The 288,358-nt window shown below is 38.2% G+C and overlaps 1 protein-coding gene and 1 long non-coding RNA gene across 2 annotated transcripts; one reads left to right on the top strand and one right to left on the bottom strand.

Moving 5' to 3' along the window:
- Positions 1-51,188: 51,188 nt before the first annotated feature.
- On the bottom strand, positions 51,189-259,405 carry PRKCQ (protein kinase C theta). The gene is made up of 18 exons (XM_072653421.1): positions 259,216-259,405; positions 186,648-186,773; positions 180,375-180,574; positions 174,151-174,211; positions 162,944-163,106; positions 160,690-160,721; positions 160,510-160,595; positions 158,163-158,292; positions 152,352-152,461; positions 149,816-149,939; positions 140,739-140,899; positions 134,175-134,348; positions 113,360-113,451; positions 110,048-110,110; positions 86,839-86,977; positions 72,829-73,017; positions 60,410-60,538; positions 51,189-52,638 (listed from the first exon to the last, which is right to left on the bottom strand). Exons 2-18 carry the CDS (start codon positions 186,763-186,765, stop codon positions 52,483-52,485), a joined length of 2,127 nt encoding a protein of 708 aa, XP_072509522.1. The 5' UTR covers positions 186,766-186,773; positions 259,216-259,405; the 3' UTR covers positions 51,189-52,482.
- Positions 121,086-136,177, top strand: LOC140533553 (uncharacterized). The gene is made up of 4 exons (XR_011976978.1): positions 121,086-121,448; positions 131,145-131,581; positions 134,564-134,627; positions 135,985-136,177. It is a non-coding gene; the product is annotated as an uncharacterized lncRNA (long non-coding RNA).
- Positions 259,406-288,358: the final 28,953 nt, after the last annotated feature.

Raw genomic sequence — 288,358 nt, 5'->3', positions numbered from 1 at the left:
GTCATTCAGGGTAAGTCGCTAAACCTCTAAGTGTTCCAGGCAATTCTCAAGTCTATAAATTGCAGCTATGTGGTGCAGTGGACAGAGCTCTGGACCTGCCATCAGGAAGACCTGAGTTCAAATTTGGCCTCAGACACTTCCTAGCTGTGTGACCCTGGGCAAGTCACTTAACTCCTGTTTGCCTCAATTTCCTCATCTATAAAATAAGCTGGAGAAGGAAATGGCAAATCCCTCCAGTATCTCTGCCAAGAAAATCCCAAATGGGGTCATGAAGAGTTGGACACGACTGAAATGACTGAACAACAGCAGTAAATTGCAGAGAAGGTACAGATTTACATTAGGAGAGGAAGACCATTTCCTTCCTAAATCACTGAAATTACAGGACCAATTCATAAGTCACAGCCAGAACTCAGAGGGAAGAAGAATAATGGTAAATTGAGCTGTGACTCAGGAATGAAAGGGTACAACAGAAGGAGTGACTCGGCAGTTAGGAGACCTGGGTTCAAGTCCCACCCCTCAAACTATCTGTATAACTTTTGCGAAGTCCTTTTAACTCTCTGAGCCTCAGTCCTCTTTTGTAAAATGAAAGGGTCAGACTGGATGGCTTCCGGGGGTCCTTCCAGACTCTGGATCTGTGATCCTCAGTAAAGTTCATAGTCTCTTGACCAGTGGTTTGGAATAGGTAAATTCTCCTTTTGCATCTCATTTTCTCCTAGTGCTTAGTGCCTAGCACACAGTAGGTGCTTAATGAATGTTTATTGGCTTATAGAAGGAGGGTAGTTGCTACCATTACGTCTCTTGTGAAAAGGTAGCAAGGAAAGTATCAAATGCCTGACTTTTGGACATCTTGCATTGAATGTCTCTTGGGCATCTTAAATATAATATGTCCCAAATGGAATTCTTTATTTTCCATCTATTCTGAACATATATATCTATAGTCATTTGCAGGTCATCTCCCAAATCAGAACAAGAGCTCTTTGAGGTCATGGACTGTGTCTTTGCCCTTCTTTATATCTCCAGGCTTAGCTTAATGCTTGACACAAAGTAATCACATAATGAATATTTATTGGCCAACTGGCTAGTCAAATTAGTCCTCCCAGGGCATCTGTACTTGGATGGAGCACCAGTGCAGGAGTCAGGAGGACCTGAGTTCAAATCTCACCTCAGACACTTGACACACACTAACTGTGTGACCTTGGGCAAGTCACTTAACCCCAATTGCCTCATCCTGGGTCATCTCCAGTCATCCTGATGAATATCTGGTCACTGGATTCAGATGGCTCTGGAGGAGAAGTGAGACTGGTGACCTGCATAGCCCTCCATCTCTCAAAACAAAGTCAAGTGTGAGTCATGTCATTATTTCTGATGGCATGGTCTCCTTCAGCAAAGAAGGATGAACACATTCAACACTTGGATGGCATGGCCACTGGTACAAAATCTAGAGCTCATCTTGAACATTTAGGAGCTCAGTGTTATCAGTTGACCTAAGCCTCATTATACTCTAGGTTAGCTATTTTAAGAGTAGGAAAAAAAAAAGAATAGAAGCAAGGTGGTATAGAAGAAAATAAATAATTGGATCTGGTATCAGGGCAAACTCAATTTGAATCCAGCTCTATTCTTTGCTATGTAAAAAAATTTACTTAACCTCTCTGACCCTCAGCTTCCCCATATGTAAAAAGGGATTTGACACTTCATAAAGTTTTTTTTAATAGGATCATACATTCAAAATTGGAAAGGACCCCAAAGATTTTCTATTATAACAACATATTAAAGATGATTAATCGAGGTTTAAGAAGTTAAGTGACTTGTCCAAGATCACATGTAACAGATCCAGGATCAAATTATTGTAAGGGCTAAGTAAATAATATATGTGAAAAATGATTTGTAAGTTGTTATACTGACCACATGTTCTAGATTTTTGAGATTGTCCCAGTTTCAAAAAAAGTCAAGCATTCTTTTATCAAGGCTTCCCCAAAGAAACAACATTTGTCAGAATGTGTGTCCTGATTTTTGGTTTGGAAAATATGGTCACCATATGGTATACCTCTGGAGATACAAAGATGAAATAACTCACATCTATATTGCACTTTAAGATTACACAGTGTTTTCTAAATAGCAGTTCTGAGAGGGAAGTATTACTGGAGGTTATTAGCTCCATTTTACAAATGAAAAAACTGAGAGTCTGGGAAATGAAGGTACTTGCCTATGGTTATACTGTTGGAAAGTCAGAGCTGGAATTCAAGCCCAGGTTTCCTGAGTCCACGTGTCTGATGTGCAATGTCTCCTGATGGTGAGATTATCTCTCTTCATGGAATTTAAAGCCTAATCTTATGACTTTCAAATGAATAGTTAATTGTTTCCTAGGCATATTTTAATAAGAGTCAGAGAATAAGTCTCTTGCTTTATCCGCCAAACTTTTTCCTTCAATACCTTATCTGTAAATATAGTAAAATTAAAACTTTATTTTAAAAATAAAATATTTTACGTTTAGTCCACGTTTACATGTTTGGAAGATGTTTTGAGGCTTTAGAAACTTACTTTTCTGAGAGCTGGACAACCTTCTGTCTTAGAGAACAAAGACATAAAAGGTCTTGACTGTCTAACTCTAAGATACAGGGCAATTTTAGGACAAATTCTCTCACAGATCAGTAAACAATGGGCTGTTCAAACTTGGACTGAGTGCTCATAATACCTTGAGAAGTCCCATGTCAAAAAATCTTAGAGTTGTAGAATATCAGAATATCAAGGGGGTTTAGTAACCATTTAATTCAATTTTTTTAACAGCTGAAGAAATTGAGTCTTTATGGGGCAATTAGCCATTCCAACAACAAAAAAACCAAAATGCTTTTTAAGCATCTACTGTGTGCTAAGTGCTAGGTACAAAGAAAGGTAAAAGACATTGCCTTCTCTCTAAGAATTTACAGTTTAATTGGGGAAGACAATATGCAAACAGCAATGTATGAACAAGATATATGCAGTATAAATTGGAAATAATCAACAGAGGAAAGGCACCAGCATTAAGGGAAATCAGGAAAGACTTCTTGCAGAAGGCAGGATGTTGGCTGGGACTTGAAGGAAGTTGGGGAAGCTAGGAGACTGAGATGGGGAGGGAGACAGTTCCAGCAATGGGAGACAATCAATAAAAATGCTTGGAGTCAGGAGATGGAGACATGTTCAAGGAACAGCAGGAGGCCAGTGTTTAGGGGTAGGGAGAAGAATGTAAAGAATAGATAATGGGGAAGATAGGAAGGGGTCAGGTTATGGAGGATTTTCATCAAAACAGCTGTCTAGCTATGCAAGTGTCATATATGTATATATATATATATATGATATAACACATATGAATACATGTATTTTATATAACTATTATTTATTATTATATTTTAATATATATTTATCATATGTCATGTGTTTATATACAAATGCATTTGTATAAAAATGAAATATATTATATATTTATTTCATTATATCATATAAATATATGATACACAAACATACATATGTGCATGTGTATATATGTACATATATCTACATACATATATACATACACACTTATCTATATTTATGTATAAAAAATAAAATCTTGGAGGCAGTTGTACTCACTGGAGTACGACGGAGAATACTGACCAGATTCAGAGGACCTCCATTCGGCCTCTGCCTAATTCCTGGTGAGCCCCATGCTTCTTGGGTCTCAGTTCTTTTAATCTATTCAATGAGTGGGCTGGACCATATGGTTTTTGAGGTTCCCCTCTAGGCTGATGATCCTATGAAGCCCAGAATGGCAAGGTCACTTGGGTGAAAACTACAGATATCACTCAAATCTAAAAACTGTAAATATCAGAGCAATATGATTTAAAAACTGGGCGTTGACCTGACTCAGACTTGAAGATTTCCTTGTATAAACTTGCCAGTCTCTCAACTATCAACATTGTTCTTTTCATTATCATTCTGTTGAAATGAACAGAAAGCTTTTTTGAAAGAAAGAAGCTTATATTTTAACTCGAGTAGACATTTGGACTTTATTTGATATTTGAGGCAGGTTAAATAAATGTCTGGAGTCCTGCTAGCATCATGAGAACAGGAAAAGCAAGAATCTCATAGGAAAGAAAGGAGAGTGGGTCACACAGGGATCCCAGCCTTGAGTGGCTGAATCAACATTTTTGGGGATGGGGTGGAGATAAGGGCAGTAGTAGTTTTAGTGACTCCAAACTGGGGAAAGCCCCTTCACTCCCATCCACAAACCTTGATTCTTTTCACACTTTGTCATGTCCTTCTTACATAACTAAAGGCTCAAAATTTACTGGAGGCTTTGGGGTCAAGCTCTGGTTGTCAGTGGTCATGTGACAAGGAAAGTCTCTTTACCTCTGTATCTCTTCATCTGTAAAACAGCAATAATATGTAATTATCTCGTAAAGTTGTTGTGAGCATTATTACAGGGTGTCTCAAAAGTCTTAGTGCTGTTTTAAGATTTTTTTTAAGTTTAAAATGATACTAAGACTTCTGGAACTTCTTGTATAAATGTGATTTTTGGGATGCTCTGCTAGGTAGACAAGCAACTTCATGAGTCCTGACACGAATTACCAATTTAGTGTGGCTCATATGTCATCCGGGACCTAGCCCTTGACGAGGGTGGATGTCAGTGTAATTTGTTGGGACTCTCTCATGAAATCTTTCTGGTTCATGACCCAACCCAGAAAAACCTTGGGCAAAGAGAATAAGCATTTATACAGGGCATACTTTGTGCCAGGCACTGTTCTGAGAGTTTACAAATATTATCTTATTTGATCCTTACAACAACCCAGTAAAATAAGTGTTATTACTATCTTCATATTACAGTTGAGGAAACTGAGGCAAATAAAGCATGAACAACTCACCCAGGGTCATATAGCTAGTAAGTGCCTGGGGCAGGATTTGAACTTAGATCTTCTTGACTTTAGTCCTGGAACTCTATCCACTATACCACTTACATGCCTAAGGTCATCAATATACACTCAAGCCTTTTATCAAACAGACAAATGAAAACTGAGTCATGCCTCCACCCAGGGAAAACGTTAGAAACATTAGTATCTGGTTCATTTTTCTCACCCCAAATGTGACCTCAGTTTTCCTGAAAGCACTAAGGCATCAATTACGGAATAGGCTTTGTTTAACCTGATCCCCTCCCCCCACCAAAAAAACTCCAAACAAACAAGGAAAATAAAGTTCATCCCCTCTCTAGTGGGTGATAAGGAATCCTGCACTCTGTTGGATGATGTTTTCAGTTGGCATGACTTGCAATATCAATGAAAGGATAGGACATCTTTGCTTTTTTGGGGAATATACTGCACCAATCTCCACTATTAGAGAAGGGGAAAAATAAACATTTATATATTGTGTGTCAGGAACTATGCTCAGCACTTTTTACAAACAATATCTCATTAGATTCTTACAACAACCCTTTGAGGTAAGTGTTGTTATTATCCCAATTTTACAATGGAAGAAGCTGAGACAGACAGAGGTTAACCGATTTACCCAGGGTCACATAGCTAGAAAGTGTCTGAGGCTAGATTTGAATTCAGGTCTTCCTGACTTCAGGGCTAGACCTTTATCCACCACACCACCAGCTTCCTCTACTTCTATTACTATTACTACTACTAGTACTACTATCACCACCACTACCACTATTACCACTACTACTACTACCACCACTGCTACTATTACCACCACTACTGCTACTACTACTACTACCATTACCACTATTATAGTGACCACCACCATCACCACTACTACTACCACTACTATTACCACCACCACTATTATTACCGCTACTACTACTACTATTACTACCACTACCATTACCACTATTATTACCACCACCACTACTACTGATGGGGTGCTTGGGTGCATGTATTTAGGCCCCAATTCTAAAATCACATTTTTCTTTAAAAATCTCATTTCTCCCTAGCCTCAAAATACTATCTCAGGCAGTTTCTCCCCAGCCAAAGGCCACAGCCCACCCTAGCAACAACTGTTAGTTTGAACCAGCTGTATACTGGCTGAATGGGGTGTGCACTGGGTCATAACGACATTTTCTGCTTACTGATCAATCCTATGTATCTTAGACTTAGACATACCTATACTCCCTTACATTTATCTTGTCTAACAAGACATTGATGAGAGCGACCTGGTATTTCTGAGCCAGCGCTGACAGCTGGTTGACTTAGTGATGCTTCAGGCCTAAAACCACACCTCCAGGTAGCCCCCCTCTTGGGCTATTTCCTGATGAATTCTGGGTAGAATACCTGTGCAGTAGATACCAAAGGTGCATGCTCCTTTAAGAACTGACCACTCCTTAACCACTCCCTAATCCCACCCCAAAACACCTAGTTAGCATATTTGGCACAAGTAATACTATAGAATATTGTATATAAACTTTCCCTGTATCCTCTTAAGGTTGCAGGTTCCCTAAGAACATCTTGCCTGCTGAAAAGAGTAATAAATCTTTACCTTAACCTCAATAATGCTTGAGTCCATGAATTCTTCTCCAGATGACCTGCCCCTGGCAACCTGGTCTTTGGGGGGGTCTCACCACCCCCTTCCAGTTCTCATCACAACTACTACTACTACTACTACTACTACCACTACCACCACCACTATTATTACCACCACTACTACTACTACCATTACTGCATTTATATATAGCACTTTAAAGTTTGCGAAGCACTTTGTAGATGTCATCTCATTTAATTTTCTCCAGAACTGTTCAAGACAAGTTGTTGTTCTTAGTCATTTAGTTGTGTTTAACTCTTTGTGATTCCATTATGGAGTTTTCTTGGCAAAGATACTGGAGCAGATTGCCATTTCTTTCTCTAGTGGAGTAAGGTAAATAGAAGTTAAATAACTTGCCCAAGGTCATACAACTAGTGTCTAAGACCAGAGTGTAACTCAGATCTTCCTGACACCAGGCCTAGTGTTCTAATCACTGAGCTATCCAGCAGGTACTAGAGGTGATACTATCCCCATTTTATAGATAAGGAAATTGAGGCCACCAAAAATGAAGTGGTTTGTCTTTGGTCACACGGATGAATTTGAACCCGGGTCTCTGAGTGATTATGATTGAAAAGAAAAGCTTCCACGGCTTTATTTTTCATGATTCATTGGTCCCCCAGAGTGTCACTGATTAGGAGAAATGCCTTGGACTCCTATTTCCCTTTATATCTGGCTACGGTGTTGGTGCCACCAACTGTGAACTCTGATTGGGGTTTAAGGAAAATGGAGTAGCGAGATATGGGAATGGGCAGAGACTGGGAAGGAACTGTTCCCCTTCTAATCCTGTAGATGAGGAATTGTGGGTTCTGAGAAGTTATGGTCACACAGCTAATGAATATATCAGGAAAGATATAAGCCTGGATCTTAATTCTGTTAAACACAAATTTAACAAGCGTGCTCCAAAAGGAAACATAGCGTGGTGGATAAAGAGCTGGCCTCAGAATGAGTTCAAGCACCACCTTTGATACATATTGGCTGAGTGACCTTGGACAAATCACTTAACCTTTCAATATGCTAGGCAGCTCTATAAGACTACAGGTTTCAGAGAAAGTGCTGACTTGTATTGGTAAAGGGAACTCTCTCTGGAAAATCATAAGCCCAATCACTAGACTCTATTTCTTATTATGTGCAATTAATTTCTTCTGCTCTTTTAAGACATTAGGATGTAGTTCATTCAATTCTTATGACTTTAAGTCATTGATGGCAATTATGTACTGTTAACTCTCTCTTTTTTTTTTTTTTTTTTGTGAGGCAATTGAGGGTTAAGTGACTCACCCAGGGTCACACAGCTAGTAGGTGTCAAAAATCTGAGGCCAGATTTGAACTCAGGTCCTCCTGACTCCAGGGTTGGTGCCATCTAACTGCCTTTAACTATCTCTTCACTTATATTTAGTTTCAACTCCATTTAACCGCTTGGATTTTCTCCTTCCCAATCCAAAAACCACTTTTCTTGACAGAGAAAATGAAAATAAACTAATCATTAGACAGTTCTGCCTTCTCACTATTATCTCTTATCATCATGTTTCATAACATCTTGAATCATGGTTCCTAGCAACCTCAAACAGCAGTAAGAACCTTTCTTTGATCTTTCTCTTGACGCAAAACTGTGAAGATGTCCCTTTTGTAGTCGTTAGGACTCATTGATCTCTTAGCTTGCTGTGGGCTTTGAGCATTCTTGATTACATTATTACAGGCCCATTGTACTTTTGAGTGTTCATTCCCATTGTTTGTCTTTGCTTCCATCTTTTTTACATTTTGAAATCTGTGTTAATTAATGAACTCAAAACTCCCTTTCCTTCCCATTGGACTCCCTGAAATCCATGATTTTAAAAATCTTGGAAATAATATTTCCAGAAATTATAAATGAAAACTTTTTTAGATTTATTAGAGTCTGAGGGCAAAGTAAAAGTAGGAAGAATCCATCATTGGCTCTGAAAAGGAACCTAAGAGGAGAAGTCTCAGGAATGTCACAGCCGAAATCCAGAGCTTCTACATCCAAGAAAAAAATCTATTTCCAAAAGTGGTTCAAAAGCTGAGGAATTACAGTCAGCATCACAGAAGACTTGGCAGCATCTACTTTAAACAAGAAAAGATCTTGGAATACAAGAGGGTAAAAGAGAAAGATGTACAATGAAGGATAATCTACTCTACAAAACTGAGTATAATCCTACAGGGAGAAAACAGAGTCTTTAATGGAATAGGAGACTATAAAACATTTCTGATAAAAAGACCAAAGCTGAGTAGGAATTTTGGAATACAAACAAAAAGGTCCAGAGAAACTAGAAAGCTAAGCCTCTTTGAATAATTAGAAGGAGCTACAGGATGATACAGTGCTAATGCTTTAACAGGAGAAGTAACAAGGGTCCTTTCAGAACCTTTATGCTTTCAAAGGATATGGAAGGAATTACATGAGAAAACCAGAGGTCCCAGGAATGGATTGATTCTGTTCTAAGGATTCAAAGTAAAAAAGGGAAGGTAAAAGATATGCATTGGTATAAAAAGGATAAAGGAAGGGAGTATAACTTGCTATTTCTCTTATCTGTGCATGAGTGCATGAGGAGAAAAGCATATAAACATGGGGAGTGGGTGTCAGATGAATCTTATACCTTATCCAAAAAAGGTTGAACAAACATGCATACACAAGATTGGTGTAGAAACATGTCATACTCAACAAGCAAGGACAGGGAGGGGAAAATTAAGAGGGAAGTTAATGTCAAGAAAGGAAAAAGCAAGCAAAGGAACTTCCTTATTCTGAAGGGGATTAAAAGGAGAGGAAGAGGAGCAAAGAGTTAGAATCTGGTGGGGGGAGAGATCATTCCTCAGATTTCCTCTTACACAACTGGGGAATGACTGAACAATTGTCGTAATTTTGTGGTATATAAATGTCATTGATTGTTATCATTATGTCATAAGAAACACAATGAGACCATTTCAGAGTATCTTGGTTTAGGATGAGGTAATGCAGAGTGAAATAGGCAGAGTCAAGAGAAGAATTTATACAATGATGGTGATTTTAATCTATGCAATGACTAACCATATTTCCAGAGAATCTAAGAGGAAGCATGTTATTCAAGTCCTGAGGGAGAAATGATGAACAGAAGACCTAGAGACATTTTTGGATACAGTCATCATGTGAATTTATTTTGTTTGACTATACTTGTTTAGTTAGCGGAGGGTCAGAATGAGGAGTGTATAGTAATGTCAAAAAAGACCGTTGTGATATTAAAAAAATGCATAGAAGAGAACAGAAGGAAATCCAAAAGGAAGCACAGACAAGAAGGACAGTTTTGAAAATGACATCATGATTTTGTGTATATGTATATATGTATATATACATATACACACATATAATATTTATAACTACATACATACATATACATAGATATTGATCTTTTGGTATTCTGCCATGCATGTGGAAATATTCTTTTTTTTGGTGTTTTAATTCATAATTAAAAAAAAAAGAATTTAAAAGTTATAGTAATCCAGAGCTGCATTTCCTCTTATTTCCTCTTATATCACGTCTCAGTGATTTTTATAGTATCAACTTTGTCTTCATCTATTAAGACTTCTAGTTTTTTTGTTCTGTTATCCAAAGGACAAAAGGATACTACGGACTTTGTCGCTGGCACTGTCCTTGGATGGTATTTCCTATTATTTACCACTTGTCTATTCTAGCATTCTTCTTCCTAAGCTATTCCTGCTTTTCTCTGTCTTCTCTGATTTGGCAGGTATATGTAGATAGTTTTCTCTACCATTTTCAACTGAATGCCCTCTTGATCGGATTTGCAGTACTCCAGGGAAATGTATTCTTACTGGCTTTAAGTGTACTCTGTCATCATCCAAATAGCCCATCATGCTTACATTTTAAATCCAGTTTCTATTCTCATATTTAACATTAGTTGTTCAGTTATTTAGTTGTGTCTGACTCTACATTGCCCAGTGGACTTTGTTTATGGAGTTTTCTTTGCAAAGATACTGGAGTGGTTTGCCATTTCCTTCTCCAGTGTGTCCCCCATTGTACGGATGAAAAAACTGAGGCAAATGGAGGTTAAGTGACTTGCCCAGTATCACACATTCAGTGTCGGAGGCTTCCTTTGAACTCAGATGTTCCTGATTTCAGACCCAGTGCTCTGTCCACTGCACCAGCTACATTTGACATCCAGAAACCCAAATTCCATTGTCAGATAACATCTTCTTAGCTTCTTAGTTCATAACAAAGTTAGCCTTTTTTCTTCTGAATCTCCTGAATCTAATTGGCAGCAATGATGAAAATACCTTCTCTAAACCTAAAAATTCCAGTTTTTCCCTTGGGCTTTAATATTTAGCAATGTCTTCTAGGTTTCCCCTGGTAATATCATTTGACTCACCAGCAGTGCAGTTTCACTTGGGTTTAATAAGGCTTGAGAAGGTCTCTGATAGGTCCTAGATATAGCCTAGGAAGACAACAGAATTCTCTATTGCATGCTTGGATCTGCCTTCAGACTCCATAGATCTTTCTCTGGATGTGGATAGCAGAAAATAATTTTTCTTTTTCAAAAAAACTATAAACTTAATAGTTCATAACAAATACAGACATTCAGATATTCACTGAATAATAGTGGTTTCTAAAGACTGATAAAGAAACATACGTCTCACAGCTTGGTAGAGAGATCATAGGACCATGGAGTCATAGATTTAGATTTGGAAAGGGCCTTGGAGGTTATTGAGTCTAACCTCCTCATTTTACAGATAATGAAAATGAGACTTAAAGAGGTTAGGGGATATGCCTAAGGTGGTGACTAGAGAAGTAAAGATGCCTCCTTTCCTTTTCTTCCCTCCCACCTCCTAATAGAGGAGAAAACTCCCCATTCCTTCTCCACAGTCTTTTCTTTGTTTCTTCCTTAAAGACACATCTTCCACTCTTTTAAGGACTACTTTATTCTCTGATCATCTACAAATGTACAGTCTTTTTTCCGACCCTTTGATCCTCTCCTATAAGTCCTTCTCCTTGGAGGTCAAGGTAGATATATTTGGCTATTATTTCATACTGGAAGAAGCAGAAATATTTCATATTCTCTCCAAATTACCACAAAATTCTTCTTGCTCTCTCTCTATTTGCTTGAAATGATATTTCTCAGTACTTTGTCATTAGAGCTGTAACTGGGGGGAGGTAATTAGAAATTTGTGTCAAGGTGCCCCAGGCTACTAGAACACTGGAAGACATATCGTTTCCATACCTTTGGCAACATGGAAACAACAGAGCTTAGTCACTAGTTAGCAAGGGTAACTTGTGTGGTTTGTCCTTCGTTCTCAAAGAGGACCATGACATCAGGAAGATGATGTCATGACTTCCAAGTGAATTGGATTTAAGTGAGGCAGGGCTATGCAAAGTCACCAACCTCACTTTCTCCTCTGGAGCCATCTGGGTCCAGTGGCCAGATAGAGATCAGGTGCACAGTGGAGTGGGAGACCTTGGCTTTTTTAAGCTAAGGTGTTTCTGAGTTCTCACTTTGACTGAGATAACACCAATTGAGTGATTAGGGCTGTTTAAGAAGAGATCCAAAGGATGACCCCCTTTAGTAATAACAACAATAATATAAATCAGGGATAACTGATTAAAATAGGAGGCTACCAAGTGGCAGCCTGGGTTAAGCTTCTCCCTCATTTTTCCTGAATCTTCAATGTCTTCCTCTCCACTAACTCATTTCAGTTTTGATCACCAATGCTAATCCTCCCCTTTCTGCTCCCTCTGACCTTTCCACCCTGTTCAGTTATTGACCTATCTCAGCTTTATCCTTTACTGTAAGCTGGTGAAAATCAATTTGACTGGCATGCCCCAGCTCCGGAGATGTCTGCATGCTAAAGTTAATAAACCCAGAGACAAGTGATTATGCTTCCCACCCTTAACCCAACCCAGACTCTTGTTTGAGTGGCATAGGGTTACGTTCCCTGGGTCCCTGACCCTTATTCCTTATTACTTATTAGACCTTTTAGAAAATATTCTTATCTCCCTGGTCCTGATTTCCCCATTACCTTTGGTTGGGGGCAATCTTTCAATTAGTAGCACATCTGTTTTTTGGCTCAAAATTGATATAAATTTGAGCCATGCCTTCAACTGGAGTGTGAATAGCTTTGCATGGTTGTTCTTTGTAAGCCATTCCACTATGTGCTGCCCTTGGACTAGGGGCAATGGCGGTTACATACCAACATACCCGTTGGCATCTATTCTCCTCCCTTGTGAGTAGCAATAAAGTTTTGCTAACTGCTATCTATGTATGACACTACTGCTCTTTATCAGAACCTTTCCTTTCCTCTCTAAACTATACTTACTATGGATGCCACCTTGGGCAAGTCACCTAAATTCCCTGAGCCTCAGTTTCCTGTGTTGGTGGTAGTAGTGAGGTAATTGTGGGTGAGGTACTAAGCAGGAAAACAAGTGCTTAAGAATCGTGTCACACAGTTTATTTCTCATAGATGTGACAATTTTCAGCTCCCCAGACCTTCGGATCTATGTGTAAACACAAAGATATGGATTCCAGATAGCCCCAAATTCTGAGTCTCAGAACTGATGTCTGATTGTTGTTACCGGGTATATTCACAGGGACCAAGTGGGAGGAAGATCTTTGGGGCAGTCAATTGGTGGGTGGCCCAGAAGCTGATCATTATTGACCAGAAGGTCATTTGATTAGGAAAGTTTGCGAACATTGTATACCTGGATTAGACGGAGTTTGCTAAACTGATTATTATCAGGAGAGTCTTACATTCCTTGCCTAAATGAAGCTAACTAAATCAATTGTTGGTACATAGGAACTTCTCAGTACTTAGGAGGGTGAATCAGTGATTGAACAGGGAGCAGTTTCTACTAGGATCTATCCTAGCATGGATCCAAGATGTTGGACTTAGAGAATGAATAACTGTTGGAGCAAAGGCTTATACTTAGTGAATTACAGAGAGAACTCTCCTTTAGCCTAGAGACAAAGGACAAAGATGTTGAGCATGTGCAGTGTAAAGGACATATAACACATAGTGAGTCTGATTATACAAAATAATATGTAATCAAGTGGAATTGTGGAATTTCCATCTCTTTAGGTAGTCACAGAATTATAGAATATGTAAGTTGAAAGGGACTTGAGTAGCTGTCAAGTCCAACCCATACGTGAAGGAATGTCCGCCATAACATATCTGGCAAGTGGTTGTCTAGTCTTCTTGAAGACCTCTAAAGAGAGGGATCCCAGAAACTTGTGAAATAAGCCATTTCACTTTGGTCAGCTTTACTTGTGAGGAAGCTTTTCCTGACTTCAAGCCTAAAGTTACCTCTTTACAACTTCTATCCATCCCTCTGGGATCAAACAAAACACGTCTAATCTCTCCTGTACGTGACAGCCCTTTAAATATTAGAAGAGATCTATCATCTCCCTCCTGAATCTTTTTCTTTAGCCTAAAATACCAAATTCCTTTAAATGACCCTTATATATTATCATGAACTAAAAGCCCCTTATCATGTTCATTAACCCTGTCTGGATACTGTCAATTTTATCAATGTCCTTCAAACCACCCGGAACTGAACAGAATATTTCGGATATGGTTCAGAGCATAGGGAGATTATCATCTCTCCACTCCTGGAAGCTCAGTCCTTCCTAATGCAGTTGGAGGCCAGATTAGCATTTTTTTTTTCAGCTGTCCAATCATGCTGATCACTCAAATTTTTTGCAGCCCACTAAATCCCTGCCCCGCCCAAACGTTTTCAAAACACCCACTGTCTATCCATTTGTCTCCCATCTTATATTTGTGAAAGGTTTTTCTTTTTTTTTTTTGATGCCTACATTTAAGACTTTACATTTATCCCTACTGAATTTCATTTTATTAAATTCAGGTCCATATTTGGGCCTGTCAGGTCCTGACTGTTTCATTCAGCCTATCAGTTTTCCCTCCTAGTTGTGTCATCAGCAAATTTGAAAACCAAACCACCTATGCTTTTATCCAAGTCATTGATAAAAATGCTAAATAGAACTGGGCAAATGCAGATCCCTGTAGTACTCCACTAGAGACCTCCAGCTGTCAACGTTGACATTGAATTATTAACAACTATTCTGAATCAGGTTGTTCAGAGTAGTTGTTCTTGTCTGATCTGTGTCTTCATTTTCTCCACAAAAATAGTATGAAACAATCAGAAGTTTTGATAAAAATTTAAGTAAGCCTTATTCACAATATTCCCCTCTTCTACTTGTCTAGTATTCCTGTCAAAAAAGGAAATGGAAATTAGTCTGGCATAACCTATTCTTGATGAAACTGGACTGGCAATTTGTAATCACCGTTTGCTTTTCTAGACAGTCACCAACCATTTCTTTAATGATTCTTTTTAGAATTTTTCTTGTAATCATAGTCAAGCTCACTGACCTATAGCTTGCAGGCTCTGTTTCCTTCACATTTTGAAAATCAGGACATTTTCCTTCCTCTGGTATATCTACCATTTTCCAAATTTCTAATATCATTGAGAATGGTTCAGCAATTGCATTTATCTGTTATTATAATCCAAAGATGTGGTTCATCTAGGCCAGGTGACATGAGCAGGTTAGAGTGGATAGTTTAATCTTGGCCCCAACATCGTAGGCCCATTTCTGTCTTTTTTTATTAGTCTCAATATATTCACAGGATAAAATCATGTTAAATATTTTTCCTTCACAAACCCAATTTCTCAAGTGAGTCTTCATCAGCTCTCTGATAGGTAGAAATGAACTATTTTCAAATGATTGAGATAATCCTTTGAATCAATGAATTAAAACAATTTTTCTGATGTCCATGTTTGTTTTTATGATTCTACATGCCTTCCGGCCCAGACAAGTGTTGTCCATAGCACAAGAGCATCAACCTTACAACCTTTCCTGGGTTTTTAGGCTTGCTATCAGGACAAAACTTTGACCAAGTTTAATCTATTCTACAAGAGTGGAAAGGGCTACCTTGGGAGGTGGTGGGTCCCCTTTCACAGGAGTTCTTCAGAGAAAAACTGCATGACCAGCTGTCATATATGATAACAAGGGCATTCTTATTTAGTTTTAGTTTGGACTAGAATCAGAGGTGGATATATTCTGTGAAATTTGGATTCAATTAAAGGGCCACACATGGCCTTGAGGCTGCAGGTTCCCCACTCCTGGCCTAGATGGTCACGAAACTCCCTTCAGACTGAAATTGTTTTCCAATTCTGATTAGTGTTCTTTTGCCTCCCTCTAGTGGCTGAGGCTTAAAATCACAAATGTCTTTGTTGCAAGCAACCAAGCTCTAAGGGGCTAGTATGCCTTGAATTCACAGGACCGTGAAAATAGAGCTGGAAGCAATTGCTTCTGTCCAGGCTAACTCCCTCAGTTCCCAGTTGATGGGAGACTATTGGTTAGGAGAAAGACTTTAAGGAATTCTTTTGTCTTGCTGAACTAAGTGCTTTTAAAAATAGTAACCAGGAGTGAAATCTTATATTCTATACGTCTTGTAGTCAGTTGTATGATGGTAAAGTGGTGGTCCACAGGAGAATATCACCTGTGGAAAACTTGCATGTTCCCTACTAATACCCATTCTTGCAGTGAATGTGTAGATTATTTTACACAGTTGGGAAACTAGGCAAAGTTTGGAAGTTGTTGTTATTGTGGTGTTTCTTTTTTGGTCAGTTTTTAAAAAAAAATCAGGTCAGGTCTGATGAAAAATTTATAAGAAAAATCTTTGCAGATTTCTTCATCATCCTCCTTAAGTTTCCTCCTTAAATGCCCTCGGGATGACTTTGCATAGTTGGGTTTCTCACCAAGGTTTTTAAAAATTAGTCCTACCCTGTACTACATCTTTTTACTTTATGAGATCAGTTAAATTATTCATTTAATAGACTTTTGTGGATTGGCATGGGAATAAATCCACCACTTATAAAATTTTTTCTTGAGTGGATGATTCAGTGAGTATAGGACTCTTAAACTGATGGGAGCAGGGGAATTCCATATAGGGTACCTACATTTCAGTATCTCATTTGACAAAGTTTCTCATATGATATGGGTGGACATAAGGTAGAGAGATGGGAGCTGGATGATAAATTTGAATATAATTGATTGAGTAACAGGAATGATTCTGTGTTCCTAAGATTTGATTATATGGATTTTTAACCTGGAGAAAGTTCCCTATGGGAGAGTTACAGGACTCTCTCCTTTAAAGAACTTGTCCTATTAAATATTTTTATCAATGAATTTAATATATGCATAGATCCTATGAGGCATCTAGATGGTGCAGTGGATAGAGCCCTGGGCCTTAGGTCAGGAAGATATCACATCAAATTTAGTCTCAGATACTTATTAGCTGCGTGACCCTGGGTAAGTCACCTAACTTCTGTCTGCTTCACTCTGCTCAACTATCAAATGGGGATAATAAAGCCCCTACCTTGTAGGGTTGTTGTGATGATCAAATGAGATAATATTTGTAAAGCTCTCGGCACAGTGTCCGGCACATAGTAGGTGCTTAAAAATGCTCCCTTCCTTCCTTCCATCTTTATCAAATTTGTAGGAAATCAAAATTGTTTTTTCATAACTAATACCTTAGATGCAAGAACTGGAATTCTAAAAGATTTCAGTAATGGACTAAATTTCATAATATATATGTGTATGTATAATTTTTTGGGCAGTCAACAAAAGTTAATGCAATTTTAGACTGCATTAAAAGAAGCCTAATCAGTGGAATAAGTGGTTGTAGTCTGTTCTATTTTAACTCCACCCTGGTTGAAGCACATTTGGAACATTAGGTTCCATTTGGGGCATCTCATTTTAGGCAGGACAGGGACGAGCTGAAGCATATTGAGAGAAGTGTTATCAGGACAGTAAGTGAACTTGGCAGTTAAAAGAACTGGGGGTGTTCATTCTGGAGATGTCTTAGTGCCTCTCCCTTTTCCTAGAGAAGTCAGGCTTTCTCTTAGGTTGGGATTTGTAGGAAATAATTTAAGAGTCAGTCAATAAGCGTTTATTACGTCCCTACTATGTGCCAGGCACTGTGCTGAGTGCTGGACATAGAAAAGAAAGCAAACACAGTACCAGCCCTCAAGAAGCTTTTAAATTTAGGGTTATAATGTGTAAATAACTAGGTTGCTGTAAGATATAAACAGGATAGATAGAAGGCACTTTGAAAGGGGAAATCATTAGCATCTGGGCAGGGGGTGGAATACAATACAGAAAAAGGCTTGTTCTAGAAGGTGGCATTTGAGCTGAGTCTTGTAAGAAGTCAGGGAAGCCAGAAAGAGAAATAAGAATTGAGAACCTTCCAGGCATGGGCACAACCAATGAAAATGGGAAGTGGAATGGTATGTTTGAGGAATTTGGAGTAGGCCAGTGTGATCCGGTCATAGAGTGGGTGGAGGCAAGAAATGCATAAGCCTGGAATGAAAGGAAGGAACAAAGTGATGAAGAATTTTAAATGCCAAACAGAGATCCTAGAGGAAATAGGACCCCCTGGAAGTTCACTGAGCAATGGGGTGACATGGTCACAAATATGCTTTAGGAAAATCACCTTGATAGCTGAGTGAGGAACGGACTAGGGAGGGAAGAAATGATTCAGGGAAACCTATTAGATGACTATTGTAATCGAACAAATGAAGGTGATGGGGGCTTGAACTAGGTCTGCATCTATGTGAAGGGAGAGAAGGTAACATAAAGGAAAAACATAATGAAGATAGAAATTACCAAACTTGGCAATGGATTTGTTTTGTGAAATGAAAGAGAGGAGACAAGGATGCAGGTGAGGTTATAAGAAGTCATAGGAAGGATTGGCCAAATTCTCTTATATTCACATGACTTTTTGCATTTAGCAACATTTGCCCTCTCAACGAGTGATGTATGACAGACTAACCACCACATTCAAGGGAGGGAGAAATAGAGACAAGTGCATAAAACTTAGAAATCGAGGAAGTTTATTGAAGGATATTCACTCTAGCCAGTGGAGATCTCAGCTATTTGAAGGAGATACGATATTTCTCAGGTCTGTGTCTTTCTGGAGAGCTAGGTAGCACAATGGATAGATAAAGTGCTGGATCTGGAGTCAAGAAGACTCATCTCTCTGATTTCAAATCTGGCCTCAGACACTTCCTAGCTGTGTGACCCTGGGCAAGTCACTTAACCCTGCTTACCTCAGTTTCCTCATCTATAAAATGAGCTGGAGAAGGAAATGGCAAACCACTCCAGTATCTTTGCCAAGAAAACCTCAAAAAGGGTTCACAAGAATTGTACATGACTGAACTGAGTCTGCTGAGAATCTCAGTTGAACTGCTGTTCTCTGCTTCCATCTTCAGGTCTTCAGATTCACTGCATCTCTTTTTTTTTTTTTTTTTACTGTAATGGTAGGGAATTACAGCTCTTAAGTTTATATTCCCAGAGTTTTTCTTTAGCTGTTTTATGTTGCGGTCGCCACTCAACTTCACCCAGTTAGCTAACCAGAAAAGCCCTTAGGCTTAAACTTCACTCAAATTCAAGCTGGTTTGATCAAAGCCTTTGAAAACTACACCCATATCTGCTGACTAATTCTATCACTTGGGGATTACTTCCATCTCCCAACCAGGTAGTGAATGGGAGGAACCAAGGTGGCTCTTAACCAACATCCTTTTACCAATCAGGACTGTCTTAAACATTTGCAAGGGTAAGTCCAAATGATATACTGTCAGGTCAAATAGAAGGAATATACACCTAGATTTAAAAGATGGTTTAAAAACCCTGTCAACCCTCACTCAGTCTTTGGTCACTGAGAGGGGCCATTGACCCAATTTATTGGTTACTGCTAGCCTAACTAATAAATTGATCATGTTCAGACCATTGTCTCTCAGTTTATCTTCATTTTCAAATGTAACACCAGCAATTGCTTATTTTTGAACTCTTATCTACCAGCCTCTTTACCTGAGCTACCTCAAAGAAAGTAAATAGGTGTCATCTTCCTAAGTAGGTTGTAACCTTTTTTAAAGTGGGACCCAGGAAGCTGGTATGGTAGAACGCACCTTGAGTCCTTGTTGCTGGGGAGGCTGAGGTTGATAGATTGCTTGTCTCAGCTACAGTAGGAGCTCAATCCAGGAATTTGCTTGAACTAGAAAGAGAACTGATTGTTAAATGTCCAGTGTAAGCATTTACACTCGGAAATCAGCAAATGCTACAAATCAGGGTCTATTTATTGTTTTGTTGCTTATCTAGACTTAAGGAGGGGGTGGGGAAATGTTAAGAAAGCAAATTAAACTTAAAGTATATCATGAACACAATTCTCTCTTTTTTCCTCCAGAGACCTGGTTGTTAAACATTTACCAACACACGTCTGGCTTAAGCTGATGGGGTGTCCTCACTAAGTCTAGCACCAATACGGTGAGCTTCTTGGGATTGGGGCACCAGATTGGATCAGGTCAGACAAACAAAACACAATAAAGTTTCTGTACTGATCTGTATTGGGTTTAGATCGGTGAGTGGCTGGAAGACCCGGTCTTATGGGCAGGATACATGAATTAAATTTTTCTTAGTATCTCCCATAGAACTTGTATGTACATAGTAGAAATTGAATCGTATTTGTTGAGTTAATTTAAAAAAGAACCACATTCCTATACGTGGAACCATTATTTTTGCAGGTAATTACATGTGGTGTAAACACAGGTGGCATGTATATGAGAGGAAGTAAGCACCTCTGATAGGGCATTTGCCTATAATATTAACATATTTGTGCAGTCACATAGGTTAGAAAAAAATTTAGTCAAAGAGTTTGAATGAGCAGAGTACAATATCTGAGTTGATTGCTTCTCTCTCTGCCACTTGTCTATACTACAGGTTAACAGCCTGAACAAGTAGAGGGGCTTTCCCAGCATCTCTGACATTTTCACCTTGTTCCTGGATCTAGGAGATGAAATTGTCATTAAGTCTTTTTTGTCGTGTCCAACTTTTAGTGAATCCATTTGGGGTTTTCTTGGCAGAGATACTGGAGTGGTTCGCCATTTCCTTCTCCAGCTCATTTTACAGGAGAGGAAACTGAGGCAAACAGGATTAAGCTACTTGTCCAGGGTCACACAGCTGGTGTCTGAGGCCAGATTTGAATTCAGGAAGATGTCTTCCTGCCTCCAGGCTCAGTACTCTATCCACTGTGCTACCTAGCTAGTTGCCCCAGGAGATAAAACACGGATTGTTTAAAAAAAATGAAATTATATAAAAAATTTATATAGCAATGAAATTTACTGTTTTATGTATTTTATGAGTTTAGCTCATTGCCCTTCTGTGAAATATTTCACTCTGTCGGATGAATTCCCTTGGCATTTATAGATTTAGACTCTCAGTATGTATTCACATTGCTTCAATAAGAAAGAATTAAAATGAAAAAGAAAATATAAACTTTCCTTTGTTACTACCTCTTCTTCCAGATCTTAGGTGAAGGCTTGGAAAGTTCTTGAGCAAGCCTCCTTTTGCCTCATATGAGTAGTGGGGAGGGAGAGATTGGCAGCATTCCCCAAGGGCAAGGAGCAAAGATTCATGGTAAACCCAGTTGGAGCCTAGTTAAGGCTGAGCAGGCCTCCTCGCTGCTATCTATGGCATCTCCACAAATCCTGGCTGATGATTTATCTTGGCATTTTTTTTTCTCCTAAGTCTAGTCTAGGGAGGGATCTGAGGTCTCCCACATCCTGCGTGCCTCTTGTCCTTTTGGGCTGCCATCTCAAATCCCTCAGAGTCCCAGATCAGAAGATGTCAATAACTTCAACTAAAGCATTTTGTATTCTATTGTACAACTCCTGTTTTTGTTACAAAAGGATCATTGGGACCTTGGTCATGAAGGAGGTGTAATCCATTTCCTGTGTCAGAATCTCAGAATTTGTTCTACCATTTTTCTTCTGCAAATAACTTCCTCAGGCTCTGAAATTCTACAGGGACAAAAAGACAAGAGTCTCCCAGACTCCCCCTTCCTCCCATGTCCTCTCCTTCGCTTGTTTACTATTTGGATATTTTCCTCAATAAAATTTCTCAGGGCCTTATTTTATCTGGGTAGAAACGTAAACTGTTTACAAAAAGGAAATATAATTTTTATTTGTAATAGTATTATTTCAGACATACCAAGAGCCTTATTATCTGAATGTAGGTTCTATCATACATAGTATGTCCATTTAATAGATGAGTATTTCAGGCCATTGACAATTAGTGGCCAAATGAACAAGAAATACTCCATCTTCCCAATAAACAAACAAAAAATCAAAACTTAAACCAAAAAGAAAAAAACCCCCAACCCCAAACAAATAATGCTTATCAACAGAAACTTTTAATCCCAGATCACAGGTTTCATTGGTTAAACCAGGGGTGGGGAATCTGTGGCCACTTGTTTTCCCTACCCCTGGATTATAATGAGAATGTAGTCTAATTAAAATGTCTGGTGTGGTTAGATATTTAGTATATGTTTGATGATTAATCACAATTAATCACACAATTAACATGTGGGGGGAGAAACCAAGGCAATTAGAAATTCATACACTTCAAAAACAGGAAAAATTGATTTGAAGAGATAATGATCAGTTGAAATGAAGGAATACACTTCAGATATCTAAGCCCTAGCGCAGCACTTTCAATTCCTGGAGGGCAAGAGAAGAAGCCCTTTGGAATGATTAGTTAAGCTGAATTTAAAAAACCAGAGGCAAGGTTGCGTCTGTATTACTAACCAAAAGACAATTGTGAGTTTTAACAGATCGTTTTAAAGAAAACCTCAGATAACTCGCCTATTTGAAGATTCAGCTGTTAAAATGATTTGTAGTAGAATAATTGGCCGAATGAAATAGCTTTTGCCAAAGGTATTTTTGTAAAATCGAACATCTGCTAAGCTGTTGATGAATTGTAGAGTAAGAGCGATCTCTCCTTGAGGCTTGATGGTTTGGGAATTTAGTAAAAGGAGAAATTTAAATTTTCTTAGGGTTTAGAACTGATAGGCATGTTAGAAATTATCTAGTCTAAATGCTTTATTTTATAGAGTTGCTGTTCAGTCAATACAGTTGTGTCCAATGCTTTGAGACTCTATTTGGGGTTTTCTTGGCAAAGATTCTGGAACGGTTTGCCATTTCCTTCTCCAGTTCATTTTACAGATGAGGGACTGAGGCAAAACAGGGTTAAATGACTTGCCCAGGGTCACATACCTAGTAAATGTCTGAGGCTGGATTTGAACTCAGGTCTTTCTGACTCCAGGTCTGGCACTCTATCCACTACACTACACTACCTAACCACCCTATTTTAGCAGATAAAGGCTAAATAATTCAGAAATTTAGGACTAAAGATCGAGACAGTGATTGGCAGAGCAAGGTCTTTTGATTCTTTATATACTGCTCTTGCCCCATAATTGGCAGGCAGGTAGGGTAATAAATAGGGCAATGGACCTAGGGTCTGGAAGGACTGAATTCAAATATGATCTCAAGTGCTTAGTGCTTGTGTGAGCCTAGTTAAATAATTTAACATTCTTAGCCTCAGTTTCCTCAAGTGTCAAATGGGAATAGTAGCAGTATCTACCTCACAGATTGTTCTGAAGGTCAAATGCTTCACAGCGTTCACTATATCTATATAGATCTATAGATCACTATATGATCTCTAATTATTATTGTTATTAATTAAACTGTATGCTTGGCAGTGTCACTAGACCATATTCTGAATCTTTCTCCAGCCTTAGCTTATTCTGAACTTTTAAGCTCTAGACAGTGTTTTTATAGTACTAAGCCATACTCTTACATTTATCCTTCATTTTTTTTTTAGAATTTCTATTAAAATTTTATTTTATTCTTAGTTCCAGATTCTTCACCTACTGAGAAGTCAAGAAAAACCAAACCCCTTACAAATATGTATAATCAATAATGCAGCTAGATGGTGCAGTGGATAGAGTGCCAGGCCTGGAGTTAGGAAGACTTGAATTCAAATCCAGTCTCAGACATTTATTAGCTGTATGACTCTGGGCAAGTCACTTAACCCTGTTTGCCTCAGTTTCCTCATCTGTAAAGTGAGCTGGAGAAGAAAATGGCAAACAGCTCTAGGATCTTGGCCAAGAAAATCCTAAATAGCATCATAAAGAGTTCGTGACTGAAAAGACTGAATGACCATAAACTAGTCCATATTAATGCTTTGTTACTGGCCCTACTGGACATATCTTTTAAAAATCCAAGTTGATTGGTGAGTTCCCTGTACTTTTATATTAGTCTCTTAAGATAAATTCCATTTATATCTTCTCAGTCATTCAACAACTTCTTATTAGCATTTAACTGTTTCCTAGATGCTATGCTAAGCAAAGTGTTTATTGGGATAATTTCTTTTTCTGTCTTCATTATTTTATTCTTAAGTATTTCTCATCTTTTTTGGGCTAGCTTACCCTCAAGAATTTCAGGTTAATGAGATTCAAACTATCCTTCTTTTCAACTTTTTGAAATTTTTTCCTTCCATATCTAGGTTTCATGACAGATCCTTTTCATTTTTCTTCTCCTTTATCACAGACTCTTGTAAGATTGTTCATTTCCCTCAAGATTCCTATAATTTTTCACCCAAGGAAATAGTTCCTCTTTGTTAATGAGAATCAGACCTAGAAGAGAATTTCCCCATTTTGAATCCTTTTTTTAAAGGATGAATTTATCATCATCAGGTCAAGAGATGATTAGTTTCCATGTCTCCTGTGCCAGTCTCTCACGTTCAATTCATGCTATGTAGAGTATAGTAAACATGTGGATGTTACTTGGGTCTTTGTTGCAGTATATTACATATTGGGTCATCTTACATGTATGAAATTGACTGGTCTGCCATTTTCCCCTTTGACCTCACTAAAAAGTAATCAAGACCTTCTTAGATCATTAAATATTTCATAGGATCAGAAATTTAAAGCTGGAAGAGACCATAGCGGTAACCCTATCATTTTATAGATGAGGTTAAGCCTAGGGTCATGTAGGTAATAAATGCCTGAGGCAGGATTTGAATGCAAATCTTCCAGACTCTACACTCAGATTCTATGCACCACCTAACAGTGTCATTTCTTCAATTTACATATGCCATACACAAACCTCTAGACTTCCTGGCACACCTATTAAGAAATCTGGAATTTCCAGGGCTGTGTTCAAACACCAGTAATGGCATATGAGTATCTAACCTTTTGTATTTTGAGGGGCTACTGCCTCATGACTATTGACACATAGTACTAAAACCTCAAAACCCCAATACTATCATTATGATATTGACCTTGTAGATTACAGGAAGATTCAAGAGTAAAAAGGGAACTGAGAATGCAACAAATAAAGTGTCATTTTTAATAGTTAGGCAAAATTACAAATCTCTAAGCTAATAGGAACACTGAAGTATGAAATCTCCCATGAAGTATGCTAAAATGGTTGTGGAGACCAAAACAAATTTACCAAAATTACATGACCTTTTTAAAGATTATTTTACGTTATAAGAAAGTTGGTAGAACAGTAAAAGCAGTATTATTTGATAATGAACTATGAACGACAGCTCTTCTTAGCAATACAATGATCCAAGACAACAACAAAAGATTTACCCACTTCCAGAGAAAGAACTGATGGAGTCCAAATGGAAATGGAAGCATACTTTTTTACTTTCTTTATTTTTCTTGTTGTTTTTTTCTTTTTGGGTACATGTTCTCTTTTGCAACATATTAACACGGAAATATGTTTTATATGATTGTACACGTATAACCAAGTCAAAGTGCTTGCTTTCTCAAGGAGAGGGAAGGAGAGAGGAGGGAATTTGGAACTCAAAAATTATAAAAAACAAATGTTAAAGTTATTTTTACTCATAATTGAGAAAAAATGAAAACATTCTTAAAAAAAGTTGATAGAAACCAGAGTAAGTAGTTTAAGGAGAGGCTTTGGGGCAACAATCCAATCCATCTTTTAGGCATTCTCTGGAACCCACTGCCCTCAGTATATGTCCTCATTTACCTCTTTCCTAGTATTTAAGATAGTGAGGTATTTGACTTCAGGTTATTGCCTCACTGCTGAGTCTCACTCAGCAATTGCCAGACCTCCCCATAAAGGTTCCTTTTTTGATTCTGAGATGATTTGACAATGCATTGAATATGGAGGTATGAAAAACTGATAAAGTATAAATAACTAAAATGATCTGAGGGAGAGATTTACAATTTTCAAAAGAATAAAGCCTCAACTTAAAGGAATGATGATATAATAATGGTGCTGTGGTTTCATGGTGTGTTGTGGGGATCTTCTCAAAGAATCCAGAGTCAGACAACCTTTAATCCAAGTACAGGCATTTATTGAGTATTGACACACCTCAGAAGGAAGCTGGGTTTCAAGAGGAACCAGAAACTTAGTAAGACAAGACAGGCGATTTTACAGTGTAATGATGCTGATTACACAACAGAAATTATAAATATTAAAATGGCAGGATGGATTTGTTAAGGGATTAGGTAATGGGGAGGAGTCCCTTCTGTGATTAGATGGTCAAACATCCTGGTTTCTGATTGACTAGCTATTGGGTTTCTGTTTTGGGCTAAATGGATGACTTGATTGTGGTTGAGTATGTGGACATACCTGTCCAAATATGTGAATTGGATCTGGGTGGGGGCAGTCTAGGGGCCTGAGGTGTGGTTAAAACTTGATCGTGTGGTTAAATCAGGACCTGCTTGCTGTTCAGTGGGGCTCATAAAAAGTTAGAATATTGGGGTTGGGGGAAGCTTTATTAGGATTCCATCAATAAATATTGGAGATGAGAAAAGGGTTGGAAAATTGGGGTTAGGGAGGGAAGATTTTCCTTAATACCATCCAGCAAGACCATTTAAAAAAAATTTTGATCACTTTGTTGAAAAAGAGCTAAGGAAAGGTCAGCCATCTTAAGTCACTTGTTTTTTAGTTCTGGGATGGCAGAAGCCAAAGTGACAGGGAGATAGTATGTTATGATGGAAAAAATGCCAAACTTAGAAGTGAGACTTGACTTTTATTTCTGACTCACCCATGTTCAACAACTTTTTATTTACTAACTGGCTCTGGGGCTAACAGGATGGCTTTGAGTATTCCATTTTACTTACCTGAGTGTAAGTTGCCTTCCCTGAATGAAAAGGTAACAACGGCACTTGGATTAATGACTTTACAAGAATAATGTGTGACAAATGCTTTGTAACTACTAAGGTACTATAAAATAAGTTGGTATTGTTTGGTAGGATGTGACATTTTGATCTTTAGACTTGATTTAAGCTCTCCTTTAATAACAGGAAGTGGTCATGGAGCATGAAAAGGGTTTCTAGTCAAAGGTGCTAGCATCAAACTCTGACTCTGATACTTCCTGTGTGCCTTGAAGTTCTTAACCTTTCTGAGCCTTAGTTTCCTCATCTGTCCAATGAGGGTATTGGACTACAGGACATCTAATGACCATCCATCCTTTAACACTTGTCACTTATCTGTGAAATGATTTGTGCCCATATTTAACCAGATTTTGTTTTTTTCCACTGTTGGGTGTAGACCTTAGAAGTAGCTGGTATAACAATTATTAGAAAAGGCTTTACCATCATTAGACGTTTCTACACACAGTGGGACAGATGCCTTTGGTGCCAGACCACTGACAGAGATGAGAGAAAGGTTGCAGAATGGCAAGGAACCAGGGCCTTAGAGTATCCTGGATAATGAATTTCATCTGTCTCTGAATCTTGGCCAGGACTCTCTCTCTCTCTCTGAGACTCTTATTGGAGAATTGTTATGCATTACTTGAAGTAACATGTAAAACACTCTGCAAACCTTAAAGCAGTATATAAGGATAACTATTATTGTTACTATTGTTCATATTATAGCAAACAGGGGGCTATTTCTGGTGACAATATGATAAACACATCTTGTAGATGGGGGTAAAAATAAAGAGATTGTTCAGCCTGCACTGTGGATGAAACTGGGAAGGAAGCATATGGGTATGAAATAGCTATAGGACATCGTGGCCACAGTGAAGGAAGTCAATCAACCAATCAATAAACATTTATTATGTACCTACCATGTGCCAGACATCCATGCAAAGTACTGGGGATACAAAAAGAGGCAAAAAGTCTGTCCATGCCCTAAAAGAGCTTACAATCTAAAGAGAAAAAAGAAACCATGCAAACAAGTAAATACATACAAAGCAAGCTGCATACAGGATAAATAGAAAATAATTAACAGAAGAAAGGCACTGAAAGAGATACTGGGGAAAGTTTTCTATAGAAAAGATGAGATTTTAGTTGGAATTTAAAGGGATCCAGGGAGACGATAGTCTTCTGCTTAGACTATCTCTAGTACTGTGTTCTTTTCTGGATACCAAATTTTAGAAAGGACACAGACAAGGTGGAATGAATCCACAAGATGAAAATAGTGGTGAGATGATGGGGTGATATGTCATAGGAACATCAAAGGAATTGAAGGAACTAGGAATGCATAGTTTGAAAAAGAGAAGAATTAGGGTGGATGTAGTAGCTGTCCTCAAGTATTAAAGATCTGCCATATAGAAAAAAGAATTAGATGTGTTCAACTTGACTCATAATATAGCTGTCCCACAAGGACCAAGCCCACCTTGGTAGTAGAGCAATTTCTCTAGCTTACATGTCACAATATGAGGACATCATGAGAAGAGAAGAGTTTGGGTCCCTGTAGTCTAAGAGATATAAGTTGCCTTGGCCATATACATTCCCTACATGTATGCCTCTGCTAGTATATTCTTCCCACAGACTCTGATTATATTTGTGGGAGAGTATATCCCAGGTTTACTGGGGACATTGTTAATGCTATCTATATTATGCCAGTTCAATAAGTGTCTTTGTTATGAGTTAATTGTGTTAAAGGTTAAACACTAGTTGGGGCCTTGTGAACTATAGTTTTAGAAATGCATGCCCACAGAGTAAATGCAGCCTGTGTAGTCATCCCCTAGGGTAGACCCAAACCAGGAGGATGAGTTGAGTGTGTGGCCCAAAGAGAACACTATAGATATTTGCAGGGAGAAGGATCATTATGCAGTGAATATAGTCAGCCTCAGATTCAGAAAGACCTAGATTCAACTTCTATTTATATTATATACTTACTGTGCAACCCTGGATAAATTAGTTTATCTCTTGGTGGCCTAGGCAGTATTCTGAGATTACAAATTGCAGATTATTTGCCAATCTCTAATGATAGAAGGTATTTTCTCTCTGAGAATTCCCTATACTAATCAAATCACAGGTCTAAAAAACTACTTGAAGTAACTAATCTCATGAGATTGTTTTGAGAACATACTACCTAAATGCTGCCTAAAAGTAAATCAAAATCATCATTTTTACAGATTAAAAATGATCAATGGAAAATTAAACTACTTTTACCCATCCAATCTAGCAAATTTCCATTATAAAAATATTTTTGGGAATTGGTAGAAGTCCTGTATAATGTCCTTAATAAGAAGAGTTAGTAGGTAATAGAGATAGTTAAGAGCTAATATTATTGTTACACTCCGAAGTTTGCAAAGCACTTTATTTATGTTCTCTCATTTGATCTTTACAAACCCTCAGAGGTAGGTACTATCATTGTCCCTTCTGTAGATGAGGAAAATGAAGCATGAGAAGTTAAGTGATCTGCCTACAGTCACACAGCTAAATTGTCTAAGGCCATGTTTGAACTCACATCTTTCTGACTCCAGTCCAGTACTTTTTACACTGTACTACGCAGCTGTCTCCATTAGGAGAAGGTTGGAGCTCAGTGGCTAACTCATGTTGCCTCTGGAAAAGCTGGATTACTATGAACTCCTGGGCAAGCACCATCTGGAACAGTCCCTCTTTACCGATGAAATGGTGCAAGGTCAAGAGCACTAGATTAAACTTGGGTTTGAATCCTACGTTTGCACTTTACCCATGAGACATTTAGAAAAATCATTTTGCCTCTGTGCCTCAGTTTCTTCTTTTGTAAAACAAGGGACAAGTCTTGACTTCAGAGGATAGGTGGCAAAGCATGCCTTCCTCTCTCAGCAGAAAGATAGTAGACTTTAAGTGTGAATATGCTTTTTTCCTGTTGGAACTGAGAAGGTAGACTATGGGTTGGAATGAGTTTAATGACAGATGTCCAATATTACCTTGTCTTCCTTAACTATATTGGTTTATTATAAGGATGAGTTCTATTGGGGATGCAAGGAAGATGGAATTATTGTTAAGTGAAAGCAATGTGTTTTTTTTAAAGTATCAGTAAAACAATTCTTTAAAATGATTTAAGAATAAAATGAGAGAATTAGACTATATGTCCAGCCCCAAATTTTATAAACTTTGTCACAGAAAATGGTTTCCTGAACATTTAATAGCTAAGTAAACATGTGAAATTCTCATTTTGCTTCCACTTTGTTCTCCAAGAATTTTAGAACCCCAATAAATCTATTGGGCACTGTTAGCTCTTATATAAATTGAATGCATGCTGCTCTCCTCTGGAAAATTTTCGTCTGAACACTAGAGGGTGCTACAGCACCACATTAAAAAAGTCCCTCCAGCAGCATACATGGCAAAAAAAATTAGCCCAACACAGTAAAGTAATAGGCTACGGTTGTTTTGTACTTGGTGTAAGGAGGATTGGGGTGGAGATCAAGTTCAAAACGGGCCCTTCATAGTGTTTGCTGTGTGGGTGTCTTACTGTAAGATGTGCTAGACAGATTTTCCAGTAATTTTTTTCAGATTCGAGTCTTTTGTCTTTTTTTTAAGCTTTTAAAGATTAAAACCTCTAATTTGTGGGAAAATACACATACCACACACACGCACTCCAATAACAAAAATCACAACGTAATAATAGCAACAATAATCTTGGTACAGAAACCTACCTTTGCAGAATATTTCCTTTAAGGGGAAGGTGCTCATAGCTCTGAATTTTATCTTTTACTGCTAGAATAGAGGTTGTTAATTAAATTGAATGACTGGAGAACTAGTGTGTGAAGCTTGTCTTGATGCCCAGAGTCTTTGAATATATGCTTATGTTGATCCCCCACCCTACCCTGGAATTTCTTGTTTTGCTCAGGTATGACATGCACTAAGGTGATGCATGTTGGAGGAGGGAATACATAGAATTCTCATTATTATTACTATTAGCAATGTCCTTCCTGGCTCATCAGATATGTAGACAAATGGTAGCAACATTTTTGGCATCTGAGTCAAGAATTTTTGCGACTTTCTGCTCTGTAGTATATCTTTACCCAGGTGAGACCAGCTGAGCAACCTGCCCAGAAAAGATGATTTTGCAGAGACCGTGGGAACTGAAAGGATTTGGGGGCCATGTAGTAGCAGATCTACATGCTTGGACCATGTATGTGTATTCCCTATGGGTGGTTCTCTACTAATGAATTCTGTGTGAGACCACTTTTCTCACTGGTGCTATGTTTGTGGAACAATGTATTCCAGGGAAGAATTCTTTGTTAATATTATGCTGTTTCATTTCATCAAATGCCATTGTTTTAAACTAACCTTATACTCTTACTGTAAAAGGTAAACATTAGTGAAGGTTGTGAGGTAACGTTCAAGGAATATAGACTCACAGAAAGTGGGGCAGTCATTCCCTAAGGCACCTAAACTGTGAATACACATGTATTGTAGCAGACTTTAAATCATATGCTACAATGTTTTGTTTGGGGACATGATCTGCCCCATTTACGTTTGAATTTATGTAATGTTATAATGCCATAATGTCATCAGCTTCACCATCTGTAAAGGGAGGAATTGGGACAAAATCTTTTAATTTTCTTGAATTTCGCAAGCATAAATAAATACAATCATTTCAATATGTGAAAAGGAATAGAAAAATAGGATTGTACATGAAAGGGTAAATTTATGTACAGTTTTTAAAAGTTTATGTTAAATCCATCATGGCACTAACAACTGCTTATCTTGGGTATAGCTTGCTTTGTAGATTTGCATGTTGTGTTCCCCATTAGATTATAAGATCCTTGAGGGCAGGGGCTCTATTTTGTCTCTTTTTTGTATCTCTAGTGCTTAGCACAGTGTCTGGCACATAGTAGACGTTTAATAAATGTCGATTGATCAATTTCCCAGTTAACAGTTTTTCTTTTAATTTTATCTACTTTGATTTTCCTCACACAAAAGTGTTTTAATTTTATGTGATCAAAATGTCACATTTGCCTTTTGTGATAATTTCTGTCTCTTGTTCAGTCAAGAACACTTCTTCCATCTATAGTTGTGAATGGTATCACCTGCCCTGCTCCTCTCATTTGTTTATAATATGACTTTTTATAGTTAACTCATATATACCTTTGGACTCTATTACAGCATGTGTTGAGAGATTTTTTTCCTTCCTCTGTATCCCCAGTACATAGCACAGTACCTTGAACATGGTAAGTATTTAACGTATTCACTGATCGACTAACTGATGGCTTTCCATTGTCCTTAGAAGTTTTCATCCAATAATGAGTCCTTCATTAGTTGGTATCCCGTTTACTGACCATTATGCTACCATGTTCTGTTGCTTCTCAGTCTTGGCCTAATCTGTTGTATTGGTCATCCTTTCTATTTTTTAAACAGTGTCTACTACATAGTACACTTTGAGATTTGATACTACTAATTCCCCCTTTTTTCTTACTTTTTCTTTTTAATAGTTCCTTTGACTGTCTTGACTTTTTATTACTCTAGATGAATTTGGTTATTACTCTTTCTGGTTTTACAAAGTCAACCTTTGGTATTTTATAATTTACTAAGCCTGTAAATTAATTTAGGCAGGATTTTCATTATTATCATATTATCATGGCCCAACCATGAGAATCAAAATTGTTAGGTCTTTATTTCTTTAAAGAGTACTTTGTAGAGTTGTCTGTCTTTGTAGGTGGAATTGCAAATATTTTATATGTCCTACAGCTATTTTCAATGCAATTTCTTTTTTACCTTTCTGAGTTTTATTGGTCATATATAGAAAGGTTGATCTATAAGGGCTTATTTTTTATTGTGATTTCTGCTATTGACTAGCATTTCTAGCACCATATCAAATAACAGCGGGGATTGATCATAGGTATTTTTACTTTACTCCTGATCTTACTGGAAAGGCCTCTAGCATTTCTCCATTATAGATAATACTAGTCCTTGATTTTAAATACATTTTACTGTATTAAAGAAAAGTTCATTTCTTAGTATTTTCTTTCCAAAATAGAATTGGCATTATATTTGTGGAAAGCTTTCCCCCAGTCCATCTCTTGAGATAATTATGTAATGCCTTAAAATATTTTATAGTTTTTCAAATATAGGCCCAACCTTGCATTCCTGGTATAAATCCAAACTGGTTATAATATAAAATCTTTTCAGTATATAGCTATAGCCTTTTTGCTTGATTTCTATTGAATATATTTGCATTGACATTCATTGGAGAAATCCAGTGTGGTAGAGTAGATATTAAGTCAGGAAAATGAGTTTAAATCTCGAGTCACTCACTAGCTGTGTGAACTTGGGCAAATCACTCTCAGGTTCAATTTCCTCATTTGTAAAGTGTGGATAATAGTAGGACCATTCCTAAAAGATTGTTGACAGGATCAAATGCAATAATGTCTGTAAAGCACTTTGAAAACCTTAAAGTGTACATAAAGGTTAGCTTTCATTATTATCTTTTCTCTGTTTTGTCTCTCCCTGGTATATCTGTCAGGAAGGTATTTTTCTCGTAGAAGCAGTTTGCTAATATAATTTTTTCTATTTTTTGTAAGCAATTTATGTTTTGGAATTAATTGTCCTTTGAATGATAGAATTCACTTAAAAATCTGTCTGGATCTGTGTCTGTATGTTTCTGGTTCTTTTTCCCCTATGGAAGTTCGTAGATAGTTTGTTTAATTTATTTTTCTGAGACTGGGTCATTACATTGGTATTTATTGTTTTAACACTGATATTTTAAAAATGTATAGCCACTTCATTTAATTTATTGGTTTTATCAGCATATAACATGGCAAAATAATTTAAACACACACACACACACACACATATATATATATGTATGTATGTATGTATGTATATATGAAACCAGCCAATGTGCCTGTGAAGGGTGGTAATCCTGAGATCTCTTAATTTATTTAACTAAAGTTCTTTATCCTGAAAGCTACTACAGTATACTCATGAAATTTCCAAAGGAATTATCACTTTCCTAAATTAATACTCATGTATATTTTCTCATGTACTCTATAGTACAGTAGAATATACCTGCATTTGGTTGAATTGTGGAAGGTCCTTAAAACAAGGTCTAAGATGACCTAAACCAGGAATTTATTTTTCCCTGGACATCTCCTCAGATGTGTTTTTTCTTATAATTTAATCTCACTAATAAAGAAAGAGCAGCTAGGTGGCACAGTGGATAAAGTGCCAAGCCTAGAATAAGACTCATCTTCCTTAGTTCAAATCTGGCCTCAGAAGCTTATTACCTGTGTGACCCTAGGCAAGTCACTTAACCCCTTTTGCCTCACTTTCCTCATTTGCAAGATAAGCTGGAGAAGTGGCCAAGAAAACTCCAGTTGGGGTCATGAAGAGTTGGACATGACCAGAAGGACTCAACAACAAATAAAGAAAAACAACTAAGTGAAACTTAATGAGTGTCTTTCATATTTCTATTTTTCCCAGAAAAAAACACTCTAAAAACCAAAGAAAAGAATGATAAGACTCAATGTTGGAAAAGGTCTGAGAAGACAGGCACACTGATGGATTGGAATTGTGAAATAGTCCAACTATTCTGGAATTGTTTGAAATTATGGAAGAAAAGTAGCTTTTACCCAACAACCCCATTACTGAACATATACCTTAAAAAAAAATAAGGCACGCAGAGTTCCAATATATAACCAAAATTTCATCTTAGCACTATTTGTGTCAGGCAATAACTGGAAACAAAATGTGTGCCCATCTATTTTTAAAATTTTTATTAATTTTTAAAAATCTAATACTCATAGATTATTCACACTTTGTGAGAAGTCTCTTTTAACAAATTAAAGTCAAAATAATAATACAATGACTTCATCTGAGAGTGCATGCAGCATTTCACATCTGTAGCATTATTCCCCCCCCCATTTCTCTCTTAAATCTCCCTCCCCGACTGTAAAAGACCAAACAAACCATAAGTCCATTTTCTTTCTCTCCCACCTCCCCACTTCATTGGGAAAAAAAAGAATAGAAAAACAAATTTCTTGTAACAAATATGCATAGTCAAATAAAACAAGTCCCTCAGTGACCACATACAAAAATACATATAAATCATTCTGCACCCTAAATCTGTCGGGGAATGGATGAAGAATGATGGTTTGTGACTGCAATAGAATACTATTGTGTAGTAAGAAATGATGGATATGAGGAATTTAGAGAAACATGTAGAGATAAACAGAGTGAAAAGACAGAACCAGGGAAATAATATACTAAATGAAAAGATCCCTGAAAGGAATTTGAGCTCTGAGTAATGGAAAAAACAACCAAGCTCCAAGAGAAGAAGGAGAACAACAAAACACATCCCCTCCTTCACTGCAGAGAAGTGAGAGAGGACAAAGATCAAATATCATGTATGTTGTTAGACAACATTGACGCATCAGATGTTTTTCTTAATTCAAAAGGGAGTATGGAGGGATGGGCATAAAGTGACTGGGATGAAAAGCAAAAAACCTTAGTAAAATATATTAAAAATAGAAAGTGCTGGATTTTTTGTGTTTATTCAAGTGGTTCAGTGCCCTTAATTCTTATAATTGATTGCATCTGTAGCAGATGTGCTAATGTTTTGGTTAAAGCGTCTTTTTCTGTAGACCCACTTAGCAAAAAAACACTGATGGCTGCAACATTCAGAAATGGGAGAATCCTCAATTCAAGCAGTTTTTAAGAATTTCCCATGTACTAGATACTTTATTGGGCACCGGTGTTATAAAGACAACAATGAATTTTCTTATTCCTTCAGGTAGTTTACCTTTTAATTAGAAGAATAGAATATAATTATACAAATTAATGAACACAGTACTTTTTGAAGAGGAAACACTAACAAGGAAAGGGGTTTGATTTTCAAAAGATTTTGCATAGGAAGTGGCATCTAAACTGAGCCTTGAATGGAACTAGGAGTTCTAAGAGGTGTAGGTGAGAAGGGAGTGTATCTTAGGAATGGAGGACAACTCTATGGAAAGTCATGGAGGTAGGTGATTGAATGTTGAGTTTAGGGGATAGTCAGTCCATTTGGCTAGAACATGTGGAGTGTGTGAATGAAAGTAATGTGAAATAAGGTAGGCTGATATCAGACCATGAAAAGATTTTGAATTCCCAATGAAGGAATTTTCACTTGTTCCAATAGGTAATAAGGATCCATTGAAACTTTTTAAGAAGGGAAATGATACAGTGAAAGTGTGCTTTAATGGAACTCCTTTTAGTCAACAGTAATCTGTAATGTCACCCATTCTCCCACCTGACTCCTGCTTTCATTCCCATGATATTGTATAGAAAAAGCACTGGATATGCAACCTGAAGCTCTACCTTCAAGTTTGGGGTCTGCCTCATTTAATTCTGTGACTAGGGGCAAGTCACTTAACTTTTCTGAGCCTTGATTTTTTTCATCTGTGAATTGGGAATACTGATGTACTATTTGCCTCAAAGGATTGTTGTGGAACTTTATTAATTGTACAATGCCACAAAAAGTGTTGGTTTTTTTTTTTTTTACCCATCTTTACTTTTTTACTCTTTCCCTTTCCAGTTTTTCTGTCTCTTTTCCCTCTCCCTTATTCAATCAACAAAAACTTTTTAAGAGGCTACTATGAACATACTGAACTTTAGGCTCCCTGTAGAATATTTGTAAAAGTGTATTATAAAGTCCCCACCCTTCAAGGAGTTAACATTTGATGGCTTACAAGTCACACAAAAAATAAAAGTTAAACCACAATATAAGATTGTATGTAAGTAAATGTCTAGTGAATGGGGCATGTGGTAGACTACATTTCCCACAATGCTTTGAGCTGGGAGAACTTGAAGTTCTGGTGGTAGTGGGGAGATTGTTTGTGGGCTACCTCTTCCAGAAGGTAGTGTATGAGTAACAAGGTTGGAAACCAGATTGTGAAGGGTTGAGAAATGAGTGAGAAAAGTGGAAGTGGAGTTTTTTTCTAAGAGTTTGGCTTTGAAAAGGATAAGAGTAAGAGCTTGAAGGGATGCTAGGGTCATGTGAGAGTTTTTTAAGGACTAGGCAGACTAGGGCATGTTTGTTGGTAGTAGGGAAGGTACAGAAGAAATGGATTTAACGAGTTACTGTTTGCTATTGCAACCCCCCTCTTCTCCTCCCCTCCCACCCCCGACCCTTCTTCACATGGTAGCTAAGAAGGAAGGGTTGCTAGTTGGATTTGTCTTCTCAAGAAAGTGATGTCTCCTCTGGGCTCAGCCCATATTGTTTGCAAAGAAGACTGAAGCATTTGTTGAAGAGGGGGAGCATAAAGTTAGTGTTTGAGATAATAGGATAGCTAAGAGAGAGAAAGAGAGAAAAATAGTTCATTGATAACAGAGTTGGAGAGAAGAGCCACCTAGCACAGCCACATAGCTTGCTGATACTCCCCAGGTTCTGTTTGTCCTTCATTCTTGATGAGGACCATGACTTCAGGGAATGACGACATGACTTGCACTGGACTTTGTTTTGAGTGAGGCAGCACTGTGCAAGGTCACCAGTCTCACTTTCTCCTCCTGAGCCATCTGGGTCCAGTGGCCAGATATCCTTCAAGATTACTGGAGATGGCCCAGCTGCTCCCAGGTAAAGTACTGGAGATAATGACCCTCCTGGTGTCACATCAGCCATGTCACTCATAATCATATGCTCAGGCACCTGGGAGAGCCATATGTTCCCTACAGTACACAGATGGAGAAATGGCAAGAAGAGGCAGAATTTCAAATGTCAAAGGTGGAGGTCTCCTGACCCACAGACTAATGGGAAAACATTGTTCTGTCCTCCAATATCATCGACTCTAAGTTCTATATATTTGGTTTGGCTGACTTGAGGCTGTAGGGCAGGTTGCACAATCTGTGGACAGCAGACTGTAAGTGTCCTGCAGAAACACCAAAGTATTTTAGGCATTTTTTGTGGGCCACCTGAGATCCTTTGGAAGTGGCCAGCAAGCAGTTTGGCTGTAGGTTCTGCAGGCCTGGTGTAGGGAAAGGATAATAAACTATTTGTTGAATTTCCCCAAAGTGGACTAAACTACAGGTGCATGAAATTAGAGGGAACAGGCATTGAATCTGGCAAATCTCTAGCCATAAAAACTTAAAAGGTCATAGAATCATAGGTTTAGAATTGAAGGGACCTCAGAGCCTATCATATCTGATATGATTTTACAGATGAGAAAACTGAGGCACAGGGTGGTTGAGTGACTTGCCCAATGTTGTACAACTGGATACATATCCAAAGGCAGGATTTGAACAAAATTTCCCTGACTCCTGGTGGAGTGCTCTATTCATGTGACCATGCTGCCTTTCATGGATTTGTTGATTCCATCTATCTATAACTCATCCCCTTTCTCCAATAGCACCTCCTTTCATCATTCACCAAGAATCTTCAATCCCTCCCTTGCCTCTGGCTCCTCATCTCTAATCATCTTTAATATTTTTCTACCCACTTGATCTACCAGATCCTCATGTTTAAAACCAAGCTCAATATCTTTCCCCTTAAACTTGCTCTTTCTGAATACTGTATTTAAATCTCACCCAGTATTCATAATCTTGGGGGGGTCATCTTCTATACTTTCCACTTCCTCTCCTCTCACATTGAATCAATCATAGATCCTGTTGATCCGATATCTCTAACAGCTCTCTATTTTGTCCCTTTCCCTCTATTCCTACTGCCACCAAAATTGTATAAGCCCCTATCTCCCCCTTTGTGGACCAGTGCAATAACTTAGATCTTGTCTTTAATCTCTCTCCTGTTTGAATTTATCCTTCACGTATTACTTGCAGAATAATCTTTCTTATACAACACATAGATTTAGACATATCACTTGTCTGTTCAAAGGTCTTCAGTGGGTCCCTATTGCCCATCAAATAAAGTTCATCCTTCTTTGCTTGGCATTTAAAGCTGTCCACCACCTGGAATGATCCTATCAATCCAGCCTTATCTCAGATTATTCCCTTCAATATATCATATACTCCATCCAAGATGGACAGCTCTTTCTCACTTAAAAATCTACTACTTTCTCCATTACTTGCTCAGATTCCTGCCCTAGGCCCCCAATTTCCCTTACCTGTTGAATTCCTATAGCTCCTTTAAAACCTAACACTGACAGCTCTTTTCCCACAATTCCCTCCCCACCTTGGTAACTGTTCTTTCCATCAGACTTTATTGCATGCAGTTTTCCACCTATTTATTATATTCACAATCTAGTATTACGCATTATAGTTATTGGTGAAGTTGTCTTATCTACCTCCTAAAGCCCAAGCTCCCAGAGGGTAAGGAACATGTCTTATTTAAACTTCTTTGTCACCTAGCATAGGTGACACTGCACACAGGTGTTAATTTTGTAAATCAGATGCAACAGTTGGATATTTAGTAAAGTGGGACATCATAGTTTAAAAGTTATCACAGTTTTTTAGGTCTGCATCTAATCACACTCAGGTCAGTGTCTATGGACTGGAAGGGACTTCAGAGACCAATTAGTTCAAACCTCCTCCACCTCCACCTCCACCCCGATCCATGAACTGTCTGTGGAATCAAGAAAAAACAAGGTGAAAATTTTGCTTTAGGTCCATACTAGCTGTGTGAAGACAGACAGGTCATTTTACTTCTTGGACTTCAGTTTTTCTCCTTGGTAAAATGTAGGATGCAGACTTGTTGACCTCTAAAGTCCCTTCCAGCTTGAAATCCGTTATCCTAGGATCTGTCATTTTTTACATGAGGAAACAGAAGTCCAGATATTTCCTTTGTTCTTCCCCCACATATACACACACAGACCTAGAAGCCATAGATAGTAGGATAGTTGTAGAGAAGTCTAATAATTCAAAAGGAATAAACTCTAGGGAATGAGCCTGATATAAAACTCATTGCCTTACATTTCTTTACACAATTTTCATGAAATATGCGTAATAAAGAGTGAAGTGGGAATCCTAAGTCTAGTGGGTAAATTTGATCTCAGAGGCATTATGGAATTTGTGATTGGCGTATATCTCTGAAAGGGTATACTTTATTGAAAATGAGTAAAAGAGATAAGAAAGTCTATATATATATATATATATATATATATATATGTATATATATCATCAGCTAGATCGCAATATATTATTCCATCACCTTCTTATCTCTTTTACCCATTGTGTGTGTATGTGTGTGTGTGTGTGTGTATTATCATTAGCTAGATTGTAATATATTATTCCATCACCTTCTTATCTCTTTTACTCATTGTGTGTATGTATGTATGTATGCACATACATACATACATACACTCACTCACATGAGAAAATCCAAAAACCAGAGGGAGGACATATGGCAGAGAGTACATAGATGATCAAAACATGATACAGAGTATACTATAGACCACTTGCATAGAAGAAAAAGAGATTGGGAATTCTGGAAACAGGTTGTATGACTGTCACAGAGTTATATAGTAGGTTATGGGATACTTTCACTTATCTGGACATCTACTGGAGATCTCCCTCTCCATTTCTCAAAAGTAGACCAATTAATAAATTTCTGCACTGTTTTAATGAGAATTTCATTCCTCAATAGGTAGAGAAAACTGCCTATTCTGAAGAACTCTTCTGGATCAAGTTCTGACAATTAAAGAAGTAAGAAAGAGAAGGGAACAAGCATTTATTAAGAGTCCACTGTGTGCCAGGCACTATGTGGAGTGTCTTACAAGTTTTAGCTTATTTTATCTTCTTAGCCTTGGGAAGTAGGTGCTATTATTATCCTCATTTTACAGTCTAGGAAAGTGAGGCAGACAGAGATTAAGGGGTTTGCCTAAGCAACTACTAAGTATCTGAGGCAGAATTTGAATCTTCCTGATTCCAAGACATGCACCCTAGATTTGGAAAGGATCTTTTTCAAAGATGGAAAAGTAGAAACCTCATCACTGGAAGTCTTTAAGCAGAGGCTGAGTGACAACTCGTTGGGTGCAACAAAGGGGATTACTGAACAGGAATGTACTGGCCTAAATGGTTGCTGAGGTAGTCTAGGTCTGAGATTCTGGGATTCTGTAATGTCTGAATTCATTTCAGCCTAACTGTTGGGTTATATATTTCTGCTTTAATTATCATTAGCACCTCCTTGAGATTATCATGCACCTTGACAATCAGCTTTGGCAAAGTAACATCATAAATGGGTGATGGACCAGAAAATATGAAATAGCCTGGATTAGTGGCAAATCTATCTAGGGAAAATATTTCTAGCTCCTTCCTCAAAGATGAGATTAAGCCCCATCTTAGTTCCTTTCCTGTATACCGCCTTTATTCAAGGACTATTGTCTAATGTCTACTATTGTCTACTAATGTCTACTATTATCTATACAAATGAACATTTGGAATAACTTATACATGAACTGAAAATATAAGTGTTTATAATTTTGTGTTCTGTCAGTAGTTTGACTACAGAGTGAACATTTTTGAATGGATGGCTTTCTTCCCTTTCATTATTTTTTTTCTACCAACAAATCCTAATTAAACCCATCTTCCCACAAAACTATGGCAACTCTAACTGAAAAGAAAGTTTAGATATCTACTAGAGGTCTAAAGGATCTGGTCAGCATATATATTCCTCAAATGTACAGCATTAATCTCTATCTTTCTAGTGTTTTTGATAAAGTACTAAGAAATATTTGCATCTGTATTGACTGGGTTGGGCCTCCCACTAAATTAAGATGTTGAGGAAAATTTGGGGATGGTATAGGACTTTCCCAGCCCTCTGAAACCACAAGGTGTTTCAACTACCATGCACTTATCTGAGTATCACAATCTCTTTGGAACTCAAGAAGGTATTAATGATATGAACTTGACTCAGATTAAGGATGCAGCTTTCCTTTGTCAATAGGTAAACAGAACTCCCTTTCATCCTCCTCTTTTCCTCTTTTCTTCCTTCTGTATTTTTTCTTTTGTATTAAAGGGACCATCCCCTGACTACTTTTTAAAGAGGTCTATTCTCTGAATGGGCATTACCTCACTTTAAGTGAGTACTGAAAAGGCCTTAGCCTAAAAGGCCAAGGCCTCCCATTGCATCCTGGGCCATCTCCAGCCATCCTGATGAATATCTGGTCACTGGATCCAGATGACTGTGGAGGAGAGAAGTGAGGCTGATGACCTGCACAGCCTTCCCTCACTCGAAACAAAGTCAAGTGTAAGTCATGTCATCATTTCTCTGATGTCATGGTCCTCTTCAGAAAAAATGAAGGGCTAACACACAACCCTTTTTCACCAAAGATGTCAACAAAATAGAGTAAAAGAGAAAGTGTTTCAAATGACATCAGGAGGGCAAGTTCTATGGATAGGCACACAGGAGGTATTGGGCTTCCTATGTGGTAGAATTTGAAGGGTGTAAGAAGCTCCCCTCCCCAATCTCTTTGATTATCTTGCTATAGGTGTGATAAAACTGTCACTAGCAGTTATTCACATCCCATGTTGTAGGTCATTTTGTCACACATCCCTCTCAATCTCCCCTCTGTCATGGATACTCTCTATTCTAATGTGGAGACTTACAGGGAGCTTAGAAACCTGTCATTCAGATATGTTGCTATTAAGGTATTGACCCTTTCCCCCATCCCATTCATAAGTCTAGACAGTGAGCAAAACAATAAGTCAAGCTCTGATTTATAGCATTCACCAATTGCTGAGGTATAAATACTCCCACTGAAAATTGACAGTTGGCTTTCATATCACTTCCAGTACAACTTTGGATTTATGGATCTCTAAGCCAGTGGTATCAAATTCAAATAGAAACAGATCCTTACAGGTGGCAAATTGATTTAGAAAATCAGAAATTAACATTATCTGTCTTGCATTGTATTTTTTAAATTTTATTCAAAATTTTTCATTTACATTTTAATTCTGATCAGAAGTTTGATACCTCTGGTCTAAGATGCTTTCAGAGTTGCCAAATTGTTAAGCAACCCACAGATGACAAGGAAACCCATCTTGGAAATGTTGAAGAAAATAAATAAAAATACAATACGATACAGATATGCTAATTTATGATTTTTTAAGTCAATATGTTGCCTCAGCAGGGATCAGTTTCTATTTGAGTTTGCCACTTCTGCTTTGGATCATGGTTTAAATTACGTATCTCTGCTCTTCCTGTTCCCATCATTAATAGATTAATGATAGATCAATCATTATATTAATAAACCAATAACAGATTATTGATTATTATTGGCTATTTCAGGAAGAAAAGGTACTAAGCAGATCAACACTGTCTCCTGGTTAGCCTTGTTCTTGATCCCATAGAACTATCTCCATAGAATGTTAGGATTAAAAAAGACCTTGGAAATAATTTAGTCCGACCCTCCTCATTTTACAGATGAGCAAACTGGGTCCAGGAAAATGAAATATATTTCCTGATATCTCACAGGATAGTTTAGCCAAAAATAAATAGCATATTGATTTAAGGTTTACAAATAACAACCCTGTGGGGTAGGTTCTATTATAACAATATAATGTATATGACAATAAACTTATGTAAGTGTTATTTCTATTTTAAGATGGAGAAACTAAAGTTCAGAATTGATGACATGATGAGAAAGAGTACGGAAAATGTCAGGAAAGCTAATTTGCCAGCTTAGTGAAAGGCATTACCGACTTGTATCATCCAAGGCCTTTGTATATGTGACGTTAGTCAGTTAGTTGATCAGCCCCTATTGTGTGCCAGGAACTGGGGATATAAAGAAAGGTAAAAAGTAGTCCCTGTCCTCCAGAAGCTCATAGTCTAAGGGGGAGGAGAGACATCTTACAAACAATTACGCAGAAACAAGATAAATACAGGCTAAATTGGGAATAATCTCAGAGGGAAGGCACTAGAATTCTGGGAACAGTTAAAACAGCCAGGCAATAGACTCCAATAATGGATAGCATACAACTTAATTTTCTCCATGACACGTTAATGGGAGGCAATATCTTTTCGAATAATGCAATGTTGTCTATTGATTATCTCGCATGACTGAACAGTGATGGCATTCTCTTCTAATCGAGGGTACTCGTGAAGAGCTCAGTTTGTATGTATAATCTCAACGCTTCCTCAGTCTCTACTTAGTCTCATAGAAATTAGCATTATTTTGTTGTTTGTCCCATGGACAACCTGACAAGCTTATTAAAATATACAAGAGAACTGGAGGTGCAGACAATCCCAAGCACTCACTGTCTGCCTTTGCTTTTTCCACTGCAGGGAGTGAAGGAAGAGTGGGTTCTTAAGAGACATGATTATTTTATTGCTCTAAATATAGTAAATATAAGCCTCAAATCTGGTATTTATAAAATCAGACTGTGGAATACAATTGTTATAACATTTACGTTTGTAACAGGTCTCTGGTACCTGTTCTGTGTGGGCCAGGCTGGTTCCCCTTTAAGGAGGTGGATAGAATGGTGCTGGCATCATGATTGGTTTTGTTTCCTTGTATCTTAAAGCACAAAAGGCCTAGCCTGTAGGGGAGTTGGTCCTTCAAGCATTTTTGGAATTCAGCCTGTCCTGTGAGAATGCCTTTTTGACATAGCATGCCAGCTGTCATGGTAAATTCAGAGGTAGAGGGGAGTAGCCACTTCAGGGGGGTTACTAATTTTTAAACCTTAGAAATTGTATCCTTTTTATCCTTTGTTGTTAATATGGTCATTTTTTTTATTGCATTTAATGGTCCATGAGTTACCTCATTGAATTCTAACTTTAAAGCCCTAGTAAGTTAGGTCCGGTCCAGAATATTTGTCAAAGTAGGCAGGCATTATTTGCAATGACTTCTTGGTTGAATTCACTGTTGAAGTAAGGAAAGGGTGGTATGGCACCTTTGGGTGATTGGATGATTAGGGGACCCTGGCAACCTATGGCTCAAGCATTGTTAGGGGTATTTGGGTAGCCTCCTCAGTGGGACAAGGATTGGAAAACTCCTGTTCACCTATTATGGTTAGAACCATGGATATTTAAGGAATTTGGCAAGAGAAAGTAAAATATAGTAAAATTCAGTCTACTTTGGCTTTTTTTCAAGGTTTTGTGAAAACTGGATTGCCAAGTAAGGAAAATGAAGGTAAATTGTCCTTGTGATTTAGCAATTAGAAGCAGAGATGAATGAACTTTTGAGCTTTAAGGACCATACTTTGAAGATAGAACAGCTTATGAATCTAGTAACAGCACAGATGAAAAAGGTAAGAATAATGAGAGTGGGAACTGATAGGTTACACATGTGTACCATAATCTCTGACCCAGAAGTTTCATTGGAAGATCTAGTAAACTCTGCAGAGATAAGAGTTCGAAAGCATGAGAATGGGAGCCAACATAAAATGAGAATTTAGAAATGTTGTAATAAGAAGACTTCAGCCTTATTCCATTTCTACCTCCTAAGGAATGAATGACTTCCTTTAAAGGGGAACTGGGGAGAGGGATGGACTTTCACCACCAAGGAACTTGGGCCATGGCAGGAGACATTTAAATAGCTCATCAATGAATCAGTAGAATAATGGTTAATGATGCTAACGTCTAATGAGGGGGCAATTCAGTTTTTGTCAGTTATAAAGCATTTGTTCTTGTGAAGTCCACTGAACCAATTAGACACCCCAGAGAATGATTGCCCTTTGCCTTTGTGTGCGTGCGTGCATGTGTGCGTGTGTGTGTGTGTGTGTATGTGTGGTTAAAATGGAGAATTCTGCAAACTTAGCCCTACAAAGTTGAATTCCCCTATGCAGCTGGTATATCAGTCGGGCACAACAAAGGAAGAGGTATAATTTTTAAGAGACAGTGTTGGTGAACTGACTTTTATGCTTTCTTTTTATAACTCCTCCCCCACTCCCAATGATCAGCCTATTTCAGGTGCAACTAAGTTTCTGTCTTTGGGCAGAGCCTCACATGGATTATATGTGCTTTTAGTCATGAAACTTTCCTGCTAGACAAAGCTCTGAGTAGATCAACTGGTGAAATTTAAATAGGGGATTAGGGAAGCAATCCTAGCAGTTGTCCAAGCAAACACAGCTAACCACACAAATAGGTGCCCTGGGGTTGATAGGCGGAGGCAAAATGCCCACTGCTGTGTTAAGAAGACATAGGATAATGTATTTTTTTTTTTAAACCATAAGGCATAGAGCTCTGAGGAACAGGGAAGTGGTAATCCCACGCTACTCTACCCTCCTCCCAAATCACCTGGGATATTGTATTAAATTCTAGACACTGTGGTTTAAGAAGGATGTTGATAAATTGAAGAGTGTACTGAGAAGGAAAAGCAGAATGGCCAAAGGTCTTGAGTCAACATCATATGAGGATTGGTTGAAGGAAATAGGTGTGTTTAGCCTGGAGAAGACAAGATTTGGGAAGGACATAATAATTTTCTTTAAGTATTTGAAGGACTGCCATGAGGAGAAGACAGTAGATCTCTTGTTTGGTCCAATGGAGCAGAAGCAGGACAGAACCAGAAATAATAGGCAGGAGCTATAAAGAAGACAGCTTTGACTTGATGTCAGTTTAGATTTTCCTTACAATTAGAAGTAGAAAAAAGTGTACTGTCCTTCTTCAAGGGATGATGGATTCTGTCTCCTTGGAGGCATTCAGATAGATGCTGGATGATCACTCATCACATATGTTATTGTGGGAATTCCTTTCACATATGGGTTATTTTAGCTGGCCAACAAAGTCTCTTCCAACTCTCAAATTCCATAATTAGGTGATTTTGTTTACTCTCTTATTTATATGCCCCCAACCTTTAAGACCCAATTCAAGCTCAATGTTCTCTGTGAAGCTTTCTCAATCCAATCCACAGAAATATTAAAGGACTTAGTAGTATTTAATATAATTTGTCTGTCAATAGCACATTAAAATTACGACTTATCCAAAGAGCACTGGGAAGACACATGATAGCTATATGGGCAGTCACATGGTACCAATGATGAATAATGGATTAAATACATCACAAAAGATATTACCAAGGGAATAATGAATGGAAATAAGAATCGAAAAGGACTTGGATCAGTTCTATGTGGGGGCATCTAGGTGCTACAGTGGATGGAGTCCTGGGCCTGTAATCAGGAAGACCTGAGTTTAAATCTGACCTCAGATACTTACCAACTGTGTTACTCTGGGTGAGTCACTTAACCTCTGTTGGCCTCAGTTTCTTCATTTGTAAAATATGGATTATTGGGTAACTAAAAGGTGTAGTAGATAGAGTGCCAGTCCTGGAGTCAGGGAGCCTCATCTTTCTAAGTTCAAATCTGGGCTCAGATACTAGCTGTATGACCCTGGGCAAGTCACTTAACCTAGTTGACTCACCTTCCTCATTTGTAAAATGAGCTGAAGAAGGAAATGACAAACCACTCCAGTTTGTTTGCCAAGAAAACTCAAATGAGGTCATGAAGAGTTGACACGACTGACAAATTACTCAACAAGAATAACAGAATGAGGATCATAATAGCCCCTACCTCACAGAATTACTGTGAGTATTGAATGAGATAGTATTTGTAAAGTGCTTAGCACAATTCCTGGCACACGGCAGCATTTATATGAAATGTTAGCGATGATGACAATGATGAATCATGAAAAATCGCCAACCCAAGACATATAATGATACCTTTACGTTATTAAAAAATCAAGAATAAAACCTCCAGAATGTTATAATTTTGATTTGCATATAGTATGACTTTCTAGATAAAATCTGTTATTATGCTTTTTGTACCCATTGTTGCTTCTCCATTATTGGTCATATAGAGAAAGTAAGATGGAGAACATAGGTACTCCCCTGGTATGCATAGAATGTTAAAGGGTCAAGAGGAATGCCTCTAGCACATTGGGTAGAAGATTTATGAGACTGTAAATGAGAACTGCACAGCAGGAGAAGGTACACATGCAATCCACTTTGTTCCATTGAACCACATTGTTCCTAGCACAATATGACAATCTTGTGAGTTTTAATGAATATTTTCTGGATATTTTTTTTTTTTGACAATGGTAAATGTGGACCAAAGGTACTGAACAGTTAAACAATTGGGCTGATGTTGGTGATCTTAGAAAATGACAGAAGAGATTCCTCAAAACTGTTAAGATCAGCACCTGTCCCCAATTTTCAAAAAGAAAAGAGGGTGAATTCTTTAAACTATGGGTCAATGTATTTAACTTTGATTTCTGGCAAAATTTCAGAACCTATTATGAAAGTGATGATTTGTGAGTATTTAGAAAGGGAAGTAAAAATAATTATGAGTCAGAATAACTTCATTAAAAATAGGTCATTCTAGACTAACCTCATTTCATTTTCTCACAATGCTGTATGGGGTAATACGTAGGGGCAGGTCAAAGGCATTGTCAAACACCTTGTGGGCGGTTAGTTATGCTAAGTTTATGATGATAATCTTGTGTCTAGTTGGAGAAATGTGGTCTAGACTGTAGTACAGCTAAACTGATTCAAACCTGGTTAAATAAGCATCATTGTAAACCTAGATGGATGTTTCTAGTGAAATGTCACAGGAATTTGTCCCTGGCCTTAATACTGTTCAACCTTTTTTATCAGTGTCTTTATTAAAGACATGGTTTTGATGGCTATTAAATTTGTATAGAAAACAAAGTTTGAAGGGCAGCCTAACACAGGCAGTTAACAAAGTCAAGATCTCAAAAATTCTTGACAGTTTAGAACGATTTGCCAGTCTAATAGGATTCAATTTAAATGGCATATTTTTAAAGTACTATATTTCAATTTAACAAAGGAACTGCCCCAATACAGATTGGCTGATTCTTCCCAGGACCTCCATTTAAAGGGAAGTTCCTTGGTCAGTCACGTGCACTTCTTGATTCATCTCTGGGCTCCTTTTCCACAATGAGCTTACAGCCTTTTTACCCTAGAAGGTCACTTTACCAGTTGGCTGCTTCCTCTGACTAGTCAGTTTCTCCTGGAACCTTCATTTTTAAGTGTCCAAACCCAGTCATGTTGACCTTTTTATTTCTCTCTGGGCTCCTCTCTTGACTCTGTGGACTTTTTTTCTTCACTATAATCCCACTACCATACCTATTCCTCCATTAGAATGTAAATCCCTTCGGGAGAGTGACTTTCTTTTTCCTTTCATTGGCAATCTCAATTTTAGCATGGAGGGAATTGTTCAAATAAGCCCTAAATGCGTGATTGTAGATTTATTGATGATTCACTTGACATATTTCTGTGAGAAAAGTAATGGAAGTATCAATTAATGATTAATTATTACTAATTATTAATTAATATTTTACTAATTTATTAATTAATGGATGCAGGAACTGAGGCTCAGAAAGGTGAAGACTTGCTCAAGGTCATGTAGCTCATAAATAGTGAAACAGAAAGTTGAATCCAGGTCTTCTAACACCTAATCCAAAATTCTTTCCTAATAGAAACCTAGTGTTTGTGTCAAGGTCTATGATAGTTGTACCACACTCTGTTATGACTTGTCCTCTTCTGGGGTGTTATCCTGAATCCAGCTCCATGTGCTTTAAATGTGATATTGATAAATTAGAATGTTTCCCCTAAAAAAACACTATTGTAAGAAATTTGGAAATTGTATCATATGAGTAAGAGTTGAAACAACTAGGGATGCTTAGCCTAGAGAACAGGACACTGAGGAAATATACTAGCTGTCTTCAAGCATGGAAGATGGAGTACATTTGTTCTGTATTTTTCCAATGGCAGAATTAGAATTACCATGTGGAAGTAAACAGATAGATTTCAGCTACATTTTCTTTTGCATTGGACCTGTAATTGCATCCTGGGTCATCTCCAGTCATCTTGAGGAATATCAGGTCACTGGATTCAGATGGCTCTGGAAGAGAAGTGAGGCTGGTGACCTGACAGCCCTCCCTCACTCAAAACAAAGTCAAGTGCAAGTCGTGTCATCATTTCTCTGATGGCATGGTCTTCTTCAGCAATGAAGGATCAACACAATCACTGGTATAAGGACCTTCCATTGGGGATGCTTTGCTTGCTACTGCAGACTAGCACCTGGGCTGCTTCTTATAGTCTTAGGGTTACCCAGGATACTGAGAAGTTAAATGACTTACCTAGGATCACACAGCCTATAGAGGTCAGGAGGTGTGACTTGAACCCAGCTGTCTATGCCAGGTTACCTCTTCAGCTAAGTATTCAACAAATAAATATTTAATAAACCATATGCAGTGCTGTAAAGAGGAAAGCCCTGCCCTCAAGGAGCTTACCAGGTTACCAGGTTACCATTAAGAGTTATCTAAACATCGAATGGGTTCTCCTTTACTAGAATTATTCAAGTAGTGACTAGAATGACTACTGAAGGGGCTTCAGTAGGAATAAGGTTGGGAAAACAAGGCTTGTTCTCTTTTCTATTATTCAAAGACCCCTTTGTATGAAGGTAGATCTAACTATTGTAGGTCACTGACACAATCGAGGCCCAAGAATTGGTTACACTTTCCTTCTCCCTACCCAATTTTTATCAAAACTCAACCAATGCAGCTAGTACAGCCTAATGCAGTAGAAGTGACCTTAGGTCAGAGTGGTTCCATCACCAGGTTGGCTCCTAGGAAGCTGGGAGGAAGTAGGCTGTGGGACAATGAATATATTGGCAGAAGCATTTCCCTAAGACTATTTTAGAGGGCTTGTCTACATTGGTGTGAAGAGTACCCGAACTGAAAAAAAAGCACAGATCCTTGAAATATTAAGAAATATAGGTATCTCACCTAAAGGAAGAAACAGCTGCTGATTCATAAAATATAAAAGCAGGAGAGAATTTAGGCAAGCAAAATGCAAACTCAGCAGCTATAGAAAAGAGATTGGATAAGAGGAAAGTAACACAGGAGAAAAGCAAGGAGAGAAAAAGACAGGGGAGAGAGGGAGAAGAGAGAGAGATTCAGAAAGGGAGAGAAATAGAAATAGAGAGAGATAGATAGAGAGACAGACACAGAGAGAGAGAGACAGAAACAGATACAGATACAGAGAGACACACACAAAGAAGGGCGGAACAATTAAGCTGTAGAGTTAAATGAAAGGAATTTCCACATAATTAATAGAAGGCTAAATTACCAGCTAATGGTAGGTCATAGGGCTCAGATAGGGAAGCTTATGATTCTCTTTGGAATACCAAACATTTGGAGATGGGCGGTGACATTCAAGTATCACTTGAGACTATCTCAAGAAAGCTCTTTCAAAGATGGATCATAGATTTGTAGTACATATGGTTATGGAAAGAGCTCTGGATTTGACTGGAAACCTGGGTTTATGTCACCTGCCAGCCTCATAATCTGCCACTTTTCTTACTGGCAATGTGGGCAATGTGGGCCTGTGGAAAGAGCTTGGGCTCTGGAATCTGAGGTCCTGGTTTCAAATTCTGCCTCTGATACTTACCATCAGTGGGATTTACTTTTCTGAGTTTCAGTTTCTTCATTTGTAAAATGAGGGCATTGGACTAGATTATCTCTGGCATCATTTCCAGTTGCAACTCTTGTGACTCCTCTTGGGATCGCAGGTTCTTTCTTGGTAAAATAAGGACATATGTACTATCTCTTCTTTTTGTGAGGAAAATGCTTTGTAAATGGCAAAATGTTTAATAAACCAAACTATTATTATTATCAGAAAACTTATTTGTTTTTCTTTTATGACAAATCCACAATGAACAAACTTAAGTACCCAGAAGATTGTTTTTTAATAGTAGATGCTAGTCAGTTTTTAATGACTGAAAATCACAGAATTCACTATGTTAGGGACATAAAACTTCACTGTTGGAGGATTATAAAATTTAATGCCTTTTAGATTTCTTTTTTAAATTACATTTTCACACACATACAATTTGCTATTAAGTCACAACATTTTATTAAACTGTACAAACAGCAATGACACTTCCAAAGTGCACTGGTTAAGAATTCTAATCAAACAGGTAACTACTGGAAATAACAGGCATGGTTCTTTATCTTGAACGTGGCACAGAAAGAGATGTTAGAGATAACAGGCTAGTCTCCCTGGAGTATTATGATGTTGGGTGTTTTCAGTTGTTATGACGGTTGTTCCTTTTCCTTTTATAAATGAGGATGATTGCCATGAAATATGGTATCAAGTGAAAACTATATCAGAAAGTCAAGGCAAGTTTTAATTGAGGGAAATAATTTGATATCATCTTTAGTAGATTCTACATTTAATTTCTTCATTGCCAGGACAATCGGATAAAATAGTCTATTCGACTTCCAGGGAAAACTACACCAGGTGACATGTTCTTTCAACTTAACCAATGTTATCTCTTGCAAAACAGTGTGGGGGATGTGGATAATCAGAATGAATGGTTTTCAAAATCTCAAGTGACAGGCTACATTTATTTTGAAAGGATTCCCATGAAAACCTTGTTACTGTTCTCACTTTTCTTTTGGCCATTTAAACTTCCACAGATGTGAATGGGGTGAAATAGGTCAGCAGCTCCTGGTCTGAGGCTGGAGGACCATTGTTATGGCATCTGGCAATGCACTGTTATAATCTTGAGACGTTTGGTATGCAGTTTGTGCCTTGATTCATCAAGGAGTTCATTGATCGGCACTTTGTACTCAAGTGCAGGGGCTAATTTAGGGCAGTATTAAGTTGTTCAGTCTTTCACAGTACACAGTACCATCTTTCAAGTAAATTACTACAGTTCAGGGAGTGAGGTGGCAAATCTGAACCTCATGGCGAGTTCTTTCTCGAATGCGCTGAAATTCGAGAGCATTCTGTAAAAGATGGCAGGAGATGTAACAAAAGACATTTGTCATTAGTGAAGTAGAGGTGGCTTACTCTACAGATAAATGTCGGGAGTATCGGTAAAAGCTCTGAGCCCTCTCTGGTAAGTGTTTCTTTTCTTCTCCGAGATGAAATAGGGACATGATAAGTGTTGCTTGGACCAGTTCAAAGAAGGAAGGCAAATTCCTTCAGCCAGAAAGGTTCTGGAAATACTGAATCCTCAGGATAACATCCTCTCCATCTTAGGGTTAATGAAAGAAAAGTTGTTGAACATATTTTGGTCCATGCTGTTTATCAGTGTTCTGTCAGCAAATGATAGCCGTGGTTTCTCATTCAGGAATTCTTTATCAAAGTTGCTGCAATCACTTGGAGATTTCTTCAGCAGGTTTGAACAAAAATAAATAAATAAAAAGAGGGAGAGAGAGAGAGAAAGATAGATCAGGCACTGAATTTATTAACTCTATTTTTCTAACCAGGTCTAAAATCTCTACACTGAAATGACTCCCTTATAATTCTGGTGCCTGTTTTACAAGGTAATTAAACATATTACCATGTTCTTCTACTGGATGCAGTTGCTACATTCCCAGGGAGATGATTTTTAACCATAGTATGTGTGAATGCATGTCATCATGACACATAGTATTAGTGGGCATCTACTTCATTACAGCATCAGGTGGTCATTTTTATATAAAAGTATGTCAGGAACTCACATGGGAAAGAAGAATCAAAGGGGAAGAATCGAATTAGATCTATTTAGGTAATCAAATTTCTGCTTATGGAGTGGCTTTTGGTTATTTCAGGACAAGGAGAGAATGTAATAGTCACCAATTAAAGGCAGCTGAGCAGATATTGTCATCCTATCCCTAGAAGTAGGGGAAGCCAATCATAATCCATAAGTCAATCAGCATCCCCTGGTAATTCAGTTTCCCAGTTATTGAACAGAAATGACCAATAGGTAGTTACTCATGAGGCTTAACCAAGAGAGCTGTCAACAAGAAGGCAAATTCACAATTGCCTCTAGAAATGTGGGTATGGTTTTTGTTTTTGCCAGTACTAAGTAACATGGATATGAACACAAAGTACAAGTTGGTCTCTTACCTAAAAGGGAAAGTCGATAAGATCTGAGGGATGTGCTAGAGCTAGCTCTTAGGTTCAAGAGATCCAGTTAGCAAACACTACTAACCAGAGCTTGATTTATTGTTGTGTGATTGTCTAGACCAGAGGTTTCCAAATTTATTTGGCTTACCACTCCCTTTTCAAAAAAAATTACTTGAGGTCCCCCTGGAAATCTACTTTCTTTAATCCTTTAATGGGTTTTTGAAATTTGTTTCATTTAAAAAAATATAAAATTAAAAAATGACACATCTTAAATTTAATAATTTATTGTAAATTTGTGGAGACTTCCTGCATTGAAATTCTGATGACAAAATATTGCATGATGTAACCATATAGTATCATATTGTAAACAAGTCATTTCATGCACATTTTCTCTCTGTTGCATGCTGGACTTCCCAACAATAGCAGAGATGCTTGCCTGCCAACACTTGCTTGTTAAGACCTGTTGGAGGACTTGACTACTGATCCACTATAACTTGCATTTTGTGTGTTTATTTTGAAAATAATGTAATCACTATGACTTTAACTCTGTTATACAGCAGATGAAACATGTACAGTCTTTCAAAATTTTCTTCTCTTCTTTCCTTCTGCTTTCATTGTCCCCTTACTTTTTATTCAATGCCCCCCAATTGCACCCAAGGCTACTCCTCCTCCTCCACCCCCACTGCTCCAGTTGTGTTGCCCATTTTGGTGATCTATGATCTATGAGGAAAATATTAATAATGCAGATTAAACTTGAAAGTATATTATGCATATATATGTATGTAATGCATGTATGTGCATATATATTTATACATCTATCCATATATGTAAATTTACAGAAACACACACATTTTTCTTCCCTTGAGAGTGGTTGTTAAACATTCACTAGCATAACCCTGTATAGGCAACATGGTATAGAGAAAAGAGTTCTGGAGTTAGACATTGGAGGATCTGAGTTAAAGTACTAGCTCTTTTATTTCCTATCTGCATGATGTTGGAAGATTTAAGGGGCAGCTAGGTGGCACCATAGTGCACAGAGTGCCAAAAAGACTCACTGAGTCCAAATCTGGCTTCAGGCACTTACTAGCTGTGTGATCCTGGGCAAGTCACTTAACCCTGTTTGACTTAGTTCCCTCATCTGTAAAATGAAAGGAGAGGGAAATGGCAAACCACTTCAGTATCTTTGCTAAGAAAACCCCAAACTGGGTCACAAAGAGTTAGAATGACTGAAAAACGATTGAAAAGTAGAAGAGCCTGACATATTTCAAGGATAAAACAGAAGAAAAGAAAAGAGGCTGAAGAAATTCTAACCTATTTTAGGAGTCTGGAGGATAGAGGACAGTCACATAAATTGGGAAGGAAAGTAGATGGATCACTGAATATTTAGTGTTAATGAACAGGTATGAGGCATTTGCCAACTCTGAAATTCTATTGTTTGATAAATGCTCTTGATTTTTCATTTCAACCAATTTGCTTTCAGTATGAAACTGCTGTAACTTGTTGCCTTCTCTCTTAATGCCTGTGATGAAACAGGAGGGCATTGTTTTTCTCATCTTCCCACCTTTAATATTTCTCCCACTGTCATAGGATTACTATCTACCAGTCTCCCTCTGTGCCAGCCCCTCTATCTCCTCAATCCTGCCTGTACATAGGATACTTCTCTTCCTAAAAGACAAGGAAGCTGTCTCCTAGACAGGACTGACTCAGAGAGATCCTGGTAGTTATATATGTGGCTTTCTAGTCACTTAACAGATTTTGGGCCCTTCTGACTTGGCAGAAGGTGTACCAAGGCCATGGGAGTGACTGTACCCTGCCTTGCTACACGGAGAGTTCCTGTGTAAAGGCAAGGACAAGGAGGGGGTGGGATGTGTCACCCCAAACTGAGTACCAGATCCTCAGTGAATATCCTTTCCATGTTATGGCTAAGTGAACCTTTTGTTAACTCTGGAATGACCAAGGAGTGTCACTTTTCATGTCTACACTGTTAACAGGATTTTTACTGAGCCAGTCTCTAACCTGAGAATGCTCAGAGCAGCACAAAGCAGGCCTGGAGATAGGAGTGCCAGCAATCAAGGAGTTTAATTAATGAGTTTCAGAGTGAGGAATGCTGTCTTAGCTGAAGTAAAAGCACAGGTTACATAGACTTAAGTCACAACTGGGTTAAGGAGGAGGGAAGATAGATTACAAACCATCACCTCTTTGAGGGTTGTGACCACCTCCCCTAATGTATTTAATCTAAACTAAGTAGGGATGTTCCTGAGTCAGACCTGCTCAATTTACCCACCAAATACAATCTTTATTGGAAAGCATGTGTCAGATATTGGAGTGGTTTGTACTCCTTTTACAGATGAGGAAACTGAGGCAAACAGGGTTAAGACCCTGTGTGCCCAGGGTCGCAAAGCTGGGAAGTGTCTGAGGCAAGATTTGAACTCAGGAAGATGAGTTTTCCTGACGTCAGGCCCAATGCTCTACCTCCTGTGCCACTTAGGCTCCCTGCCCCAAGGAATACAAAATGTCTTTTCTTTGAAATTCCTCCCTCTCTCCCCTTTCAATTTCATTCAGACTTTGGCTAAAGTTCTGAGGCTGAGCCATTTTTAATGCTAAAGGTGAGAAGCAACCTCTCAGCAGGACCATACCACAAAACCATCATTTTTAGATCTGTGGGCCATAGGGAACACTCTTTTATTCCCACTGCTCCCCTCTTTTCTTGCTTAAAACTGTAGTCTGGGACAATGGAGAAAGTGCTGAATTGGTACCCAGGGCATCAAAGTTCAGATCACAGCTCTGCATTTCACTAGCTGAGTGACTTTGGGAAAATGACTTCCTCTCCCTAGGCCTTCCTGAGGGGATCGGGCTGGGTGACCTCTGACATCTTTCCTAGATCTAAATCTAGAATCCTATGAATCTCTACAGTGTTATTACATAACAGGAGATATATTGGAAGGCAATCCTCAAAGGTTAAACAGGAATTTTCCATGGTATTGTGGAATAGAAGGAAGGCAAGAAGCACTTATTAGGCACCACTTTGGTGCTGGGCACTGTGCTAAACACTTTACAAATATCTCATTTGATCCTCAGGACAACACTGGACAAGGCTGGGGTGGGGAGGATGGGGGAAGTGCTAGCATTGTCCTCATTTTACAGATGAGAAAATTGAGGCAGATAGCATTTAAGTGACTTGCCAAGGGTGATACACCTAGCAAGTACGTGAGGCTGGATTTGAATTCAGGTCTTCTTGTCTCCAGGCCCACTGTACCACCTAACTGGCTCTAAAAAAAAAAGTGTCAACTTCTTTACCTTCTATTGTTACTCCAAGCAAGCTGCTTGAGGAGTTGAGGCTGCCAATACCTAGTTCGCTAGTTCAAAACCTCCATTTGTATGCTGAACAATTCAGGTTGACTTGTCTACGAAGTTATCTTTTACATTTTATTTTTCATCTTTTGAGATATAGGATAAAATGAATAATGTAACTTTTGACTGGATACCCACTGGATACACAAATAGTTGGTTATATTGCTAAATGCCACAATTAAATTCCAAAAACCAAACTAAAGATATGTCATATTTTGAACATGAGCACCACAATGGATAAGCTTGTCAAATGCCTTCAAAGGGATACCCTCGAGGAGCAGTACTGAGAGTGGGATTATACTTAGATTATCATTATTCTGACCTGGTGAACTCAGCGTACTTAGGCCTTAACAGCCATTGGGTCTGACGATGAATAGAATGATTTTGAGAGCATCTACCTTCCCAAGATATCCTTCTATAGGACTGATCTATGATGATGATGATGGGAATAATAGTTAGAATTTTTACAGTGCCAAGTACGGGTTTGTACAGCACTTTACATATATTACCTCAATGATAGACATGATGTCTTAACTTGACATTTGTATGGTCTAGATTCGCAGTGGTGGGGAACCTATAGCCTTGAGGCTATATGTAGCCTTCTAGGTCCTCAAGTACAGCTCTTTGATTCAATCTAAACTTCACTGAACAAATCCCCTTAATAAAAGGATCTGTTCTGTAAAACTTGGACTCAATTAAAAGGCTACACCCAAGGACCTGGAAGGCCACATGTGGCCTAAGGCCTCAGGTTCCCCATCCCTGGTCCAGAGCATTCTGAATCACGTTTCATTATAAAGGAATGACAGAGATTCTCAGGATCTAGGGGCTTTTCCATCCTGTTTCCCCCTACCTCCAAAATGAATAGGACATGGGGAAAGACACTGAAACCCCCTTTTTTCTCTCTGTTCTCCCCCCACCCCATTCCCCATACTACTCAAGGTCTGTCTGAATGGTAATCAAGCTAATAATGTGATACTGCCTATGACTCTGAAGAAAATTCAGAAACCAAGAAAGAATGAATGAAAGTATAAGAAGAATTAGGTAACATTTTCAATCAAAGATGAGCTCATCATATAAGGAAAATACATACATAAACTAATTGGTCAGCTTTAATATCTCCATCCATGTCCCACCCCTAGGGATACCTATTCAAAGACTTTAGCCTGGAAGTCTGTACTGCTTGGAAAGTGGCCAATTCAGTCTACTGAGCTTCAACTATTTAGATCTAGTTTCATCCGCTTCCTTAACCCCACTAAACTCCAGGTTATCTCCAGTGAGTTTTCTCTAATGTGCTTATTGTTTTGAGCACCATTTTTATAGATTCTCCAAAAAAGAAACTTTTTGGCCTTGGGGCAAGGAGACTTATCCCCTGAAGAATCCTACTTTTTACCCTTCACTATTCCCCAACCTTAGAGAGAATATTTACATCTGTTAAGGTAAAGAATGCCTTAACTGTCACCTAAACCTTTGGCAAATTTAACAAATTTAGCAAGAAGGTCGCCAATTTTGTTTTGCTTTGCTTTTCGTATTTCTAGTGAACTTTGTGTATTCCTATCCTATAATCGGTTATCCCTTTATATTACTTAGTTTATAAACAGAAATATGGCTTAATGTGTTTCCCTCGTTAACCTCTTCTGAAGAAATCTGTCATTACAGATATATCACACAGACATGTGTGATCTGACTAGTCAAGTTTCAAACCAAGATTACTGGTACATGGCTTAAAAGCTGACCATAAATTCACAATCTTCAGTCCTCTCTTCTGGGCCCCTACTCTCCTCTTTTGTAAAATCAAGGAGCCAGACTAGATGATACCTAAGATCCTTCCAGCATTAGCAAGATACTTTGAGAGATTTTCTTTGTAAATATATATCTGCACACCACTCTTACCCTCCCCATAATAAAGCTTCTTGGATGCCATGCTTGAAGAAACAACTCATTATTCTTTACAATGAGGGGCCAAGATCGGTTTCTGTTTGAAGAGAAAGCTACCTCATGGTCTTCTTCCTTTGGAGGTGGGGCAGGATGAGCTGTCTTCATAGCCTTGGCCTTGTGGTATCCAGGAGCCTGTCTCCCTGAACACATTAGAGTCTGCCCCTTCTCCCCCTGTCCCCTAAAGTGATGGTACCTTTTATGATAGGGTATGGCTTGTGTTGTTTGCTCCAGGTTAAAAAGAATCTCAGTTATGACTTCCATTAGCTTGTTTCCTTCAACATTTTGGAACCCAATAATGCTGTGATGAGCTGAAATTACGTTGGGATGGGGCTAGTCAGGGCATGATTTACATGGGGCCTGGTAGAGGTTTTATCAAATTGTAGGAGAATAGGAAAGTGTACAAAGGGGTGTTAAGTCCTTATCACTTTAGGTTTGAATGGTGGCTCTCATCTATGTCTCCAATACCTGTTCCACCTATTCCCCTTCTCTGTGCTCATAGAATCACTGCTTATTGTTCAGTCTCTCAGCTGGATTACAGTCATAGCTGTTTTTGATCTCCCTGCCTCCTGCCTCTTGCTCTTCCAATCCATATTCCTAAAGCACAGGTCTGACCATGGCACCCTCTTGGTCAGGAAACTTCACTGGTTTCCTGCTGCCTCTGAGATAAAATACAGACTCCTAGGCCTGATATTTTAAGCCCTTCACAGTCTGTCTCCAACCCATATTTCCATCCTATTACTTCCCTTCACACATTCCACTGTGTTTTAACCAAACTGACCTACTTATTTCCCACATTCAAAATTCCTTTGCCCTTCTCTGAGTCTTTGCACAAACTATCCCCCATATCTAGAGTACACTCCTTCCTAAATTTCATTTCTTTGAATCCCTAGGTCACTGGAAGGCACACTTTAGTCAGGGGTGGGGTAACTGTGGCCTTATGGCCACATATGGCCTCAAGGTGAATCTTTAAGGCCACTTAAGGATCTAGAAGGCCACATGTGGCCTCAAGGCTGCAGGTTCCCCACCCCTGGTTTAGTCCAGCACTTTACACCTTATCATCTTCCACCATAGTTAGCGCCCTATCTTTGACATTACTTTGTATTCATCTGTGTATATGCTAATAGAATGTAAACGCTTTCATTTTATCTTTCTGTCACCAAAACTTAGCACAGAGACCTGAACTTAACAAATCTTTATTCACTGAATGGATAAATCCTCCCTTTCATATTATTTCACCTAATGAGTTCTCCTGAAGTTAATTAAGGCAGAGTTGTTATTTGCAAACACAGAGTCTACTTCTCTGATGTAGGCTAACTCTGAGAAAACTGATATGTAGTAGATATGTAGTAGAAAGAAAATTGCTAATTCTTGGTATGAGATGAGAAGCAGAGTGCTATTCACTAACTTTGAGTAATACACACTGTGAGTATAGAATATAGAGCAAATTTATTCTGCTGCCCTATAGTCATATTTTGAATCAATATGTAAGAACACACTATTCAGTTCATTTCTTGTTCATGGTCATATACCATGTGTGGTTGAAACGTTAGCTGATGTGAATCAGCCATCTCAGTGTCACAGGGACAGCAAGCTTCCACCATTTTGCTTCCACCACCATTTTGGAACCCAGTAATGATACCATGAGCTAAAATGATGTAGGGTGGGGGAGAGTGGGGGCATGATTTTAAAGGGTGCTTGTAAAAGTTTTATCAACTAAACAGCATGAGAACAGAGAAGTATAAAAGGGGTGTTTAAGTCCTTACCACTTTTGGTTTGAATGGCGGCTCAATCTCCTTCCGTTCAAGGTCCTCCCAGTTGATTTCCCTAAAGAAGGCATGCTGACGGATGTCCCCTTTTATCCCTAGTCTTCGTTCAGGTTCTCTCACAAAAAGCTGGGAAGTTGTAGAAAGAGAAGCAGTTCATTTCTCATTATTCCTTCCTTGGCACTAGTAACATCATGGATTCGCAAATCCTGAGCTCTATTTACAGCTCTATTTAGAGTTCAGGAGGCCAACTCCAAAGCTGGAGATCTCTTGAGAGTAAATTCTTTCTCTGCCGCCATATCACTGTTATCCATTCTTACTAGGCCTTGGTTTGTTCTTAGAAAACAGAATACTTGCTATTAGTTTGGTCACCCAGACTATCATGAGAAAAGCAAATAATGAAGATTATTAAGCTCTTCATGGGCATAAAGTACAATTTAATTCAATTTAACAAATGTTTCAAAGGCAATGTGGGGGGCAGCAAGTTGATGCAATGGATAGAATGTGGGCCTTGGAGTCAAGAGGACCTGAGTTCAAATCCAGCCTCAAATACTAGCTATGTGATCCTGGGTAAGTCATTTAACCCCAATTGCCTCAAAAAAAAAAAAAAAGAGAAAAAAAGGTAATGAGGCATAATAGATGAAGAGCCAGTCTTAGTCATGAAGATCTAGGTTCAATTTCTTCCTCTGATGCATACTGTCTGTATGACCCCAAGCAAGTCACTTATTTTCTTACTATTTCAGATCACTCTTTAAGTCTATTAGTTGCAGAGCAGGTGCCAATCTGCATTGACAGGAGTGTCCTCATCGGAAACATTAATTTATTACCAATGTAATCACTAGTCTAGCCCCTCCACCCCCACTGCCCCCAAATACCTCAAACCAAATCTCAAAATTTTCTTTTAGGTATTTTTAAATACTGTTCTTCAGAGTGCATTGTTGGACACTGAGGGAGACAGGAAACTTCACTAGGCCATTGTCTTATTCTGATAGAGTTTAGAGGCCAGTAGGGAGTGACGACATAAGACAAGAGATGATAATTGTGTAAGAGAGTTATAAAGTGTTATGTGAGATCCAGGGAGGAAAGAAAGGAAAGCTTCCTGAAAGAGGTGACAGTTGAGTTTAGCTTTAAAGGATATGTAGGAATTGTGTAGAGGTACAGGGAGAGAGGAAGGATGACACTCTTGAACAGGGGTGGGGAACCTGTGGCCTCGAGGCCACATGTGGCCCTCTAGGTCCTCAAGTGTTTAAGGAAGTTTGGATTCAGTCAAAGAGCTATACTTGAGAACCTAGAGGGATATGTGTGGCCTCAAGGTCATAGATTCCCCACTCCTGTTCTAGGCATAGGAAACAGCAGGAGCTAAGGCATGGGGTTATAGAAGTGTGGCATATGTATGAAAGGTGACCAATAATCCAGTTTGACCCAAGCAAAGAGTATGCACAAGGAATAGGACAATAGACTCAAAGGTTTAGAACTAGCGTTCATGAACCTTAAAGTTCATGGAGATAACCCCTTCCCTCATTTTACAGATGAGAAAATGGGAAATGACTAGCCCAAGGTCACACATGCAGTAAGTGGTAGAGCTGTGATTTTAATCTGAGTCTTGACTCTAAATCCAGTGCCCTTTCAATCGCAAAACACAGTCTCCAACATGTATGGAGATGAGGCCACTGGCTGAGCATGGCTTCTTGAACTTGCTGCCAATGCCTCAAGGTCAGCAGGTCTAAAACTGACATTGCCTTCTTTGTCTTCTCACTTCCATATTTTTATTAGTTATCCTCCTAGCTATCCAAACTTAACATCTCAGTCATCTTTCACTCATTCTTTTTTCTTGTACCCTCCACATAGTCCTGTAATTTTTCTTGTTATTTGTTTCTTATTTTCCATGTTTACTGTCATTTTTAGACCTTATTAACAATTTATACTTGGAATAATGTAATATATCCTTATATTTGATTTCATTGTTCTCTTAAAGGTGAACCTTTTCTTATTCCACCCTCCATGCCATGAAAAGATTAGTTTTAAAATACAGCTTTTCTCACATAACTCTACTGCCCAGAAATCTTCAGTGGCTCCCAACTGCCTAGAACAGAGGGTCTTAATCTTTTTTTGTGCTGTGCTGTGGATTGCCCCCCTCCTCAATCATTAGCATTCTGGTGAAGCCTATGGACCCCTACTTAGAATAACATTTGAAATGTATTTTATAAACATATTAGATATAATATATAATATGATATATAATTAATAAATGTATTAAATAAGATACATAGGATTACAAAGGAAACCAATTATATTAATAACCTAAATCAAAACGTTAAAAAAACGGTTCATGGACCCCAAGTTAAGGAATTCTGGCCTAGAGAATCAAGGGTGCCAAGGGTGGCATTCAAGGACCTTCATAGACTGTACCCAATCTACTTTTCCAATCTTACCTTCCATTATTCCCCCATACAAGCTTTCTATTTCACTCAAATGAATTTCTTCCCAGTCCCCTGCATATGATTTGTGCATTCCTGCCTCAATGTCTTTGCCTGTGCTCTTTGCTTCGTTTGGAACATTACTCTTCCATCAGCTACAAAACCTTATCCACTCCTTAAGGCCCAGCCTAAATCACATCTCCTCTCCTGACCATCAAAGTTGAATTATTAAATTCAGTTCAATAAGTATTCTACACATAGGGAACCAACACAGCCAAAGGTGGGCAAAGTGTGAAGCATTTATTTCCTCCAGCTCTCAGATAGAAAGTATCATGTCATTATATGCTTTAAAAAAAAAAAAAAGGCAATTGCTTGGAATCCAGAGGACTTGGGTTGAAGTCCCAGCTGGGTGCCCTTGAGCAACTGATTTCACTTCTCTGGGCCTCACTAGGCTCATCTGTGAAGTGGGGAAATTGGATTAAGTGACCTCTAAGGTTTCTTTCAACTCTAAATCTCTAATCTTAATCCTCCTAATTGAACAGATATTATTATGTTACTTTCTTATTCAAAAAGCTCCAAAGACCCCTTCTTGGATAAAATACAAAGTCACTAGCCTGATATTTAAAGGCCTTCTACACTTTGGCTGTGGTTTCCCTTTCCTGACTCATTTCACAATATTCCCTTTCTTGCACTCAACATTCTAGGCCAAGTTAACAATTATCAGCTGTTCCCAGCTCTTTTTTTACATTCTCCTGCCTCTGGGCATTCATGTTGGCCAGGGGTTCTTAAACTTGATTTCCATGACTTGCATGATTTGAAATCCATGATTTCGGGGAGTCTGTGAATGTGGGTGGGGATAATGACTTCTTTAGTTCAATGTAATTGTCTTCTTTTGTAATTCTTTGCATTTTATTTTATGCATTTAAAAACATGATTCTGACAAAAGGATCCATAGGCTTCAGGACGCAAAAGAAAAGGTTCAGAACCCTTGGCACAGATCATCCTGCATGCCTAAAACATACTCCCTCCACAACTCTTGTCTTTAAAATCCTTCCTTTTCTTCTTTGATTTCCCTCTATTCTCAGTTGAAAATTATTTTTTCCTCTTCAAATTTCTCTAGAGCAGTTTGTCAGGATTTCTTATTTGGTCTTAACATATCCATCCTTTTGCCATGCTTCACTGCATGTGGCACAGTTCCCTTGTTAGAGCAGAAGATTCTTGAGGGTAGGAATTGTTCCATTGGTATTTTTATATCTCCAATGCCTCACATACTGCCTGGCATAGAGGATATGGTTGTTGAATTAAACTGAGTTCTTTGCAAAGCTGGAATTTAAAAAATTTATTAACTCAGTTCCCTCCTTTTTTTTGTAAATATGGGCATCATGTGGATACAATTTTAGCATTCTGGAAAATGTTCTCAAAGTTTTTCAGATACTCTTGGTATGGTGCAAGCTAGTCAGAGATGAACTTCACATGGCTCTCCAAGTCACTAAAACTCTTGGTTGTAAACCTGCCTATATGAGAAACATAACTCATAGGTTCTCTTTGATAATCTCTAAGGGCTAAGGATATATTCCCTCTTTTCCCATTGTCCTTTATCTATTCAATTTTCCCCTGGGTATTAAAGCCAAGAAACTGAAAAACTTCAAATTTAAATAAAACATGTCTTGGATCTTAAGGAAGAATGAAGTCTAAACATTGGACCTAGAAAAGTAACAGGTCTCCTGGGTGTCTAGGTTTGTTATCTCACACTCCTAAATCAAGATTTTAAAAATTATTCCTAAAGTGATCCTTGATTATTTATGAAGATTACCTTTTTTTTTTTTTTTTAAAGAGAGGGATAGATGATGGATAATTGGTAGGAACATGAGTAAGAAAGTAAATTAGAGACTGATCCTTTTGGCACTTAAATTCTAGATCTTATTTTAACTTCTTGTACCTTAGCCTCTCTCCCTAATCTATTCTGCACTTTCCAGTCTGCTTCATTCTCAGATGTTCAACAGTTCTCCTATTCTAGGGGATAAAATCCAATCACTAATGCTGCTCAGTCTCAGATTTGTCCAAATTAGCTATGTGACCCTCGGCAAGTCACTTCACAGAAACTTAGTTTTTTATCATTTATGAAGTAATTTCTAAGTCTTCTTCCAGTTTTAACATGCTCTATTCTGTGATTCTTTATTCTTTTATTTTCTGATTCCTTAGCTTAGCATTCAAGGCTTTCCACAGTGTAGAAAGGTATTATTTAGGGTTGGATCTGACCTTCCATTGAAGCAGGTCTGAAACCTAACAACTCTGGGAGTCACTTGGGACACTGAGGGGTTAAGCCCATGGTCACACAGGTAGTGGCTGTGAAAGGCAGATCTTCGAGACTCCAAGGCCGGCCCTATATCTGTTGTGCTATGTCTCAGAATGTCTTCATTCTGAGGATTATGTTAAGAATTATATCCTTAATATAGAGATGTCATACATTTGCTTGTTTAAGCTCAACCAGAAACTTCCCTGCTTTTTCACAAAGTTGTTTTATTTTACTGAATAAAATTCACTTCCCATCCTCCTTCACACATACCATAATGGTCCTTTTCCCACTTTTTCAAATATCTTGACAGTTAACGAGCTGGACAGGAGAGTCAATTGTGCTCAGAAAACCCTTCCTACAACACTGTGCTGGTAACAACCCAGGCCTTTCTTTGATTCATCTTCCATTTTATGACTTGAGTATCTTTCATTCCTTCCAAATAGCATGGGGTCTTTGGGTTCCATTTTGGGTAACACTGATATAATGTAAAGAACATAGGTCTAGGAAGAGAGGCAGAGTGTGGTTTTATCACTAGTTCCATTTTTTTTGAGGGGGGAAATGTTCTGTTCTTAGGGAAGCTCATTAATTGGACTGATGGTTATCAGGGTTTGAGTTTTCAGTCTTGCTCTCTGTGGTGCTTTGTGTCTGTCCATGTTCCTCTGGGTGCCGGTAATCTCCCTTCCTTTTTCCAGATTTTTCTTTCTCTGGGGTGGAAAGGGTTGCTGATGGCTTGGTACCCCTCTAGGACATCTTTCCCCTTAAAATTTTTTAAAATCCTCTTTTAATAAAACTATACTTTATTCTTTTCTGTCTTGTTTAACCTTCAATACCTCTTTGTCTTTCCTTTTAAAAATAATTTTTTTCTTTTTGATCCCCATAAGATGTTTTGCTAGTAACTCATGAACAAATGTGAATCATATGATCGAAGGATTCTGAACTGGAAGGGACTTTAGGGATGATCTAATTGAATTCCATTTTACAGAGGGAACTGAGGCAGAGAGGTATAAGGAAATCTTGGTTTTAAAAGAGTTTCAGTTAGACCATAGATAAGCACCTGATCTTCAGGTTACAATCCTGGAAAATTCCCTTAAAGAATTACCCAGCGTCATACCGTATGTATTAGAGGCAGGCTTTGAATTCAGGTCTTCTGTCTATGAGTCCAACTCTCCATCCATTATACACACTGCCTCTCATTCTCTAAATTTTAAAAGGTACCTTTCTTATATCAACCTTGTGAGGAGAGATAATGGAAGTATTATTATCTCTATTTAACAGATTGGGAAACTGAGGCATGGACACATTAAGCTAGGGATTATGCTGAGATGTGACCCCAAGTCTCAACTCCAAATTCATTGTGCTTTCTTCTATATTTGATATAGCTTCTCAACATATTGAATTTATACCCAGAAGCCATTCTGTTGAATGAAAAATTGTCTTGTGAGCTGAATATATTTATTCCTGTATTTCTTTATCTTCTAGGAAAAATAAAAAATAAAATTTATAAGCGGGTGGGGGGGCACTCTGAGACTGATTTCCATGCGCAATCTTCTTTCCAGTTCTACGCAGCAGAGTAAATTGCTGTCCTCCCCACCGCAAATCAAAGTGCCCTGGGGTCCTGGATTTGGCAGGAGACCTCACTTGTAGGTTGGAATCAGCAGATCCAGGGCAGGGAACTGTGCTGGAGAAATAAATTCTCCTGAAGAAAGACTTGCCTTTGTCCATAAAGGCTGTCAGGAAGGGTGGTTTACATTTATAGGAAATAGTAGGCCTCTTACATAAACAGCCAGCATGCAGTTCAGGTTTTGTTAAATTTATCTGGCTGTCTAGGGGGGAATCAGCTCAAGGCTATTGAGGTCTGCCACCAGGGCTCAGCACTTGTCAGCTGGTGACATATGAGTGCCTGAGAAATTTTCTCCTGTCTTTCACCCCTTCACAGGAGTACTTCTTTCGTAAGAGATTTTCAAAAGAAGAAAAAAAGATGTTTCTATAAAGAGATATTTTTGTTCCGGGGCCTGTGATTTCTCTCCTTTTCCAAAGAAATAGATAGGACTCTACGTATTGAGTAAGTTGTTGTTCAGTTGTTTCAGTCGTGTCTGATGCTTCATGACCCCATTTGCAGTTTTCTTGGCAAAGATACAGGAGTGGTTTGCCATTTCCTTCTCTGGCTCATTTTATAGATGAGAAAACTGAGGCAGACAGGATCAAGTGACTTACCCAGGGTCACATAATTAGTAATTGTTTAAGACCAAATTTGAATTTAGGTCTTCCTGACTTTAGACCTGACACTAGCCATTATGCCTCTTACTTGTTCATTTTCACTATATTATGTTAATTAAATGCTTTGTGAATGTAGAATTTTGCAATGGATATTATCCAATGTTATTTCCTTTAGGGAAAATTCTTACTCAGACCCAATACCTGGGAGATTTTACATTGCTAGGTTTTACATTTCCTATAGGAGGATACGTGGAAGAAAGAGTACTGGAATGGAATCAGTAAACCTGGATTCAGATTTTTTTTGCATGATCTTGTCAATGTCATTGAGCCTCAGTTTCCAAATATGTAAAATGGAGATAATACTTAAATTCTTAAATCTAGTTCACTGGATGGTGAGGAAAATTATTTTTAAGCTTTAAAGTGCTTTATATGTATGCAAGTAATAATAATTATATATCCTAACATATATGATGAATAATTTTCATATTATATTAAAATATATTGTTTTCACTATACATACATATATGCTTTATAAATATATACATGTATACACACACACACACACACACACACACTCTATGTAATAGTTATTGTTATTGGAAAGGGCCTTAGACATTATCCTTTCTAACATCCTCATTATATGGATGGGAAAACAGACTTAGAGGAGTCAAAGGATTTGCTCATGCAGCTAGGTAGCACAGTGGATAGACTCATATACATGAGTTCAAATCTGGCCTCAGATACTTACTTGCTGTGTGGCCCTGGGCAAGTCAATTGTCCCCATTTGCCCCAGTTTCCACATCTGTAAAATGAGCTGGAGAAGGAAATGGCAAACCACTCTAGTATCTCTGCCAAGAAAATCCTCAAAAAAGAGGTCCTGAAGAGTAAACATGACTGAATCTACTGAATAACAACAACCTACAGCTAATATGTGACTGAACTGGGATTCAAACTCATCACTTTTTTAAAAAAATCTTATTTTTCAGATCTTTTTTATATCGGTTTCATTTTTGAATATATCCTTTCTCTCCTACCCAGTGAATTTATCCAAATTCATTTGGTGAAGACTGAATTGGAGGCACAACTATGAAGTTAATTGTTTAAAGTTACCTAGTAAGCAGAAGGCAGAGGTAGGATTATGGGTCAGTACAATGGTCCAGTGTTTCGTGAGTAATGATATTTGAGGTTAGAGTTGCTGGAAACTGTGACTGGGACAATGTGTCCCAACTATGCCTAGAGAAAGGTCATGAAATCCTCATCAGCTAGAATAAAATTTAATGGAAACAAACATCTCAGCTTGAGTTTCATGCTCCTCCACCAATTAATATCCTTAATCAATTTATTTTAGTCCTTTAAATAGATGCTCCACTCTAGGCTAAACAATCTATTTTCTCTACGCTTCAGATTTCATGCTAGCTTCTGCCTCTGGAAATGACATTGTTATGACCTGAAATGAACTCTTTCTTACCCTCTGCAAAAGATTTCTTCTCTCTTAAAATCATACTCAAAATTCACTTCTTTGGGAAGTGGTCTGTGATTAATTCCACCTGTCATCAGCTACTCTCATCCCTTCAGCACATTTAGGCAGTTTTTATGATCTATCAGGCATATTTATTCTGTTCTTTCTCCTTCCTTTCTTCCTTTCTTCCCTCCTTCTCTTCCTTCCCAGTTGGGGTCAAGTGACTTGCGCAGGGCCGCACAGCTAGTAAGTGTCAAGTGTTTGAAGTTGGACTTGAACTCAGGTCCTCTTGACTGCAAGGCTGGTACTCCACCCACTATACTACCTAGCTACCCCTGTCCTTTCTTTTCAATTGTAAGTTACTGGAGGTCAGTTATGAGTTTCCTGTTACAGAAGGTCTTCCAAAGGCTCAATGACCATTTGTCAGGAGTTTGTAGAGAGGATTCTTGTTCAGGTATAGTTCAGACAATGTAGTCTTTGAGGTCTCCTAGGATCATTGAGCCAGAGCTGGAAGAGACTCAAGGCTCTTCAGTTTAGGGATGAGGTCACTGAGGCCTAGGGATGTTAAAGAACTTGTTTTTCGTCACACAGGCACTCATCAGAATCAGGATTTGAACTCATGTCCTTTGACTACAGTATTGTTGTTGAGTTGTTTCAGTCATATCCAACTCTTCTTGATCTTATTTGGGGTTTTCTTGGAAAAGATACTGGAGTGGTTTGTCATTACCTTCTCCAGCTTATTTTGCAGATGAGAAAATGGAGGCAAAGAAGGTTAAGTAACTTTCTCAGGGTCACATAGCTAGTAAGTGTCTGAGGCCAGATTTGAACTCAGGTCTTCCTGACTCCAGGCCAGGTGCTTTATCCACTGTGCCACATAATTACACCCCAAGTCACCACTTTTTCCACCAAACCATGCTATTCTTTTGTGTTTTTTTTGCTCATAGAAATATGATAGACATGGAAGGAAGTTTGGAATTATCTATTCTCATCCTCTTCTTTTACAAATGATGAGAGGCCCAACTAAGTACCCAAAGACATCTAGTTAATTAGTGGCAGAAATGGGACTAAAACTGAGGTTTTCCTAATCCTAGCCCAGGGTTCTTTCTCCACTGCTACTGAGAGCCCAGTGAGTAATCAAGTGATTCATCCCAGTAGAACATTATAAAGGTTGTTGGTAGAAGTTATTCAGTTCAATTCTCTCCTTTTACCAGATAGGAAAATGAAGTATTAAAGATGTCAAGTTAATCACCTAAGGTCATATAAAGGAAGAGTTAATGATGGAGCTGGGACAAGACTTCAGTTTCTCCTGACACCCAGTCCTGTGCTCTTTGTCTCTTGGGAATGAATGAATTTTAAGGAAAATGAATTCTATGTCTTTGTGTTTTCTAAGTTCTATTGGAACCAGTTCATCACAATGTGTCAAAAGGGGATCATTCCCAGCTTGTCCTAGACATAATTTCATCCCTTAACATTATAGGGATGGGAATTTACTGCTTAGAGTGCATTGGATCATCCATCCAGAGCTAGGAAGGACCTCAGAGACCTTCTGTCTTATGTAAGCTATTCATTGTACAAGCCTCTTTTTGTTTGCTGATGCCCATAGTTCATTCTGGGGTGGCTCCTTCTCACTAGCACCCAGGGAATCATGTATAAATCAGAACTGAAAACAGGGCTTGGATTAATGTCTATGTATTTTAATGCAAAAAAAGAGAGAAAGGACTACTCTCCTTTCACATTCTGGTAGCTTACTTTATGTGACTGGAATTCTGCTGTCTTATCAGTTAATTTATTAATAATAACAAAAACAACTCATTACCATAGTGTTTATGGCTTCAAAACTTTACATACATTATCCTATTTTATGTGATCTTCATAATAACCCTAGGGCCTGGATATTGCAAATATTATAATGTTTATTTTGTGGGGGAAGAAATTGACACTGGGAGAGGTTAAATTATGGTGAATCTGAGACATTCAGGTCTTCTGAGTGGAAAAAAAGTATTTTTAAAAATTTAAATAATATATTGTCCTTGAATTTTGGTTTATAGTATTTTCAGGGCCTTTAAAAAAAGACCAAATTATTCATTTAGTTCTAGATTCAGTTCGCTTCTCTATATTTGTCATAAGGATCAGAGAGCTACAGGAAGGGATCTTAGAGGCCAGGCAGCAGGATCCCCTGTATGCAGATGAGAAAATGGAAGGCAAGGAAGACCATTTTAGCCACAGACAAGTAGTATATACTGTCAACATCCTCAATCAACATTTATTAAGTGCCTACTATGTGCTAAGTGTTGGATTAGAGATGGGATTTAAATTCAGTTTTTCTGCTTAAAATCCAGGGAGCTTTTGGTTGTTCAGAGTTGTCTATGATATGCCACTAATAGAGCACTGTTTGTTCCCTGACTCCCTTAAGCTTGATCAGGGTCTTCTGAAAAAAGGATTCCTCAAATCCAATGTCTTGACTTCACAAAGAGAGGTAAAGACCCACAAGAATTTCAACATCCTGGAGTTCTGAGTTGTGTTTTGCAAATAGGAAACAATGCTGATATAATTTCATTTCTAATAGTTCCAACAGCATTTTCTTTACTCTTGGTGAAAAACATTATTTAGGGTGGTACTATTTTTGCATTTACAAATTCAATTCAGGCATTTATTGAGTGTGAGGCACTATGCAAAGAGTGAGAAATCAGGTTAGCACTAAAATCAAGGTATAATACTACTTTGTATATTCTTATTTCCAGGTTAACAAAGGCTTAGTTAGTCAGCCAGTCAATAAGCATTTTGTTGCTTTGTGGTTGAGTCCATCCAGTAGTGTCTTGACTCTTCATGATTCATTTGGGGTTTTCTTGGCAAAGATACCGGAGTGGTTTTTCTCCACTTTCTCCAGCTCATTTTACAGAGGAGGAAACTGGAGCAAACACGGTTAAGTGACTTGCCCAGGGTCACATAGCTAATACATGTCTGAGGCTAGATTTGAACTCAGGAAGATGAGTCTTCCTGCTTCCAAGCCCAACACTTAATAGATGCCAGGCATCTAGTAAGAGCTGGAGATGCAAAGAAAGGCAATAAGTATTGTACTTCTCCCCTCCAATCCCTCCAAAGAACTCACATTCTAACAGAGATAACATGCAAATGGCTACCTACATACAAGGTCTATTCTTTTGTAAATAAGAGGAAAATGCAGACGAATGGATGAGGGGGTTACTGTACCCGGGAAGACTTCCTGAAGAAGGTTTTGAGTTGAGTCTTCAGGGAAGTCAGGAAAGCTAGGTTGCAGAGGGTAAGAAGGGAGAGCATTTCAGACATGAGGGAGAGTCAGTGTATGGCAGATGATGTGCCTGACATGGCCCTCTAGCCACAGATGATCCTTTGTTATGATGCTTTGTCTAGAGCTTTCCTTTCCTTTGCATTCTCTATCTTTTTTCATAGAATATTTATGTACATGCTGTGTCCTCCTGATTTGACTATAAACTATTTAAGGGAAAGTAATATGTCATTTTTTATCTTCCCATCCCTTTCTTTCTAGTATAATACTTAGCATTCAATAGGTGCTTAAAGCTTTTTCTACTTTTTAAAAAATGAGAGTAACTTTCTAACTTCTTATTGCATCTAGTTTTCTATCTTAGTCAATAATCATTTATTAAGTGCCTGCTATGGGTTAGGTAATGTGCTAAGCACTGGGAATACAAAAAGAGGCAAAAGCCCTTAAGGAGCTTACAACTGTAGCAGTAGCCACTACACAAATACATATACATATACATACATACATACATACATACATATATATACATATATAAACAAGTTTTACACAGGATAAGTAGGAAATAATTAAAAGTGACAAGACATGGGAACTCAGAGGGGTTAGGAAAGGCTTCCTGTAGATAATGTCATTTTAGTTGGGACTTTAAGCCAAGGAAACCAGGAGGAAGAGATGCGGAGGGAGAGCATATTAAAATGAAACAGTCAACCAAAATCTAACCTTAGACATGGAAAATGCTCAAGGGTTTCTTCTTTTGATTTGATGCCTTACCTTGACTAAAAGATCTTTGGCATCTTTCTGAAGCCAGTTTGGGTATAAGGGGTTGTCCATTCGTATAGAATGGAAGAGCTCTTCTTCATCTTGGCCATGGAAAGGTGACTGACCTATTAGCATTTCATAGAGGAGGACACCGAAGGACCACCAGTCGACAGAAGTGTTGTACTTCTGACCCAGCAAGATCTGTATGAACACAAAGAATAGGGTCATACAAATAAATTACAGAATTATTGAATTTTAGAGTGGAAAAGGAAATGAGTAATTCTCTAGTCCAATGTCCCACCCAACACAAGGGTTTGTTCTGTAATATTGCTGAAGGATGCAGCTTCTTTTTGCACATTCTAGTGTTGGGGAGCTCACTACTTACTGAGGTAGCTCATTTTATTTTCAGACAGCTCTCACTCTATTAAGATAAAATCTGGTTCCAAGTCATGTTTTGCTTTCTGGAATCATACAGAATAAATCCAGTAATTCCTCTTTCACACAATAGGTTTTTAGTTAATTGAAGAAAACTTAGTTATGTTCTCTATGTTCAATTATTCCTTAGATGACATGCTTTCTAGGTCTCTCACTATCCTTCACTGGACATAATCTACCTGGTCAGTATTTACCCAAATTATGGTAACCAGAATGGAACACAGTCTTCAAAATATGATCCAATGACTGCCCACCTCCCTTGTTCTATACATTTCAGTTAACAGGGAGAAAAGCATGAAGGAATAGAAAGAGTAATTGATATGGAAATCAGAAGATGTAGATTCCATCTCCACTTTTCATTTATATTTCCTACATGACTCTCAAGTTCTCTCTTAGGAACTTTGGAATTGATTTGTGGCATGGGAGACACTGGCACAGGATCACCCAGCATAGCACGCCCTCATCAGAGAAAGTGTTGTGCTCTATAAGCAAAGCAGAATTGAAATAGTTCCAAAGAAAGGCGAGATGTACAAATTTAGAGAATCCACCCGAAATGTTCTCATGGACTATTTGTGCCCAACCTATGGTAGAGCATTCTGAGCTCATATTGGTCTGATCAGCCACAGTTAGACACATTGTAATCTGACTCTAACATAATGGTGTCATTTTGGTCCTCTTTGAGAACAAAGGACAACACTCAACCAACATACATCACTACAGGCAAATCAACTGATCCACCTAAGTCCTGGTTTCCTTATTTGTAAAATAGGGTTGATAATAATCATCTTGGTGTTCTTGCCACTTAGGGACAGTCTTTATGAACTGAAGAGCACTATATAAATGTGAGCTATTATTACTAATGACAATTAGAATTCAGTCTAAATTATTAGGCTAATTACAGCAAGTCTAAATTTAATAATTACAAAGTATAATAAAAATTCAGTCTAAAAATTAACTTTTTGAGTGGCTGAGTTATACTTTTTGACTTATATTGAACATGAGGCAGGTAGGAGGGGCAGTTGACAGAGTGCTTGACCTGGAGTCTGGAAGACTTGAATTAAAATTGAGCCTTAGACATGTAAGAGCAGTGTAACCTTGAGCAAGTCATTTAATTTCTGCCTGATTCAGTTTCCTCATTTCTAAGACAGGGATAATGATATTACCTACCTCTAAGGTGGTTGTAAAGATAGTATGTATGAAGTGCTTTGCAATTATGAATGCTAGCTACATAAATGAGAATATGGGGGCAAAATATCTAGATAATACTTTATTGTTGTTCATTTCTTTCAGTTGTATCCAAGTCTTTGTGACCCCATTTGGGGTTTTCTTGGCAGACTTACTGGAGCAGTTTACCATTTCCTTTTCCAGATCATTTTACATATGAGGAAAATGATGTAAACAGGCTTAAATGATTTATTTAGGGTCTGAAGCTGGATTTGAACTCAGGTCCTTCTGACTCTAGGCTCTGGTGCTCTATCCACTGCACCATTAGTATATGTTATATACTATTTCCTTTCAGTGATGCTACCACAAACTCTCAGAAACTGAAATCATGGAGCATATAACACTAGAGAGATATTTTTCAACTGACTTTGAACAAAACAATTAAATAAATAGATAACCTCAGTTTTCCTGTCTTTATTAAAAATAATATCCCAGGACACCACAATATATGTTTGATCTCAAAAGGTAGTGTGAAGTGGAAAGAATATGGAAAGTGGAAAGGATTTGTTATCAGTGATTCAATTCAATTAAATATAATAAAACTATAGTAAGTGCTTATTGTGTACAAAGGACTATGCTAGGCACTAAGTCTCCCACAGAATTTAGGATTAGAAGATGATATAGATTCAAGTTTTTCTTTCTTTGGTTATTACCTGCATAAACCTGAGCAAGTTGCTTGGTCTATGGGTGCCTCAGTTCTTCATCTGTAAAATGACATTGTTGGTACAGATGGCCTTCAGATCCTAAGATCTTGGCTCCATCATCACCTGGCATGACCCTAGACAAATTACTTAATCTTCTGTTAATCTGAGCAGTTTATACTTTTTAAAATATTCGCCCATCTCATTTAGATTGTCGACTTTATGGGCATACAGTTGGGAAAAATAATTTCTAATTACTGCTTTAATTTCCTCCTCGATGGAGGTGAGTTCACCCTTTTCATTTTTGATATTGATCCACATATTATAAAATGAGAATAATACTTGAACTGCCTACCTCACAATGTTGCGGTGAGGATCAAATGCAATAATGTATATATAAAGCTTTTCTTTTTTTGCAACCACAAGGACTTCTATACTTACATAAATAAAAATTTATTGCAGTTTTTTATTAGATGGGCAATATGGTATATCAGTAAAGATCCTAGACTTGGTGTAGGGAGATCTAGGTTTGAATCCAAATTCTGATCCTAATTGTATAGTTACAAATAAGTTTTTGAATTTTTCTGAGCTTTACTTTCCCCATAAGTAAACTCAGAAAGTAATGAAGTCAAGAGCAACAAAAAAAGAGTTTTTTTAAACACTATATTGGGATAAGAAATTCTGGGATTTTTTTGTCTTTTTAAAAAATATTTCATTTTTGTTACATTTGAGTTCCAAGTTGTTTCTATCCCTTCCTCCCAACCCCGTACTAAAGATGGCCAACATTTGACAAAGATACATACATACATACATATATATATATATATATATATATATATATATATATATATATATATATATATATATATATATATATATATATATATATATATATATATGAAACTATTCAATACATATTCTCTATATCTGTTTTTTCCTCTGGATGTGGATACATCTTCCATCATTGTAGTTGATTTGAATATTCATATAAGTAAGAATAGCTTAGTCATAGCTACTCTTTGAATAATAATATTGCTATTAGGGTATATAATGTTCTCTTGTTCCTGCTCATTTCATACTTCATTATTTCATGTAAGTGCTTCCAGGTTTCCTAAAATCAATCATTTGCTCATCATTTCTTACAGAGCAGTAATATTCCATCACAATCATATGCCACAACTTGTCCAGCCATTCCCCAATGGACAGGCATCCCTACAATTTCCACTTCTTTGCCACCACAAAGAGAGCTGTTATAAATATTTTTAAAACACATAGGTTCTTTTCATTTTTTTCTGATCACCTTGGGAAACTAGATTTTGTTAATTTAATGGATTCAATAGTGAATTGAACCATTTCTTAGATTAAAGGCAAAACTAATCAGCTTTCTAAGGGGAGTGATCTTTGAACTGGGAAAGATAAAAAATGATAAATAGAGTTAAAACACAATGTAAATGAAGAGATAGAAAGAAAACACCTAGCTACTCTCAGTGAACTTAAGTTACAAAGCCCCAAGGAATTATATTCATGGATCTAAAAAATCTGGTGAATATGATTGCTGAGTGACATTTGTGATCTTTCAAAAATTATACAGAAAAATTCTTATATGGGATGGCTTTCTGGGAGGGAGAGAGGAAGACATACATGGAGAAATTCAGGCCTTATGAGGACAAAAATTATCAAGAAATTTTATTTTAAAATAAAAGTACTTCTTCAGAAAAAAAATTATAGAATAGAAGAGAGATGTGAAAAAATTAGTGATGGGCAACTAGGTGGTACAGTAAATAGTGGCAGGCCTGAAGCCAAGAAGACTCATCTTCATGAGTTCAAATCTGACTTCAAACACTTACTAGCTGTGTGACCCTGGACAGGTCATTTCACCCTGTTTGTCTCAGTTCCTCATCAGTAAAATGAGCTGGAGAAGGAAATGGCAAACCATTCCAGTATCTTTGCCAAGAGAACCCCAAATGGGGTCACAAAAAGTTGGATATAACTGAACAACATCAACAAATTTTCATTAAAAGAAAATAGGGAGGAATCACCAGTGAGTTTGATGTCAATTCCTGGAAAAATTTGGGGCTATTTTTGTAAAGGGAAGTAGTGATTACTGAAAGCTAATATGGGTTCAGAATCATCTCATTTCTTTTTTTTTTTTTTAATTTTGAACAGTGTTACTAGGTCACGAGAATGTTGTAGATACAGTTTACTGATATTTCAGCAGAACATTTGACAGTATCTCTCCTTTTAGGCTTGGAGACAAGAAGGAAAGGAGTGGACAAAATAACAGGGCAGCTATGTGAACCCAGGACTGGGCGAATGAATGACTGGGTCCAAAGAACAGCCAGTCATTAATGGCATGATATCATCTTGGAAGGAGGCTTCTAGAAGCACCCCACGCACTTGTCTTTGGCTCTTTGTTATTTAATAACTTTACCAGCGATTATTTTGAAGGCACGCATGCCATTCTTGTCTGATTTGCAGTTGATGTGAAGGTTAGAGATACAGCTAAGACAAATTTGAAAAGAAATTTGACAAGTTAGAACAATAGGCTACATTGAATAAAATGAAACTTAGTAATAAGTTTGTGAATTCAAGGAATGAATTGTGGGAAGTACAGGATGGGAAAGGTACAGAGAAATAACTTTATGTATAAAAAAAATGTCACGTCTGAGAAAAAGATCTAGATGACTCAGTAGATTGATAGTTCAATATGAGTCAATACTACAACAGCCATACCCCTCCCAAAAAATGTGATTTTAAATTGCATTTAAAAGTGACAAAGTAGTCAGAGAAAAGGAGGTGTTAGATTGGCTTCCTGATTAAATGTACTTGGAATGTTATAGATTACAAAGAGGCACAATCAAGGGAGAAGGGAATCCTATCCAGCCAGAGGACTACTAATCTACCAAGCCTCCCAGATCTTTTTTATTTTCTTGCATGACATTACTTATTTTATACATAAATTTAGTTATCCAGTGCCAAGGCATAAAGATTGGGGATGGAGGACGCACTTAACAGTAAGAAGGCCAGTTTGGCTAGACTATAGAGTGTATAAAGGGGAGAAATGAGATGGCTGAGAAGGCTAAATGGGGTTAAAGATAAAGTTGATCTTGAAGCTAACAAGGAGTTACTGAAGTTTACTGAGCAGAGGAGGTGACAAAGTTAGACCTGTGTTTTTTGGGAAAAAGGGTACATTGATGGTTGTGTAGATGATGGAACAGATTAAGAGACCACACTGGAAGAGATTCAGTAGGTCCAGTGAGAAGTGATGAAAGCCTGGTTTGGTGATGGCTGTGTGAATGGACAGGAAGGAACATGGAAGACAGATGTTATGGAGTAGAAACAAGATTTGACAACCATGGCATACGTGATGTGAGAGTGAATAGTTGAGGACGATGATGAGGTTAGAAACGTGGGAAACTGGCAGGATGGCAGTGTCTGATCTCCATCAGAAGTAGTTCATTTCTCTATGTGCCACACTGAGAAGATGGACTGTGCTCATGGCAGAGGGGGGAGGGGATCAACTAGGCTGGTGAGGGGACTGGAGTTCATGTTCTACAGGACCTGATGAACAGAACTGGGGAAGTTTGGTCTAGAAAAGAAAGGAATGAATGAACTTGGGTCTAGAGCTGGAAAGGACCTTAAGGGTCATCTAATCCAGCTCATTTTACAAATGGGGACCTTTCGGGACCAGAGCAATTAATTAACTCACTCAAGGTCAATCAAGTTCATGCAGAAGAGGTAAGTGGCAAAGCTAAGATGTAAACTCATGTCCTTTGATTCTGAAATCAGCATCAAGCTGCCTCCTAATAGCTGTGGTCACCAATCCAAAGAGATATCATAAAAAAAGAGATTAGGCTTGTTTTGTCCTGCACAGGACAATCAGTAAAGTTTCCTGGGAAGCTGGTTTTGCTTTGATATCAAGAAAAACTTCCTAACCTATTAGAGAGCTTAGAGCAGGCAGCATCTGGTAGCTAAGGGACCCCTCCTGGAGGTCTTCAAAGAGAGGCTCATTCTTCACTAGGAGAGGATGTCATAGGGAGAATTATTTTTCAGGTATAAGTTGGACTTTGTAGGCTTTAAAATCATTTCCAACCCTGAGATTCTGTGACTGTGACAAGAAAATATAAAGTGTGACTTTTTTTTTGTTAAAAGATTTTTAAAATTTTGATTAAAGAAAAATTATATATCAACTTAGGGCAATATAATAAAATGATATTTTATTTGCTGTGATCTCTTCTAATAGCTTTTAAAAAGCTTTTATTGATTTATTATTCACTTTGAACTTAAATACATAAAGACCCAAAAAAGAACATTTGCAGCTACACAGCATAGCATAAAAAAAGATTCACCATAAAACCATGAATTTATATTTCACACTGTTTGCTTTTTCTGAAATAACTATTTAAGTATTATACATTGTTTTCAAAGCTATTCTGTCCATACCTCCTTCTAAATTTTCTTTTATTCTTTGCTGTGCACTTTTTATATTTTTTCTCCCTCCTCCTCACCCTATCCTAGAGATGAGTACCATTCAATACAAATATATATATGTGTGTACATGTGTTTGTGTGTGTATGTATGTATATGTAGAACCAAACCATACATCTATTTATCAGTTCTTTTTCTCTAGGGGCAGATAGCATCTTCTTTCATAGGTCCTTTGCAGTTTTTGTAATATCCAAAATGAATTAGTTGCTCAAAGTTCTTCTTAAAACAATATTGCTGTTACTGTACAACATTCTCTTGGTTCTGCTCATATGCTTTTCATTTTTTCATATACGTCGTTTCACGTTTTTCTAAAATCAATGAGTTTATCATTTCTTCTAGCACAGTAGTATTCCATCACAATCCTGCACCACAACTGGTTTAGCCATTCCCCAACTGACAGGCATCCATGGGATGATATTTTTTGTTGTCAATATCAAAGAAATCCAATGCTGTACAAGTTTTCTTGAGAGGTTTGGATGAGTTTTCTAGTCAAGCAGGGTGAATGAAAATGTTCCCGGGCTGTGGGGAGAACTGAGAGGGTTCATGCATCATATCTGTAATATCTCAGAAATGGAGTTATTTTTCTTCCAAGAGCCCATTATATGGTTTGAGTAGTCCTTTGATGGCTCTCTGTGCTTACTAGATGCATTCCTTGACCTTTGCTTACTGGGCTGGCATCACTTTTATTTGACTATAGTTGGCTTTCAATAGTTTTTCTTAATCCAGTCTTGATCTTACAACCTGGCTATAATTCCTTCCCTTAGCCCCCTCACACATCAGTCCAGTTAATTTGTAATCCTGTATATTCAAACTCTAAATAGCTCTGAGGGTTTGGTCTATGACAACTGAATCTAATAAATATTAATCAGGCATCTACTCTGTGCCCATTACTTATACAAAGACAAACGTGACAGATTTCACTGCCTTCAAGGAGATATTAAAAGCATTTGTATTAATTAATATAATCCAAGACAGAATAAGACAAATGCACTAGAGAAATATAAGAACATGGTATGGAAGGTCATAGGTGAGAGATCACTTAAAGCTTAGAAGCATCAGGTAAAGCTTTATGAAGAAGGGAAGATTTTAGTTGGGCACTGAATGATGGCATAAGACTTGGGTAGGAAGAGACTGAGGAGGTGTGGGGGGCATTTAAAGGTGGAGGGAAAAGTATAAGTGAATGTGTGGAGGGGAGAAAGGCAAGGAGGGAGGGGAAACAATAAGCAACCTGAAATAAGGGTATGGTAGAAGAAATAGTGGAAGTTTAGCCTGGAATGCAAATTGAAGTTTAGATTCATTCTATAGGCAATGGGAACCCCTTGGAGGGTTTTTTTTTTTGGAGCAGGGGACTGATGTCAGAGCAACACATTAGGAAGATTAGTCTTGAAGCAGTGCATAGTATAGATTGGTTTGGTAGAAGAGCTGAGGTGGGGAATAATTGGAAAATTGTTGTAGTAGGCTGGGTGAGAGTGACAAAGGCCTGAGAGGGTGATGGGAATGGAAAGGGAGAGAAAATAATAGGGGCAGGAGTGAAGATAATTTGAATTTGGTGCCTGGGTGACTGAAAGATCATGCACTTGACAAATATGAGAAGTCAGAAGAAGTTTCTTTTGGGGTAGGGACACAAGATGAGCTTCACTTTGAACATGTGGAGTTTGATATATCAGGAGGTTAGGTGGAGGTACCTAGCCTCTGGTCAGGAATGGGGACTAGAAATCAGGCAAGAAACATAGATTTTGAAGTCATCCACTTGTAGGTTCTAGTGGAAACTGGAGAATAAATGAAAATCACAAAAGGGAAAATAGGTAGAAAGATCAGAGAAGATGACCCATGATAGAAACTTGAGGAATACCGGGTGTTAAAAGGATGGCAAGAGAAATGGGGCATCAGTGGAATCTGAGAAACAGTAATCAACCAGAGAGACAAGAGGAAAACCAAGGAAGAAAGCCCATGATCTAAAGCATCAACTGATACACTGAAGTTAGGGAGGATATGGATTTTGACAAAGCCACTAGATTAGCGATTAAGAGACTTCAGTGGATTGATGGCAATGGATGTGAGATGCACAGATGATGAAGGAGTGAGTGAACAGTGAAGAAACATCTGCCAATGAGGTGTCATCATTTCAGGAAGTCTGGTAGTGAGGGCAAGAAGAAATCTTGGTGATCATCTAATCCAACCGGCATTGAGTATATGCTTACTACGTGCAAGGAGCCAAGGGTACAAAGACAGAAATAAAAACAGCTCCTGACTTGAAAGAGCTTACATTGTTCTGGAAGACCACAGACCATGCAGTTAGTGGTCTCAAAGTGTAGTTCAGATACCCGAGAAGCTTTCAGAAGGTCTCTGAGGTCAAAAATATTTTCATAATAATACTAAGACATTTTAATTTCTGATGTAGTCTGTCTCTCTCTCTGTCTCTGTCTCTGTCTCTGTCTCTGTCTCTGTCTCTGTCTCTCTCTCTCTCTCTCTCTCTCTCTCTCTCTCTCTCTCTCTCTCTCCCCCCTCTCTCCCTCTCTCTCCCTCTCTCTCCCCCCCTCTCCCTCCCTCTCTCTCCTTCCCCCTCCCTCTCTTTCTTTCCTTCTCAGTCTTTACTCTGTGTCTCTGTCTCTCTTTGTCTGTCTCCAATATAAATATAAGCTCTTTGGAAGGGTTCTCAATACATTTTTTTTTTCTTTTTGTATAAAGGAGTCTTGAGACCAAACAGTTTGAGAATTACTCTTCTAATCCAATCTACTTTTCAGAGGAAAAGACAGATTTAGGCCAGTAGCTCATTGGGGTAGCAAAACTGAGGGAAGGTTCTTATTCTTTTTTCTTTTTCTTTTTTTAAATATTGAAGATTTAAGTCCATTTTATATGCCAGTGGAGGAAAAATTGAAGATTTAAGAGAGGGAGAGAATAATTGATACTGTAAAGTCCTGTTGGTAGGAGGTAAAAGGAGATGCTTTTGGGACCCTGAGGGAGAGGGGGGAAATGGAGCAATGGAACGAATGAGGGAAGAAACAGAAATTTTGTGGTGAGGGGCAGGGAGGTTGATAAATTACATGGCTATTTAAAATTAATATGTACATCATCTACTACTACTACTACTACTACTACTACTACTACTACTACTACTACTACTACTACTACTAGCAATAGTAATAGTATTTATATGGTACTTCAAGGTTTGCAAAGCACGTGTGTAGACGTTATTTCATGTGATCTTCATAACAATACTGTGTGGTAGGTAGTATTATCCCCATTTTATAGATAAGGGACCTGAGGCTGAGAGAGTTAAGTAACTTGCCCCAGGGTCACACAATTGGTCAGTGTCTAAGGCTGAATTTGAACTTAAATCTTGCCGACTCCATGTCCAACACTCTTAACCACCATGCCTGACTAGCAGGTAAGATCATGTACTGACAGAAAATTGTTGAGTAGAGTGGAAAAGAATTACAATAGTCAACATGGCACATAGAACCAGGGAAAGAGAGCTGTCTGTTGTTCAGAAAACTCTGGTTTGGGGTATTTCCTGACCCCTTGCAGCACACTCTTAGTTAGAAGAGGTTTTAAATGTATCTACATGTTAACATGCATGAAGAGTGGATTACCAATCTTAGTGAACCATAATCAGTGAGCTGAGCTGGTTCAAAAGTTTCTTAAAAGCTAAAACTTGTCATTTCTTGTTTAACAGATATGGAACTTTGTTTAAAAATTGAAGGCTTAAAATGTGAAGCCGTGAAATTTTAAGCTAGGCTCACAATGCATCCAAGGGGTAGGTGATTAAGGCAAAGGACTTTTATTTTGTTTTGAATCTGAATTCCCCAGGTGTGGTCACGGTGGTGAAGACTTTCAATATTTATTGCATGTCCACTGAGTACTTGCTACTGTCCTAGTTGGATTGAATAACCTTGCCTAGCGTTATTTTTGCGGGAAGGTCAGAAGTCCTTTCAAAACCAATCTCACTGTCAATGACAATGACTTTTTGGAAAGAATAACAGGATAATGGATCTGTAATGTACCCCTCTCATTTTTCTGATGAGAAAACTGAGGCCCAGAACTGATGTCTCTTGCCCAAGGTAACACTTGTGATGGTGAAAGTGACAGGGCTAAGATTTGAAACCAAAGTCACCAATGTTCCATTTACTATCACAGGCACAAACTATTAAACTCTCTTAATAATTCTTCTTTTTCAAATAGAACATGATTGTCATTATCATCATTATTATTTTAATACCTATTTTTCACTAAGGCCAATCTTTCTACTTGCCATCTCATTTTCTCCTGTCTCCTTCAAGACCTTACTCCAACTTGCATGAAATCTTTCTTATTCATCTTCTCTGTCTCTCTGTCTCTCTCTCTCTCTCTACCCCCCTCCCCTCCTCCTACCCCTCCCTCTCTCTTCCTCTTCCCCCAACTGATTCCTTCCAAAATGCCTATGAAAATACTTTTAAAAAAGCATTTCTTTGAATCATCTAATAACAACAATAGCTAATATTTTATAGAGCACAGTTGTTTTTCTGTTGTGTCTGACTCTTTGTGACCCCATTTGGTGTTTTCTTGGCAAAGATACTGGAGAGGTCTGCTATTTCCTTCTCTATCCCATTTTACAGATGTAGAATTGAGGCAAACAGGGTTAAGTGACTTGCTCAGGGTCACATGGCTAGTAAGTATCTGAGGCTAGATTCGAACTCATGAAGATAACTCTTCCTGATTCCAAGCCCATTGCTCTATCTACTATACCACCTAATCTGCCCTTTTGGATCTCTAAGAATACTAATAAAAATCACTTCAAGAGTTCCCTTTATGTTTCTTTGTAAGCTGATGGTTATATTCCGTTCTCTCAGGAAATAAGTTCTCTTAGTCCTTTTCCTTTATCCCCTCTTCAGCTATCATAGCTAACTATCTATTGCAAAGGACAGTTAAATTCTAATCTCCTCATAGATCCCCATAGAATGTGAATTAACGATAACTGTCCAATTATTTCTCTGTCTCTCAAAGACACAGTAGTAGTAGTAGTAGTATCTATTGTCTCTTTGGGAAAGGCTCCTGAAGCTGATGTTACATTTAGATATCTAGTCAATTGAAAACATGAAAAAAACAAAACACCTTCGTGCTAAAAAAAATTCCAGTTTTTTTCACTATTATAAATTGAATAAAATTCAAATGCTTCTGCCTTTCATTCAAGACCTTCTACAATCTGGTGTCCCTTTTCCTTTCAAGCTTTATTTCTCTCCATACTGTATATGCTCTAGAGTGACATACCAGACCACTCTCTGTAGCCAGAAAATGCCTGCACCTTCTCATCCCTGTTCCTTTGCTCATGATATTTCTTGTTCCTGAAATGTCATCTTTGCCATACCTTAAAGTCCAATTCAAATAGCACTTCTATGAAGCCTCTGTCTCCACTGTCACTAAACACCTTCTTTTGTTTTGCAAAGTTGCATTGTGTTACCATACTTGTCATTATAATTATGTACATAGTTATGTTTATCCTGGGGGGTTTTAAAGTTAAACTCTTGAGTCCTCATGACAAACAGAAGTGAGGGCCATACATAAGGATTTCTGTGGGCTGCATCCCGACTTAGAAAACCACCTATTAACATAATCTATGTTGTCCTGTATTTTAATTTATTTTGTTACGTATTTACCAATTACATTTTAATCTGGTCCTAGTATTCAAGAGAGTTGTGGGTCATGAGCTTGATGCCTTTGCTCTTGTGCATGTAAAAAATATAATGTAGAGGACTTAGCAATGTTTCACACTTCATGCAGTCCGTGGAATGTCATCAGTAAAAAAATGAGCACACTTATCTTGAACAAATTCTGTGGATGGAAAAGGAACTGGACCCAACGTTAATTGTGAGGAAGAGAGAAGGCAGTAACATGGTGTAACACTGGCCCTGGAATCAGGAAGACCTGAGTTCATATCCATCCTCAGACACTTACTAGTTGTCTGACGTTGGGCAAGTCACTTAACTTCTGCCTGCCTTAGTTTCTTCCTAAGATGGAACTACCTCACACAGTTGCTATAAGGATCAAACAGGGTAATATTTGTAAAGCACTTGGCACAGTGACTTGTACATCATGGCTAATGAGTCCATCCTTCCTTCCTTCCTTCCTTCCTTCCTTCCTTCCTTCCTTCCTTCCTTCCTTCCTTCCTTCCTTCCTTCCTTCCTTCCTCCTTCCTTCTATCCATCATGCAGTCCTTTCAGTGACCTCAATGTCCCCTCCTGTCTTTTAAGCAACTCTATTTTTCAGGTAATGCTTGTATTGTGGATAGTCAGGAAATGCCAGTCTCTGGAGATTTATAGTTGTCATCTAAAAGGCAATGGAGATGCACATGGTGTGCATGAGTAGGTAACAGCACATTATCAGTGAAAAAAATATGAAAGAAGTGGCATACAGGATATCATGGGAGAGCTGTATGACTGAAAAAGGGGGTGGATGGGGAAGGGGGGGCCAAATTGAAGGATAACTGATAGCCAGGCCACATATTTCACTGATAACCATTCAATGTGAGACATAGAGTAAGACTTCCAATATATTGGATGCATCTCCTGGGGAGGATTTATGGCAAGACAATTCTCATAGGTTGAAAAAGCACAGATATATCACATTCTGTACTATTGGAAGAAGGAAATCACAAATCCACTGAAGTTCTGCAATATAATTATCATTGTATATGCTTTCTTTCACTTACAAGACAGTTTGCTGACTGATTCACTTCATGTTTGAAGACATTCTCTTAACAAAACTTTTTATCTTCTCCAGTACCTCACACAGTGCTTTGCACACAGTAAGCACTTACGAAATATTTGTTGCATTTAGTTTTAATTACTGAAACATTTTTTTTAAAAGAGCACACTGTAAAAATATATTAGGCTTTTGATCACTCAAAGTGTGTGCTTCACATTAGACTTCGCCACTTTCCATTTGGTTTCTTGTCAGTTTCCTTTTCTGGTTCACTTCACTAAGTAATGGCTGCCATATTCTGGGAAGGAGCATTGAAGGATAAAGCTGGATTCCTAACAATTCTCTGAGAAATAGCTTTATTAAGACATGGAAAAAGCTCCACTGAAATGATTTCTAGGGAGGACTGATATCAAAGGTTGGTGAGCAAATAAAGTTCATATGCTCCAAGCCCAAATCCTCCCACCTTCAGTATTAAGACAAAGGAGAATTGGCAGTGCTTGAGCTAACAAACAGGTGTTCTGGGAAGGGAATGCCCAGTGTCTGCTGAGCTCTTTACCTCTGGAGCGATGTAGTCAGGGGTTCCACAGAAGGTGCTTGTCCTCATGTCTCCAAACATGTTCTCCTTACACATGCCAAAGTCAGCTATTTTGATGTGTCCATCCTTGTCTAACAGAATGTTGTCCAGTTTCAGGTCCCTGGAAAATAAAAGGAAAGCGATGTGTCCTTTTTAGTTCAACCGTTATGTTATCACCATTGAACGGGGTAGTTCAGCCAGTCCCAGAAGAGAGCTAGCAACTGACAAACAGGATCAGGCTGACTGAGAGAACAAACATTGGTTAAGGGTCTAGTGTGTGCAGGTGCTGTGGATAAAAAGACAAGCAGGGTGCCTTGTGGGTACTGAAGGAAATAACATTTATACAGATAAACCAGTACAAAATATATGGAAAAGAAAAACCTAGTAATTTCAGGAGGGAGGTGCAGCCCACTGTGGGGAGGGATGGGTACAGATCAGAAAGGCCTAATGTAGCAAAGGACTCTTAAGTTGAGCCTTGAAAGAGGCTAGGAATTTCATGAGGCAGAATTAAAGAGAGAGCACATAGTGGGTAGGAGATATAGCCTGTGCAAAGGTAGAGGGGGAGAGAGGATACAGTGTATGGTGAACAGTAAGTAGATAAGTTTAGCTAAAATGTGTACGAGGTAGTAATGGGAGATCAGCCTGGAAAGATGGGTAGGGGCCATACTGTAAAAGACCTTAAATGCCAGTGAGAAGAGCTTGTATTTTATCTTAGGATAAATAATGAGCCAATTAGTCATTTTGAGAAGGGGAATGACATAGTCAGATCTGTACTTTAGGGCTCTAAATATGGTGACTGTTTGCATGACTGATTGAAGAGGGGAGGGAGTAGAGGCAGAGAACCCAGGTAAGAGGCTATTACAAGAGTTCAGGTGAGAGGTGATGAGACCTCAGACTTGAGGTAATGTTCTGAAGAACATGGCAGTGTTTCACCCTCAGAAATTTTTCCTAGGCTTCCCTCCCTTGCTCACTCTCAAATGGGGCATCCTCATGCCATGAGTCAATTGTAATTTTCAACCCATTGTTCTGAGAAGCTTTCCCCTGATTCCTACAACTGAAACCATCCTGAATAATAGTATATTATGCTTTTCTTATAGACTTAGTTCTGTTTTATATATCAAAATTTTATTCTGAACTTAAGAAATAAAACAAGCATTTCTATAAAAAAGTTGAATAGAAAAAAGATGACTGTATATGAAATTTCAAATCTATTGTGTACAATTTGCTATTTCTTTCAAATATATAATGAAGTTATCATGTTCCATGTACACCTATAATAAGCTTTTTGAAGGCACTATTCTAACTTAGTTATATTTTTATAAGTATGTGCTTCATATATACATGATGAAGGAATGAATGCATGCCATCCCTTGAAACTCGATGCCCCTTTCTTCTAGACTTTACCTATGGAATGATCTATGCTTTGGAGTTTTCCCTTATTTATTTTCCTTATCAAAAGTACTTGTGCTGTGTTCTATCCCTTTTGGGCCTTGAACTTTTCTAGGAATAAGTTAGTCTATGTCAATGCATTAATTGATGTATTAATCTTTTACCTTTCTCAGTAACACATTTATATTTAGGAAGGAATAAACCTAAAGTAGTGATTTTACTTGGGTAGCTAGGTGGTGCAATAGATAGAGCACTGGGCTTGGAATCAGGAAGATTCATCTTCATGAGTTCAAATCTGATCTCAGATACTAGCTGTGTGACCCTGGGTAAGTCACTTAACCCTGTTTGCTTCAGTTTCTGTAAAAACAATTTCTCATCTGTAAAATGAGCTGGAGAAGAAAATACCAAACTACTCAAGTATTTCTGTCCCAAATGGGTCACACAGAGTTGGACACAACTGAAAAACAACAACAAAAGTGATCTTACTACAAGTTATACATACTGAATAGCAGGAGTTCCCTATATATAGTCATAAATGATTCTCTCTCTTAGAATTTCTCCTGCCATTTTGTTTGGACTTTTCCTAATGACTAATTACATATTATATTCTGTTTATTATTATATATGATAATGTTATGCATATACATGTATATGTATATATGTATGTGTGTATATGCATATGTATATACACAAATATAAAAATTAGAAGAGGTCCAAACAAAACAGCAAGAGAAATTCTAAGAGAGAGGATCCCTTATGACTTAAGAGAGCCAGAAAAGGTTCCATGGAGGTGGTGGCCCCTGATGAACACTTGCTATGATGGAAAGAGAGATGGATTTAAAGCACAAAGCGAGTTCAAATTCTGTCTTTGTTATTCTATTGGTATAATATTGGGTGAGTAACATATTCTCTAACCTTATTTTTCTCATTTGTTAAGTGAGAGGTAGGACTAAATGATCTTTAAACTCGTTTACACTTGGATGTCATAATTTTAGGCATCATGGAAGGCTTCTTGAGCGTCATTAGTTTGGGGAATGGGGCACTTCCATATGATTTGAATCACATCACATCTCAAGTGCCTTCTTACCCTGTGGTTAAGTGCTGTTACTTCCTCTGCAGCATGGTATGGGTGGATAGGGCACTATACTTTTATTTGATGTGTCCATCATCTGTTAAGCATTTACTTTGTGCCCAGCAGGCTTGAGTTCAAACACTTACTTAGCTGAGTGGCCCTGAAATAAATTACTTAACTTCTCCGTGCCTCAGTTTCTTTACCTGTAGAACAAAGGGGTTGAACTCAATGGTTTCTAAGGCTCCTGCCAGCTCTAAATCTATAATCTTATGATGTAAGACTTTAACAAAATGTGGTTAGGACTTTAAAATGGGGACCTTTATTCTGCTCTGTGGCCTTTTCTAGTTGGGGGCAGAAAGATCTGAGAAAGGAGCAGAAGTAGAATGAAGAGGATGTGGTTTTAAGTATGTCATTTTATATGCCAGATACAAACCACTTACATATCCTCTGATTCATTCTCTTCATATTTAAAACAAAAGAACTCCAAAAAATGAAAAAGAAAGAAAGTAAAAAAAAGGATTGTTTACTTAATATAAATGAAATGGGTCTAGGCTTTCTTTTCAGTAGTGCTTTGGAAAAAAGTCACATTTGTATAGTCATCAGTTCATATTTACTGAGAACCTATCCTAAGCATGGTACTGTGGCAGGAACATTGGGATCCCAATACAATGGTGCTATGACTTTGGTCATGTAGGTTTCTCCTCCACTAGTGTAGATTGTAACCATGTGGGACAACAGAGAGAGTGCTGAACCTTGAGTCAGAGGAAGACCTGGGTTTGACTTTCATGGCAGACACTTACCAGCTGTGTGACCCTGACCAAGTAATTCAGCCTCTTTGGCCTTTACTTTTTGCCCCTGTACAATGAGAGTGTTAGACTAGATGATCTTCTGACTTTAAATCTAGGATCTAATGATCCATAAATTCTCTATAGGGGATCCACCCAATGTGCAGAGGGGGGTTTCCTGTAGGCCTTGCCATATCACTCAATTTTCCCTCCTATCACAGAATTAACTCACTACCATTTCTGACCTTATATTTCTTGTATGATACAGAATGGTGTTGTGCAGAGGTTGCCAGACTTGGAATCAGAAAGATCTGGTTTCAAATTCTGCTTCTGATACCTACCAGCTGGGTGACTATGTTCAATCATCCAACAGGTAGCATCCCTTATCTATCAGACTTTGTGCCAGGCATTGCACATACAAATATAATAAACTAACTAATCTCTACTTACAAGCCTAAGCTAGGTGTCAACAGTGGATAGCGTGCCAGGACTGGAGTCAGAAAGACTCATCTTTCTGAGTTCAGATCTGGCCTCAGATACTTACTGGATGTATGACCTTGTGCAAGTCTTACTTAACCCTGTTTGCCTCAGTTTCCTCCTATGTAAAATGAGCTGCAGAAGAAAATGGCAAACCATTCCAGTATCTTTGCCAAGAAAACTCCAAATGGGGTCACAAAGAGTCAGATGGGACTGAAACAACTCAATAACAACAAAACATTTGTAAGGAGCCTTACTTTCCTCATCTATAAAATGAGTGCCTCCCTTCCATGACTGTTAGAATTAAATGAAACAATGTCTATATAAAGTGTTTTACAGATTTTAAGGTCATCCTCATATTTCTGATAATCTTTGGAAGACAAAGTATATTCTCATTTATATTTATCCTCTCCATTAACCTAGAAACTGAGGCAGAGAGCACAGAGATGGTTTGTTGATGGTCACAGAACAGCTCAGTGAGAGTCAGAAATAAAAGCTGATTTCCTGAACTCTAATCCATAAACCTCAGTTCCTTTATTAGTCAAGAGCTAGGATAAATGGAAATATTCTTGATATTCCCAGGGGACTGGCACTCTGCAAACTCACGATTCTGTCATTTTATGTCTGCTACTTCTTATAAGGAAGATAACGTTACCTTCCAAAGGTCACACATGTGGAGAAGGGCATGTATGTACATGTTGGTATTTCTCTACACATTGTTCATGCATGTTTCCATTCAGTGGAAGATGCAGGGATGTCTTTATTAACCACAGTGTATGCACCAGACCAGTGTTGATTTAGGAATACTTGGCACCTAGAATATCTGTTAGCAGCTGAACTCCTTTAAGGATGTATGGGTTTTGTTATGGTGGAACATGGCTAGGAGAGAGATTATGGATGGTGTGATGTAGATCACCAAGATAAGAAATAGGTCTAAATGAAAAGTGGTTGAAATTGGAAGCCCTCATGTGATAGAGAATGCCCTCTTGCTTTTTTATTAGCATGTATGTAATCTGCTTGTCTCATGACTTATGACCAGAATTAATATTTTAACAGAGAAGATCACTTAGGAAATTAATAAAAATAATAGCTGGCATTTATGTAGCATTTTCAGACTTATGGCATACTTTACACAGACAAGGGTAGCCCCAGAAATCTTAGCACAGTTTTAAGCTTTAATAGCTTATACTCGATAAACTATTAAAGCTTAAAACTGTACTAAGACATCTGGGGCACCTAATACATTACCTCATTTCATCCTTACAGCAACCTTGTGGAGTAGGTTTAATAAGTATTATTATCTACATTTTTACAAATGAGGAAACGGACTCAGAGAAAGTTTGCCTTTGTCACATAGCTGGCAAACAACAGAGGTAGTAGGAGCCATGTCTCCAGGTGTACGGCTCAATTCACCAACTCATCAATTAGGGTGTTCTGTTAACTCCAACTATTTGCCAATTTTAACTGAAATCACAAAAGTCTTTTGGTTAGTAGTTCACTTGGGCCTGATTCTTTGTGACCCCCATGGACCACAGCACACCAGGCCCTATTATCCTCTTCTATCTCTTGGAGTCTATTCATGGTATCCATGATACTATCTATCCATCTTGTCCTCTGCTGTCCCCTTTTCCTTTTGCCTTAAGTCTTTCCCAACACCAGGGTCTTTTTCAATGAGTCCTGTCTTCTCATTATGAAGCCAAAGTATTTAAGCTTCACCTTCAGTATTTGATTTTCTAGTGAAAAGCCTGAATTAATTTCTTTAAGTACTGACTGATTTGACCTCCCTGCTCTCTGAGGGACTCTAAAAAGTCTTCTTTAGCACTACAATTTGAAAGCATAGAAAAACCATAACTTTGACGATATGGACCTTGGTAGGTAAGGTGATGTCTCTGCTTTTTAGTGTGCTGTCCAGATCTGCCATAGCTTTCCTTTCAAGGAGCAAGTCTCTTTTAATTTCCTGGCTTCAGTTGCTGCCTGCAATGATCTTTGAGCCCAAGAATATAAAATATGACACTGTTTCCATTTCTTTTCCCTTTACGTACCAGGAAATGATGGGATCAGTTGCTAAGATTTCAGGTTTTTTTGATATTAAGCTTCAAGTCAGCTTTTACACTCTCCTTACCCTCATCAAGAGGTTTCTTAATTAGCTTTCATTAATTTTTATTGCTCATTAACAAATGGGAACATATTTGAATTTCCAATAGCAAATGATAATTTCAATGCTGCTTCTACTCTAGTGAAAATTTTCCTTATGGCAGAGAGGTAACCTAGATGTTTGAAGGATGCCAGCAACGAGCGAATGAAACTAAAAAATGAAACTATGGGCCTGATGATAGACTATGCTTGTTGTCTGAGGTTAGATGGGGTTAGAAAGGATCACCACCAGATGAGATCTAGGATGATGAATTATTTTTGTCACATGAAATTCTCAGAGGTTGTCTACTGGGGATCATAGTACCCACATTGACTAATCACAGATCTCTCAAACACTCAAGATAGAGGAAGAAATCTAGGAAATATTTTCCTAAATTGACTCTTAAAAAAATATAAGATCTTAATTAAAGTAAAGAATAGTTTTCCTTCAAAAAAGGAGTCCTGAGCAGAATAGAAATTCATAAAAATATGCTAATGGATCATCCCTGCTATAGATAACAGCCTGCATATGGTCTTTATCGGTGTTTCTTTTATGCAAATATCTATATTTCTAATATGTTGGAATGTGCTTAAAGACACTTTTGGTCTGTGGATGGATCCTGATGTTTCAGATGTCTAGAAGAACATCATGCCTAGGTACTCAAGACTCTATAGCAAAAGAGTATTCAAGAGCCTTCTTCCCAAACCCCAGCCATTATTAACCATCACGTAAGCCATGAACACTGAGTTTACCCTTGTCATTCCCTTTTCTGCCAAGACTACCAGGAGATCCAATCTATCAAGATAGGATCATGACAAGTCTACATTCTATTGGTTCTAAAAAATAGATGTCCTCTGTGCCTTAGTGTAAGAAGATCTGTCAGTCATCTTGACTGTGAAAACTCAGTCTAGTTTTTAAATACTAGGTGTGTCTGGGGAAAAAAAATAAAGGTTAGACATCAGAGAAAGACATTGAATCAAAAGATTATGGATGTTATTAGGCATGTGGTAAATAAAATGCTCATGCATAACCGACTCTGTTCTCTGTCCAATTCATCCTCTACGCCCCTAACAAATTGCTATTCCAAAGATGTAGATGTGTCCCTGCTATGTATCTACCCCTAAACCATCAATGGCTCCCTACTGCTTCCTGGGTAAAATACAGAATCCTCCCCTTGGCATTTAAAACCCTTCACAATTTGATTCCACATAGCTTTCCAGTCATTTCCTATTACTCCCTTTGACATACTCTCTGTTTAAACTGAGCTCTCCTGGTTCGTTTTTCGCATACATGACTTTCTATCTCTTGCCTCCATCAAACGCTCCTGGAATACACTCCTTACTAAACTTACTTTTCTCCCCCTCCTAGAATCCCTGCCTCCATTTAAGACTTCTTGTCAGACATAGAGCCCACAGGCCATACTTCTGAGTGTGTCCAGACCCACATTAAAATATAATTGGGAAATGTTTGACAAGATAAATAAAAATACAATAGGAGACAGAAGTGTCAATGTTTCTCTAAGTCAATATGCAGCCCAGGGATGTTTACCTTACATTTAGTGGCTCCTGGCTCTATTTGAATTTGACACTACTGATTTAAATATAGCTCAGGTACCACCTTCTACACAAAGTCTTTCCTAAGGTGTTCTCTCTCTTTCTTTGTTAATTGCTGCTTTAAAAAATAATTTGAGATCCGGTAGAGCTAGGCCACCTTCCCTAGCATTTCTTTTCATTAGTTCCCTTGACATTCTGGACGTTTTGTTCTTCCAGATGAATTTTGATATTATTTTTTCTAGCTCTAGAAAATAATTATCTGATAGTTTGATTGGTATGGCACTGAATAAGTAATTAATTTAGGTAGAATTGTCATTTTTATTATATTGGCTCGGTCTACCCACAAGCAACTGATATTTTTCCACTTAACATAGATCTGGCTTTATTTGTGTGAAAAGTGCTTTGTAATTGTGTTCATATAGTCCCTGGGTTTGTTTTGGCAGGTAGACTCCCAAATATTTTATAGTGTCTACCCTAGCTTTAAATGAGATTTCTCTTTCTATCTCTTGCTGTTGGGCTTTGTTAGTAATATATAAAAATGCAGAAGATTTGGGTGAGTTTATTTTGTAACCTGCAACTTTGCCAAAGTTGTTTATTATTTCAAGTAGTTTTTAACTTGATTCTCAGGGATTCTCTAAGTGTATCATCATATCATCTGCAAAGAGTGATACCTTAGTCTCTTCTTTGTTTACTCTAATTCCTTCAATTTCTTTTTCTTCTCTTATTGCTACAGCTAACATTTCTAGTACCATACTGAATCCTCTCTTCCTTTGTAAAAACAACAACAGTTCTTGTTTGTCCTTAGTTTTTCCAGAGGGCCAGTGACATCATAATGTGATGGGTGATGTCTTGATTTGTCCATGAATTGGATTTAAGTGAGGCAGAGTTGTGCAAAGTCATCAGCCTCACTGTCTCTTCCAGAGAGAATTCCAGTGGCAGGACAAAAGTCAAGATGATTTACAGTAAGAATAGCTAGCATTTATATAGCCCTTTTCCAAAGCACTACAAATATGATCTCATCTGACTGTCACAATCCTGAGAGGTAGGTGATTTTATATTACTCTGCTAATTTTGAACAAATTATTCTCTCTCCAGTAGAATGTAAGGTCCTTGAGGGAAGGGATTATTTTATTTATATATTCTCATAATTGAAATAGAGTACCTTTGCATTTAATATATAACTAGTAAGTTCTTGTTGCACTGAATTGAATCTCTTCCATCTGGAATATCTTTCGTCTACCAAAAACTAACTTCTGCCGGAAAGTTTTCTTTCATTTAGTCAGCCCCATTCTGAGCACTTCTTGACTTTTTCCCCCCTTGCTTATTGAGTATTAAGACACTCAATTAAAACCATGTTCTTTTTCACTCCCTTATCTATGTTATTTTCAATTTAGGGCAACAGACACTTATTAAGGACTTACTATGGGCAGAATGCCATGCTAAGTGCTGAGGGACATAGCCACAAGACCAGGTCCCAGTTCCAGATGAGAGCCTGGTAAGTGGCTAAGCAACCCTGCCCCCCCTCCTGCCTTTGAAAACCCCGATATTGGTGCCTCCCTCTCTGGTAAAGATGTACGTATGTTAATGGTCAGGAAGTTTTGGAAGTTCTGTCTGTTGATTTTTGATTTCTCTGAAATCTTGCTTTTCTCTGATTCCTTTGCTTGATTAAAGTGATTGTTAACCCCTCAAAAGTTGCCTCTCCTTTTAGAGAAGCAGATCAAAGAACCTATGGTAGCAGGCCCCCCTGTGAATGTTGGGTGCTTACCGATACAGTTCCCCATCTGATTGCCTTCCCTCTCCCCATTTGCCTACTGATTTATTTCAAAGGTGCAAGACAGCCCAGTATATGTAGTATTGAACAAAATGCCTGAGTGAACATTTACTTGCTTACTTAATCCATAAAGCATGCTTAAAGTTTGAAGTCTGGTTTGGGTGTCATATATGGCATATATGAACAGATCAACTTAATTGTTCCTAGGTTTTTGGCTTTTTGATAACCTTGTAAAACTCAGCCATTAGGTTGCTTAGTCAAAATTCCACTGGGCTGCAGCTTTAGAGATCAGAGGTATGTGTGCAGAGAGTGAACCCCTTATATCTGGGAATATAAAGTGAGAAATAACATACAGACTCCACCAAAGACTATGGAACATGGAACTCTCTTGGCACCTTCTTTTTTCTTCCATGTATTTGCCCCTTCCACCAGTGGCACAGTGGAAGGAATACTGGATCTAGACTTAGAGGACCTAAGTTCAGATCTACCATGTACTACCTCTGTGTGACTATGGGTAAGTCACTTTGGGTCTCAGTTTGTTTTCTGTAAAAATTAGGGCATTGGACTAGACGAGCTCTAAGGACCACAGCCTCTAAACTTATGATCCTATGGTTTCAAAGCATAATGATGATGATGATGATGATGAAGATGACGATAGCTAACAATTACATAGGACTGCCAGGCAATGTGCTAATAAATACTTTATATTATTTTGATTCTCACAAGAACTCTGGCAGGTGGGTGTTATTATTATCCCTATTTTCCAGTTGAGGAAACTAAGGCAAACAGATAGTATGTGACTTGTTCTGCATCATAAAACTAGTAAGTGTCTGATGCTGGCTTTGAGTTCAGGTCTTTCTGACTCCAGGTCCAGCACTCTATCCACTGCACCATCTAGCTTCCCTATAGCATAGATTTGGGAATGGAGGCAACAGATAACAACATGTGTCCTCACCAATTAAAATGCTGGAAAGTTCAAAGCAAGACCCAGAATTGGTGAAACTGATGAGATGTCACCAATACATGTTGGAGATGGGAATACAGTCTCTTTTTCTTTACATCTCCAGGAAAGTAAGATACCCCGTTAGTGGTGCTGTTCCCCAGACTGATATGGGGATGCTAGAGCTTTTGTGGTACACGGTGGTTGGCTGGTTTGTAGTTGGTAGACTTACAGTTGGAAGGCACCTCAGAGGTCATCTTGTCAAACACCTTCATTTTACAGATGAAGAATCAGGGGGTAGGATGTGATTTGCCCAAGGTCATATAGGAAGTAAGTGGCAGAGCTGAGACTTGTACCTGGGTCCTCTAACTTTATTTATAGCCTATATAAGAACACATTCTCTCCTCTAGAAGTACCTGGAAGAAAATTTTAGCACCTGTGTCCTTTGTTCTCAATTCTTTATCTGAGTCCTAGTCAGCTGTTCCTCTATCCTTTCATAAACTTTAATTTCTCTAGCATCATGGCACACTTATCAGATTTAACTACTCATTTAAAGAGCACTAAATGATAAGGAAGGAGTGGAGAGACTTGCCATGTCTCCTACAATAAGTCAATTGAACCCATAATATTTGACACATTGGGCAGGATTGTTTCATGGTAACTTGTCACTCAAATTAAAAGAGAAACCTGTCATCAGTAGTTGAAATTCCCCTCTTGGCTTTTGGTAGACCTTTAAATATATTACTACTTAAAGTTTGCTATTTTCTGTTATACATAAAAGCACCCAGGGCATGGGTATCTGTGAACTTCTGGGAGATCACTCTCAGTAATTTGCAGGTATCAAAAATAAATAGTGCAGGCATCCCATAATCACTCCTAGAGTAAGAAGAGATACAGTAGTCAATGAACACTATCTAGAAAACTGGAACTTGACTTGAAGATTATATTCCTCTATGATGGCTGAGTAGGTTCAGTTCTGGGAGACTATCACTCAATTTAGAGGAAATCCATTATCCCTGTAATTAAACCATAAATCAGGGGAACCTTTGGAATGTGACTATTGGTTTATCAGAATCCCCATGGTCAACTCAATTAGGTTCAATCACAAATTATGAATTAAGAGAGCTTTTGGGCTATATCCAATCAGAGGATCAAAAATCCTGAGTGTTTCCAAATAGATCCCGAGGTCTTAAAAAGAGTAATATTAAGCTATTGTTAACCAGTCTACTAAGAGGACAAAAGAAAGTCTTCTGTAAGCTAAATCTACTATACATAAACACTAAGGCAGAGACTACAAGAAGATGTGTAGTGCTAGAAATCCCATAGCAACAGGTAGAACAAAAAAAGACAAAATAATTCAATAAAATAATAATAATAGGACATCTTTAATTCCTATAAGCATGTAGCTTAATATTCATCCAAACTGCCTCTGACAACATTATCAAATTGTAGGGATGTCTTCTTCTTTCCCAAGTATTTAGGAAAACTCTTACCAAACTTGAAGAAAAATGTTTCAAATGGCTAACATAGGAACTGCAGAGGAAAAACAAATCAGGCTCCTAACTCTGTTATAAATGAAGTGTAGTTAGCTTTTTAAACCATTTCAATGACAGAATACCACAAATTTCATTTTAATATTAGGACTTGAAAGTGTGATAAGAGCTCTCCCTTCATTATCCCCAACTTATCTTTAGGAAAGAACAGAAAAAAGTTGTAAGAATTGGCATGGAACCAGTTGGCTTGTGAATATTTAAAAGTATTCTTTTTCTGAAAATAAATTCCCACACACATCAATGAGAGGGAGAAATATCCCCTAATAAAATCAGAGTTAGGATAAGAAAAAAAAATAGCAGTTTTTTTTTGGTAAGAAATTTCTAACCTGATTTGAGCATATATATATCTGTACTATTTTGTCTACTTTTGCTCCTTTTAGTCTGGCTCAGCAATAGAGGGAAATGGGAGAAAATCTGAAAAAGGACTGCATCTTTTGCTTTCAAAATTTATTATACTGAATGAAAGACAATTCATGAAACAGAATAAAAACTTCATTATGCTCAGTGAATCAAAACATCAGGCATGATTCTTTGTTTAAATTTTGTTTTGATGGGTTGGTGAAACTTATGATGGAAAAAATGGACTTTAATATGATTATATTAGATATATCCAGCATCATGGTTAACTTCCTTTGGATATGTTTCTCTATGGATTGTTTAGTAGGAACTGAAATTCTACAACATTTGGACATTTGTGCCCAGAATGCTTGAGTAAGCTAGCAATTCTCATTTTCTTTTCTGTTCCTTTCTCACTACCCCAACGAATGCCCCCCATTATGGAAGTGGAAATATTGTGGGATACAGATGTTATGTCAGATCATGGAGTGACCCTACTTATCTCCTTTACAATAGACACTCACTCATGCTCATCACTTTAGCTTTCTATAGGCTAAGAGGCTCAGAGAATCTCTCCTTTTTGTTTTGTATTGTTCTCTATCATTCCAGAGCAGCTCTGGGATAGAGACAGGAGGAAGGATTTCATGTATGATTTCATTGCCACATGGAACTTATGGGTGAGAAAAATTTCTCATCCATTGCGGGTCAGCATCTTCTCTGCAAGTTATTGTCACAAAAGTTGCCTAGAAGCTGTGACTTACTTAGGGGCACCAGTGTGTGTGTCAGAGGTAAGACTGTAAACCAAGTTATCTTAGTTCTGAGGCCAGCCCTCCATGCTTCCCGCTCTTCTCATTGGATAGTGATAATTTATAATTAGTTTACTATTAAAAGTAATTTAATTTAATTTTAAAAGTAATTTAAATTTAAGCCCTTGGTGTGAACAACTCTGATCAAGCAACTTCTCATTTTAATGAATGACAATCTCTCTGATAATCTTGTAGCTAAAAATTTTGTTATAGGAATAATGTATATTTTACTTCAATGCTGTAATTTTACACTACTGTTTTCAAAATAGACCTGTGAGAATGCAAGTTGTCGGTTGTAATCTGCCAAGACACTCTATTGCCAGAGCTCAGAATTCATGAGACTTTGGGAATATCTGTAAAATAAGCATGTGTTCATGCATATTGCTGAACAGTGCTGGCAATGTGTGTTAGCTAGGTTTGACTCAGCTTTCTCTTTCTGTCAGAGCACTAATGCTGCATTTGTAAGTGTGAAGAGAGACAATTTTGAATGCTAACATTCAGCATGCTTAGGCTTTAACTTTGAAACTGGAAAGTAAGCAGTCCTGAATGACTAATCTGATGCTGATCAGCATGGGTCTGTGTGCCCTCCAATATGAATATAAAAGTAAATGGAACAGTCTTGAGATTTGAAAATAAAGTAATTCCTGTTAACCAGTGGACTGGGAGAATTTAAAATCTCAGTAGTATGCAAAAGCCTCTAAAAAATCACTAAGCTAAAAGAAAAATAGAAGAACCTTAGGTCTAAAAGTTCTAAGTCCCAACTTCAGCTTGAAAGATGTTTCAGTCTTGAGAATTTAGCAAATCTCATTTGTTAACCATGTAATCGTAGAGTCCTGTTGTATTGGCCTTGATGTTCAATGAGAAAACAATACCTGCAGAATTTGAAATAAAAATAAGAATGGATGCACTGAACTTGGATTCCGGGAAGATTTGTGTTCAGGCCCTGAATCTGTTTCTTGTCAACCATGTGAATATAGGTGAGTCATCTGGCCTCCTGGTGCTCATTTGCCTTATCTGGACTCTGTAGTGCCTAACCATGGGTCTGAGTGAAATATACTAAGTGTGAAGAGTCTTCTCTCCACTCAGCTACTATATTAATTGTAATTGTCTTGTTTTGTTCTATTTCTTGAGACTTGTCGTGGGTTTTAAACTTAATTTTACAGACTTTGGAATCCTGAGATGGATTTGGAAAAATATCAGGAATCCTTTTGTTTGGAATAACAAGTATTGGGAACATTGCTTGAGGGAGCTTGTAGCCTTCCTCTGAATGATTCTTGTAGATGTTTTTGTGGTATCTAATGTTTAAAAGTGTGCATGTCAGCTGCTGTGTCATGATTTGGGAAGGTTTTTTCCTTAACAACTGGAAAGAAGAAGAAGGTTTAGGAAGTTAGAAAGAATGTCAAGATTCTAATTTGATGTGGGGAAAAAAATTTCCATTAATATTATGTCCTTGAAAAAAAAAAGCTGAAAGAATGGTCATATGTTTGAACTGGAATTCAGAGCTTGTCTAAATATAAGAATAAGAAAATTAATTTTTGGATTATAAAATTTGATATGTGATTCTTTCCTACGGAAAGAAGGTAACTTAATAGGTAATTAACAGCTGATGTGCTTCTAAATTCACTCACACTTTCTAGCAACTTGTTTGATAAGCTGAGTTTGTAGTGCCACCATTGAGTATCTAAGATAAGAGCACAGAACTTGAGTCCTCTTAGAAATAATGCAGATCATGAGGATGGAATATTTGAAATATAGTCAAAATGGAAAACTGGGGAGGAATGAATTTATTAATGCCAGTGCTAATATGGAACTGATTGTCAGTTTTTTGGATGTTGTTGTCCAGAAAGAAGCAATCTGCGTTGAAGTCTGAAATATGTGAATGCTTTCCTAAATACTTAAAGACTGAAATGACAAATGACAACTTGAACAGCATGGGTTCTGGGAGTGAGCAGTAGGAGGATCCTGCTTGAAGGGCAACTACATGGCACAGTAAATAGAGTGCTGGTCCTGGAGTTATGGAGACTCATTTTCATGCGTTCAAATCTGGCCTTAGACACTAGCTGCGTGACCCTGGACAAGTCACTTAACCCTGTTTACCTCAGTTTCCTCGTCTGTAAAATGAGCCAGAGAAGGAAGTGGCAAACCTCTCTGGTATCCTTGCCAAGAAAAATCCCAAATGGAGTCACAGAGAGTCGATCACAACTGAAACAATTCAACTATAACATAGCATGAAACACTTTGTAATGACTGTAAACTGTGGAGCTTATGGTATAGGGTCAGGGTCAACAAGAGTCCAAAAGTATAGTTACTTATATCATTTGCCTGTGATTCTTTGTGATCTTTAATTAGACACTTCTATTCATAATCACTGAATTAGAAGATAAATTGGTATTGGAAGTTATTTTATTTTTAAAATGTTGTTCATGACAATCACCAAGCCACCATGTAGGAGGAGAACTTGTAGACTACTTACCAGACTACTTACTACTTCTGAAGGAGATCTCTGAATATTAAACCAGCTTCAGGGAGATGAATGAGATCAGTGAGGAACATCAGGGAATCAATTTCACAAAGTTAGTGACAGGACTTTCCTTACTCTTCTTTTTTTTGTTTTCTTTTCTTTAAAAAGGAAAACTCTAACCTGGCTCACCATAGCCTTAGCTATTGCCCCTCTTGAATACTGTTCAGTTTTAGTGTATAAAATGACCACAAAAAGAAAGGGGCTGGATTAGATGATCTCAAAATTCTTTCTTGTTCTAAATCTATGCTGCTATTTTATAAAAAACTCAAACTTTACTCAGGATCAAAGAGGGCTGAAAGAAAGGCTGCCCAATGCATTAATTAAAAAAAGGTCAGCCTGCAATTCTCTGACTCACATCCAATAGGACAGGATCAATGTAACCTTTTCCCCTCACACAATAAAATCTAATTTATAAAGATATATACTTCCAAAATAAAGAATATATCCAACTGCTGTGAGGAGTAACTCTATCATCACCAGTGATGTGAATAATAATGACAGTAGTGGTAATAATAATGATAATAAACGTGTATCAGCTACTATGTGTCATGCATTGGGCTAAGAGCTTCACAATTATGACCTCATTTAAACATCACAACAACCCAGGTTATTATCCCCATTTTTACAGATGAGGAAACTAAGATGAACAAGCTAAGTGATTTGCTCAGGATCACACAACTAAGTAGAAATTTAAACTCGGGTTTTCCTGAATCGAGGTCCAGTGCTCTGTCCACTGCACTGCCTAGCTACTACTATTTGCAGAGACAAGCTGAGTCAGAAAAAAGAGATATTAGAACAAATGACACTTTTAAGACATCCCTGCTTTGGATAGTCACAGTAATGGGAAGAGTGCAAGACCAACAATTTCTTGTTGAATCCAGACGTCTGACAATATAGGTAAAAAAATATAAAATTGGCATCAGTTAGTCAAGAAAAATAATGTACAGTATGGCAGCTATTAAAGGAACAGAGCAGATGATCCTTAGTTCATGAACTGACTTAGAAGACCCCAAGACTGTGCTCTGGGGACTCTCTTCTTCTGGGTCCCTCTAAGGTAAGAATATGGTCTTGGTGAACCCTATCATAACTTGCTTTGGGAGATGGGGGCAGAATGCATTGGAAGGATTTTTTCCAGTCCCTCATATTTGCCTGCAGATCCATCTCATAGGTGCAAGATGCCTTTATATATGGAGTATTGAACAAAAACATGTTTATCATTGGGACACAGATTTTAAGTTATTATTCACCTTTGCTATGTGACCAGCTCACCCTCTTTTCCAGTTATAAATCTCTTTCATGATAACTTTTATGCATAATCCTTCACTGGTTAATGCACTGCACTCCATTTACACCCATCACGTATCTCTATATTGCTCTTTGGATAACCTACAGTTTTGTTCTGAGACGATGGCATGATGATGGCTTCACTGGAAGAATCTGAGGAAGATGAGTTTTTGTTTCAGGAAGAGTCTTGGAGTCATTCAAAGTGTTGCACAAATATAGTCTAGCCACCTCTGCTCCTTCCATTCAATTCCAGGTCTAGCTCACTGTCCATACTGTAGTATCGTCCAAGGAATGTGTAACAATGGACAAGTTCTATGGGCTGTGGGCCCAACTGCATGCATTCATCAGTCATTTGGATTTTCATCTGTGTGTATAGTTAAGCTTAATTCTTTTGCGTGATTTTGAATGCAACATAAGGAGAGGCTTGATGGAATCATTAGACTGTTGCCCACAAACAGGAGAATCTGGAGGACCTCATTCTCTGTACAGAACTTCTCTTTTATTTGGACTCTGTAATGGACATTCTTCTTGGTAGTGGTGACCACCTTTGGTGAGCAAGTTTCACTATTTTATGCCTCATTGGATATTGATAATCAGAGGGTCATTAAACTAAGTTTTGTTGTACCTTTCAAGGACTCTTGTATGTTTTGACATACATTTGGGAGACTCCTTTATGGAGAACAGTTTTAAATTTTACATTTATATGACATATATATGTATATATATTTACATATGTACACACATATATGTATTATATCTCCTATCTATCCGTCTATTCATCCATCTATCTATCTATCTATCTATCTATCTATCTATCTATCTATCTATCTATCTATCTATCTATCTAGCTATCCTCTCCTTATTTTCTGCAACAGATGTTTACAAACAAGCTGCAATTATGTCCAAAGTGGTATTTTAGCTTGGGTTCATCATTTTTAAGACAGGATGTCCTATATTTCTAGTTATCTTTGGATATCTGATAAAAACTAACTCCTTTATTTGTCTCTTCAGTAAGAATCTATGAGTCACCCCATCATTTAGTTGTAGTTCCCTTTTGTCTTGTATTCTCATTTATATTGGAAATGTTGATTGTTATGACTTGGATCTTCTAGTAATATTTTGATTCCCTGTACTCTGGACAAAGGTCTTACATTTAGAGCACCAAAAGTTATTAATGTTAGTAGACCCCCTTAAAAACAGTGTGATTGTTCCTACCCTCTACTTTCCTTTCATTCATTCTGTCACTTTTACTGAAGAGACAGAATGAAGACCTCCAGAAATGAGACCACCACATATTTTCCATTGCCATTGACAAAGAATTGATTACCTAGTGGCACTGATGGCAGCCTGTATGTGCTTAGGTTGATTTTTAGGAAGCAGACATGAACTGTCACTGGGATTATATTTGAAGGTTTGAACCTGCCGGAACTCATGCTCCATTAGCATAGCCTTGAAGAACTCTAGGTCATCTCCCCATCATGATGAGTCACTGAATTTTGTGGAGATATGAGATCTATTTGCTATGTTAGAAGGATGGCACCTACAGCAAGGGAAGCAATATCGTATACTGATCTTGCTAGATGACATTTGGAGATTTAGTTCCTATTCTGTTGTGTCTCTTTTTTTGAAAAATACTTTGACAAGATGGACCTCATCCAGAGGAACATGAACCAAGATGGTAAAGCAACTTTAAATATTTTATAAGAGAATACAGTGAAAGAACTGGTTATGTTTAGAGGGTGATATGATAGAAATTTTCAAACAGTTGAAAAACTTTCATGGGGAAGAGGGATCAGAAATGTTCTGTCTGGCCCAGACTATAGAACTAAAACAAGTGGGTAGAAGTTTTAACGAAGTTTGGTTCAACTAATGTTGAGATTAGTTTAACTTATGGAAAAATTTCCTAACCATTAGAAATACCACAGAGTGGAAAGGACTGCTTTGTGGTAATGCTCCCCATCACATGAGCTTGTGATGAAGATGACTGAGCACTTCTTGAGAATGTTGTAAACAGAATCCATGATTTAGTCAGGAGTTAGAGAAGATCTATAAAGTCTCTTTCATCTCAAAATCTATGATCATCAATCTTATATTCTGTGAAAACTCCCTGTCTCTTGCTTCCTTGGTACTACTTAATTTTTATTTTATGAGTAAAACATTAAGAATAGTTAAGGGAAGTCATACTAAGCCCTTGCTTAGTCTGCTATGAAAAACAAACAAAACAGATTAGATGAGCCAGAATGTACTTAGGAAACAGTGATTTCTTAACAAATCATTCTTCCCAACAACCTCAATTACAATATCTACACTAAATTACTTGCCTGACAATTTAATTAGATTTCAGTAGCTACTAAAGCTTTAAAAACATATTGTATGATGTACTCATGCATTTTTAAAAAATACTATCCAAAAAGAAAATTGAGTTTTTAAAATATATATGTGTGTGTGTGTATATATATACATATATATGTATATGTATATGGGTATGCGTGTGTATGTGTGAGTACACTCACACACACACACACAAACACAAACACACACTCCCAACAATTGAAATATGAAGATTCTATGTAACCACCAAACCTGAATACACCAATTGCAGCATGATATGATATGATATGGAGCCTCTATGTTCTAGTTCACTTATTTCTCTAACTAAACCCATTGATCTTAGAAAAATGATTTTACTTTTCTGATCTTCAGTCCACTACAGTGCTTTTCAACTGCAACATTATATCTATAATCCTCTTTTGCTAATCGTCATTAGAAATATGTTTTGAGGGTTTTCATTTTTTATAGCAAAGTTCTAAGATTTTGACAAATACTGTTTCAGCGTTTTTTTTTTTTAAAAGTTGGTAAAGCTATAAAACTATTCCATAAGAACAGCTTCCTAATCCATATCCAAAGAACTTTTACTTCATTTATTTGTCATTGTCAAAGTCTAATTGATTATCATAGTGACATCTACAAAGAGCTATTCCATGCATTTTCCTTTTCTTAAGTCCCCAGGACCACTTTCATTCACTTTTGTCTCAGTAGCAGACCCCACTTCCTACTTTACTGACATCAACACTATCATCGTTAGACTCCTCATCACTTCTCTTGTTTTTTTCAAAAACCTCTCTACATCCTTGCCCATCTTCTTCTCCTTTGCTCTGGTCTCAGAGGAGAAAGATGCTTTACTCTTTGTCAATGTCAGCTCCTTTATTTGTGTTCCTTAGGCTGTCCTTACTTTCTCCTTTAACAAAACCTCCCTTGAGTCTGCCATTGTTTCAAGTTATCATTCCATGTCTCCTCTCTTCTGCTGCCATAGTATTTTAGTCAGCTACAATCTGTGTCTATTCACTACCCACCCAACTTAATTTCATTCAACAGCATTATCAAGTATATGTTTACAAGGTGCCAGGCATTGGGATAGATCAATAAAAGCCTAAGGATACAAAGTCAAAAATGAAAATAGTTCTCAATCCCAAGGGATTTACATTATTCCTTTATCTCTTAATTCTATGTAATCTGGTCTCTAATCCTGCTATGCTGCTGAAATTGCTTAATCAGGTCATCAATAAATCTCAGTTTCTATATTAGATGACCTTTTAAAAATTTTCATCCTTTTTGACATATCTGCTAACAATCTTCCCTTATTCTCTTTGGATATTTTCTCTTTCTCATTTTTTTTTTTTGGTATTTTCTCTCAGCTTCCAAGACAGTGAGTACTCTCTCCTAGTAATCTTGTAATTTGTCTGACCAGATAAAAAAGAGTCTTAGTCTCTTATGGTTCATCATTTCCTTCTGACTTCTAATCATGGGGGTTTCCTAAATCTCTGTCCTAGGCCTGATTCTTGCCTTTCTCTTTATTCTCTTACTTACTGATCTCCTAGTTATCTGGAGTTTAGTGATTATTTCTTTGTGGGTGACTCCTAGACCCAAGTTCTGCCCTGAATTCCATGTCTGAAACTTATTGTCTTCTAGACGTTTCTGTCTGAATTCTCCAGAAGCACCACAAACTTAACTTGTCTGTGGCACTTTGATCAGTAGGGGGGAGGGGAATGGTATCATAAAGACAGAAATAACTAATCAATCCATAGGTGCAAACCAGTTATCACCAATGAAACTGTATAAATCCTTGCCTTTGCTCTTTCATACCTTATTCTTAATTTCCATTGGCTGTCTTGGATCGGTGGCAAAAGTGCCAACTCCTTTTGTTTTTTCCCCTGGGCATAAAACAGTATAAACCCCAAAGTTTTGGCATCATTAAGGCCAATCTATAGGTCTAGTGGAGTCGACCATATTTTTGATATATTGACTATTGGGTTTTTGTTTCTTTGTTTTGAAGATGCAACCAGTTTGATCTCAGGTAGGGGCTGTGACATATTCTATATTGGTATAAAGAAGACCTGTCACTTGTTTTAGCATCAATAATTATACCTAGCTAAGTTCTCTGTGAGTATGGGTTGTAATCGTCACTAGAATTTGGAAATGGATTGTTAACAACGTCTAAAATTATTTCTTCCCCTTAAACTTCCTTTACCCCTGTCCCACTGAAGATACTACATTCTCCCAGGCACTCAATCTTGAAACCTCAGTCATCTTTGACGCTTCCCCATCTCTCACTCCTTGTAATATCATCACTTGTCAAGCCCTAATCCTTCTCCTTCCACAACTTTTCTTCATATCTGTTCCCTTCTACTTTATATTCTACTTACTTATGTTCATTCTTCCCCTCCCTTACCCCCTCCTAGATCTCGTAAAACATAATCTCTTTGAGTGCATGGACTGCAATATTGTTCTATCTCTAGTACTTAGTATGGTACCTAGTACATAGTACCAACATGATAAAAATTTGAAAGTTTATTGTCAAAATGGTGTTCTATATAAGTATGCTTCCTGAACAATTAAAACCAGGTTCCTTTAAGCACCCAAAGTTCTTTTTAACTATTCTTGACAGAAGTCTTTCTAAAATTCATTGTAAACTTCTTTGTTTCTTCAACAGAGCACACTGATGTATGTGGAAGGAGATTAACCCTTCTCCTTCTTTCTTCCTCCTACATCTTTTAGAAACATTAAATATTTTTAAATTATTTGCAGTCTTTGGACTAATCTGAATGAGAAATCTTATCAGTCTTTAACTATCAATTCCAAAAGGAAGCCTACTCCTTTTTCTCTGGATCATCCCTGGAAAGGACTCCTACATGAAGTAATTAGGGGAGAGACTATGCTATCGATATGGTTGGATCCACATTAATGAGATTATGTTAATCATCAAACTGAGGAAGGAAGAAATCTTGATTACTTCTGGGCAAGTATCTCTACTTTGGACCCGTTGGAAAGGAGCATCCTGAAAGGGAGTGATCAAAAAGACACTGAATGGTTTCAGGAAAATGATTCACTAAGGGTATGCCAAAAGTGAAAAGATTATTGGTTTCTTTTTAAAAAAATTAAATTTTAGTTTTTATGATGCAGCCTGTTAATTGAACTTTACCTGGAGTGCTCCAAATATGTTTTATCTCTTTGTGGAGTTTCATTTATTGTTTGTGAATGATATAATTAACTGTGAAATGGCTTATGTTAGAGATTTTCAGAGTTATAGGATAGATTCTGTCTTTGGTGCTGTTTTTCTCTAAGCAAAAATGCTTACTCAAATTTAATAAAAATTGTTTTTGGCAGGCTTGTGTCTAAAGTGTAAAGTATAGAATTTCTTTCTGTAGTGAACATAAAACCTTTTTTGTTATTCTTGTTGACTTGTTTAGTCATTTTCAGTCTTATCTGACTCTGACTCTTCATGACCCCATTTGGGGTTTTCTTGACAAAGATACCAGAGAGGTTTGCCATTGTCTTCTCCAGCTCATTTTACAAATGAGGAAACTGAGGTAAACTTAGTTAAGTGACTTACCTAGGGTCACAGAACTAATAAGTGCTTGAGGCCAGATTTGAACTCAGCAAGATGAGTCTTCATGACTCCAAGCCTGGTAATCTATTCATTGTGTCACCTAGCTGCCCCATGGTTGACTTAGAAATCATCATTAGCCATAGCAATCGTTGTACTTTGCTTTAATACAATTCTGCTGCTTCTTCCAGTGACATTTCCCATCTTCCTCCTCTTCCCGCCTTTCTAAAATTTGACCTCTTATAGATTTGTATGCAAAGAGGAATGGAATTTAAAAATAGAGCAATTAGCTTAAGCATAAATGGATGACAAGAAGCAGCCAGTACCAGCATGAGAGAGGGGTAAAAAAGAAAGGGTTAAGAAGAGAAGAAGTGAGGGAAAAGGCAGTGAAATGGTGCCATTTTCTCTGGATAGACACTAAGGTCTGAGAGGCAGGGTGGTCCTGCGTATCATCATGGACCAAGTCACTTAACCTCTCTCAGTTTTAGGCTAAGATTGCAAGATGGAGGGAGCTTCCAAACTCCCAAAGTCCCAGATCCTTAAAGTATTGATGTATGTGCACAAGACATAGGTACAGAATATCCAACCACCACTGCATGTGGCTGCCTTTCAAATACAGTTGGGTCAGTGCAACTCTGATGAATGAAGCAGAATTTAAGAAATTCTTCTCAAGGAACAGAACCTACCTGTAGATGATGCCTCTGGAATGAAGGAACTGTAGTCCAAGAATAATTTCAGCAGCATAAAACCTGGGGGAGGAATTGAGAACCAGGAATCATCATGGATGCATTTTAAATAACTGCTTTTCCAGGCTACTTTTGAACTGAAGGATACACATATTTTTCCTTTTGTAGTTTTAATAAAATTATAAAAATTAAATTAGATTTTCAGATATAACTACTTATGACTAGAAATATTTTAATATTTTAAACATTCCTTTGAAGCATGTAGGTACACAGCTGTCCTTAAGGAGTTCAAGTTACTAGGCTTGGTTACATTTAAACTACATTTTCAGATTATTAAAAAGTATCAGATGTGATTCTGAGCTCTCTCTGCAGGATTATGGAGGACAGGAAAAGATGCTACAGGATTAATAGCAGGCAGATGTTCTGATTTTCAAAAAGTAAAGAGAGTGAAATGTGCAAATTATGCTCTGATGTTTTTGACTTTGACACCTGGCAGAATTGAAGATTATCTTTTAAAGATATGGTATGTAAGCATTTAGAAAAGGGAAGCGGTGATGACTGTGAGTTATAATGATTCAACAGAATAACCTTGTTTCCTTTTCTCACAGTATAACTAAGTCAGTAGATCAGAGAAAGGGTAGCTAAGGTGGTGCAGTGGATAGAGTGCTAGCCCTAGAGTCAGGAAGATTCCTCTTTCTGAGTTCAAATCTGGCCTCAGACACTTCCTACATGTGTGACCCTGGGCAAGTCACTTAACTTTGTCTGCCTCAGTTTCCTTATTTGTGAAATGAAATGGAGAAGGAAATAGCAAACCATTTCAGTATTTTTGCCAAGAAAATCCCAAAGAAGAATCAGATTTAACTAAAAAAAGAACCGAACAATAATAAGATCAGGGAATGTTTAGACGTAGCATTTCAGCAAAGCATTTAACAAAAGTCTTTCAAACAGTCCTTGTGGAAGTGGTGGAAAAAAGGTGGGATGCTCTCATTTTGGGCAAGATGGAAAAAGGTAGGCTAGATGATAGTACGATTAAATTGACTCAGAACTGGTAAAAAGTTGGAGCCAAAGAATAATCAATATTGAGATATCTTAACCTGGAGAGAGTTCTGTCATGGGGTGTCAAAGGGAGCTGTCCTTGGTTTTGTGCTATATTTTCATCAGTGACTTGGATGAAACCATAGAGGGCTTGCTTGTCAACTCTCTGTTGCACAAAGCTAGAATGGCTAGATAAACGTGATTGATAAAAGAATCAGGAACCAATAAGGTCTTTGTAGATTAGAATTATTCCATAAGAAGAAATTTAATAATGATGTGCCTAAAATCCAATGTCTGTGTTTGAAAATCAACATGAAAGGGGAGGAGTAGCTAGACAACAATTCATGTGAAAAAATTTAGAATCAATTAATAAACATTTATTTATATTCTGTTAATGATATATTTTATATATTATAATTATTCATATATTTTTATATTAATAATATACATTTACTAGGTACCTGCTATATGCCAGACATTGTGCTAAGCGATGGGGATACCAAAAGAGGCAAAAGACTGTCCTTATCTTCATCTAGAATTTAAGTAGATTGATTGCTCAATCTGAGACAATGGGATGATAGCAGACAGTCAAGCTAATATGTACTCAGGATGCATGGAGATGAAAAATATCCATAATGGAAACTGGTTCCACTAATGCTTTGCCCTCATCTTCTTATATCATCTGGTGGTACATTTGGTGACTTCTGAGCACATTTTAGCAGGTCCATGGACAGAGTCAAGTATATTTGGAGGCAGGCAACCAGGATGATGGGAGAACTGGTGCCCATGCCAAAGAAGATGGGATGTACAGGAAGGGAAGACTCAGGAGCTCATAAAGATTGATTACAAGTATCTGAGGCCTGGAATCCTTCCTGGAAGGGGGATCAGAGTTGTTCTGCTAATAGCATGGGGCTGAGCTAATAGAGACAGATAGAAGATGAAAAGGGAGGGTTTTTTGCCCCAACATAAGGAAAACTTTCTTAACTATTATAGCTGTTTAAAAGTAGAAATTTACTTCAGAAGGTATAGTGAGTTTTCCCCTCACCAGAAGTATTCAAACAGTCCCGAGATTGCCACTTTTGGAGGATATAGAAAGGATTCTTATTTAGATCCTGACTAGAATAGTTGAATTTGGGGATCTCCTTTGACTCTGAGTTTCAGTGACAGGGGAAAAAGGATTTGAATACAGAGCTTTTTTGCCACCAAGTCTAGTATTGTTTCCCTTATGCCATTCTTCAGCCTTCCTTTTCTTCTACTCCAAGCACTGAGTCCAATCAAGTTGACTTAAACTCATGGGATATGTGTCCAGATTATATAGAAATGAACATGGTTGTAAGCTTGGTAAGAAATTAATTGGCTTATTTAAAGACTAGGAAAAGTGCAACGTAAAGATTCACAGTGGAAGCCTCACAAGCAGAGTGTTTTCCTATTGGAGACATTCCCTGAGGTGGAAATTTGTCCTGGAATTGGGCTATGGCAACTGGGGAAATAACATCTAGGGACATGGTGTTGCCCTCAAAGGAACTGAGAAATATGGAAGAAAGGCAGATGCAGGGAGTGAAGATAATGAGTTCTGGTTTTGGACATGTTGAGTTTGTGATGACCATGGAGAATCCAGCTGGAAGTATGCAGTGAGTTCTTGGAGACTCATTTAAAGAGAGAGGTATAGTTTGGATCACACTAGGGGTTGCATTTGTATGGAGAACTTCCAGTGACAAAATTCCTTTTACCAGTGCAAATAAAGAATTGTTCTGCAATTGTGTGTGTTCGTCATTGCTGAAGAAGACCATGCCATAAGAGAAATGATGACATGACTTGTACTTGACTTTGTTTTGAGTGAGGGAGGGCTGTGCAGGTCACCAGCCTCATTTCTCCTCCAGAGCCATCTGAATCCAGTGACCAGATATTCCTCAGGATGACTGGAGATGACCTAGGATGAGGCAATTGGGGTTAAGTGACTTGGCCAAGGTCACACAGCTAGTGAGTGTCAAGTGTCTGAGGTGAGATTTGAACACAGGTCCTCCTGACTCCTGCACTGATGCTCTTATCCACTGCGCCACCTAGCTGCCCCGTTATGCAATTATTATAGTCTTAGAAAGTGACATGCCATTAAGAAAGTGACTGGATCAAAGTTCCCCAGACAGGCCAAGGTTTTCCTGACTGAAGACAGTTTTTTATCCATGATGCTTAGGTTGAATCAGTGACTTCTGCCCTCTGGCAATACACAATCAGCAGCCATGAAAATGAGGAAAATTCCAACCATTAGATGGTACTTACGTGGCCCTACAAAGATCAAACTTGTGGCAGTTTTGGATATGGTACATTAGGTCTCCTCCATTGAGATATTCCATCACAAAAAAGAGGTTTTCCTAAGGGAAAAAAAACAATGGTGACTTTTTTCTTCTCAAAATAATACAAGAAAATTTAAGAATTTCTTTTAAAATTACTTACATGTCTTTAAAGGGAGGGAAAATGTTGAAGACATTTAAAAAAGTATGAAAGGTACAAAGAGCACACAAATGTAAATAAAGCATGCATTGGGCCAGTACCTAGTGACTCCACTCACCCACTCACATGCTTTGCAGCGTTTCAATAAATCAGAAGGGTGACAATCATAGCTGGAGGGTTAGCTTTTCACTTCTCTTGCTAATATGTGCCCCACTGGGAAACCCTTTGGTTTGTACTAGGTAGAAAAAGCAGAAAGCTGGGATTTGGGCAACGGTGTAGATCTAATTGAATTTGTGGAAAAGACAGACAGAAGCATTCATAAACACATGATAGGGGTTAGTTAATTGGTGATGATTAAATGACAGTTATGTCCCAGTGAGAAGAACCTTTCAAGGTCTGGAACTCTGACTATAGGAATTCATTCATTCATTCATCATGTATATTGACTACCTAGCCTGTGTAAACGAATAAGTTATTGAGAACGATACAAGATGAAGATGTGGTCCCATCCCTCAAGGAACTTAATCATCTTATATAACTATAGTATAAAGAGGTAGTAGGAACATTCAGTAATCTAGAACAGGGCTTCTTAAACTTTTTCCACTTTGGACCCCTTTTCACATTTCCTCAGCATTCCTTGGCATTGTATGACCTGGGAGCATGTGCAATGCAAGTGTGCATGTTGTATGTTCAGAGCCAAGGCTGTAGTAAAATTGTGGGATGCAACATGGACAAGTGCTTCCAGAAACACTTCAGATTCATTACATGTTTGATTTTTAATTAATTTTTGGTCGTTGCACTTTCAGAAACCTTTTACTGTTGCCAAATTTTTCATGACCCCATATGGGGTCTCAACCCACAGTTTAAGAAGCTCTGATCTAGAATATCAGAGATGGAAGGAATCTTGTAGATCATCTCACTTCAGAATCTCAGAATCCTAGAGTTGGAAGGAACTCTGGAGTCTATCTCATCCAACCTATACCTATTTGTAACTTCTCTGACAAGTAGTCATCCAGCCTTTGCTTGCGGTCTTCTAGTGGGAGGGAACCAACCACTTCCTGAGGCATCTCATTTCACTTTTAGATAGCTCTGTTAGAGGGCAGCTAGGTGGCTCAGTGGCTAAAGCTCTGGACCTGGAGTCAGAAAAACCTGAGTTCAAATTTGACCTCAGATACTTACAAGCTGTGTGACCCTGGGCAAGTCACCTAGCCTTTGTTTGCCTTCATACACTGGAGAAGGGAATGACAAACCATTCCAGAATCTTTGCCAAGAAAACCTCATGGACAGTATTGGCATGCTATGGTTCATGTGACTGAATGACTAAACAACTACTATGAGAAAATTTTCCCTACATCTGTTTGACATTTTCCTCTCTGTGACTTCTACTTTTTGCTCCTAGTTCTATCCTCTGAGGTCACACAGAACAAATCAGATTTCTCTTTCTTATGGTAACCTTTCAAAATTTTGTATCCCCAGTGCCTAGCACAGTACTTGAGACCTAGGAAAGACCTTAGCTTAAAAAGACCAAGGTTTCCCACTGTATCCGAGGCCATCTCCAGTCATCCTGTTCTATATCTTGCCACTGGACCCAGATGGCTCTGGAGGAGAAAGTGAGGCTGGTGACTTTGCACAGTCCTCCCTCGTTCAAACTCAATTCACTTGCAAGTCATGGCATCACTTTCTTGATGTCATCGTCCTATTTGAGAATGAAGGATAAACAACAACTTTATACAGTATACAGTAGGTACTTAATGAATGCTTTTTGATTATTTTCCCGAAAGTCCCTTCTTATCTAGCCTACATATTTCGAGCTAACCCTCACACAGAATGCTCTGAAAACTTCATCATCCTGATCAACTTTTTGCTGACTGATATCAACTTTTTGAACTTAGGTGTAGCACTTTATATTTATCCCTAATAAGTTTCATCCTGTTTGACAGGGCTTTGTGTTCTAGTCTGTCAAAATATTTCTGGGTCATAACTGTCATCCAATGTGCTATTAATCCTTCCAACCTTCAAGTTATGAGAAAATCTGGTAGACTTCCCATCCATGGCGGTTTTTAAGTCATTAATAAATATGCTGAAACAGCACAGGGCCAAGGGCAGATAATTGGAGTCTACTGACTCAGTAATGAAGTGCTAAAATTTAGGGTTATTCATGAACAGTGAGTCCAATCACTGGTCCTTTCACTGCTCCCCACTGCGCTCTGATTCTCTCTACCTGGAATCACTTCCTGAACATGCCTTTCCCACAATCTTGATTAATATAGCACAATGTATCAAATCATCCTAGTTAAGGCCCAAACCAATCTGTAAGAAGCCAGATGCTATAATCTTTGCTCCTCAAGAAGAAAATGAGAGTCACATTTAGAGGCAGCATGGCATAGGGCATGGGATTTAAATCTAGGTCTTTTCAACTCTAACACCAACACTTTACCTCGAACACTGATTGTGTGACCACTGACAGTCACTTAAACTTCTCTTACCTTTGGTGTTCTCATCTGTCAAATGGGGGGAAAGTTAGAATTGATTCCTTCTTATAGAAGTTTATGTTCTGATGATCCTAAGATGAATAGGCACCTGTATTATGACACAGTGGTAAGAATATTGGATGGGGAATCTGAAGACTTGGGTTCGAGATTCAGCTCTGTATGATTTTGGGTATTGTTTCCTGATCTATTGTGAAGATACTAGAGTAGGTGACCTATGAAGTTCCCTCCAGTTCAAGGTTTCTATATTTTTCCTGTCTTTTTTCAGGGATGATTTCTCCGTCTGCGGGAATCCAGGATATGAGTTAGTTAGAATATTGAGTGAACATGTTGGACTGGTATAGTCACAGCCCCTCAAGATGCATGTATGTAAGGCTAATGAAGCCAGAGAATGGGCATTATAACTTGTTCCAAAAGGCCCTAGCCTTTTGCTGGATTGGCACAGTTAGACTCAAGTTCCACCCTGTCTTTGCATGGTGGTCTTCCACCATTCCTCTCTCCCTATCAGGCAATTAAGGAAATAGCCTAGTTTTTCTGGTTCTTAACTACATTATTTTCTTTCACTGCTGGATGATAGGACAGTCCCTGAGTGGTGCAAGATGGTTCTTTGTCTAAAACTCTATTTAAATTTTGAGGCCTAAGAGGCCTGGGTCAGTGGTGGGAAACCTGCAGCCACAAGGCCACATGTGGTCCTCCAGATCCTCAAGGGCAGCCCTTTGACAGAATCTAAACTTCACAGAACAAATCGTTTTATTAAGGGAATTTGTTCTGTGAAGTTTGGATTCAATCAAAGGGGCATAGGTTCCCTTTCTCTGCCTTGGGCCCTTGATTGTAATGTGGAAGCTATTGCAAAGTTACCTTTGGCTGAGGGTGATGGGGGCTGCACACTGACACTGTTTCCTATTGACATTTATTTTCCTCCTGCCCTTGTGAGTAGTTATAAACTTTGGTAACTACCATCCCTGAGCAGCTCTGCTGTTCTTAAAACTAACTCTTTTGTACTATGTGGGAGTGTGTATTTTTTTTAAAAAATAGATTACAGAATGCTCTCAAGGCTTAAAATTGTTATTTGTTAAACCCACATGGTCTTATGAAGCATGAAGCAGTCAGAGATCAGTGGGGGTGGAGGGGATGTGTATGTGTGAGGGGGGTAGTGGATGTAGGCTGTGTGTATGTGTGTGTGTGTGTGTGTGTGTGTGTGTGTGTGTTTGGTGGGAGGTTTAAGTGGGTGGTATGTATGAGAGAAGATTGCGTACATGGGTGGGGATGATGAGAGTATGTTTTTTGAAGTTCTGACAAAGACCTTTTTGTAGATTTTTTTGAAAAAAAAAAAAAGAACCAAAAAACAAAAACCTGAGTATTTTAAATCTCCAAGAGGGTAAGCTGGAGGCCAGAATTATACCTGCCTTGTCTTCTTGCTATCTTCCTCCTCATTTTATAGATAGAGAAACAGACCATGAAAAACTTACAGCATTACAGAATTTGTGAGTTTTGGAGGTTCCTCAGTGGTCAACTCCTGCTCCCAAAGAACTGACCCCATAAGTGTACTCATCTTTAGTTTCTTCCTGAAGACTTCCAATGGAGAGGAATCCACTGTTTCCTAAAGCAGCCCTTTCCACTTTGAGCAGCACCACTTGGTAGCAAATTTTCTGACCTGATCATGTCACCAAAACTGCTCTCTCCAAAGTTACAAATGGTCTCGTAGTTGCCAAACCCGATGTCCTTTTCTCAATCCTCATTCTCCTTGGTCTCTCTCTTGGTCATTCCCTTCTTCCTAAGACTCTTTCCTCTCTAGGTTTTTGGTACAGCACTCCCTCCTGGTTCTCTTCCTATCTATCTGACTACTCCTTTTCTGTCTCCTTTGCTGGATTGGCCACCAGATCATGCCCCTTAACTGTAGGCATCCCTTAGAGTTCTGTCCTGGGCCCTCTTCTCTTTTCTCTCTCTACTACTTTACTTGGTGATTTCATCAGCTTCCATGGATTTAATTGTTATTTCCATGTTGATGATTTTCAAATCTTTCTATCCTGCCCCAGTCTCTCGGTCGACCTCCAAATTCACATCTTCAACTGCCTTTTATTTATCTTCAACTGGATGTCCAGTAGATGTCTTAAACTCAATTATGTCCAAAATAAATTGCAAGCCCTCATCAGTCCAACTCATGCCCCGAAAGAAAACACCTTACAAGCATACCTCTTACTAGCATCTTCTTGAAAAATTCCAATGAAGGAGAATCTACCACCTTCTGAAGCAGCCCATTCCATTCTGTACAGCATTATTATTAGAAGTTTTTCTTGATTTCCAGATAAATTTTCCTCTTTGCATTTAACCCTTGTTCTTAGTTTTGTCTATTGGAGTAAAAAGAACACTTATAATCCCTTTGCCATGTAAAAGCCCTCTAAATATTTGAAGATAGCTACCATGTTCCCTAGGGTGAGTCTTCCTTTCTTCAAGCTAAAGATTCCTCTACTTCCTTCCACCTCATCTTCATATGGATCATAGCATTCTAGATGTAGGGCTGGAAGGAATCTCAGATTTCTAGTCCACCCCTCCCTTATTTTGTAGATGAGGAAACCAATTCCCAGGGTGATGACGGTGCTTGCCCAAGGTCATATGAACAGTTAGCATGAGAACCAGTATTCAAATCCATATACTTTGACTCCAGAGTCAGTTCTCTTTCCTTTGTATCATAACCATGAGACCTTTAACCCTCCTGGATGCCTTCCTCTGTACATTCTCCAACTTTCAAGAAAGCACACAGCATCGGGAACAAGATTCTTCTAGTGACGTTTGCTCTCATTAATATTATATGAAAACTTTCTAACCTTATCTCTTTGTTCAAACTAACAAGAACCTTTATATAAAACAGAGTGGGTGGAATCTCTCTTAACTGCTCCAGAGAACAAATGGCAACAGTGCTTAAAATACAGGATCATGTGCTCCCTCCTCCCCTCAAGTCTTTCTCCAGTCTTCAGTGATACTAATGCCAACAATATTAGATGAACAATTCTATGCAAGCACAGAGAAGCAGCTTACAGATCCTAGAATGGTTCCTATTTAAAAATTTACAAATCAAAGGAGTATTGAAGTGTGTGTGTGTGTGACAGAGAGACAAATGTTGGATAAATAACCCTAACCAGTGTTTTTAAACTATCTCAGTTCAACTTCTCATCATTTCCCGTATGTAATTTAGGATCTGTATCTGGGAAATGAGATAGGATCCAAGCTTAATTCAGTGATAATACTTACCGAATATGTGTTGTTCTAATACGTATTAACAGAAAAAGAATGGTTGATGTATAGCATGTTGAATGTCACATTTAATACTATTGATGCTTTTCTTTGGCTACACAATAAATCTACCAAAATGATCCTCATTCCATACTAAGCTGGGGCATATGATGAGTCAATGAGGGTAATTTGTTTCTCTCTAATGCTTGGGTTTGGGCCAACAGCAAGGCATTCTAGGGTTTCTTGAAAAAATGGGAAGGAAAAGCCAAGGCCAGAGAAAAGTTTGGCATGACAAATAGACCCCAATGTTGGTTTTGGTTTTTACTTGTGGGATGTTCAGATAATTGTTTACCAAGACTGTTCTTCCGCCAAGGCTTTCCTAGTGCCACTCCAGGACTAGTGAATTAGGATTCTTTGCCATAACTAAATTAAATTTGCGTTCAGAAAAAAAAGTATGAATTTTGAAGTTTCATGGTACAGGGGAAAGAGTACTGACTTTAGGCCCAGAGAATCTGGGGTCAACTACCACCTTGGATGCTTAGAATTGTGGTTAAGTTATGTGGTTCTCCAGGTCTTAGTTTCTTCATCTGTAAAATGAGAGGGCTAGCTAGATGGCTTCTCAGTTGCTTCTAGCTCTAGCTCATAGACACTATTGACTGTAAGACTGAGACATCTGATGGCAGCCAGTGCCCATAACTGTAGGGCCAAGTCTTAAGGGATTTATGAACTTTTTGGAAATTTTAATTACAGACTTCCAACACAAGGGTAAGCATCACAGACCCGTACCTTCGAGGGAAGGATGCAAAGAAATCAAACTGAAGGAGCCTAAAGGACAGGGAAAGGCTAAGGCCTAGCTTGGACTCTTGGCGGGGAGGGGCAGGTCATCACCCATTATGGTGGCCCAGCCTACCCAGGCCACAAGTAGTACTGTGGGTTAATGGAAAGAGTCTTTTCAAAGCTTAAAGTGTTAGATAATTGCTAGCGATGACGATTAGCTATTATCAGGGTCACCCAGGAGTCAACGAGATGATTTCTAAATTCTCTTGCCGCACAAAGCTCAGTCTTAGATTCTCTTCTGCTCTTTCTCTACACTCTGTTTCTTGGTAAAATCATCAGCTCACACGGGTATAATTATCTCCCCTATGAAGATGACTTTCAGATTCATATATTCAGCCTGAATCTCTCCTCCACCACAGGCCTATATGACAAGCAACAAACCTTCAACGTGCCTATTGGACATTTCAAACTAATTGTCTTGTAGTTATCTCAAAATCAATCTTCTTCAAACAGAAATCATTTTTAACCCCCAGCCCTCCATTTCTAACTTCTCTTTTTCTCCCACTCACTCAAATTCATGTCCTTGGAGTCATACATCATGTTTTCTTTCTGTCATATAATTCCTCGATGATGTTTTCACTCCTGCCTTCCTTTGGGGTGCTTTATTAGCTAGATGTTGCAGCCTCCTTACAACAAACATCTGTCTTTCCATTGCCCTCTGTGTGATCATCATTAGTTATTTGAAAGTGGTGGTATTCCTTGTCTGGCTTGCTCTACGGAGATACTGATAAAATGTTTGCATTGTAAAAATGGGCCTTGGTGATTTGTAGGGAACCTGGAGTTAATAAAAGACACAAGTGCTTTGAAATTTCCTGAAAACAATTCAGTCTGTTTTTTCTTTTCCTTTTCTTTCTCTTTCTTATGCCTAGTTATTGTTCCTCTGAACTTTCTGAGAATATATTTAGGATGTCTGAGTGTATATGTGTGCATGCATATATAGACATATGTATATACATGTATCTGTGTGTATATTTCTAGACACACATCTACATGTATGTGCATACACATGCGTATATGCATATACACACTTGCACATGTATATGCACACATACACACATATGTACACATATAATCATATATACACACTGTTGGACAAGTTCTGTAAGGTATCCATTTGAATGCATATTGAAATCTATGTAATGAATTTTCTTCTCACATTTGAAGTTTCCTGAGCGAACAGGACAAAACTTCCTTGACCAGTTATTGATCTCTTCTAGGATACTTCGCAATATCTTGGAACTTTATGTAATGAACAGCATCCGTAAGCAAGAATATTTAAAGCAGTCCCCTCATAATCTCTAGGAAATACCTCCTTGACCTGGCCTCTCTCCGAATTGTAATCCCAGTGGCAAACATTTTTGGTGAGCATCTTGTCCTGTTTTTATGTTTTACATAATGTTTATTATCAGAGAATTACTGAGAAGGGTTATTTCTTGCTCTATCTTCTAAGGAATTCTGAATAATCTTGATATATGGATGGAAGACACCTTGTTATAAAAAACCTGTATTTTTTGGTAGTTCTTTAAATTTTGTTCTTTAATGGCTGTTTTTTTTTGTAATCAATGAACAATAAATACAATGGATCTTAAATTCTTGACATCTTTCAGTCAATTGAGAGATCAAAGAGATGTTAAATTGTTAAGCATCCTTATGTTCCCCATACTGGTAGTGCCTACCTTCCAATTTGACCTAAATATGTCCTCTTGCGGGTTGTTCTGTCTTTTCAGTCATGTCCTACTCTTTGTGACTTGGGGCTCTTGTGGCATAGATACTGGAGTGGTTTGCCATTTCATTCTCTGGCTCATTTTACAGATAAGGAAACTGAGGCAAACAGGGTTAAATGAGTTGCCCAGGGTCACACAGCTAATAAGTGAGTGTCTGAGGCTTGATTTCAATTCAGGAAGTTGAGTCTTCATGACTCTAAACCTGGTACTCTATCCACTGTGCCAGCTAGCTGTCCTCATCTCCCTCATTAGACTATGTGTTTCATGGAAGCTGGCACTACTTTGACTTTTTTTTATATCCCAGTGCTTAATACAGTGCCTGAAACATTATGAATATTTAATAAATACTTGTTGATTGACCCACACTTAGAGTTCCCTACTAATGCCTTCACCCAGGGTGCCCTCAATTTATGTGTAAATGGCTCTCATAAAAAATTCTGCATATCCAGGGCAGAGGTCAGTAGTTATGGATGTTCTTTTTTTATGCTTGGGAGTATGGGTAAGGTTTGAGAATTTTTTTTCTATGCCTTTGGAATGTTTCTTTCAGATATCTTGTACATCAGATTCTCCATTGCCTCCCAATGGTATCACCTCCAGGATGGATATCCTCTTTATATCTGGCTGCATTCCCTGCCATTGCTCTCTCTAGTACAATTTCTATTTCCTCTGTTCGCACCTCAGGGATTATGATATTAGTGTCTAAGTGTGATGGTTAGTTCACTATCCTTGATGGGGATGAGGGAGAGAGAAACAAACAACCAGTCTGTCAAAATGGGTTTTTTTGCAAATTTTTTCCATTTTTCTTCCTTTTGTAGTTCTCTTTCCATTTTTCATCTCTGAATGCTCTTGGGATTGATTATATCACTTGCCAAGTTTTCTGGTGAAATAGGTAAACCAGCTTTATCTTTTGCTGTTTCTCTTGGCTTTATGACATGATATTTCTCATAATGGTACAACATTCCTTTTCCCAACGGAGCCAAAAATAGGAATGGATTGGACCTAGGATTTCATTGGGATAGCAAACTTTCAGGGAGGATCCCTAGGTGGATCAGCTTAGGGAGTTGCCTACAGCAGAAGTGTCAACTCTGAGACCCTTTGACTCTTAAAAGTGTGGAAGAACCAGATTAAAATGTAATTGACAAATGTGTAACAGAATAGACAATAACACAATGAAGTCAACGTGGGGCTTGCAGAGATCCATGTCCATTTGAGTTGGACACCACTGGCCTAGAACACTGGAGGTTAAGGACTTTGCGGTCACAGAGCCAGTGTGTATGTACCAGACGTTAGACTTGATCCCTCATCTTCCTAACCAGACTAGCTCTCTACACCCCCTGCCTCTCTATAAATTACAAAAACAGAAACAAAACTCCCAAACCCCTCTTTGTTTTCTCAGTATTCCTGAAACATTACAGAATTTGGTCTTGCTTCCACTTTCTACATTAAAAAAAATCTACGTTAATTGATGAATTCTTTGTACAATTTCTCTCCCTCGGTGACACCTATTTCATTTACCAGCATCTTTTAAAGATCCTAGACAGTGGCTCAGACATCACACCCATTCGTTCTTTCAGTTATTTAAGATACAGCCAGTCTATCTTGACCCTGGTGATTTCAGCTGATCAAGAGAAGCTATAGGCACTCTTTAACACTCTCGCTCTTTATATTGGGTATCAGTTCTCTCTAAGTCATTTTTGTTCTGGGTTTTCTAGCATGAAGATTATTTTTCTTGGCAGAGAAAAGAGAAGCAAAATAAAAATTGAGATGCCTTGCCTTCTATGATCCTCTGACACTACCTATTTATCCGTTGTTCCATTTGTTCTCTGGACTCCAAATCCATCTCTCTAGCCACTTCACCATGCTTACTCTCCCCACTCTTGCTAAAAGAAAACAACCTTTTTTTGTTGCCTTTAGCTATTCTGGCTCAATCTGCGCTTTGACACTCAGGATGATATTTTTACAGAACCAAGGCATGCTTTTGTGTTCACTTTAATCTTCTTTCTACAAGAAGATGGTATGTGTCTTTTAAAAGTCTGACTTGGTTGGTAAGTTCCCCAAACAGGCTCCTCAGCCTCATTAGACTATTGCCCCCTTTCCTCTCCCTCACAATATTTTTCCTTTGTGTTTTCATGATTTAATTTCACTCTTCTACCCCAGTTTTCCGCAGTATAGACCACCCTGGGGTTAGGGTTCCTAGAGGCACTAGTGCTGTGTCAATTAAATCACAGATTGGCTTTTACAGAAAACTTTCCCATCAGGCCTTATAATTAATAAAGTACACTGTCATCAGAGTGCCTTTTCTGAATATCTGCCCATGATTCACAGCCTGTACTAATGACACAATAAAACATTAACTGTCTTGTGGGGTTTCAGGTTCCAATTTCCACTCTATAAGGAAGGTCATTTTTAGCTTATGTCTGACAGCACAATTACATTAAGGCCTCTGGAAAGAAGCGAACGCTTGAGTAATGCTGAAGTACCTCTATCTAAAAAGAAAGGATTTGACTTACTATTTGATAAAATGTATTTATTTATTAACATCCGATTTTATAAACTTACTCATGGCATTCCATTCTGGGCACTATAGCCAGTTAAAAAATTGAAAAGTCATAGTAATTTATAGGTTTGAATTTATGTCTTCCATATAATGAAGGCAGTAATCAATATTGGGTTAGACAGCTGTCCTAGCCTCTTCAGCTGTGCACTCACTGCTAAGTGGGAAATCTGAGTCTTCCGAGAGTTGCAAAGTGAAGGACATTTAAATTTTGCCAAAATATGTATGTTTGGCCAGACATTTCCTGGTATTTTACATTTCCTTTTCTAATGAAGATTAGCAGTTCCTCTGTATCAGAGCAACAGAGTCTCAGAGGTTTCTTGGGCACAGTTAAAGGTTTAGTCATTTAAAGCTTGCCTATATTAGGACCTAGTTCTTCACAATGTAAATATGATGCGTGTGAACATCTACACACATGTACATATCAGCACCTACTCTGTGGCTTATGTAATGGAGCCTGACATGCCCAGAGTCACATAATGCAGCAGGTATCAGAAGTAGGACTGGAACCCAGGCCTTCCTGACTCCAAGGCAGGTTACCTTTATCCACACTATGCCATGATGCCTATTCCCACAAGGCCCCTGAACAATATTAGGTGTATGCCTTGGACAAGATATAATCTTTCAGTGTCTCAGTGGTTCCTCAAAGACTATGCGTAGAGAAAATATCGATTCCTTGCTGGGAACTCCTTGTATAAATGAAATCACAAACATGGTAAATATTATGTATGTAACTGGGCCTTTGGTTCACATTTGTAGGGAGCTCCAATGAAGAATTGCTTTTTATGAATCCAGGATGGTACTTTCTCTACCACATACAGCTTTTAGGAGTTGTCTGGAGGCAGCAAGAGGTTAAGTGACTCATTTAAGGTTACATCTCCAGTACGTATTTATTAGAAACTGAATTTGAACCCAGATCTTTTGACTTGGAGGTCAGCTATCCATCAACTATACCATGCTTCCTCTCATGCCTTCCTTTCTCAAATATGTGTGTGTGTGAATATACTTATCTATATATTTAACTGAGGGATATTTACTAGTGATTTAAAAACATGTACTTGCACCATGGGAAAAGAATGTGCAATAGCAAAGATTTTGTCATAGGTATTCTAACATGCAAAGCTAAGACAATAATATAGGAACTGGAAAAATCATCTTTATCTTTTTTCAAACAATAGATGTATCCTAATTTCAGCAATTTTTTTGACCAGATGCTTTTAATTATATTGCTATTGTAAAAAAAAAATTGGCCTAAATACACATCATCATGAGGCACATTTCTCTTCCTCCCCAACCCCCCCAGCCATCAAAGCACTGAGTCTTCAAAAGCAATGCTCCTGGCTTGGTGACAAAGGCAATCTGGTGTAGTAGAAATAACAATGAATTGAGAGTAAGAACTAAGATTCATTTCCTTAGGCTGGTCTATTAGTCTCTATGGGACTCAGTGTTCTCATCTGTAAAATTAGGCAATGGAGTCATGATGATTGCACAACTCTGACACTTATTTGTCATATAACTTTGGACAAGTTACTCTGCTGGATCTCAGGTTCCTTATTTGTTAAAATGAGGTATTTAGATTAGCTGTTCTCTAAGGTCCATTCGAACTCTAATTCTTATTTTTTTATCACTTAAAAAGGTAGAATCTCTGACTTTTTAAAAATTAAGTTTCAAACCTATTGATTCAAATTCTAGAAAGCTCAGTGATAGATGAGGACTTTTAATTAATGTATCAGGATCCAATAATACCGCCCTGCCCCCAAATCTTTGTTGATAAGTTCATGGTTTAAGCATCTCAGATGGAGTTGCTAGTCTCACCTGGTTTTTATTAATTCACTGCAGAACCTTTTTTAAGTCATTTACAATTTTATCAAACATATATTAGGCTACTACTCTGTACAATGCATCCTTTCCAGTGCTGGCTGCACCTTCTTCCTTAGCTACTGACACACTGATCCTGGAGGAGACCTTGGTATGACTTTTGCTCCTCATTGTTACCTAGACCCTCCCTCTGCTGCCATCATATGAAACCATTCCTCTTTGAATTTCATTCCATTTAGATATACACAGTGCCTCCAATTCTTTTCTTCTTTTCTTTCCCTTGGAAATCAAAATTTTTGACCTCACCATTCAACTGAAATACTCTCTCCAAAGTTATCAAATGATCTTTCAAATTGTCAGATCTGATGGTCTTTTTTCAGTACTCATCCTTAGTGACCTGTCTGCTGCATGTGTTACTGTAGAACATTCTTTCCTGGACACTAGGTCCTCTCCACATTTTCATGGCACTTCTCTTGGTTCTTCTTACTTGTTTGACTGTTTTTCAGCCTTTTTAGCTGTATTACCTTATCCATTTCCATTCTTTCACCCAACTGTAGGTGTTCTATTGATCCTATTCTCTTCTCTCCTTTCACTTGGTGACTTCATTAGATCACCTAAGGTTTAAGAGTTATCATTATTCAAAGGATTCACAAATCCATAGATCTAGCCCTAGTTTCTCTCCTAAATTCCACTTCCGTGTCACCTACTGCCTATTGAGCATTTTGACCTGGATGGCTAGTAGGTATCTCAAACTCAATAAGTCTAAAATTGAACTTAGTATCTTTTGTCTACACTTCCCCATCATCTTCCTAACTTTCTTTTCTTTGTAGAGGACAGCATCATCCTTCTAGTCATCTAGGTTCAAAACCTCAGAGTTGTTCTTGACACCGCACTCTCCTTCATCTCTAAAGAGCTGCCAGAGTTGCCAATTTTGCCTCTATAACATCTCCTTTCTTCCTAGGCTCTCAGCCTAGTTCTTGTCCTCATCACTTCTCTCATGGATTATTATCTGAATAGTCTCCTATTGTTCTTCCCACCCCCAGTCTTTCTTCTCTTTTCACCCTCCAATGTGTTGCAAAATTGATATTTCTAAAACTCAAGTCTGATTATGGTACTTCCTAACTCCATAACTTCAAGTCTCTAGGGTCATATACAAACTCATCTTTTTGGGGGGGAATTTAAAACCCTTCTCAATCTGGCTGGGAAACTATCTTTCCAAGTTTTTTCAACATTACTCCTCTTTATGCACTGTCTAGTCCTATTTAACTGTCCTCTTTGCTGCTTTTCACGTATAACTTTTTCTTTCCCATCTCTTTTTCTTTAATCATACTGATCCCATGAATGAAAGACATATCCTCCTCAACTTTGTTTCTCAGAATCCCTATATTTCTTCAAAACACAATTCAAGAGCCACTTCCTATATGAGACTTCTTGTTTTCTCTAGTGACTTCTCCCCCAAATTATTTTGCATTTCCCTGGTACATATTTTAAATATATTTATATGTCAACACATTGTTTTTCCTGTTAAACTTGTTGTTTGTCCTTCATTTTCTAAAAAGGCCATGACATCAGAGAAATGATGACATGACTTGAGGTTGACTTTGTTTTAGTGAGGGAAGACTGTGCAAAGTCACCAACCTCACTTTCTCCTCCTGAGCCATCTGGATCCAGTGACCAGATATTCATCAGGATGACTGGAGACAGACCAGGATGCACTGGGAGACCTTGGCCTTTTTCTCCTAAGGCCTATTCAGGTGATGCCCATTCAGTGAATAGACCTCTATAAGAAGCAATCAGGGAATGGCCCCTTCAATGACCAAAAGAAAAAAATATGAGTAAATCAAGCTGGGAGAGAAAGAGTGACAGTCAAGACTATAAGCTCCTTAAAGGCAGAGACTGCTTCATTTTTGGCTTTGACTTACACAGGGCCTGAGACAGAGTTATTCAATTGTGTCTGACTCTTTGTGATCCCATTTAGGGTTTTCTTGGCAAAGATAATGCAGTGGTTTCCCATTTCCTTTTCCAGACCATTTTATAGAGGAGGGAAACAGGGTTGAGTGACTTGCCCAGGGTCAGATAGCTAGTGTGGCTAGGTTTACACTCAGGTCCTACTGACTTCAGGCTCAGGAATTTATCCCTGAGCCATCTAGCTGCCCCTAAGATAGAGTAGGCATTTAATAAATGTTTCTTGTTTAACTGAAGGCACAGTGCTGGGTAAATCACTTAACTTTCCTGCATCTTAATTTCCTCATCTGTAAAATGATAATGATCTCTAAGACAACCTGAAATCAGATACTGAAGAAATAAGAGGGAATAACTTTCATTTGCATTTTCTACTCTTTTTCAATGAGAATATTAAAAATGAAGAATATAAAGGCCTACAAATAAAGGCTTCATATTTTTTCCATTTGTATCTACAAATTTAAAGAAATATATACTTGTTTTGAGAGTAACTGAATATACTTAGACATAGGAGCATTGTATCTAAAAATAGAAATTTCCATACAGGATACACAGAAATATTATTTACAGAAGAGAAATGCCTAGAAATGGTCAAAATCCTGGAAATATTTTCACTTTTCTAAAACTCATATAAAAAACCCCCACTCGTTCTTTAAATGGAGGATATAGAATTTTACAGACATACTCAGGGTTGGATATAGGGAAGTAACTCTAAATATAAATAAGGTACAAGATGGACTCAGAAAAAGTATATGCATATTTAGTATTTAAACTACATATATATTATTTATATGTACAATTAATATTTTATGATAATACCTACACAGTAAGTATGTATAATATGTATGTGTATACACCCACATGTAAATGTTAGTTTTTGTTATTATGAGGGAGGTGAAGGAGAGGGAATAAGTTATTTTCATTAAAGGTCCTATGCCGATGCCTCCTGGGTGCACAGAGATCTCCCTGAGTTCCTGAAAATTGTCTAATAAAGGGTAGAAGAATTACCAGATTGCTGTAGGACAGAGATAAAATCACAGATTCATAAAGTATTGAAGCAGAAATATACCTAAGGGAAATGAACAAAGATAGATGACAGAAGGGATAATGGGACAACTGTATTTTTTGTTTTGAATTTCATTTCACATCAATTTGTTATTAAGTTAAAAATGAAATAAAATTGAATAAAATGTAGTCTCAGAATTTCTGTGTGGATGTATGGTCCAGCTGTTCAGAAATAGGTAGAAAGGTAGATAGAAAGTCCAATTTTCTCATGAGAATAAGTAAATGTCTTTTTAATAGAAACATGGAAAAAGATAACATGGAAGATTAGAAAGTAATAAGAACCATGTCAACATAGCTAGCCAAATATTAAGCAAATAGGGTATCACTATTAGGGGCATAGTGGTTACAACGCTTGAGTGAATGACTGCTTTCCATTATCAGCTCATTCAACCCAGAAAATAAAACTTAACTCTGCTCCTAAGGAAAAACTGCTGACAGAAAATGAAAAAGAAGTTGATAATTACTGTCTTGGTGATTTTACTTCTAATAGTTATAATAATAATAGGATAAGTGAAAAAATACTATTTTTCTGGTCACTGATATGAATAAGCAAGAGCTTCAATGCTAGAAAACAAGATATGGAATTAAGAAAGCTGAAGTCAAGAATGTTTTAGGATATATTGATTTTGGTACTGCTAACACAGGAAGAGTGGATGGGAGCCGGGTCTTTGAAAACAAAGTTACTTTGCATATTATCACTTGGGCACCCAGGTGGCACTGGGCCTGGAGTCAGGAAGTCTTGAATTCAAATTTGGCTTCAGGTCATTTATAGTAATCCTGGGCAAGTCACTTTACTCACTTTTCTCATCTATAAAATGGGATGGAGAAGGAAATGGCAAACCATTCTAGTATTTTTGCCAAGAAAACCCCAAATGGGGTCATGGAGAGTTGGACACAAATGAATAAAAATATTATGACTTATGTGGAAAGAACACTTTTAATTGTGTGGAATGTGGCTAGTGTCCCCACTGTCAGATGGTAACAACAGTTTCATGAATGATTTTACAGTGGAAAATTTCACCATGGAAATCAGCAGTATAGTGAGTTGACTTTGGTCTAGAATTTCTACTTTCCCAGTGCTCTAGGATTGTAAAACAGTGCTTGATAAGGGCAAAGTTCTAAGAAAAAGTATTAAAACAAGATTAAAGCATTAAAATCAGTTTTTCAACTAATGAATAGAACCTCTTTAGGAAAATGGCAACATATACAACTAAGAAAAAAATACTTAAGCTTCTCCTTAATATGGAGCTCTTAAGAGACCAATGAAAGTAATTGCAAAAGCAGAGAAGAAAGCCCTTATCACCTAGAGACTAGTGCAGCTGGCTCCTACCTGGTCTCCTTGCCATTCCAATCCAGCTGCCAAGGTAGTTTTCTCTTTCCTTTCCTCTCTCCTTCCCTTTCCTTTCATTTTTCCCCCAATTACATGTAAAAACAAATTTTAACATTAGTTTTTTAAAAACTTTGAATTCTAAATTCTAACTCTCCTTCTCTCCCTTCCCTGCCTTGAGAAGGCAAGCAATTTGATATTGCAGTCATGCCAGACATTTCCATATTAGTCACATTGTGAAAGAAAACAGATGTAAAAGCAATTTTTAACATTTGTTTTAAAAAATTTTTGCAGGGTTGTTTTCTAAAATGTTGATCGGATCATGTCCCTGCCTGCACCTCCTTGCTCAAGCTCAATGAGCTCTATCACCTCCTAGGTCAAATAGAAACTCTTCTATTTGGCACTTAAAGCTCCCCTTCCCTATATTTCTATCTTTCTTATACTTTACTCCCTCACACTATAATCCAGCCACGCTGGCCTACTTGCCATTCAGATGGCCTTGATTGTTTACTCCAGGGGTGGGGAACTTGCTGCCTTGAGGCCACATGTGACCCACTAGGTCCTCAAGTGTGACCCTGATTTACTCTGTCTCTGTGTTTTGCACTAGCTATCCATTCCTGGAATGCTTTTTTTCATCTCATTTGCCTGGATGTCTTCAAGAATCAGCTCAAATCCCATCTTCTGCAAGAGGCCCTTTATGGTCACCCCAGGAAAGTGCCTTCCATTTACTCTGTATATATCTTATATGTATCTGCCTTTTTACCTCTTGTCTCTCTCATCTGAATGTGAGATCCTTGATGACAGAGACTGATTTTGCCTGAACCTCAGTACTTAGCTCAGTGCCTGGAAAATGTTTGTTGCCTGACTTGTTGTGGTTACAGTCAGAAATGGAGAGGCACCTGCACAGAGATGACGGCTAATGCTGGGAATGAATATTTACCAAGGGAGAAAGTATAAATAGAAAAAAGAAATTGATGGTCCAGGATGGAACTTTGGAAACACAACATTGAAGGAAATGGAATCAGTGATGAGGAAAAAGAAGAGGTAAGAGAACTAGAAGAATGTGCTTTCTTTGAATTTGAGAGGAAAAAATACCCAGTGATGATGATCCCTATCAAATGTTGATCATACTCTCACAGCAGAGGTCAGGAACAGTAAAACATTACAGAAAAACCCATTCCCTTTTTCTAATGGAGAGCAAGTAAACTTTTTTTTTTTTAAAAAAAGTAAATTGAAACCCATGGATAAGAAGTAGAACTACCCAGCATTTGGGGTCAAGGTAACTGAGTTAGAATTTGACTCTGCCCACCCTGTGGGACCTTCAGACAAGTCATTTGATGTCTTGTACCAGTTTCCTCTTCAATCAAATTAGGGGATGGACCAGGGTCTCTTCTAGCACTAAATCAATGTTTTTATAAAATGGTCCCCAGCACCTCAAAAACAACATTGATTTAGAACTGTAAAGGTCCTTATAGGTCACAAAGTCCAACCCCCTTGCTTTGCAGGAGAGTAAAATGGGGTTTAGAGGTGTGTAAATGAAATGGTTACACAGCTTTGTTGTTCAGTTGTTTTCAGTCTTGTCCAACTCTTTGTGACCTCATGTGGGATTTTCCTGGCAGATATACTGAAATGGTTTGCCATTTCCTTCTTCAGCTCATTTTGCAGATGAGAAAACTGAGGCAAACAGGGTTAAGTGACTTGCCCAGAATCACACAGCTAGGAAGTATCTGAAGCTAGATTTGAACTCAGGAAGATGAGTCTTCCTAACTCTAGGCCATAATAACAGCAAATATAATAGCTGGAGGTTATATAGCACTTTTAGGTTTGTAAAGTGCTTTACAAATATTATTTCATTCTTACAACAACCCCTTGAGGCAGGTGGTATTCACATGTACATTTTACAGATGAGGAAACTAAGACTTAGGGAGGTTAAGTGACTTGTCCAGGGGACAAAGCAAGTAAGAGTCTGAGGTTGGATTTGAACTCAGGCCTTCAGCATTGTATCTACCATACATACCACCTAGCTGGTAAGTGTGTGAAACAGGACTGAAAGCCCATATTTTCCTGATTCAATAGCCTGCACTCCATTCATTATAGCCTCAGGTCTATATAGGATCACAAGTCAGAAGACCTGAGTTTTCAATTTAGCTCAGTCATTGCATAGTTTTGTGGCTTTGAGTAAGTCACTTAGCCCCTCTGTAAAATGATGGAGTTAATTACGTGAATTCTAAGTCTCTTTCAATTTTAAAATTCTAAAACTCTAAATCAATTTAACATGGGGTCCACAGACCACCATCATTAGAATCTGTGGACTTGGATGGAGAAAAAAACCCCACTTATATTTTAATATAGTTTCTTTTCAATCCTACATACTTTATCGTATGTGTTTAGGAATATAGTTATTCCTTCTACAGAGTGGGGGTTAGGGATGCTACGCTCCTGTGATCTGGAAAACTGGCGTAAAAATTTTTGGCACTCCCTTTGTATCAGAGAAAAAGTCTGAATTTTTTTCTTTTTCTTTTATGGGGTGTTTACAGTACCTTATTGTAAAATTTGTGTTAAGCATTTGTTCATAGACTCTGAGTTCACAGGCAGCTTTTCAAAACTCCCCCCAAATTCTCATTTAATTTCTTATGTTGACCTGCAATACATCAAAACTGTGATAGGGAAAATCTTGATGTGGAAAGGATAACTCTACTATTCTAAGGCATGTCTGCACAACCTGTGGTCTGCTAAAGCATGTCCTCTATGTACAAAGCATGTTTTCCTCTACATTTTTTGCGGGCTACATGTTATACAGACCTGTTCTAAGGGATCCATTGGCTTTACCAAAATGTCAAAAAGGGTTCCATGATACAAAAAAGGTTAAGAACTCCTAGTTACAGGAACTTTTTTTTGGGGGGAGGGGTATAAAGTTAGATCTATTCATGCTCTCTGGGCAAATATAACCCTTTCAGATATCTTTATATTCATTATCTAAAAGAGGTTGAATCTTCATGATAGCTTGTCTGTTTCCCTTTGACTCGGCTTAACCAAATGCTTTAGGGGAGATAATTTTTTTTTTTGACAGTAAACATCTTAGAACCCACTTGGTGAAAGAGGAATAGAAATGCAGGTTGGTCTATTTTCTAGTCCCCTTAACTCATCATGAAATATTTACTAAGCCCACAAAAGGTCTCTGACATCCAGACTTGTCCTGTTGGGGTATACAACTGCACATGTGTTTTGACCTAAGTGGTGCCAGGAAGGCCTTCTCCACTTGCCCTCCCCCTCCCAAACGCATCCTTTGACTACTTGTCACAGTGCATGAAATTCCACACTTTGCTTAAATGCCTTTCACTGGTTTAATAAAGAAGGAAACAAGAATTTATCAAATGCCTACTACATGTCTGGCACTGAGTTACGCACTTTACAAATATTATCTCATCTGATCTTCTCAATAACCCTGGGAGGTAGGTGTTAACTATTATCCTCAGTTTATAGTTGAAAAAAAGTGGAGGTATTCATTTAATCTCTGGACCGACGCTTGAAGTTAATGGAACTAGAGATGAGGGACTCACTGCACAGCTCAATTTGGTGTCCCAATTACTATTCTCTTTTAGGGACAAGTGACTTAAATATATGTATCAGTCTGTACCTCAGTCTGGAATGTGCAGTACACATGAGTTAGAAACGGATGTTCCCAGGCTAGCGAAAGGACTCTCTTTTCCACCATCGTGCACTCAACATCATCGTCCATCAAAACAACATCTTTCTTCAAGGCTTTTACTGCAAAGAATTGGTTCGTTTTCTTGAATTCTGCCAGGAATACCTTGAGGAGAAACAAGTGAATGGTTTAAAAAAAACCAGAATCTACAAAACTCTTATAAGAACTAAGGGGTCATTTTGAGGGGGGACTTTTGAGCCAGAGTAGAAGTCTGTTTTCATTGGCTTAGGGCATTACTTAACCTTTTAATACTATAAACCTTTGTTGAAGTTTCTTTTCCTAAGTAATCTCTAAAATTTAATTTTTGGTTCTCATTTTAGGATTTATCACAGTATTAAAAATGCCATGGCATGGGATATTATTCACTGAGCTGAAGGACGAAGGGTAGGTAAGAACAAATACAGCATATGCTGTCTGGAAGGTCCTCAATTTCTATCCTCAGTATATACACACACTTTCTTTCTGTGGTGGTGAATAGATAGTTAGAATCCCAACTAAGTGTGAATAAAGAATTTCCTGAAGTAGTCACATTTTTCATGTCTGCACTATTTGAAGTACAATTATGTAAAACATGGTAATGATTTCACCTCAATGGAAATATGTAGTGCAAACTGGAATAATGGGACCACTTCAGGAGAAGAATCATTCTCACTAATTAGGACCTCGCTGTATTTCAGTTCCTCTATCATCCTCTATCCCTCCCCCCCATATAAACTAGTGTTAATTTAGGTAGGAAGGAAATTGTTTCTTGGGTAAATGGGATGATTGAATGGTTAAGCAGTCCCCAAATACTGATGTTGATGGCTAGCTTTTCTTGCTAGTTTCAAGCCATTGGTTATCCCTGTGTCACAGAAAAAGGATCAAGGGTACTGAGAAATTGGATGACCATTGATATGACAAATATGCCGTCTATAGGTCTCTCATTCATAAACTCCTGTCTCCCTGCTGAATTTTGTGAAAAGTATGGAGGCCATGCATTTTGGGATTAGGAATATGTCTAACCTCAGGGATCCTGGGAATAATCAATGAAGGTCACAGCTAGGTTCTGATTAGTTGAAGCAATGGATTCTGTGAAACAGTCACTTTATTAGAATTCATGCTTCACATTTTCCATTGGGTTGGAACTAGTTACTGTAGTTTACATAATTATAACTTCAAATAGGGTGCATTCAAATATTTGTGACTGATTTGGGGGATTCATTGTTCACACTGATTGAGACCTTAAGGTCATTCTGGGTCCACTGAACAAAGAAGCCCTGATGAACTCAATCGGTTTCCAACTACTTGCCCCCCCCCCCTTTCTTGCCCCAATCATTTTGAGCCTACTACTATTATACGAAGATATGGGAAAAGGGTAGAGACCTGTCTGGGGAATCATAAATCACATGAAGGGAGGCCCCTGGGCAGAAGGAGAAATCAAAAAATCTCAGTTGGAAGAGAGTTCAAAGGCCACCTAATCCAACTTATATGGATAGGAATTACCTCTACAACTTAACCAAGAGGTGGTCATCTATACCTTTTGCTTTAAGACTTCTAACAATGGGGAAATCCAGTAGTTCTCCCACACTAGACTATTCCACCACTCTAATTATTAGGAACTTTTTCCACACACCCAGTCTAATTCCCCTCTTGTGATTTCTAACTATGGCTCCTACTCCCATCCTCTGGGACCAAGAAGAACAAATTTAATTTCTTTTCTACATTAGAGCATCACATATTTATATTGTCTTCTGTTCTCTAGGCTAAGCATTCCTGGTTCCTTCAACAGATGCTCAACATCCTGCTGACTTTCCTCTTGAATAATCAATGTCCCTTCCTAAAATATGGCACCCAGAAGAGAGTACTATCCTCCATGTGTGGTCTGGAGCAGGGCCATCACTTGCTTCATTCTGGATACTAATCATCTCTTAAAATAAAACTCAAGAAAGAACTCATTATTTTTCCCCTTCCCTATTTATATAGAGGGCAACACCATTTTTCCAGTCCTTCAGGCTTACAACCTAGGAGTCACCCTGGATCTCTCACACTGTCCTCCTCTGCCTCTCACTGTGAAATCCAATCTGATGCCAAGGCCTACTGATTTGACCTTTGCAATGGCTCTCCAATCTGCCTCCTTCTTTCCTGTGACACTGCCACTATTCTAGTGTAGGTCCTCATTACCTCATGTTTTGGTTATTGCAATAGCCTGCTGGTGGATCTGCCTATGTCAAGTCTCTTCCTACTCCAATCCACCTTCCATTCAGCCACTTACGTACAAGCCCAATCACTTCACCTCCTTCCCACTTACTCAATAAATTATAATGGCTCCCTATTGCCTTCAGGAGCAAATACAAAATTCTCTGTTTGGTATTCAAAGTCCTTCATAATCTAGCACCCTTCTACCTTTCTGGTCTTCTTACATCTTACTCCTCAATATGTATTCCTCAATCCAGTGACAATGGACTCCTGGCTGTCCTCCAAATCTGGAACAATTTCTTCCCCTCAACTCTAACTACTGACCTCCCTGGCTTTCTTTAAGTCTCAACTAAAATCTCAGTTTCTCTAGGAAGCCTCTCTTAACTCTTCTTAATTTCAGTGCCTTCCCACTATTAATTATTTTTCTGTTTTCTTATATATAGCTCACTTTGTACATATTTGTTTACATTGTGTGCCCCCATTAAACTATAAGCTCCTGGAGGTCAGGTACTGTCTTTTGTCTCTTTTTGTAACCTTAGAGCTTAGTTAGCACCATGCCTTGACACATAGTAGGTGCTTAGTAAATGTTTGGGGCAGCTAAGTGGAGAGAGTACCAGACCTGAAGTCAGGAAGACTCATCTTTCTGAATTCCAATCTGCCCTTAGATATTTGTTAGCTGTATGACCCTGGGCAAGCCACTTTACCTTGTTTGCCTGAGTTCCTTATTAGTAAAATGAACTGGAGAAGCAAATGGCAAACAACTCTAGTATCATTGCTAGAAAACCCCAAAAGGGATCCCAAAGAGTGGATACGATTGAACAACAACACATGTTTGCTGACTGATCAAATTAGGGCTTTGTTTTGTTACCTTTCATTGATGTACTCTTTATCTTGCAGTTCATTGAAATACCCAGGCCTCTTTCAGTTCTCCCCCATCCTACACTGAGCCATCGATTATTTAATTCCAAATGTACAATGTTACATTTGTTCTTATTTTATTTCATTTGATTTAATTAGTCCATTGTTCTAGACTATATAGATCTTTTAGAGTTAGTTATACCTCCCCATTTCATGATATTAGCAAATTTGATAAGCATGCTACCTATGTCTTCCTACAAGTATAAAGGTAGAGTACAACATGCCCCTTCATGGATAGAAACATTGAACAGCCTATGGTTCAAGACAGGTCCCTGGAGCACTCTACTAGGATCCTCCTTTCCAAGATGACATCAAATAGTTAATAACTATTCTTTGGATCTGATCATTTAGGCAGTTCTGAATTCACCTATTTCATTATCTAGTTCCCTTCTGTCTATCTTGCTGTAAAAGAGACTATTTTACCTGCATGAAAGACTGTCAAAAGCACTGAAGCATAGAGGGCAGGTAGGTGGTACAACAGATAGAAAACCTGGTCAAGTCACTTAACCTCTGTTTGCCTCAGTTTTCCCTTCTGTGAAATGGGGGTAATAATAGCACCTACCTCTCTGGATTGTGAGGTGGTATAGGGCCTGGCACATATTGGGCACTGTATCAATATTAGCTACTGTTATTATTATTAGGTAGATCACCTATAGCATTTATCTCTTGAGGTACCAGTCTAGTAACTTTTTTCTAAACAAAAGAATTCAGTCTAGCATGTTCTCTTCTTGATGAAGATGTGCTGGTTCTTATTGATTAATGCTTCCTAGTAAAAGTGAAAAGGAGAGAAGAAGCAAATTAGGAAGGAAGATGGGAGAAGGCAACATAGAAGAGGCAGTTCAAGACAGAGAAAAATGAGAGAAGGAAAAGGACAGTCGATTTAATAGGATCTCCATTACTGTGGGAAAGGTAGCAGCTCAGGCTTTGATGTAGGTCATTTTTCTTCGTGCTTTAAGTTTGAACTGCTCTTTAGGTAAACACAGTAGGCACTTAGCAAATACTTCCTGGATTGGATGATTAAATGCAGTTCTGAGGTGCTAATCCTTGTACGTAGCAGAGTAAAACTGGACCTCTTATTTGTCCTTCACATAGTGACATAATTTGTACATTTAATTGAATGGCTTTTTTATTCAAATATGGAAAGCCACAGGGTTGGGGACAAAAAGGAAAAACCATTTCATTAACGATTAAAAGTGGTCTTGCTATAATTATTTCTTTCAATAAACACCCCCAAACCAGCTATAAACTAAGTAGCTGAAAAGTCAGTTTTAATCTACGTGATGTTCTTAGGATTTTTGGAAACATGTTATAACTGCACATTAATGGATGACAAATGATAATGAAGAGTGGCTATAAAATTAATTGTTGTGCCCAGATTAATGAATTTGTAGTAGGTAATATTATTGCAAAGAACATCTAAAAGAATTAAGGATGACCGGGGCAGTTTGAAAAGAAAAGTGAAATTTGCTGAAGGCAACTGCCGGTGTTGAGACCCAAATTCTGAGTGGGATACAACTTTATGCAGCAGTTGTTGATGCTAGCTTGTGTTTTAGTTTACTCAATATAATTTGGGTGAACATCCTTGCCAAAGTCTAGAGAACAGGTGTCTGTTCTCTACACAACAAGTGTATGAAGTGGAGTGATCCTTCCCAGGTGGGGAAGGACCCATGCCAGTGAGCTTGAGTTCCAGTGGACTTTTCCTAGGGCTACAGTTAGGTACATAAAAGAATTATGGGGCCAGTGAGGACACCTGTATATTATGAACATATCTCTTTATCTTCCAATAGCCCATTCTTAATGTCTTATCTTGAAAATTCCTTACCCTTATTGACATTAGAATTGATAAATATTCTTCTTGCTCATGAGAATTAGGATTATGTAGAGAAGTTTGCTGGTCCCTTTTTTGGTTCACAAAATCTTAAGAGTTGGAAGGGACCACAGCAGCCATCTACTCCAACCTGTACCTGAACAAGAATCCCTCTACACCTTCCCTGACAAAAGATGGTCCAGCTTTCATTTGAAGCTCTCCAAAGAGGGGAATACATGATATCTCAAGAAAGCACATTCCACTTAGAGAAAACTGTAGTGATTTAGAAGCTTTTCCATCTAAGAAGCTTAAGATTTTACTCTGTACCTTGCAACCACTGCTTCTAGTTCTGCCCTGTGAGGTCAAGCAGAATGAATCCCTTTCCAAAGGATATAAACCTTTTAAATGGTGACAGCTCTTATGTCTATCCCCACCCTATCTTCTCGAGGTTAAACATCCTCACCTCATTCAACTGATTCTCCGTGGCAAACTGAGGGTCCCTGAGGAGTATCAGAAGCCTGGAAATCTGAGTTTGTAGCCTCTAAGTCATTTTATCTTTAGGGTAAGCATCCCATATTGATATCAATGTTCTGTCTTCCATACCTCATCATAATTGGGATGTGGGATGGAAAATTGCTTGGACAGTGAATAAAAAGGTAGATATGCCCAATTACTGCAACTTCATATGCTAAAAGTAGAAAAGAGAATGGAAGTGCCATTGATTGGCACTTCTTCCCTCCCCAAACATGCCTTGTTCTTTTTCCCTTTCCTCTTTTCCTGTATTTTATTTTGTGCCTCACAGCTGCCAAACATAGGCTTGGGCATTATTTAATGGTGCTGGTATCACTAAAAGCTAAAGGATCCTTCCCTGATTCTTCCGTCTCTCCCTCCTTTAATTTTCCTAGAGTGATTTACCTTTATCACATTTTTGGCAACATATTTGCTTCTGTTTCTTCCCTCTTAGATGGGCAAGTCCTTGAATACAGGGACAATATTATTTTTAATCCAATCTCCAGCACTTAGCACAGTACTTCAAATAATGTTGTTCAATTGTGTCTGACTCTTTGTGATCCCATTTGGCGTTTTCTTGGCAAAGATGCTGCAGTGGTTTGCCATTTCCTTCTCTAAATTATTTTACAGATGAAGAAATGGAGGCAAACAGGGTCAAGTGAGTTGCCCAGGTTCACATAGATAATAAGTGTATGAGGCCAGATTTGAATGCAGGAAGATGAGTCTTTCTAACATGAGGCCCAGTACTCTATCCACTGTGCCACCTAGCTGTCCCTACTTTGAACATAGTAGATATTTAATAAAAACTGATCAAATTGAAATGCTAATCCTTGTTTTTAACTAATGTTTCTATAGTCTATGGCTTCAGGTGTATATTTTCAAAGGGATACTGATAAGCTGGATAGTGTTCAGAGGAAGGCCTCTAGATTTTTATACCAAACACAAATCCTTCCTTATTGAAATGCTGCTCAGTGAACTCCTCAAATGATTCCAGCCCCAGAATGATTTTAGCCCCACTGAAAAGAACCTTGTTCATTTTAATTTCTGGGATCAGCCCAGATGAACTTCCTCATCCTGTAACGTACCTTGCCAAAACTTCCTTTTCCCAACATTTTGTGCAAAATGAAATCCTCAATACTGAATTTCATCCTGAGGGATTGTTGTTCTGTCTTCAGTACTGGTCCTGGAAGAGGTTCGGTGCTCACCATCCCTTCTACTGGCAGCTCCCAGGAGATTCCCTGAGGCTCTGAAATGAGCAAGCCAGTTACTGAAAATGAACTTCAGGAAACTGAATGGTTTCCCAATCATACAGACCTCATGTATTTTGTATTTCAAATATCCCATTTGAGGAGCTTGTGCTATTTAATTATGGGGTAGGGACTTTTAAGTATAGTCTGAATTTCCCTGTGTTCCTCTGCAGGGGCTATATCTCAAGCTGGTGTTCATGGATAAAACTCTCAATCACCCACTGACCATAAATGCAGAACAAACTCAAACCATCTACAAATTGGGATCTGAACCAAGACTAAAAAAAAAGATTCCTTTTTGACTGTCCTTTGTGTCATTGTGGTTGATGGCTATCAGTTATATCACCCCATTGGCACTGGTGAATTTAGAAAGGGCACCTGAATATAATCACAGTCAATATTTAAAGTTTGTATGTTATCCTGTTTGATTATCATAATAACCCCATAGCATAGGTACTGCACAGAGATTATCCCCATTTTACAGATTAGGAAAATGATGCTCAGAATAGTTACATGACTAGCCCATTGTCACGTGGCTAGAATCATTGCAAAATTCAAACCAAGTCCTCCCCTAAATGCCAAAACCATTTATCTTTCCTTGACGCTACGTTACTTAACACTTGTATTTTTTTCATTCATCAAAGTTTTAGTGAAAAAGTTAAATTCACAGCTCCTCCCCTTACTCTGGACCTCAGAAATCCTGGGCTTAAATCCTTGTGTAACATTACACAAGAAACTTAACCTGCTTGGACCTCAGTTTCCTTATCTGAATATTTGAGGGATTGGATTACATGCCAAATGTGGCAGCTAGCTGGCACAATGGATAGAGCACTTAAACAAAATCAGACTAACAAAATCAGGAAGACTCAAGTTCAAGCCTTAGACACTTCTTGGCTGTGACCCTGGACAAGTCATTTCACATTTATCACCCTCAGTTTTCTCATCTGTAAAAGGGGATTAATAATAGTACCCACCTCCTAGGGTTGTTGGAAGATCAAATGAGATAGCATTTGTAAAAGTCTTTTGCAAACCTGAAACACCATATAAATACTTTTTTGATGGTCTTTTAGGTCCTTTCTATCCCTAAATCTATGATCCCATGGCACAAACTTGGTTTTATAGTTGTTGTGCTAGAATTTGAGCCCATTTCTTCCTAATTAGAGAAGGTAGTATAGTGGAATAAGCATTTGAATGGGAATTAAAAGGCCTGGATTCCTAAAGTTCCAACCTTCTGTAGGCTGGAATATGACTCAAAGCATGTCTGTTTAACATACCTGAGCTGTCAGTGGAAATGAAGAACAACCTTTTCCTTGTTTTCCTTGTCACAACATTTAATGACTCAAGTCATCAGACATCCTGCTCTTTTTTAAGGCAAAATACAAATTTTATCCTTTATGTTAGAAGATCTCCAGACCAGAATCATACATCCATTATTTTATTTTGGCTTATCTCCCAAGTGAAAACTGAACTACCTTAAAATTGTTCACTGAACAAAAATCCTTTGATTCTTGCTAAATAGAATTTTGAGTGTGGCAGACTATTTCTTCATGAAATTGTTCTCCTACGTGTCATCATGATGTATAATGACCCTTAGGTTCTAGAAGACTACTAATAAAGACTACCAATAAAGCATAAAGTATGGATGGTTCTACCATGCTGGAAAGGATTAGAGTGTCTCAGAAAGACTGAGTTTACTGTCTCAGTACTAACCTAGCTAAGAAAGGAGAGGCACAACTGGTTGATCACTACATAATGAATGGTGTGTGTATATATGCATATACATATACACACAGAGAACATCAAAAATTAGAATGTACTGAAAACAGATGAGTTATGATCACCAACAGAGGGAATATTCACATGATATGATGGATTTATTACAGTATTAAAGCATAATTGGGCCATTGACAGTCCTTATTCATTTCTATTTGCCTTTTAAAATCTATAAAGTGTAGGTAAAAGGCAAATATGTTACACTTGGGGGTCTGTTAACCAATCGATCATTATCACAGTTATATTCATATCTGAATAATTCTATAATGAAGGTAATGGTGACAAGTTTAAATTGGGTGCTTATAGAATAACAAAAAATGTAAGGGAACCTCTATTATAGCCTTCTAACCTTCACCTGATGACAAGTACCCCATTACTTCCTGAGGTATTTCATTCCATTCTCCTTTTGGGTAATGCATTGTTTGAAAGTTGCCATGGTTCCCATTTTACCCTATGGTACCAAGTACAACATGTCATACTCCTCCAACTTTCTCATATCTTATCTGTTGTCTAGTCTTGTATATTCTACTTCCATAACATCCTTTGTATCTGTCCCCTAATTAGGTCTTTCCTCACCAATATTCTCTCCTTTGCAATTCACAGAGTGGCTATGTTACTCCCCTGCTCAAGAAGTTTTAGGGGTTCCTTATTGCTTCTAAGATTAAATACACACAATTCTCTATTTGACATGCAAAGTCCTTCAAAATTTGTCTCCAACTTACCTTTCTAGGCTGAATATAAATCATTGTCCCATCACACACTCTGTGTTCCTGCCAATCTGGCCTACTCAACGTCCCTATCATTCTGTCAGTTATCATGGCAGATACTGGAGTGATTTGTTATTTAATTTTCTAGCTCATTTCACAGAAGAGGAAACTGAGGCAAACAGGGATTAAGTAGCTTGCCCAAGGTCAAAGAGCTAGTAACTGTCTGAGGCCCGAATTGAACTTGCTAAGATGTGCCTTCCTTACTCCAAGGCCAGTGCTCTATCCAGTGTGCCACCTAGCTGCCCCATATGTATAATAAATCTCCCTTATGCACTTTGTAATAGGTTGTTACCTATTCCTAGAATGCACATTCATATTCATTTTCATTTTCTTTTTCATTTTCTCTTCCTCTCTCTCTGTCTCTTCCTCCTTCCCCTTTGTCTTTTTAGATTCCTAGCTTCCTGCAAGTGTCACCTCAAATATCATCTCCTAGATGAAGACTTTCTTGAACTCTCTAGCTGTTAGTGCTTCCCCACCCAATTATGTTTTGGGGCATATATTTTGTATTTACTGATCTCTGTATCAGAATTCAAGCTATCTGAAGTCTGTTCAAGCCTGTGTCAAGCTGTGTGTTTTCTTTTGACCTTTGTAGTCATGGTGCCTAGCATAGTGCCAGACAGATAACAAGAGCCTAATTTATACATATTTAATTGAAATGAAATTAATGTGGTTAGACTATGAAATAGTATAACAGGACTGTCACTTCCTTTTTCCTGGAGGTGTCTAAGATCCCTTTAGCCTTTTCTGGCTGCCATATCACACTATTGCCTTTGGAATCCACTATTGAGTTGGAATCCACATTTTCTCTCCTCTCGTACAGGACATGAAGTTTGTTTTTTTTAGCACAGCTGCATTTATCTCTATCAAATTTTAATCTTCTTAGATATGTTTCATCATTTTAGTCTTTCACGATCTTGTTGGATTTTGGCTCTGTCATCCAAGATGTTAACTATCCCTCCAACTTGTGTCTCATCTGAACATTTGATAAAAATGTCACTTATGTTTTTATAGAAATAACCAATAAAAATGTTAAACAGCAAAGGGCCAGGGACAAATACCATGGACAGCTGCCTCCCCTTCCAGATAAAATCTTTTAAGTTTAAATAAAATTAATGACCACTGTCAGTCTGGTGCTGAATCTACCTAATTATATTATTGTCTAACCCACCCCTTTCTATCTTGTCCACAATATCTACATGAAAGACTTCATTAAACAATTTGATAAATAAATTATAAGGACCCAATTTCTTGTTGGTATCTCTGACTTAACATTCAATATATCATATATCTGTGAAGTATGAACTAATGTATAGAAAACTGGGCTTGGAGTAAAAAAAAAAGACATGGGTTTAAATTTAGCCTCAGAGGCACTAGGAAAGTCACTTTGTGCCTTAGTTTCCCCATCTATTAAATGAGGGAGTCAGACTCTATGATCTCTAAGGTTCTTTACAGGCCTAAGTCTATTAACCTATCAAAAAGGAAGTTATCTTTCCCTCCAATCCACCCTTCTTTATTATTTCCCTATTTCTGTCAAGGGTACCATCATCCTCCTAGGCACCTAGATTTGCAACTTTGGAATTATCTTCAACTCTTCATTGTCTTTCTCCCCTTCCCTCCTCCCTCCTCCCACATCCAATCATTTGCCAAGTCTTCTTGATCCCATCTCTATAATATCTTAATATGCCTACTTTTCTCCATTCACATGGCTACCACGCTAGCCTCCAGGCTGGTCTCTAATTCATCTGCCTTCAATACAGCTGTGAAAGTGATCTTCCTAAAGCATGGGTGTGAACATGTCAGCTCCTTGCTCAAGAAGCTCCACAGGTTCCTTGTTGTCTTTGGGATCAAATAAATACTTCTCTGAAAGGGGGTTAAAGTTGGTCTCTTTACAGACTTAGTACACCTTATTCCCCTCAACATGCTCTCAACCTACTTTTTGTTCCTCATGCAGAACATTCCATTATCTATCTCTGGGCCTTTGGGTAGGCTGTCTTCCTTGTCTGGAACTCATTTCTTTCTCTTTCCTGCCTCTTAGAATTCCTAATTTTTTTCAAAGTTCAACACAAGTGCCACCTTCTACTTGAGGCCTTCTATCATCTTCTCAGAGTCTGTGTCCGACCCCAGTTACCTCATATTTAATTTAAAATACTTTGCATATATTTATATATATGCATCTTGTTTTCACTGAGAGAATATAAGCTCCTTGAGGGTAGAGCATGTTTCATTTTTGTCTCTATCCTCAGGGCCTGGGACAGTACTTGGCACATTAAAGGCATTTTAAGAAATGCTTTTTGATTGATTTGTTGCTATTGGTCACATACAAGTGTAGTCATTCAATCAAAAAGTAAAAGCCAAGACAAAACGTGAGTTTAGTCTGACATGGCCTGTTCTTTATGGAGCTTTGCTGGCTGTGAACGGTCAGTCTTTCTGGACTGTGCTCATAAGCCAAGTGCTCATAAACAATCCTTTCTAGACTTCTACCAAAAATGGAAGTCACGTTTACTGGCATATAATTTGCAATTCTACTCGATTACCTTTTTAAAAAAGAATACACTTTAATACTTTAATAATACTAATAATGCTTTAATAATACTTTAAAAAAGAATATACTTCACTTAGTTCTTCAGTCTTTCAAAGATCACTGACAATGTCTACGAAACCGCACCTACTAGTTAGTTTACTCTGTAAGGTAGGATTCAGCAGAACTCATAAGACACAACGAGTTGCTCTCTTAGACAATTTTTGCTCTACGTTTGCTGATACAAAAGACATCTTCCTTGACTGAGAAAACAAAATCAACATAATCTTTGAGTACCCATCTCTCCGTCCTCCCTTATCACCTTCCCATCATTCCTCAGCAATCCGATTCCCTCTTTCATTCTTCTCTTTTTCCTAATAAAACTATTTTAAAACATCAACATTTTACTGGCTAACATTCCTGATCAGTTTCAGCTCATTGTGAGCATTCATAATAATACTCTTACAACACTGTGCCATACTTTTTGTGTTAATCTGCTGTTACATCATCTTTTATACATATATTCTAATCATCCAAGTTGACCAATGAATTTTCTATGCATCCACATTATTTCCCTTATACAATGTCACCTTTCTACCCTTGTTGGAAATATTTCTGTTACATCTTTTTAATTTCATTCTTGAGGGTTTCCATACCTTCTGGGGTGTCTTCCCTATACAATTTTAAGCCATTATACTAGTTTGGTCTAGACCCTTTAAAAGAAACTTTCTCACAGGGTGCATGTTAGACTATGAATTCTAATATGAAATACTCATTTAACGTGAAAATTTTACCATCATTTTCTTCAGCAACCAGTTCTTTCCTATCAGTCAGCTTCAGGTCCAGAATAACAATTTCCCTTTATACTCCCCAAACTTGGCCAAGAATTTATTAGCTGTTATGCTTTTGCAAAAGGGAAGGAAATAGTGCCTACTATGTGCCAGGCTGAATTGTGCTAAGTGCTTTGTACACACCATCTCAACTGAAAAGAGAACTCAAGCAGATATCTGGATAGTTGAAGTTCCTCACCTGTATTTTATCAAATTTCTATGCCCAGGCTTTTTTCCCTAAACTGCCCCCCCCCCCAAATTTCCCCAAATTCCCATTTTCTCCTTTCTAGGTAACCTATAACTTACTTCTATGGAAATCTTTTCTGTTTCTCCCTCCAAGGAAATTTCTGGGGAATATAATCTACTTGAGGAAGAAAGTTCATCTCTATCTTTCTATCCCTAATGCCCAGGACAGAACATAGTAGGTATATAATAAATGTTTATTGAATTGTATTCACTCATATATTTCTTCTATTTTTTCCCTGCTCTGGTTTTTAGATTTCTTCACAAGACTATTTCTTAATATACCCTATGCTCTTTACCCATGACCCATTTTTTTTCTGTTTTATTCCATTTGAATAAAGGTATACATTTCTGAGCTTCTAATTTCCATGTGAGTCTCATTTCATTAAGTCTCAATGATATCTATAGGGTCAATCTGTCTCCTTCCATTAAGGTATATAGTTTGTTCATTTTGCTTATTACCAATATATTGTGTATTTGTGTACAGACATATGAAGACATGCATTTTATTGGTGATTCTTGGATTTTCTGGTGAATTAAGGGCCATCTTTACCTCTATTCTTCTTTTGTTGTCAGAACTATATATGATATACATCTATATAAATAATTTTCTTTTCCTTCACTTTAAAGTCCTTTTGGTTAGATTTGCAAGACAGTAGGCAAACACATTTTTACCATGCCACATTAGTCATAGCCCATACCTGGCCCTCATTTTCATATTTTAAGCTATATTCCAAAAATCCTAATCCTAATTTTCATCTGCCATCTTACTATCTAGCTGTTCATTTACCAAATTCGCCCTTTTTTCCCCGAAGTCCCTGCCTCCTTTGGTTGCAGACATGAAAATACCATCTCTGTCCCTAAAGGCCTTGGTTTCTTGCCTTGGATCATTTTCTATTGCAGTATTTCCTACAGTATTTTTAAGATTCCTTCTGGTGGTATCAAATGCCATATGAATCACTAGAAGTGTACTGTGGTCATCAGGTCTATGAAGTCTGGGGAAGATCTCAGTCATGACCCTAATACTTGCACTAGAAAAATAGCAGACCTCCTTATGGTGATGCAGAAAAGTGGTTTCATGATACTTCTTGGCAAAGAATCATCCTCAAATTTCTTTGATTCCTATAGGGTGCTCTCTCTTCCTACAGCACATGACAATCAGTTTAATTCAATAATCATTTGATTGAACACTTAACATGTATTCATTATGTCCATAATTCCTTTGAATAAACATCTGTTCCTTTCTCAGAGGGTCCAGACTTCCCTTCTCTGGGAAAGGCATCATACCTTTACTAAGCTCTAAAGTATTCATTTTTCCTCTTCATCACATTATGGCACTCTCTAACCTCCTGACATAGGTCAGGATTCCCCTTTCCTCTTTCAGATCCCTTTTAAAAATTTTATTTTCACCCTGAAACCATTTATTTCAAGGAACCTTTTCCATTCTTCAAATGCTGGAGAGTAAAGGGATGTTTCTGTAGACCCCTTTCTTACTGGAGGGAGAGCAAGGTACACTTTGAGCCCAGAGTTTTTACTTGGCCATGGCAAAAAAGACAAATATTGTACATTCTAGCAAGTCACTTAAGAATTCTCCTTGCCCTATGTGCTACTGTCTATAAAGGAGATCCTGTGTTCTGCCATTTTTGTTGGCAGCTTGTGGTTATATTTCAAAGGGTTTTTTGCTGGGATAAATTACCAGAAGAAAATCAGAAGCTTCTGAGACAAGCTATATTAATAGCAGCATTTGTCCAACCTTTGATTGGCAATTAGTTGCATCTTGCCAAAAGATCAAGAAAAATACTCCTTTGATGCAGATAGCCCAGAATTATTAATATAGCTGAATTACCACATGTTTCAAACCTCCTTCTTCTGATTGGTTTTTACAAGATTTGGGTGATTTCTGTTGGTCTTCCCATTTTTCTGACAGTTCCTACAAACCCTTGCCAGTTTTGTTCTCAAGCAAAATTTTGCATCTTGTCTACTTCCTGTCCATTGCTGCCTTGCTGTTCTACATGGAGATGTGTCCTTCTTTCATCTCCTTTCCAACCATCTGTCCACTCTAATTACAGCATGAATCACTGGGAGAATAGCAGCCTGTTTTAGAGTTTAGATAACATCTGGTTCCAACCCATCACTTTATAAATGAGGAAACTGAGGTCAAGAGAAGTTAAGTAATTCACTTGAGGTTATACATTTGTGTGATAATGGACATTACATTTTATCATAAGCGATATTCAGGACACTCTTAAGAGATAGGCAGGAATTATGATTCTCATTTTACAGATGAAGAAACAGGGACTTTCTTAGTCACTGATCTAGTAAGTAGAATAACCAGGACTAGAACCTGGGCCTTTGGCCTCCTGGTTTGTGCTCTTTCTATCACAGGATGCTGCATTGCATAAAGTACAGAGTCACCAGACAGTCTGAGAACTTTAAAGGTATGAGGTCAGAGCTAGTCACTAATAATGATCCCACCAAGGGCAGCTGGATGGCATATGATAGAATGCTAGACTTACTAGCTGTGTGACTCTGGGCAAGTCAGTTGACCCCTCACACTTCAGCTTTCTCATCAGTAATATGAGAATAATAATAGCACATGCTCACATCATCATCATCATCATCATAATCACCATCATCATCACCATCACCATCACCATCACCATCACCATCACCATCACTACCACCACTACCACCACCATCATCATCATCATCACCATCATCATCATCATCATCATCACCATCATCATCATCATCATCATCCTCCTCATCTCTCTTTAAAGCTACCTTTTTTCCCAGCTGTTGAAATGGGTAAATATGGAATTGTTGCACCTTGCTTTATATGGACGGGGAGACCAATTTCAATTGGACCTTCTCTGAAGATCTGTTCTGTGTCACGTAAACATCGAGCCTGGGTTACAAACAAACAAACAACAGGTTATTCTCTCTTCTGTTAAAGGACAAAATCAGCAGTTAAGCACTAGTTATGGTAAATCCCCATATTTGGAACCCTGGATGGATTAGTAAACTGGGGCACCCTGTCTGAAGCTTGGCATCTTTCCCTTTGTGGGGAAGGAAAAGAATGATGTCTGAGGAGAGGGCAACTTTCCTACTATCATTTCCTTACCTGTGAAGAGCCATCATTTTCTCCCCCATTCCCTCTTGTCAAATTCCAAAGCCTGGGGAAGTCTACTCCTACATTCTATTCATAAATTGAAAATACATCTGTCTTCCTCAATCTTCTCTGCTAGATAACTGCCCCCCCCCACATAATCCTATAACAAACGAGAGAAAAAATTAAAAAAATATTAAAAGACAATGCTATTTTGGTTTTACATACATGGAGTTTGCTATGTTATTAATCACTGAAAATAAGAGACACATAACCTGTAAGTGAGGACTGGTAGAGAGAAGGGGAGGACAGTAAAATTCAACAAAGGCTAAGACAGTAAAAAGCAGCGTGGACAGGATCAATGCCTACAGTTCCAGGGTGTCCCTAGATGTGAACCGTGTCCCTAAATAAATGGCTTTTATCAAGTCAGGCAGCCTCGGAGTGCTACTTAAAAAACAACAGGCACCACTAATGGATGGGATCTATCCTTTGACAATTAATGAACAGAAATTGGCATCAAAGGGCTTGAAAGAACAGAATCTCCAGCTAATATAAATGAATATTATGTTGTCATTAGGAAAACACTAAAGCAATAACGTAGCAAAATCTGAAGTGTTTTCAAATTGATTTGAACTGAAGCAGAGATTCTAGGACCATTTAAAAGGAGAGTAAGTGAATATTGAATGGAAAAAACAAAAACATACTACAAAACACAACCCACTTCAAATATATGGTATTTGGGTGTGGATTAAACTAACCAAATGTTTTCCAATTTCTTCCAAAAAAGTTATACTCAGGTTATCATAATATGAAGGTAAGCCTGGGTCCTTGATGATAACAGAAGTGGAGTAAAAGTTGTTTCAGTTCTTCAGCCAAGCTGGAAGGCTTCCAAGTATAAGCTTAGACTGTGTCTATTGTCCAGAGACAATCCCAAATTCAGAGAGACTCACCAAATGATTGAATTTTTTTGGCCAGAGAAAGCCATGGAGACTATATAATGCTCCATTTTCCATCTCTGAGCCTTTACCTAGGCTATTCCTCATGCCTGGTATAACCTTTTCCCTCATTTCTACCTCTCTGAATTATTATCTCCCTTTAAAACTGATTTCAAATGCTATCTCCTTTGAAAGACCTTTCCTCACCATGTTCCCTCCACCCTAGCTGCCATGCAATGAAGTCTTTTCCCCACCCCTTTCCACTGGAACCTGTTCTCCTTGAGGGCAATAAATGTTTGACCTAGTGCCTAACGCACTCAATGTGTGTTCGTCCTTCATTGCCGAAGAAGACCATGCCATCAGAGAAATGGTGACATGACTTGCACTTCACTTTGTTTTGAGTGAGGGAGGGCTGTGCATATCACCAGCCTCACTTCTCCTCCACAGCCATCTGAATCCAGTGACCAGATATTCATTAGGATGACTGGAGATGAACCAGGATGAGGCAGTTGGGGTTAAGTGACTTGGCCAAGGTCACATAGCTAGTGAGTGTCAAGTGTCTGAGGTGAGATTTGAACTCAGGTCCTCCTGACTCCTGCACTGCTGCTCTATCCACTGCATCACCTAACTGCCCCAAAGCATTCAATAGATGCTTCTTAATTGACTGACTGATCCTAGGCCACTGAGATTGTAAGCTGTATTGATGGAGCAAATATGCACATAGATGAAATCCTGCTCATTTTGAAGTCCTTGAAGAAACATTATATGCTCAAGTGCATTTTTCTCTTACTTTTGTCAGGCCTCCCAAATTAAACTACCAGGATCTTTGAAATATATTTTATACTTCTTTTGTATGTCCCCAGGGTACTAGAATAATAATATATAATAGTGGCAAATATGATAATGCAATTGAATGTTTCATATATATGTATATATAATATGTACTATAGTTATGTTTATCCTGGGGGAATAGCAAGGTTAAATGCTTGAGTAACTATGACAGATAGAACTGTGGGCTACATACTGACTTAGAAAGTCACTTCTTAGCATCTATGTTGTACTGTATTTTTATTTATTTTGTTAAATATTTCCCAATTACATTTTAATCTGGTCCTGATACTTAAGAGAGTTGTGGGACATGAGCTTGACACCTTTGCTCTTGTGTATTTAAAAAATATGACGTAGAAGATTTTGCAGTGTTTCATGCCTATTGGTTAAGTACATCTTCAATTCAATTTCTTGCATAAATTCATTGGATATAAAGAGCATTCCCTACCTGTTGTGTGCTTTCAATCAATGCCAGAGCTTCTGCCATGAGTTTCTGGTTTACCCCACAAAGGTTGGCCACCTTTGTTTGGCATCGGTGGTGAACGTTCATGCCACATGCTAAAAGGAAGAAAGCAATGGAGTGGTGAAATGATTAATACTCCTGAAAGGATGAAGTGTCATGCTTCTAGACTGTGAATTATATTTCTTTTTTTTCTACCTCTCTATCTATCCCTCTATTTAGAATTATTTGTGTCCCAGATGGATTTGAGGTGGTTAAATTGTTTTTATTGGATTAGATTTAACAAGTAACAGAAATGCAAAATCTTTAAATACTGGCTGTATTCATTATGTTGTGTTGGGCTACATTTTGAATAGGTCCTGTGGGCTATCAATTTTAGTCAGCTTTGCACCAAAGTACATAAAAGTAACCAAATCATACTTTTTAGAGCATTGTGGGAAGAATTTAGCTTCCATGGAGTGCTAAATCTGGAGTCAAAAGATAGAGGTTCAAATCCTGCCTGTAAAGAGCATTGAACTTGGAGTCACCAGGTCACAGTTTGAATTTCAGCTCTGGTATTACCTATATGAACTTTGTACAAGCCACTTTCTGGCCTTATTTAAAATAAAAGGGCATGACTAGATGAACCATGAAGTCCCTTCTATAATTCTAAAATCTATTTAGGTACAGGGGTACTGAATAAACTAACCATTTTATTTTTTTAAAACTTTTTTTGGTATATCTGTTTTTTAAAACTTCCCTCCCCCAGGGAAGTTGGTGAAGGTCAGTTTCTAAGACCAAATTAAGAATAAAGCTATAGATGAATGAGACATCTCAGGAATTACTTCATGCACTCCAGGGATTTCTGAGAGCAAAATAATGGGAAGGCATAGAAGTGAGTCAATGAAATGGAAATCTACCGTCATATATGATACCTCTGAAGTCTCTGCTGACAAGTGGTCTACTTAAAGCATTGACTAAAGCATCAGTGAAAGAGTCATTTAAGATCTCCAGGTACAAAACATGGCTGCTGAAAACCAGAAAGAGTACTTTTACAAAGCCATGAAAACGTGGGATTCTAGTGTATTATCATCATTAAAAAAGTTTAATGCAACTCTTGTCAATATCATCTATGCTTTGGTTGGTGATAAAGACTTTCTGAGATGGATATTGTGCCTATAGATTAAGAACCATGTACACCAACTCTTATCATAATAAATACTCTCCTAGTAACATATGTAGACAGATTCCAGAAACCTATTCGCACATGTAACACAAAAGAGATGACAAAAACGGTGAGGAAGAATTGTTCATTTCAGCATAGATATTGTTACTATTGGCTGGTTCTTCCTAGAACTTCCATTTTGAGGAGGACGCTCAGGCTAGCTTTGTCTCATTCCTCTCCTTGCTCTCCTAGATATTTTCTACAATGCCCTGGAAACCTCTTCACCCTGGAGCCTCACTCAACCTGTGGAATTCTCCCACTCCAAATGCCCTCCCTTCCTGTGGGAATGATTCCTGCTGCCAGCATCTCCATTTCAAGGACATAATATAGGCCAGCCAACCCTTTCTGTCTCTGCGGACTACACTCCTGTCTCTCTTAGACTGTGTCTATCCTGTCTCTGCACCAAATACCTTTATCTCCTTTCCTCTACCCTCTTTTCAGTTCTCTTTTACTTACTCTCTCCTTGTGAGAATATAAGCTCCTTGAGGTCAGACGTCTTTATTTCTACTTGTATTTGTGGCATGGTGCCCTGCACACAGTAAGCACTCAATAAGTGTTTATTGGCTTGAACTGTTCCTAGACTATAGGATCTTAGATTTAGGGTTGGAGAGGACCTTTGAGATCATCTAGTTGAACACCCTCATTGTACAGATGGGGAGACTGAGGTCACAGAGATGAAGCATCTTATCTGTATCCACTGATACAGTTAGGTATCAGTGTCAGAATTTGAATCCAAGTCTTATGACTTTAAATTCAGGATTTTTCCCACACTATTATTGTTGTTAGTTATAAAGGACCAATAAAAGTTAGCGTAATTCACATATGGATTTTCATATTATGGAAAGAAGCCCTAAAAGTTATTTTTGACAACAAAAGCCATTAATTTATTCTTTATCTTGGCATAGAAGATAGTGTAGAGGATCAGTGGTCAAGCAGACCTGAATTCAAGCCTCACCTCTGAAACTTAATGTTGTTGTTCAGTCACTTCAGTCGTGCCTGACTCTATGACCCCATTCAGGGTTTTGTTGGCAGAAATCCAGGAGTGATTTGCCATTTCCTTCTCCAGCTCATTTTACAGATGAGGAAACTGAGTTAAAGAGGATTAAGTGTCTTACTCAGGATCACAGAGCTAACAAGTGTCTGAGGCCAGATTTGAGCTCAGGTCCTTCCTGATTTCAGTCCTGGGGCTCTATCCACGGCACCACTTAGCGGAGACTTAATGGCTATATGACAATGACTAAGTCACTCAACATTCATTTAACCTCCTGTAAAATATGGATAATAAGACCTGAAATATCTACTTCACAAGGGTACTATGAGGCTGAAATGAGATAACATAAGTAAGAACTTTTGCAAACTTTAAGAAGCTGCAAAAGCATCAGAGATAATAATGTAGGACTTAGGAACCTGGACCTCTTCTACTGCCAGGTATCACTTTTGCACAAATGCAGGGAAGCCATTTTTCCTCTAGAGACCACATTTTCCTCACCCTTAAAATGAAGGGGGGGGGGTTTGACAAGATGATCTCTCAGGACTCTTCTTGAGTAAAATTCTGTAACTCTGTATGATCTCAAATTCTCTAACTAAAGTCTGAGATGGATGTTCTCTATGCATTGTGCACCTTACTTTAAAACCTTGTCTTCAAAGATGAGTGGCTGTTCTTGGACAAGACTACCTATTTTTATTAAGAGAATGGAGTGGCAAAGTTTATCCCACATAATAGTAGACTGTAGTCTCATATAGATAGAATTCTCCTTAAAAAAAAAAGACAATCCATTATCTTAATAAAAAAAAATTCTCCATATAACAAAAGGGATTTCCAAGGACCACATGATGAACTGCTCATTTAAATTAACTGTCTGCTCATTTAAACTAACTAATAAAGTTAGTTTCTTTTTTTCAGTTATCAAGTGTTTATTTTTTTCTCTTACCATTTTCCCTGCCCCCACTGGGACAAGAGAAAAGGAAAAGAGACCCTTTTTTTAACAAGTAAATACAGGCAAGCAAAACAAGCTCCTATAATGTCCATGTCCAAAGATGTGTGTGTCTTTCTGCACATTTACTCCGATATGCCTCTGTCAGGAGGTGGGTAACATTCTTTATCACTGATGCTCTATTAGGGTTAATCCCTTCACTGATCAGAATTTTTAAGTCTTTCAAGATTATTCATTTTTCTCAATGGAAAACCTATTCGTTTTAAGTAATATTTAATACAACAAAATCAAAATTCAACAACACCAACAAAAATATGAACTCTCATGGGGTTTGTTGTAATGGAATTGGATCTGCCCTTCCACAGGCTTTAAGATTTTAATGTCTTGCCTAAGTGAACACTGGGAAAATGGTGCACTTATCATGTATCCCATTTAAATGCGTACAATAAATACATATGTATGTGTTTGTATAAAGTGAAGCAATGCCTCTCCCATATCTACGTATGTTTATGCATACATAGATCTTTTTTTTTACCAGTTCAAAATGTTTTAACAAAAAACGAAACAAAAAAAACCTATCTACTCTTTCCTCAGGTAGTTTACAACCAAGAAAATGAAATCAGATATCTATATAAAATTATCCTTCAAAAAAATGAAGCTATTGCTGTTGATGATGGTTTATCCCTCTTGGATTCTGCACTGTCAGCAAGACTTACGCTTGAGTCGTCTAGGAAGGTTAGGGCTTGTGTGGCACCATCTTACTTTCTAGCCTATCCCCTGTGGCCCAATGACACACAGCAGGAGAGTCAGCAGGGATCAGGGCCACATTGATGAACAGTTCTCCACACTCTTTATAGCGGTGGACAGATCTATGCCTGCATCTGGCTAGAACACTGTTATAAAGAAAGGCAATTGTATCCACCATAATGACGTCTTGGGGCTTTGCTACTAACCCAGCAGATGGTGTCTGGGTTTGTGCTTGCGTATGATATCCCTCTTTGGGATTATTTTCATGGGAAATGCAGAAAAAAAAGAAGAGAGCAATAGGTAGAAATAGATACAGTATATGAGAAAGTGGGGGTGATTATAGGTTAAGACAGGAAGAAATGGGAGTAGAGAGAAAATGGAGAAAAAAATGACACGGAAAGGATTTGGGACAATTGGAGAATAGAACAAGGGCATAAGGAGATTAGGCAAATTGGATATTAGGGGGAAGGAAAGAGAGACCACAGCAGGAAAAAACTCCAGGGATAAAGGGGGAAAGGGGGGGGGAAGGGAAAGAAAAGGAGGGAAAGGGGGAGGGGAAATTAAAAGAAAGGGGAGGAAGAGAAGGGGGGGAAGGAGAGGGGGAGGGAAGAAAAGAACAGAACTGAAAAGAATGTTGTCAAAAAAGAACTCAACAAACTTGGTCATGTGATCTGAGAAACAATATGAAGGAATTCTTCCAGAAGTTCTGAGCTCTTAGAAGTGCATACTTGCTTTCCAAGTCCTAGAGAAGGAGGGATCCTGATGGGGAAGAAGGCTTAGGTTAGAAGTCCAACAAATGATGTGCATGTATTGTAGAAGCAGGACAAGGGGATAAATCATGGAAGCTATTATCTCAACTGATTCATCGAAGAGAAATAAACTGGTTATATTGGACAGCAGAGTAAGTTACATTCAGGGTTCCAATGGAAGAAGCAAATAAGCTGAAAAGAGTATCTTCTAAAAATAAAAGTAAAGACTCTGTTGGAAAGAGACACCTTCTGTGAGCACCTTTCCACTCCTGGAGAATCCCAAGGTACAAGCATTAGTGCTGAGAGCAATGCTTTTTACCCCTGTGTATCACAACCTTTTTGCTATGGGGTAGCAATTACAGTCAGAGACTTGAAGTTTTGGTACCAAGGAGACTGCATTTCAGGGCATACCTTGTTTGCTGCATTAGCGACTGGTGGCAGAGTTGGGCAATACTGTAATCCTCTTATGATGGTAAGTCAGAAGTGGGGGATGCTAGTAGTATGTGTTTAGTTAGTTGTTAAAGGATGCTTTTTAAAAGTTCTCTAATTTTTTCAAAGGAAGAAAGATGGTCCTAAGACCCACTAGTTCTTCTCTCTCATGAGTATTTTGATTAAAGAGGCTTTAAGATGCAAATTTTTTTCTTTTCTTCTCATGGTGAAACAGAAATGAATGAGAGTTGGACATATTCCATTAACTCCAAAGGAAATGTATTCAACACCTCTCCTCTGAAGCTAGACTCTCAGCTCAGACCTTCTAGAGATGTTATAAAGGGACAAAATTTGGCAATGGACTAGGTGGGAGGATGAAGAAGGAAGAAGAGTCAGAGATGAAGAAAAGATGTCTTCCATCTTTTCCCAAGGCTTGAGGGTAGCAGAAGGCAATTGGATATTCGCTGGTTATTGAGTAATTGTTGCTTCTTGTACTATTCCAGTCCACGAGAGGTGGTTTTGGTGTTTGTGGAAACTGCCCCAGATGATATCTATGCCCAGTGACAAAGCATTGTAAGTATCTGATCTCTTGGTTTTCTTGAAGTTTGCTCTTCCTTCTTGTCCCTCTTTTTTCCATCCTCCTCCCCATAAGCTGTGCCCCTCCCCTGAAATCAACGAATTTCCCTTTACTCCTTCCTCTGTTTCATATATATCCCTTATTTGGGGTTATACTCACCATCACACTTTAACCCTTGTTTTGCCAGTCCCCAAAGTAGGGTTCCACAGTGTTCACAGAAGGTCGGACTCTTGTAATTGTAGACTTTAAATCTATGAGGCATATCAATTTTAAATCTTTCCTTGTGGAACTAAAATGAAACAAACATATGGAGTCACCAAAATGCCTGACTTTTCAGAACAAGCAAAGCACCACAGCATAGATTTCAATTTAGTAGCAGTCCCTTCTCACCATCTTAAATGACCGTCTGTGAAAGGTGGGTACTCTTTGTTAAGTGGTAAACCCAAGGAAGATCCAAGGTGGGAACAAAGCTTAGACACAGCTGAATTTTAAGTCAGTAGCAAAGACAGAATTTATAGTTCAAAAGGAGGGACAAAAGCTATTTAGAATACTGGTGACTAAACGTCTTCTACTCATTTCTATGCATGATTTGTAATTTTCATTGCAAGTTTTATTATATAGATGTCTCCTCTTCCCTCTGTACATTTCTTTCCCCTCATGCCTTCTTATCTCTGCCTCCTGGCTTCCTTTAAGTACTAGCTAAAATCTCATCTTCTACAGATGGGATTACTTTGTATGTATACCCAGCACTTAGCACAATGCCTGGTGTAGCTTAGGCACTTAATACATGTTTACTGGCTGACTGGATCCAGACATGGTGCCTCAAAGAATTTCTAAAATTAAGGCTAATTAAAACTCTAAAATTAAGTGTCTTTTGGGGGAGGGGTTAGGGGAGGAGGAGGGGAATACAACTAAGGGTTTATTAGGAGGATAGTATAGTACAATTTTGCATTCTTATGACAGTTATCAATTTGTAAGATGTTCTGTACCTGTTGGACAAGAAGCAGCATATGTGTAAGGTACTTTGCAAATGTTAAAATTCTATATAAACACAGCTTTTGACCCTACTGATCACCCTCCCTTCCATACTTTCTTCTCTCCTGGTGTTCTTCCTCCCTTTCTGACCTCAGTGTCCTATACTGGATCCTCATCCAGATCACACCCTCTAACCTTGGGTGACCCTCAGGGTTTAGTCCTGGGTCTTCTTCCTCTATACTATTTCAACTTGGGGATCTCATCAGCTCCCATGGATTTAATCACCATCTCTATGCTGATGATTCTCAGATCTACCTATGCTGCCCTAATCTCTATGCTGACTTTCAGTCTCACATTTATTGCCTTCCAGATATCTTAAGTTGGATGTCCAGTAGACATCTTAAAGTCAATATGTCCAAAATTGAACTTATTCTTTTCCCTTAAACCACTCCCTATCCCACTCTACACCTTCCCTATTACTATATAGGGCAACACCATTCTCTCAGTCCCTCTGGCTTACAACCTAGGAGATAACCTTCAATTCCTATCTCTCTCCTAATATCTCATATCCAAGCTATTGAGAAAACCTATTGATTTCACCATTGTGTAACATCTTTTGATTACATACATACTCTTTTCTCCTCTGACACTGTCACCATTCCAGTCCAGGCCCTCATCACCTCATGCCTTAATTACTGCAGTAGCCTGCTGGTCCGTCTGCCTGCCCTCTAATCCATCCTCCATTCAGTCACTAAAAGGTTTTCCTGAAATTCAGGTCTGATCATGTCACTCCCCTACTCAGTAAACTCCAGTGGCTCCCTATCAGCTCTAGGATCAAATGCAAAATGCTCTGTTCAGCATTCCAAGCCCTTCATAACCCCACCACCTTTCCAGACTTCTTAAATCTTGCTTCCTGACACATATTCATGGATCCACTGATGGCCTCCGGGATGTTCCAAGAACAAATGGCTCTAGGCAATTTCTCTCACTGTCTCCCATGTCTGGAATGCTCTCCCTCGCTCAACTCTGCCTACTGGCCTCCCACGTTTCCTTTAATTTAAATGCCAACCAAAAACCTATCTTCTACAGGAAGTTGTCCTTAACCCTTCTTAATTCTTTTGTTAGTTATTACCTATTTCTCTTGCACAGCTTGCTTTGTTTATACTTGTTTACCCAGTGGTCTCCCCCATTAGATTTCTAAGCTTCTTAAGAGCAGGGACTAACTTTTCCCTCTTTTTGTATCCCCAATGTTTAGCATAGTTAATGCCTGGGCATATAGTAGGTATGCAAGAAATGTTTACTGATTGATGGATTGATTAAATGCTCTTAAATTATTATTATTGTGTTCCTTGATATGTTTTTTACTATTCTCACCTTCAGTTAAGTAAACTGAGGTTCAGAGATTTTAACTACCTCACCCCAGGATCTCCCAACTAATAAGTGGAAGAGCTGGAATTTCAGCTTAAGTCTTCGGTTTCTAAATCCCTAAATTGGCAACAAACTCAGGGTTGCTACAAATCAAAACACATACCATTGTTTCTCTGCTGTTGACAGCTGATCCTGTACACTTGGCTATAACTTTATCGATGCATTTCTTGTGAATTGCTGCATTACATTCTGAGAAGAAAAAAAATACTGTATAAGCACCAAAAGAGGTCAGAAACAAATTTTTTAAAAAAAGGGAGATGAGACATAAAACTTCCTTACTTACGTCGGCACTGATACCCTTGCTTGTTAAGGCCCCTGCAATAAAACACAAAGTAGTTTATATAGGATGCCAGGGCCACCACTAGGGCCATGTTTTATTTAAACGTTTCACAGCTGCATCAAGTCAAGTGTCACACTCCCTCCACCCCCTCCGCTATTGCTTTGTTTTTTACCATTCCAGAATTCAGATAGCTATTTATCAGGTACATCACTTGATCAGTGAGCAACTGTCACATGACATTTTGGGGAGGTTAGTGAATATTTGGGGAATTAAATAATTGAAGAACTCGGTGGTTGTGGGATGCTACATTTTGATTTATTTATTTTCTAGACAACTAAGTAGAAATTGAAAGGTCTGAACAAAATAGAAGCAAGAGAGCAGAAAGGGAACATGGGAATATTTCCAGACTGTTGTTATTTAGTTATTTCAGTCATAGGTCTGATGTTTTTTTGCCTCTTGGCAAGGATACTGGAGTGGCTTGCCATTTCCTTCTCCAGCTTATTTTACAGATGAGGAAAATGAGGCAAATGGGGTTAAGTGACATGCCCAGAATCACACAGTTAGTAAGTGTCTGAGGCCAAATTTGAACTCAGGAAGATAAGTCTTCCTGACTCCAGGCCTGCCACTCTCCACTGTACCACCTTTCTGCCCTTATTAATTTTCATATTACTGAACCAAATTGTCAACTTTCAGGTTAATATGCTGTGCTACCCTCTCAGACATGTTGAAATTAGGTATCTCTGAAATGATTTATGTTCACTTTATGATCATCTAACACTCTTAAGCACTCTCCAAGATACCTAGATTGATTTAGTACCCTGGGAATATCTCTTATTAAAAGGAAGAGAGAGTAAAGGGAGAATGCCATCAAGCAAGGGAACAGAATACAGAAAGAAGGAAGGTAGCCTGGGAGTCAATATTTGGTTTCCAGTCCTTGTTCTGACTCAAGCTAGCTGTGTGACCCAGGGTAAGTCACGTTATCTTTCAGAGTTCTAGGAAACTCTCTAAGATCCTAATTTCAGGTGAGCCTTGGATCTATATTGGGAGAAGGAGTTTCTAGATGAGAAAATTTCTCCACCGATGAAATCCTTTTCCTCCCCACTTCCAAAAGTGATTTAGGACCTTGTTGAGATGTTCACTAATTGGAAAAAGCATTCTGTAATCACAGAAAGAGCTCTGGTTTTGGATCTAGGTTCTGTGATCTTAGGTAAGTCAATTAATCTCTGTGAACCTGAATTTACTGGCCTAAAAATGAGGTCTGACAAGTTGATCTCTTAGGACCTTTCTATCTCTAAACCTACAAATCTGACGATTAGAGAAAAAATGACCAGTGACTACTGATATACCAAGCCTATTCAGTCTTTGGATTCTACCTATTAACTTCATTCTTTGCATTTGTGTTATTACTGAACTTAGTGCCACAAAGGAGAAGAGCAGTCTTATTACATGTAAAGATACTGAGACTCAAAGATACTGGAGTAGTTTCTAGTTGCTGTTCTGCCATAGTTTTTCCTATGAAGTCAATGAGGCTCAAACCAAATATGTTGGAGAACTGAAAGAAAGTGCACTTGGGAAGCTGGGTGGTGCAGTGGATAGAGCACTGGGCTTGAAATCAGGAAGATTCCTCTTCATGAGTTCAAATCTGGCCTCAGATACTTCCTAGTTGTGTGACCCTGGGCAAGTCATTTAACCCTATTTGCCTCAGTTTCCTCATGTGCAAAGTGAGCTAGAGAAGGAAATGGCAAACCACTCCATTATCTTTACCAGAAAACCCCAAATGGGGTCATGAAGAGTCAGATATCAGTGAAACAAGTGAATAGTAAAAGGGCACTTAAGGGTTTTTTAAACATTTCTTCCTATTAGTTCCAGTGGGGAAAAGCAGACCAATGTTAAGTCTGCTTTGATAAATTTGAGTTGTGGGAATAGGACACTTATAGTTTCAATGCAAAATATACTTGTAATTGAGATATCTGTCCCTTTCTATACAGCTCCATATCCCTAACAATTCTAACAAATCATTTTTTCCATCTTAGACCTAACCTTTGTCTTCTGCAAACCAACATCCCCCAACAGATTTGATGAAGGTCACCCCCTGATATTTTCTATGTTCCACTGAAGCAGCTGGAAATCTCCTAAGCAACATGGATCACGCCATGTCTTCCAACTGGAACCATTCTCTACATAACTGGAATGAAGGGAATGCCGAAAGATGGCTAACTCAATGTGGACTGTAAAACCCCCAAATCATTTTTTTTACCAGACAAACTCATGGCAGACAGAGCAGAAAGTGGGCTGGGGGAAAAAGGTGGCGGTGAACTCATGACATTTGACGTGGTGAACTTTGGCTTGTTTTATAGCTCCTCGGCGGTGATGCAGCGTAAAGAAGCCTTCTGTGTCAAATGTGCTTGGGTCTTTAGCATCTGCAGAAAGGCAAAGGGGAGAAAAAAGGAAATTTACAAAAAGCAAAGCTAGAAAAGTTACAGTAGAGCTAACTGGGGACTGGGATGGGGGGAAGGTTCCTTTGGAACATAGGCAGATAGGGCAAGCACTGATTGCCCAAAGTGATGATTTTTTTTTCAATCACAAACTCTATGTGTCACAGACTTCCTTTTCCACCATCCTATGATATAGGTTTTCATGGTTAAAACTCAGAACTGAGCCCTCTACTTCTTTTGGGTTGTTGTGAACTTTTTCAGAGATTATTTTTTCTTAAGGGCTAAATCTTTCATAGCATTTGTTAGACCCTTTACTGCCTAAGATGATCCAGCTAAAGGGGACAAGAAGTAACAGATGATGTTCAGTTACAATTCTAGAGAAAAATGTGGTCACTATCAGCAACAGAGGAATTAAATTTTTCTAGGCTAAGAACAATTTAGGGACAATTTTGGCAAATGAAGATACCTAAATACTTGACAGTCATCATAAAAGTAAATTTTTTTTGGCTTATCAACCTGGGTAGACAGTGTATAATGACAAAGAATTATACATTACACAATACAATAGACAGACATATAGACATATATACACACATAATCTGATATATGTGTAAGTTTATGGTCTTGTATATTCATAGACATATACATACAGATGCAATGAGATAGTTATATTGGTATATCTATAGTCATACATGCATGTTTATACTTGCTGACTGATATTTGCTGATTGATTTTTATATATAGATATATAATCAATATGTGTGTATATAATCAGTCAACAAGTATTTATTAAGAATTTACTATGTGCTAGGCATCGTATTAAGCATCTGAACTAAAAAGAAAGGCAAAAATGTGGCATGTACCCTAGAGCTGCTCATATTCTAATGGAGGAGATAATGCGAGAAAACCAAAACCGAAACACTGTACATGTACCATATAACCATGTAAATGGAAAGTAATCTCAGTGGGAAAGCAATGTTAGCATATGGACTTCTTATAGAAGGTGAGATTTGAATTGAGTCTTGAAGAAAGGCAGGGAAACTTGGAGGCACAGACAAAGAGGGAGAGCATTTCAGGCATATGGGGATATATGGATTTGTATGTGTATGTGTATTCATATAAACACACAGTGTTTGTTCACATACAGTGTATGTTCACATATGTGTGTAAATATAGAGGATTTATGTACACACATGTATTGCATATGTGTATGTAGGTATGTATATATATATATTACAATAACCCTTTGATATTGATAGTACAAATATTATTTATCCTAATTTCATGTATATGGAATGATATACATTCATACACACATACATTGGTATACAGGTATATGGAGTATCTCAAAAGTTTTAGTTCAGTTTTAAGTTTTAGTAGCTTAAAACTGAACTAAGACTTTTGGGGTGCCCTGTGTGGGATATCTATCCAACTCATACCGTAGAGATATATATCAATGTCTGTCATGGTAGTCTGCCTGGGAGAATCAGTGTGGGAAAAAGACCAAATTATGATCTACCTTGGGACAAAAGACAAACATGGTATTGGATGGTTTTAGTCTTAGCTATTATATGAATTAGATTTGTAACTATAGGCAGATCAGTTTATGTATATATATATTTCTATATGTATGTGTGTACATACGTATATATTGTACATGTATATGTATATATGCGTATTTCAGTCTTTTCAGTCATTTCTGACTCATCATGACCCCATCTGAGGTTTTCTTGGCAGAGATACTGGAGTGGTTTGTCCATTTCTCCTCCAGTTGATTTTATAGAAGAGGAAATTGAGGCAAACAGAGTTTAGTGACTTGCCCAGCATCACACAGCTAGTAAGAGTGTGAGGCCAGACTTGGAACTCAGGAAGACTCATCTTCCTGACTCTAGGCTTGTAACTCTCTCCACTGTGCCTATTCAAGCTTTGTGTTGAAGTGTGTGTGTGTGTGTGTGTGTGTGCGTGTGTGTGTGCGTGCGTGTGTGAGTGCGTGTGTGAGTGTGTGTGCATAAAATCAGACAGTCAACAAGTATTTTTTAAACACTTATCATATGCTAGGTAGGTCTCCTATTAAGCACTAGGGATACAAAGAAAGGCAAAAACATAATTTTCTCAGCTGTAAGACAGTGATAAAAATACTTTATATACATATGTGATTATTATGAGGATCAAGTTAGATACTGTCAATGATAGTGCTTTAAGCAAAATTTTATGTGGCATACACATAAAAAGTATATAATTAAAAACATTTAGATCAGTGAAACCTGGGCCATTGTTATGCAGTGGAAAGACTCCTGGGGCTTAGAGTCAGGAGACCCAAGTTCATATACCCCAGCTCTGGCACTCATTAGCTGTGTGATAATAAAATAAGTCCCATCTGCTCTCCGAGTCTCCATTTCCACATTTATAAAATGAGGACCATACTATTTGTACTACCCACCACCTCTCAGGGATGCAGTAGGGGAAATGGCTAGCTTTTTGAACCATAAGGAGATACAGAAATGTGAACTATTATTAAACAGGTAAGGCTGTGATGGATAAATAGCTTAATGTGATTTCCAGGAATTGCTGACACAGAGTGATAAGTAGCAGGAACAAGATGATAACTCATTTAAATGATTATAAATCATAAACCTTTATAGATTTGAAAGGGATATTAAAAATAATCTGGTCTAAGCCTCTCACTGTCAGAGATGAGGGACCCACAGAAGAGACTAAGTGGCCTGACAGCTTTTCACCAATGAAAAGTGTTTGGTAAATATGTATTTAAATTAAGTCACTTCCATTATAGTTAAGAACAAATTTTGTTAGATTAATCATTTATGCTACTGGGTGAATGTCCCAGAAAATAGTGCTTTCCATGGATCTCAGAACCTTCACATAAATGGGAGATTCGACTTCTCCAGAGCAGAAATAAACTTCCTTATCTTCCCTGAACTGCTCTAGTTTCTCAGGTAAACCTGGTGGTTCTAAGCCAGAAAAGAGAAGTGGTATTGGTGGCGGGAGCATGTGTGCACACGTGTGTGTAAGCATGTGGTGTATGTGTGCTTGTATTATGGGGGGGGATTCTTCAATTCCTCTTAGTTATAGTGTCTTCCCTCTGTTGATTACTCCCAATTCATCCTGTACACAGATTATTTGTACATAATTGTTTGCATGTCTCCCCCATTAGATAGGGAGCTTCTTGAGGGCATCAAGCCTTTAGCCTTTCATTGGATCCCCAGTGCTTAGCACAATGCCTGATACATTGTAGGTACTTCATAAATGCCTACTGATTGACTGACTGAAGATAATCTCAGACTGAGACAAATCAGAGGTAGTAGGAACCTGTACATTTGTACTTGAGTTGGGGCTGAAAATGAACCAGAATTTGTGGATGCGGGGGTCAAGAGAAATATTACTGGGGCATTTGCTTAATTGTGGCATTATTATATAGATACAGTTATAGCTTGTGTTGGGCTAGTGTAGAGAGAGCTAAGATTTTTGGGTGGAAATAAATAGAAACGTGAATTCAGTAGTATGACTTATCTAAGCATCCTGATTATACTTCTGTAAAAATGATTTGCATCTATTGTTAAACAGTACTTGTACATCCTGGAAATGTATTTTTTTCTTCTTCAGTATGCCCTCCACATCCTTCTTCTTCCTTAATGTGTCTCTTTACTAAATGGTGAGCTTCCTGTATTTTTTGGAATTCTATCCATTAGTCATGGGGATGTTCATAAGCTCATCAGCTTTCACCACTTCAGCTCTCGCACGGATGACTCCAAAATGACATCTCTAGGTCCTTCTTATTACCTGTGCTTCAATGAATCAGTCAATCAACAGAAAGTTATTGAGTGCTTACCATGTAGAGGCAAAGCAGGGTAGTGTTTCTTGTGGAGGGACACGAAGAAGACTCCTGCCCTGAAGGATTTTGCCATCTGATTAAGGAGAGGGGGTTCACGTATAAAGATAACCCACAATATAAAGCAATAGATAAGGAGAGTTCATAGAATTGGGATTTTGCTCACATTTAGGGAATGCGAGAGAGGAAGTGGAGCCAATGGAGGAGAAAGAAGAAACAGCCAGAGATGCTATCTTGAGTATCATATCTTAGAAGCCAAGAGAGGATTTCAGGAAGATGGGAGTTTCCAACGGTATCAAATGCTGCATAAAGGCAAATGAAACTGAAGAAAAAAAAGGAACTGGATTTAGGCTGCTTTGGTGAAGTGAGATTCAATAAAGTAGTAGGGATGGAAGCTAGATTACAAAGAGTTAAGTGAGTGATGGCAAAAAACATAGACTATACTTTTGGGAATTTGGCAGAAGGATATAGGATGCTGGCTGCAGATGTAAAAATTCAAACAAGGATTTTCCCCCCTTGGACAGAGGATTCCTAAGCATAGTTAAATATATATAAAGAGAAGAAAGAGTCAGTGGAAAAGAAAAAATTGGTGGCCCAGGGAGAAGACAATGGAGTAGGTGAGAGGCAATGAGGATGGAAAAAAAAATGATTAGTCTTGAAGAAGAAAAAGAACATGTGAGTCAGGAAGTAACAGAAGATAATGGTAATAACATCTGACATTACTTTAAGGTTTATGAAGTACTGATCCTAACAAACCTTTTGTAAGAACTTCAGGTCAGATATCATTGCCATTTTGCAGATGAAGAAACTAAGAAGATATTTAGAAATGCAGAAGAGAGAGGAAGGAGAGATTTTTAAAGCAGAAAAGATAAATAAGGTAAGTCCTGATTGTTTCAATCAAGGTCATCTGTCAGGAATTCAGGAAGTAAAGAGTGGAGTAATTGGAGGGGAACAGGATGAGTTTGGAGGGACCACCAGGAAGAATATGTTAGTGAGTTAACTGGAGAGGAATAAAAGGATTTCTGAGCATCAGAGAGGGCTCGATTTAAGTCAGATAGCACATAATGATAGTGATCCCATTCAACATTGGTTTGTAACTTTTTCTAGCCATGGGCAAAAGAGAAAATGGGGCACATCTCTAGTGTTAGAGTCAGGCACCATAGACTCAGTAGAGGGTCAAGGTGGCCAGAGAACATGTTACTAGTGAGGACAGCACTGAAATGGTTGCAACCAGGTAAGAATCAATTGACATTATGAAGGTTGAAGTTGGAGGTCTTCAGCAAGAGGAGACTGTGATGTGGACAAAGAGTAGGGGTGACAGAGGTTAAGTATGAGAATTACTCTAAGGTCAGAAGATTGTGGTCAGAAAGTGGGAACTCTGAGTTTGCGGTGTTGAAAGTCAAGTTATGACAAGGTATAAATGTGGTTGTGGTTCGCTGATGTGGCGCAGTGATAAAGGTCACTGGAGTCTACAAGGACAAGGGAATGTGAGGTCAAGATGTTGGATGGACCATTCATATGGATGCTAATGTTGAAAAGCAAGGGGGATGCCATGCGATAGGGTAGAGAAGCTTCCACGTGTGTCACAGTTGGGGGAAGTCAATGGCAAGAAAGATGTGGAGAGGGTGATAGGAGAAGGCATGGACTTTAGAAAAAGAAGAGTATTGTCCCCAGAGCATTGATCTATAAGAATTAGGAAGAGAGAAAAAAGCTGAGACCTATTGTCCTTTGAGTTGAGAGTAGGTGAGTTAAGTCCCCCACAGGAAAGAGTTGTGGGTATGTGGTATCATTTCATTCCATGTTCAGTGTTTCAAAAACTAAGTCCATCTTCCCCTGAAACAGGATTCTCTTTCTAGCTACTCAACTTCTGTCAGTGGTATTTCTATGCTCTAAAGCTAGAAATCTTATAGTCCTCTTTGATTCTTCCTTCTCCTTTATCATCTGTGGTTAACCTGTCACTGGTGACTCAGTGGATAGTATGCTGGGACCTGAAGTCTGGAAGATCTGAGTTTCAGCCTCAGATACTAGTTGTGTGACCTTAGACAGGTCAAGTCACTTAACTTCTATTTGCTTTAATCCACCAGAGAAGGAAATGGCAAACCACTCCAGTATCTCTGCCAAGAAAATCCCATATGGACTTACAAAGATTTGGACAAAACTGAACAACCACCAACTGTCACCAAGTCATGTTGTTATGCTTTCAGATTTTCGTTTTTCTTCATTTCGCTTACCATCACACAAACAAGTCCTGGGCCCCATCTCTTCACTCTTAAATGATTCTTAATAGTCTTGGAGCTGGTTTCCCTATCTCCAGTATTTCCACTCTCTGCTCTAACCCTGACAATGATGCCAGACTAACCTCTTAAAACACAAGTTTAATTATATCTCCCCTCTGCTCAAAACTCATTAATGGTTTCCCATTGCCTTCTGAATCAAGTTCAAAGTCCTCTGCCCAGCTTTCAAGTTTCTCTTAAAACCTGTCTCCACTGGGCCTGTCTTCTTTTCACTTCCCAATAAGGTCCAGAGGGTTAACATCCTCACTGTATATGTACATCTACAACCTTCATTCCCTCTGCCTAAAAACACTCTGCTTATTCTTTAACACAGTTTAAATCCCATTTCCAATATGAACTTCTACATGCCACAATGCTCTCTTGTCTCTGAACTCCCTTTATAGTTATAGTCAATATCATACTGTTCAATACCTGTTATTTGTTTTAATTATGTTATTTGTCCATGGTACCCCCCCTCCTCCAGAGTATAAGCTGCCTGAGGGCAGAGACCACCTCTTGTCCTTCAATTTAGCAAACAATGATTGATTCCCTACCTCGTCCAAGGAATGAGTAGCCTTAGAGCAGGGACTGTATTACTTTTTCTATTTGTAACAGAATTTCTGTTTGTAATTAGCACAGTGCATTCTTGGTACATGTTGTTGTTCAGTTATTTCAATCATGTTTGACTCCCCATAACCCCAATTTGGGGTTTTCTTGGCAAGGATACTGGTATGGTTTGCCATTTACTTCTCTAGCTCATTTTATAGAAGAGGAAACTGAGGCAAACGGTTAAATGATTGGCCCAGGGTCACACAGCTAGTAAGTGTCGGAGGCTGAATTTGAACTCATATAAACGAGTCTTCCTGATTCTAAGCCCAGTGCTCTATCTACTGCACTACCTAGCTGCCAATAATGGCTTCTCTTCCATTCATTCATTAATTCATTCATTCATTTACCATGTTTGCTTCTCTCTGAGCACTTAAGATAAAGAAGGCAATCCTTACCTCCAAGGATCTTAAACTTCAATAAGGAAGATGATATATATACACAAACAACTATGATAAAAATAGAGCAGGACAAGTACGTAAGATAGTTATAAGAAAAGGAAGAGTTCAGACAAGTAGTCTGCAGTGAGGTTTAGAAGATAAATGGGGGCCAGACTTTGGAAGGCTTTCAGTGCTAAGCTAAGGAATTCCTACTTCACTCAAGGATCATCAGGAAGGTTTTTAAGCAGTGGAACGACTAATGAGAGCTTGTGCATTAGGAAGATGGATCTGGTCTTATTGTGAAGGATATTTTGAAGGTAAAGAAACTGGATAGAATGCTACCAAAATAGTGTGGAGGAAAGGTAGTAAGGACCCAAAATAGGGTATTGGTGGGTTAGACAGGAGGGGATGCATTGGAAAGGTATTGTAGAGACAGAACTGGTAGGATTTGGTGCCCACACCATTTAAATCACACATCCACATGAGGGTTGATGCTGAGGAAGGAATCAAAAAAATCATTCTAAGATATGAGCTGCTGATTGGGAGAAAGTTGATTTCATTAATATGAATAAGGAAGACAGGAGGTAGAGGGAGTTGATAAATTAGGTAAACTCAACATGCTTATTTGGAGATACTGACGAAACATTTAGGTTTAGAGGCAGATGGAAAATTTAGGTGTGGATCTTGTGAGAGTTATCAGAGCTAGAAATAAAGATTTTTAAGTCACACATATGAAAGGGGTAGATGAAACTGTAGGAGTGGATGAGACTGCCTAGATAAGAGACCCCAGAGAAAAGGTAAGAGCTCAGGATCTAGCCTCAGGGAATGATTACATTTCAAAGGTAGGAGGAGGGTACTGCAGGAAAAACTTTTTTGTAACCCCCACAGTGTCTAGCACTACAGTAAATACTTCATACCAGGTACCCTCTACCCTCCATTTTTAGCATCACATGGCAAAATTAGTATGTGTTGAAAATATGGGTGAAAAACCACTAACTATGGCCTTGGAGATGCAGGTCCTACATTAGCATCACTAGTCAGTGACTTGTAATTTTGTCTCTGTGAAAATTCCACCTAGAGAATTAGCTGTTTGAGGTTCAGATGCATTAAGTGTTTTTCTCTTGGTCACAGAGTTGAAGTGTGAAAGGTAGGATTTGAGTTCTCATCTCCTTGACTTCAAGATCAGCACTCTGCCAACCATCCCTACTTCCTCTTTATATCTACATGAGAAAAATTAAAAAGAGATTTATTTTGAACAGGGCATGTACAATTCAGGTCAAACTTTATTTTTTTTCCTTCTCACCTGCATTTATTCCTCCATTCAAATGACAAATTCAAGTTTTACTGTATCAGCATGAATATTCATGAAGCTGTTTCTGAAGAGAGAAATCTAAATTCTTTCCTAAAATAACTTGCATTCAAATGGTTTCTCAATTTACATAATGTTGCATTTTGAAAGAAGTGGTGAGAACAGTGTATTTTTTCTTGTATTTGAAAAAGATTCTTTTAAAATAAACATATACGTATGCATTAATATGTTAGGCCAATAATTGAAATTTCTTTTTATTTATGGAAAGTTTTTTTCTGATTCCCCAAGTCAATATACATAAAAAGTATTTTCAAAACATTCTAATAATACGTGATTTAGATTTAGAATAAAATGATGGAAAGCCTTAAATTATGTTTAAAAGTATATTGATTTATTCAATAATAATAATTATTCATATGGTGCATATTAAATGCTAAACACTGTGCTAAGGGCTTTACATTGATCTCATTTGATCCTCACAAAAACCTTCTAAGATAGGTGCTATTATTACCACTGTTTTACACGTGAAGAAACTGAAGCTGAAGAGGTTAAGTGACTTGCCTGGGGTCACACAGTTAGTAAATGTCTTAAGGTCACATCTGAATTCAGGTCTTCCTGATTCTATCCACTGTGCCACCTAGATGCCCTATTTGAGACCTGTCAAAATTCAAACTTCCTTTCTCTTTGACAAAACAAATTTTAGGGATAAGTGGCATCTGATTACCATGGAATATTCTCTTATACATTCCTAGGTTCAGGATTTTATGAGTCACAGTAGTTAATATGAGTACCTAGAGATTCAGCATATGTATCTACATATTTATATATAGAGAGATATATATGTATATCTCTCTCTATATACATACACACACATACGTATATGTATACACACACACACACACACACACACACAAGAAAATAACCAGAAGCCATAGAAACAGCAAACAGCTGTGTACAATGTATATATAAAGATGGCTTTCATGATACAAGACTTTTCACACATGTAATTTAAATTCACGATAAAATTTTGCATCACTGTTTCTTCGTTTTTTAAATAGGGAATGATTAATATATATTACTTGACATGGTGGAAGACACAGAATTATAGAGCTGGAAGAGAACTTTAAAAAATGGTCTAATTCTGGAGTTCTTAACCTTTTTTGTGTCATGGGCCCCTTTGGTGGTCTGGTGCAGCTGATGGACCCTTATTCACAATGATGTTTGTAAACGCACAAAATAATATACATAAGAATACAAAGGAAACAAGAGGTTAGTGAAAATAAAGATGTAATTCTTTTTCCCATGTAAGTTCAGAGACTCCCTGAATCTAGCCATAAAAAAAGAAAGGTCTGTGGATGTCATGTTAGCAACCCTTGGTCTAATCTAACACCGTCATCACATAGGTGAGGGACCTAAGAATGGGCTCATATGACTTGTCCAAGGTCACACAACTAATTAGTGGTAGAGCAGGGCTTTTCCCAGTTTAGAGCACTTTCTATTACACGTAGGTCATAGATTCAGAGTCAGAAGGGGCGTTAGAGATCACCTAGACCAGGCCCTACATTTTACAGATGAGAAAATGATACACATGGCTGCTTGCCCAAAGTCAGCCAGGGAGGGGTAGAGCTGTGATTTAAACTCTGGTCCTACACCTCTGTACCCAGAGTGTTTCCACAATACTCCCAATTTCAACGTTGCTTAAATTCTCCCACACATCTTAGGAATAAACTTAGATGTTATGTCATGTTCCTTTCATATATATGACCTGTGCATTGGCATATTCAATTTGTGTTCATATACACTTTACTGTAAACGCATACTTCAACAGTTTTAGGATGTGTGATTTCAGTCATGTGGGTACATCTGCACTGAAGCGAAACCTAACCCATCTATGTTCTCTAGGTTATTTTGTAAATTGTAGACTGGAAGAGGCAGTTAGGTGGTGCAGTAAATAGAGTGCTGGGTCTGGAGTGGATAGAGTGGCAGGCCTTGAGTCAGAAAAGAACTGATTTAAATTCAGCCTCAGAGGCTTTAGTAGCTGCATGACCTTGGACAAACCACTTGACCTCTGCCTGCCTCAGTTTCCTCATCTGTAAAGTGGAGCTAATAACAGCACCTTCCTCCCAAGGTTGTTGTGAGGATCACCTAAGATAATAATTGTAAAGTGTTAAGCATAGGGCCTGGCACATAGTAGGTGTTATATAAATGCTAGCTGCTATCACTATTGTTGATACAGCATTATTACCTGGTATCTTATTTGCTAGGGTATACATGTGTATGAATACAGACTAATGATAAAAGAAAAGACCCTTCTGAATTAGAATTGGATTCAAAATGACACTCAAAAATGGAATTAAAAACATTGTTTACCCAGGGTCAGAAAATGAAAGAATGATAGTAACACTACCTATTGTCCATTATACACGCAGCCCACAGAGTAAGTTCATCCATTCAAGCTACGAACATCATCAGAGATGCCAACAGCATGGAATGTTTGAGTATTTCCATTTCTACCCCCATCCTTTTCCACCATTATACACATTTCCAAAGGGCATATGTGTGAAAAGACATGCCCTTCTCACCCCCAAATGGTAAGAAAAAAAATGTCACTTGCCACTCATTTCCAGAAAGTATCTTGCATTCATTAGCATGCGGCCTTGAGGTTTCAGCTCTAACTGGTGGAGAGAAGGAAAGAGAGATCAATTACACAGTGAGAGGAGAACCCTGGCTAAGCATTGTAAAGTTCTCCAGTAGTAAAGCTTGGTTATGGAAGTGACTGATGATTCTGTAGGGAAGACTTCTCAGTTCCCTACGTTCTTTCTCCCTTTTAATTATTCCCATTAGATGGAGCAAGGACCTGAAAGGCAGTCCTCTCACCAATGACACTTAGAGCACTCCAAAATTCATGACTGGTTGTTGGAAGTCAAAATCCCAAAGGAAGAGGTAAGGTAAAAGTAAACCAGGTTTTTAAGAGAGGTTTACAGTGACCTGCTTTGTCCTAACTCAGATTTTTTTCTTTTCAGAATTTTTATTTGATGAGTACTAACAGATCAGAATATTCCCCACCCCTGGAAGGGTTGTAAGGGAACAGGTCTTAAGACCTGTTTAAAACCCTTAAGACCCTTTAAAGGGGCACAGACTTCATTCAGTTTCTAATATTTAGGCCAAAGGAAAAGGCATAAGTATAGATAAATTCTGACTTCTTAAGTAGATATACTCAAATTCCTTCACCATGGTTGGCCAATCCAGACAGAAAAAGTATTAAATAGAAAAAGGAAAGTAATTTGTCCAAGAATCCCAAAAGTATCTCCTTGACAAAGGACCAGGTAATCCAATAGGGAACATTTTAAGCTAGATTGGTCCAGGATGTGATTAAAAATATTCCCATAAAGAAATCATGTAATGATCTAGCATACAGTAATACTACTTCTAAGCAAAATGCAGGAAATCATTAAAGTCAATTCAACAAAACCTAATGACAAATAAGGAAATATATTGAAATAACTGAAAAAATTCAGCAAACATTTATTAAGCATCTACTATGTGCTTAATTATGTTAGAAACTAGACATAATACAAAGGCGAAAAATGAAATAGTTCCTACCTTCCTGGAGTTTTATACTATTTTGGGAAACAACACAGGTAAAGACAAATAAATAGTCAATAAACTTTTCTTAAGTGCCAGGCACCATGCTAAGTGTTGGGGACATAAAGAAAGACAAAAGACAGTCCTTCTCAAGGAGCTCACAGTCTGATGGCAATAGGAGGCCAGCTGGAGAAGGAAGAGCATGTTAACCCGCAGGGAAGTCAAGGAAGGCTTGGCAGAAGAAATACAACCAGGAAGCTAAGGATTCTAAGTGACACAGACAAGGCTGCATGGCGGACGGCCTATTCCAACACAGAGCCGGGAGATTAAATATCACGTTTCAGGAAGAGCTAATATTCTTGTTTGTTTATAAGAGTGTGAGAAGTGGGGAAAAAAGAAATAACACTAGAAAGGTAGGTTAGAGGCAGATTATGGAGGTCTTTAAAGGCTCCAGGGGTAGGGAACCTGTGGCCTTGAGGCCACGTATGGCCCTCTAGGTCTGCAAGTGCAGCCCTTTTGACAGAATCCAAACTTGATTCAGGGCCACATTTGAGGCCTTCAGGCCAAAGGTTCCTCACCCCTGTAGCTAGGCAGAATAGTTTGTAATTTATGAGAAAGTCATTGGGGAGTCATTGAAAGCACAGTCATATCTATGCTTAAGGAAGATTATTTTGTCAAAGCAAAGATAAAGCCAGATTATTTGTATCATTATTCTCATAATACAGATAACATAATTTTTTTTTAAAGAATTGAAGGCTTTGGTTCATGATCATAGTTAAAGGTTGAGTTGTTAGTAGGATAAGGAAAATGTAAGGACAAATCTCTTTTTAGGATATGGAACTATATACTTAACAGCCTAGACTGTTAAAGAATGAAAGTTAAGTATTGTAACAGTGAGGACCCTATCATACACAGGAGGACCTGCTGTACAGGTTCTTAGATCTGCTTTACTAAATGGAAAGCAGCCTTTGAGGGGTCAACAATCTACTTTAACCAAGCACATATATTGTTCACTTAGTTCAGGGGAAAAAGTCAGCACCCTGAACTTGAGAGAAAATACAAACAGAGAAATAAAGATCAACAGACAGGGCTTTCAACTGTCTGACCATAAGCAGTACATATATCACAGATCAACAGACAGATACAACTGTCTGCCAAACATATGTAGTTACCAGAGAGAGAAGCACCAACATCTGGGTTTTCAAAGCCTGGGTGGGGCTCCTTAGAGGCTGCCCAGAGTCTCATCTAGCCAAACAAACACTTGCAATGAGTAAGCCCCAAAACAAAACCTCACCTCAGAGTATTTATACACTTTTCAGAACCAGAGGGCATCACAGCCTTTGAGAACCAATGCCTCATTAGAAATTAACAAAAGGCATGGGCCTTCCTACAAAACAAATCTCCCCTAATCAAACTTCCTTTAATGGGCAGGCCCATTAATAGGTGGGGAAGACCTTTAACTCTCATAATTAACATTACAAGTATGTAAAAGAGTAAGTGTCCATATATCAACTCACTCTTTAGACTACGTTATCAGAGTTTTTTTTTTTGTTGCTATTGTACAGTCACTTCAGTTGTGTCCAACTCTCTGTGACTCCATTTGGGGTTCTCTTGGCAAAGATATTGGAGGGGTTTGCCATTTCCTTCTCTAGCTCATTTTAAAGATGAGGAAACTGAGGCAAACGGGGTTACATGACTTGCTCAGGGTCACATAGGTAGTGTCTGAGGCTGGATTTTGAATTCATGTCTTCCTGATTATAGGGCAGTCTATCCACTGTACTACCTAGTTGTTCATATAAGGTACAGATTGACAGAAAACAAAACAAAACAAAATAACGACATATACCAAAAGGGAAAGGAAAAACTGGCACCTAGTAGATTTTCAGTAAATACCTGATAATTGTAAATGAAGTTTAAAGTTATGAGCTTGATATCGAAACAATGCATTACTGGGGAGGAGATGGGAGAAGGGACATTGATTTTCCTTCCCTTCCTCCTCCCCAAATGAGAGGAGAACAGAAGGAAAGCCAGAAGGAATTTCATACAATCAGGGAGGCTTTGAAAGTTACACATTGAATTTATTATGTACTTGAAGAGCAAAATCTACATAATATAAATTCACAGTTTTATGTATAATCCTCCTTTCCTTCTGTTCTACAATGTATATGGAAATGCTCATTGTATTGAGTGTTTTTTAAGTTTAGAATAAAAAATTAAAAAATTGCATTATATGTTAATACATTATATATGGCAAGTCAATTTTTGTTTCTACATAAAAGGTAGTGTTTTGCTACAAAAGGTCAAGCAACTAGTAAAGATATGGGGTTTGATGCTTTGAATGGAAGAGTCAACTGAAGGCTTATAGGTGAACGATAAACTTGAGAAAAGGAACCACAAACACAAATTTAAGATTCTAAGAAAAGCAAAGGGAAAATGGCAAAGAAAATTAGTTTTAAGAAAATAATTTTCAGTATTACAGAGAGATGACATCAACAAACCAATGGGCATTTTTTAGGAGTCTACTATGTAACAGGTACTTTGCTAGGCACTGGGTTGCACACAGCAAATACCACAGTCACTTCCCTCAAGAAACTTACATTCAATTACAGATAAATGTACATATAGAAGAATCTACAGATCATATACAAAGTAAATATAAGGTAATGTGTCATGGGGGGAAGAGTGGGGCACTAGTAATTTGGGGGATCACAAAAGACCTCAAGTTGGAAGTGGTATTTGAGCTGATTTTTGAAGGAAGCTAGGAATTCTACAAGGTTGAGGTGAGGAGTGAATGCCAGATGCATAGGATAGACAGTCTGTACAAAGGCATGAGAATGGAGATGGAATGTCCTATTTGAGGAACGCTAGGTAAACCAGTTTGGCCGAATCACAGAGTGTATGAAGAAGAATGATGTGTAATAAATAAGACTGGAAAGATAGGCTGGAGTCAGATTGTGAAAGGCTTTAAATGACATAGGAGCTTGTATTTAATTCTAGAAGTAATAAGGAACCACTGAACTTAAACAGTAATAGTTTTGTTTTAATTGCCATATAGAACAAAGTTGTAAATGATCACAAACTGTGCAATTGGCTACTTAAAGAGCTGAGCACAACAAGGGAAACTAATTAGTAAATTCCCAAAGAATAATATAAATCATCAGCAAAGACAGTTAGGAGCAAGTAGAATTCACTGTTAGAGCTCTCATTTCCCAGCTTTTCCTTCCCAAGGGCTCAAAGCACAGAAGTCAACATATGTACCTCACTTATTAGGCTTGCTCTTCTTAGTCTTTGTCTCTGGTCACTATAATCTCCCCCAACGCTGTATTTGCTGCTGCCATGTTTACTCATCCTCTGACCTCAGTTTAATCCTGATTCCCTCCCTCTACTCCTTATGCTGTACTTCTCTCTACCTCCTATGATGACAACTGAATAATCTGAAAAACTCATCACTGTAATGTGCTGATGAAAGAAGACCCTCTCTCTAGTTCCTATGTCCAATATGCAGTAAAAAAAAGCCTTTTTGTAAACAATAAAGATGATTTAGTGTATAGTAATGTGTATACATTTAATTAAAACATATAAACAAGTATAGATGACATGTTTGTAAAACATGTGGCATAAATTGAGTACCATCAGTTCAGTCATTTTCAGTTGTATCAAACTCTTTGTGACCTCATTTTGGGTTCTCTTGGCAAGGATACTGGAGTGGTTTATCATTTCCTTCTCTAGTCCATTTTACAGTTGCAGAAACTGAGGCAAACAGGGTTAAGTGACTTGCCCAGGGTCACTCAGCTAGTAAGTGTCTGAGGCTAGATTTAAACTCAGAAAGATGAATCTTCCTGACTCAGGCCTGGCATTCTATCTACTAAAACAGCTAACTGCTCCTGTTAAATTGAGTACACAAATATATGATATTTTATGGCTTGTAAGAAAGTTAAATTCTAAGTGCATCACAGAATAAGTGCTCTTTTCTCTTAAAAGATGGCAATTCCTTAACTTAATTCTCAAATATAAAATTCTTTTAAAATTTCTGAGCCCTTAAAGTTTTCATAACTGTCCATTACTCACCCTTTAAAATTCTTATGGCCATATGAGACCAATACAAAATCTACAAATAGCTGCTGGACAAACACTGGAGGTAGGATGAAATAATTACAGGGTCATAGAACAAATTGGTAGAATGGTTGATTAGTTAGGGATAGATATAAAGAGATTAATTAAGTGAACTTTTTAATTTAATTTAATTAAAAGCTACTTTCTTTTTCCACCCTTTATTTCTCTACTTCACTTGACCCTGTGCTATTTCTATCTCCATCCCTTCAAAAAGGATGTCCCAAGGGCTCCAAACAAACAAATTCCCCAAAGTTCCAGCTAGATAATATTCATGATTGGGGAACTGATGGCACTTTCTAAACCAACTTCATGGGATCATAGATTTAGAGCTAAAAGGGACCTTAGCAGGCATCTGGTGCAGTCCTTACTTTTATAAATGAGTAAACTGACCAGTGAAGGGACACAACTTCCTCAAGGTCACACAGGTAATACCTGTGTCAGATTCTCTGACTTCAAATCCAAGACCCTTTCCAGGGCATAGTCTTTGGAATGTTTCTTTCATTTTGACCATAATCAAACCCTGTTATGTTCTCCAAATGCAGCTGATACACATCACATTTCCAAGCTTTCATATTTTCTTTTTCTATATTATGCCCATTATCTTTACTTCATACTTATGGTTATGAAATCGTATTTAAAATTTACCTGTGTGAAAATTTCAGAGCTCCCAACCAGAGCCACTGCCATCTTACCTTTACGTGAGACAATAAACATTTTCGATCTCAATGCCAGTAATGACAATTTTAATATCACCAATATGAAAATGTAACATTATTCTTAATGATGGTGACTTTCCCTTGTTAACTCAAATTATTCCTTGCTTCCTTGCCTCCCTGCTTCCTTCCTTCCTTCCTTCCTTCCTTCCTTCCTTCCTTCCTTCCTTCCTTCCTTCCTTCCTTCCTTCCTTCCTCTCTTTTACTCTTTCTCCCTCTCTCTCTCACTCTCTCTTTCTCTCTCTCCCCCCCCCTTCACTCTCTCTCTTTTATGTGTAGGTGCTTTCATGATATCTGCCCTAAGAGACCATGAGCTCCCTGAAAGTAGGAACTGTCTTTTTCAAGTCTTTGTATCCCCAGCACTTAATATAAAGTATGCACTTAATAAATGCTTGCTTGACTGACTTTACATACACAATACATTTACCCAGATTTCTGTCTTTCCATTGTTTTTCTTGCATCTTTCTGCCAACGAGTAGAGTTCTACGGTTGTTTCCGATACCAGGTCGATGTTTTTCCCCTTCACTATGATTTGCATTACTCTCCCCTTATTGATATGAGCATCGAAAGTGCTGTCCCAGGGTGGATACATGGTAGGCTTCTTCTGGACATAGATTTGCCCATTTTCTACGAAAAGAGAGACATTTATACATTATTCCCTTAAATTAGATCAGTATGACATTCAGTTAAACTAAACAAGGATTCACTGCCTGAACCATGCTCAGCAGAATTTGGAAGATATAGTCCCTAACCTTAGGAAACATCAAATTAAAGAGACAAGATTAAGCAACAGTGCAGCATGTATTCTAGTACAAGATCCACAGCGCAGCAGTTCATCTGAATAAACCATTTGGATAATTCTGGTCATAAAAATTTTGAAATCTACTTGAATTCCTGTTATATAGATTGGATCTCCTTTCCTGCATGCAGGATTATCAGTAAATTACCTTCCTTTTGGCATGAAGACCTGGCCTGAACTAACATTACATCTTTTGGAAAAGTAATTCCCGTTCTGCCAATTACTTGACTTCTGACCTAGAATACATTACCGAAGCTCTTTTGGTTTTGGTTTCCTGATGTGTAATGTGGCTGACCTAGCTCCCTGACAACTGAGGAAGAATGACTAATCGAAAAAGATTATGTATCCATTTGAAAGACACAACAGCATACTTTTGAGCTCATCATAAGTTCTCTTTTATTGTGGCTTTTAAAAAGTCTTTTATAATGAGTAAAATCACAAACTATTCCACAATCTGATTGACTGTACCATCTCAGGGCAACATCATTTAAACTTCAGGAGTATACTTTCCTTGGATAAGAACATTTCTTTACACACCTGCCACTCAACCTTTGCTACACTGCACAGCACTTCGACATGGTGATAGTAGAAGTGGGTGAAATTAGTAGAGAGAGGGCTATGGGATTACTTTTAAAGATGAAGGTCCAAATCTAGGGAAAATTTCATTCAGCAAGCACAACGCTGGATGACAGATTCTATTAAAGAATACAACTCAACTGGGATTAGCTACCTAAAAGTATCCTTCTTAGCCAACAGGTCCTATAATTTAACTTTTTTATCTATTATTTTTTTGAATTTATTTTTAAATTTTGAGTTCCAAATTCTTGCGGTATAATTTCAAGATAGATTACTCACAATATTGCATTGTTTACAAATATCTTTCATCTACTCTGAATATTCACCAGTGCTTCTTCCTCATCTTTCACGGAAGGAGAAAATTAAATTAACATATAAATGATGATTCTGAGTCAACATGTCAATTCTTCAAGGATCTCTGATTTCATGATGTGGATACTATAGTTTTTCCACTAGGGCAAACTGCAACCCATCGAAGCCTTGAAGGCCACTCTCCATGAATTTCTCACCTCATGGTCAATCTTCTGGTGACAAATCTACCTGAACTTATCCATGCTGGTCCTTGAGTCTGTCAGCTAGGTGATGCACTACATAGAGTGTAGAGATAGCTTGGAATTGAAACGGCCTGAGTTAAAATTCAGTCTTAGACATTGTGACCTTAGGCAAGTTTCTTAGCTTTTGTCTCAGTTTCTTCAACAGTAAAATGGGGATAACAATAGTTCCTCTCTCCCAGGGTAGTAGTGAAGATCAAGTGAAAGAATAACTATAAAGCATGTAGCAAAGTGCCTGGCACACTGCAGGAATTTTATAAATACTTGATCACTTCTCTTTTCCCCTCCTATACTCAAAGCCTTTACAGTTTGTCCCACCAGGAGGCCTTAGTTCCAGAACTTGTGCTCTGCTTTTGGTGTTTAGTTGCTTGACTCATGTCTCTTTGTGACCCCATTTGGGTTTTCTTGACAAAGAGACTGGAGTAGTTTGCCATTTCTTTATCCAGTTTGTTTTACAGATGAGGAAACTGAGGCAGTCAGGGTTAAGTGACTTGCTAGTAAGTGTCTGAGGCCAGGTTTGATTTCAGGTCCTTCTGACTCCAGGTCCAGTGCTCTATCCACTGTGCCACCAGGCTGCCCATATAACCTTTAAGAAATCTAGGATTTTCTATCTTGATGATACATTGGAATAGACTTAGTGGAGATTTCTCACTTAAAGCAAATAAAACTGACATATTAAATCCTTCAGATGAATTAATAAAATGAAAGATAAAAATCCTCCTTGAGAGGATAGACTCATGGCCTAAAAACAGACTACTTGGATCTCAACTTCTACAGGGTAGGAACCAAGTATCCTGCAGAACAATTCAATTTGACAAGTATGTATTAAATTTCTATTTTGTGGTAAGTTCTGAGAATACAGAGACAAAATCAAAACAATTCTTGTCTTGGAGAAGCTTATATTCTTCTTGGGGAAAACAAGATGCATTTTCATAGATAATCTCAAATATATACAAAGTAATTTCCCCAGAGGAGACAAGCCACTAGCCACTGAGAAGATAAGTCTAGGCCTTCTATGGCAAATGAGCTAAGCTTTGAAGGAAGCCAGTGGTACTGTGAGGAAAAGGGTCAAGAAAGTGCCTTTCTAGACACTGGGGACAGTGTACACAAAAGTCATGGGAGACAGAATGCCATGAATGGTAACAGTGTGTGGGCTACTCTGTCCAGCACATAGAATTTGTGGAGAGATATGAACAAAAAAAGGCTCAAGAGATATATGGAGAAGGACAGTGCCTTCCACTAGCTCAAGAAATAACTAGTGAATAAGATCACAGATTTGGAGCCAGAAGGGACTTAGAGGCCATCAAGGCAAACTCTTCCATTTTACAGATGAGGAAACTGAGACCCATGGAGGTAAAGGGACTTGCAAAGAAGTATCTGAGATGGGATGTGAATCCAAGTTTTCCTACCTCTAAGTTCATTTCACCACCTACTCACCATGGTACCTCTCCAATGTGGGCTTTGCCTGAGTTTCAGTGAACATGGAAACTATAATCTATGGGATTTATTCTAGTCCTGTTAGCACACAGAGCCCTGAGATCCATAAGATATGACACTTTTAAGTGTAGAACAAAAAAGAGGAGTTTTATGAGTTGAGTAAGTGGTTGTTTCTGTGTTATTTTCTATTGATGTTCAAGGTTACCATCATAGGGAGGCAGGAAATAGGATTGTCTATGTGTGACTTTGGGCAAGTCATTTAACCTCAATTTCCTTTCTCTACAACGTGACAAAGTATTTAGACTTCAGAGATGTCAGATAGGCTGGTGGCCTTTAACCCTCCCTGTATAGCCTAATCAGATTAAAATATAAGTGGGAAATATTTAACAAAATTAATAAAAACACAATAGAATATGATGTTGTTATTGAGCCATTTCAGTTGTGTCTGACTCTCTGTGATCCCATTTGGGATTTTTTTGGCAGTTACTAGAGTGGTTGGCCATTTCCTTCTTCAGATCATTTTACAGATGAGGAAATTAAGGCAAACAGGGTTAAATGACTTGCTGAGGGTCACACGGCTAATAAGTATCTGAAGCTGGATTTGAACTCATGAATGTGACTCTTCCTGATTCCAAGCCCAGAGCTCAATCCACTGCATGCCTAGCTGCCTGACAAAGGAACATAAATAATGTTAATGTGTGGCTTTCTAAGTCAGTATATGACCTGAAAGGTTTAGTGGCCCCTCCTTACCCCACCCCCCTTTATATTTGAGTTTGACCTCAATGGATCGGGTGACCTCCGGAGGCCTTTTCCAGTTTCAAGTCTACACTGCCAATAAAAGCTTTCTTGCTTTTATTACCTTCTGTTTTTTTCTCTCTTTCTTCTTAAACCATTCACCATCAAAACACCACCAACAAAAACACTTCAAAGCAGAGTTTTATACTCAACTCATTTTCTAAAAATATCTAACATCAACCTGAGATTAACTGTTACCCAAGAAAGAGCAAAAAACTCAGAAATCTTCACCATTTTTTTGGAAACCTCATACTTTTAGAACCTAAATAGATACCAGCTTGACCTCCACTCTCCTGTCCTTTCCTGGGACTCTTCAGTCACCTTCTTCCCTGCCAAGCCCTGACCTATCATGGAAAATATGGTTCCATAGCCTGATGTGTCTTGAGGCCAGGGAATACTACTTTAATCTCAGTATGGATCTTGTACTAGGTCTTGAAAAAAGAAGGCTTTCAACAATTTCACAGGTTAACCTTTCAGAAAAGCAAAGTTTCCCTTTTCTCTAACAAGGTCCCTTGATCCGTGCCACTGATTAGACCAAGTTCAAACACTCAGCCAAAAATAAATCTCCCCCAGGAGGCAAATGTCAGTAAAACCTGTGGTTGTAAAAGGAACTAGATCCAGGAAGCCCAATAGGTCAAAAGCTGATTTGAAAAAGGCAGGCATTTTACATTTCAAAGACCTCAGTGACATCATAAAGGTTTTCATTTGGGAGCAGCTATAAACTCACTTTTGGTGGCTTTATCAAAGATAGGGCCAGAAGAAAACTCAGCTGAGACTACTGGCGAGTAATTGCCAACAATCCATTTCCTTCAGTTAATGTGGGTTGGGGGTGACTGACACAAGGCTACCTTCCATGAACCAAGCAACTTTTAATTTTAGAGCATATGGGAAAACAAAGCTTCTCTAGAATTTGCACCTAGGGAATCTTGTCTAGGACACATTTAGCTAGAGTTTCCCAAAAGCAAAGCTTAGAGGAGCACCACATCAGTTCCCAGGCTGAAGAGTGATGGATCTGGAATTAGGAGATAGGAATTCAAATTCCATTTCTGCTACTTAATACTCTGGGTGATTTAGGCAAAAATCTCTTAATCTTAGAAAGCCTCAGTTTCCTTGACTATAAAATGAGAGAGTCAGATCAGATGACCTCGAAGGCTCCTTCTTGTTCTAAATATGTGATTCTGCTCTAGAATCAGAAAAGATTTATTGTAGGCTGGCACCAGTGAGTTCTTGGCAGCGTAACCTCCCAGAATCATGCCTGCTGATATGAGAAATAAAAAATGTATAATAATAAGAACAAGTTAGTCTGTGAAGGACTTAGGATCAAAGTTCTTGGGATGTTGCACTGGAAGGGACCTTAGGGATCTCACATTTCTAAATGACTTGCCTCAGCTCACAAAAGGGGAGGCTGAAATTCAAACCCATGCCTGTCTCAGACTCCAAAGTAAATGTTCTTTGCACTATGGCGTACTGCTTCCTCTTTCTGGCTCAAAACAATACAAGATTTAGGTTGGAATGAGGGGTAGCAAAGATCTAACGGGGATTCAGACTGATAGAGGCGATGAGGAAGAGAATTCAGGTTTCATGCAACTTAACTAAACAGCATTTTGTACATTGTATTCTCCAGTTAGGATGGAAGTTCCTTTGGAATAGAATTTGTTTCATCATTTGTACTTGGATGGCCTGCAGTTGGTACAGTTCTTGGCATTCATGAAGCACTTAATGAATACTTGTTGATTGATTATACCCACAAAAAGAATTTTAAATCATAGTTACATTTTACACACACACACACACACACACGCACACACACACGCTACATACACACTCATACAATCATTTTTTGGTCAGAATTTACATATCTGAAAGGTGAATACAAATTTAGAATTGGAAGTGACCTCAGAGACTGTCTAGTCCATCTTAAGTTACTTTAAAGATGGGGAAACTGAGGCCAAAGAGATTGGGTGACATCCAGATGGGGAAAAGTTTTTTTTTTTCTTATAGATCTTGTCAAAGTCACACAGTCTATTCAAACAGAATGAAAGAAATTGGACTGGTGTAAATAGCCAGAGGAGATAATTTAGGTCACCAATCCCACCTCAACTTTTTTCTAAAAAGCAAGAAGTCCTCTACTTCTTCAACTGAATTTCTGTGTACCTCTTCCTCTTGGCTTTGTTGGTAGACAAAGTTATGGAGATTCCAAGGCAGAAAGGGAATTAATAACAAAGGGAGGCAGCATGCCATAGTGAAAAGAATCCCAGACTGGGAGTTAGACCACTTGATTTCTAGTCTTGATTTTGCTACTAATCAACCAGATGATGTTTGTTATTATTTTACCTCTCTTTACCTTGGTTTTCCCATCTATAAAAGGAAGGAATTGGGCAAGTTAAACTCTGACATCACTTCCAGTTTTGAAATGCCATGGCTCTAGGAACGCCTGTGCCCTGATCATGTCCCACAGCTGACCTCAAGAGCCCTCCAGAGACACCTCCTCTTCCTCCCCACCCCTGCCACCATGAATAAGCTATTCCAGTTGCTCACTTACCTGATTCAACCGATTCTTTGACCAGCACAGCGCAGTAAGGGTTGACCACTTCTCCCTGACATGGCTGATAGGGCCCACTGTCAAAGTTGGACAAACCAATTCGAAGAAAAGGTGACATGACAGCTCCTTGAGAAAAGAAAAGACAAAGACTATTTCAAGACTCTTAAACTCATTCCTACTCCCACCCACCCGGGGTCAGTGCCTTATCATTGACAGCCAGAGCCAAATGGAGCTGATAATCTTCGTGAGCAGGCAATAGCTTTTTATTTCCCCTTCTACAAAACATATTTTGTTGGTCTAACACAAAGCCACAATACCACACACAGCTGGAGGCTAGTATTTCTTTGTCTAGCCCTGGATAACAGGTTCCTTGAAGGCTTCTGAAAGCACAATTTCAACTCAGTGGGGACAATAACTTTATGGGGTTATGGCTGTCCATGATAAAAACAGCATCTCAGTGACTGAACCATTTGGGATGTTGATTTTTTTTTGCCATGTCATTTCTTTCTTCAGGGAGCATTCAAGTATATATTCCGGAAATACACAGTAAGAAGAAGTGCCTGTGGAGTTGAACTATACATGTAAACATGACACCATATCATTTTTGCATGACCTATTTAGGTACTTGGTACAACAGGTTCCAGGCTTTCAGTGACTAATCATAGCTAGCCTTTATATAGCAACTTGAGATTTGCAAACTGCTTTGCAAATACCTCATTTTACCATCACACCCGCCTTGAGAAGTTTAGATACTATTATTATTATCCCTATTTTATATATGAGTAAACTGAGACAGACAGGGGTTAGAGTGACTTGCCCAGTGTTACACAGCTAGTAAGAGGCAGATAGACCTGAACCCAGAGCTTGCTGACATCAGGTGTCATACTCTATGCTACCTGTTCATCTCATGTTGGAAACACTTTCTTTCAAAACTCTTTATTTTTTTAAAATAAATAAATTTACTTATTTTTGGTTTTCAACATTCACTTCCATAAGTTTTAAATTTTCTCCATCTCCCTCCTGTCCCTCTTCCCCAAGATGTTGTGCAATCCTATATAGGCTGTACATATACATTCTAATTAAACATATTTTCACACGAGTCATGTAGTATAGAAGGCTTAGAATGACTTTCAAACTCTTTAAAATGGGGTTTCACTAAGGATAATGTAAAATACTTAAAGGACATTATAAGATGAAATATCTGGAAATGGAGGACATCATAAGAGTCCAAGAGTCATCAAAAATTTCATAAATACTAAGTAACCAAAAATACTTCTTTCCCATGGATATAAATCAATAATCCAGATGTTTTTGGATTAGTATGTGGCTATTAAGTAGTACATGGACCCCAGTAATTCAGTCCCAGACTGCTAAATAACTCCCTGCATAACTTTTGTCAAGACACATAATTTCTCTCAACTTTTCACTAGTTTTGGCTCTGCGTATTAGTTGAGTGCATTATTATTTCTGTCTACTCTTTCTATTTTCTGTTGTTTTTGAGTTGTGCCCAACCCTTGATGACCTCATTTGGGTTTTTTTTTTTGACAAATATATTGGAGTGGTTTGCTATTTCCTTCTCCAGCTCATTTGACAGATAAGGAAACTGAGGCAAACAGGATTAAGTGACTTGCCCAGAGTCACACAGTTAGTAAGTGTCTGAAGCTAGATTTGAACTCGGGAAGATGAGTCTTCCTGATTCCAGGCCTGGTGCTCAATCCGCTGCATCACCTAGTTGCCCTGTCCTTCTATATCTACACCTAAAATGATCATTGGCTATTTAGTGGGAAAAAGTCACTTTTCTTTCTCTCTCTTCTGGAAATTGGTCCTTTAGCTCTCTATTACTTCCAGGATCTAACAATCTTTTCCTTGGCTTTGCAAGCCCTCAATAGTCTGCCCCTCTTCCATGCCTTTCCGTCATCTTATAGCCAAATACTCTATGATCTAGTGTCTCTGTGCTCCTTGCTGTTCTTTACACAAGTCTTCCATCTCCTGACTCCATGAATTTTCACTAGATATCTCCTTATGCCTGTGATGCTTTCCCTCCTTGTCTCTACCTCCTGGCTTACTCCAGGTTTCAGCCAAAATGTTACCTTCTGAATGAAGCCTTTCCTGGACCCCTTCATTGTAGTGCCTGTCCTCTAACATCACCTCTAATTTCTCTTGTTTGTCTCTGGTTGTTTGCATGCATCTCCCTCATTAGATTGTGAGCTCCTTGAGGACAGGTAGCATTTTTGCCTTTCTTCATATCCCTAGTGCTTAGGACAACGCCTGGAACATAATAGGAGTTTAATCAATGCTTCTCAACTTGACCCAATGCATGCCTTCCAGGAAGACCTTTCCTCAACTCTCATGACAGTCAAAGACAATAATGGCTACCCATTCAACTCATTCTCTCCCTTCACATAAAGGGAGAAGATGAAGAATAGTCATATTTTAGGATTACAAATATAGCAACAATAACTAGAAACTTGGGCACTCCAAAGAAAATTTCACAAGCCTTTTGTTACTGGCAAGAGAGGTAAGGGACTATCTGATAATGAAAAATGAGAGCTGGAATCTAATGTCTATATAATGCTTTAAGGTTGATAAAGTGTCTTCTTTGGGTTATCTCCTTTAATCTTCACCACAACTTGATTATCCCCATTTTGCAAATGATGAAACTGAAGCAGAATGAGGTTAAGTCCATATCATGCCCTCTTTCTACAACACCCTTAAAAAATATTCAAGACCTGTAATCAGAAGACTTGGGTTCCAGTCACATCCCTTAATACATACTACCCTTGTGACCCTGGACAAGTCACTTAACCTCTGCACATCAGTTTCATCTCCAGGAGCATGAGAATGATACAAAAAGCATCTAGGTGGCTCAGTAGATAGATCGCTGAGCCTAGAATCAGAAGACCTGTCTTCAAATTCTGCCTTAGACACATACTAGCTGTGTGACCCTGGACAAATCACTTAACCTCTGTCTTCCTCAGTTTCCTCATTTGTAAAATGGGGATAATATTAACACTTATCTTTCAGTGTTGTTGTAAGGATCAAAGAAGAGTGCTTTGCAAACCAAAAAGTGTCATGAGTCATTTTTCAGTTTTGTCTGATTCTTTGTTACCCCATTCGGGTAAAGATACTGAAGTGATTTTCTATTTCCTTCTCCAGATCATTTTATAGATGAGGAAATTGAGGCAAAGATACTGGAGTGATTTGCTATTTCCTTCTCCAGTTCATTTTATAGTTGAGGAAACTGAGGCAAACAGGGTTAAGTGACTTGCCCAGGGTCACACAGCTGGTAAGTATGAGGCTAGATTTGAGCTCAGGAAGATGAGTCTTCCTGACTCCAGGCCTGGCACTCCATCCACTGTACCACCTAGCTGTGCCTAAAAGTGCCAAAGAAATGCTAATTGTTTTTACTCGCATTTTGTACTCTACCTCCTGGGTTGATTGTGAGACAATTTTTTTTTATAAACCTTAAAATGCTAGAAAATGGGAGTTGTCACCAGATGCCCTCTAATTCAGGGGCTTCTTGAATAAGTATCTTTACCTGCGAAGCAAGAAAGACGTGGCTACTGGCAGTGGATGCCACTTGCATGAGTAATGCCCTCAAATAAGTGCCATATACTCGTTGAGGTCCTCCTGGAGGCACTGGGAAATTAAGTGAGTCATCCAAGGTCATACAACCAGCACCAGGCAGAGGCTGCAAGTGAGTCCAGGTCCTCCTGATTCTAAGGCTGTCTAGTAATCAGTCTATTCTACAAATTTAGAGGGTATCACTGAAGTGGGAATTGTAGGTAAGGGCAGGCTTTGGTGGCACCACACTCTCTGATGATGCAAAGTTGAATTAATAGTCTTGTGACTTCTGGGCTTGGTATGCATTCAGCTCATAAGCCCTCAGGTTCTTCAGGGACTGCTTAGCTATTTGTCATTTTTATAGTTAAAATAAATCCAAAGTGATTCTTCAATTTATTCCTTAAGGTAAAATTACACCAATCTTAGATATGGTCTTTTAATCAGGCACATTAAATAGATCTCTCTGCAGCTTTAGACAAACCACTAGGTAGCAGTTCTCAACTTTTGCCATATTTGAGACTTTTAGGAAAAGTGTTTCTTTAATAAATCCTCGAAACAGACTCAAATGCTGGAGCACTATTTATTTGTAGGTCATTGTATTTCAGTGACCTTTAGCCAAATTATGCTTTGCCATTTCGTGATGTGGTCCTGATTGGGCAATCTTAACCCATGATTGACATGGGGAAATCCTGGTCTTAGAATAGCAGGGAACATCTAGGGTTACCAAGGGCTTAAGTTACTATGCGTGAGAGCATGGTTCTGATGTCATCCCCCCTCTTCCAGACAACTTGAATTGGCTGACTTACTTGACCCCCAGTTATATCTCTGGAGTTTAATAATCATCACTCACCCATCAGTTCACTAAACTAATTGATAACATTACTTAACCACTCCATAAGCATTTTATTAATCTCATTTCTACATCTGTGCCATACTGTAGTACATCTCTTCATCATCTTTAAATGTGGCATAGGATCTGATGTACATTTTGAGATCTGAGAAGGTAGAGACAATGTGTCTTCATTTTGCTTTGTAAACTGGTTAATAATAAATGCTTTTTGACAACTGTGATTACATCAGCTAAGGGAATGCCTTGACTGACAATGATCAAAATTTTTCTAGGACTCGGGAGATGATGACCATATAATGGCACATTTATAAAGCCCTTGATGTTTACAAAATCCTTTTCTTCTTCTTTTTTTTTTATTTAACTTTTAACATTTATTTTCACAAAGTTTTGGGTTACAAATTTTCTCCCCTTTTATCCCCTCCTCCCCCCCCAAACCCAAGCATTCTAATTGCCCCTGTGACCAATCTGCTCTCTCTTCTATCCTTCCTCTCTGCCCTTGTCTGTCTTCTCTTTTGTCCTGTAGGGCCAGATAGCTTTCTTTACCCCTTAACCTGTATTTCTTATTTCCTGGTGGTAAGAACGTTACAGTTGATCCTAACACTTTGAGTTCCAACTTCTTTAGCTCCCACCCTCTCCACCCCTTCCCTTTGGGGGACAAGCAATTCAATATAGGCCAAATCTGTGTAGTTTTGCAAATGATTTCCATACTAGTTGTGTTGTATAGGACTAACTATATTTCCCTCCATCCTATCCTGTCCCCCATTACTTCTATTCTCTTATGATCCTTTCCTTCCCCATGAGTGTCGACCTCGGATTGCATTCTCCTCCCCATGCCCTCCCCTCTATTCTCCCCCCCACCCTGCTTGTGCCCTTGTCCCCCACTCTCCTGTATTGTAAGATAGGTTTTCCTATCAAAATGAGTGTGCATTTTGTTCTTTCCTTTAGTGGAATGTGATGAGAGTAGAGCTCATGATTTTCTCTCGCCTCCCCTCTTTATCCCTCCACTAATAAGTCTTTTGCTTGCCTCATTTATGAGAGATAATTTGCCCCATTCAATTTCTCCCTTTCTCCTCCCAATATTTCTCTCTCACTGCTTGATTTCATTTTTTTTTTGAGATATGATCCCATCCTCTTCAATTCACTCTGTGCACTCTGTCTCTATGTATGTGTGCGTGTGTGCATGTGTGTGTGTGTATTCCCACCCAGTACCCAGATACTGAAATGTTTCAAGAGTTACAAATATTGTCTTTCCATGTAGGAATGTAAACAGTTCAACTTTAGTAAGTCCCTTATGACTTCTCTTTGCTGTTCACCTTTTCATGGTTCTCTTCATTCTTGTGTTTGAAAGTCAAATTTTCTTTCCAGCTCTGGTCTTTTCATCAAGAAAATTTGAAAATCCTCCATTTCATTGAAAGACCATTTTTTCTCCTGAAGTATTATACTCAGTTTTGCTGGGTAGGTGATTCTTGGTTTTAGTCCTAGTTCCTTTGACTTCTGGAATATCCTATTCCATGCCCTTGGATCCCTTAATGTAGAGGCTGCTAGATCTTGTGTTATCCTGATTGTATTTCCACAATACTTGAATTGTTTCTTTCTAGCTGCTTGCAATATTTTCTCTTTCACCTGGGAATTCTGGAATTTGGCCACAATGTTCCTAGGAGTTTCTCTTTTTGGATCTCTTTCATGCGGTGTTCTGTGGATTCCTTGAATATTTATTTTGCCCTCTGGTTCTAGAATCTCAGGGCAGTTTTCCTTGATAATTTCATGGAAGATGATGTCTAGGCTCTTCTTTTGATCATGGTTTTCAGGTAGCCCCAGAATTTTTACATTGTCTCTCCTGAATCTATTTTCCAGGTCAGTTGTTTTTCCAATAAGATATTTCACATTATCTTCCATTTTTCCAATCTTCTCGCTATGTTCTGTGATATCTGTCTTTCTCATAAAGTCCTTAGCGTCCATCTGTGCCATTCTAGTTTTGAAAGAACTATTTTCTTCAGTGAGCTTTTGAATCTCCTTTTCCATTTGGCTAATTCTGCTTTTGAAAGCATTCTTCTCCTCATTGGCTTTTTGAACCTCTTTTGTCAATTGAGTTAGGCTAGTTTTCAAGGTGTTAATTTCTTCAACATTTTTTTGGTTCTCCTTTAGCAGGGAGCTGATCTGCTTTTCATGCTTCTCTTTCATCCCTCTCATTTCTCTTCCCAGTTTTTCCTCCACCTCTCTAACTTGATTTTCAAAATTCTTTTTGAGCTCTTCCATGGCCTGAGCCCATTGGGTGGGCTGGGACACAGAATCCTTGATTTCTGTGCCTTTGTCTGATGGTAAGCATTGTTCTTCCTCATCAGAAAGGAAGGGAGGAAATGTCTGTTCTCCAAGAAAGTAACCATCAATAGTTTTATTTCTTTTCCCTTTTCTGGGCATTCTCCCCAACCAGTGACTTGACCTCTGAATATTCTCCTCACACCCACCTCGCCTCCTGGTCCTCCCAGCCAGCGTTTGGGGACTGGGATTCAAATGCTGCTTCCAGCCTTAGGGCTTTTGGTGGGGGCAGGGCTGCTATTCAGTGTGAGAATTAAGTTCAGATGGTCAGGTCGGGGCAGGGCCACCTCTCAGGCTCAGTTCCCTCAGGGGGTTTATGTACAGACCTTCCACAATGGATCCAGGCTCCCGCCCACTTGGGGAGCCCCTGTCTGCAACCGCCTCTCGGCTTCTATCTTCCGGGGGGGCCCGAGCCATGGGGGCACCCCACTCCCCTCTCGACCCGCCAAAGAGACTCTCTCACCGACCCCCGTCACCTGTGGGTGGAGGGGCTTGTGCCGCCGCTGGAGATCCCGTCTCTGAAGCCTGCTCGGATCTGTACCTCTCGGAGCTGCGGCCGCAGCAGGTCTGGGCTGGGCTCCGCGTCTGCAGCGTGACGGACCTTTTGCGAGAGGTTTGCAGGTCCCTCTGTGGGTGGAGGGACCTGCGTGGCCGCTGGAGATCCCGTCCCTGTACCCCAAAATCCTTTTCTTAAAACAGATTTGTAAGTATCTAGTACAAATGGCACTTTGATAAGATATTGACTTTTCTATCTTTTGAGATTTTGTATCCTAAATTGATAATCTTTATTTCCATTTTAAGAAAAATATTTTAACAAAACACTTAAGATTTTAAACTCCCTTTTTAGTTGAAAGGAACCCAAAACATTGATTCTTATGTACTCAGCAACACAGAGGATAAAACATAAACACATACAAATATATATAAAATTTATATCTCTAGAAATTAATATCTAAAGTAGGTGCTCATAACAACTTTTGTGTCATGGTCTCCTTTGAATGAATGTATAAATAAAGCATTTAATAAGAACTTACTTTGTGCAAAGCCCTAGGTACAAACAGAAAAGTATGATGATCACTACTTTCATGGGTTGAAAGCTGTAGCTTCAAGTCAGATGGAAACATCCCATGATCTTTAAGGTGAAGCATCAAAGCACATGGTAATGCCTCTTTTTTAAAGTCATTTCCACTAATAAAATCAGACCAATTTTTGCTGTTGAAACATCTGACAATGCCAAGGACTTTGATAACTTTCTTTTCTTCAGTATCTGTACAAACAATAGCAAGGCTGCATCTCTACATGGATAATGGCTGCTAACATTAGGATGGAAGCATCATTATTCCAAGGCTATAGGGTTCAGGATCCTGGATGGTGTCCATCAGGGTCAGGGGTTCAATGATGGTTAAGGTAGTGATGGCAGTTTGATTTGCCTGGCACTCTGACTACCTTTGGCAGTGTGGTAGGACTTATGGACTCCTCAAAATAATGTTTTTAATTGCAGAAAACATGTAGGGTTACAAAGGAAACCAATTACAAAGAAATAATTATCAAAATATCAAAAAAAAAAAAAATAACCAAACAAAACCCAAACCAAGGTCACAGACCCCAGAACCTCTAATCTAAAGGGAAAGATAAGCTTATCAGAAATTTTTATCAATATGAACTCGACTCAGTTACATCTGTATAATGAAGATAAGAGTAGCACCTTCCTCTCAGAATTGTTATGATGATCAAAGGGCAATAATGCATGCAAGATGCTTTGCCTGTATATCAGAACAGCTCTTTGTCTTAGATGGTTTATACTGGAAAAAAATCTTTAACTGGTGGCCAACCATCTGGTAGAGGCTTATAAAGGATGATCTGCTGACTGACATAGATGATCACTGAGGGGCATCTTGAAAGCCTTCCAGCTATGGAGGACCTGCCAGAGCTTATGTTCTGCTGCCAAAAACTTTGGGAACCCAGATCACTTCCAGGCCATGATGAGACATCAGGGTATGATTTTGCTGGAGGTGAATAACCAAGGACACACTGGCAAATGTTTAACAACTGACTTCCCTTTCCCCCTATGCATGCATGACACATTTAATTTCAATTAGCATTAATATTTTCTCCATCACTCTTCTAAATCTAGACAATCAACAAACAAATCAAACCTTGACCTGTAAATGCTAACACTGAAAATTTAACACTCCTCTTTCCCAAGGCAGTAGGAGTTGGCTCTAGCACAACACTGTGATTAACCAGTTCACAAATACATAGTTACTTATGGAGGTATTCCAAACCTTAATGCTGATAACCAATTCATGAAACCAACATTGTGACAGAAATGAGACAGTAATGGGAAGCCATTAGATCTGGGTTGCTAGTTCCCTGGTTATCTATGTGACCTTGGGCAAATCAATGAACCTCTGAACCTCAGTTTTCTCATCTGTAAAATGAGAGGGTTAGAGTAGAAAAACTCTGATGTCTTTTAGAATTCTAAGTTCTATGATTCTTTGATCTTTCTCTTCAGTAAGTTTTGCTTGTAGTAGAGTTGAAGGGAAGGAAAAGGAGGCTACTTCCCTAAATAAAATGCTTGTGGCAGAGCAACATGTATCAATCAAGAATAAAAGGTCCTTTACCCCATGTGCTTCTAATCTTTGGAGGATCTCTGTCATTTTTGTGAATGTCCTCAATTAACTTTCTCTGCAGTGGTGTATATGGGAGGTGGGTGGGAGGGGGACAGTTAATCCTGTGGGTTCACCTTTACTTCCTCTCCCCATTCATTGTAATTTGGGGTAGGTTCCCCAAACCCAAGTCTCAAGTTCAGTGCGCTGTTTTGTTCATTCCCAAAGCTACTTCTCATTTTTTCTCCTAAAATTTCAAAATTCTTTACAAGACCATTTATTCTAACAAATTGAAAAGAGAGAAATACCGAAATCAGTGTTTTGCACTGCATGCTCATAGAATCACAAAATCACCGAGATGGAAGGCACCTCAGAGGTCAGCTAGAACAACCTCATAGCTGAATGGCACCTAACAAGTGGCCATTCAGCCTTTACTTGGAGACTTTCAATGAATAAAGGTCCTGAGTCAGTTCCTTACACTTTTGGAAGCATTTACTTATATTAAGGTGAAATCTGCCTCTCAATGTTCAACTCATCATCTATTAGTGCCTACTAAAGGTAAAGATATCTCCAAACCCTGGAAATACAATGGCAAACAAAACAAAACAAAAATAAAACAAAACCGCCCACCAATCCCCCCATCCTCTGCAAAAAACACCAAAATTCAAAAACACAACTTACATTCTATTTGTGAAGGGCAACACACACATACAAGAAAATAGAAAACATTTTGAGGAGCAGGAGAATGACATGGACAGAAGTATGTCTTACAAAGATAATTTTATTATCCCTGGAGGACGGATTAGATACAGAGAAACCAATTACAGAGTTATTATGATAGCCCATGAAAGAAATGTCAAGGATTAGGAAGGTGGATGATCACTTAAGATGCTGGAGAAGTGATTCTTATATAGATATGGATTGTCTTAGATGGACTATGAGGTCCCTCTCAACTCGGAGATTCTGTGATTCTGTGCGTTAGGAGTAAGAAGAGGACAGATACAAGAGTTATCTTTGGAAACTGGAAATATAAAGCTTGGAAAATGATAAAATTTGGGGAGGAAAGGAAAGAGTAGAGGAGATTCTGAGCTACAAATAATGAATGATGAGGAAGGTTGTGGGTTCGTTAACACAAGAATGGAAATTTGGAGGAGGCACAGTGGGCCAGAGGGAAAAGAATCAGCTCTATTATACATATATGTATATATACACATATGCATATAGTTTGAAATGTTTATAGGAAACCCAGAGAGGAGGTTCAAAACAGTCACTGTAACGGAGCAGAACAAATGAATTAAGGAAGAATAAAAGGATTGTTGGCAACAATGAGAATCTAGTTTAGACTGGAAAACATAATTATATAGGGACTTAGTACATAGCATTGAAAGACTTTAAAAAGGAAGCACCCATGACAGAGAAGCACCCATGACAGAGAAGCACCAAACCAGACTTTGCCTTTCATTAGTACTATGAGTTAAATAGCCTGTGTAGGTTCTAGGTGAAGAGTTGACTCCTTTGGGTCTGAATGCTTTTCTAGGGTAGTGTTATAAGTTAAGATGATTGTACAGGTCCTCGAAGATGTGGAATTCATTAGACAGGTGGGTTGCTTGACCCTTGAGCAAAATCAAATGTTTTTCTCTTTCATGAGGTGCTGAAACTCTAAGTCCTGGGATAAGGAAAATACCTGAGCTGGCATGGGAGTTGTATAAGTTGTTTTGACTGCACATGAACTCAAGGGTCAGTTATTTGTATCTTGAATTTCTTTTGGTTAGTTGAAGTAAAAAAAAAATTTAAACATTTTGTTAGATTGCTAACACGAGAACTACAGACTCTTTTCTTTTGCTATGAACACATAGATAATAGTAAAATCTTAATATTAACAGATGCTACACAGAGTGAGGGAAAAACAGTTCAAATTCCAATGTGCTCAGGGAAAGTCAGGATGGGGACCAAAACTAAGTAATGTAATAGATGCTACGTGGCCCATTTGAAGGGGAAAGATAATGAGATTTGTTTTAGTTGAGATGTCTATGGGACATCCAGTAAGAAATACATAATAGACAATTGGTGATTCAGAAGTAGACTAGGATGGTGGTGGAATGACTATAAGTCCTAGTAAGGATAAATAACTAGTTTAGAAAAGCCATGGAGATAAAGGTGGTTATACTCAGAGAAATTTCAGAGTTCTGGACCATAGAGACGGTGAGATCTAGAGGATGAACTAACCATTCCTATTTGCGGCTAAGGTAGAGTGGAAGTGTAGGTAAGGGAAATGATCTGAATGATCAGAGTTTTGAGGGGACATCAAAGTATATAATCCAATTTACAAAGTGTATGAATAAGTAAAAAGGGAATAAATTTGGGAAAGTAGACTGACACCATATTACGATGAAGGTTAAATGGCTAGTTGAAGCCTAAGTATTCAGATCTCAAATCTGATACTTACTATCTGCAAGTCATCTAAACAATCTAAACAGGAGTATCCTTAGCTGTAAAATAAGTGGACTAGATAGAATGACCTCAGAGGTTCCATTAAGTCAATCAGATCTATTATTCTGTAGCTAATAGGAGTCATTAAAAGTAGGGACATGGTCAGACCTGTGTTTTAGGTCAGATCTGTGGGGAGGATAGATTAGAGAAGAGTGACAGGAAGCAGGATAAGTAATTAAGAGGCAATTAAAATAGCCCAGGCAAGAAGTGTTGAAGGCTTGAAGCAGTGTGCTGGCCATGAGAATAAAGAGAAGAGGATGTATATGAGAGATGTTGTAGAGATGGTGCAGAGGAAAGAGCTGAAGATAACTCTTATAAACTTGTTAAGAACAAGGACTTTTCATTCTTTGTATCTGGATCCCAGTTACTAGCATAGTATCTGGCCCAAAGCAGATTTAAAAAAAAAAAATTTATTTTTTGGTTACATTTTAAGTTCTCAACTTAAACCCTCCTTTTCTCCTCACCCTGCACTACAGAAAGCCCCCAATCTGACACAGACTTATACATATACATTATATATAGACACATATATGCATATATATAGTATATGGTACATACATACATTTATAAATATATGTAAATAAATTATATTTGTATAAAAGTAAAACCATACCATACATTTCTATTTATCAGTTTTTTCTCTGGAGGTGGATAGCATCTTGCTTTATAGGTCTTTTGTATTTGTCCTGTGTAGGTTCTTAAAGTTTGTTGACAGATTCATCTTGAAGGTTAAATTTCCTTCTCTGACTATAAATTCCCATCTCATTATCTCTCATTCACCAAATTTCTCCTTCACTCTCTCCATGACCTCCATTCCTTTAACTCAATGCTATTTCTTAGGCTTTTACTTTTACAGTGGTTTCTTTTTTCCATCATGCTTAGCCTTGATCACATGATCTGCCAGAGATAGTACTTAGAATTTGATTCCCTTTGTTACATTTTCTCACCAGTACTTGCTAATCATTGTTGAATAACCACCCAAATCTGATTTCGCTGTGGAGCATCACATCATTGGAGTAGTTCATAATCTCATTTCACCCACAAAGTTATGATGTATAACTTTGACTGCTGTTCTGTTATCCTTCTGCTCTACCCTGTCTGCCTTTCCTATTTTACTCAGTGACTATGTCACACTTTTGCCTCCTTCAAAACCACAAACTGTCCCCTATTCTATTCATATAGCCACCAACCCAATGTAGGACCTCCATACCACCCTAATGTAATAGTCCTTCATAGATCTTTCCATTTCCACTCTCTACTCCCATCCATATTTCACATTGCTGACAGACTAATCTTTATTCATGTATCTAGACATCACACTTTTCTCAAAAGTCATCAGTGGATCAACATTTTCTCCAGAAATTATTCTGGAGATTCTTCCAAAGCATTTTCCTCAGCATTCAAGGTCCCTTATACTCTGGGACCACTCACCTTTTCATAATCATCTCCTATTCATTTCCATATAAATACTTGGTACTGGATTTGGTCAAACTGGACTCTCCTTTTGAGTGTATATAGAAGTGCTAAAGTCTAATTGGAGCACTACCTTCTATGGGAAGCTTTCTCTTAAATGCACCTGGTCATTGGCTTATTTCTTCATTGCTTTATACCTCTCTGATATTATGTAATATTTTATATCATGGTTATAGGGTATTTGTTTCTTATGCCATTGGATTGAACTATAAGCTCCATAAGGAAGAGGATTATCATTTTGCTTAAAATTCATACTTTCTCTAATTCTCACTACTATCTCCTTTACATAGTTGAGAAATTTTGTCTAATTACCAAATGAATGGAATAGAATAATTTCACCCGTGTGTGAAAGCACTGTGAATACAAAGACAAATTTTGAGCACGAGCTTGTATTATCGGTTTCTCCCCTCTTTTCTCCATCTTCTACACAGCTTTTGAAGTCATATTCTTTTTTAAAAATTAATTAATTTTTAGTTTTCAACATTCACTCCCATAAGATTTTGAGTTCCAAATTTCTCTCTCTCTCCCCTCCCCTCAAGATGGTGTGCAATCTGATATAGCCTCTACATTCACATTGAACATATTTTCACATTAGTCATGTTGTAGAGAAGGATTTGAACCAATGAGAGGAACCACGAGAAAGAAGAACACACACACACACACACACACACACACACACACACACATACAGAGCAAATAGTATGTTTCAATTTGCATTCTGACTCCATAGTTCTTTCTCTGGATGTGGATAGCATTTTCCATCATGAGTCTTTTGGAGTTGTTTTAGATCCTTGCATTGTTGAGAAGAACTAAGTCTATCAAAGTTAGTCACTGCACAATGTTGCAGTTACTGTGTACAATATTCTCCTGGTTCTGCTCACTTCACTCAGTATCAGTTCATGCAAGCATTTCCAGGTTTTTCTGAAGTCCACTGCTCATCATTTTAACTTAAAGTGCATGTTTGACATTTCTTCATTTAATAAACTCCAGTGGCATTTTATTACCTCTAGGGCAAAATACAAATGTCTCCATTTGGCATTTACTTTTAATTTAAATATTTCTTATTTTTAAACTTTCTTTTCTCTTTAAATTTTGATTTCCAGATTTTCTTGTTCCCATCCCTTTCTCATCCACTGAGAATGCAAACAATATATCAAATTATACATGTGAAATTGTGCAATACATATTTTCATATTAGCCATATCACAGAAAACTATTTTCATAATAGCCATATCACACAAAAAAGATCACACTGTTCATCAGTTTTCTTTGGAGGTAGAGAGCATTTTTTTCATCAAGAGTCCTTTAGAATTGTCTTGGATCATTGTAGTGATCAGAGTGTCACAGCTGATCACCATTACACCACTGCTACTGTGTGCACAGTGATCTTTCAACTCTTCTCACTTCATTTTGCATCAGTTCTTGTAGGTCTTGCCATAGTTTTTCCAATACCACTCCCCTTGTCATTTCTCAGTATTTGATCACAATCATATGCCACAACTTGTGTAGCCATTCTGCAATTGATGAGCATCTCCTTGATTTCCAATTGTTTGCCACCACAAAACGAGCTGCCATAAATATTTTTGTACATCCAGGTCCTTTTCCTTCTTGTTTTTGCTGTCTTTGAGGTACAGACCTAACAGTGGTATTACAGTTTTATAGCACTTTGGACATAGTTCCAGATTGTTCTCCAGAATGAATAAGCCAGTTGACTTTTCTACCAACAGCTCAGTACTATACTGATTGTCCCCTCATTTCTTCCAGCATTTGTCATTTCTAATAGATGTGAGGTGGAAGCCCATAGTTGTTTTAATTTTCCTTTCTCTAATTAATAGTCATGTAAAGCATTTTTTCAGATGACTATAGATAACTTTGAAGTCTTTTTCTGAAAACTGCCTGGCAATATCCTTTGGCCATTTATCACTTGAGGAATGACTCTTATTTTTAAGTTTTATTTATTTTTAATTTTTTTTGCAAATTTAACTCAGCTCCCTGTATGTTTGAGAAATGAGGTCTTTATTAGAGAAATTTGCTATATATTTTTTTGGTATTACTTGATTGTCCCTGGTACCTTTTAGCAAAATGTAGTTTTCCTAATAATCTCTTTTGATTAGGTCTAATTTTGCTTTTGCTTTATCTGAGATCATGATTGCTATCCTTTACCCTTATCACTTGAGCTGAAGCATAATAGACTTCAGTAATCCTTACATTATCTCTCCTCGATCTATTTTCCAGGCCAGTTGTTTTTCCAATGAGATATTTCACATTTCCTTCTATTTTTTCATCTTTTGATTTGTTTACTGTTTCTTGAAGTCTCCTGGAGTCATTAGTTTTCACTTGCCCAGTTCTAATTTTTAAGAAATTATTTTCTTCAGTGAGCTTTTGGATCTCTTTTTTCTTGGCCAGTTCTGTTTTTCAAGAGTTCTTTTCTTCAGAGAATTTTTGTGCTTCCTTTTCCATTTGACCTATTCCATTTTTAAAGGAGTTTTTTTCTTCCATGGGTTTTTGTGCCCCCTCTTTTAACCATTAGGCCAATTCTATTTTTTAAGCTTTTCTTCAGTATTTTTAAAAATTATTTTACCAAGTTGTTAATTCTCTTTTCAGAATTTTCTTGCATTATTAATTTCTTTCCCCAAATTTTCTGCTACCACCCTTAAATTTTTCTTTAACTATTCCAGAATTCTTATTGGCTGTGAGTCTAATTAGCATTTTCCAGTGAGGCTTTGTTTATATTGTTTTCAAATTGTGGTCTTCTAAGAATTATGTCTAGCTCTTCCTTGCCACCATAATGTAATTAATGTAATTAATTTACATTATGTAATTACATATAATGTAATTTACATGTAATTAATGTAATGTAATTACAGCTTTAACGGTCAAGTTCTTTTCTGTTTGTTTGTTCTTCATTTTGAACTTTATGTTAAAGTTGGGCTCTGCTCACCCGAAGCTCTGTGCCAAGCTTCAGGCTTTTTTATACTGCTATTTTCAGAGCTAGTTCTGGACTTCTGCAAGTTTTTGGTGACTCCAAGGTGGTGTTATCCTGGGAGAAGAGTGGTCATTGTTTTCTTGATAGGCTCTCTGGTTTTTACCCAAGAAGGGTCCCTTCTCCCCTGCAACAGTACTAATCCTTCTCTTGTGCCTGAAAACACAACTAGGTTTCTTGCTCTTCTGTAGCCACAAGTGGAAGTGTGACCAGCGCCCTGGCTCCCTCATAACCAAGTACTCCACAACATAACTCATAACATAACATAACATAACATAACATAACATAACATAACATAACATAAGTACTCCACTACAAACTGGAACTGTGACCCAGAACTGCTTATGGTCAATAAACCTGCCAGTCAGTACCAGCTGCACCCAGTGCAGCAACAGGTTTCTGGTAATTTCTTTCTGACCAGTTGTCTGTCTCCCTTATCATCTCTGGGCTGAGAACTCCCAAAACTGCTGCTGTTTCTGCTGTCCTGGTTGCCTCTAAGTCCTACCACTGGTACTTCTGTTGTGCTCCAGGCCTGTGCCCCCTTCGGTGTTACAGACCTTTCCTGTGTACCTCCAAAGTTGTCTTAGGCTATAAAAATGTCTCTCTTTGACTTTTAGTTGACTCTGCCACTCCAAAACTTGATTTGAGGCATTATTTTAAAATTGTTTAGAGGGGAATAGAGGGAGAGAGTTCATTTGGTTCCTAGCCTATATTTTGCCATTTTAGCTTCACCTCTCCATTTGCTTCCAACAAGCTTATTATATATATCACTTCCCTAAAAACTGTGGTTCACCTAAACTGGCCTTTGCACTGTTCCTTACACACAACATTCCCCTTCCCTTCTACATGCCTTTGAACAAGTTGTCTGTCCTTTTTTTTGTAATGCACTTCATCCTGACCTCTGCTTTTTAGAATCCTTCAAAGTTTAGCTCAAAACAGTCTCCAGCCCAAGGCTTCTCCTGATGTTCCCAGTTGCCCCTGTCTCCCAGCACAGTTACCTTGTCTTTATTTCGTTTGTGCTTGTATGTGTACCTGTTTTTTTCTACACTAGTGTATTGAGAGCAAGGACTATCCTGGCTTTTATTCTGTATCTCTGGCACAGAGAATGACCCCTGGCACACAGGAGATGCTTAATAAGTGTTTGCTGACTGATCATTTGATTAATGGGACATCTTCTGGCTCTTAGGAGCTATCATGTTCTGGTGTTGGTTATTACTAATTGCCATTATTTTACTATGTAATTACAATTAAATATTGTATAGCAATATTTCCCTAAAATTCTCTAATCCCTGAAGGTAATCTTTTGAAACTAAGAGTAGACCTTACATTTATTTCTATTTAAGTTCATCTTATTAAATTCACCCCATCATTCTAGTTGGTTGAACTTTGAAGTGGTACAATAGAATGCTGGACCAGGAGTAAGGAAGATCCAAGTTCAAATTCTGCCTCACACACTTACTAGTTGTGTGATCCTGGACAAAATTATTTAACCTCTCTCAACCTCAGTTTCTCTAGCTGTAAAATGGGGACAATAAGAGCACCTACCTCACAAGGTTGTTGTGATATACAAATAAGGAATTTGTACAGTGTTTTGTAAATCTTAAAGCGCTATGTAAGTACTTTCTCTTATTAAGTAATTAGCAAATGATTGACATACTAATAATACTAACAATAATCTACATCTATATAGAGTTTTATAATTTACAGAAAAAGAAGTGAAGGCTTTCATTCAGTTGCCTCTCCATTTAGTCAGCTTGATATTTCAATTATAACATCTTCAAAATACAGTTTGAATCAAGAATCTAGAACCTAGAATTTAAAGAGGTAATGCTTCTGATGAAATAACTCTTCCCTTACTATATCTGCAATGTCAATGTTATTATCACACAATTAAAATATTATGATATTATGATGTTGATGGAAGCAGTATGGTAAAGTAGAAAAAGTATTAAATTTACAAGTCGGGAGAGACATGGGTTACAATCTTACCACTGATACCCACTAGCTATGTAGCTATGGGTAAATTACATGTTCTCTCAGAACTTACAGAACCTACCTCAGGATTGTTGTCAAGATCAAATATGATAATGTACGTGAAATACTTTATAAACCTTAAATAACTATATAGCACCTTTATATATATAAATATAAATTTATATAGCATACATAAATATACATTCATAAATTGATATATATGTATATATAAATTTTATATAGCCTCTTAAGATTTTCAAAGCACTTTACAAATACTCTTTCAATTTATCCTCACAACAACCATAGGACATATGCCTTATTGTTATTACCATTTCACAGATGCGGAAACTGAAGTGTGTTCATCCTTCGTTGCTGAAGAAGACCATGCCATCAGAGAAATAATAACATGATTTGCACTTGACTTTGTTTTAAGTGAGGGAGGGCTGTGCAGGTCACCAGTCTCACTTCTCCTCCAGAACCATCTGAATCCAGAGACCTGATATTCCTCAGGATGACTGGAGATGGCCCAGGATGAGGTAATTAGGGTTAAGTGACTTGCCCAAGGTCACACAGCTAGTGAGTATCAAGTGTCTGGGGTGAGATTCGAACTCAGGTCCTCTTGACTCTTGCACTAGCGTTCTATTCACTGTACCACCTAGTTGCCCCTGGAAACTGAGGTAGACAAAGGTTAAGTGACTTGTCGAGGGTCATGTAGTCTGCAAGTACAAGAGGCTGGATTTGAACTCAGACCTTCCCAACTCCAGATCCAGAGCTCTCTCCACTGTGCCACCTAGTTGTCTACATAAATGCCAGCTTGTTAGCTGTGGTAAAAATAAGATTATAATTTGGGGGGTTAGGGAAGAAGATAGTAAGGACTTAATCTGCAATTGCCCACTCCTTTCAGGACAGAGAGTAGCAGATTAACCTGGAAGCCTGAGTTCTTAGAAAAGGTGAATGCCAACCAGACCCAGGGATATATTTTATTTCTGTCTGCCAGAGGGGCCCAGAATGTGGTAGGAGATGCAAAGAGTGAGGAAGGGTAGCTTTCCTTTGAATGCCAAGAAAAAGGCATGGTTCTAAATGGTAGGGGAAAAATAATGATTATCTCTGGAAATTTCTAATGGTACTGTATCATTTGAAGCCCATGGATAGGATTGTGATTAGTCTTCGTCTCAAGGAGAAAGTAGCCTTAACTATGTGACCTCAGGGAAGTCATTTAACTTCTCTTGACCTCAGTTTCCACATCTGTGAAATGAAAGTTTGCAACTCTGACATTCTAAGATTCTATGATTGTTTGGGGAGGATGTATGGAGCTTCATGTTCCCTTTTCCTTATGCACGATGGGAAACATTTTTTCCTCTTTAAAACCAATGTTGCAATTGGTGGTTAGATTCTCAGACTAACCTTCTTTAATCCATACTACATATGGCATAATTATTGTAGTATTATTTTTCTCCTGCTCTTTTCCATAGATTTTTGTTTTCTTTTGTTATATTACTCGAATTTCCCTCTATAATCTCTTCCCTTCCTCTTACTGAGAGCCACCCCTTAAAAAACAGAGGAAGGGGGAAAAAAAAGTCAGGAAAACCAATCAATACAAAAAATCAATACAATACAATCAATACAAAAAAAGAAATCTGACATTATATATACACAGTGTTCCACCCTCATGGAACTCTCAATGCTGAAGAGAAATGGGAGAAAGTATCTTCTCATATCTCTTCTTTGGGGCCAAGTTTATTCTTTATAATTTCATAACTTCATTTAAAAAATTCTTTTATGGTTGTTATTCTTTCCATTTATATCACAGCAGTTGTATATACAGTTGTCTTGGTTCTGCAAACTTCACTCTGCTGCAGATCATCATAGTTTTCATGAAAGTCCTTCCATACTTCTTTGAATTCATCATGTTCATCAATGCTTACTGGACAATAATAATTTATTACACTTATGTATTACAGTTTGTTTTGCCATTCCCCAAAAGATGGGTATCTACTTTACTTAAAATTCTTTGATACCAGAAAAATAGTTGCTATAAATATTTTGGTGTAAATGGAGTCTTTCTTTTTTGTCAGTGACCTCCTTAGAGTGTATGCCTAGCAGTGGAATCTCCAGGTTATTTTAGCCACTTTGCCTAATCCCAAACTATTACCCAGAAAGGCTTTACCTGTCTTTCCACAACCCCTCCAACATGGATTAATACCATTTTTGTCCTCTTTGTCAATTTGCCGAGTGCGAGGTGAAAACTCAGTGTTGCTGTGTTTACACTACTCTTGCTCTTAATGATCTGAAGCATTCTTTCATGTGGCTGCTTATAGTTTGCAATTCTTCTGAGAACTCTATGCTAATTTTCAGTGACCATTTGTCAATTTGAGTTTTTGTATTAGTTATTATTGACTCATTTTTTTAAAGTACAGACTTATTTTTTTCCTGCTACTTTACTAAAGGTGTTAATTGTCTTTGTTATTCTGGATCTCTTTATATAAAGCATCATATCATTTGCAAATTGTTATCTTGGATACCAAAAACCCTTATCTGTATGTACATGTGGTACAAAGATTCCCCCCCTTCCCAGTCAACCACTTTCCTTCTTATCCTAAATGTATTAATTTTGTTTGGGCAAAAGCCTTTTAATTTCATGTAATCAAAATTATTCATTTTACCCTTTGCAATTGTCTCCATCCCTCATGTGATTAAGAATTCAAATCCTATCTACACTTATGAAATGTAAATGATCTGCTTCTCTTCTAATTTTACAGGATGATTTTTTAGTACTCAAGTTGTATATCAATTTTGGATTTATTGTGGAAAATGACATTGTGTTATTATTCTGTATTTTTCATTGCCCTGGTACAGTATTTCTATAAATTATCCATTTGGAAATTGGACTGTTATAGTTATGTCTATAGAATAATTGGGCAAAATTATCACATTTACTCTATTGATGAGGAGTAGGGATAAACATTAAATATATTTTGAAATTTTCTTCTCTTATACCTGTAAAAGTATTTTGCAGTTGCTTGATATCTTGGTAGATTAAATCCCAGATATTTAATATATTTTGTTATCTTAAATGGAATTTTTTTAAACTAGCTTTTCCTTTTTTTTTATGGGCAATAAATAGAAAAGTTGATTGTTTAATGTAAATTTATTGTATATTCTGCTACTTTACCAAAGCTCTGTTAATTATCTTAACTTTTTTTTCACTGTTATTCTGGGGGATTCTTTAAGTAGATAATCATATTATTTATAACTAGAAACCATTTGCATCCTTAGCCAAGCATTAGCCGTGCTTTTCTAACACCATGCCAAATAATAGTAGAGACTAAGAGTAAAACATCTTTTTTTCTTTTTAAATTTCCAGTCTGACTGGAAAATTTTCAGACATTTTTCCATTACAACTAATGCTGTAGGAAAGATAAGTATTTTAATCCTACTGCTTTTGAGGTTTATTTTTTAAACAGTATATATTATATATGACCAACAGCTTTTTTTTTGTATCTATTAGTATATTGAGATTTTATTATTTTTTATTGACACGATTTATTATGTTTGTAGTTTTCCTTATTGAACTATCTTTGCCTTCCTGGTATAAATTAAACATAATCATAATGATTAATTATTTAACATATTGTTGTGACTTCACTGCTCATATTTAATATTATTATGACAATGTTAATGAATAATACTGGCCTATTTTTTTTTTTAGGAAAAAAGTATCCCCCATAGGGATTTCTGTGCAAAAGTTTGCTTTTGTTATTGTGTTTTACGTTTCTAGTTGTTTTGAGGGGATAAGAAGGAGCTCAGCTATCTTGGCTAAAATCTGGGGCACAATAAATTTGGAATAAATAGGCTTCTGCATACTGACCTTGAAAACTAATTACCACTGACAACATTGTTTCTATGGGAAAATATCTTTCATATGCCATACAACTTACTTATATTTGCAATATCCTCCTCCTCCTTTAAAAAATGGGGACTATCTAAAGTGTATCTAGTAACACCAGCGTTAATCAGATGTGATTATTGAAGCAACAGAATCTTGTAAAATGAATGATCATCTACACCCTATGTCACCTTGCTGCTATCACTGTGGGATGGGAGGTATCTATAAATAGAAGAGTGAAGAGTTACATTATTATCCTGTTACTATCATGTTACTCATTTTGTATCTTGAAAAAAACCTTCTAGAGGTGGCCTTTATGATGTAGATCTTGAAAACAAAAGCACAAACAGACGTTTTGACACAAAAACTCATAAGCAAGTTACAAATTATGACACTTTGGAGTTTTCTCCTCTTCTTTGTCTGGCCATGTCCAGTAGAGGCCTTCCCTCCTGGACTTCTCAACAAATTTCAGTGTGCCCGCGTTGCCTTCAGGATCAAATATAAACTCCTTTGCTGGGCAATTTAAAGCTCTTCATAATATGGTCCATCCCTTTCTACCTTTCTTGTTTTCTTGAACTTTATTCCTCTTCAGATACTCTGTGATCTAGCTACAATTAAGTTGCTGCTTTCATCTCTCATTGCTATGCGTTTGCACTGGCTGTCCCCTCATGCCTGGTAGGTTCTCCCTTCTCCCCCTCACTGCTTAGCTTCCCTGGCTTCCTTTAAAGCTCAACTCAAAACCCACCTTCTAAAATGAGGTTCTTTCTAACCATTGCCAACATCCAGGACTAATGCTTTTCTCTTTCGGATTACCTTCCACCTGTCCTATATAAATTTTGTATATACCAGCTTATTTACATTTGTTTCCTCCATTCTATTATAATGTAAACTCCATGAAGACAAGAGTTGTTTTTGCCTTTCTTTTTACATAATTTGATTCTTTCAAGACAGAGAATGACCACCCAATTTTGTTGCCTTGGAATGTCTCATACAAAGGCCCATTTTCATGAAATTATCCAAGGTTGTAAATGTCAAGATAGCAGGAGTAAGCCACATTTAGTAAATGCCTAAAATGGCAGTGGGGAAGATATAAAGTTCAGAAAAGACATTGTTACTCCCCTTATGGAACTTTCAGTTGGATTGGAAGATCCAAGACAAACATGGTCAGGTAGGTGGCACAGTGGATAGAGTGCTAGGCCTGGAGACAGGAAGATCCATCTTCTTGAGTTAAAATTTGGCCTCAGACACTTTCTGGCACTATGACCCTGGGCAAGTCACTTATTCCTGTTTGCCTCAGTTTCCTCATCTGTACAAAGAGTTAGAGAAGGAAATGACAAACCACTCTTGAATTTTTGCCAAGAAAGCCTGAAATTGGGTTGCAAAGAGTCAGACATGACCAAAAACAACAAAAATATAATAGACAATATTATGTGATACCTATATTAGAAGGCTGCAAACAAAGAGATCTGAAGGAGACGTCTTTATCAACAAGGGTCAAGTGAAGATGTTCCATAGAAGGTGTGATGGAGGAGATGACATTTGACTTGGGCCTTTAAAAATGGATAGGAATTCCACTGAAAGGACAGGGAGCAACATGAACAAAGGAATGAAATCAGGAAAGCAAATGGTGTGATAGAAAGTAGTCCAGTTTATCTGGGACATATGTGGAAAATAGAAGATAAAGCTGGAAAAGTAGTAGTGTCAGATTGTAGAGGGTTTTGAATGCGAGGCAAAGTAGTTTGAACTTTACTCAAGTAGGCGATTGGTAGACACTGAGGTTTTTTGATCAGAGGAGTGACATATTGTATATGTGCAGTAATATGAAGGATGAGAGTGGTCTGGCTTCTCAAACCTTCAAGGTGTTTTTCCAAAATTTTTCTTATTTACTCCCTCCTGGTCTTAAAGAATGGATGTGAAACTATAATCACAGTACTCTGCACAGCAAAGGAAATGGTGGTACCTGCCAGATGATGTATAGTTGTGGGTTTCTTGAAACAAGGGAGAATTGGGGAGGAGGAAATGGTGTAGGAGGCTGAAGAAAAAGTAATAATATTCATTAAAATTTACATATATATTGAGAAATGTAAGCACAAAAGAATGAGATGACTTCACTTTCAAAAGTCAAAAATTTGGAGAATGATTCCCTTGTTTGCAAATGCCCATCTACTAGCCTCAAATTCTTGGCCCATAAGGAGAGATGGATTTGGGTTACTGTGACTGATGTCATGGCCTTTACTCAATCAAATCAAACATGCATTTATTAAATGCTTGATATATGCCAGACATTGTGCTAAGCACTGGGGATACAAGAAAAACAAAATCACGGTTTCTTTACCATTTGCCTTCAAACAAATATGAGGTATCTATTGCGTGACCCTAGGCAACTCCCTTAACCATTCAGTTTCCTCACCTGCAAAATGGCGGAGTATTGGACTCAATTTTTTTTTTTAAGATTCCTTTCAGTTTCAAATCTATGATCTCAATATTAAACACACATGCATGTACACACATCTATCTGTCTCCCTATCTATCTATCTATCTATCTATCTATCTATCTATCTATCTATCTATCTATCTATCTACCTATCTATCTATCATCTATCTTATCTATCCATCTATCTATCTATCTTAAGGAATGGGACTATCAGGGTTTCTTTAGAAGGGAAGGATAAAATAAATGCCTACTATGAAATATGAGGCAATTGAGGCTAAATGACTTGCCCAGGGCCGCACAGTTAGTAACTGTCTGAAGTCACATTTGAACTCAGAGCCTCCTGAATCCAGGGCTAGTGCTCTGTACACTGCCCCACTGAGCTGCCCTATCATGAACTCTTAACTGGGGTAAATGTATCCCTATACAGTATTTCATCTCTATCTTTTGTTTCACTCATTGCAGTTGTATCCTCAAGGCTTAACACAGTGCCTGGCACATATGGGTGATTAATAAATAATTTCTAATTGGATGGTTGTCTGCTGATTCCTCTTTACTGAAAACTTCCCTCAGATATTTGCCTCATAGACAGGAGTTTTGACAGAAGATGTTGAATCACAGGTTGAAGTTGAGTAAGGAGGGTAGTCCTATGGAAGGAAGCAAACTTGACCTTCCAACGACCACTACAAATGTACCATCATTGGGTACAAATGCAGAGTTGTGAGCTTTTTTGGAACTTGGAGACATCAACTCAGATCTTTTTGTGGTAGAAAGAGGGTAGTGTAACCTCTCCCAATCCAGCCTCACGCAGTCGCTAATGCTATCCACTTCCTTAAATGTTTATGTTAAAATTCAAATTGTATATAAGTTTTATGGGGAAAAAAAAATCTCATGAAGGACATAAGACAGCTCTCTGTCTTAGGTCTCTGTCTTACCCCATGGACCCAAGCTGACTAAGTGTGTCACATTCTTTCCGACCATTGAAGACATCAATGGAAGATTTTTTAAAAAATGCTTGCAATCCTAGACTTTACTGCTAAATGACCTGCTAATTGAGGGCAAACACAGGAGAAACACACAGGAAATGGTTTTTGGAAAGTAAGATCTGATTCACAAAGCTGAATGACTAATAATTTCAAGTTAGGTTCAGCAAAATTAAGCACCCATGCTTAAAGAAAAAAATTGTTTAAACTGAGAGAAAACTTTAGAAAAGTGCCTTACACATAAACCTTTAACATCAACAGATTAACAAAACTGAATCCCAAAAAGATTTGGGGTAAATTCTTGGTGCTACTTTCTGTACATATGGTCATGGACAAGTCACTTAGAGCACTGAATCAGAGATAGATTACCTATTCCAATCTTCTTATTTTGCCCATGAGAGAAGTTTACAACAGCTCACCTTTACATAGAACTTTAAGATTTGCAAAACACTTTTCTTTTCTTTTGACTGAGGATAGCATAGGTATTATTACCTTCATTTTACAGATAAGGAAAAGGAGAGTCTGAGAAGTTAAGGGGTTTGTTCATTTCACAAGTGTCTGAGGAATTTTGTGATGGTAGGTCAGCTGACTTGAAGTCCATTGCTCTAACCACTAAACCACACTGCCTTCATCTTTCCAAAGTCACACAAGTGATAAATAGTAGACTCAGGATTTGATCTTAGGCGTTCAGACTCTGAAAATCAAGGATCTTTTCTATTATTTCATGGCATCACAGCTCTCTTCCTCAGCTAAAAAGTGGGGAGCAATAACATATACTTGTAATGCCTGTCATGCAAGGTTGTTACGAAGATAAAATAAGATCATTGTAAAAATAAATGGAAATATAAGTTGCTGCTGTGACTGCTATGTCTGTGACACAGTTTAATGCAAGGGTTCTTGAAGGGGGTCAATCAGTTTTTCATAATTCAGAGAACGGTCACCTTGTTTGTAGATTATTCCTGCTTATCCATCTCCTTCTACCTTAGTTTGCCCATTTTGTCCTTGTTCATGATGTGTTGCCACTTCTATCTGATAGAAGCCAGGCAGAATGAGAGGAGAAACCTCTGTCATTTTCTTATGGAAAATCATCAGGAGAGAGGAGGCTCAAATGATTGGCTAAAATAAGGTCTGATGATTGCCTGTGGATTTTATGTGTCCATGGTATTTTCCCTTCCAGACCTTTGATTTTTATCTTTGTGAAGATCTCCTTGATGTGAAAATTATCTCTTCCACTAATTCAGATTCAGCTGCTCTGTAATTTGGAGTCTGAGACTGGAAGAGTTTCCTAGTCACTAAGAGGTTAGGTGACTTGCTCAGGGTCATATAACTAGGTGTAAAACTTGAACTCGGGGCTTCTTTAGTCTGAGGTCCACCCTCTATCCATTGCCCTATGCTATTTGTTCAGGCTACATTTTATCCCAATTCACAAACAGATCTATTATAGACAAATATCTACCCCAAGGACTTAATATTACTCAATTAACATTACCTGATATTTTAAATATTCTTAACTATAGCCATTTCAAGTCCTTCCTCCCTCCCTCCCTCCCTTCCTTCCTTCCTTCCTTCCTTCCTTCCTTCCTTCCTTCCTTCCTTCCTTCCTTCCTTCCTTCCTTCCTCCCTGCCTCCCTCCCTCCCTCCCTTCCTCCCTTCCTTCCTTCCTCCCTTCTTCCTTCTTTCCTCCTCCTTCGCAAAATAAATAAAAATTTGGGAATGGCAGAACAAATTGTTGTATGCAGCCTAATGGACTGTCATTGTGCCATGAAAAATGATGCATGTGAGGAATTCAGAGACACACTGAAAGATTCACAGGAAATGATAACAAAAATAAGCAGAACCGGGAAACGCTATATACAATAACTGCAATAATGTAAATGGAAGCCCATTCCCTACTAAAATGAAGTTAATTCCTAGGTTATTGTAATGACCAGTCTTGGCCCTAGAGAAGAGGTAAGGAAATGTACATCCCTTTTTTTCTTTCAGGAAGTGGGGGACTACAGGTACAGAATGATGAAAGCATTACCAAACATGGTCGCCATATTTAATTGTTTTTGTTGTTTGTTAATTTTCAATCATATCTGACTTTTCACGACCCCTTTTTGGGGTTTTCTTGGCAAAGATACTAGAGTGGTTTGCCATTTCCTTCTCCAGCTCATTTTTCAGATGAGGAGACTGAGGCAAACAGGGTTAAGTGACTCGCCCAGGGTCACACAGCTAGTAAGTGTCTGAGGGCAAATTTGAACTCATTAAGATACACTTCCCGATTTCAGACCCAGAACTCTGTCTACTGAGCCACCTAGCTACCCTTAATTGCTTTTACTTAACTATTTTTCTTTGTCACAAGGGAAGGTTTACTAGATGGGGAGGTGGTATGTTCAGAATAACTGTGATATGAAAACAAAAAACATCAATAAAATGTTTACTTAAAATATTTTAAATGGGAAATTCTATTTATTAGTATCAATTGACCCTCCATTTCCTTTATGTCACTTACTTAGACACCTCAGGGATGATTAATTTCAAGGGTAGAGGAAATTGCTCCATCAGTTCCGATCCCAGGCGCACTTATCAGATGTTCTTCCTGAATTACTGTTCACCAAAATATTCATCACCAGAAGGAGCTCAACCTTTGGGAGACCAGCATCTCCTAACTTACCTAGTCTAGTTCTTGGGGAAATACACATACATGTTTACCATTAGTCATGTACTCAAATCTTCACCAAAGTTTGTATTCCACTAGTAAAGCCTTCTGGAACCCAGGTCCTCCTCCATGCCACCATGAGTCATAAGAGGAAGCCTTTTTTTATTGGTTTCTATTATGTCAAAAGTATTTTTGAGACTTGGTAAGTCAATGAATCGATAACTTTGGGTTTCTTAGAATAAAATGTTCCGCTAAATGATTTGCCCAGGGACACATAGCTAGTAAATGCTCAATTATTTACAGCAGAACATCAGCAAGGCTGAAAGAATATTACAGAAGTACAAGATATCATTAAATAACACACATTTTGTATCTGCCATTTGAATGCTTTTGATATTACAAGGTTTTGAAGTGAATTGTTTTTCACATTTAATAATTTGTTTAGGACCTGTGGTAATTTCCGGGAAAAATCACTTTTTATTAAGGTCAAGCCCATCACAATCATATACCACAACTTGTTCTAGAAAAACATGGAAAGACTTGCATGAAAAAATGAAGACAGGACTGAGCAGAAGCTCATTGTATACAGCGACAGCAATATTGTTTTAAGAACGACTTTGAGAGAATAAGCCATTTTGATTGTAATAAATATCCAAATTAATTATAAAGGACGTATGAAGATTCTATCTGCAACAAGAGAAAGGACTGATAAATAGAAGTTTGTATAGAATAATTTTACATATATAATATATACATATGTGTGTATATATACATATACAGACACACACATACAGACATACATATATATCCCTATTTGTGTCTAATGATAGCCACCTCTAGGATGGAAGGAAGGCAAGAAAAAGAAAAACAATTTACATTATAACTATTATATATTTAAAAGGAAAAGCAAGTTGCAAGCAATAGATTTGCAGTTTCATGTGCATCTTTTTAAAATTATGCTATGTCATGGAAATGCTTGTTTTATTCCACAAATTTAAAACAAAATAAATAAATATTAAAGGAAAGAGCAAGCCCACTGTCACACATTAAAACTTTTGATGTGAAGAGTTTAGAAGAACAGTGGTTTGTCAAAATTTTGATAAATACAAATGGATCTCAAAAATGGAGAGAGAGTAAAATGTTCTTCCTTTTCTTTTTGTAGGGGGAGAAGGCAAGGCAATTGGGGTTAAGTGATTTGCGCAAGATCACACAGCTAGTGTCAGGTGTCTGAGGTCAGATTTGAACTCAGGTCCTCCTGACTCCAGGGTCAGGGCTCTATTCATTGTGCCTGCTCCTTCCTTTCCAATATGAAATTCATACTTTTGACTTGGCCAGGGGATGTGCTTGGGGTCGCTTCTTTTCTTTAGTCATGGGTTGTGAATTTGAACTAACCTATCTGTACTCTCTCTCTCTCTCACTCATTCCCTGTGGCCAGGAGCAGAAAGGTATGAAATGACTGGTGGAGGTAAGCAGGGAGGCTATCACTATGTGACAGAACCAAGCTAACTGCTCTGTAATGTGACTGAAAGTTGCTGAATCCATTAACCTTGGCCTCATTAGCATCATTTTTGTAAACCATGGTTATTTAGTTCAATCATCCACAGGCTATGAAGGCCATGTAAACATACTGCTTAATTATTTGGTTACTTGCAAAGAAATTGGCTTTTAAAAAGCCATCTTTATTAGAAGACAAGACCTCAAGAGCTCTTTCAAGGAGTTATTGGCAAAACAATTTTCCTCAAGTGCTCAGGGTTCTGAAAGCTGGGAAAGCATCCTTACGAAATTGACACCAACCACTTAAAGCCTTTGTCAGTCTATTCTGAATTAACCTAATGGCTTCAACTGAAGCTCTCCAGGGTCTTTACATTTTTTACTACTGCATTTATAATGAACAATGGCTCTGATCTGATCTTCTTGGTCTTCCCATGTTAATGCTTTTGTCTCTGTGAATAAATTTCTCAATTAGGGAAAGCAAACTAACTTTTGAAACATATGCATCTATTGAGAACCAGGGTCCAATGGATCTTTGGGGTTTTCCAGGTCTAGAAAGGGATGCTGAAGTACCATAGTAGGACACTGAGATCTACCATTGCTCTTTTTCCTAAACCTTCTTGTATATTTTCCTATAGTCACATGGTATATCTTTACTCCCCCAAATTCTCTTAGTAGCCCTAAATTAATGCCCAAAGGGCTCTAAAAACATGCATACCTTTCAACCCTGCAATACAACTTCTAGGACTGTATCCCAAAGAGATCATACAAATGGGAAAAGAACCCACTCACACAAAAATATTGACAGCAGCTCTTTTTGTAATGACAAACAACTGGAAATTGAGGGAATGCCCATCAATTGGGGAATGGCTGAACAAGTTGTGGTATGTGAATGTAATGGAATACTATTGTGCTATAAGAAATGATGAGCAGGCAGACTTCAGAAAAACCTATGTACAATGGTACACAGTTACAGCCACATGGTGCTATGACTAACTTTGATAGACTTGGCTCTTCTCAGCAATACAAACTTCTAAGCCCACTCTAAAAGGCTCATGACGGAAAATGCTATTCACATCCAGAGAAAGAACTACAGAGTCTGAATGCAGATCAAAGCAGACTGTTTGCTCTCTCTTTTTTGTTTTATTTTGCTTTGCTTCTTCTTTCTCATGGTTCATTCCATTAGTTGTAATTCTTCTTTGCAATATGACTAATGTGAAAATATGCTTAATGTGAATGTATATGTAGATCCTAGATCAGACTGCATGCCATCTTGGGGAGGGGGAGAAAATTTGGAACTCAAAAGCTTGTGGAACTGAATGTCATAAACTAAAAATAAAGAAGTTCTAAGTTAAAGGAGATCTATTTACTGGATTACATTAGTTAGGCTGGTGGACTGTACCCTCAGTTGGAAGACACCTAAACTGTGGGCTAAATAGACAGAACTTGCCCCACATTTATTCTTAAAATCCTTTGTCTTGTCTCTACTTCATGATTAAGTTTAGTTGACTAATATTTCCTCAGTTTCTCCATCTGTAAAATGAAATAATGGCATGTTGACTGGCCATCTATAATTCATAGGTAAACTAGCAACAGAATAGGCCATATAATGCTGGGCTGCTGCTCTAACCATTGAACCTTGCTTCCTTCTGATGATGAATAATGATTTGCATCTGGAAGATGATGATGTGCAAGTGAGCTGGATTTAAGTGAGGGAGGGCTGTGCAAAGTAGGCCTCACTCTCTCTTCATGAGTAATGTGGGACTAGTGACAAGATATGGATCAGGAAGATTGGAGATGGCCCCTGATGCAGTGGGAGACCTAGGCCTTTTAAAGCTAATGCAGGAGGGGGTAACCTGTGGCTTTCTAGGTCCTCAAGTGTGGCCCTTTGACTGAATTCTTAATAAAAAAATTTGTTCTGTAAAACTTGGACTCAAGTCAAGAGGCCACATCCAAGGACCTAGAAGACCACATGTGGCCTCAAGGCCGTAGGTTTCCTACCTCTGAGCCTTTAAGTCTTTCCCAGATCTCAGTTTGTCTGAAGTAACACCCATCGAGTAACTTTTAAGCCAGTCCCTCAGCAACAAAAACAGAAATATTCGATCCACAAAGGAATGGTTAACTGAATATAGAAAATAGAAAGCTTGCTACTAGGCAGAAGATATCTGTCTGGATTAACATATCTCCATGTGAAGAGTGTCAGAGAGAAATAGGGACAGAGTGACTAAAAGACAGAAAGGAAGGCAGAAGCTGCTGGAGGGAAGAACAACTTGGGGTCATAGATGATGTCTGAAGCCAGCTGGTTCCACACCTTCACTTTCTGGCTGAGGAAAGTGAGGCCCAGGGAGGCTCAGTAACTTTCCCCAGGTCACACAGCCAGTATGGATTTGCCCAAGGTTTTATAACCCCTAAGTGGCAAGTCAGGACTAGAGCCCAGATTTTGAGGTTCATTTTTGTGCTTTTTCTAATGCATTTTGTTAGCATCACTGGTGGAGAACCAAGAAAAGGTTGCAGGTTGCAAGACCAAGACTTTCTCTACAATTAGCCCATGTGTCTATATCAGTTCAACCAATCTATAAGCCTTTCATTAGGTACCACTATATGCCAGGGCTTGTTACTGGGCCTGTGGGGCTGCAAACGCAACTTCCAGCTCAAAAGGATGTATGAAAATTTTAAGAGGTGGGAGTGGAAAGTGGGCAAGTTTTAAGAGAATGGGCTAGGGTTGTTTACATAATATCAAGATTCAGGACACGAGGTTTGCCAGAATTTCCTCCCACTTTTAGTCCCACTGTTAGAAGAACTGGAGCTCTTTTCCAAGTAATCAGATAAATTTGAATTTCAAGTGTTGAAACCTAAGGGAAAATTTTGGTTCTTCAGAGAAGTCATGTCTCATTTCCTGCCGCAGATCACACCATTCATTGTAGGACTATGCTGGGAGTCTTATAAGATCAGTGGTAATAGGCCAAGGGAAGCAGTGGGAACATCGCTGCCTTGTGGGAAATGGACTTTGTAAACCATAAAGAGCTTTCTAAATGTCAGTCACCATATTATCATTCAGTGACTGGCTTTACTACTGACTGTCCCTCTGACCAATGACAAGTTACTTAATCCCTTGGAGTCTCATTTTTCTAGGTATTACTCATCACATAATTAAGAGAGGCAGCATGGCATAATGGATAGAGAGCAGCCTTAAAGCCAGGAAGATCAAATTCTTACTTTGACTTATCCTAGCTACATGACCCCAGGCAAGTCACTTAACATCTGAACTCTCTAAGGCATATCTAGGCAGCACAATGGATAGAGTACCTGGTCTGGGGTCAGGAAGACTCATTTTTATGAGTTCAAATCTGGAGTCAGACCCTTACTAGCTGTGTGACGCTGGGCAAGTCACTTAAAGCTGTTTTCCTCATCTATAAAATGAACTGGAGAAGGAAATGGCAAATCACTCCAAATATTTTTGCCAAGAAAAGCCCAAATGGGCTCATGAAGAGTTGGAAATCACTGAAAAATGACTGAACAACCACAAAAAGACTGAGTTTTAGAGGAGCATCATGATGTTCATTGGTAGAAAGCATTTCCTCACCCAGGGGCTTGCAATGCCAATGAAATCCCAAGACTAGTCCCCATCCCTAATTATCAGTAAGACATTCATGCAAACAGCACAAAATGAGGCCTTAAAGTTTATGTAATCTAATGTCCTTATTTTATAGAGGAAGAAAAGGAGGTCTTAGAGAATTTCAGCGATTAAGGTAAGGTCAACAAGTAACAGCCCCAGGATTCAGTCATACTTCCTGAGTCCAAATGCACTTTCTGTCTGCAGCAGCATATTGTATTTGGAGTACATTCTATTGTTCAAAACCATTTCAAACATTTTTATTTGATCCTCATTCTATGAGCTACATTGTTATGACAGGCAATTTCTACTAGGCCTAAACATCAGGGATATTATAGTTTACACAACCTTCTGTGGACTTTCCCAGGAATTTAATCAATAAGTATAACAAATTTTAAAAATCGTTCCCCATTGGTAAACTGGGAATGGCCTGTACTACTGAATTTTAAGTGGTAGGGCTATAGATTTGGAGCCAGAAGGGATCTTAGAGGTGATAGTCTAACCCCTTTATTTTACAGAGAAAAAATGGAGGTCCCGTTAATTTAAGTGACTTGCCCAAAGTCACTAGGTAGTAAATTGGACAGCAGAGCATTCAAATGTTCTGATTTCAAATCTAGCATTCTTTCTACTGCAGGATTCAGACAGGAGTCCTGCAGTGCTTACTGGGGCTAATAAATCTTTAACAACTGGTTCTCCACTAAATTGTAAACACCTTGATGGCAGGAAATGTCTTTTGTATTTCCAAAACTTATAATATAGTAAGCACTTAATAAATGTTTGTTGATTGATTGAAATATATACACACTTTACAAGACACTGGTTTAAAGTTGTACTTGGATTACTAGAATTTTCTTGATTACTTTAAGCCTAGACAATCAGTGAAATAATAAGTCAAGCCCTGATTTATAGCATTTGCTGATTTTTTTGAGCTGTACATGCTTACACTGAAAATTTAACAATAAGCTTTCAAGAAGATAAGGTTGGCTCCAGCATACCTCTGCTACATCATCACACTGTGCCCTCAGCAAATATTTGCTGAATGGTTGGATGAAGGAATGAATGAGTTGGCATATAAGAAAGACCACTGGAATTGGAGTCAGGAGACTCTGTCTCTGACACTAGCTGTGTTACCTTGGACAAGTCACTTGACTTATCTCAGCTTTAGTTTCTTCTCTAAAATAAGGATGCTAGAGTTTGTACCACTTACCTCAGAGTGGTTTCATGAGAAAAGCATAAGATGAGTTATTCTTAATAATTATTATGTTAAGATTGTTTTAATTTCATTTGTATTCATATAACCAATGATTTAGAACATTTTTTCATAGAATTATAAATTGTGCTTGAACTGCCTGTTCATGTCCTTTGATCATTTATCAGTTAGGGAATGACTTGTATTTTTATAGATCTTACAAAGTTCTTTATGTATTGGAGATATGGGATCTTTATCTTAGAAACTGCCTATAAATTCCCCTCCCTGCCAATTTTGTTTTCCTTTTGATCTTGGCTTCACTTGGTTCATTTGTACAAAACTTTGTGAATGTAATATAATTGAAATTACCCATTTTACACTTCATTGTGCTATCTCTTGTTTATTCATAAATTGTTCACCTATCCATAAGTCTGAGAAGTAATATATTACATGTCCTTCAAATTTCCTTGTAATATCTCTTTATATCCAGGTCATGTATCCATTTTGACCATAACTTGATAAATGGTCTATGCCTAATTTCTACCATATTACTTTCCAGTTTTCCCCAACAATTTTTAAACGAATAACGAATTCTTATTCTAAAAGTGGGAAAAAGGAAAAACATATATTTAAAAGGAGTAGCAAGTGGTACATAAGAGATTTATAGTTTCATGTGCAATCATCTTTTTAAAAGTTATACTATGTTATGGAAATACTTGTTTTATTCCATAAATTTAAAATGAAATAAAATAAAGAAAAATAAACATAATAAAAAATGAATAAAACAAATCAAATAAAATAAATGGTTATTATTACTTCCCTGCAAAAACCTGTTTTAATTAGGTACAGGGTGGAAAGGCAGGTTACATAACTAACTAGTGGATACCTTGAACTGAAAACTAGGATGACTAGTTGTTTGTTAGTACACTATCAGTACTGAACAATTTTTTCCCCATTGTTACAAAGGCAATGGCGAGTCAAGCCCTCTAGGAAAGTAACAGGATCATCCTTATTCTGTATCTTGTTCTCCATCCTGTATTTATAAAGTACTTAGACCTGTTATTTATAAAATATCCTGGAAAGCAGTATTTAAAAAATTCATTTGCTTACAAAATGTCTTACTGGCTCACCAACATTTTAAAATATGTATTTGATTTTTAATTTATGGAATAAAACAAGCATTTCCATAACATAATTTAATTTTAAAAAATACTTCACATGAAACTGCAAATCTATTATGTACAATTTGTAATTCCTTTTAAATATATAATAAAAGTTGTCTTGTAAATTTATTTTTCTTTTTTTCCTTTTTTTCTCTGTCCCCTTCCCCCTGACCCCAGGCTAGTATTACACTCAAATAGGTGGATGTGTGTGTTTGTGTATATATGTAAAATTATTCTACACCTACTTCTACATTTTTACATATTTTTAGTTATCATTTCTTTTTCTGGATCCAGATAATGTCTTTCTTCATATGTCCTTTATAGTTCATTTTAGTATTTATAATAGTAAAAATGATATTTAACATTTTAAGAGGAAACGGAAGATTTCTGGTTACTTAAAAAAATAACTTCCTCTTAGAGAAAATCAGAGACTGGTAGCATCACTCTCTGGATAAACCAAAATCAAGGTGAAATGATGTCATTAAATAATTCTTGCAGAGTGCCTCAGAGAAGATCAAGGCCATTCCCAACAATCAGTTCCAAACACTGGCTGTGAAATGAGAAGATATAGGTTCAAAACCCTGCTTTTCATGCCCACTGCCTATGTGACCTTAGGTAAGTCACTTAACATCCTTAACCTTAGTTTCCCATTTTGTAAAATGAAAGGGTAGGACTAGATGGGCTTATGAGGTAGTTTTCAGTTCCAAGATACTATGATCCTATGATAAAACTTCTATATTTGTATGCATATAAACTGGACCACTCTACAGCTGGAAAATGAATGAACATCAATTGCATTTGCTTATTGCCAAGAAGCCACCGGCTACTGTGGTCAGTGACAGACTCCTGACCCCAATAATCCCTTCTCTTTGCCTGGTGGCCAGCCACTGCAGTTACGATTAAGGGTAAAAATGCTCCCTGAGCAACCATACTGCCTATTCTCACAAATACCACAGAAAAAGTATTGGGATTTTTTCCCCCCCCAGAGAGACATTATAAGTAGTTTTTATATCACTAGAATGGCACTCAGAAACCTGTTTAACCCATAAAGGGAGGAGGTTATGAGATGAGGAATAAGAAAAGGAAGGAGAATTCCATAAGGCTGTGAAAGTACAGGAATGCTTGTGCTATCTGCATCCTGAGAAAGAACTGATAAAAAGAAGTATATGTAGAATAGTTTTACATATCTCTGTCTGTCTGTCTGTCTATCTACTTATCTATCTATGTGTATTTATATGTGTATATATGTGTGTATACACACACACGTACACCTATTTGTGTAGCCATGTTTAGGGCAGGGAAGAGGGAGAGAAAAGAAAAATAAGAAATTTACATGATAGTTTTGTTGTATATTTGAAAGGAATAGCAAATTGTGCATAGGAGATTTGCAGTTTCATGTACAATCATCTTTTTTTTATTGTACTGTGTTATGGAAATGCTTGTTTTATTCCATACATTAAAAATAAAATTTAATAAAAATAGAAAAGCATTCCGTTGGTTTTGGCTAAAAATAATAATAATAATAATTTTGTTAAGTTGTATCAGCTTCTTTGTGACCCCATTGGAGATTTCGTTAGTGAAGATACTGCAATGGTTTGCCATTTCCTTCTCCAGATTGTTTTACAATAGGGGTTAAGTGACTTGCCCAGGGTCACACAGCTAGTAAGTGTCTGAGGTCAGATTTAAATTAGGAAGATGAGCCTTCATGCTTGCAGGTGATACTCTATCCACTGTTCCATCTAGCTGCCCTGGTAACAATAATAACAATAGTTCACATTGTGTTTATATAACACATTGTGAACAGCTGGGTGACGAAGTGGATAGAGCGCCAGGCCTGGAGTCAGGAAGATTTGAGTCCAAACATAGCCATAGACACTTAGCTGTGTAATCCTGGGCGAGTCACTTTGTCTCAGTTCCTCATCTGTGCCATTTAGCTCCCCCCAACCAATCATCTAGCTCAGCTACAGATTTCTGGTTTTATTTTTAGACCTATCAATGAATTATAATATTGTAAAAAAGCAATGTACTGGAGGTGGGGAGGACTGAGACCTGGATCTCAGTTATGGGTGGATTGTTAATGAGATGTATGACCTTTGAATAGATCTACCCAGATCTCAGTTTCTTTCTCTGCGAAATAAGAGAGTTATTTGGTATCTTAGGTTCCCCTTCCAGCACTAACACTGTATGGCTGCACGATGACTTCCTAGCATGTGCCAATTATATCCAATACTATATCTAAGGCTAGTGAGTATTTAAAATGAATTTATAAAATATATTTATAAAATGCCCAATGGGATAGCAGAAGCTTATGCTACAATCAACAGCTCTGATTCTAAGGGCAACCGTAGACTTAGGGCAACACTTCCACTACTGGTTTGGCACACGGGGTATCTTATTTCTCACCCAAGATATTATGAAGGAAGCATGTTTTTGGTAGCAAGCCCACAACAGGATTGCAGAAAGATCAGCTCTCAATACCGCCTTGATGTGAGAGCTTAAATTAGTTCTCTACTGCCACGGATTCCTCAACTAGAAATCGATCAGTTTAACCAACAAGCATTTTCTGAGGGCCTGCTGTATACTGGAGTCTGTTCTAGGTGTTCAGGATACAAAGAAATAAAACCATGCTTCTTCTTAAGAAGTTTATACTCATAGGACTGTGGACTTAAGAGTTGGATGGGACTTTAAAAGCTCTGGGGTTCAACACCCTCATTTTACAGATGAGGAAGCTGAGGCACAGAGATGTTAAAAAATGAATTGTCAAACAGCTACTAAGTGTCTAAGGTGAGATTTTAAATCAAGTCTTCTTGACTTTAAGTCTGTTTTCCATCCATTTATACCCCAATATAATACACCCAAATATAAGTGTATCTCTCTGTGTATATGTGTATGTGTGTATACATGTATCTATACATATGTGTGTATATGATATAGATATAAATATATGTGTGTGTATAGATAGATGCATATATAGTATGTGTGTGCTCGCTCACACGTGCACTATAAAAGAGGAGGAAACCTGAAGCTGGTAAGAACACAGAGAGGCGATCAAGAAAGATTTCATTTAGAAGGTGGAGTGCCAGCTCCAACATATCTAGGAAGATTGTTCTTAGGATTAAATTGAACAATACCTTATTGCACTTGGTACCACGTAACAACCAGAGTCCCATCATTCTATTGTTTCTGCTTTAAAAATAAAAGGAAAAATGACAAATGTTCCCACTTCAACTTCTATTCCTCTGCTCTAAAGGCACTAAAGTTACTGGGGAAAAAAAGTGATCTCAACCTGTTGACCTTTTAACTCATTTGGAAGGCATCATCGGGCAAGGAATAGTTCAATAGAGCCTTTTAAGTGTTACTGTCCCCCATGTCAGGATGGCTTGGCTGTGAGCTACACGGCTCTTCAGCTCATCCCCTTTGAAGTGATGTTCGTTAGCCCAGCAGTTCCTGTATTTTTGTACACTTGGTAATTGGTTAACGCACTTCCTGCTGGGTTTGCTTTTAAAAAGAGAATTTTTAAAAAATCGCACAGGTGGAGCCTCGGCATTTGAAAATACCTAACACCCTGTAGTCAGCAAGCTTGGGCTTCCTGTGACTTTCTGCTGGAGCCCCGAGTAGCTTCTTCCTCTGTAACAAGTGGAAAAAAAATAGAAAGGAGGAAGAAGAAGAGGAAAATGCCAAATAGAATGTCTGATTTTACTTTTCAGAATGATACTGTATCCATCACCTCAACACCTCCAACAATCTAAGAGGTTACATAGTAACCCTGGTTTTGCGGTTATGTTTTCCGAAACAACCACGAAGCCCCCTGATAGGCCCAAAACACACTCATCCCTGGCTCAAATAAATCAGCTCTTAATATGCTTAGAGTCTATTTACAACACACTCCCCTAATCTCCATGTACTTTGTATATACTCAATTTAAAAAAAAAAATGTATTTTGTTAAATCCAATTACATGTAACTGGCTTTTAACATTTAAAAAATTTTGAGTTCCAAATTCTCTCCCTCCCTCTTTCCCCCCTCCCCTCCTCCCCACCTCCCTCCACTCCCCCATGCATTGAGAAGGCAAGCAATATATCAGCAATTATACACCCAAGGCCATTTGCATATACTCCAAATATGTGCAGAGGCCATATGATACAGTGCCTCAATGCTGAATTTAGTCCCAACCAGATTAAAATGTGATTGGGAAATATTTAACAAAATAAATTAGAATACAATACCACATAGATAATGTTAATATGTGATTTTCTAAGTCAACATGCAGACAGCAGGGATCCTTATAGCCCCATTTCTATTTGAGTTTGACGCCACTGCTGGAGTACATTGAGAGATGACCTCAAAATTAGGAAAACCTATCTATGCTGGCACTTCCTCACTGAGCGATCCTAGGAGGAAATCACTGAACTTCTCAGTGACCCAGGTAACCCTCTCAGACTAGAAACTGAAGAGAAGGTGATGATGACCTGCCTTGGTGGAGAAAGCTTTCTCACCTAGGACTTCCCTGCATCAATGAAATTCCTGGTCCAGTCCCTATCTCTATGCCTTATAGCTGCTTATTACCTGTATACAAGCCATTTGCTCAAACAGACTGTGAGTTCCTAGAGTAATGAGACTATTTCATTCCTATCTTTATATCATCACTACACAACACAGTGCTGGCCCACAGTAGGTACTTGTTGAATGTCTGTTGACTGGCTATTGCATTGTACTCAGTGGGATCTAAAGGAGTATAGAGTTATCCCTTTCAAATCTCGACTTTCACCATCATGGTTTTGATATATCGTGGGCTGACACAAGAAATTAAATGGGATTTTTTTGGTAGTTCTATGGAAGTTGTCCATGACATGTGAAAGTCAGGAGATAACATGGAAAAATACTTAATCCAAATTTTACCATAAGGTACTGTAAACACCCCGTAAAAGAAAGAGAAAAAAATCAGACTTCTCCTGGTACAAAGGGAGGGCCAAAAAATTTTGTGTGAGTTTTCCAGATGGTGGGGGCATGGAGCTTCTAACCCCCACAATGGGGAAGGGATAAGTCATTCAGTATAACTGAGTTCCCTCAAGTAGATCTATCATTTCAGGACAGGGGTCAATTGGAAAAGTTGATGGTAGGGTGAGTTGTGCACAGTAGGGCTCTTAATTTCTCTGTGGCCAGGTTTTATCTCTACATTGTTTAATTATTGATTATGTGAATAGTCAGTGTCCAATTTCCCTGTCTTGGAAAGAGAAGACTCTTCTGGCTATGAATCTTATAGAATGATAAAATGAAAAGGTTGTCTTCATATAACTTCACAAAATATGGTCAATTTTTATCTGCTGAAGTGATAAAACCTCAAAATAAGGACTCCACTAATCTGGAAACTGCAATAATTTCCATGGTCAGGGGTTAGGCTAAAGTCAATCATTAACTTAGGGGATACGTTCTTGGATGAATCTCAAAAATGTCAATGGGGGAATGTTTAAATGGCTCTACAGAATGAATTCTGATATCCCATCTCCAAGTACTTTAGGAGCATCAATTTACAGATTAGCTAATTATAAAGCGGGGGCAGCGAGGTGGCACAGTGGATAGAGTACTGGGTCAAGAGTCAAGAAGACTCATCTTCCTAAATTCAACTCTGTCTTCAGGCACTTACCAGCTGTGTGACCCTGGGCAAGTCACTTAACCCTGCTTGATTCAGCTCCTCATCTGTAAAACAAACTGGAGAAGGAAACAAACTATTCCAGTATCTTTGCCAAGAAAACCCCAAATGGGGTCACAGAGAGTTGGACATGACTGAAAAATTCCTGAACAAAATTACAATAGCTAGCATTTATGTAACACTTTAGGTATTATAAAGCACTCTACATGTGATTTCATTTGATCGTCATGATAACCCTCTGAGCTTGGTGCAGTTATCACCCCCATTTTACAGATGAAGGAACTGAGGCCGACAGAAATTAAGTGACTTGCCCCGTGTCATACTGCTAGCTCGTGTCTGAAGCAGGATCTGAACTAGGGCGTCTTTCTGATCCTAAGCCCTGCATTCTATGTGCTGTGTTACCTTGCTGCAGCCCCATACATCATTCTCATTTATTTCTTAAACTCATAACACCTTGTTATTAGGAAGCTGTGGATCAACCTAAGGAACTGCTCAATCATATTATTTCTAAGGTCCCTTTCAAGTCTAAGATTGTATGAGTCCATTCATATGTTTTATGTATGTATATACATTTGTATATAGCATATTTGTGTGTATAGAATATATTTGCCTATATGTATTTATATATGCATGCATGTATATGCATGTGTATATATACATACAAATGTATATTTTATATATATATATATATATATATATATATATATATATATATATATATATATATATATATATATATATATATGCCTCAAGCTGATCACTAATTCAAATTAACTACCAGAATGTACATATCTCCTAGGAAAAAGACAGCCTACTAAAAATGTCAGTGAGATAGTTATGGCCATTTTTGTTCTTATAAATGAGACTGGTTTAACATTTTAAGTCAATAATGCAAATTCTCCAGAATGCTGTGATAAGAAACGTCAGAAGGTTCAGTCATCAATCCTTGCTCTCATTCAGTTCTGCAGCAACTTGGCTGAAGGGCCAAGAGAAGTATCCATAATGATAATGCTGCCCTTAGGGAGAGGATTCTAGGCAAAAAGAAGGCAGGCCCTCCCATGCCTGGGATGCTCCCCCTCCTCAACTCTGCCTATTGGCTTCTCTGGATTCCTTAGACACCAGCGAATAGCCCATCTTTTACAGGAAGGCTTCCCTAACCCCTCTTAATTCTAAGGCCTTCCCTCTGCTAATTATCTCCTAGTTATCCTGTCTATAGCTTGCTTTGTGTATGTATTTGTTTGAATGTTGGCTTTCCCATTGGATTGTAATCTCCTTGAGAGCAGTGACTTGTCTTTTGCCTCTTTCTGTATCCCTAGCACTTAGCGCATTGCCTGGCACATAGCAGGCACTTGATAAAAGGTTACTGATTATAATCCATTTTGTATTTGTTCATTTTTCTCCTGGTCTTCCCAGTTTTCTGAGGGACCTCTACAGGAACTATGTCTTACTCAGTCACTTACCTCCTTACCCTGGGCCCCCATCCAATCAGTTGTCAAGTTTTGTGGATTCCATCTGTTCAGTAGTGTCTCTCTCAATTGACCCCTTTCTTTCTGTTCATACCACAACGACGTTAGTTCAAGTCCTCATGACTTGACCATTGCCATTACCTCTTAATCAGTCTCCTTGGATGTAGTCCAGGGGTGGGGAATCTGTGACTTGAGGACACATGTGGCCCTCTAGGTCCTTGGGTGCTGTCTTTTGACTGAGTCCATATTTTACAGAACAAATCCTTTTATTAAGGGGATTTCTTCTGTGAAGTTTGGATTCAGTCAAAGAGCCACACTTGAGGACTTAGAGGGCCACATGTGGCCTCAGGTCCACAGGTTCCTCACCCCTGATTCTTTCCTCCTCCTCTTCTCCAATTCATCTTCCACAAGATGCCAAAGTGATATTACTAAAGCACAGATCTGATCATGCCACTCATGCCCATGAAGCTTCAAAAGCTTCCCATTGTCTATATGACTAAACAAACATAAATTCCACTGTTTGGCATTCAAAACTTTCATAATCTGGCTCCATCCTATTTTTCCATATTTTTTTTCCAAATTATGCCCTGTATCCCATCCCCATGCACTCACCAAACATATATTCTTTCCCAACCAATCTGATCGTTTATTGATCCCCACATACGGAATTCTCTCTGTTCCTACTTCTACCTCTTGGAAACAATATCTCTTTTCAAGGTTCAGTTCAAAGTTCATCTCTTTCAACAGGTCTTTCCTGATTCCTCCAGTTAATAGTTCTCCCCAACTCCTCAAATCTCCATGTACTTATTTGCATATGTATATCTTATACTTACTTATCTATGAATATTTTGTATTCTGCCCCCAGCAGAATGTCTTTTCAGGGTGAGGACTTGCATTTTTGTATTTGTATCTTTAGCACCTGGCACACAGGGAGTTTATGCTGGTTGATTGATTAATAGATGCTTGGTGATTTGCTTACTAAAGATTTGAATTGAATGGGACCAGAACAAAACCCAATATTTTCCTTCCATTTTTTTACCCCAAGAGACTGAGTGGCATAATAAATAGGCTCTGCATTCAAAGGACCTGGGTTCAAATCCTACTTTCTGATATCTGTGTGATTCTAGGAAACTCACTGAGGTCCAGTCACTTGGGTCTCAGTTTCCTTAACTACAAAATAAGGGGATTGGACTATGTGGCCACTGACTGGGGTTCATTCTAGATCTAGGATACTATGAGCCCCAGTATTAACTTCTAAGATATATATCAACTTTTTTGGGGAAAGAAAAAAGCAATAAATTTAAAAACTAGGCAACTTGAGGGGAAAAGCTGCATTACTTAAGATAGGTTTATTAATAAGAAATATATACACAAGTTTACTAGTCTGCTTTTTCCTCTTGGAGGTACTTTGGTAGGAGCATGAATGAAGCTGGTATTGCTTTCTATTTAACCAGTTTATCTTGTTACTTTCCAGGTATTAAAGAGGAATACAATCATCTAAAAATCATACTTTGCCAAAGTGTTGGAGTTCTCACCTTGGGAGCTTTTATACTAATTAAATTACATCATAACTTTAGATGTACAAAAGAGACATGCATGTGTAACTCCTTTCATTATACATGTCTAACTAATGGGGAAAAATATCATATGGATCACAGAATTTCAGGGTTGGAAAAGGTTATCTAGCTCAGCTCAACATTGCAGATGAGGAAACAGAAGCCAAAAATCATACAGCTAATTTATGGCAGTGACATAACCAGACCTCAGATCTTCTGACTCATGGTCCACAGGACTTCAAATTGCACCACTAATGGTTCATACTTAATCAAAGGCCACAGAGAAAATCAGTGATATGGGCATGGACAAAAAGTTGAGGGCTTTGAAATTTCTGGTTTTGGCTGGTAGTTTTAAAAGAAAGATAATATTCCATTTCCCTCATAGTCTCAAAAGAATCTTTCTCTTTTTCAAAACTGGAAATTAAGGTCTTAATTAAGGTTCCTCATTAGTGCCGGTTCTAAAGAATCAGACATGTTGTGCCTGTTATCATCTTATATACCAAATTATCTCATCCTAATCATGTAATGTCTAAACAATTCCTTCATTCTTTTCCTTCCTTCCTTCCTTCCTTCCTTCCTTCCTTCCTTCCTTCCTTCCTTCCTTCCTTCCTTCCTTCCTTCCTTCCTTCCTTCCTTCCTTCCTGGAAGTTAAATTGTAACTATAAACTATAATAAATTTCACAGTACTTCGCTGTAATTGATCAAATCAGATAGTCATTCAGGACAACTTAGTAGTAAACCTTTGTTTGTTTAATCTGTATTATTCAAGCCAGTTCACTGAATTAATCTATCAGATAAACATCCAGTTCTCTTATTAAAATTTAGCTTGGAAGAGATAATTAATCCACATATCCCAGAGTTCCTTGGAGACAGATTTATTTCCCTTATTTTATCAACTTGATGAGGAAGGGAGGAAGGAAGGAATTGAGATACAGAGTGATTAAGCTACGTATTTGGACAGTTCCAGTGAATTCCTGGTTGATTTTTGACATTTATCAACTCAAGCCCCTTTCCAATCAACTACTTTACTTTCTAACAATTACACAAGTGCTAACATTAATTATTTATTCAGATACTTATTGAGTGACTGCTGCACATCAGTCGCTATGTAAGGCATGTGGGAACAGTTAATAAATATACAACAGAGTTGGGAAAACAATATATAATCAAGAGAAAATAAATGGAAATACATGGGGATACATGACAGCAGGTAAATGATTTTTATAGACCCTAGCAGAATTCAAGTTCCCTGAGGTCAAGGAACTGTCTCGTATCCCCAGAACTTAGCATAGGACTTGTTGAATTGAATTGCAGTAGAGTTCAGAGGAGAGAGAAATCAATCACTCAATTAATCAATATATATTCATTAAGAAATCAGAGTGGACAGATAGCTTCCGGAAGAAAATGGGACTTAATTTGGGTCTGAAGAACAGGTAGGATTAAAATGGGTGATGGTGACAGAGACAAGCATTCATGGAGCAGAGAACATTAAATACCACAGCTCAAAAGCAAGAAAGAGTAAGGCATGTTCAGAGAACATATGAAATAAAGTAATTCATAACCAACAAAGTGGTTATCAATACTAACTGGGCATAATGGCATGAAAAACCTAAACCTGTTGTTTAGTATCTTTATAATTAGAAGGTCTGTTTTCAATCTCAACTCAATCGTTTACTAATAGCTATGTGGTCTTACACCAGTGATTCTCAAAGGGTGGTCCAGGACCCTTGGGCATTCCTCAAGACCCTTTCAGGATATCCACAAGATCAAAACTGTTTTTTAAAAATAACATTAAAATGGTTTCATTTCTAATGTGGCACATACTGAGACATACAACCCATGTAAAAACTCTTTGGGGTGCTCAGGATACTGACATCAAAAAATTTGAGAAATGCTGCTTTAGACAGCTGAGCCTTGGTTTTGCCCACTGCGAAATGATCAATAATACTTGTTTAGCCTCCCTCACAGAAGATTACATGAGACAATGTATGTAAAGTGCTTGGTAACCCTGATGTTATAAGTGTATTCTAACTTAGCATATATATTTGATAGATGCTATGTTTATACCTATGTTATGTTATACTATACAAAGTTAATAGAGCTATTATCTTATTATTGCTATTGGCTTTGACTTACTTCCAAATAAGACCTCCTTAATATGTAATTAGACCAGTTAACTTCATTTACTCTATAGATGGAGGCATTTTTTTGTCTCTTCATAGAAAAGTTAATTACAAATTAAGTCAATTAGCATTTATTATGCACCTTTTATGTGCTGTACACTGCGCTAAAAGCTAAGCATACAAAGAAAAGCAAAAACAGCGCCAGCCTTCAAGGAACTCACAGTCTAATAGGAGGAGACAATATTCAAACACTCTGTCTGTCTGTCTGTCTGTCCTTCCATTCGTCTGTCTGTTCATCCATCCATCCATCCATCCATCCATCCATCCATCCATCCATCCATCTATGTGTGACAGAGAACTCTATGTATCAGATAATAGCATGAATGAGAAGTAAGAAATTTTGAGAGTCAGTTTGGATATATGACATCCCACTTTAAAGAGAGGTATATTTCAATTTAATTCCACAAATATTAATTCTGTGTTTAATATGAATAAGACACTCTATGCTATGTCCAAAAGACACCAACAAAAAACTGGAAGAAGTTTACGTTCAGTGTTTGTTAAGTCTTAGTTCTTTGCTAGAAGTTGGTATGAATAAATATTATATTGAATAATTTCTTACCTATTTGGGCAACCTTACAAAGCTGGTCCTAGAGATGTTGAAGAAGCCCTCATTGAAGTAAGCAATCTTGCCTTGCCAATTGAAGGACTGATTTCCTACTATACAAATATGTCCTATTTTTAATAATTAAAAAAACACACAAAAATCCAAGTTTACCAAACAGAAAAATTATGGACTATAAATGAACATCCCAAAAGAATTAATTAGTAGGTTGCTTTAAGTAGAGAGCTAATGTAAAGACTTTAAATGTGACGATATATAAAATGTTAATTTATGTGATTTTTAAAAATTTGCATAAAATTACAGTACAATTATTTTCCTAGCAGACTTAGGGTATTTCCCCTCATATGTTCTTTGCTTTTTATTTCTGCACCCATCACCACAAGACCACTTTGCTTTTTTCTTTTTCTCAGCTATGAAAATGAAAGCCAAGAATTTCATCTTGGATTCATACATTTCTGTTGTTATTGTTCAGTCGTATCCAACTCTTTATGACCCAATGAACCAACTTCCGTGGGGTTTTCTTAGTGAAGATAATGGAGTCATTTGCCATTTCCTTCTCTAGTTTTATGTGAGCAGAAGTTAAGTGACTTGCCCCAGACACCTGATTGGTGTCTGAGGTCACATTTGAACTCTGGAATTCCTGACTCCAGATCCAGGCTTCTTATCTACTGTGCTACCTACATGCCCCCAGACATTTCTAGGTGTGGCCTAAATTTCCTTCCATGTCCCTTGATGCTGGGGGCAAGTGGTAACTCTATTCATGTTTTTATTAGAAAGAAACACTCAAACAAATGAACTCTAGGAGTCAATCTACCATATCAAGGGCCGACTATGTGCCTGCATCACGCTAAGTGCTGGGAATATCAAGAATACAAAAAACCAACAAACAAAAAAATCCAGCAGGAATTCAACAAGTATTCCTTAGGCTGGCTAGCCACAAAGGAAGTATTTTCCTCGCTCATACTTGTGCTTGGATTGGACGGTTGCTGTAATGAGCATCTCGATTGTCTAAATTCCATTCTTTTCAAAATGTCTTTTTAATGCTATTTACCTTAATAACAGTATTTTCCCATCCCGCCCTCCAGACTGAACCTTCTTCATGAAAAAGAAAAGCAAGTGAAAAAATCCCATACAGAGACTATCTGGCAAGGTATGTAATATCCTGTTCCAATGATCCACCATTCTCTCTGCTGTGACATATGCATATATTCCCATCATCTCTTTTTCAGGCCATATTTGATTCTTTATGTATCTATTTAAAATTTAAGATTCTTTGGGAACTGCACACTTCAAATCAACCCAAACCCAACTCCCAGCATTTATTATCTTTGGTGTGTCCATAGTGATGAAACGATGTCCTTGAGATATAAATGTATTGACAGTCAAAGTGGCGAAGTCACAAATGCTTCAAACTAATTGTATTCAAAAGAAAACTCATCATAGCTCATATATGAGGTAAGAGCAGGTATGTCCAATCCAAGGGGTTGAGGGCTTGGGGGTGTTCAGCTCACAAACAGTGAAAAAGGGGAACTGGCCCTGAGGGACCAAGCAAAACAAGAATTCTGGGTTCCTTCATGAAGGGTGGGTAGGATGTCAGACCAGGAGGGGGGAAAGGGAAGAAAAAATTGCTAGGAAAGTCAAAGAAGAAGGGTACACTTAGAAGTTCTGTTGAGTCTTTTTCAAGTCCATGGTGGATCTGGTTGGTTTAGGGTAAAGAAAGGAAGATAGAAATATTTGTGAAAGGAAGGATTCTGGGATTAAGAGGACTAGAATGAAGGTATGCATGTATGTATGGGATGTATTTGAATAAAACACCAAAGAAGAGAGAGAATGAAGAGCAGAAAGAATGAGGATGATTAGGAGAAAAGGAAGTGAGGAAATGGAGTAATTTGAGCACATAGGAAAGAAAAAGAATAGACTGAGGAGTGAAGAAGAGGGAATGGTTAGAAGGTTATGATCAAAGGGAAATTTCAGATTTTGACCATGAAAGAAGAATGTTAATGGGTGATGGTAAGATTTCTATGGTGGCCCAGGTAGAGTGAAGATATAGGTAATAGGAATTGAAGAGGTTGATGAAATAGGAAGCCAGGGTATTTGAAGGGACATCACAGTTATGATAGCAGGGACGTGGGTTGAAAGAGTGTAAAATAGTTTCTGAGCTCCTTGATAAAGGAGAGATTGACCCACAGACTGGAAGATTGCTTCAGTGAGGACAGGCCAACATGGATAGATTTAAAGAGCATCAAAGAGGAAAAGGTTGTTGCATGGTAGTAGAAGGAGGGTGGTTTTTAAATAGTGGTGGGAAACATGAATACGCCTATTTCTCTTGTCCCAGTATGGGGGAGTGGGTGGAAGGAGTTAGATAGATAGAGCATCATCTGGTATTGATGAGAGTAGAGGAAGAATGTGCCTTGAAGAACCCAGAGTCACCTCTAGACCACAACCAGGCATGAAAGCAGTTTCTTATGGACTGAGGCTCTGTTAATAAAGGTACAGACAGTGTGCAGGGTAGGGAGATGATTAGTAAGTGTTTTCTCCTAGCTGGACCACATCTGCAGTATTAGGTGTCCAGAATTGTATATCACGTTTTAGAAGGTACACCGATAAACCGAAACCTGTATAAAGGAAATGAGGTAAGGCAGCTAGAAAACATGCTATATACAAGGAGATACTGAAAGTACTTGGTTTGTTTATATAGTCTAGAGAAGACTTAGGGAAGAACACGATCACTTTCTTCAAATATTTAACTGACTAGTTCTTAACCTTTTTTTGTGTAATGGATTTCTTCGGAAGTCTGGTGGAGCCTATGGGCTTCCTTCTGAGAATAATGTTTTAAAAGCATGAAATAGAACACACAGGATTAAAAGAAAACTAATTACATTGAAATAAAGAAGTTTTAAAGTTTATGGAGGTCTGTGGGCCCAGGTTAATAAGTGTTGATGTAAGAGAAAACTTCCTAATAAAAGGGTCATCCAAAAATAAAATAGGCTGCCTCTGCGGATAGTAAGTTTTCTGGAAGTGTTCAAGAAGAAACTGTGCGACCATTTGATGGGATGCTGCAGATAGGATTCATGATCTGGGCAGACATGTGATAATATGACCTTTAAGGTCTCTTTCTACTTTAAGTCTCTGATTTGATATCACATGAAATGTCTTCTACAGAGACCTAGGTCTCCTTAGGGGGAAAGAGAATGCAAAGATTGTGAGAAGAGCTGTAGGATAAAGGAGAGCTGGTTGATGAGAGAATGGGAGTTCCAAGGGGTGTATTTGAAGAAAGCTGGGCCCAAGGAGGAATAGAGTGGTTAGGGATAAGTGAGTAGGAAGCACTAATATGGGAAAGATATTTTTGCCTCAGCAGATAATGACTTTAAATCACAGGTACAAGGGGAGTTTGTGAGACCTTGATCCTAAGATAAGCTAGCACTTAAATCATTACAATGATTAGCAAACTGTAAGATCAAAGGATCATATGATTATTGATTCAGAGCTGGAAGGGACTTTTAAGGCCTCCTAGTCTAATCTTCTCATTTTATAGCCTAGTTGAAGCAGCAAGGCACCCTGGGAACAAGACAGGAGGAAGCATGTGTCAGTTAAGTCAAACCACCTTCACCACTATGTTTACCATCATCCCTTATATCCTGATGGAGACAGTGCAGGCCCCTGAATCTGAGAGCCTTGGGAATAGCCATGCTGCCAGTCTAGCGCCCATAGCCATGATCTTGGGAAGCAACCACTGTGGAGATGAAACCTGGCAACCATACTTGCAGTAACTAAAGCTATACCTACTGAAAACCCAGGGGGAAAATAAAAAGTCTTGCCACCAAAGTCCTTATCACTGTCAAATGGTTCAGCATCAGAAACTGAAATGATTTTATCAGTGGAAATGACAAAAAGATGAGGCATTACCACCTGCTTTGCTCCTGTACCTTGAGGACCATGAGGTATTTCCATTTGACTTGCAGCTAAAACCCACATAATGTATTATCTCTTTCATTAGAACATGAGCTTTTTGAGAACAGGGATCATTCTTTTCTGTTTACCTTTTGCTCTTAGCACTGTGCTTTGCACACAGCACTTAACTTTTTTTCATTCTTTCATTCAAATGAGAAAACTGAGACCCAAGCACTCAACTGAAATGTACAATAGAAGGACCAGGACTGAAATTTGTGTCATCTGACTCCAAATCTAGTGTTCCTTATTGAACTTGTCCACTCTAATAGGTACCATGGGGGATAACAGGGAAGCAAATCTGACCAGGAAAACCAAGTTCTGGTCCTAGCTATTCCACTAACTCAAAGGTTCTTAACCTGGGGTCCATGAACATGTTTTTTTTTAAATAGTACTTCACTATAACCAACTTCCTTTGTAATCCTATGTATTTTATTTTATTACTTTAAAAAATTATGCTAAGAAGGGGTCTATAGACTTCAGAAGACTATCAAAGGGGTCCACGATGCAAAAAAGGTGAAAAATATCTGCACTGATGTGTGTGTGATTTGGGGCAAGTTCTTTTATCTCTCTGGCACTCAGCTTTCTCCTGAGAGGATCAGAGCAGATAATCACAAAGATCCTCTCCAGCTCGAATATTCTACAAATCTACATATATAGTGCTAAATAAAATTCTGTGATCACATTTTAAAAACATGTTTCCTCTCCTAAAGGAATGAATAGTCTAGTTGAGTGTGCATTAATGATACCATCGCATTATGGAGAACTGTATCTTGTCAAGTGCCAAGGGTTTTGGTACTCAGAGCACAATCAGCATTTTCTGAGACAACTAAAGCTGTCTGACACAGCTGTATGGGAGAGGTAGAACCCTGGGCTGAGACTTAAAAGATGGATAAATTGGGGTTAAGCAGAGGAGAGGTTGGTTGCCACAACCTTTTGACTGCGAAAGGTTCGTTGTCCCATATATCAGGGATGGCTGTTATACTGTAAAGACTGAGAAGGGTTTAATGTGAATTCTGTGGTTGCTGACAGTCATTTCCCTTAATGCCCTTTAAAGCAGAGAGGGAAAGCATCAACGGAGCCCACATCCGCTACAGACTGCTAAAGAATGAAGCACAACTCCCTAGGACCCTAGCTGTGCCTGTCAGTGCTGGTCTGCGCAGCAAGACCCCAGCACTTCATAGATGCTTATGGTGAGAACTAATGGGGTATTTTCCTGTCTCCTACCAGCATGTACTTTCATAGTGAAGGAAAAGCATCTGCAGCTAGAGTCAATCACTTTACTCTCCTAACATCCCACTTTTCTCTTCACTTCGGCAGTGGGATCTGTCAGCATCATCTTCCCGGCAGAAGGCAGAACTTTTGTTTGTTTGCATATCTTTTTGGTGAAACCCCTTACTTTAAAAAGATGAATATGCACCCTATTTTTAGCAAAAGCCACTTCAGACAACATAACCTCACCAGATGAGTAAACTGATCATTTGAATCAAACTGCTAGACAGAAGAAGATAGTATAACAAGAGTGGATTTGGGTTCAAATACTAGGTCAACAGCTGAAAAATTATAGCTAATATAATCAACTCATGAGACTTGGGCAGGGCCCTTGTCTCTAGCCATCCATGCCCTCATTCATGAAAAGAAAGTTGTTTGTCCTAAGTGAGGTCTGCTGTCCTTTCCAGCTCTAAGTTCTGTGATCTTGTGTCCCCAGAAAAGGGGAAAATGGGATCCCACGTACTCCACAGGGTTATTTCAAAGGAAGTTACCAGAGTGTAGATAATTACAAATGACATATGATCCATTATGAATGACCATCAGAGATGACTTTTGGGTGCCAAAAATCCTGTAACTAACTGGAAATATTCTAAGGACTGTGCATTATACCTATTGTACACTATGAAAATTCATTTGAATGCAAATCACTGATAATAGGGGATATCCTATCCTTAGTGCTTGGCATACTGTAGAATATGCTTGGCATACTGTAGAGATTATTTGTTCCTTGACTGATGAAAACCTGAAGAACCAGAACCGGTATATCTAATGGATAGAAGAATGTGGAATGCCTAAAGTTGTTGTCTTCAGCTTTAAAGCATTGCACTAAGGATTAAGATTTTTTGGTCAGGTCTATCTTTCCTACCTTGTTCCTTTAATTAGCAAGGCGCTGTCGAAAGAGTCTTGGAATTTGTAATTGGGAGACTTGGTGGTTTTGAGTCCCTCTACAAAAATGACAAATGGGCAAATCACTCACCCTCTTTGGGCTAGTTTTCTTATCTTTAAAATGGGGATAATGGTAATTGTACTCTGTACTCTTTGATCTTTGAAGATCATAGATAGTAATAAAAATGTGAATTATCATTATTTCTATTCTTTTCACTGAATTTTTACAGGTATTAAATAATATAAGAATATGTTTTACTCTTCACCCCATATGTTAATGAATTTACCAAATATTTTATTTTATTCTAATGATAGTAGATGTATAGTCTATCATGGGAAAAGTCCTAGTTCACAGTCTCATGATATTTAGCAAGAGTGCAGAACTTAATAAGCAATAGTAATAAAAGCTAGATTATGAATTCCTTGAGTGCAGTGACTGTCTTTTACCTTTCTCTGTCTCTGCAGCTCTTAGCACACTGCTTGACACATAGCAGTCATTTAGTAAATATTTACTGAATGACCAACTAATAAGAGTTGGCATTTTAAGGCTTAAAAAGCACTTTACATATATTAATCATTATCTTAGTTGTTGAGTTGTTTCAGTCTTGTCCAATTCTCCGTGACCCTATTTGGGGTTTCCTTGGCAAAGATGCTAGAGCAATTTGCCATTTCCTTCTCCAGATCATTTTCCATATGAGGAAACTGAGGCAAACAGAGTTAAGTGACTTGCCCAGGGTCACACAGCTAGTTACTGTCTGTGCCTGTATAGTTCAGTGCATATGCAATTTCAATGTCAGTATTCCCTCTGTCAGTGTGGATCACAACCAAGCTATACTCTCTCCTCCCTTGTGATTTTTATTTGTGTTCTTCCATAGATTTTATGAGCTCATCTGTACAATTAGACTAGATGGTATCTGAGCCCTTCTAGCGTGAGACCTGTGATTCTGTAAGATGTTACTGTCCAACCTCATTTCTGCCTGGCTGTCCTCCTGTTCTGATCATTCATTTTCTCGACAAACCCATTTCCTCACTTGTAAAATGAAGGTGTTTGACAGGATGATCTTAGGTCCCCTCTAGCTCTAAACTTCCGTCATTACTCAGGATCTGACCTAGGAACCTAAAGTTAGGTTTCTGAGTGGTGAGATCAACCCACTATGGTTAAACTACCTTGAAAATTTTAAGGAAAATGCATTGTTATTAAAATTGTAGTTGAAGTCCTCCAGATTCACAAGCATTTTCCAATGGGATCATTACTTTTTCTCATCCTGGCTTTTTTTGTTGTTAAGTATACTTATAAACAGCTTTGGATTTGTCTGAAAGCTTTTGAAAAAAAAAATCCATCTTCATGCAGCTGTGCCTGAGACAGTCATTCCAATGAAAAGAAGAAGAAAACAGGCACATAGGGCTAATTACAATAACATTTACTAAACATATGGATGTGAGTCATGCAAAAAACCTACAACAGAGATAACTCCCAGAACACTGGTTAGACCAAACAGGGTCAGGGCCTGAACCTGTAATTTAATTGATATAGAGAAACTCTCAGATAAGGTCAGTTTCCTCACTGGTGCAGGTTGGCACTTTGTAGCTTATAGTCTTAGAGAAGTGCCTAGAGCCCTGAGAGCCTAAGATGATTTAATGCCCAGGATGACCTGGATGACAAACTTTAATTCAAGTCTTCCTGGTTTCAAGGCTAGTTCTCTTAATTATACCATGTTGCTTTTACTGGTTACCTCCCCATATATACCCACCTCCTCCTGCTACCCTTCCCCCTCCCCGACCCTTCCCCCCAAACCACACACAGAACAAAACAAAACAAAAAACCAACTTCTAAAATACAATCTGATAATAGCAGCTAAAAGAAAGTAGATGATTATTTCCATTTAAGATGAAGGCTAATGGATACAGAATGAAGATTAGAGAAATCCTTTAGAAGAATGACTAATCTCCATTTGGAGAACCTATAACTTGGAAGGAATTCTCAACCATCACATCCTTGTTCCTGGGTAACCACAACCACACAGTTTCTCCTCCACTGTTCCAGGACTGCTGAGTATTAACAATAACAACAAAAATCAACAAAGCTAGCCCAGCTTTGCCCAAACCATATTTTTTATGTAAGTTCACATTGACTCTTACTACTGCTTGACAAGTGTTCTGCCAAGTCGACTCTGTGATCCCATTTGGGGTTTTCTTGGTAAAAAATGCTGGAGGAGTTTGCCATTTCCTTCTCCAGCTCATTTTACAGAACAGATAGCTGAGGCAAACGGGGTTAAGTGACTTGTCCAGGATCACACAGTGAGTCAGTTTCTGAGGCTAGATTTGAACTCAAGGAGATGAATCTTCCCGATTGCACACCTGGAGATCTATCCATTGCGCCATCTAGTTGCCTGCAAAAGATTCTTTAGTTCTACTCTAATTGACCCATCTACCTCATTTCCTTCAATGTCTGCTCCAAAACTTCTTTTTTCTCCTTTTCTCCAAAAGCTGCATTTATATCAGTGGCTTTGCCTCTGTACTTTACTAAAAAGCTTGAGGTCATCTGACAGGAGTTCTTTTAACCTCTACCTTCTCAAAAACTCAGCGTCACCACTTCCTTCCTACTTGTTACACAAGAGATGTCCCCACTGTTCACTAATCTATCCCCCTTTGTTCTTTATCCCATTTCCTAAAAGCTGGTGCCCAGCACTGCACACAATACTTCAGAGATGATCTCATCAGCGCTGAATAAAGTCGGAGGACTGGGTGAGGGAGCTGAAGAAGAGAAGGCTTAGGAAGGGACATGATAACTTTCCTATAATTAAAATGATGTCCTGTGGAAGAAGGATTAGACTTCTTTGGGGCCACATGAGACAGTGGGTGGAAATTGCAAAGGGGTAGATTTAGACTTCACGTAAGGAAAAATCTTCTTAACAAAACTAATGCAAAGTAGAATGTGCTTGGCAGTGAGTTCTCCTTTACTAGACATCTTTAGGGAATGGTCAAGTATGGTATAGAGGGAATTAAGATATAGATTGGACTAGGGGGCCTCTGAGGTCCCCACCAACTCTTTTCTTTCCTTATTTCCTTTTATTTCCTCTATATTGCTTCTAAATTTCTAAACTGGAAAATCTGTCTATATGCGATGCTTTTATTTCCTCACTACCCACGGTGCCCTAATTTTGGATTCCACCCACTCTACTCAATCTACCCTTACAAAAGGTCACTAATTACCTCAATATTATCAGATTCAACTGCGTTTTTTTTCTTGATTTCCTTTTTCTATTAACTTAAGATATATTTCTTTCAGGGTCTGTTCTTCCCCTTTTCTCTCTTTATATCTCTTTGTTGGCAATGTCATTCACACCCATGGCTTCAACCAGCACTTTTACATGGAGTGATTCCCAATCTATATCTATAGTCCTGACTTTTGAATTTCAGATGCCTATTTTCAACTGCCTTCAGGATACCTCCATTGCTACTTAAAACTCACACATCTAAAGCCAAGCATATCATCTCTACTCCTAATTTTGTTCCTCTTTCTGACCGCTATTTTTCCGCAAAGAATTGCCCATTCACTTTGTCTACCAAATCCACAATGTCGGAGTTATCTTGGATTCTTTCCTCTCCTTCATCTTTCACATGCAATTGACTATTGAGGCTCCTTGATTCTAGCTCCACATCTCTCCCCTCTGTCTCTTTCCATTGGCATTACCTCTTCCCCCAGTAATTTGTCCTAGAAGCTGCTGTCAGAATAATCTTTCTTATACATAGGTCTTGTCATATCACTTCTCTCCTCAAACACTCTCTGTGGCACGTTGCTTTATAATGAGTGAATTGTTTTATACATGTATGGTACATCTATCTCTTCAGCTTGATTTTAAATTTTTTGGACTCGAGGATTATGTCTTACTTCTTTCATATGCTTAAAGTATTTTGTACAGTGCTGATCACACATTGTCACTCAATAAATGCTTGTTAAACAAAAACAAAATCCTCTTTTAGGCTTCCCATTGCTTCTGTAGGAAAGTTCAAATTCCTTTGTCTAGCTTTGGAAAGCTGCTTGAGGGAAAAGACTGTTTATTTCTGTCTTTTTATACTCAGTGCCTAGCATTGTTTGTTAAGGTACTTAATGAATGAATGAAATTTATGGCCCTATAGAATTTGGTGTCAATTTTTCTCATCATACTCCAAATTGCTCTCCTTCCAATATTCTGTTGCTCCAGCAAAACAAACCTGTCTACTCTGTCCAAATGGGCCATGCACACTAGATTGTCTCTGTTCATTTGATTATGCTACCTACCATACATGGAGGGTAATTCTTTCCTTTCTTTGCCTCTTGAATCCTAGTTGTCCTGGTAAGCACAACTCAGATACGACCTCTTCCATGAAGTTTTTGCTCTCCTCACTTTTTGTTAATGATCTTTCTCTTCAGTCCTTAGATATTGCTTTATTTCAAAGTTCAATAATGTACTTATCAAACAATCCTCCTAATTATTACTGTCTGTAGCTTATTTCCCTACTAGAATATAAATGCCATCATGGCATAGGTAGTCATTTAAATTCCACCTCTCCCAGGACTTAGCACAGTATTCTGCTAACAGCAGATGCTTAATAAATGTTTATTGAATGAATGAAGGAATGATAAACTCTCTATTTGTTAACCATAATATTTTCTTTCAGTCTGGTTTTAATATGTGGTCCTTTTCCTTTTGTGATGGAATTTTATTATTGTTGCTGTTATTTAGTCATGTTTAACTCTTTGTGACTCCATTTGGAGTTTTGTTGCAAGGATACTAGAGATATCATTTCCTTCTCCAACTCATCTTACAGAGAAGGATGTTGAGGCAAACAGGGTTAAGTGACTTGTCTAGTGTCACACAGCTGGTAAGTCTCTGAAGCCATATTTGAACTCAGGTCTTGTTGACTCCAAGTTTAGGGCTCTATCCATTGCACTATCTAGCCACCCAACTGAGTTTTAGAGACACAAGTTCAATAGTTGAACACTAAGCCAGGGAATATTGAGATGAGACAGAGAGGGCACTAGAGTCAACAAGATTTTTCTGGAATTAGATGTTAAAAGAATAAGGGGAAGAAATGTAGCATTTGAAGACAGTCTTATTGGAGAATATATGGGGAAAACATTTGTAAAATGGTAAGAATAATTTTTGAATTACTTCAAAGAATGAAGAGGATAAAATGAGAGTATGTATGCATGTATATGTATGTATATATATAAATATATTTGTACGTATAATATATGTGCAATACATATATATGTATGTAAAATTAGAATATGTATATATGTATACATATCTTTGTATATCTCTCTCTATATACATACATACATATGACTTTGTAAGGTATTAGAAGCAATCTATTACTATGCAAACTAGCAAAAGGCAGTTTTGAACTGTAATTCAGAGATTACTTGGTTTATTGGTAGCTTGTAATACAAAAAATAATTTTAAATTATTCCATTTAAAAAATTAAATTTAATCTGTTGGGTATGATATAAGTTTGAGATGGGATTTGACATTGAGTAACTAAGAATCAAGTCCAATTTGACTTTTCTAGGCAGGAATTTGTGGTTTCTTTGAGATAGTTCCAGTAGAGCCAGGGCATGAACCCAGGTCTTTTTTCCCCATGAAAAGCATATTTATGTATTTGCCATGTTGCAAAACAAAAAACCAAACAAAAAAGAAAGAAAAAATATGCTTCAATTTGCACTTAGAGTTCATCAGACCTCTCTGGAGGTGCATAGTATTTTTCATTATGGGTCCTTTGGAATTGTCTTGGATCAACTGTATTGATCAGAATAGCTAAGTTTTTCACAATTGGTCATTACTACAATACTGCTGTTACTGTGTACTACATTCTCCTGGTTATGCTCTCACTTCACTCTGCATCAGGTCATAGGTTTTTCTGAAAAGATCCTGCTCATCATTTCTTGTAACTCAATAGCTTCCCATCACAATCATATATCACAACTTGTTCAGTCTTTCTAGAACTGATGGACATTTCTTCAATTTCCAATTCTTTTCTGCCACAAAAAAAACTACTATCGATACTTTTGCGCATATAGTTTCTTTTCCATTTTTTATAATCTCTTTGGGATACAGATCTAGCAGTGGTATTGCTGGGTCACAGGGTAAGCACAGTTTAGAATCCTTTGGAATCCAGGTCTTATGACTTGAAATCCAGTGTTCTTTCCACTACACCAAAGTTGCCTCTTTAAAAAAGGAACTAGCTAAATGAATAAATCTTTTTCTTTTTGGTTCTGAAGTTTTTTTCTTTTTTTACTAAAGAGGAATGCAATTTCTCTTTCACAAATCTGACTTGTTCCCTCAGTTGCTGTTACAATTGGCTAAGCAATTTGAAAAATAACTTCATCTCTGAATAGACATGGTGCTGAAAAATCTGTAACACTTTGTCAGTGGAAAAGATCATTAATTTGATATATTTAAACGCATGCGTGCCAGGCTTATACTGAGCACACTTGTAGTTTTCCCTTTGATTAATGAACATTTTAATAGATTCCTACAGTCTCTTTTTCATCATTGGCTTCTGTTCCATCAGCTCTGTTGAACTAACATAAGAATTTCAGAGTAATGGAAAGAATCTTATCACAGATTTGGAGCTTGAATGGTTCTTAGAGATAAAATCTAACACCTTCATTTTACAGATGAGGAAACTGAGGTACAGAGAACATAGATGTAGAGTCAAACTGCCAGTAACTATCTGAGGCAGGCAGTTCCTCTTCATACCAGTCTAGAGATCTCAGGTTGGGTCCAGACTCCCTGAGACCAGCCTCCCATTTCCTGATGCTATTTCCAGTCATCATCTTATCTACAAAGCATTTATGATTTTTAAAAATTAAGCTGTTCTTGTTTGTTGTCTCTCAATAAAATGATCTCATGTTAGCTCAGTGTTATATAGTGACTGCTGAATTCTGAATTGCAAATGTAATATTGTCTTAAGCAATGGAAATCTCTTCCCACCTCAGATACTTTTCTCTATCTTAGAGTACTCTTGTCCAAAGATTTTCAAGTGTTCTATAAATATGTGAATCTCAATGCCCAATGAGAAAGGAAGTGATTACAGTATTAAAAATTCTTTTAAAAAATAAGAGGCAAAAACTGAACTAGAAGTCTGAGTATCTTTGGTAAACATTTAACACTTGTTAAGCTTCACAACAGGGCTCTTACCTTTCCTCGACCATGAAGTCAGTAGGTGAAATTGTGTAATTTCTTACTCTCTGTTTCTGCAATTTTATAAAATGGACTCTCTTCCCCTACCATCCACCCCTACCCAAACCACTCACCACATAATTTAGTTACTTCCAGATAGGTCAAGGACCTACTTCTGATTTCCCTGAGAACTCCCTCTATGTAAACATTAAGGAGCCTGTCTTTAGTAGGTTTTCTTAAACTGGGGTCTGTGAACTTTTTGAAAAATATTTTGATAATTCTATTTTAGTATAACTGATTTCCATTGTAACCTTATTATTTTACTTTGTATATTTAAAAATATTCTGAGGAATTCTTAGACTTTCTCAGGTTGCTGAAGGGGTACCTAACATAAAAATGGTTAAAAACCCCTGACTTAGAGTGTTCCCTGAGGTTCAGAGAGAGAAAAATTACTTACTGCAGAGGCAGTAAGGGTTAGAGGAGACACTTGAACCCAGGTCTATGCCTACTCTAAATCCAGGGCTGTATCCACTATATAAGCATTTCTCTCCAAACACTGGTAGGCCATAAAGTGAATGAGACAGCTCATTGGAGTGCTTGGGTTTACATAAAAAATTCTTCAACTTCAACAAAAAAGTTCTGCAACTAGGGTAAGGCAAGTAAAGTAAAGGGTATAGAAAAAAACACCTTTTCTTTAGGATGGAGGAAGAGGAGCTTTATATTCTTGCCTCAGATTCAAAATTAGGTAGCTATAGTGGTGTCATATTCAGAGACATAAAATACATTGGTGGCTCATACCATATCTTCTGTATTTTCTGAATATTATTAATTTATTCTATAGTAACACGGAATAATAGATAGAGTTGGCCTTGAAGTCGTGAAAACAGAGGTTCAGGTTCTATTTCTGATGTGTAATGGTTGAGTGATCTTGGGCAAGTCATTTCAAATTACTTCTGTCTAGGCAACTCTCTAAGTCAAAGAGGGCATAGGCATGAACTCATAGAATAAATTTCTTCTCCACAGAGTTCCTACACCAATGAAATCTTAGATTGGGTCCCTACCCCCATTCTCCTCTAAATCACTATTCTTCTTCGCAGAAGAACAAAAAGTCCCCACAAAAGAAAAATTCCCATTTAGCTATTTCATTGTCCTCTCATCTTGTGGGCACCAAAGTCCTTGGTACTGTTGAAGGGCTCAACATCAGACACAGGAATGTTTTTAATGAATGAAAATAACACTCCAGAAAATTCCATTTGACTTGCAGCTGAACCTTCCAGTATAAGCTGGATGCCCTAATTAGAACATGAGCTTCTAGAAAAAAGGTAGGCAGGGACCATGTTGCTTTTTAAACTGTATTTCCAGCACTTAGTATACTGCTTGCCACATAGTAAACATTTAATAAAAGCTTTTGCATTCATCCACATATGTATGTATCTATGTGTATATATAAATAGACATTAATTCATAATTCATATAATAGACATTAATTTATGCAAAGAGAAGCAAGCAGAGCCAACTAGACAACGTATACAATGACTGTAATATAAATGGTACAAAGAAGGCTAAAAAAACAATTCACAATGAGTGCTGCAAAGTTATAATGTCAATTTTGGCCCTCAAGAAAAGACACACGAAGATACGTCTCCCAACCTCCCTGCTATCCTCATGCCTTTGCAGAGATGGAAGGTCACAGTTGTGGAACATTTCATGTAACATCAGAACATTTTGATGTATCTGTAAGTCTTGCTGAATTTATTTTTCTTTTTAATAATTCTTTTTTATGAGAGCTGCTTCTTTGGGAAGGGTGACAGAAAAGGATACAGGGAGAAATATAGATGATTTAAAAACAAAAGATAAAATAAAGATCTGCTTTTAAACATGACATTTGACTTCAGAAAAGAATACTTCCTTTATCATTTTGAATATTACTAACATCATTAGGATTAAACGGCTCTGAGATCTTAAAGGCTATGGTTGCAAAGTACAAGGTTTGGCAGATACTACTGATCTGAAAATAATAGCTGACAGCAAACATTTATACAGCACTTACTGTGTGCCAGGCACTGGGCTAATCTCTTTTTAATTACTATTTCAGTTGATCCTCACAACAACCCTTGGAGGTAAGTTATTATTATCATCCATATTTTATAGATGGAGAAACTGGCAAGTAGTGGTTAAGTAACTTGCCCAGGGTCACACAGCTAGGAAGTATCTGAGGAGAGATTTGAACTTTGGTCTTTCTGACTCCAGGCCCAGTTCTCTATTCACTATGCCACCTAACAGCCCCATCCTTTGGAATGGTCTGCAGAATGTGCCTATGGATGTCATCTAGGAACCAGATTGAGTTTTGAGAAGCTGGAAGGCTGGGCACTTGGAGAAAAATTTTTCTGGACACAACAATTCATGAAGACATTTTGCTTTATAATGCATAAGAACTATCTTTCACAATTCCTGATTCATTGTTTATAGTACTATTATTCAATATCTCAAAAGTTATGTAACCTCTCCACACTCATAATGATGAAATTTCAGATCCCTTGAGATATGACAGAATTCAAGGGACCCTAATCAACAATCATTTTCAAAGGTATATATGTTATTTGTTATAAAGTTTTTGTTTCTTTTTCTTCTTCAGTGGTGTTGGGGTGGAAGACAGGGGAAGAATGAGGGTGTAATCCTAAAGATGGGAATCATAGATTGTTAATGTTGGAAGGTACCATTGAGATCACATAGTCTGCCCTCTCTCTCCTCCAACTTTAAAGAAGAGAAAAATTGAGATTTTTAAGAGATAGAGTGAATTGCCTAAGGTTTAAAAAAGAGTTAGCAAACGACATAACCAGATATTAAAACCTGATAGTTTGCCTCCAAGTCCAGGCTTCTGCCATTGTAAAGAGCCTAAAATGAACGAATTAAAAATTGTTATTAATGCTAGCTGGATGTCATTGAGATCATGCCCCTCCCCAAATTGCTTTGGTGCGATGGATAAAGCTGGCCTTGAAGCCATGAAAACAGTTTGGGTTCCACTTCTGACACAGAACTTTTCCAGAACTCTTAAAATATCAGTGTATGAGGCAACTCTCTTTGGATGCAAATTGAAAAAGAAGGAGCTAGCACACACTAGTAGAAAGAATTTCCTTAGCAGGAATTCCCTACTATGCTAATGAAATCATAGGTCCAATCCCTGGTTTTTTGCGCACGCGCGTGTGTGTGAGTGTGTGTGTGTGTGTGTGTGTGTGTGTGTGTGTGTGTGTAAAAAGAGGGAGAGAGGGAGAGGAGAAAGAATCTCCCTAATAGATTATAGGGTCTGTAAGGTCAAGGAAGTTTGCATTTCTGTTTGTGGATCTCCAACAATATTACCCCAGTTTGGAGGTACCTAATATATGCTAGTTGAACAACTGATGATTGAAATAGGAGTACTACTCTTCAACTACATTATAAGCTAAGTATGTTTTTGTGGCATGACGGGGACTGTAACCTCCATTTTTGACACTGTTTACCTGGGAAAATGGGTTCACATTCTACAAGCCACTGACTTACATGGACCCACCACCCTTTTTGTAGGTTGAGGTCTGCGAGTAGACCCATAAAGAAGTGGTGCAGACAATATGCACTACCCAGGAAATCAGCTTGGGGAGGAACTATACAGCTCCAATCAAATGTATAGAGCTCTAACATAACATGGTTTTTGCATGTATCGTTGTTGCTTGTCCTTCATTCTCAATGAGCAATGAGCAATGACATCATGAAGGTGATGTCCTGACTTGTATATGAACCAGATTTAGATGAGACAGAGCTGTACAAAGTCATGAGCCTCACCCTCTCCTCCAGAGTCATCAAAGTCCAGCACAAAAGTCAAGATAACCGTCAATGACCTGGGATGCAGTATATAAGGAGGCCAGTCACAACATGGAAAGGGATAAAAAAGCATTGTCTTAAAACAGCAAAGGAACTAATACATGGTATCTCTGAATACATGGTGAAGATGAACTCCCCCTCCAGCAATCAGAAGGTCATTCTTTTAGTTTGTTTTCTGAGAAAGAGTATAATGTTGTTCAGTAGTGTCTGACTCTTCTTGATTCCATTTGGGGTATTTTTGGCAAAGATATTGGAGTAGTTTGCCATTTCCTTCTCTAGCTCATTTTACAGATGAGGAAAGCAAGGGTCACGTAGCTAGTAAGTGTCTGGGCCAGATTTGAACTCAGGAAAATGAGTCTTCCTAACTCCAGATCCTGCACTCTGTCCACTACACCACCTAGCTGGACCTCCTTTAACCTGTAACATTAATTGCAAATACCTTCAATTTCCCTAGAGAATTCTCCGGATACAATTTTCTTGGTTAGTTATGACCATCCTTTAATTAATAAACATGCTGTCATTATTAATAAAATGATTAAATTACCCAGATCTTATGTCTCTTGAACTTTTTAAAACATTACATAAGTATATATTCATACAGCCCAATTGTATTTTTTTTGTACAATACAGGTCTGACCATAATATTCTCCTATTTATAATCTTCATTGGTTCTCTGTTATCTCTAGGATCCAGTTACAATCTGGCCCCTGCATTCCTTTCCAGCTTTATTATACATTTCCCCTGTTCACATACTCAATGGTTCAACCAAACTGACCTTGCTATTTGAACACCTATGACTTTCTATCTTTTGTTTTGGAACCTTCACCAGGCATTCTCTTTGCCTGGAAAGCACTCCATCCTCACCTCTACCTCTTAGCATCCTTTTTATATGCAACTCTTCATCCCCCAGGTGGCAGTGCCTTCTCTGTGCTCCCCCATCTGTTCCTCAGGGCTAAAACAAAAACAAAAAGCCAATAACCTTGTATTTTTGTATTTTTTTATATGTAGGTATTGTTTCTCTTCAACAGAATGTAAACCTTTTAAGGCAAAGCAGTGATTTCTTTTCATCTTTGTACCTCCATTGCCTACTACAGTGTCTGGTTCGTAATAGGTACTTAATAAATGCTTGCTGACTATCATAGTTCTCATTTAGTACATAAAATCCTAATATTTGTGCAAACCTTTAGGTTTTTCCTTTAAGTTTTATTTTATTTTTTGATTAACAAACTTTGTTTTCTATCCCTACTACCTACCCCCTTAGAAAAGACAAAACTCATAACGAATATGCATAGTCAAGAAAAACAAATCCTCAAATTGTCCATGTCCAAAAATATATGTCTCATTCCATATCTTGAATCCATCATCCACCCCCCCGTCAAGATAGCATAGCTTATACTCACTCCTCTGGAATCATGGTTGGTCACTATATTGGTCAGAAGTCTTTAAGTCCATCAAAGTTGTTTGTCTTGACAATGCTATTATTATATAAATCGTTCTCCTGGTTCTGCCAGCTTCACTCTGCGTCAGTTTATACAGGTCTTCCTAGGTGTCTCTAAATCTATCCTTTTCATAATTTCTTAAGACACAATAAGTATTCCATTAGATTTATATACAATACATAATTTGTTTATTCTACAATGGATGGGTACCTTCTTAGTTTCCAGCTCTTTGTCACAGAATTACTATGAATATTGTTGTATATAAAGTAACAATAATAATCACTAGCATTTATGTAACATCTTAAAATTTACAAAATACATTACAAATATTATCTCATTTTATCTTTGGGTGGTAGGTGCTATTATTATTCCCATTTTACAGATTAAGAAACTGAGGCAGAGGTTAAGTTAGGAGGTTAAGCCAGGGATCACATAGCTAGTAAGCATCTGATTTAAACTCCAGTTTTCCTGACCATAGGTTCAATACTTTTCTCTTTCTTTTGATCTCTTTGAGCACAGGCCTAAATAGAGGTATCACTGTGTCACAGGGTACCTATTAGACACCACTGGATTTTCAAAGGTTTGCTGATCCTGTCTTAAGAATACTGCCTACTACATCATAAATAGATCTGAATAAACATCTTTCCATTTACTAATCTTACTAGTGTCAAAAGAGCTAAAAGTACCATACCTCTTCTCCTTTGTCTTTTCCCTTGGCAGACCAGAGCTGCAAACTTTTGGTAAATCAAACAGCTGAGCTTTAACAAGTCTATCAGGTTTTACAGTTATGTCTTCCACATTTTTGACTCTCCTTTTGTACCAGAGAAGATGTCTGAATGTTTTTTTTTTCCTTTTATGGGGTGTTTACAGTATTTTATGGTAAAATTTGGGGATATTTTACAATACTATATGTATATTTTATTCATTTCTGAGTTTCTAAACTTTTTCTGTGTTGTCTGCTGGCCTTCACATGTCATCTGTGGCTTCCACAAAACTCCCGCAGACCAAATTCACATTTAACTTCTTATCCTGACCTGCAATATAACAGACCCACAATGGGGAAAGTCGTGATGTGGATTTTCCAGATCATCCACCCCTAACTCCCATGATGTGGAAGGGATAACTATTGTGTGTTGGTTGGAGACTAAGAAGTTTCTGGTAACACTCTTTCCCCTTTCAAATGATTGCAGTCTCCAAATCGATTGTGTTCCTGTTTCTGGATTTTCAAATCTGTGAGTAGGAGCTACTCTTCTAACTAAAAGCTAGAATAAAAATATAAATGATAATGCAGGAAACCCAAATTTACTTGGCACTGAATTGACTACCACATGAACAGGTCAAACAGGCTTGGTCCCTATGCTCTGGAAGTTTACCCAGAAACAACTGAGAAATACTACCATGTATCCATTTTAAACTCCCCCTAATTCATCTACTTTGTAAATTCAGATCTTTATATATCTGGTTTGCATAAAATGATTTTCACCAGCTAATGCAAAAGCTAATTACCAAGGAGAATACCCCAGATTAGTGGGTCTTCCGTAAGTCCTTGCTCCCAACTCAACAGAACCCAACATAGGTTCTGGTAAGAAGGTCCACAGTCCATGACTGGTGAGAATCAAAACCCCAGGCTATAATGGGCACCAGAGGCAGTCAATATGGTAGAAATACCATAAGACTAGAGGTCAGGAGGTGGGAATTTTAGTGCCACCTCTGCCAATACTTACTGTGTGACTTTAAAAAAGTTATTTAATCTTTTTGGGCTTTCAACACTTTCAACTGATATTAGGGAATTGGACTAGAAGATTTCTAAGAGCCCTTTCTACTCTAATATTCTAAGATCAACCTTGATTGGTCTGAGAAAGGATGTGCATACAAATCCAGCAGTGGAATCTCTGTTTACTCAACTTGAGACTGGAGCTGGGCATTCAGGTTTTCACATGTAGAGAGCATTTTATTGGGCTGCAAGTCCACTCTAAGGGTAAGCATTATCCTTTGCCCTTCCCCTGATGTCACAGTCTACATATGCCTATGGCATTCCCCCACCCCCATTTTCCTTATCACCCTATGATTGTGTATAGTTTCTCATTCACATGAAATAAAGAATCAGCTCCTTAAACAAATCAAGAGAGATTTCCTTGTAACTCAGTATCTCTTAAGTCCTTCTGCTAATTCAGCATATCTTTTCTTTTCTCAACCAAGATAATTCATCGTTCTTGTAAATCATTGGCTAGATATGGGAAAGAAAACTGGATGTAATTCTCTTTGTATATCACTTATGTAATCAAGGACATTTTGAATGGGAGATTTTAAATTTTAAAATAAAAGATGCAGGAAGGAGACAGATTTTAATGGAATTAAATGAAGAAGTAATTTTCCTTGTTTCCAGGCATGGATTTGATTTTGGGCAAAGCCAAGACAAAATAAATGTGGAATAGTACACTGCCTGTCTACAATTCTCTTTTGAATTTTCATAGTCAAATTGTACTCTAAAAATCCTTGTGGGGGAAACTTGGAAATAAAAGATCTTAAAGGTGACCACAACAACAGAGAAGTCACCTGAAGCCAAATAAACCTTGAGTTAAGGGGTTGTCATCTAAGACTGACTAATGCAGTGAAAAGCTTTTAGGGTAGTCTTTACAAATGTACCATTTCTGGTATATAGGAGGAGTTTTAAACCAGAAAATATTAATCTTTAACTTAAAAGCAGGAATATTCAACTATAAAAAGTTTATTGTGAAATATTATAAGCCAATTGTTTTGCTTAAGGAATGCTTTTAGGATCAAAACATCTAGCATTCTTGAATCCCAGTTACAGACTTGTACCCTAAGCCTCAGACTTTGGACCACATCCATAGGGGATTTTAGGGAAAACAACTGCTTCATTGCTGAGTAAGGAAGGATTTGGCTTTCTAATATATTAGCAGTAGAAAAGGAAAATATTGAACCCTGGTAGAACACAGGGCCAGAAGTGACATGGGGGGAAATTCTCTGCAAATACATGACCTTAATGAAAAGAATTGAAAGGCATGTACTTTAACAGCACTAGAAAAGAAGACAAAAGAATGGAAGCTACATTATATATGGAGAGCTCAAAGAAAACAGAGGATCTGCTCTCTGCACAGATAAGCAAATGCTAAAGCACAGGTTCTGGAAATAAGAGATCCTGGGTTCAAATCCTACTCATGGTGCTTGTTACCTATGTGAGCAAGTCATTTAACTTCTGGTTTGTTAAGGTGACTCACAAGGAGTGGAAAAGCAGATGCCTAGAACACTGACAGGGTAAATAACTTGCCCAGGACCACGCAGCCAGTATGTGAATCCTGTCCAGTAGGATAGGAACCCAGGTCTTCCTGGCTTTGAGGCTAGGTCTCTCTGCTAAGGAAATGCAAGTTCAGTTTTTCTTCCCATCCCTATCCCTTATATGAATGGTAAGAAATTGGGAAAGGTAGCCTATGTTTGGAGCCAGAGGAAAAAATCATCTGCATCACTTTCATCCATTCCAAAGTGGTGCTAATGTTTTTTAGACTCCAGAAGGTTTTTAGATGACATGGACATCAATTTTCTCATCTGCAAAATGAAGGAGTTGGAATAAATGACCTTTGATATCCTCTCCAACTCCAAATCAGTAACTGTTGGTAGGAATAGGACTGGAAAACATGACTTGTTTGGTGCCTTGTAAAAACTGCCATTTGAAAACAATGGGATGGAAATGAAAATGGCAACAGCAAATTGTACCCAAAAATCATCCTGCAGGATTTTTTAGTTTGAAAATAGATAGAAAAACCATAGCTTGTCTGAAGGGAGGAGCAAGTCCAAGTTACTGTTTATCTCAGATAAATGTTTTCAAGACAAAAAAATCCTCAATGCAAAGCATAATTATTAACTTGAAGGAGGAGCTTCACAGCTGAGGTTTTTTGTGTAAAATCTCTGAAAACTTTTCCATCCCCTCTTTAAAAGGCTTCACAAAAAATCAGCAAAATAAAAGAATTACCAAGATAATTAGGCAGCCAACACCTGCTTGCAACAATAGAACTAATATACAGGCATCAGTGGAAACGGGAGAGCTAAAACAGCTGTGAATAACCCGACATGTAATCTGCTACCATATCAACAACATTACCCTCCATTCTGTTTGATACAGCATGTTACAATGGTAGACTGTGCCTATGCTGTAGGCCAGGAAAATTATACTAGAGTTGAGTTTGGCAAGAAGCTTGGAGAAGCCTGGAGCCTCTTGGAGAAGAGTTGAGATAATGTACTTCATTCCTTTCTTTGGAGAGGAAGGGAACTATGGATATGGAACATTGTATATACCGGGGAACTAGGTGGTGTAGTGGATAGAGCACTGTGCTTGGAATCAAGGAGACTCATTTTCATGAGTTCAAATCTGGCCTCAGATACTTACTAGCTATGTGACGCTGGGCAAGCCATTTAACCCTGTTTGCCTTGGCTTCTTTCTTCATCTCTAGAATGAGCTGGAGAAGGAAATGGCAAACTACCATGGTATCTTTGCCAAGAAAATCTCAAATGGGGTCAAGGAGAGTCAGACACTACCAAAACCACTCAACAACATAACATTTGTCAGATTATATTAAAGCGTAAGTTGGTTTTGCTATTTTAAAAAAATTTCTTTGTAAAGGATGTTGTAAAGGATGGGAAATAGGGGAAGGGTATATTTAGAAATGAAGGAAATGTAAAGATAAAATATATTGTTTTACAAAGTAAATTTGGAGATTACAGAGAAGCATGATGGAATAGCACACTTCAGTATGGGCATTCTCTTGGGGTGGTACAGGGCATTTACTGGACTCAGAGAAGGATGCCCTCTTGGCTCTATAGTCAGTCAATCAACATTTATTAAGTATTTGCTAGGTGCTGTGCTAAGTGCTAGGGCTACAAAAACATGGTCCTGACCTCATGGAGCTCATATTTTAATGAGGGGGGAGACAACATCCAAACAACTGTACATATAAGATATATATAATATAAAGTATAATTGAAGGTAATCTCAGAGGTAAGGCATTGGGGTTTGGGAAAAGGGTAGGAAAAAGACCTAGGAAAACCTCCTTTACTCTTCAGTCTCAGTTTCCTCAGCTGTCAGGTAATGTTTTCACTACCTTTCTCAAAAGGATGTCCACCAGAAAAGTGTTTTGTAAATTGCAACTGTGGAATTGTGAGTTATTATCAATCATCAGAACAAAGCAAATAATGAGAGTCTTAAAGCTGATTGTGACCCAAGAGTTTCTGCAAACTGATGAGGCTGATCTCCAAAATATTCCCTATAGAGAATCAATCAATCAATCAATCAGTCTCTCTCTCTCTCTCTCTCTCTCTCTCTCTCTCTCTCTCTCTCTCTCTCTCTCTCTCTCTCTCTCTCACACACACACACACACACACACACACACACACACAGTATGGCATTAATAGCTGCCATGTAGAGAAAGGTAGCAAATACAGGCAGCTCTACTATGCCCGCAGCTTCCTTCAGGGAGGCTTGCAAAGCACTAAGATTAGAGTGTAAAAACTGTTCTACCCTCGGCACAAACAGAATAGTTAAGGAAATATAGTACATGGACCATCTCTGACACTCCGAGGAGCAAAAAGACAGTGAAAAGTCAGTTCAGTTACACTTTGCTAAGTACTTAGAAAAGTAACGGTCTTTGGGCGTAGCAAGGTGACTCTCGATTATTCTTCCTCAATAGTATGTTGGCAAAATCCCATCATTCCCTGCTTTTCATTTAACCATTTCCTTCCCCTGCCTCAATTCTCCCCTTCAGTTGGTGACATTCCTAAATAATCTCTTAGCCCCACAACTGTTAGCTGACTCAGCTTCTCTGAGGACAAGAAAACACTGCTGCTGGGGAGATGTCCTTGCAGACACCTCCTAGTGGGATTGTTTCCCAGGAAAATGACCACAACATATCATCCTGTCATCCTTCAGATGAGACCAAAACAATCTCCACAACAGAATCTCAGAGGCTTATTTATATTACCTGCTAATCTCTTGGGCACAAAATGTGATCCTGGCTATAGAAACATTCGATAATATAGGCTTAAAAAGTGACCGAGTTGGTTGCATCTCTGAGTAGGCAACCTGGTTTGGTTGTGATGTTTTCAAAGACCCCGCCTCACACCCCCACCCCAGTTTACCAGTTATAACGGAAATTAATTTGGTTTAGAGGGGAAAGGGTGGTTGTGGTCAAGGGGTGTTGGTTGCCCCAATGAATTCTGACATAGACTAAGTGTATTTCAATTTTATTCCCTTTTCTGAATTCCTCTTCTTACAAATACTTTTAAAAGATTTACACAACTCTTCCAGGACATAACCAACTACACTAAATGGACAGATGATACAGGATGAAATGAGACAGTAGGGAGGATAAGAGGGAAAAGGAGACGATCCCCACAAATGAAATGACTTTCCTAGAGTTTCACAATTAATAAATTTCAGAGCCAGGATTTAAACCCAGGTTTTGAGACTCTAAACTCAGCTTCCCCCACCCTCCATGTATGTAAAGTAACATCCTGTGCAACTAACAATCAAACAAAAAGAAGCAAAAGAGTGTTTTCTCCCCCTCCTTTTTTTTTTTTTTTTTTCAATTTCGTTCTCACTGCTTTTTCTTTCAGACCCTCAACTCTCTTCCTGGAAGGTTTCAAAGGCTTTGCTCCGTTTGCCTCCCCCCTCCCCTCTCCCGCCCCCTTCCCCTTAACACTCCCCTAGGCCCCTAAAGCTTTTTCCAAAGCCAGCCCTCGGGACTCAGCCGCCCGACCGCCCAGCAGGGCGCACAGAAAAGCCCAGAGCTCGCAAGGCCACGCCACTCCCCACCCGGACGGACCTTCTTCTACAGTGGCAGAAAAGTTGGAGCCACAGTGCCTCTCTACCCTCCCCTTCGCCTCCCGTCTCCTGGGAAAAGAGAGATCTCACCTGCCTGGGCTGGCTAGCAGAGAGCTGGAGTGCGCTAGAGAACTGTCCTGTTAGGTGGCCGGCTGCTGGACAGCTGCGCGTCTTCCTTGGTGCGCTCCAGGCGTACCCGTCAGAATGTGGCGGCTTGTGCGCCCTTCTGAGCGGACCAACCACTAGCTCAATGCTGCACCCCCGGCGGCCAAGCCCAGACTGGCAGCTCGGGCGCAAGCGAAGCTGCTGCGCTCTGTGTGGGCTGCGCGCACCGCCTCCGAGGCTGAGGGGAGGGAGGTCGCAAGACTGGGAGTTACCACTCTCTCCACAACCTCCCTGAACCTTCAGGTTCTTTCCTGTTCCACCTGGGATCCTCGTCTTCCTAAGAATAGAAAGGGTAGGGTTTGATGTTCTCCAGAAAACGACCTGCAAACTCTTTCCTCTTTGCAAGTGTTCAGTGACTTTCCCCCCTGAGAGTCCCCTTTCTCCCACTCCCTCTTTCTTCACGCTCTACGTGTTGGTCTCACCCTGCCAGGGATGTTACAGGCGTAAAGATATAAAACCCGCGACAGATTTAGATCAGCTTAAAAAGGGGACTGGAGGTGAGATGGGGTGAGGTGGGAAATGCAGTTTATGATGCTATCTATGGTGAAGAACAAGAAAGGCTTCGTTTGTAATGAGGCTCAAATCTGGGCTTTGTTACTAGTTACAGGTCACTAGAGTGGCTTGAGCATGTCTTTTAACCTGACACTCAGTTTCCTTATCTGTAATATGAGGAGGTTGGACACTAAACCATTTTAAAGGTAAAACTTTCAGTTCCAAATCCGACCCCAGATGTTCTTCATTATCAATGTAATTTTTAAATAAAAGACACTTAATTGAAGTTGGAAAATTTCAGGTTTGACAGAAAAATTCTAGTCTCTAAGAAGTGCTACCCCCTTTCTAGCGCTAAGATTTTTTATTTTTAATGAGCCACCTCTCAAGAAATAAATCCTAGGATCTAAGATCTAAAGCTACAAGGGACCTTGGAGGTCATCTAATTTAAGACTACAAGGGAAACGACTGTCACAGAATTTCACAATTAGTAAATTGCAAAGCCAGGATTTAAACCCAAGTTTTCTGACTTCAAACTCGTTTTGTTCCATTGTACCACCCTGCTTCTGATTGCAAGTAATTCTTTCCTTGAGGATAATACCTTGGATGCTGCTTCTCACTCTTACATTTAATGGCTATGGGTTTTTTTCAAAGAGTTTATTATTTACTGATAGTGTGCAACTATTTTTAACACCTCTGTTTGGATCCTGTTGTGGCTTCATCACTGACTTTTCAACTTTATATCTGAATGCTTTAAGGAGAACATCAATTGAGGAAGAATTTTTGTATATATCAATAGAAATAGTGTGTTATTTGATTCAGAAGTAGTATTTCTGGATATTTGTCATATAAAAAGGATTTTTTGGAAGTACCATAATAGATGATCTTTATACTTCTATTTTTTTATAATGTACTTAGACTAGACTAATCTGAGAAAAATAACCCCCTTTGAGAGCAAACAGCACAAGTTATATTGTTACAATGTTAATAGTTAGCATTTATATATTATGTTAAAGTATGCAAATATCTTTTGGTCCTCACAACTCCCCTGCCCCTAGGTGCTAGTTATTATTATTCCCATTGAAAGATGAGGAAACTTAAAATGGATTAAAGTGACTTATCCAGGGTCACACAGCTACTAAGTATCTGAGTCAAGATTTGAACTGTGCTCTTCCTGAATCCAAGTCCAGAATTCTAACCACCTTGAATATGTAGGCTTCTAGTTAGTGAACTTCTGAATATAGAACTAGAAAATCATGGAATTTAGAACAAGGAGGCACCTTAAAAATCATTTGCTCAAACAAATCCTTCTCTTCTCCTTCCCCTTCTTTTAAAAAAATACAGATAAAACTACTGAGGCTTAGAGAAGGTGAGGGAGTTATTCACAGCCATGCAGAACGGACATAAATTCCAGTGCTTCTTCTGCTTCTTTAAATGAAACAGATAAATGAAAGCATAAAAATGTTATGGATGATTGTTAGTTCAAATTAAACTCTCCTTTTAGACATCCATGAGTGTTGCTGGGGTGCCTATCAGTGTCTGGAGAAGAAGATGTCAAAGTTGTAAGGAACTTGATGAAATACTCAAAAGCTTTGACTCAAAATAGAGTGCACATGAATAGAAAAATATAGCAGAACTATTGTTGTGAACATGCACTGGCAAACACTGACTTCCCACTGCTGGTCACAGACAGGAGGTTCACTCTCTTGTTAGAAGAAACATCCTTCTTCTTCTCCCCAAATTGAAGAAAATGTGCTACTGTGGGTAGCAGTAGGCAGCCAATTGTCATCATTCATTGTTGTTGAGCTGTGTCTGATTCTTCATGAGACTTTTTGGGGTATCTTAGCAAAGATACTGAAGTGGTTTGCCATTTCCTTTTCCATCTTATTTTATAGATGAGGAAACTGAGGGAAACAGGGTTAAGTGACTTGCTCAGTGTCACACAGTAGGTGTCTGAGGATAGATTTCAACTCAGGAAGATGAGTGTACCTGACTTCAGACCTGGCACTCTATCCATTGTGCCACTTAGCTGCCCCTACAGTAAGGTTTTTCATTTAGGGAATTATTTTATTCAGTGAATTTTTATGTGTCTTTTTCCATTTGGCCAATTCTACTTTTTAAGCAATTCTCTTCATTGGATTTTTGTGCCTCTTTTACCATTTGTCCTAATTTGTTTTTTAAGGTGTTATTTTCTTCATTATTCTTTAAGCCTCCTTTACCAAGCTGTTGACTCTCTTTTTCATGACTTTCTTGCATCACTCTCATTTCTCATCTCAATTTTTCCTCTACCTATCTCACTTGATTTTTAAAATCCCCTTTGAGCGCTTCTCTGGCCTGAAACCAATTTGTATTTTTCTTTGAGGCTTTGGATGCAGGAATTTTGACTTTATTGTCTTCTTCTGAGTGTGTTTTGATCTTGCTTGTCACCATAGTAACTTTCCATGGTTAGAATTTTTTTCTATTGTTTACTAATTTTCCAACCTATTTCTTGACTTTTAACTCTCTCCTAAAGTAGGGCTCTTGTTCCCAAGTGGAGGAGGCATTGTCCCAAGCTTCAGGTTTTTTTGTGCAACTATTTTCAAAGGTATTTCTGGAGATCTGTAAGTCTTTGCTCTTCCAAGGTGGTATGATATAGAGAGAGGCATGTTTACTACTCTCCTGTACTGTACATTGGTTTGTGAGTGACTATAAGCACTCTTTTCAACCCTGGGACTATGACCAGGGTCCCTGCTTCCCTGTGGCCACAAGCTGTGCTATCATAGGGCTCCTCCTCACACTGGTACTAAGACCCAGGACTGAGACCCAGATCCAAGTATAGGCAAGGCAACAGAGTCCGACCCCTGGTATTAGCAAAGGGATCCTTGTAAATCCCCTTCTGACTCTGTTGTCTGATCCCTTTACTGTCTGTGGACTGAGAGGTCTGGAAACTGCCACTGATGCCACTGATTCAGTCACACTTATGCCTGTTTCTTGTTTGCTGGGACCTGGTCTGCATTGGTGTGGCCTGTGCTAGACTGTGCTCCTATCTCATTCTGATGCAACAGACCTTTCCTGCTGACCTTCTAAGTTATCTTGGGCTGGAAAATTGTTTCACTCTATCTTTTTGTGGGTTCTGCCTGCTCTAGAATTTGTTTAGAGTCATTATTTAAAGATATTTAGAGAGGTTGGGGGAAGAGCCCAGAGAAATCACTTTCTTTACCCTGCCATCTTGGCCCCACGTCCTACAGTAGGGTTTTTCAATGTATTCATGAATAGTCTTAGTTAGTTGCCCAATGTCACACATCTATAATGTTCCAGAGGCAGGTCTTAAACCCAGGTCTTCCCGTCTTTCTGGCAGTAATGAAATTGCAGGTTCAGTCCTTATCCCTATTCCTACATCAGTGACAGAAATTTGGGGAGGGTAGGCCACATTTAGGGCTGGAAAGAAGATCATTTACTGTTTCCGTAACTATTCCAAAATGGTGGTGGTGTTTTTCAAACTGCAGGGGTTTTTCTTTCTCACACACAAAGCACCATCCTTCATGTCTCTTATAGTTCTCCTTTGTGCCATTTTTAAATGAGTCTCAGACCCAATTTTAGCATCCTGAAGGTCTGATCACCAACGTCCTCTTCCCCACTCCACCCACCTCCAAGAAAGGCTTCTGTTTTTGTATTTAACATTTTCTCATGGCTTTACATTAATAACATTCATAAGGTGATGACAGAGTACTCATAGTGGGTAGGAGCTGTTGCTACTCAGAAGCGGAGGCACCTTTGTTTCCTGGAAGAGGAAATGGCATTTCCTGGAGGAGACCAAATATGGGTGGTTAGATTCTACTGACATTGTAAACATACTGTGAGCTTTCAGTCATGTTCTGTTTCACTCTTTCCTTTTTTCTGTCTTAAAGACTCTTGAAGTGGTGGTTTGGGCTGTTGAGCAGCTATTATATATTATTTCAGCAGTGGGTAAAATGATTCTTGTTTTATGACCTAATAGGACATCCATTGGGCTTGGACTGCATATCCTGTGAGTTCTAGTTTTTTAGAGGCTATCTGAGGACATTTTCTCTGGCTCATTAAGCTTGGAATTCAGAATCACAAATGTAGGATGTCACCTGATGTTTGAAGTGGGCTTACAAATTGTCTCTAACGCCAGTTAGAGATGATGTCATATCTGCTGCCCCCTACCCTAATGAGGCCCTTTTCTGGGAGAATTTTATGGGTTAGAATGAGAACTGACCTCATTGCTGGAATCATGTCAGAATTGGAAATGGTGATAAGGTGAAGGGAAGAAATAGACATAGGAAGTGTCCCAAACAACCAAGTAGACACAACATTTACAAGAGTTCCCTGAAAAAGCCACCTTGAAATGTGGCTATTTTCTAAGTAAACAAGCCACTCACAGTTGGCAAGACAATGCTAGAAGGAAGCATCTGTTCAGACATCCAATTAACCAGTGTAGAACTAAAAAAAAATTTTTCCCAATGAGGTGAATAGACTGAATGGGTGGAGTGTAGGCTACTCTTCTCTTTTCCCTCTATAGTTGTGTTCATCCTCAGTTTTCTAAGAGAACCATGACATCAGAGAAATGATGACATGACTTGCACTTGACTTTGATGGTTCAGGAGGAAAAAGTGAAGCTGATAACCTTGCATAGCCCTCCCTCCCTCAAAACAAAGTCAAGTGCAGTCATGTCACCATTTCTCTGATGTCATGGTCCTCTTCGAAAATGAAGGATGAACACAACTTGTGAGTAGACTGCGCTGCCTGAATAGGGACCCAGCTAGCTGGGTAACTCAGCTAATCCTCTCTCTCAACCTCTCCCTCTCCTCTTTCTTCTCTTCTCCAAAAGAATGTAAATTTTGATGGCCAAAAACTGCCCAGTTAACTTGGGACTTACTGGCTAGATACTTCATCAGCTGGTACTGGTGATCTCTTCCGCTCCCATGGATTTAATTACAATCTTTATGCTGATGATTCTGTCTAACTATCTACCTATCCATCTATCTATCTATCCGGAACCTCTCTGCTGACCTTACATCTTGCATCTCTAACTACTTTTTAGACATCTTGAACTGGAAGTCTTGAACTAAAAATTTCCAAAACTGAACTTATTATCTTTTTGCCTAAACCGCCTCTGCTTTCAATCTTTATATAACTTGCCACTACACCCATATGGCTCTGGAGGAGAGAGTGAGGCTGGTGACTTTGCACAGCCCTCCCTCAAATCCAATTCACTTACATATCATGGCATCACCTTCCCGATGTCATGGTCCTCTTTGAGAACGAAGGGCAAAAACCAACAACCTCCTACTACTAGAGGGGGCAACACCATCTTGCTAGTCTGTTAGGCTCAAAATCTACATGTCATCCTCAACTTCTCATTATCCTTCACCCTTCATATCTAATTTGTTGCTAAAATCTATTGAATTGACCTTACAACATCTCTCACAAAGATATCCTTTCTTCTGACAAGGCCACCACTTTAGTATATCACCACACACTTGGCTGCCTCACTTCAATCCATCTTCCATTCAGTCGTCAGAGTGATTTTTCTAAAGCACAGATCTGACTATGTTACCCTACTACTCAAACTCCAGTGGCTTCTTTTTGCCTCTACGATCAAATACAAAATCCTCTGTGTTCAAAGTCATTCATAACTTAGCCTCCACCTACCTTTCTAGTCTTCTAACATCTGCCATGTATTTTTGATTCAATGACATTGGTCTCCTTGCTATATCAGGAAAAAGACATTCTATCTCTTGGCTCCAGGCATTTTCTCTGACTTTCTCCCATGCCTGGAATGCCCTCCCTTCTCATCTCCATCTACACCCTTTCCTGGCTTCCTTTAAGTTCCAACTAAAATACCTGCTTCTACAAGAAATCTTTCCCAACTCTCTTGATTGTAGGACCTTCCAACTCTTAATTATTCCTTACTTATCCTATATATAGTTTGTGTATATATATATATATATATATATATATGTATGTATTAACTTGCTGTCTCTCTTATTAGATTATGAATCCCTAGATGGTGGGGACTATCTTTTGACTCTTTTTATATCCTTGGCACTTACCATTGTGCCTGGCACAAATGTTTATTGACTAATAGAATACATTTTTCTAGAGGCTGTATCTCATACCAACAGAGACTTGAGTAAATTTGGCATTTTAACGTTATATTTCGAAAATGGAGAAGGGAGATATTTTTTCCCTCTCCTTACTTTCAGAGTTACAAATCTAGAGACTTAAATGTTGAAACTGCCCCTTGAAGCTTAGAAATGATGGTCTCCAGAGACAGATGTTGAAGTCCTGTAGCAAAAACTGACCTATCATTCATCAAATAAACATTTCTGGAGCACTGTTAACACTAGAAAGATTTTCAACAGTTTTCCATGTTTGGAGGGAAAAAACACACATACAGTAATGTCATATGCTAAAAAGAAACATGGTTTTCCCAATACATTATTTTAGAAAATGCAATTATTTGTAATGTTTCTTGATCACTTTTGGCATTTTTAGAGTCCTTTTCACTTGCAAAGCATTTCCCCATTGTTTGTTTTTTGGGGGAAACAGGTATTATTTGCCTTGCTTTAGAGTGATTAAAACATGTCATAAAGGTGACTTGATCCAAGGCTCAACTAAAGTCAATATTTTGATAATGGTCTAGTAGTAAAGATATATAGACAATTAACAGAAATATATGAGACCAAAAGCCATTCTCCAATAGATAGATAGCTTAAAGATATAAACAAATTTCTTGAAAGAAAAATGACAAACTATTAACCACCATATAAAAGAATAATTCAAATCACTAATAATTTTGAAAAATGTAAATTTAAACAGCTCTGAGGATTCACCTCACCCCCAGTAAACTGGCAAAAATTATCATAGATGAGAATAGTCAATGTCTGAGAGGTCTTGGAAAGACAGGTATACTGTGAATTAGTGCAACTGTGAATTGCACCAACCCATTATGGAAAGCAAAGAGAGTGTCTAAAATGTCGATATCCTTTGACCCATAGACTCTTTTGCTTAGCAGATACCCCAGGGAGGTCAAGGACAAAAAGACCTCATGTACTCCTCATTCTGGAGTATCCCTCTGCCATGTTGATTCTCCTTTGTCCATTGGTGAATTCTTCTTGGGGGGGGGGGTCTCCATTTTGGGGAGGGGCTCAGGCACTGGACCTGGAGTTAGGAAGACCTGAGTTCAAATATGACCTCTGACATTTACTAGCTGCGTGACCTCATTTGTAAAATAAGCTGGAGAAAAAAATGGCAAACCACTCCAATATCTTTATCAAGAAAACCCTGAATGGGGTCACAAAGAGTCAGATGTGACTGAAACAACTGAACAAAGCCTCACAAAACAAAAATCAAAACCATCCATAATTAAAAACCAGAAAATTGGAAGCCCCCAGTTTTGTGCCATTACTGAGGGGTGATCATATTCCCCTCTATAGCCTTAACTAGGACTGAGGGACATTATAAGTTATAGAGAATAGAACTCCTTTATCAGGTTTACGGTTTAGGAAACAGATTGAAGAGCCCAGGCTTCTCCAACCCATACAAGGTTATAGTGAGGGGCAGGGCTGGGTTCTGCTATTCTATCCAATATTATGTCAGAGATCAGGGACCAACTCAATCTCAGCGCCCTATTTCAGGACTATGGGAGGGGTCACCCTATCCAAGACCACTGGAGGAGTCAAAGATTGGGGCTGGTTTTGCATAACAGTCAGAGACTGGAGGCTACCATGATCCTGGCTCAGCTCGACCATTTAGGACTGTGGGAAATCACAGGGACCAGAATGATAGGCTTTTACCTACTCCATATAGGATTACAATCTCTACTACAAGGGTCTCAGACCATGGCTGCTGAATGGAACAGACTCATTCTCATCCTGGCCTGCTGGGTGACCCACACTAGGCTAAGGAGTAAGATCTGAGTATGATTGCTTGCAGCTCAATCCCAACCCTGAATCCTACGCTGGGGAGCTGGAATGATCATAAGAGCAAGGTAGAGCCTAAAAACTTTGAAAGGAATAACAAGAAGGGGGCAGCATCCATCTCTAGTGGACATAATGAAAGAAGTAAACAATCAGAAAACAAAAAACCTCCTAATACAATGAACAACTACTGTGGCATAAGAGAACCCAGGATAAAACCTCAGAAGAAGAAAATCACTTTACAATAATTACAAGTAGAACCAGAGAATAAAAGAATGGGTTTGCCACAAGGACTTCCAAGTGCATGGAAGACATTAAAGGCAATGAAGAGGTTGAAGCAAGATATAAAGAATAAAAGTAGAACTTTTAAGGAAAAACTTGGAAAGAGAATAAGCATTAGAGCAATCAATTTATCAATCCAAAAATATTTACTAAGTCCTGTGTCAAGCCCTGTGCTAAGTGCTCGGAACATACACACACACACACACACACACACACACACACACACACAAAGCCTGGAATATTCTTCCTCCTCTCTTCCACCTCTTTGAGTCTCTGGCTTCTTCAAGGCACAGCTGAAAAATCACAAGAGAAGGTTCCCATTCCCTCCCACCCCTGTCACCATCTCCTAGCTTCTAGAGCCTTCCCTTTTAAATTATATGTACCTCACCTTCACTGATACATGCAAATATTATGTGCCCATTAGAATATAAACTCCTCAAAGGCAGTATGATGAAAGTTCTAGAGACATAATTTCTGAATGATCAATTTATTAATTATACCTACAAATAATTAAAAATGATGGTTTTGGGCTTTCTATCATAAATCAGAAATGAACTTTGGGGGTTCCCATGCTGAGAGTTTAAATACCCATTGAATAGTGGGTGTTCCCAACAGGCAGAAATCAACTCTGATTGGTTAATAATGAATAAGAGAATGAATATTATAATGAAAGGTGAGCTTATTTTAATGAGGGGTTGAGGGACAAGACTTTGCTTGTGTCACTCTTACTTCTCTCTACCCAGACCCCACAACCTTGAGAAATTAAGACAAAGGGATCAACCTCCACCCAAACCACTTATGTCCCAGTTGAGTGGGGTCTCACCCAAGATTAAGGAGAATGCTAACCCAATTTCATTACCAGTCCCATCCTTCAGAGGCTGCTTTGACCTAGTTGAGAATGAGGAAATAGAAAGGGAAAAAACCCTAGATTCCCTGATATTAATTGGTAATTAACAATTATTTCTCTTAGTAGGGGGAAGGAAATTGGATTGTCCTGTATGGTCAAGGGGACTAAGCCTTAAACCATTACCACTGCTTCCTGGTTGCCCAAGTACAAAATCAAGTGGTGGAAAAATGGTAAATGCAGAGTCAGGGAAACCTCATCTAAATCAGTGCTGTATCCTTGCCAAAGACCCCTTCTGTGTTATTATTAAGGCAACCTTTTTAAAACTGCTAGGTGTTTTAAAAATATCTTATTCTATTCCAGTCTCAAACCTGAACCATCCCATCAGTGCTGGCCTAGAATAGAGAGGAAAACCAATTGGGCAAACAATGCTTAGACAAGAGTATGTGGAGACAAGTAATGAGCGAGAAGACTAGAAATATAGGCAGGTACCATTTAAACCAAGTATAAATTCCAAAATGGGATTTTATATTTGCTTCTAGAGAGAGCTGGGGTTTGCCCAATTAATGAACACTTAGAAAAATAGAGCAGAAGACTAAAATATTCTGACATAAAAAAGAAATATTAGAACAAAGACAAAAAGTTGAAAAAGATTTAAACGTGATAAAATGTCATAAGAAACAATGGACATGGAAAATAGGATGAGGAATTATAATTTTAAAAATCACTGGAAACCATGATAAAGCAAACCCTCCCCCCAACTATATAGATATCTCAAGAAATTGTGAAAGAAAATTACCTCTACCTATAGGAAATAGAGGATAAAGTAAAAATAGAATCCATATGCCACCATTTTAAAGACAATTTAATCACTCTCCTCTGCCCTGTAATGATTGCTGCCCTTTAGAGATTATATTGGTCAACAGGAAAAACAGGAAAAAAAAAATAGAAACAGTTCACATACCAAGGAACCACAGAAAGGTTCACATAAGATTATGAGAAAAGCAGAAGGAAAACTTTGATAAAGATATCCCAAAAGACAAAGGTCTATGATCATGAAAAATATGTCCTTCAGTGTTGAATATAATCCTGGAGATTAAACAGAAAAGATAAAAAGTATCTCAAGGAAAATAATGAAAAGGAAAGGGAATTGAGGGGACCTAATATTATCAATTTTCAACCTAATGCAAGAATCCTGAAACCTTTTCCATATTGGCTTAAATGCTAATTGATACCTTCGATTAGATGAACAAGACCCAGAAGCAATGAAACATAGTAATCTAGTGACTAATTTACCCAAGGACACTAAGGATACCTGGGAAAGGGCTCTCCATTTGACAAAAATCTCTGAGGAAAACTGGAAATCAATTTGGCAGAAGTTAGGGTTAGGTCATTGACTTTCACCGTATACCACAGATATCTTCAAATGGATTCATAATCTGAAGAATAAAGACCATAAACAAGTAAAAGAAGATGGAAGACAGTACCTTGCAAAAGGATAGTTAAGGGAGAAATTCTTTAATTAAACAAGGAACAGAATACTTGGTACATAGTAGGAATTTAATAAATACTTGGTGATAGTGGATAGATCACAAAAAAAGAACAAATAATTTTGATTACATAAAATTGAAAACTATTGCATGAGCAAAATCAACAGAAATAAAAGAAAATTTGGAAAAAAAATCTTCACAACAGTTCTCTCTAATAAAAGTTTTATATCTAAGACTTATGGGTAATATAAACAATACAAAGAAGAGCCATTTCCCAATTAAAATATTATCAAATTATATGAACAGATAGATTTATTAATTAAAAATATGAACAAGCATATGAAAGAATGTTCCAAAGCACTAATAATAAGATAAATACAAAATAGAACAACTCTGAAGTTTCATTTTAATCGCATCAATTTGACAAAGGTGAGAAAACATTAAAATATTTAATGTTGGAGTTGCTGTGAGAAGATGGGCACATTAATACCCTGTTAGTAGATCTGTGGATTAGTCCAACTATTCTAGAAAATAATTTAAAATTATATTTTACAAGTCAGTATTCTGTATATACTCTGTGACCTCGCTATAAGCACAGACCTCACATTGGTCAAAAAGGTATTGTATATACAAAAATATTTATAATACCATATTTTTATAGTAGCAAAGAAGTCAATAGTCAAAATCTATTAAGCATCTACTTTGTTTCAGGTACTGTGCTAAGCGCTGTAGATATACAAACAAAAAATAAAAAAGGAGGCAGGGAGTCCTTGCCCTCAAGGCAATCTAATGAGTGAAGATAACAGCCAAGGTGGGAAGGAAAGGAACTGAGCAAGGGAAGAAGTCCAAAATGAGTGCAGTCATCTGGGAAAAAAGGAGATATCAGTCCTGTTCCCGTCCTAAAAGACAGGACTTTATGACTCCACCCTCTAAGTAGTTGTAAAGAAGTAGAAGACAAATGAACATACATTAAAGAACGATGAACATTATTGTGATATATGATAGATAAGAAGCAGTGAATGTAAGGAATTAATAAGAACTTAAGAAGACCTACATGAACTGATGTAGAGTGGAATAAGTGGATCCAGAAGAATAATTTATATGTTGACCACCATAGTGTAAAGGAAGATACACTTAAATTACACTGGAATAGAGTGACCTCCAGTAAAATATCAGTTCCTTGAAGGTAAGGAATATCTCACTTTTGTATTTGACTCTTTAATGTCTCATGTAGAGCCTGACAAACATGAGGTGTTTAATATGTGCTTGTTGGTGGATGAGTCAATGCCAGTTTCAGAAGGCTGATTGTGAAGCATGCTTCCAACCTCAACAGAGAGGTGGCAAACTATAGCTGTGGAATGAGGCAAACCTGTTCAGGTATGGGCAATGTGTTGATTTATTTTTCTTGATTGTGCTTATTCCTAAAAAAGGATGGTTATATGCAGGTAGAGTTCATCATTACATGCCAGAGATGTTATTAAAAGAAAGAAAACATTCAAAAAGAGAAGAAAAATGTGACCATACAAGAAGCAAGTGATGAGAGTACCTGAAATAATGCTTGGGACTAGTCTCTTAATCATTATCTTTCCATCAAATGCTCTCCTATTTTGAACTTCACTATTTTTGTGGAAAGCACTAACATCTTTCCAGAACTGAGTGAGTCATCCTCAACTTCTCATTCATTCTTATCTCATGTCTTGTCAGTTGCCAAGTCTTGTTGATTCTCCCTCCACATCTTTTGTATCCTCCACAACTTCTCTGGTATCTATCATCCCCTTCTCTTCACTCCTGGGGCTGCTCCTTTAGTTTAGCTCAGGTATGCATCACTCTCACTTGCACAGTTGCCTTCTAACTTCTCTCCATTCTTGGAATCTCTTCCCTCTCCACTTCATCATCCACACTAGTGGAATCAAATTTAGATAGAAAAGAGTCTCTTTTTGGCTGCAGATGGACTTAGAAAACCACAAATTAACACTACAGCATTGTGTTTTTATTTTGGTAAAAATTTCTCAATTACATTTTAATTTGGTTCAGGCCCACTCTGGAGTTTGGGGGTAGTGGGAAGTTTAGTAACTTTGCCCTACATAACTAACAAAGTGGCATTCCATGTCATTTTCCTGCTCAATAAATGTCAACTCTAGGATCAATTATAAATTCATATCTTTTTAGCAATTTAGACTCTTCAGGGCTTACCTTTCTGGGCTTATTACAGATTTTTCTTCTTCATGAACTCTATGGTCCAGACAGCCTATCCTTGCAGTGTATGTCATACACAACATCCTATGCCTTTCCCTCCTTTCACACAGGCTGTCACCTATGCTTATCTTGCATTCTTTCCTCTCATCCACTTCTTAGAACGACATCCTTTCAATAAAGCTTCAGTGTCTCAACCTACATGAGGCTATTCTGATCCCTCAGGTGGTGAGAGATGATGTTTCCAGGTGGTAATAACTCCTCTCCGCACTCCCAAGTTACTCTGTATTTACTTTGCATATAAATTGTAGCTATTTATATATCTACAAGTTATTTCCTTTGATAAAATGTAACCTGCCTGAAGGTAGCTTTCATCTTTGAATCCTTTGCATCCTAGCATAATGCCTGGTATATAGAAAATGTTTAAAGAATATCTTTTGATCAACTATTATAGGTTGTAATTCAAAAATTTTCAGTCTGACATATACAGAAGGAAACAAGCATTTATGAAGCACCAACTGTGTTCCATGCTTTGCACCTTAAAGCCTTACATCATTTTATTTTCACAACAATCCTGGACAGTAGGTGTTATTGTCACATTCATTCTACAGATGAGAGGACTGAGGCAAACAGAGGCTAAGTGACTTGCCCAGTGTCACACAGATTTATAAGTGGCTTAGGTCAGATTTCAACTCTGGTCTTCCTGACTCCAGGCACAGTACTCAAACCACATGAGATTACTTTTTGTGTGTGGATGTAGATGGAGCAGATGAAGTAGATATGCCTTTTTATTTTCATGGAGACTCATGTGGATGACAATTGGAAAAGTCCATGTTATGTTTTGTTTTATTTTTTTTTTCTGGAAGGAAAAAAGGCATCTCATTGAATAATTGGTTTGAATCATTCTATTACAAATTTGTTCTTAGAGTTCTATTCAAGAAAAATTTTTTTAAGGTACAGATAATCATATATCACAGGTCTAGGTTTTTAAGAGGCATTTGTGATGGATTCAAATACCTGCTTTGCCACTCTAAGAGAAAACAAAATTAAAGTTTGTTTCATTTTACATAATGTTATGCTGTTAATGAGGGGGCAAGCACCTCAAATCAGGCCACATGGGGTATAGTCCAGAGATCCCAGACCAATAACTCAAAGGTTCCATAAGTTTTTGAAAGATGCACAAATGTAAATGGAATCTTAACAGCTATGAAATTCCCTTTTATGTACAAGGCTTGTCTAAGATAAGAAAATCAGATCTAGTAAACGCACAAAAAACTTTCTGAAAATAATTTCAGAAAATGAAAAATCATCCAAGCTTTTGCTTATGCTCCAGAGCCAGTAAAACAAGAATCAGAGGGTTTTAAAGTATTTTGGAGAGAGGTAGCTAAATGACTCAGTTGATAGTGCATTAGCCCTGGAGTCAGGAGGACCTGAGTTCAAATATAGCCTCAAACACTTACTAGCTGTGTGACCCTGGGCAAGTCACTTAACCTCTGTTGCCTCACCAAAATAAAGTCCCTTATAGAAAGAGTACTTGTTAGGAAGGTGATCTTTGACTGTTTCTGTGAATAGGTGTGTCAAAGAGAAAATTAAAGGATTTTCTTATATGGTGTTTATTTTCTTTCCAAACTTCTGTTGCTACTAAGGTTTATGTTTTCCTGATTTGAACTAGACCTTCTCGTTCTTTTAGTTCTACTTACATACAGACAATCTTTCTGTCTCTGAGCCTTGGAAATTCTTTGATGCCTCCATAACCTCATGGTGGGAGTCATTTTCTCTAATCATGCCCATGGATTTGAACCTCAGGACTACATTTTATTTCCAAATATAACCCTGATGTGTGATCCAGGGACAGAAAAACTTTATACTAAAAAATAACCTGCTGAAATTTGTCTAACTACCCTAGTCTCTTTGTGTATCTATTAAAATCTTTTCCTTCCTTCAAGGCCTCAAAATTCCTTTACTGATTTCAGAGTTTCAGTGGCATAATAGAAAGCTTACTGAATGTGGAATTAAGAAAGATCTCTAATGTTACCTCAGACCCAAGCTTTGTGATCCTGGTCGAGTTACAACCTGTGGCAGGAGTAGTATCTTAACCCTTCCCCCCATGCAAGTTAGGTAGTTTTTCCTTAAAAGGGGGATTTCTCTCTTAGTCATTGCTGGCAAAATTCTTGCTAGAGTCCTCCTTAATAGGCTGATCCTTCACCTGGAAGATGGTCATATACATGAGAAGCCAGCGTGTCTTCAGAAAGGACTGAGGAACAGTCAATATGAGGAACAGTATTTGTTGCCTGACAACTCCAGGAGAAATGTCAGGAGCAGAACAGAGGTCTGTACACAATGTTTGTAGATCTGACCAAGGCCTTTGACACTGTCAGTCCTGAGGGCTTACGGAAAATTATGTCAAAATTTGGTTGCCTGGAGAAGTTCATCAATATTGTACATCAATTTCATGATGGCATGCCTGCCCAGGTTCTGGATAATGGACAAAGCTCTCATGACTTCCCAGTCACTAATGGAGTGAAATAGAGCTGTATGCTTGCTCCCATGCTTCTTAGCATGATGTTTTCAGCTATGTTGACAAGTGCTTTCAATGAGAATGAACACAGCATCAAGGTCAATTACCATACTGATGGTAAGTTCTTCAATTTGAAAAAGTTCTACGCCAAGACCAAAGTGGAGGGAGTGTTGGTGCATGATATTCTGTTTGCAGATGACTGTTCACTCAATGCAACCTCTGAAGCTGAGATGTAATAAAGTATGGATCAATTCTCTGCTTCCTGTGCTAATTTTGGCTTAATAATTAACACCAAGAAAACACAGGTGCTCCATCAGCTACCACTACACCATTCATATGTGGAACCATTGGTTACAACAAATGGAGAAATTTTGAATGCTGTGGATAAGTTCACTTACCTTGGTAGTGTACTTTCCACAGATGTACACATTGATAATGAGGTTGATGTACACATTGCCAGAGCTAGCTCAGTGTTTGGGAGGCTCCGAAGAAAGGTTAGAGAGAGAAGAGGTATTAGGTTGACTACCAAACTGAAGGTCTACAGAGCCATTGTGCTGACTTCATTGTTGTATGCTTGTGAAACATGGACAGTCTACCAGCACCATGCCAGGAAACTGAATTGCTTCCATTTGAACTGTCTTGGGAAGATTCTGAAGATCACCCGGCATGATAAGGTACCAGACACTGAAGTATTTGCTTGAGCTGAACTGCCAAGTATTCAGACTATGCTTCAGAGAGCACAGCTCTGATGTGCTGGCCACATTGTTCAAATGCACAATGTATACTTGCCAAAATGACTATTTTATGGAGAACTTTCATGGGGCAGGCGATCACATGATGGCCAGAAGAAATGATACAAGGACATTCTCAAAGTCTCTCTCAAGAACTTTGGATTTGACTGTACAACATGGGAGACACTGGTACAGGACCACTCACCATGGCATGCCCACATAAGAAAAGGCACTGTGCTCTTTTTGCAAAGCGGAATTGAGACAGCACAAATGCAGGATGTGCAAATTTGGGATATTCACCCCAAATATTCACATGAACTATCTGTGCCTAACCTGTGGTAGAGTGTTCCAAGCTCATGTTGGTCTGATCAGCTAGAGTTGGACACACTGAAATTTCACTTTATAATGGTGATGTCATTTTGGTCCTCTTTGAAGATGAAGATGAAGGACAACAACCAACCATTAAGACCATATACCCTGAAGAATTCTTTGGCTCAGGGCACTAAAGGCTTAAGTTTTTGAGATCACTTTCTTATTACCAGAATGAAAAAAAAACTCAATGAGGAACTCCAGGTGATCTTTTAGCTAGGTCAACTCCAGGAGTCCTTGTTGAATATTCTTTTCACACTATGGCTAAGTAAACTTCCTTTTGTTACCTATGAATTACCTATGAGTGTTTTATTTTGTTCCAAAATTGAACCCAACCTATTAGGGGATTGGTCTGGGCCAGCTCCAACCCAGAATACTACCTTGCTGAGTACCAGCTTCATTATCTGTAAAATAATATCTGTAGTACTTACTTTATGGGATTATTGTGAAGATCAAAGGAGATTGTGTATTTAAAGCAGTTTCCATTCTTATAAGTGGTTAAATGTTAGCTTTAATTCTCTTTTTAGTTAGAAGAGATTCCTCCCTTCTCAATCTCTCACACATCTCTTTGACTTCTATTCATATTCTCATTCTAATGTTTTAATGTATTTATCTGCTTATGTCTCATTCCCTATTTATACTGCAAACTTCTTGAGGCAGAAGTTGTCATTTTTCATCTTGATATCCCCAGGATCACAAAGGTTGAAAAGGGAAGAAAATCAGAGGGAACAGTCATACCATTAAATTATAGATCCATCATGGAATTCCTAATGTTTATAGAGCATAGTAAATGTTTTCTTAAAAATGAACTTATATTAAATTTAATGGATACTTTTTTTTAATTAATTTTTTACATTTATTTTCACACAATTTTGGGTTACAAATTTTCTCCCCTTTTATCCCCTCCCCCCCCAAACCCGAGCTTTCTAATTGCCCCTGTGACCTATCTGCTCTCTCCTCTATCCTCCCTCCCTGCCCTTGTCTCCGTCTTCTCTTTTGTCTTGTAGGACCAGATAGCTTTCTTGACCCCTTAACCTGTATTTCTTGTTACCCAGTGGTAAGAACATTACATTTGGTCCTAACACTTTGAGTTCTAACCTCCTTAGCTCCCTCCCTCTCCACCCCTTCCCCTTGAAAGACAGGCAATTCAATATAGGCCGTATCTGTTTAGTTTTGCAAATGATTTCCATACTAGTTGTGTTGTATAGGACTAATTATATTTCCCTCCATCCTATCCTGTCCCCCTTTACTTCTATTTTCTTATGGTCCTTTCCCTCCCCATGAGTGTTGACCTCGTATTGCATTCTCCTCCCCATGCCCTCCCCTCCATCCTCCCCCCCACCCTGCTTGTGCCCCTGTCCCCCACTCTCCTGTATAATGAGATAGGTTTTCCTATCAAAATGAGTGTGCATTATATTCTTTCCTTTAGTGGAATGTGATGAGAGTAGACCTCATGTTTTTCTCTTGCCTCCCCTCTTTATCCCACCACTAATAAGTCTTTTGCTTGCCTCTTTTATGAGAGATAATTTGCCCCATATAACTTCTCCCTTTCTCCTCCCAATATTTCTCTCTCACTGCTTGATTTCATTTTTTTTTTTAAGAAATGATCCCATCCTCTTCAATTCACTCTGTGCACTCTGTCTCTATGTATGTGTGCGTGTGTGCATGTGTGTGTGTGTGTGTACTCCCACCCAATACCCAGATACTGAAATATTTCAAGAGTTATAAATATTGTCTTTCCATGTAGGAATGTAAACAGTTCAACTTTAGTAAGTCCCTTATGATTTCTCTTTGCTGTTCGCCTTTTCATGGTTCTCTTCATTCTTGTGTTAGAAAGTCAAATTTTCTTTCCAGCTCTGGTCTTTTCATCAGGAAAATTTGAAAGTCTTCTATTTCATTGAAAGACCATTTTTTCTCCTGAAGTATTATACTCAGTTTTGCTGGGTAGGTGATTCTTGGCTTCAGTCCTAGTTCCTTTGACTTCTGGAATATCCTATTCCATTCCCTTCTATCCCTCAATGTAGAGGGTGCCAGATCTTGTGCTATCCTGATTGTATTTCCACAATACTTGAATTGTTTCTTTCTAGCTGCTTGCAATATTTTCTCTTTCATAATGGATACTTTCTAAATTAAGCAAGCTAGAATCAGAGAAACATCTTGAGGCAGGTTTGTTTGGCAAACTAGGTGGTGTTTTATATAGAGCTCTAAATGAGATAGGAAGATGTGAGTTTGAATCCAACCTCAGACTACTAGCTGTGTGACCCTGGGCAAGTTGCTTAACTTCTCTTTGCCTCAATTTCTTCCTCCATAAAATGGAAATAAGAATAATAGCATCTACCTCCCCAAGGTTATTGGGAAGATAAAATAAAATATTTGGAATGTGTTTTGTCATCTTTTAAGTGCTACGTAAATGTTAACTATTATAAAAATTACCATTTTGTGACACCTAGCGTATCATTACTTAGCTCTTCAAGTTTGTTAGTCTTGGCTTGCCAGTTAGATTGTAAGGTCTTTAAGGAGAGGCACATCCATGTTTTCAAGTAAATGTCTTTAGTACAATGTTCCATATGTCATACATACTGATAAATATTTGTTCAATAAATAAATACATTCAGATAAAACCTTATTGTTTGTCCATAGTTCCAATGAACACAAGTTTAGATTACATAGTTTATTCAATGGATAGAAGGGCTGCAAGAATCCCAAAGAAGGTACATTCTAGTTGGGACACAAGGCCACAGAATACCTTTCTCTGAAACTGAATCTCTTGAGAATAAAAGCAAAACTGCAGAATGAGAACCTACTGGACACCAAGATCTGGCGATAGACTTGGATATCATTAAATGGTTACCATAATAAAAAGCCAGCCAAGGTAAAGCACAGTATGAGAAATTGCTACATGAGAGGATAGTGTAAAATTAGAAGCATTGGATGACTGATGAAAAATAATGAAAAAGGAAAGCTGAATGACACAGCATTTGACAGCCCTTCTAAAGTACTGACCTAGGGACAGATGCCCTCATTCTAAAAGACCTGTTCTGGTCATGTAGATATAAATAACACTAAAGATTATGACACATGATCTTTTTCACTAGGCTATATTAGGCTGATATGGATATACTTTTGGCACTGCTACATTTTTTTTCAGATTATTTGATCAACAGGCACACTTCTGACCTACCAAGAAAAAATGGAGTGCCTGGTACAAATTACCAGCCCAAATATTGCCCGTACTAATTCATTCATGGGGGCAGCTAGATCTCTTGCAGTGGATAGAGTGCTGGGCCTGAAGTCAGGAAAACTCATCTTCTTGAGTCGTCTCAGACACCAACTGTGTGACACAGTAAAGTCACTTAACCTTGTTTTCCTCAGTTTCTCATTTGCAAAATGGGCTTGAGAAGGAAAAGGCAATCTATTTTAGAATCTTTGCCAAGAACTCTCCAAATAGGGTCACAAAGAGTCAGACATAACTAAAAACAACTGAACAGCAAAGTACACTTATATATTGGCATTATAGACATGGAGCCACAGATCATTTAGGATCATAATTGTGAGTGGCAGGGAATTCAGAGGCCATCTTGTTCAAATCTTTCACTTTACAGAAAATGAAATAGAGACTCAGGCTGTTTAAGTAACTCAATGGTGGTTATACAGACAGCAAGTGCTACATATATGTATGTATATATATTGAAGTAATTTGACAAAGGTTATACAGGTAGCAAGTGCTGTGTGTGTGTATGTGTGTGTGTATACACATACGCACATACACATATACACACAATAAAAGTATATATATATCTGAATGTATATATGTGTATATATAGATATATGCCTATCTATATATACACACATATGTATGTATTCAGTTTTTTGTGAGTTTGAATGAGAAGCCTGACCACCCCTCAATGAACAGATAAAATTGAGGTTCTGAAATTGCAAAACCCAGGATTGCCTTGATCTCATCAAAGTACAACCTGAAATGTTGACCTGTATTTACTTTTACATTACAATGTAGACATTTTGCCTCCAGTGTAGAAAGCATCACCGTGTAAACTATCAAACTGAGCAAAAAGAAATTTAATTTGAACCAGGGCGGCATGCATTGGGCATTTTCATCTCTGATGTTGGTACTTGGCCAAGCAACTGAACCTCAGAGCTCTAATCAGACTGACGCTCTCTGTAGCCCATTTGAGAGGTGTTAACTATAGGATTTACCTTTTAACATTAGAGTATAGCCCCATAGCAAATGATATGGACCCTGAGTGTCATAAAATAAATTCTGGAGAAATCAGAGGGATGAATGGTAGTATTGAGATCCCAAACTATGTTTCTGTTAACAAGGCAATGCATCACATGTTACTCTACTTGCAAAATAATGAGGATACCAAATTCTTCTAATATATGTTTTTTAAGCAGGGGTGTTTTAAAGCTCAAATGAGAAAATGGATGTAAAACATTTTGCAAGCCATAAAGTGCTTTATAAATGCCAGTTATTATCATTATTGTTAGCCTACAGTCACTAGGCCCCATTAGAGGAAGTCTGATTAGGCAAGATGCATAGGAAGGCCCACACATTTTGTAAATTTTGTTAATGATTCTCAAGGGTTGGGATGCCCTCTGGCTCTAAAAAAAAGGTATAAATACTTAGATGGTGAGGCTTTACTTTGGTGCTTACTAACTGGAAGTGTTTGTTTGGCCAGAGAAGGACTCTGGGAAGCCACTAAGGAATCCCCCGGCTTGGAAAACCCAGATTTGGTGCTTCCCTCTCTATGGTCAGACTATGGTCAGACAGTTGGATCCATCTGTTGATGGTCAGGCAGAGGGATCCATGTGTATTGATCTTTGAGTTTTCTGTAGTTTCTTTGAAGTTCAGGGTGCTGACTCCCCTGAACTAGGTGAATAATATATGTGCTTGGTTAAAGGAATGACACATGTACTTGATAAAAGTGGTTGTTAACCCCTCAAAAATTTCCTTTCCTTTTATGAATGCAGATCTAAGAACCTGTGGTAGCAGGCCCCCCTGTGTATGTTGGGGTGCTTATTGATACACAGGCTAAAGTTTGAGTTGGGGGAGGAGAATGGAGATGAACGTATGGATGGAAAAGTACCTGATGAGAAGGGGACACTCTTGGGAGGTATCCTGCAAGGGGATACCAGGCTATTTAAGGGAGCAGAAATATGTGTATTGAAGTCCCCAAGTATAAGAGCAGGATTTGGGGTGGAGAGGATGACTGTGGGTTGGGTATTGAACTTCTTGAAAAAGGAGAGAGACCATGAGTCAGGAAGTATTGGGTTGAAATGCTGTTTCAGACTCTTACTTGTTGTGTGACCCTGGGAAAGTCACTTAAACTCTCACAGCCTTAATTTCCTCATCTATAAAATGGTATTTTAGGACTTAGTTTCATTTAATCAAGTACCTATTATATGCCAGACACTGTGTTAAGTGTTCGGGATACAAAAAAAAGCAAAAGGAAGCTTTTAATCAAATGGGGAATAGTCTGCAGTTCCATTTCATCAACATAAGACAAACTAGTATATGAAATATTGACCAAAAGATCTAGCATGAATGTTAACTAATTCACTGTATTCAGGGCATTTATGACAGCCTAGATATTATCACCAGATATTTAAGAGTTAATCAGTCCAACTATTTTGTAGAGAAATCTGGAATTCTGCCCAAAGAATTATAAAGCTGAGTATATACCCTTTGACCTAGCAATACTACTATTAGTTTATTTCCCAAGGTGATCAATGGAAAAGGAAAAGAGCCTATACATTCTGAAATATTTATAGTAATTCTCTTTGTGGTGTCAAAGAGTCAGAAATTGAGGGGATGTTCATCCATGGGGGAATGGCTAAACAAACTGTGGTATATGATTGTGTTGGAATACTGTTGCTCCAGAAGAAATGATGACCAGCTTGATTTTAGAAAAATATGGAAAGACTTGCACGAAATAGTGAAAAGTGAAATGAGCAGAACCAAGAGAATGTTGTACAGTAACAGCAAGATTATTTTAAGAACAACTTTGAGTGACTCACTCATTCTGAATATTAGAAATACTCAAAGTCAACTACAGAGGACCTATGATGGGAGATGCTATCCATGTCCAGAGAAAGAACTGATAAATAGAATGATGCATAGAATGGTTTTATAGATTTATAAATCTGTGTCAAATGGTGGCCTTCTCTAGTGTGGGGTGGGGGTAGGAGGCAGAGAGACAGTTTGGAACTCAAAATGTAACTAACTAACTAAAGAAATATAAGTTAATTCAGACCATGAATGATTTCTGGCACCTTGGTTCTTTGATGATTCATGACCACCCCAGGGGAGAGTTTGTAGGAAGCATAGCCAAAGGTAGGAAGAACAGCCTGTCTCTATGAGAATATGTACAAAGTCAGCTAGGAGGTGAATTGGATTCTCTTTTCATTTTCCTTTCTTCTTTCTTTGACATCTCAATCAGTCAGTGAGCATTTATTGAGTACCTAATAGCTTGTACCCTCCCACTTAAGCTACTTTGCATTTAAAGGCAGCTAGGTAATGCAGTGGATAGAGCACCAGTGCAGGAGTCAGGAGGACCTGAGTTCAAATTTCACCTCAGGCAGAGCCAAGATGGTGGAGTAGAAAGACACACACACGCAGGGTCTCCCCACGTAGCCCATAAAATACCTGTAGAGAGGGACTCTCAACAAATTTTGGAGCAGCAGAAGTGGAGAACAACAGAGTGGAGGAGATTTCCAGCCCAGGGTGACCTGAGAGGCCCACGGGAAATGTCAGTTGCACTGGAGGCAGAGCAGAATGTGGAGCCCAGCCCAACCTTGTCCAGGTGGTGTGGCACGACTCTGGGAGGAGGACACCTTGGGGGTGAAATCCCCAGTCCCAGCAGCAGCGGCCCACAGGTCCCTCAACCCACAGGTGCCAAAGGTCAATGATGGAGTTTTTTCAGCTGGCCAGGAAGGGAGAAGGTCCTTCCCATAGCTCTAGCCACAGGCAGTGGCCACAGAGGCCACATCGGGCAGGTGGCAGCAGTTCTCACGGCATCCTGCTTACATTGTTGGATGGTAAAAACCCATGGGGGCACTGAGGAGCGGAATATTACCTTAGCCTTGTGTAGAGGCCCTGAGGGAGCTGGTCTTTGTCTCGCACTGAATGGCGGCCCTGCCCCCATAGCTTGACTGAATCCCAGCCCCCCAGTGCTGACTTGGCAGAACTGGAGGCCAGGTGACTGTGGAGAGGAAACTGCTAGGATTCTGGACACAAAAATCTCTTCCTGCTTCCAGATCAGTGTACATGCTTGATTGTGCCACCTTGGAGGAGCTGAGATCTTACAGATTCCCAGAGCATACCCTACTCTTCACAGAGGACCCAAAATTCAAGTAACTGGTTGCGAAAATTCCCAAAAAAGGGAAAAAAATAAGACTATATAAGGTTACCTTCTTGGTGAACAGATATCTTCTCCCATCCTTTCAGATGAGGAAGAACAATGCTTACCATCAGGGAAAGACATAAAAGTCAAGGCTTCTGTATCCCAAACATCCAAAATAAATATTCAATGGTCTCACACCTTTGAAGAACTCAAAAAGGATTTTGAAAATCAAGTTAGAGAGGTGGAAGAAAAACTGGGAAGAGAAATGAGATGCAAGAAAAGCATGAAAAGTGAGTCAACACCTTGCTAAAGGAGACCCAAAAAAATGCTGAAGAATATAATACCTTGAAAAATAGTCTAACTCAATTGGCAAAAGAGGTTCAAAAAGCCAATGAGGAGAAGAATGCTTTAAAAAGCAGACTTAACCAAATGGAAAAGGAGGTTCAAAAGCTCACTGAAGAAAATAGTTCTTTCAAAACTAGAATGGAACAGATGGAGGCTAATGACTTTATGAGAAACCAAGAAATCACAAAACAAAACAAAACCAAAAGAATGAAAAAATAGAAGATAATATGAAATATCTCATTGGGAAAACAACTGACCTAGAAAATAGATCCAGGAGAGACAATTTAAAAATTATGGGACTACCTGAAAGACATGATCAAAAAAAGAGTCTAGACATTATCTTTCATGAAATTATCAAGGAAAACTGCTCTCATATTGTAGAACCAGGGGGCAAAATAAATATTGAAAGAATCCACCAATCACCTCCTGAAAGAGATCTAAAAAGAGAAACTCCTAGGAACATTGTGGCCAAATTCCAGAATTCCCAGGTCAAGGAGAAAATATTGCAAGCAGCTAGAAAGAAACAATTCAAGTATTGTGGAAATACAATCAGGATAACACAAGATCTAGCAGCTTCTACATTAAGGGATCGAAGGGCGTGGAATATGATATTCCAGAAGACAAAGGGACTAGGACTAAAACCAAGAATCACCTACCCAGCAAAACTGAGTATAGTACTTCAGGGGAAAAAATGGTCTTTCAAATCTCAACTCAGACACTTGACACTCACTAGCTGTGTGACCTTGGGCAAGTCACTTAACCTCAATTGCCTCATCCTGGGTCATCTCAAGTCATCCTTATGAATATCTGGTCACTGGATTCAGATGGTTCTGGAGGAGAAGTGAGGATGGTGACCTGCACAGCCTTCCCTCACTCAAAACAAAGTCAAGTGCAAGTCATGTCATCATTTCTCTTTTGGCATAGTCTTCTTTGGCAATGAAGGATAAACACACATTGAGTACCTAATATTTTCTAGCTAGGCACTGTGGTAAGCACTTGGAGTACAAAATCAAAAATATAAGTTCTTGCCCCCAAAGAACTTATATTTTAACAGAGGAGATATACACACATGTGAATATAACAAGACATACAAAACCAAGTTCCCATTGAATGGAAAGTCACTAGCAGCTGAGGGAAACAGGAAAGACCTTCTGAGGGTGATGCTTGGATTGAGTCTTAAAGGGAGTGAAAAACTCCAAGAGTTAGAATGGAGGGATATAGCCAGCACAAAACTTCAGAAAAAGGATATGAAGATCCATGTGTGAGGAAGAGAAAGTGGTCCAATGTGACTACTGTAAAGGACATCGATGGGGTAATTTGTAAGAAGACCAGAGGTAAAACAAAAGGTCAAGTTCTTGAGAGTTTTCATACCAAACATTAGTTTATTTCATCTTAGAGGTTACAGGGAGCCTCTGAAATTTAGTGAGTGGGAGAAAGACATTATGATAGCTGTGTTTTATGAAAATCACCTTGATGGCTATGAGGAGGATGGGCAGAAGAGACTTGGAGTAAGAAGCCAAATAGTTGCAGCTGTCCAGGTAAGAAATCATGGAGATCTGAACTAGGGAGCTAGTGAGTGGAGAGAAGGGATAGAGGATCATTAATTTAGAGCTGAAAGTAACCTTGGAGATTCTCAAATAGATTAAGAGATTTGCCCATGATGGACACATGTGAGAGATGTGCAAATAGAAACCACAATCCTTGGCACCTGATTGGATATGTAGGGGTGAGAATTTCAAGGATGACATCAGAGTTGTAAACCTCAATGACTGGAAGGTTGATGGTGCTCTAGATAGCAATAAGTGAATTCAGAAAGGAAGTGGGTTTTGGGAACAAGTTAATGAGGAGTTCTTTTGGATATGTTGAGTTTGAGATGCCTATGAGATATCTAGTTTGAAATTTCCAGTGAGTATTTTGAAAAGATTAGACGTGCTCTCTTTGGCTCCAAGACAGAACCAGGAGCAACAGGTGAATCTCACTTGGTGGCTATCAGTCAGTCAGTCAACAAACATCTGTCAAATGCCTTCTATGTGCCAGGTACTGTTTGATGCAATAGGGATTCAAAAAGAGGCAAGAGACTGTCCTTGCCCTCAAGGACCTCACAATCAAATAGGAAAAACATCAAACAAAAAAATATGTACAAAGAAGCTATATGCAGGAGAAATAGTATGTGATTAACATAGAGGGAAGTACTAGAATTAAGAAAGGTTGGGAAAGGCTTCCTGTAGAAGAACAGATTTTATTTAGGACTTAAAGGAAGCCAGGGAGGCCAGTAGGAAGAGAGGAGGAGGGAGAATATTCCAGGCATGAAGGACAGCCAGAGAGATGCCTGAATCTGGGAGATGGAGCAACTTTCTCTGTAACAACCAGGAAATCAGTGTTACTGGATTGAAAGGTACATGGTGAGAAGTGAAGTATAAGAAGAGTAGAAAAGTAGGAGGGGCTAGGTTAAGAAGGGCTTCGAATGCCAAATAGAAGATTTTATATTTGATCTGGGAGACCAGCCATTGGATGGGATGACATATTTAGACCAGTATTTTAGGAAAATCATTTTGGTGACTGAATGGAAGATGGATTGGAAGAGACATAAAGTAGGCAGACTCACTGTGAGTATGAGTATCCATCAAGGCCCTGTCCTAGGCTCTCTTTTCTTCTCACTCTATACTATTTTGCTTGATCGCATTCACTCCCATGAATTCAATTATACAAATGATTCTGAGATCTATTTGTTCAGCCCTAACCTCCCCTCACCTTCAGAGTCACATCTCCAACTGCTTATTGGGCATCTTGAAGTGGATGTACCTTAGACATCTTAGACTCAACAAATTCAAAATTCAACTCACTATCTTTGCCCCCAATGCCTTTCCTCTCCTGAACTTCTTAGTCATTATTAAGGGCTCCACCATTTTCCCAGTCACCCAAGTGTTCAACATAAGTGTCATCCTGAACACCTTGGTCCTCTCCCAATTTTCACTTCCAATTTATTGCCAAGTCATGTCAGTACTAGCTTTGAAACATCTCTCCTATATTGCCTTTTTTTACTCCTCTGCTACTGGCATCACCTGGTACATGCTGTCATCATCTTGTGCCTATACTATTGCAACAGCTTCTCATTGGTTTCCTTTCCTCAAGTCTTCAGTTCAATTTCACTCAGTTACCAGTTATCTTCCTGAAGTAAAGGCGTTATCAAATTCCTCCTCTTCCATCCAATGAACTTCAGAAGATCCCTATTACTTCCAGGATAAAATATAATATTTATAATCAAATTGTGCATGGTTTCTGCTTCATTCTTGAAGAGGACCATGACATCAGGGAGATGATAACATGACTAGCAATTGACTTTGATTTAAGCAAGGGAGGGCTATGCAAGGCCACCAGCCTCACTTCCTCCTCCAGAGCCATCTGGGTCTGGTAGACAGATATCAATCAGGAGTTAGTGCAGTGGATAGAGCACTAGTTCTGGAATAAGGTGGTCTCGAGTTCAAATATGACCTCAGAATTTGACACCTATGATAAAATGATAATACTATAAAATGTATTTTTTACAAACCCTCCACAATTTGTCCCCCTCTAAACTTTCCAGTATTCTTATATTTCATTTCCTTTCATGCTCCCTAAAATCCAGCGACACAAGTCACTCCATCTTCTGATAATGTGTTATCACTGGCTCACTGTTCTCCATGTCTAGAATTTCTTTTCCCTCCTTGCTCCTACCACCTGGTTTCCTTCAACAACATGCATGTAAAATACTGTGCAAGAAACCTTTCCTGGTCCTCCTTAATGCTATGCTTTCCCTCTGTGGTTATCCACTATTTATCCTATACATATCTTGTTGTATATTTGTTGTTGTTCAGTCGTTTCAGTCAAGTCCAACTCTTTGTGACCCCATTTGGGGTTTTCTTGACAAAGATACTGGAATGGTTTGCCATTTCCTTCTCCAGCTTATTTTACATATGAGGAAACTGAGGCAAACAGGGTTAAGTGACTTGCTCAAGGTCACACAGCTAGAAAGTGTCTGAGAATGAATTTTAACCTGACTCTAGACTCAGAGCTTTATCCATTGTGCCACCTAGATGTCTTGAGCTCTGCTTTAGGAAAGTGAAAAGAACAAGGGACGGCAAACCAGATTCAGAGCAAGGGTTAGAGTCATAATCAGTTCTTGTCAGCTGCCTCTTTTTTCTCTCTCTATGGAAGGAAAGGCAGCTCAAGAAGTCCCAGCACTGTGAGAGGCTAGAGATCATGTTTATTTTTTCAATTAATAAAGGATTTGCTTCTGAACTTTTTACAAGGGAGAGAGATCATCATTTTGAAATGTGCCACTGACAAAAACATCTAATTTTTTTCATAATTTTATTTTTTCAGACTCATTTCTCTCCTCACTCAATTTGTTGAAAGGAAGAGGATGCAGGTTAGCAGAAGCTGTGACAGCAGGAGCTACATTGGCATTGCCTTGTGAGATGAAAATTGCAGAATCATTGGGATCCATTGAATAACTGGATTGTCACAAGCAGGATGAAC

Source organism: Notamacropus eugenii, chromosome 3, assembly GCF_028372415.1.
Source record: "Notamacropus eugenii isolate mMacEug1 chromosome 3, mMacEug1.pri_v2, whole genome shotgun sequence".
In the NCBI taxonomy this organism is placed as follows: domain Eukaryota; kingdom Metazoa; phylum Chordata; class Mammalia; order Diprotodontia; family Macropodidae; genus Notamacropus; species Notamacropus eugenii.
This window is presented reverse-complemented; position numbering and strand designations above follow the sequence as displayed.

Excerpts from the sequence above, each read along its gene's own strand:
- PRKCQ (XM_072653421.1), bottom strand. The coding sequence starts at position 186,765 with ATGTCACCTTTTCTTCGAATTGGTTTGTCCAACTTTGACAGTGGGCCC. Across the intron at positions 174,212-180,374 it reads ATGGAAAGACAGAAATCTGG|TTAGAGCTGAAACCTCAAGG; the intron begins GTAAATGTATTG and ends TCTCTCCACCAG. Across the intron at positions 134,349-140,738 it reads GAAAAGGAAGTTTTGGCAAG|GTATTCCTGGCAGAATTCAA; the intron begins GTACGTTACAGG and ends TTTCTCCTCAAG.